This window comes from Topomyia yanbarensis, chromosome 1, assembly GCF_030247195.1.
Source record: "Topomyia yanbarensis strain Yona2022 chromosome 1, ASM3024719v1, whole genome shotgun sequence".
Taxonomy (NCBI): domain Eukaryota; kingdom Metazoa; phylum Arthropoda; class Insecta; order Diptera; family Culicidae; genus Topomyia; species Topomyia yanbarensis.
The window spans coordinates 81,581,546-81,834,860 of record NC_080670.1 but is presented as its reverse complement, the minus strand read 5'-3'; the positions used below and the strand labels follow the sequence as shown (position 1 = coordinate 81,834,860).

Genomic DNA, 253,315 nt, shown 5'->3' with positions numbered 1-253,315 from the left:
TTCTCGGGGCATTATTACGACTGAGCTTTGTAAGCGTAGCTCGACTTTGCAGTCCTGCACAATCTCACGACCCAGACGCTGGAACGATAGCCTACTCTGTTGCCCTTTAGTTGGGGCGAAATTCTTGCAGGGCGACAGTTCCGATGAGTCACCAGTAGCTGGGGCACTTTTTCCGTCCGTCGCTATTGCCAACTGCTTTCCTTCGGTGGACTGGCTGCTTGCTAGTGCTTGAACGAATACGAATGATGAGAAAAACCGAACGACCAATATTCATATACGAGAAAGCACTACTATCGCTCTCTCGCTCGTTTTCGTGCCATTCCTGCGCCTTTCCTTTCCGTTCGGCTACCAACACTAGCATAACCAAAACGAATATTCTGTCTTTCCATCGCCTTCAATCTAGTGGCCAGTGCTAGCAAACTTGCATGTTCAGTTTTTCAATAACAACATTCAAACAATATTTTCAAAGAATGTTGCAGATTTGAAAAGAAGGAAGGAAAAGATTTTCACAAATTTAAATTCTTTCGTGTTATTTGTTAGCGCTGATAAAGGCTATTTAGTTTGCTACTAGCAAGGAGCTGCACAAACAAATCGATTTATGCAGTTAATCAACGGAGGCTGCCAAAAAGTTCGAATAAAAGCATGCGACTAGTGTACTTTGCACGTTCTATATTTTATCAATACTAGAGAGGATCAATAAAATAATTCAAATTGTAATAGCGACATGCAATTGTGGCAACACTGGTCATGAGATGGTGGGGGAACACGCACATTCGTTTTAGTTATGATGGTTGTAGCAACAGAAAGGAATGGAAAAGCAGTGCACGAAAACGAGCGAGAGAAGATAATTTAAATTCTCTTTCTTTCCACACATCGTATTTCTTATATTGCTTTCTGAAAATTATTTGTTATACACCATAAAATGTAAATTTCAGTTTAACTCTTATTAGAACACAATTAATTGGTCCTGTAAAGAATCGTTTATTGTTTTATTGCGGGAGCATAATTCAGACGCACTCCCCGCGGACACGGTGAGCTAGAAAGCACTATTTTGCATTCTCGAACAAACCGACCAAGTAGGCATCGTTGGCTTCTCGGGGCATCATTACGACTGAGCTTTGTAAGCGTAGCTCGACTTTGCAGTCCTGCACAATCTCACGACCCAGACGCTGGAACGATAGCCTACTCTGTTGCCCTTTTGTTGGGGCGAAATTCTTGCAGGGCGACAGTTCCTGATCGGGTTGCGATGAGTCACCAGTAGCTGGGGCACTTTTTCCGCCGTCGTCATCGCCGACTGCTTTTCTTCGGTGGACTGGCTGCTTGCTAGTGCTTGAACGAATACGAATGATGAGAAAAACCGACCGACAGATATTTATATAATCGCGCTAATATGCACTACTATCGCTTTCTCCCTCGTTCTCGTGCCGTGCATGAGCCTTTCCTTTCCGTCCGGCTTCTAATGGCCTAACCAAAGGAATATGCCGTCTTTCCCCCACCAAGTGCTCTCGTCAAGCAACCCAATGCGAATAACCATACGAACAAACATATAGTGGACCTATATATAAACTTTTCATTATTTTATTGTTCGGTTGGTCTACCATAACGACGGCTCTGTGCGGGATGGGCTGAAAATTTTCACTTTTCCGAGTCGTTTTCGAAAGATTTTTCAAAACACATTTTTTTTGTTATTAGTACATGTTATACATACTTCAAATTTTAATACAGCATAGAGGAACATATTTGCAACAAATTGGCCTAAAAATCAAATCATTCTGTTAAGTATGATAAAAGTTATTAACGTTCAAAATCTGACGCGGCGCCGCGGCCGATATTTTGAAACGGGACCCCTGTATTGAAACCTTAAATGTATTCTACATTAAAAAATACTTAGGGACGTCGACTCTGCCGCCCTATGTAGAATTTGCAACTCATCTACTCGTCTTTATGATAGCAGGTCTGTAATCCAGATGGAAACAAGTCATCGGGTATTTTTTCATTTTATATATATATATATATATATATATATATATATATATATATATATATATATATATATATATATATATATATATATATATATATATATATATATATATATATATATATATATATATATATTCTGGGATATGCGGTGCTGGAATTTTTGATATTTTCAGGAAAAATCGCTGTTCGAGATTTTCGTTAATATCTTGTAGGCATACAATTTCCTTTTTAAACATTACTTCGATCTCAAAAAAATAATTATAGGTCTCAGTATGCTTGAATATTTCATTTTAAACCACTGCGATGGGATATTGTTTTGAACATAACACTCGGGGAGGAACGCGTCGACTAACAGTCGGGCGACTATATAAATGTTAAAAGCAGTACTTTCAGTATGTCATGATGCTGTTTGCTCCTTAACGAGTTATTTAAGGTGGAAGTTACCCCAAAAATATCGTAAGATTTGAAATATCTTTTTAAATTTAACAGATAGGAAGTAACTATGTTCGGCAAAAATATGTGGTTCGATACCACAAACAACTTTTTGGAAGATTCCAAGGAGATAGGTAAATGTCTAAAAAAGTTATCATGAAAAAACTAATTTTAAGGGGTCCTCCATATAATATGTTCCATAACTTGCAAAACTATTAAAGCTAGACATATGGTGTCTTCAGCAATTTCTTTTGTAGTAATATTTGCTACAACTTTGCCGAAGGCACAAAGTCTCTATCTTTGTTAATTCGGAAAATAAATTTCGTATATCACTTATAGGTGAAATATTCACTGAACGGCATACTCCTGTGGATGCGCAATCATAAGAACAACAATTTCTCCGCACAAACTGTACTTCTAAAGTTAACGGTTTAGACGCTATTAATTTTAAGCACGAAAACGATGTTTTAAAACACTGTGCACTGCCAGCAGAACTGACTACCCTGCGCTGTTGATACTGTTGGGAATGATGATTGTTGCTGACGCTGTTTGTGCCGTCGCCGTTGAGAAACTGCTTTAACTGACTACCAACCGACTCGGATGACGGAGGTTCCGATGCATTGCTACTGTTGCTCTGTGCACTGTTGCGACTGCTGGCTGAACCGGTTGCTTGTTGCATCTCCAGCTGCTGGCGTAGCTGGGAATAGTTGTTAAGATTTAGGTTTAAGTATCGGCCGATGGTTGCAACGGTTACGGCGTCCGCTACTGCTGCAGCAACGGCACTAGCCAGCCTGGCCGCAATGTCATTCACATTAACTATGGATTATGCGTGAGAGAGGGACGTGTTGACTTTTTTTTGCCGCCGGTACCCTTGGTCAACGCAGATGGCATTTTGGAGTCGTAGCAAACGAGCTGTTGCTTAAGCAATCCATCGCCGAAGTTACTAGTGAGATGATTGATCAGCAAGGACGACGATGACGACGGCGATGAAGCAGTCGCCGTGATGGTTTTGGGATTCAGTGCTTGATCCGAGGGGTGATTGATGCCGCTCCTCCTGTTGAACCGGTCAGCGAGGATAGGGTCAGTTGGTACAGTGCAGCCGTGGATGAGTTGTGTTGGCTGACAGCGGCGTTGGCGGTTGTGGTCGATAAGGATGACAACAAACAAGATAAGGATGCTGATGAGGTCGATGATAATGATAATGACGACGACGGTGAAGTTGTGGTATTGGTTGTAATAGTAATGATGATAGCTGTTGGTGACAGCGACTTCATATGGACAAAATAATCCACTGGAAAGATGTTGCCACAGATTTAACGAAGCTTCTTCAGCGTATGATTTTAACGTTTCCAAGCATAGATATAAGTTATTAATAAGAAATATATAGTTTTAAAATTTGTCTGTACGGTGTATACCGAGATAAGAAATAAATAAATAAAATGGTTTCGATTTGAGTGTTTTATTACAAGACTTATCATACACTAACATTAATAAATAAATCTAATCAATCGTTATAACATCATTAAAGTTATCACTTCTTATTCGAAAAGTTGTTGATCATGCATAATGCCATAAATGTCTCAATAACTACCTTAGAATAAGATGGTAAATTCCACATATGGAAAAATTTTGTAAGATAGAGAGAAACCATTTTTATTTGACACCCAAAATGCCTACACTGGTCGGTTACAGTTGAGATGTTGATCAATTAAAAAATGTGGTAAAGTTTAATGGTTTGAAAACATCTACTAAAATGCTATATCTCAACCCCCCTCCCCCGACGGAATTTTCACGATATTTATTCACGAATACTTTTGTAGTGAATAGTAATTTCCAATACATGCCTTTGGTTTAATGAAAGAAAATTGATATTTGTTTTGCGTGGATTTTCTTCAAAATTGACTTAAAAATATTGTTTTCGCTTTGTTTAATCATTGATCGCTTTGTTCTGTCACTGATATAAGAACTTTTTGTAAAAAACGTTTGAATGGGATTTATTCTCCACGGTCCACAAAATAAAAATAAGTATTTAAAAAATAATCGGACTTTGAAAAATATTGCGAAAACCGCTTATATACGACCATTTTACTTAAAAATGGCCGTTTTCCATAAATCGGATTTGCGGAACCTCTGAATGATTTTTCAAAAACTTGATTTGTTCTACAAAAGTGCTTAAAATATGCTTTTCTTTCATTATAGGGTTTTTGGGACAGTCTAATATAGCATGTTTCATAAATCATATTTAATTTTTTTTTACATTTTAATGACAAGGAGCGAGCGAGAGCAAGGATGTGAAGTATACAGATTGGAAAATTAGAAGTGGCAGCAGCGTTGTCAGATCTTTTCATATACTATGGATATAACGTTGAATATAAAATCGGAGCTTAATTCTTACAAACCATTATAAAATTATTTTTATAATTATTTTTAAATATGTATACTGGGTTCAGTCGTAATCGGTTGTTGAACTTGAGCCAGTGTTTTGACCAGACAGCATTCTAACCAAATGATGAAACATTATGGCACTTTTCGAAAAGATACACTAAAACACCTAATTAACCATATTTCATACTAAGAAGTTTAATTATACACAAAATCGGTATGTATCGGTATAAAAAATAAAAAAATCGGTATTTTTGGAAACCTTATCGGTATATCGGTATCGAGTGTAAAAATTTGTAAAAATACCTATAAATCGGTATATTTGGCAACACTGAATGGGTCATTAGAACAGGCTTAATATGTTACGGGCTTAATTTTTGTCCAAGATGGGAGAAAGGTGGGAACATTTGACATTTTTGAGTGTATTAGTTTAATACTTGCAAAATTAAGCATGGCGGCCGGGGCCCTTGAAGTGAACGAACGAGCATCCTGATTCTTTGGTGCACGATGGTGGGAGCAACCCGACACTGGAAACCGTGGCAATTTTCGGCAGTTTTGACTACGGATTGTGTTATTCGATTTCAAAGATATTTTTTAGATGAGAAGCAGTACACCTTTTTTGCGCCGGGAGACTTTCGCAAGACTGTATAGAAAATGTTTTCTCCCAGCTCAGGCGGCGCCAGCCAAAACCAACAGCCCTTCAGGCCAAAGATAATTTAAAACTCCTTTGCATGGCTCAGTACATGGGGGACATTAAAAAAACATCATACGACTGGGAGGAACGAAACTGGTTAGTCGGATTTTCTAATTATCTGAAAACGGCAGAAGTTTTTTCAGAGGAAAAAATTGAGGAACCAGTTGAATATCCTACGGGATATCCAACTAACATAAATTTAACGGACGATGAGAGCAACATTATTAAATATTGTGAAAATCTAAGTAACACGTCATCGGAGTATAATGTGATCTATTATCTGGCTGGCATGGTGGTTAGAAATATCTATCGTTGGAAGGTTTGTGAAAAATGCTTTGATAGTTGCATTAGTAAATTATTACCCGACACTGATTACACTATATTTTCTAAGATAAAGGATTTCACAGGACATTCATTGACGAACGTAAACGCAGAGACCTTTAATTATTTTTTTGAGATCGAAGAAATGTTTAAAAAAGAAATTGTATGCCTACAAGATATTAACGAAAATCTCGAACAGCGATTTTTCCAGAAAATATCAAAAATTCCAGCACCGCATATCCCAGAATATATATATATATATATATATATATATATATATATATATATATATATATATATATATATATATATATATATATATATATATATATATATATATATATATATATATATATATATATATATATATATATATATATATATATATATATATATATATATATATATATATATATATATATATATATATATATATATATATATATATATATATATATATATATATATATATATATATATATATATATATATATATATATATATATATATATATATATATATATATATATATATGCGTTTACGTTCGTCAATGAATGTCCTGTGAAATCCTTTATCTTAGAAAATATAGTGTAATCAGTGTCGGGTAATAATTTACTAATGCAACTATCAATGCATTTTTCACAAACCTTCCAACGATAGATATTTCTAACCACCATGCCAGCCAGATAATAGATCACATTATACTCCGATGACGTGTTACTTAGATTTTCACAATATTTAATAATGTTGCTCTCATCGTCCGTTAAATTTATGTTAGTTGGATATCCCGTAGGATATTCAACTGGTTCCTCAATTTTTTCCTCTGAAAAAACTTCTGCCGTTTTCAGATAATTAGAAAATCCGACTAACCAGTTTCGTTCCTCCCAGTCGTATAATGTTTTTTTTTAATGTCCCCCATGTACTGAGCCATGCAAAGGAGTTTTAAATTATCTTTGGCCTGAAGGGCTGTTGGTTTTGGCTGGCGCCGCCTGAGCTGGGAGAAAACATTTTCTATACAGTCTTGCGAAAGTCTCCCGGCGCAAAAAAGGTGTACTGCTTCTCATCTAAAAAATATCTTTGAAATCGAGTAACACAATCCGTAGTCAAAACCGCCGAAAATTGCCACGGTTTCCAGTGTCGGGTTGCTCCCACCATCGTGCACCAAAGAATCAGGATGCTCGTTCGTTCACTTCAAGGGCCCCGGCCGCCATGCTTAATTTTGCAAGTATTAAACTAATACACTCAAAAATGTCAAATGTTCCCACCTTTCTCCCATTTTGGACAAAAATTAAGCCCGTAAGATATTAAGCCTGTTCTAATGACCCACTCAGTGTTGCCAAATATACCGATTTATAGGTATTTCTACAAATGTTTACACTCGATACCGATATACCGATAAGGTTTCCAAAAATACCGATTTTTTTATTTTTTATACCGATACATACCGATTTTGTGTATAATTAAACTTCTTAGTATGAAATATGGTTAATTAGGTGTTTTAGTGTATCTTTTCGAAAAGTGCCATAATGTTTCATCATTTGGTTAGAATGCTGTCTGGTCAAAACACTGGCTCAAGTTCAACAACCGATTACGACTGAACCTAGTATACATATTTAAAAATAATTATAATTTAACACTGGTTTGTAAGAATTAAGCTCCGATTTTTTATTCATCGTTATATCCATAGTATATGAAAAGATCTGACAACGCTGCTGCCACTTCTAATTTTCCAATCTGTATACTTCACATCCTTGCTCTCGCTTGAGTACTATGGCTCTAAATTTTCATAACTAACCCTACCCAGTAATTTCTAGCTAATTGAATGTCATTAAAATGTAAAAAAAATTAAATATGATTTATGAAACATGCTATATTAGACTGTCCCTTTAGAAGTACAGTTTGTGCGGAGAAGTTGTTGTTCTTATGATTGTGCATCCACAGGAGTATGCCGTTCAGTGAATATTTCACCTATAAGTGATATACGAAATTTATTTTCCGAACTAACAAAGATAGAGACTTTGTGCCTTCGGCAAAGTTGTAGCAAATATTACTACAAAAGAAATTGCTGAAGACACCATATGTCTAGCTTTAATAGTTTTGCAAGTTATGGAACATATTATATGGAGGACCCCTTAAAATTAGTTTTTGACATTAAAAATGTCTTACTCCACTATCTGGGGCTAGGTGTCATTCTAAAATCTAAACTATCTCCCATGTAACGAAACTATGTAAGGTTTGCACGCTTATAACTCCGATATTACTAGATGGATTTTAATCATTCATACACCAACCGATTCAGAAACACCTAACTTAAATATTGGTAATAATTTAATATCTCCCTAATAAAAGTAGACTTTTAGAAATTGGTAAAATTAAAAAGTTCACGAAAAACGGGAAAATTACCATTCGTGAGGCAGATTTCTCAGACACAGCCGTCAAAAGAGGGCAGCTTAGTTGCTCAACGAAACACGAAAAGTCATAAATAGAAGCAACGCATGTCCGTTTAAATCAGTTGTTGCTCTTATTCCATAGGAGCAACATCGTCTCCGGGCGATGCAATAAGCGCTATCGATTTTCGGTAACGTTGGCATTTGCACACACTCGCACCTAAGTGACTAAACCATATACTGTTAGTTTATAAATAGAGGTGACGCGTACACGTTTGAATCAGTTTTTGTTCTTATGTCGAACGGGTAAGATTATGGCTGCAGCGTCTGGGCACTACAATAAGCGGTAGACGCTATGCATTTTCGGCAGCGGTGGCCGTGTGCGGATTTTTCGGGTACCAGCACGGTGTCACAGAATGATTTGCAAAGTGGGTGGGCGGGGTGGTTTTGATTTAATTCAATACGGTGTGTGCTGCTTAAGAGTGTTGCGTTTGAAAAAAATATATTTATTTTTATGCATGCGTGTGCGTTGTAACTTATTAATCCATGTTTACGGCGCTTTGTAGCTGCGTAGGGTAAAGAGCCTATTGGTTTTCATGTTTCATATTTCGGTTATATGTTTTTTATCAGTAAGGCATCTGACAACGTGCTTCTGTAGCTATTGCACTGTTCAGCAGCGTAGTATTTATGCGGATTTTGAAATTTACGCGGTTTTCATTAACGCGTTTTTTTTTTAATTTACGCGGTTTTCATTTACACGGCCTGTATCCCCTGCGTGAAAAATCTGAGTGTAATTGTATCGAAAACAATCACATTCCCAGCAGAACTTTTTGTTTTCTAATTTCAAACACTTTTGTTTCGTACTGCACACAACGGAAAATTTTAAAACAGAACTTACCGTCCCAGCAGCAGTTGAAGCGGGTGTTCTTTTTCGATTCAAATTCAAGCCATGTCTTAAGCGTTACTGGACTTAAAATTGTTTCCCAGTTTATCCAGTCAGAATATCTGTCCTACCCTATGTATTTAAAACACAGTTCTAATTGCGTTTTAAAGTATACAACAAATAGAACGGTTGGGTATACTAATTTAAATTTTAAAATAAATCTGTTTTAAATTATGAAACAAACCGCTGTACTGAAGATAAAATTATGTCAGTCCTATTACCACATAAAACACCTATATAACATAAAACGCTGCAGAATTGGTTTAATAATACAATGTTTGCACTACAGAGTTATAACACGTTTTAATAATTAGCAACAAGAAAAATGTCACCAAGATAGCATAAAAACCCGTTTTAACTGGTAGTGCGAACGTTGCATAACAATGTAATTTATCAAATAATTTCATTTTTTCCACCACTAATCGATCAAGAAATACATAAACTTAAGATTGTTTACTTAAGTTCATTAGTACATTATTGAAAATTTAAATGGAAAATGAAATTTCATATTTCATGGAGAATCTGTATATTTCCGTTGGCGGCGTGGGCTTCCTCATCACAGCTCTCAATATGGAACTTTTCTTTTGAATATATTTTCTGGACAGACCAGCATATTTTTACTAGATAGATCAGCCAAATAATGGCAATCACCTAGTGAGATACTTGATTAATTAATAGATTACCGTTAAAAGATCTTCAATAAATTATGTTTTGATGGGGAGGGTATATAGCAAATTGTAACATATGAAAACAGGCGAGTGAACAAGAACGTGAGTCGATATGTGTGATAGATAAAATTCATTTGCATGCTCTTGAAAAACGTTACATTTTTAATGTCACCGTGGTCGTGTCCTGTACACAACCCTTTAATTTTTCATGATAACTTTTTTAGACATTTACCTATCTCCTTGGAATCTTCCAAAAAGTTGTTTGTGGTATCGAACCACATATTTTTGCCGAACATAGTTACTTCCTATCTGTTAAATTTAAAAAGATATTTCAAATCTTACGATATTTTTGAGGTAACTTCCACCTTAAATAACTCGTTAATGAGCAAAAAGGAGCAAACAGCATCATGACATACTGAAAGTACTGCTTTTAACATTTATATAGTCGCCCGATTGTTAGTCGACGCGTTCCTCCCCGAGTGTTATGTTCAAAACAATATCCCATCGCAGTGGTTTAAAATGAAATATTCAAGCGTACTGCGATAAGCAGCTTCATCTTTTCATGGTAAATTGCATATTTTTTATTTATTTCCTTATCTTCGGTATACACCGCACAGACACATTTTTAAACTATATATTTCTTATTAATATCTTATATCTATGCTCGGAAACGTTAAAATTATACACTGAAGAAACTTCTTTAAATCTGCGGCAACATCTTTCCAGTGGATTATTTTGATCATATGAAGTACGGTGTCTAGGGATCCACAACAGAGTGGGGTTACGGAGAACACGAGGAGGTGCATACAAATTAACGCCCGAGAGAAGATCGGGACTGTCGATATTACCTGACAGCAAGTCGAAAACAAAAACTTTGCAGGAAAATACGGCGAGTCGCCAGAGTCTGCAGACCGAGTAGCATACATCTATCGACATAAGGAGGCAACACAACTGGATCATTCCATGGAAGTTTCCTGAGGGCGAATCGCACAAAACATCTTTGTATACGTTCTAGTCGGTCAATTTGAACGGCATGGTATGGTGCCCACACTTGCACAGCATACTCCAGAACACTTCTGATCAGGGCACAGTAAAGTGCTTTTAGTGCATAGAAATCATCGAAGTCCGCCGTGTTCCGTTTTAAGAAGCCCAGCATTCCGAAAGCCTTAGCAGTTGTCGCGGTGATATGGTCGGAAAAGCTCAACTTCCTATCAAAGAGCACTCCCAAGTCACGGATCAAGTCGACGCTTTCAATTGTTCTTCCTTTTAGGCTGTATTCATAGCGAGTTGGAGTAAGCAAGCGTCCGAAACTGATTACTTTGCATTTATTAACGTTGACTTCCATTCCATTACAGATATCTTCTTGAAGCACTACGGCGTCAAGTGCAGAAGTGATAGTTCGGAAGATTTTGAGATCGTCCGCGTATAGCAATTTCCCAGACTTGATCCGACTACAGATATCGTTAATAAACAGAATAAAAATAAGCGGGCCCAGATGACTGCCTTGCGGGACACCTGTGGGTGTTCTGAATGTTCTTGAGCGCGTGTTTTTTATACTCACGAATGCCGAGCGATCGGAAAGATACGACTGCAACCAGTTAGTCAGCCAGGTGGGAAATCCCAAACGCTTTAATTTCAGGGTTGCGATGTTGTAAGGTACTTTGTCGAAAGCTTTTGAGAAATCGACGTAAATTGCGTCCACCTGATGACGCTTCTCGACGGCGGGAAACAACTTAGAAGTGTAAGCTGTCTGGTTAGAAGTTGTTGATCATTTTGTGACAAACCCGTGCTGATACTCCGAGATAATGTGGGATGCAGCTGTATACGTGAAGTTGTAGACCAGTTTTTCGAGAACTTTGGAGAGACAGTTTAATAATGTGATACCTCCGTAATTTTCGACGTTGTGAATATTTCCAGCCTTATGGATGGGAACGACAGCAGCTTCTTTCCAGGCGATAGGAAAAATGCCTTCAGCGAGAGAGCGATTGAAAATGATGCACAATGGAAGAGACAGCACGTGGGTGCAGCTTTTTATAAATTGGGGCGAGAGCTGATCGGGGCCAGGCCCTTTCGATGAATCAACAGCAGTCAGAGCCTTCAAGACGGCTGCTCGACTTACAGTGGGACGGGGGAGATTTATGTTGTACGATGGTAATGATTCCAAATACTCTTCCGAAGGGACGGTATAGTCGCTTCTAAACACTCCGCGAAAGAAATCAGCAAACAAATTTACGGTATCAACTGGAGATTGTGCGCTTGCGTTTACAAGGAAAACGTCAGTGGGAGTACTACCAGATCGTTTTCTGCTGCTAATGAATTTCCAAAATGTTTCAGGGTGATCGCGAAGGCTATTTTACACATGATTCAAATACGAAAAGCGGAATTTCGGGCCGTTTCGTACTGCAGTTCTATCCGTCGAAGAGTAACTTTGTTTTCGTCTGATTAATGTCGGAAATAACGCTTGTGTTGTTTTCGCAGGGCATTACGCAAACGGCGAATCTCAGCGTTCCACCATGGAAATTTTAAATTCACCCTCCTGTTGACTCGTTTCAGTGGAACCTTTAGGCGGAGTATGTCATATACTTTACCATAAAACAGGGCGACTGCTTCGTCAAGCTCATTACAACACATTAAGTCGGTCCAGTCGACAGTGGCAATCAGTGCGGAGATTTCGTCAAAGTTGCAACGGTTAAAGTCAAAATCAAGGTCGTCAATCGAATGAAATGAATTATCTCCAGTGTTGGTACGTACTTCTAGCCGCAGGACAAACGGTTTGTTGTGAGGATCGACTTTGAGAATAGCAGTCGGAGGTTCAAGCAGCTCTACGATATCCGTGTTGTTTACGAATGCAAGATCGAGAATCCTCCCGTTCACATTCGTCAATGAGCAGATCTGGTACAGACCGCCTGCAACCATAGACTCCGTTACAGCTATTTCTTATTCCGAAGAGGCATTAATAGGTAGGTAACATTATCGAGCGACCACTGAAGGCGCGGAAGATTGTAGTCTCCAAAGACGAGAAGAGTGTCGGTGGTGCCAGCATTGTCTAGAATTGTTTGAACGGCATTAGCGTGCGCGTGATACAAATCCGGATCACTATTTGGCCTGAGATTAACACAGCTAATATATACAGATTGATTCGGGAGGGCGATTGGCTCCAGGCGTTCAATTCCAGGTAAAGAACAACCTCGTAGGCTGCGAGCCTACGAGGTTGTTCTTTACCGCTATTAGGACGCCACCGCCTCGACGCAGATAACGCAGGTTGTTGAGTTGCGGTCGCAGCGGTATATTACGTAGTTCGACGAGAGCTCATCGTTTAATATGTCTTCACGCAGCCAGGTTTCCGTAAGGACAATGACGTCGTAGTCACTAGAAGAAAGCGCTAGATGGAATTCTTCCTCGCACGTTCTGGTAGTAAACGGAAAAAAAACTGCTCGGAATGTGCGGCAACTTCGGGAACAGGCAATTCAGGATGTGAAACAGGCGATGTAACTAGTTGGGAGGAGGGCGAAGAGCAGTGGAAGCAGTCATTGTTGCTGAGACGGGCGCATTCGGTTTCCAAAAAACCTTTCTGGAATCCTACTTCTCTTCAAACTCACGATAAGCAATGCCAACTGGCCATGTCGACGCCGTCATAGCCTTTTCCTTAAGATCCGTGGGCATGCCCACTTTGTAGGAGACAAAATTCAGCGTTCTAGGATCTCTGCCACGAGGGACCTACTTGACAGTGATGTTCGAATTTCCGAATTTATCCGCAGCTAGCTTGGTGACGCTTTCATCAGGGACATCGGGCGAAATTCCTGACAGGTACAACCAAAACTTTTTATCGTCACGATTCACAGCGATGGATGGTGTCAATGAACCGGCGGCATCAGTACCACGTAGCAGCTTAGAAGGATTGGAGCCTGTATCGTCGTTGTCTCTCTTTCTTTTAGCAGAATTAAAAGAAAATTGCCGCGGTCCAGGAGCCTGCGTTTTTGGTACACTAGTCGATCAACGTTTTGAAGTCCGAATTTTCACCTTTAATTCCTCCTGGATGTCGTTGCGAATTGAATTTTTTAAGCTCCTCGATCACCATTTGGTTTGCGGACTCAACGGACACTAATGCGTTACGAAAACGTGCTTTGTCTATGATATTTTTGCAGGTGCTACACATCCAAAATAAGTTAGACTTGTTAACAACAGCGGCAAATAATTCGTCGCTAAGTCCGCAGCATTTTGCGCAAAATAACGAAGAGCAATGTTATCGAGTACATATGGCATGATTGAAGCTTTAGAAGAGTTAGTTTGGCTCTTTCTGTTTTTGGCGATAGTTAGCCACCCTCATTGAATTGAAAAAATAAAAAGGTTCGTCGACCCTCGTTGTATTATTTTCAAACAAATCTTAAATTAAAGGTATAAAGGTCTGCTATCGAATAGCGAAAGATTCAGCGATGCTTTTTTGTAATAAGGTCATTTTATATACACACCGTGTTATTAGAAAAGTTAGATTTGAATATTTCGTGTTCCACTCGCCAGTAACTGACACCAACTTGCTGCCAATTTGACGAAATATCCGAGCTAACACCCGATTGGCGCCAGTTAATCCAATCAGTTCACTAAAGCTGGTACCGAGTGATGTCACGGTTAACCAAACACAGAAGCTTTGGGTCTCTGACGAGTGTAAGGAAACGAAATCTTGTCCTTATGCGTGCGAGCCAAATGCCTGGGGGTAGGGGAAATATCTCCCCCGTTTTCCAAGAGTCTATGAACAATTTTCGATTTTTTTGTTTGCACGAATGCTCCGTCAAGCACCATTAGATGATGTAACACTTCAATTGCGACATAAAACAAATCTTAAATCACAAAGAACACAAAAATCTGACGGGTTGTCAAAGAACTGAAAATGTTATAAGATTCAAGCTATATGAAATAAGCATTCGCATGACGTATGTGTGCGGTAATTGAGAAAAGCATAAATCTCCGTAATATTTGACGTATGTGTGCGGTAATTGAGAAAAGCATAAATCTCCGTAATATTTAACGTCTTTCTAACTATTTCAATTATAAAAATATTTTAACAAGACTTTTTAGTTTCCACAAAAAATCTGTGCAAATAGTTCTACAGCATGCGGCAAAATGATCACCACGCAAATCTCATATGAACTTATGCATTAAATTCCGTAAAGTTATCCCTATGTAAATGTTTTATACCTGAAAATACTATGAACGATGAATAATAATATTTGCTCCAGAAAATTACTCGCAAAGATATAATTAAAACAAAATGAAAATTTGTATCTAATAGTTCCGAAAATGCTGTTAAAAACTATAAGATGAATTTCATTGGCAACTAAATGTCACTAAATCAAAATATGATTCTTATTAATTATAAGTGAAATACATTTTAAATTTTGTAATAAAATATAATCTTTTGCGACATGATCATATTGTCCCTTAAGATTGCTCATATTGCCCCACAAGGTTCTGGCCAAGTCAAAAATCGATCATTACAACGATTATTTTCAAAGATTTTGAATTTTCTTCAGCACGCTCAACAACTGCATGTGAAGAATATGTTGTACTCTACAAATAGAGGGAAATTTGGGATTATTTGTATGTTTTGCTGCAGATATATTTGTCTTCAACCTTAGGGTATATTGCTCATATTGCCTCATTTTCCCCTACCTAAGCCCTCATAAGGGAGCAAGACAAAAAAAAACAGTACAGCTTGGATTTTACTGTTTGGATCTTTATAATAATTTTTACCGACGTCAACATATATAACCCCTTAATACATGATCTCTGTGTTGAAATCCATTTTACATATTTGTTTCTCTTGGCTTCTTCTCGGATTTTTTTACCATTCCACAACAGAGCGATTTATCATTTGTTGAGATATATCGAACAAAGAAGTTTACCTTTAATGCGGATACTACAACTATCACGTGTCAAGGTGACGGTCACGTTAATAGCGCTATTGAGGAAGAACCTAAGAACTCCGCAGCCGCAAGCGGCAATGTATCTACCTCGCATAGTGCAGGAGTTGACGCAACAGGAAGCAGTAACCGCAGCCTGTCGAAGTGGAATTGTGACGGAGAAATCCTCCCGGGTACTGACCTCATAGTAGAGCAAGTATTGTACATACTAGATTAAGTAATTCGATTTAATACAATATCTTTTCAGGTGTCATTGCCAGTTGATCAACGTTTTCCGCCGGGCGACATCCTGTAGGGATAGCAACTCTAAGCAAAAAGAAACAAGTATTTTAAATTGTTGTGGACTGTGCAAATGATAGTTTTATTCTAGATGTGTCTAAGACATTTACCTGTGTGATTTTTTCCTGGCAGTTTTAGTTTGGAGCAAACCAATCTGTGATTCGTATTAGATAACACATTTCCTGTACCATAACATTATTTTCATTTTTACTTGAGGCAATATTGCCGCTAGAAGCATAGTTGTCCCATATGTATAGGGATTCCCATAGCACATGGGACAATTATGCTTCTAGCGGCAGAATACTACATTTATAGAAAAATTTAAAATAATTGTCCACGTATTCTCAAGCCTTTCAAGTGCTAGTATTATTGGAAATTCAACTGATCGTGGTGTAGGTAATAAGGACATTCGGTGATGATAATTGGTAACAAAAATAATTGAATGTCGGGCAGCACATTCCACAAAATGCGTGCTTGAATAATCTATGGTGATAATAGTTTTAAGTAAAAGGATCACATTCTTCCGGTATGAGGTACTAGGTACTAGATTGTACGGGTAAATTCTCGATGTTATATGCTAGTACAAAAAATCACGATTGAGCTTCAGACATTTATTGTAGGTTTATAAAAAGTTGCATTTAGCTATTACATAAATAACGTTTGTAAATCGGGAAAAAATCACAAAAATTAATAAAAAATAACGCTTTGAAGCATACTTATGTTCCTTCTTATAGGAAAATATCGTTTGGATTCGAGGGTTAACTTAACGAGTTTTTTATTTTCTATCATCGTTTCTACAAAGGCCTATCACTTGCTAATCGAACCTAGTTTTGCTTATAGTGCCTATTGCCACAGTCGTTGCGTTAGTTTTTTCACAGTCGTTGATATTGGTTGGTATAATCGTTGGTTCCGGCGATGAGCATTAAATTGGTCCAAGCATAGGAAAAATTGTATCACGAACCGTTTGATCGCCATTCACAACAAAACATTCTTCTGTTGTGCTGAATTCTGTTGCTTTGGAAATGGTGCTGCGAAAGCACGCAAGTCAAAGCTATAAATAACCAATGAAGAAGCACATCAATTACTTTTTGTTCGATCCGCGGATGGCTTCGATCCCGAAGTTCTTCTAGGGCCACTCATAGTGCGTATAGGGTCGTCATTAACTATTCTATCTTCAGGATAGAAGGAAAACTTACCCTTTTACAAAAGAGATACACACGCTCATTGAAAATAACTCAAAAGTGAGTGACCAGCCACTCAATTCCATAAAAAAGTGCACATGGTCAAAAATTGAGTTTTCCTCACTTACTCAGTTTTGAGTTCGGGTACAAAATGTCAATTTTGAGTACAGACAAAATTTGAAATTTAACCAATTTGTATTTTTAATAATACTAACAAACGCATTAATCTGTATATAAAATTCCACTTACCTGTATCTCTAGTTTTTAATACGATGCTTATAAATTTATTCCGAGGTCCTTTCTCCTTTTTCCTGTAAATAGGATCTCGTGCTACTGGATATGCAAAATAATAAAATATGTTAGTTTAAAAAAGAAACCACACTTGCGAAAACTTACCTTTTAGTTTTCCGAATGTCTCCTCGTTGATTCTTTTGCTGTTGAATCAACATTTGAAACTATTTTGAATTTTTTGTGTGTGGGCTGTTCCAGTAAGTTTTTTTTCACTCAAATAGTTGATAATTTCATGGTTACTCCAGAGTTCAGTCAATTCTATTCAAATCGATACTCATTTTTTGACAGTTTGCCCCGGTTTTTGAAATTGAGTAGTGGAAACTAATATTTTGAGTAGTTTTGAATGAGCGTGCAGGAACGACCAGCGAAGCGGGCTAAAGGGCCCACCACACGTTCAGTTTTCCGGTCAGTTTTTCATGTGTGACGTCATGTCTGTACGATTAACTGAAGTAACTGCGCAGTTCTATCCGGCAAAGCGTCCGGTATTTGGCCTGACCAGGTAACTGGCATCCCTATCTCTACATACAGAGTATGACAATAGGCAACATCGTTTTTCCACCGATCGATGGGGGTCAGTTTGACAACGTCAAAATCGCTTAAAATGTCATCAACAAACAATAGTAGCAGTAAACAAAAGAAAACAATGAACACTTTAACTGATTTGATGTAAACTAAAGTTCTCCTCGTTCGTATTTAAAATTAATTTCGTTCATTTTGTTACAAGCAAAGTTCTTATGTTGGCTACGAAAATATGACGTCACGTCACCCTCTTGGGCCTGACGCTCTTGAGCTCAGTTCACTCCGGTTAACTGACAGTTCATTCAGGCAATCGCTCAGCCCTGTCAGTTGCCTTGAATATTCACGATGCCCGCACATCAAAATTGCAGCGGCTTCTTTCGTATTCGTTTTTTCAGATAGTTCTTGTTGCAGGATTGTTTATTATCGAGTCGGTTAATAAAATTTTACAAATCGAGGAGATGATGGACAATTGTTTCGTCTGTGTCAATATACGGTGCGGCACTTTTTTGTGAACATTTTGCGCTTGGCTAGGTCTATAAGCAGAAGCGCTTTAAAGTGTTTGAACCGAACCACTTCTCGTTAATAGCGGCCCTTAAGCGGCCCTTACACGTTCAATATTTTTGTCAATACTAGAGAGTATTGACAAAAGTATTGTACGTGTAATGGCAAAAAAATTATTGACGATGTGGATTTCAAACGGGACTGAAATATTGTAACAATATCGTCAATACTGGTATTGACAAAAATATTGAACGTGTAAGGGCCGCTTTACACGTTCAATATTTTTGTCAATACGAGTATTGACGATATTGTTGCAATATTTCAATCCCATTTGAAATCCACATCGTCAATACCACTTTTTTCATTACACGTACAATACTTTTGTCAATACTCTCTAGTATTGACAAAAATATTGTACGTGTAAGGGCCGCTAATAGGTTTATTATTTAAGGATAAAAGTGAATATCACAATTTTAATACCAATGATTGTGTGGAAAGGTATGCAGGAAGATAAGGACTTCCAGGAGATATTAGGCGGCATATAGATATTTAGCATATGTTTAAATGATGGACTATCTCAAGACCATGATTATTTAAATGGTGTAGCTAGTAATGTAGCTCGGTCCAGAATATGATCTCTGTAGATAAAAATGGAATGGCACGATGGATTTAATTAATTTTTGCTTTGTTTAATCAGTTATTAACTGTGGAAGGTTCTTTGGCATTAAAAATAAAATATTGAAACTTTCCGTATTAGTGTAATGTATTACACTAATAGTGTAATTACACTATTAGTGTAATTGTGCTTTTCTCAAACCAAACTCTTCCCGATCAAACCATATGGAATTTGATTCGGAATCCTGAATGGAACCAGTATGGATTCCAGCTCAAATGCAATAACCGATTCTGAAATCGATTGAGTTGGAATCGGTTGTTGCATTTGAGTTGGAAACCATACTGACTCCATCCAGATATCCGAACCGGTTCCGGAATGCGTTTAACTGGGTTTTTGCTGTATCTAGAAGATATTACACTGATCAAATTCGCTATAATAAATCTATTGATTTCACTCATGATTTTTTGCAATTTGTGGCAACACACAAAAAATTATCTGTCACACATAAATATCATGTGAAATCGATTGAAATTTATGTGGCCTACATCAAAATCATAAAAGTTTGTCACATAAAAATTCGTTTCATAGCAGATTTTACATCAAATATATGTGTGTGATTAATTCAATTTATATTTTTAGCACATTTTTGTGCATACATATATAATGTGTGCAATAGATAAAATATAAGTTTGGATTTATGCAGTGTATCTACTTCAGAACATGAAAAGTTGTTTGAATATATTTTAGAATTTCATCGATCTCAAGTTGTAGAATTTTTATGAAATCGTTTTTTTTAATTGGAGTAAAATGTGCTTTTGCGTTTCAAAAATGATATACGAAAATATTTGAATGCTAAAAACACCTAAATGTTCAAATTTTCTATTCTGTCGTTAGTGTACTATACCTTTTAAACGCGTTTTTTTAGAAACTCCTTTTTTGATCTGGCTAGAAGTTAAACTTGAATCAATAATTTCTGACTTTTTTGGTTCCCAGTATATTCAAGATTTGTTTCCCCAGTGACGTGCGTTGGATTTTATATTTTATGGCAATTTTTTAAATAAACGATTTGGTGTCGAAGGAAGGAACCGGAAGAAATTTTGGTTTTTGGCTCTAGGTCAAAACATTGCAGGAGATAAATTTCAGGCCCGCATTTTTTGTCAGCTCGGAAAATGCTTGAAATTTTTTTGCGTCATAGGTAGAGTATTAAGAATCGCATTTTACAGAATCTCAATTCTCGGCATAATGCTAAGAAAAGTACCCCCGAAATATGCATATTTTTACGTCGTGTGAACACTAAAAGTTTGACCGAAAATGCCTCAAATCTTCGAAATTGAAAAAAGCGGTGCTTTCCATGCCACTGGCGAATTCCTCATGAAAACATTAGATTACAGAATAAAAATAAAAATCTGAACTTCTATATTCGAATACCATTTCTGAATAACTTCAGAACTAGTAGTCGCACTAAAACAAAATGTTCAAACGACCGAAAGTGCATTACCTAACGACCGAAAGTGCATTACAGGTAATTACCTTTAATTCAATATAATATTATTTCATATCGATGCACTACAACAGCAGACATTTGGATTGTACTGAATGTACTTTTTATTTTAAAGGTGAAATTCTTTTTTTAGTGTAACTCGAAAACTGTTCTACTATAATTTTTTTGGTCTTCATTTTCGGATGCAGCACCCAATTTTACATTGCAAATGTCCACCAGCTAATTGAGTTCGGATTGCTGTGAACTAGTGCAATCAACCACTAGTGCCCCCTGAACACGTTGGTTGATTTTCATGACGATTAAAGGGCCATGCATAAATTACGTAACGCGAAAATTGCCCGAAATTGATTCCCCCTCCCCCAATGTAACAAATTGTCACAAATTTCTCTATCCCACCCTCCCCTATTACGTAACAAATTCTTCGAAAAAACTTTTTTTTGTTCAGTAAAAACGTGTTACCAAATGCAAATATGTTGCATTTGATGTTACGTAACGATCTAGCTTACTCCCCCTCCCCCATACGTGACAACATGTCACAACTTCAAGGTACCCCCTCCCCCCTAAGCGCGTTACGTAATTTATGAATGGTCCCTAGGTAAAGTGTAACAAAAATATAAATATTTCTATAATATTTAAATATGTGAATGTATCTGTCTGAGATGCTACCTTCTTATGAATATGCATAGTTCTTTGGAATGTTATTGATTTTAATTCTCACTAATTTTTTTTTGAAAACGTGTTCGAATATTTTCAAGTTTAATTGATGGAAATTTATAAGAGTGAAGTTTTAGGGAACACTTAAAAAGGAGGGAAAGAGGGCATGGTGTGATTTTCAACTACTTTTGAAAACTATAAATTTAAATTTGAATACTGTGAGTCATAAAATGCTATTTGACCGAGTCCGCTCACTCTTAAGTCGGGTATTTGGTACTTTCTTAGTATTTTGACGAATCCTGCTTATTTAAGCATTATGACGGGATACTTACACGTCTTCTTACGTTTCTCTGCTGAAATTTCTGATGGATTCTTGTGATGATCATCTCAAGCTCCTTATTAAATCCTACTCATTATTTGGATGGATGGAGGATTCCCATAGTCTGGCAGAATTCCTACACAGCCTGTGGTATTCTGAGCAGGATTTCTGGGTAAGCTTCCTTGAAAATTTACTGTGTGTTATGTTATGTATATGTTATGTTTTGCAACGTTATATCATGGCGTTACCAGTTTTTGTGGGAATTTACTGTGTGACCGTATATCTTTAACTCGTAACTCCGATCTACAATAACATCAATAGTAGCCTGTGGGAGCGTTATACCGTTCTCAAACTAAGTTTGTGCAAATGGGTTCAGCCATCTCTGATAACATTGTGTAAGTTTAAATTATACATACATACAAACACATTTTCCGATCTCGACGAACTGATTCGACTTATATATAACAAACGGCCCTCCAGGCCGAGATAAGGTTGTTGGTTTTCACTGAGCTCACCTCTAACAACCCCACCCACGCATAACTGGTTAGCATGAAGTCAACATTGAACAAATGCTGATTACAGTAAATTATATATTATATTTGTGTCAAGTATTTTAGCATAGACATGTAGCTCATCAGGTTCGTGGTTGCCTAGCACTTGTATATAAGCGCCAAGTGTACTATGAATGTAATAGACTCTTTCACAAGTATATTGAACATAACCAGCCATGCAATCGTAGTTTGGATAAATTAGAAAAGCACCATTGCACAACTAGGTGGATTGAAATAGGTTTTTTGATTGGTGGTGCTGGTTTTTGAATGGGATACATTAGGCATTACTTCGTTGAATTTGCTGGTTTTTGATTTCGATATACTGGATGCAGAAATCATTGATTGAATGGCTCTCTGATATTTAGCAGCTAATTTTGATGGCTGTTGGTGTTGATTGAAGGAGGTAAGTTTTCTTTGGCTGGTTCCCCGGCTGAAGCGTTTGTTAAGTTGTGTTGAGTTGAGTAAACAACGCTCCCATATTCTTTTTGATTTTTAACGTGTTACGTGTTTAGTTTACGCTTGTTATTTGTGTTACGATCCCGTGAGGTGACGAAGGTCAATCGAAGATAGTATTATCCGTTAAGAAGCAATTTAATTTACCGTGAAAATCAATTTTATTGCTGCCCTATCAACCCGCTCATTTACGAGACAGCAGTAGCTTGTGGAGCGGCATTGTTCGTAGAATCGTGCAATCACAACAGTTCGGCTTTGTGTGGTGTGTGGTGTGATTGAATGAAAATGAATACGTTGCTGTACCACTCGTGTGCAAATGATATTGCGGGAACGCGCATCTCCTGTCGTGGATTTTGCAATGCTACTTTTCATCCCAAATGCAGCGGGATTGCCGAAAACTGCTTTGACGATGTTTTAAATAATAAGCAGATATTTTGGCTATGCAAATCCTGCACTAATCTGATGTCCGATAAGCGTCATCGACAAGCTGTAAGAGCTGCCTATGAGGTTGGACAGGAAGAGGTGTTAGGTGCACACAACCAAATTGTCGAACAACTTAAGGGTGAAATACTAACTGAGTTGAAGTTGGAGATTCGTTCGAATTTTACGGCCCTTATAAATTCTAATTCATTGACACCGAAGACTACTCAACGTCCATTTGCCGAAGCCAGTCGTAACAAAGCTCGCCGTCTTTTCCCGAATAAAGATGGGGCTAAATCTAATGTCTCATCTCTATTACGTGGTACTGGTATGCCTGTTTCACCATCTCTTGGCACGATAACAGTAGCTGATCGTACACCGAAGTTTTGGCTTTACCTTTCACGTATTGCACGCGATGTTTCTGTTGACCAAATTTCCATTTTGGCGAAACAGCGTCTTATCACCGATGACGTGGAAGTCGTTAGACTTGTTGCAAAGGATCGTGACGTAAGCACAATGAATTTCATCTCGTTTAAAGTTGGAATCAAACCTGATCTCAAGGCGCGAGCCCTATCTGCTTCAACATGGCCCGAAGGAATTCTTTTCCGCGAATTCAAGAGCAATCGCACCGTATCAGATGGAAATTTTTGGAAACCCCTCTATCCGCAGCCAGATCAATCGCCAGTTCAGGCCGATACTCATCAGCCTGCTTCACCATCATCAGTTCAATCAGCTATAACGGAATAATTCAACCACCATCGGGACGCATGTCCGACAATTTGCCGTTGTTTGAACGAAGAATAATTTCGCCGCCATCGCCGAGACTGCACAAACAAATTCAAGTTGCGCTGCCATCACCGGGACGCCTGTTATACCGTACTACGGAAGCCCCCGAGCGCTCCGACGCAGTCGTGCTACCAACCAGCGACCAGCTCAGTCGTCTCGGCCCTGCGTTCGGAGGTCGTGAGGGGGTCTTCCGAACTCCCTTCCCAGGCGAGTATTTTGCTTTAAATGACGATCCGCTTCCTGTAAACCTTCTGGTTTCTAGCATGACATCGGGTACAACTCGTTCCGACGATTTGCTGTTGTTTGGACGAAGAATAATTTCGCCGCCATCGCCGAGACTACACAAACAAATTCAAGTTGCGCTGCCATCACCGGGACGCCTGTTATACCGTACTACGGAAGCCTCCGAGCGCTCCGACGCAGTCGTGCTACCAGCCAGCGACCAGCTCAGTCGTCCCGGCCCTGCGTTCGGAGGTCGTGAGGGGGTCTTCCGAACTCCCTTCCCAGGCGAGTATTTTGCTTTAAATGACGATCCGCTTCCTGAAAACCTTCTGGTTGCTAGCATGCCATCGGGTACAACTCGTTCCGACGATTTGCTGTTGTTTAGCCGAAGAATAATTTCACCGCCATCGCCGAGACTGCACAAAAAAATTCACGCTGCGCTGCCATCACCGGGACGCCTGTTATACCGTACTACGGAAGCCCCCGAGCGCTCCGACGCAGTCGTGCTACCAGCCAGCGACCAGCTCAGTCGTCCCGGCCCTGCGTTCGGAGGTCGTGAGGGGGTCTTCCGAACTCCCTTCCCAGGCAAGTATTTTGCTTTAAATGACGATCCGCTTCCTGAAAACCTTTTGGTTTCTAGCATGCCATCGGGTACATCACGCCCCTTCAGCATGTCGGCACGATTGCCACGTGCCACTGACGATTTACGGCTATACTACCAAAACGTCAGAGGGCTAAGGACGAAAATCGAGGACTTGTACTTGGCTGCTCTTGACGGCGACTACGATATTTATGTTCTGACGGAACTTGGCTTGATGATCGTATTACATCGATGCAGCTCTTCGGGGATTCTTATGCGGTTTATCGTGCGGATCGAAGCGCACATAACAGTGTTCATGGTCGCGGCGGGGGAGTTTTGATCGCTGTTTCTTCTGCACTAGCATCCTGTGAATTTGGTGTAGATAGTTCATCAAGCATTGAAGTTGTTTGGACGAAGATTACTACGCAGACGAAGAGCTATTTTATTGGAGCTGTTTACATTCCTCCAGAAAAGCGACTTGACTGCACTATTACGCAGCTCCATCTCGACTCTATAGAACATGCTTCTTCTCAGGCAGATGCAAACGATGTGATAATAGTTCTTGGTGATTTCAACCAACCAGGACTGATGTGGGTTTCTTCTGGACGTGGATACGCTTACCCTAACCCTTTATCCTCGACAACAAATCCTGCCAGCCGCTTACTTCTGGACGGGATGGCTTTTCACGGACTAAATCAAGTAAGCACGATTTCCAACCATCAATCCCGTTTTCTTGACCTTGTGTTCGTCAATGAGAATGCTTTGCCTGGGTGTTCTGTGAGTGAAGCTTCCAGTGTTATCGTTCCTTTGGATAACTATCATCCCGCATTGGAAATATCCATTTCCATCATTAGTTCACCACAATATGAAGAAGCTTTAGCTGTGAATCGTCGTAATTTTCGCAAAACTGATTTAGCAGCACTACGTCGCACCCTATCGCCGATTGACTGGAGTGTACTACTTGATCAAGTTGATGTAAATGCTGCAGTCGATCTCTATAACCGATTACTCATTGACTGTGTTGAAAAATCCGTGCCAGAATATCAACCTCCCAAGAAGCCTCCATGGTCTAACGCCATGCTTCGGAATCTGAAACGCACCCGCGCCAAAGCCCTACGTGCGTACACAAATCGTCGATGCCCTATTCTCAAGCGCTTTTTCGCACTCGCCAGTAATGAGTACCGCTGTTACAATAAATTGCTGTACAAAGGATATGTGAACCGCATCCAACAAAACTTACGACGAAATCCGAAGGGATTCTGGGCTTTTGTTAAAACGAAGAGAAAGGAAACGGGTCTTCCGTCTAGGATGGTCTACAATGGCGAAGTAGCGACTACAACGGCGGAAAAATGCTCCCTATTTGCCAGCTACTTTTCAAGTGTCTTCACGACTGATGTGCCATCTGCCGTCGAGCTCGAAAACGCGACCCGTGATGTTCCCATTGGGACAGTGGATATGGATGTATTCACTATTTCAGTACAATCGGTTCTCTCTGCAATACGGAAAACAAAATCGTCTTATGCTCCAGGACAAAGTGCTATGCCGTCTGCTGTTCTGAAAAAATGTTCCGATATCTTAGCGATCCCACTGACGCACCTTTTCAATATGTCGCTTCAGCAGCAAAAATTTCCCGATGATTGGAAGTTTTCAGTTATGTTTCCGGTTCACAAGAAAAATGACAAAAGCAACATCGTGAACTACCGGGGAATCACTTCGCTGAGAGTTGAGTCGAAAATCTTCGAAGCGCTTATCAACGAGGTGCTGTTTTTTGCTAGTAAACATTACATAAGCCCTTGTCAGCACGGATTCTTCCCTGGTCGATCAGTTGAGACGAATTTAGTTAGCTTCACATCGTTTTGCATTGAAAACATATCCAGGAAACTCCAGGTGGACACGGTCTACACAGATCTTAAGGTCGCTTTCGACACAGTCAACCATGAGATACTGCTTGCAAAGCTTGATAAACTAGGATGTACCTCGAGTTTCTGCCACTGGCTTCGATCCTACCTTGTTCACCGCGAGTGCGTCGTGCAAATTGGCGACAACGTATCTGAATCTTTTTGCAATAATTCCGGAGTTCCCCAAGGTAGTACACTAGGTCCATTACTATTTTCATTGCTCGTGAATGATGCGGTCTTTGTTCTAATGCGAAACTGTTTTTCGCCGATGACTTGAAGATATTTCTTGTGATAAGGAATGAAGCCGATTGCCGTGAGTTACAGTGTCTCATTGATACATTTTACAATTGGTGTCAAAGAAACATGTTGATCCTTTGTGTTACGAAATGTTTTGTCATCAGTTTTCATCGTACAAGAGACATGCTTAATTTTAACTACAACATTGCCGGAACTCAGCTGCAACGCGTTGACCACGTAAAAGATCTAGGTGTTATTCTCGATGAAAGGCTAACTTATACCAATCACCTGTCAGCGACCATCGACAAAGCAAATCGACTTCTAGGTTTTATGTTCAAAATTTCTAGCGAATTCCGGGATCCTCTGTGTTTCAAGGCTTTATATTGCTCACTGGTGCGCTCGCTGTTGGAATTTGCAAACATCGTCTGGTGCCCTTATCATGCAACGTGGAGTGAAAGGATTGAAGCTGTCCAGCGCAAATTTATACGATATGCTTTACGTCAATTGCCTTGGAATGATCCGTTGAACCTGCCACCATATGAGAACCGTTGCAGACTATTAGGACTACATACTTTGCAAGAACGTAGACATACTTCGCAGGCCATTTTCATATCAAAGCTTCTGTTGGCTGAGTATGATGTTCCCGATCTCCTTGGACAAATCAACCTCTACGCCCCAACCCGTGTTCTTCGCCCTCGGACATTACTACACATCGAAATGCGAAACACCAACTACGCTGCTAATAGTCCGATTTTGGCGATGGTTCGTCGCTTCAACGAGTTTGCCGAGCACTTTGACCTCAATTATAATTCATCACAATTTCGTCACCGTTTGCTGTTACATTAGGTTAATTATTTTTAGTTTAGTTCATTAAGACTTAGTGTCAGATGAACACAAATTTTAAATACAAATACAAACACCGAACGGTTTTCAAAGATAGTTTTCCGAGATCTGGTTACAGAACTTTTACCTAGGAGTCTGACCGGAGTATGTAAAGAAATAGGTTTGGTAGCCCGCAACTTCATATTATAAACATAATTGAAAACACTTTTAAGGTACTTCGAATTAGTACATGGTGACAAACCATTTAAACGTTTCTCAATTTTATCGTCATTCGTACCATTGAGGACTTTGGTTCTTACGATGTTGCATTTAATATCCTTTAGGATGTTATTCATCATCCTAAAGGATATTCCTGTTATGTTCTGTTCTACAACCAAAATATTTTTTGAGCAAATTAAAATCTACTCAAAAGTTTTTTTTTTTTTTGATCAATTGATTAGTGTAAATCGATCAAAAAATGTGCGCATTGAATATTTACGAAGTGAATTTATTCTACATTGTGATTTAACATTGAATGGTGACGAAATGTTCGCCACAATTTTTTTGGTTCAGTTTTGAAAACATGGCCGGTTGTCGGCACCCCATTTTTTGTGGCAAATTCTGAATTCTCTATAATCCAATCAATATGAGTATTTTCAGAACGGGCTCGACGAGTAGATGCTAGAGATTGATTTTTGACACCATTTTGAAAACCAAGATGGCGACAGCCGGTTTAGCGGAATTCTCTATATCCCAATCAATATGGATATTTTCGACACGGTTTTTATGAGTCGATGCCAAAAATCGTTATCTGGTCATTTGGAAATCCAAGATGGCGACATCTCCATTCTAAAAGTACCCAAATTGAAGGTTTTCAGATTTGTCTATAGCAAATAATCCGTCATATCTATTACGACGGATTTTTGACGTAGGACTACGTCTTTGTTTTCGATATGGGGGTGCACTTTGCAAATTCTACAAAAATGGTATGTAACGAAAAGTGGTCCAATTTAAAACGCATGTAATTCAGTCATCTCACGATAAATTTTCAATTTTTTTGCGCACATCGCCCCGAATTACTTCTAAGAATAGATTCCAATAGATAAACCCAAAGATTTTTTATATCATGACACTAAAAATTTAAATAATGTACAACCTAGTCAAAATATCGCGCATTTACACACAGAAGATAGCGCTTCCCAAGTCCGGCACGACAGATTTGTGTACCTAGCGCGCTACACTTCTATGAATGACGTCATCATCGACTATTTAAAGAGCGGATTTGGCCGGACAAGCTCAGTTGCCTGTTGAACGGCTGGCGGAGCAGATCACTGCGCTGTGTGTTTGCACAGCCAGTGTAGCTGAATTAGAAGTCCGTTACACTGGCTGTGGAGAGACGCTACCCGGTGCCGTCCAATATGCTTGTACGTTCAAACACTATGCTTTATTTTGTGTTGTGCTCGTTTCCAGCATGCTTTTATGTTTAATATCGAATACAATTACTCGCACACAAAGTCGCTTGTACATTCGAGCTCCATTTGTAAACACGGTTAACATAGTGTCGCGGTACTAGTTGTCTCTTTCGCTCTACCCATCATCGTCAGCGTTGACTCATTTTGTTTTATGTGCTTGGGTTCAATGAATGAGTCAACAGTTTTTTCGGAATTTAATTAGCAAGGGACTGGAAGGTGAAGTATATTTTTCAATATTTAGAGCCATTGTACTCAAGGGAGAGCAAGGTGTTGAAAGGAGAAAGTTTAGAAAAGCGTGGAAGGATCATATATGCAAGCTTAGAGCTCACCGGCGACTTAACCTTTTGTCTGCTACCGTAGGGGTCAGGGTCTTTTGGCATTAGAAATGCGAATCACCTGAGTCTACGGTTCCGACAGCATGAAGTAACAAGTTACTTTACGCTTGTTCGGACATGCCGTAGACTCAGGTGATTCGCATTTCTAATGCCAAAAGACCCTGACCCCTACGGTAGCAGACAAAAAGGTAAAGTCGCCGGTGAGCTCTAAGCTTGCATATATGATCCTTCCACGCTTTTCTAAACTTTCTCCTTTCAACACCTTGCTCTCCCTTGAGTACAATGGCTCTAAATATTGAAAAATATACTTCACCTTCCAGTCCCTTACTAATTAAATGCCGAAAAAACTGTTGACAAATTGACTCAATAGGTCGTTAACAAAATGGTTAACAAAAAAAAAAATGGTAAAAATTCAATGAATGAGGCGAATGTGTAAGTAGGTATATCTAATTTGTTGGCAGGGTTACCATATTCACAGATTTTTTTTCACAATTTTTTATCACAGATTCTTTTTCACAGATGGCAGACTTTTGGCATTTTGATGAAAATTTCACAAAGTTTTGAAAATATTGTGATTTTTTGGAAATCTATCACAGTTTTTTTCACAGATAGTAAAAAGATATTTTTGGCCGAAACATATTTTGATTCTGCGGATAGGTACATACTACAAAGCCTATTTATGAATGAATACACTGCCACTCAAAAACCGGTACAAAAACGCATCTAAGTCTATATATAAAATTGTTTTCGATTCTTGTATATTTATAGTTTCGATATATGATTAAGACCACTGCATTCGCTACATTTGTATGCGTACTTAAGAAAAGTTACAATAATGGCAAAATATAACTGGAAAGCATGAAATTTGATTATATTCTCTAAAATTTGATTTTTCTTCACCGGTTCGGGTTTTTTACCACACACAATCGAATAATTTTTACAATTAAAAAAAAACTGATCTTGTGCTATAAAGTTTCAGTTCCAGATATTAGTTCGGTCACGGTTTTCTGTCTTCTTTCTTCAGATCTTCTCAAATATGTTTAATCAGATTCGATCACCTACTACAAATGAAATGACCTGATAACCAAGAAGGTTAGGTTCAATATGTAACATTCGATGTTAATTGGTTGTGCTTAAACTATACGTAAGAAATATATTTGATTTATTATTACTATACATGTACTAAGAAAATAAATATTTTTCATTTAGTAGTATAGTCCTACGTCTACAGTTCGTGCAACCCCATAGAGCTACCCTTTGTAGTTTTTTACTATAACTTCGACATGTTGAATTTTTGAATGGTGACGATTATCAATTTTGGATATGCAGACATCCTACTATTACAACCTTTGCGAATGAGATATTCATATTGTACGGTCTCATACGTTAACGCGCGTAGGAAAAGTCACCATTTTGAATTTTGAAGTCTCCGCCATTTTTGTTTTTAGAATGACGGCGAACATCAATTTTTAAACTCTATAGATCATCTCGAAACCCAACATTACTTAAGTAACCACCAAGTATGTACTAGTATATGCAGTAAAGTAGCATTTTATTTGGATTTCAGATGCTTCTTGCACCATATGAGCATTTTCATGCATAACTATTGTAAACTTGCGTTCAATAAACTATTTAAAATCTTCTGATTAATGACATCAGCATTTTGAAGGAAGAAAAGCCGTAAAAAATATTTTCATGGCATAGCAATAATGGAACGGTCTATTGTGCCAAAAACGGTTTTAGAAAGCACTTTCCAAGCCTAGTGGTTACTTGGGTTACATATTGACTTTTAATAAATAATCTAATTAAACTCTGTGTGGTATAAGTTGGTCACCCTGTAAATATGAATGCGATCCGCCTGTGCATTAGTGGTGCGTACTATGCGTACCAACTTTTCACATACACACATTGTGCTTCTGATGAGGAATGATGTTAAAAGTAAAGTAAATTTTATTTTCTCTTTCAATGTTGATGATTTTTATTCATATTGTGTCATTTTTACTAAATTTTGTTAGGGTATTTCTAAATAGCATAAAATTATCATTTCACTAAATAGCCAGTAACATTTTTTCATATTGACGCAATAAATTACATTAATTCACTAGTTCTTAGCTAAGGCCTCTAGCTTTCCATTGGTCCCTTTATTATGCAATTTGAGAAATGTCATGAGCCAAAGACAAAAGTGTGCCGACAACCGGCCGCAATCCTGTATCATATTACGCAAGTGGTGTAGAGATTAATCGTCACAATGCGGTAATAGCGCATAGAGCAGTCGTCCACATCGTTGTGTATATTCGTTCAAATATTTACACAAGTTTTATTAATATATTTGTTCAATCATGGATGTCTATTCTCTGTGGTGATAGTGTGTAAAGCGAAATTGACTTAGAAATGACGAACTGTTCTCACTGTCATTTCTGGTATAACTTTTGAAGTAGCACTCGGACAATTAGAGTTCACACATTTAAAAAAACAAACTTAGTATTTGAATGGAAATATGTCGGTTTCTTCAAAAATACGAAAGTCGTGGTTTTGGGATATTATTTCTCCATAATCCCCATTTTTTAACATTTCTGCTCTATGCTGCATTTGCAGTTTTTCTAATCTCTGAAAGAAAATGAAATCTTTACAACCTTAGTCAGAATACGGAAAATTGGAGTTTTAGGGCATTTTGTCATCCAAATCAATATTTATCATTTTCTCGTCTCTAATATTCTTGAATTAATTTTATATCAAATGTACTTCGTTGAACGTAGGAGATCCTACGAAACAAAACTGAAGTAGATTCATTACACGGTGCTACAAATCAAAAGAAATGAATGTACTTTTCAAGTGATGTAGTAAAGGTTGTAGGTCTGGTCAAATACAACACAAAACCACGTTTGATTAATTTAATATTCTCTCAAAGTCTTGATTTATAGAAAATATTTGTTGGAAAGTTTCTGCGTTGTCATTTTCAGCCGATTTTTAATACTCTTTATATTGGAAAGATGAAGAAAAGACCTTTCCAACAATATGCTATATTGTGTTTTATTGTTTGAAGTACTATGCGAATTTGGGACAACATGAGAATAACTGTTATTTGGCAATTTTGTCACGAACAAAAAAAATGCTCAACATTGTTGTAAAGATGCATATTTGTGTTAATTAAAATTTAGAAAGAACATTTCATTCAGCATCTTACGACCTATTTATCAACAACTATTCAATTTTTCCTAAATTAAAAACTTGCTCACATGAACTGCTGAGGCGGTTCCACATAAATTTAAAAAAAAAATCGATAGCTTTTGCTCGAAGGCATTAAAAATATCTGTGTAAAATTTTAAGTTGAAATTGGAAATAATCTAAGATATAATTATAGAATCCCACAGTGCGCAACAATGCCTCACTAACCCTTAAGAATTCAAGCGACCAAGTTTCTTATTTGGAAAAAATAATAACTGGTTTTTTCAGCCGATTTTGATGATAAAAGGTCATACAGGCAGAACTAAATGTTCTTTCTATTTTCTTTTTAATAAAACAAAGACGTTTCTTTATAAAAATGTTGAGCAATTTTCGCATTTTTCATTAAAAAATCCTAAAATAATACATTGTTGTTCCAAAACCGCGTAGTATTTTTAACAGAAGAGCATAATATAGAATACCGTTGAAAATGCATACTTCTTCATTCCAGAACATTAAAAAATTGAAAATCGTTTGAAAAATGACGACGTAGCTAATTTTTTAGTGCCGGAACTCCCGAAAAATAGTATTTGATGAGATCTGCAACCTATACCAGGTCACTTGAAAAGTGACATTAGGTCTAGGAACTTCATTTCATCTAATTCCAGTAAAGGTTTCTTGTCACTTTTTAAGTTCGCTATCTATCTGTTAACGTTCATTAGCAATAGTTCACTGAAAATGTTGGTTTACCATTTTGTACTCTCACATAAATACGGACCAACCATGAGGAGTTACGTTAACATTCAATTAAGATTAAAGAAAAATGCAAAATTTTATGTATTAACAAATATGTGAGGATGTTCTTCGACTAATAACTATCAACATTATTCTAGGAACTTATAACTTGTCACATAAATCATGTTGATATAATTTAATTTTGAAATTTTAAATTGGTTTGTAGAAATTCGAGGAATTTGTTTCGAATCGCGGCTATTTAAACACTGTTTTTTGTAAATAATGTTAAATGCCCCATTCAACGGACATTATTTAACAAATAGGGAAAAAGTATGATGTAGTTTAAACTAAATAAAAACCTGTTGCAACTAGATTTACTAAAAGCGGAACAGTGGTCGAGCATTTGACGTTATGGGCGAAGCTAGCGTGGCCAAGTCAGCCGAAGATCCACCGGGTTCGCCATCGGAAGAGTAAGCACTCGATTGTCCGACATACTCAAACATAGAGGCATGGTTAGTTCAAGTCCTGGTGAGTGGTGAAGTCGAACACACAGAACAAAACTACAAAGGGCAGCTCTATGGGGTTGCACGAACTGTAGACGTAGGACTATACTACTAAATGAAAAATATTTATTTTCTTAGTACATGTATAGTAATAATAAATTAAATATATTTCTTACGTATAGTTTAAGCACAACCAATTAACATCGAATGTTACATATTGAACCTAACCTTCTTGGTTATCAGGTCATTTCATTTGTAGTAGGTGATCGAATCTGATTAAACATATTTGAGAAGATCTGAAGAAAGAAGACAGAAAACCGTGACCGAACTAATATCTGGAACTGAAACTTTATAGCACAAGATCAGTTTTTTTTTAATTGTAAAAATTATTCGATTGTGTGTGGTAAAAAACCCGAACCGGTGAAGAAAAATCAAATTTTAGAGAATATAATCAAATTTCATGCTTTCCAGTTATATTTTGCCATTATTGTAACTTTTCTTAAGTGCGCATACAAATGTAGCGAATGCAGTGGTCTTAATCATATATCGAAACTATAAATATACAAGAATCGAAAACAATTTTATATATAGACTTAGATGCGTTTTTGTACCGGTTTTTGAGTGGCAGTGTATTCATTCATAAATAGGCTTTGTAGTATGTACCTATCCGCAGAATCAAAATATGTTTCGGCCAAAAATATCTTTTTGCTATCTGTGAAAAAAACTGTGATAGATTTCCAAAAAATCACAATATTTTCAAAACTTTGTGAAATTTTCATCAAAATGCCAAAAGTCTGCCATCTGTGAAAAAGAATCTGTGATAAAAAATTGTGAAAAAAAATCTGTGAATATGGTAACCCTGCCAACAAATTAGATATACCTACTTACACATTCGCCTCATTCATTGAACCCAAGCACATAAAACAAAATGAGTCAACGCTGACGATGATGGGTAGAGCGAAAGAGACAACTAGTACCGCGACACTATGTTAACCGTGTTTACAAATGGAGCTCGAATGTACAAGCGACTTTGTGTGCGAGTAATTGTATTCGATATTAAACATAAAAGCATGCTGGAAACGAGCACAACACAAAATAAAGCATAGTGTTTGAACGTACAAGCATATTGGACGGCACCGGGTAGCGTCTCTCCACAGCCAGTGTAACGGACTTCTAATTCAGCTACACTGGCTGTGCAAACACACAGCGCAGTGATCTGCTCCGCCAGCCGTTCAACAGGCAACTGAGCTTGTCCGGCCAAATCCGCTCTTTAAATAGTCGATGATGACGTCATTCATAGAAGTGTAGCGCGCTAGGTACACAAATCTGTCGTGCCGGACTTGGGAAGCGCTATCTTCTGTGTGTAAATGCGCGATATTTTGACTAGGTTGTACATTATTTAAATTTTTAGTGTCATGATATAAAAAATCTTTGGGTTTATCTATTGGAATCTATTCTTAGAAGTAATTCGGGGCGATGTGTGAAAAAAAAATGAAAATTTATCGTGAGATGACTGAATTACATGCGTTTTAAATTGGACCACTTTTCGTTACATACCATTTTTGTAGAATTTGCAAAGTGCACCCCCATATCGAAAACAAAGACGTAGTCCTACGTCAAAAACGATATTGCGTAGTCACATAAGGCAGTGACAATATTTTATTTTCATTTATAAATAGTTCTACTGCTACTGAATAAAACATTGCTGCCGCTCAGTAGGAAAATTAGCCATATCCACTAAGTTTTAGTAAACAACGTAAGAGAGTAAATCACAGGCTTGCATTCTCTTCAAACGGCGGGTTTGCATCCTCTTCATCCAGCGGATACTCAACGTCTTTACATCCCGTCGAATTCTTAAACTTGCCGACCAAGCCGCTTCACATTACTTTCGCACATAACTTTACTTTCTCAAGTACAACACTACTATGGTTGTTGGAACAATTTAATACTAATCCCCCGATTGATTACCATTAGGTTTTATAAAATAGGCCATTCGAAACGACTTCCAAAAATAATGAACTACTTATAAAAAGAATGCATTTGGAAAATCCGCTATTCAAAACAATTACTAAATTAAAAAATGCAAAAAATATCTCCCCCGCCCGGATATTATTCTTTTCTTGCGCCACAATTTGCGACATCAGCAACGGCAAAGAAAACTGACAGAACTGAAATAAAAACTGATGAAACTGAACGCAAAACTGTTGTGGGGCTACACACGCTCAGTTCAGTTAATCGTTCAGTTTTTTGTCCAATCACGGTTCAGTTAAACTGACCGGAAAACTGAACGTGTGTGGGGCCCTTAAAACCGGTAGAATGCAACTGATGGAGTGGAACTGATGGCAAGGAAACACTGTGATACTCTTAACTGTAAAAAACACAACTTTACTTCTACGATGTAAGGGTGCTTACAGAGTGGCGGCGAGAAGCTGAGCTGGGGCTGGTACTGACATAAGAGTGCGAGATGCGAGAAACCTGCTTGCAGCATATTAAATGGAGCCTGTCAGAGTGAAAGCGGGTAGTCGGCGCCGATCCTCTCGGCTTTCACTCTGACATCACCCATTTGGTTTGCAGCAAGCAGGTTTCTCGCATCTCGCATTCTCATGTCAGTTCCAGCGCCAGCTCAGCTTCTCGCCGCCACTCTGTAAGCACCCTAAGGCCGCTTGCAGAGTGACGGCGAGAAGCTAAGCCGGCGCTTGTACTGACAGTATGATGCGAGATGCGAGAAAGCTGCTCGCAGCATATTAAATGGAGCCTGTCAGAGTAAACGCAGGCAGTCGGCGCCGATCCGCTCCGCTTTCACTCTGACATCCTTCCTTTGGTTTGCAGTAAGCAGGTTTCTCGCATCTCGCATCATACTGTCAGTACAAGCGCCTGCTCAGCTTCTCGCCGCCACTCTGTAAGCACCCTAAGATCGAGAATGTCAGCTTCTCGTCTTAAGTACACGGAAAAATAAAACAACCCGCAGAATAAGTTCTTTTAACTTAAATTTAGGTATAGTTTTGAGTCTTGCGTCGCTTTCGCACTTATTAGTGTTGTCAAAAACAAAGAGAGAGATTCGACTCAGTCGAGGCCTTCCATGGAATAAGGTACTTTTGAGTTGTTTGAGGTATACTCAAAATTAGGTAGATTTAGGCATATATAATTCAAGGTTGAGTATAAAAAACCTGTCAATGAGTTGTGGTTTTTTGCCGTGGTTAAAGGGAAACTACCTTCAACACGGTTTACTTAATTTTACCTTATCCCACGATACCCCGAGATTGAGTCAAAAAAGCTCAACTTTTGGTAGTTTTTTCCCAGTTAAACTCATTCCGGAACCGGTTCGGATTTCTGAATGGAATCATTATGGATTCCAAATCAAATACAACAACCGATTCCGACTCAATCGGTTTCAGAATCGGTTGTTGCATTTGATTTGGAATCCATACTGACTCCATTCAGGATTCCGAATCAAATTCCGAATGGTTTGACCGGGTCGACCCCACATAGTCAGATCCGAATGGAATCCGAATCGATTCCGAATGGGCGAAAAAAAGTCAGTTAGGAATCCATATGGATTTCTGAATGGATCCATAATGGAATCCGAATCCAGTGCAACAACCGATTCCGAATGAAATTTCGCCGCCAATCGGTTGAGTCGGAAATGATTCAGACTCGAGTAAGAAAATACGGACTGAGTTGACGTTTGGTTTTCTTATTTTTCTTTCTTTATGAACGTTTGGTTTTCTTTTTTCTTCTTTTTTATGAACGTTTTTTTGTTTGTCAGATTTCAATTTTCTAAATTTTAAAACTTTATTGAATAGCAATTATGTAACAAATTTATATCTTCAAAAATAACCATGTTATGATAAAATAAATGTATTTAAATGAAGAGTGGAGTACATGCACCGGCGATGGGGCTTCAGCTAGCGATATGCCATAGCTAGCGCTGTATGGAACTGATCCTAATCCAGTGTATTCTTTAGTTGGCGAGTAGTTCGAGGTGACCCGGCGTCGTTTTCGAAGGCAGTGCACCGGTGCAGTGGAGTGCGCTGGTTTTGCTCTTCGGAGCAAAAGTGCCAATGAAATGTATCCAGTTTTTGCACCTATGCTCTAAATTTCCAAACCAGTGCACGTAACAACTCCGGTGTACCATAATCGAAAAGCATATTATTTATTTTACTAGTATCTATCATTATGTGACCATAAATAACGTTTCGCTTCGACCGATAGGCTGAAGTGCAATACAATTTTCCGATTTATTCCATCCTCTGTTCGAAGAAATACCTCCCGATCCAGTTCTGTAGCGCTTGTCCTCCTATGTAGGTCAATATATAACTGAAATTGAACATACATGTTAGCTTAACCGGTTAATCAAAACTAACTGGTAATACTTACAAATACAGTCAAATCATGCGTTGCAATGTCCGGTACCGCCCAAGTACCATTCGTTTGGTTTACCAATGCGACCTTTTCCAGAGCAGTTGCAGTTTGCATATGATATACGCACTAAAGCGCAAGTAGTGCACATTATACGCAAAAAATGTGCTACAACGTAGCTCTATATTCGCAAGCAAAATATTAGAAATTATTGAAAAATTTCATTTCATTCAATCGAAACTGAATGAACGCAGTCAATCAGTCGTCTGCAGTAGCATTCACATTCATTTAACGCATCAGTTGTTGTTAATCTGAAGCTGGGTTCATGGCACTTCACTCACCGCTGCTTTCAAATGAGTCGCAATTCATATTCAACCTCCTTCGTTTGATCCTCTCAAATGAATAAATCAGCTTTCAATTTCCCCAGTGAGCACCAGTCAAATGAGATCCGGGTAAACCTAAGACAAAAAGAGACAACTGGCTTCGTATTTTTGGTTATCATGCACTCTTAAAAAAAAGTAATCTCGAAATGGCTAGATTTTAATCATTCTGAAACTAAATTAGGTTTAGTCTTTACAATGATTACTCTTGTGATTGAAATTTAATCATTGCTCTGATTATTTTGGTTTTAGTTAGAAAATGATTAATTTTTTAGCCAACACTGTTCCATCATTCTCGTGTGTTCCCTGCAGTTTGTTATTTTTTTTTACAAAAGTTTGCGGCGAATGAACATTGTTATTTTAATGTAGAATACATTTAAGGTTTCAATATAGGGGTCCCGTTTCAAAATATCGGCTGCGGCGCCGCGTCAGATTTTGAACGTTAATAACTTTTATCATACTTAACAGAATGGTTTGATTTTTAGGCCAATTTGTTGCAAATATGTTCCTCTATGCTGTATTAAAATTTGAAGTATGTATAACATGTACTAATAACAAAAAAATGTGTTTTGAAAAATCTTTCGAAAACGACTCGGAAAAGTGAAAATTTTCAGCCCATCCCGCACAGAGCCGTCGTTATGGTAGACCAACCGAACAATAAAATAATGAAAAGTTTATATATAGGTCCACTACATGTTTGTTCGTATGGTTATTCGCATTGGGTTGCTTGACGAGAGCACTTGGTGGGGGAAAGACGGCATATTCCTTTGGTTAGGCCATTAGAAGCCGGACGGAAAGGAAAGGCTCATGCACGGCACGAGAACGAGGGAGAAAGCGATAGTAGTGCATATTAGCGCGATTATATAAATATCTGTCGGTCGGTTTTTCTCATCGTTCGTATTCGTTCAAGCACTAGCAAGCAGCCAGTCCACCGAAGAAAAGCAGTCGGCGATGACGACGGCGGAAAAAGTGCCCCAGCTACTGGTGACTCATCGCAACCCGATCAGGAACTGTCGCCCTGCAAGAATTTCGCCCCAACTAAAGGGCAACAGAGTAGGCTATCGTTCCAGCGTCTGGGTCGTGAGATTGTGCAGGACTGCAAAGTCGAGCTACGCTTACAAAGCTCAGTCGTAATGATGCCCCGAGAAGCCAACGATGCCTACTTGGTCGGTTTGTTCGAGAATGCAAAATAGTGCCTTCTAGCTCACCGTGTCCGCGGGGAGTGCGTCTGAATTATGCTCCCGCAATAAAACAATAAACGGTTCTTTACAGGACCAATTAATTGTGTTCTAATAAGAGTTAAACTGAAATTTACATTTTATGGTGTATAACAAATAATTTTCAGAAAGCAATATAAGAAATACGATGTGTGGAAAGAAAGAAAGAGAATTTAAATTATCTTCTCTCGCTCATTTTCGTGCACTGCTTTTCCATTCCTTTCTGCTGCTACTACCATCATAACTAAAACGAATGTGCGTGTTCCCCCACCATCTCATGGCCAGTGTTGCCACAATTGCATGTCGCTATAACAATTTGAATTATTTTATTGATCCTCTCTAGTATTGATAAAATATAGAACATGCAAAGTACACTAGTCGCATGCTTTTATTCGAACTTTTTGGCAGCCTCCGTTGATTAACTGCATAAATCGATTTTTTTGTGCAGCTCCTTGCTAGTAGCAAACTAAATAGCCTTTATCAGCGCTAACAAATAAAACAAAAGAATTTAAATTTGTGAAAATCTTTTCCTTCCTTCTTTTCAAATCTGCTACATTCTTTGAAAATATTGTTTGAATGTTGTTATTGAAAAACTGAACATGCAAGTTTGCTAGCACTGGCCACTAGATTGAAGGCGATGGAAAGACAGAATATTCGTTTTGGTTATGCTAGTATTGGTAGCCGAACGGAAAGGAAAGGCACAGGAATGGCACGAAAACGAGCGAGAGAGCGATAGTAGTGCTTTCTCGTATATGAATATTGGTCGTTCGGTTTTTCTCATCATTCGTATTCGTTCAAGCACTAGCAAGCAGCCAGTCCACCGAAGGAAAGCAGTTGGCAATAAGGGCCCCTTACACGAGGCGCTAGTAGTGTCATTACTGAGCAGTAATGTCACTTTTAATGAACATGTAAGGCGAGTAATGACGGAATTTCCATACAATTTCAGTAATGTCATTACTTAGTAATGACACTTTTATTGTGCGTGTAAGGGCCCATAATAGCGACGGACGGAAAAAGTGCCCCAGCTACTGGTGACTCATCGGAACTGTCGCCCTGCAAGAATTTCGCCCCAACTAAAGGGCAACAGAGTAGGCTATCGTTCCAGCGTCTGGGTCGTGAGATTGTGCAGGACTGCAAAGTCGAGCTACGCTTACAAAGCTCAGTCGTAATGATGCCCCGAGAAGCCAACGATGCCTACTTGGTCGGTTTGTTCGAGAATGCAAAATAGTGCTTTCTAGCTCACCGTGTCCGCGGGGAGTGCGTCTGAATTATGCTCCCGCAATAAAACAATAAACGGTTCTTTACAGGACCAATTAATTGTGTTCTAATAAGAGTTAAACTGAAATTTACATTTTATGGTGTATAACAAATAATTTTCAGAAAGCAATATAAGAAATACGATGTGTGGAAAGAAAGAAAGAGAATTTAAATTATCTTCTCTCGCTCATTTTCGTGCACTGCTTTTCCATTCCTTTCTGCTGCTACTACCATCATAACTAAAACGAATGTGCGTGTTCCCCCACCATCTCATGGCCAGTGTTGCCACAATTGCATGTCGCTATAACAATTTGAATTATTTTATTGATCCTCTCTAGTACTGATAAAATATAGAACATGCAAAGTACACTAGTCGCATGCTTTTATTCGAACTTTTTGGCAGCCTCCGTTGATTAACTGCATAAATCGATTTGTTTGTGCAGCTCCTTGCTAGTAGCAAACTAAATAGCCTTTATCAGCGCTAACAAATAAAACAAAAGAATTTAAATTTGTGAAAATCTTCTCCTTCCTTCTTTTCAAATCTGCAACATTCTTTGAAAATATTGTTGGAATGTTGTTATTGAAAAACTGAACATGCAAGTTTGCTAGCACTGGCCACTAGATTGAAGGCGATGGAAAGACAGAATATTCGTTTTGGTTATGCTAGTATTGGTAGCCGAACGGAAAGGAAAGGCACAGGAATGGCACGAAAACGAGCGGGAGAGCGATAGTAGTGCTTTCTCGTGTTTTCATATATGAATATTGGTCGGTCGGTTTTTCTCATCATTCGTATTCGTTCAAGCACTAGCAAGCAGCCAGTCCACCGGAGGAAAGCAGTTGGCGATGATGACGGTCCGCAAAAGTGCCCCAGCTACTGGTGGCCCATCGCAACCAACTACCGATCAGGAACTGTCGCCATGCTAGTATTTCGCCCCAACTAAAGGGCAACGGAGCAACTAATCCGCTGGCTAACATTCCAGCGTCTGGTTCGTAAGGTTGTGTATTACTTCAAAGTCGAGCTACGCTTACAAAACTCAGCCGTAATGAAGCCAGTGATGCCTACTTGGTCGGTTTGTGGGAGTGGGCGTAAATTACAATAAAAGCAACGGTTCTTTTCAGGACCAATCAATTGTGTTCTAGTGAGAGTTAAACTGAAACTTTTATTTTAAGGTGTGTAGCAAATTTTCAACAAGCAACATAATACGTTGGGTGGAAAGAAGTAGCTTGCACAAGGAACAAAAATTTAAATTACCCTCTCGCTCGTTTCGTGCACTGCTTTTCCATTCCTTTCTACTGTTATTATCAGTATTACCAAAACGAATGTGTTGTTGCATGTGTTTAAGAGAAACGTTGAAGTCGCATGCTTCTATTCAAGCTTTTTGGCAGCCCCCGTGAACTAACTGCATTAAATGATTTTTTGTGCAGCTCCGTGCTAGTAGCAAACAAAATGACCCTACCAGTGTCTGATTCGTGAGATTGTGCAGGATTTCAAAGTCGAGCTAAGCTTATAAAGTTCAGCCGTAATGGTACCCGAAGAAGCCAGTCTTGTCGTTTTGTTCGAGGCTACAAAACAGTTCGCCAGGCACGTAACTATCATGCCAAAAATATCCAACGATCCAGCGCATCACCATCAACACCAACGCCGATACCAAAGGTTCTTTTCAGAACCACCATTATTACCATAGAGAATTATTTGAAAATTTCCCATTCAAACGTGATTCTGTTGAATATTATTAGATTTAAATTAACGTCTCGAATTGAAATCACGACGCTCCGGTTATGTGACAGACATTACCCACCCATCTTTTTTTATTGTGACCACGACACCCCATTTCAATATTTCTGAATGAACAGAAGGTCGAGTTTGGAAAGTTTGTAACTTTCATTGTACTTAACCAAATTACACAATGTTCGCACTAATGATTCAGAAATATGATCAGGAATCTTCTGTTAGATTTGTAAGTATGTATAATTTACATGAATAAAGAAAAATTGATTTTCAGGAATCAATTATTATCTGTTCTTCCATTGGCCAGTACTACGCGACTTCCTCATGCTAACAATTAATTTCATCGTTAGCCATCTCCCTCACCAAGGCCAACAACGCCAACAAAACCGGTCCTTTTCAGGACCACCATCATTTTTGTAAAGAATAATTTGAAATATTCCTCGCCCAAATCAGCTTTTGTCCGAAAATCCTAATGAGTATCAACATATTTGAAGAACGTGTTCCTTATGTATTCTACATCTCTCCGGTTATGTCGCAGACATTACCCACCCATCTTTTTTGTTATTAGTACATGTTATACATACTTCAAATTTTAATACAGCATAGAGGAACATATTTGCAACAAATTGGCCTAAAAATCAAATCATTCTGTTAAGTATGATAAAAGTTATTAACGTTCAAAATCTGACGCGGCGCCGCAGCCGATATTTTGAAACGGGACCCCTATATTGAAACCTTAAATGTATTCTACATTAAAATTTCTTACTCCACTATCTGGGGCTAGGTGTCATTCTAAAATCTAAACGATCTCCAATGTAACGAAACTATGTAAGGTTTGCACGCTTATAACTCCGATATTACTAGATGGATTTTAATCATTCATACACCAACCGATTCAGAAACACCTAACTTACATATTGGTAATAATTTAATATCTCCCCAATAAAAGTAGACTTTTGGAAATTGGTAAAATTAAAAAGTTCACGAAAAACGGGAAAATTACCATTCGTGAGGCAGATTTCTCAGACACAGCCGTCATGAGAGGGTACCTTAGTCGCACAATCAATCACGAAAAGTCGTGCGTGTTCCCCCACCATATCATGGCCAGTGTTGCCACAATTGCATGTCGCTATAACAATTTGAATTATTTTATTGATCCTCTCTAGTACTGATAAAATATAGAACATGCAAAGTACACTAGTCGCATGCTTTTATTCGAACTTTTTGGCAGCCTCCGTTGATTAACTGCATAAATCGATTTGTTTGTGCAGCTCCTTGCTAGTAGCAAACTAAATAGCCTTTATCAGCGCTAACAAATAAAACAAAAGAATTTAAATTTGTGAAAATCTTCTCCTTCCTTCTTTTCAAATCTGCAACATTCTTTGAAAATATTGTTGGAATGTTGTTATTGAAAAACTGAACATGCAAGTTTGCTAGCACTGGCCACTAGATTGAAGGCGATGGAAAGACAGAATATTCGTTTTGGTTATGCTAGTATTGGTAGCCGAACGGAAAGGAAAGGCACAGGAATGGCACGAAAACGAGCGGGAGAGCGATAGTAGTACTTTCTCGTGTTTTCATATATGAATATTGGTCGGTCGGTTTTTCTCATCATTCGTATTCGTTCAAGCACTAGCAAGCAGCCAGTCCACCGGAGGAAAGCAGTTGGCGATGATGACGGTCCGCAAAAGTGCCCCAGCTACTGGTGGCCCATCGCAACCAACTACCGATCAGGTACTGTCGCCATGCTAGTATTTCGCCCCAACTAAAGGGCAACGGAGCAACTAATCCGCTGGCTAACATTCCAGCGTCTGGTTCGAAAGGTTGTGTATTACTTCAAAGTCGAGCTACGCTTACAAAACTCAGCCGTAATGAAGCCAGTGATGCCTACTTGGTCGGTTTGTGGGAGTGGGCGTAAATTACAATAAAAGCAACGGTTCTTTTCAGGACCAATCAATTGTGTTCTAGTGAGAGTTAAACTGAAACTTTTATTTTAAGGTGTGTAGCAAATTTTCAACAAGCAACATAATACGTTGGGTGGAAAGAAGTAGCTTGCACAAGGAACAAAAATTTAAATTATCCTCTCGCTCGTTTCGTGCACTGCTTTTCCATTCCTTTCTACTGTTATTATCAGTATTACCAAAACGAATGTGTTGTTGCATGTGTTTAAGAGAAACGTTGAAGTCGCATGCTTCTATTCAAGCTTTTTGGCAGCCCCCGTGAACTAACTGCATTAAATGATTTTTTGTGCAGCTCCGTGCTAGTAGCAAACAAAATGGCCCTACCAGTGTCTGATTCGTGAGATTGTGCAGGATTTCAAAGTCGAGCTAAGCTTATAAAGTTCAGCCGTAATGGTACCCGAAGAAGCCAGTCTTGTCGTTTTGTTCGAGGCTACAAAACAGTTCGCCAGGCACGTAACTATCATGCCAAAAATATCCAACGATCCAGCGCATCACCATCAACACCAACGCCGATACCAAAGGTTCTTTTCAGAACCACCATTATTACCATAGAAAATTATTTGAAAATTTCCCATTCAAACGTGATTCTGTTGAATATTATTAGATTTAAATTAACGTCTCGAATTGAAATCACGACGCTCCGGTTATGTGACAGACATTACCCACCCATCTTTTTTTATTGTGACCACGACACCCCATTTCAATATTTCTGAATGAACAGAAGGTCGAGTTTGGAAAGTTTGTAACTTTCATTGTACTTAACCAAATTACACAATGTTCGCACTAATGATTCAGAAATATGATCAGGAATCTTCTGTTAGATTTGTAAGTATGTATAATTTACATGAATAAAGAAAAATTGATTTTCAGGAATCAATTATTATCTGTTCTTCCATTGGCCAGTACTACGCGACTTCCTCATGCTAACAATTAATTTCATCGTTAGCCATCTCCCTCACCAAGGCCAACAACGCCAACAAAACCGGTCCTTTTCAGGACCACCATCATTTTTGTAAAGAATAATTTGAAATATTCCTCGCCCAAATCAGCTTTTGTCCGAAAATCCTAATGAGTATCAACATATTTGAAGAACGTGTTCCTTATGTATTCTACATCTCTCCGGTTATGTCGCAGACATTACCCACCCATCTTTTTTGTTATTAGTACATGTTATACATACTTCAAATTTTAATACAGCATAGAGGAACATATTTGCAACAAATTGGCCTAAAAATCAAATCATTCTGTTAAGTATGATAAAAGTTATTAACGTTCAAAATCTGACGCGGCGCCGCAGCCGATATTTTGAAACGGGACCCCTATATTGAAACCTTAAATGTATTCTACATTAAAATTTCTTACTCCACTATCTGGGGCTAGGTGTCATTCTAAAATCTAAACGATCTCCAATGTAACGAAACTATGTAAGGTTTGCACGCTTATAACTCCGATATTACTAGATGGATTTTAATCATTCATACACCAACCGATTCAGAAACACCTAACTTACATATTGGTAATAATTTAATATCTCCCCAATAAAAGTAGACTTTTGGAAATTGGTAAAATTAAAAAGTTCACGAAAAACGGGAAAATTACCATTCGTGAGGCAGATTTCTCAGACACAGCCGTCATTAGAGGGTACCTTAGTCGCACAATCAATCACGAAAAGTCATAAATAGAAGCGACGCATGTCCGTTTAAATCAGTTGTTGCTCTTATCCCGTATGAGCAACATCGTCTCCGGGCGATGCAATAAGCGCTATCGATTTTCGGCAACGTTGGCATTTGCACACACTCGCACCTAAGTGACTAAACCATATACGGTTAGTTTATAAATAGAGGTGACGCGTACAAGCTTGAATAAGTTTTTGTTCTTATGTCGAACGGGTAAGATCATGGCTGCAGTGTCTGGACGCTACACTAAGCGGTAGACGCTATGCATTTTCGGCAGCGGTGGCCGTGTGCGGATTTTTCGGGTACCAGCACGGTGTCACAGAATGATTTGCAAAGTGGGTGGGTGGGGGGTTTGGGTTTAATTCAATACGGCAGGATGCGACTTATGTGTGCTGCTTGAGAGTGTTGCGTTGAATAAAAATATTTATTTTTATGCATGCGTGTGCGTTATAACTTGTTAATCCATGTTTACGGCGCTTTGTAGCTGCGTAGGGTAAAGAGCCTATTGGCTTTCATATGTTTCATATTGCGGTTATATGTGATATATATTTCGGTTATATGTTTTTTATCAGTAAGGCATCTGACAACGTGCTTCTGTAGTTATTGCACTGTTCAGCAGCGTAGTATTTTATATAGGAGAGTACACTCAGGTTTTTTACGCGGTTTTTTTGCGCGGTATTTTTTTTACGCGGATTTTGAAATTTACGCGCAGAACTTTTTATTTTCTAATTTCAAACACTTTTGTTTCGTACTGTACAAAACGGAAAATTTTAAAACAGAACTTACCGTCCCAGCAGCAGTTTAAGCGGGTGTTCTTTTTCGATTCAAATTCAAGCCATGTCTTAAGCGTTACTGGACTTAAAATTGTTTTCCCAGTTTATGCAGTCAGAGTATCTGTCCTGCCCTATGCATTTGAAACACAGTTCTAATCACGTTTCAAAGTATACAACAAATAGAACGGTTAGGTATACCAATTTAAATTTTAAAATAAATCTGTTTTAAATTATGAAACAAACCGCTGTACTGAAGATATAATTATGTCAGTCCTATTACCACATAAAACACCTATATAACATAAAACGCTGCACAATTGGTTTAATACTATGTTCAGATTACAGAGTTAAAACATGTTATAATAATTGGCAACAAGAAAAATGTCATCAAGATAGCGTTAAAACACGTTTTAACTCGTAGTGTGAACATAGTATAATAATACAATGTTTATACTACGTTCACACTACGAGTTAAAACGTGTTTTAACGCTATCTTGATGACGTTTTTCTTGTTGCCAATTATTAAAACATGTTTTAACTCTGACGTGTGAACATGAACACTACAGAGTTATAACACGTTATAATAATTAGCAACAAGAAAAATGTCACTAAGATAGCATAAAAACCCGTATTAACTGGTAGTGCGAACGTTGTATAACAATGTAAATCATCAAATAATTTCATTTGTTCAACCACTAATCAAGAAATACTTAACCCTAAGATTGTTTACTTAAGTTCATTAGTACATTATTGAAAATTTAAATGGAAAATGAAATTTCATATTTCATGGAGATTCTGCGTGTGCTTCCTCATCACAGTTCTCGATATGGAACTTTTCTTTTGAATATATTTTCTGGACAGACCAGCCTATTTTTACTAGATGGATCAGCCAAATAATGCCAATCACCTAGTGAGATACTTGATTAATTGTAATAATAGATAACCGTTAAATGACCTTCAATAAATTATGTTTTAATGGAGAGGGTATATAGCAAATTGTAACATATGAAAATAGACGAGTGAGCAAGAACGTGAGTCGATATGTGTGATAGATAAAATTCATTTGCACGCTCTTGAAAAAAGCTACATTTTTAATGTCACTGTGGTCGTGTCCTGTGCACAACCCTTGTTTAGTTTAGTTCTTCGACGATCTTCACCGTACTTCCTCCGATTAACGAACAGTTTGCGCCGCTGTCTGGCAAACCCGTCAGCTGTCTTCCAAGTACCGAAATGTTTGCGTGGGGTCTATTGTCTCCATGCATGTTTATGATTATCGAGTTGATGTGTCGTAGCTCGGGAAATAATGAGGGACTGTAGAAGTTGTGCGAGGATGCTGATCCCTCAGTTATTGACTCCTCGCCTGTGCGTTTCCCTGCCCCGTCGAACAGATGGGACAGCTGCGAAGCGAATAACCTTTGCGACCGCAACGGTAACAAAACAACACTGCTTGGGGCTTCGGGCAGTCCATAAATCGATGTCCGTCTTCATCACAGTTCCAGTATGATAGCGTTGAACGCCTTGATTCATCGTGTGGTTGTTGAACGAGAATGAGAGTCTGCTGGGGTTGCTGCTGCGACCGCGGTTGATTCTGCGTCAGCGGTTGTGGTATGTCGCTTACTGTGTTCGATGTTCCGCGTCGCTCCTGCGTTGACTGATGGTACGGCAATCCTTGTGAATTTGAGGGTCGACGTTGTTCTCTCCTTTCAAACCGCCCTTTCAGTGCGTTCACCTGTTGACAAAGATTTTCCAGCTGTTGTGCCCACTCCTGATCTTCCTGCTCGGCACGTGTTGAATCTATTGGATCGATGTCTGATTGGACTGCTTGTGCTTCATGTAGCGCTATCGCGTGTACTCTACCGAACCTCTGTGGAGTGATTCCGCCCGAGTATGTTCTTTGCGAGGAGACTGGGGTCGCAAAGTTTGGCTCCAGTAGGGTATTATGCGGGAACGGTACACGTCGCTGCCGGTTCAGTAATTTGTATTTGTATAAAAAGTCCAACTGACAATTTGTTTAAATGAACTATACAAAACTAAGTTAAACTAAACACAATTAAACTAGTGACAATACACGACGACGAAACTGCGAAGAATTCAAAAAAAAATTTCAGCAAACTCGTTGAAGCGACGACTCATTGCTAAAATTGGACTATTGGCAGCGTAGTTAGTGCTGCGCATTTCAGAAGGCAGCAGGGCTCGTGGGCGAAGAGAACGGGTAGGCGCGTAGAGGCTGATTTGCGCTAGTAGCTCCGGATCATCATATTCAGCCAGCAGAATCTTTGACACGAAAGTAGCCTGCGCTGCATGTCTCCGATGTGTTAAAGTATTAAGTCCTAAAAGACGACAACGGTCCTCGTACGGTGGCAGGTTTAACGAATCGTTCCACGGCGATCCACGTAACGCATATCGTATGAATTTACGCTAGACTGCTTCGATCCTAAGGCCCCACGTTGCTTGATAGGGGCACCAAACGACATTTGCAAATTCCAGCTGCGGGCGCACCAATGAGGTAGGATAGGAAGCCAATGGCAGAATCTAGTAGAACACCTTAGCTTATCAAGCTTTGTTATCAGTATCTCATGATTAACTCTATCAAAAGCTGCCTTTAGATCAGTGTAAATAGTATCCACCTGCAATTTCTTAGACAATTGTTCCGTGTAAAATGACGTGAAGCAGACGAGATTCGTCTCGACCGAACGTCCGGGGAAAAATCCGTGCTTGGATGTACTGATGTAGTGTCGACAAGCAGAGAATAACGCTTCGTTGATGATTGATTCAAATACTTTAGATTCGACTCCAAGCGAAGTGACTCCGCGGTAGTTCTCCATGTTGCATCTGTCACCCTTCTTGAATGCCGGGAACATTGCTGAGCGTTTCCAATCCTCAGGAAACGTTTGCTGCTGAAGCGATAGGTTAAACATATATGCAAGTGGTGTTACAAGTAAGTCCGAACATTTTTTCAATACAGTTGAAGGTATAGCACTGAGGCCGGGTGCATAAGATGACTTGGTTTCCAGGATTGCAGATATAACCATTTGTTCGGAGACAGTAAACACATCCATATCAACAGCACAAGCAGGAACGTCACGAGAAGCATTTTCGAGTTCGATTGCGGTTGGCGAGTCAGATGAAAAAACACTCGAGAAGTATCTGGCAAACAGCGTACATTTCGCCACAGTTGTCGTAGCTTCTTCGCCGTCGGGTTTCGGCGTAGATTATTCTGCATGCGGTTTACATAGCGTTTATACAGAAGGTTGTTGTAACAACGATACTCATGACTGGCTAAAGTGAACATACGCTTAGAAAGAGGACACCGTCGATTTGTGTACGCACGTAGGGTTTTTGCTCGAGTACGTTTTAGCTTTCGAAGAGTGCTGTTTGACCAGGGCGGCTTGCTAGGAGGCTGACATTTAGGCACTGAAGTCTCAACACAGTTCAGTAGTAGTCGCTTGTAGAGGGCAACTGCAGCATTAACACTCACTTGGACATGTAGTACACTCCAATCAATTTGCGACAGAGAACGCAGCTTTACAAAATCAGTATTGGGAATGTTGAGACGGTCGACAGAAACAGTTTCTACGTACTGAACTGAGCGAATAGTGCCAATTGAGATTTCAAGCGCGGGATGAAAGTTGTCAAGTGGAACAATCATGCTGGATGCTTTATTGACGGAACAAACAGGTATAATAGTCTCACTGACAGACGAGATCCAGAAAGCGTGACTGGTGGTTGGGAATCATGCTTACTTGATTTAATCCGTTGAAAGCAAATCCGTCCAGTAGCATACGACTGGCGATGTTGTCGAAGCAATCGGGTCTGGGTAAGCGTATCCGTGTCGTGAAGGCACCCAAATGAGCCCTGGCTGAATGAAATCACCAAAGACAATCATCACGCCATCCGCACCAGCTTGTGAAGAAGCGTTATTCACAGCATCCATGTGAAGTTGCATGACATTGTAGTCGAGTCGCTTTTCAGAAGGAATATAGACAGCACCAATATAAAAGTTTCTCGATGGAGTTGTAATTCTAACCCAAACAGCCTCAACACTGGTTAAAATACCTACATCAATCTCACATAAGGCAAATGCGGTGGAAACAGAAATCAAAACTCCTCCTCCACGACCGCGAATACTGTTGCCCCTATTTCGGTCCACACAGTATACGGTGTAAGCATCGCCGAAAAGCTGCACCGATGTTATCCTCGCATCAAGCCATGTTTCGGTGAAGACGCAAACATCGTTGTCACCGTCCACAGCAGCTAAATACACGTCATCAATTTTCGTCTTAAGCCCTCTCGCGTTCTGATAGTAGATTCGCAAACCATCAGCGTCATGTGAGAGGTGTCGTGCTGCATACCAATTTTCAGGACTGCGGGTTCGATGATCAGCATAACCGCGAATGGCGCGGGGAGAGCAGAATGTACTGTTGTCCGGAAGGGGAACAAGCAGCGGTGCGGAGGGAATGACCGAGTTATGACTGTTGTGGCCAGCGGCTGACTGCAATGGGAGGCATACTTGAGGGTGCGCAGTATCACGTGTAGCTTCGGAAGGACATATATTCTTCAAATGTTTACCTGAGCGGACAGATGCGATGCGATCGAAATTTTCATTTTGACATTGAAGATTCGCTGCAGCGGTAGAGTCCATTAAGTTGTGTTCATCATCAGACTGTAAGTGAAATTTACATTGAGGGTGTGCAGTATCTTGAAGTGCTTCGGAACGACATATACCCTTCTTGGCTTTACTTGACACAGAAGTAGTTGCCGATTTGTCAGGTAGCCCGAGGTCGCTCACCGAGGTACATGAAGATAGACAGACGAGTTTATTCGGGATGGCTTGGCGCTACTGTCCACCACCAGATGGATTCTTCTCCGCAGCAATCCTGATGATAGGTCGTAGTCAGTGCAGTAAAATGTCATTTCATTCAATCGAAACTGAATGAACGCAGTCAATCAGTCGTCTACGGTAGCATTCACATTCATTTAACGCATCAGTTGCTGTTGATCTGAAGCTGGGTTCATGGCACTTCACTCACCGCTGCTTTCAAATGAGTCGCAATTCATATTCAACCTCCTTCGTTTGATCCTCTCAAATGAATAGATCCGCTTTCAATTTACCCAGTGAGCACCAGTCAAATGTGATCCGAGTAAACCTAGACAAATTGAGACAACTGGCTTCGTATTTTTGGTTATTATGCCTTTCTTGTGCCAGAGGACAGATGAGTGTATGCAGCTAGCGAGGTTGGTAGTGCAGCCAATTTCTTTGTCATATTTAGATATGTTGCTATAATACACATAATAATGACCGTTTTATTGACACACATTTCGCATTTATCTGGTACTAATCAATCCAACATTTTTATCACATACTACATGTTTTTAGCAAATTTGGCCAGCATAACAGCCTATTCATCAGAATCAAATTTGCAACAAAAATATTATAGAGATGAACGTACTACCAAATAACGTTTTTCATTGCAACCAGTTTCAATAAGCTGTTATTAGTACATTCATTATTTTCGTCTGAACTCTGCGAATTTAAGAAATTTTGAAAAAGAAATATGATAGCCGCAGTATGCTATCATTATTGTACGAAGCTGTTAAATTCATTGCTAAAATCAAATATGTAAGTCAGCTATTTTTTGCACCTCTACCAATAGTTTCCTGTGTACAATTCCGATGACATGGTGAAGAGGTAAAACACTTCCACACTGGTTCTATAGGAACACATTACGAGCACAATCTACAGATATGAGAATCTTTTCCTTTTCAGAAAGAATTCGAAAAGATTTTGCTCGATATGAATGCTATAAATAGGTCATATCGAAGGCGATTGATTTGAGGTAACCAAAAGGCGCCATATTGGATTGATTGATTGCAAAATGTCCTCAATCATCAGTTTCCGTCATCTAGTGACCATCATTGCAAAAGCGATATAGATATATATATTGATCATGGTTTTTACTGTGGTGGTTACCCGAAACCGCCATATTTGTTTTCAAAATGGCCTAAATTTATAAATTACGGTATTTTATGATTATTTTAAATGATACCCATATTGATAGTTGTTTTCACAGTTTCTTGGTCACTATAGGCCGCAATCTTGGATTTCAAAATGGCCTAACCTCCTTTCAAATGGTATCCATGTTGCCCTCATATCTGATTTAAAAATGACTTTAACCATCGAACTTGAGCTTGAGCTTGACCTTGTACGACCACCCCCAGCTGCTACTCCGTTATCGATCTAGACTAGCTGAAGTTGCACAGGGAATTAGTAGATAGTTATGCTTGGGATTAGGGAAACATCTTTCAATGTGCAACTCCTGGTAATCCTAAAGTGTTTATTGATCAAAACCGGCGCCGGCCTGACCCGAACGTAGATCGCGGAAGGAACGTTAGTCCGATACCTGCTTTTGGTAGAGGCCGTAAATACTACTGCGCACTCCACAAGTATCACGGGAGGACGATATTTGGTAGTAACTAGATATCGACTCATCAACTAATGGACCGGGAACCAACGGCTTTACTTCCCTTCCGAAGGAAGATTTTGCACCTCAGAAAAATCTCAGCGACCTCGGCTGGGATTGCACCCAGACTAACTGGGATGGGTGACTGTCACGTTACCACTCAACCAACTACGCCTTCATTTAAAATGACTTAAACCATCGATTTCCGTTATCTATCATCTTGGACCTTTAACGAGTTCGCCCGTTTACACCTAAGACAAGATAAGGCAACTAGTAATACGATTTCTGTATATTTCTGTATTTTGGTAGTACGTCCATCTCTATTTCAATGTTTGTGGCAAATTTGATTCTGATGAATAGACTGTTATGCTGGCCAAATTTGCTAGAAACATGTAGTATATGATAAAAATGTTGGATTGATTATTTCCAGATATATTTTGGCGAAATGTGAGTTAATAAAACAGTCATTATTATGTGTATTATAGCAACATACCTAAATATGACAAAGAAATTGGCTTCACTGACAACCTCGCTAGTTGCATACAGTTATCTGTCAACAATTATTCAGCAGGGCACAAGAAAGGAAAGAAAACCATCCAAGAAGAAGAGAAAGAAAGGTTCGGAACATTTGTCATTTTTGAGTGAATTTGTTTTATACTTGTAAAATTAAGCAGAAAAGCCCACTACGTCATTTGTTTTATTCTTTTCTTTTTCATATCCTCCTGATTTATCAGCTTCATCGAAAAAAAAATACAACCTCACTCATACAGAGAAAAAATGCTCGTACCTGTATCCGTCTTGAGTTGCCTCGTCTTATCATAGCCTTTACCCTATATTATTTATTATCTTGGTCGGAGTTATTTTATGTCAGTGAGTGTTCCTTCATATTCATTTGTGAGTGGTTCATTGGAATGGTTCACTTCCATTAGCTGAGACCGTGCTAATGTGAGGTTGGTGTTCAATAGAAACTAAACAGGCAAAAACGTCAAATGACCAGAACCTGTTATTCAATTGACAGTGAACTTTGAGTGACTCAAACGAAGACGGGAGCCGAACTCAACTGATATAGTGGTGGTATGTTTACAGTGAAAGGCTCGAAGTTTCACTTGAAACGATTATTTTCGTTTGAAATTGATATTTTACCGCACTGGTCGTCAAATCCGTTGCAATTCTCAGCCATTTCCAGTAATGTTCATGGTCTGGCAGCCGCTACTATCGCCGCGTATTCCGCATTCATATTCTTATTCACGATGAAGAATTTTTCATCTTCCGCCATCGATGGACTAACGAAGCGAAAAAGTGCTGAAATGTCACGATAAAATTTTGCGAACGATTCGTTTGTTCCTTGGAACCGGAAATTCCCTTCGATGCGTAGAATCTGCGCGTAGCTACCAGGTAAGAATTCTCGTCGAATCTCTTCTTTGAAATGCCTCCACGACAGCAGTGATCCCTGTGTAAAAGCTCGTCCATACCAATCCAGTGCGTCTTCCAATAACAGGTGCTTGATGGATCTAAGCAAAATTTCCTCCTCCACTCCTTCAGAACGAGCGAAACTTTCTACGCGGTCCAAGAACGTATTGAGTGACGTCGTGTCCTTATCGCCACGGAATTTGAACGGCCAGTTGTGGATCGCTTTTGGATTTCTCGGTCCATCCTGTTGGTTTCGTTCACGCCTCCGCAGATGATTTAGTAACTCATCCCGCAGTCGGTTGTATTCTGTGGAATTGTTGCTTCCTCCTCCGTCCCTTGGAGAGTCTACGGAAAGATATGCTGGAGGCGACAGTCCGTGCGAGATGTCACTGTAGGGGTTAGGTCCCCACTCGTTTGAATCGTCCTCGTTTCGCTGATACCTAGGTATTCTAAGGTTCCATCTTGTTGGAACTCCCCGACCCCGTCCTTTGCTTGTTGTAGAGGAAGCAATTGGTAGTCCGTTCTGAATTTTCGTTGGTCCTGCTTGTTGCTCGAATTGTATCCCTTGGGTTGACGAGTTTTTGGGAACTGTTCCGGTCGATGGTGCTGTCCTGGTGCTTTTCGGAAAAACATTGGGAATGCTGACTTCTGAACGATGGTCGGAACTGTTGCTCCTTTGGTCCACTCTGTCACTATGTACTGTTGTGTTTTCACTACGTTCCCTCACTGGACTAACTATTGACGGGTTTAACGCGACGTATACTTCCTCTAAAAAGGGGGTGGGCGTATCGTAGTTGGTAAATCGATTGCCTTGTACGCAGCGCACCTGGGTTCGAGTCCCGACCCGGCACATAGGGTTAGAAATTTTTCATAAGAGATTTTTCTAACCCGAAGAGGCAAATGACCTTAAGGTAAAGGTAAAACCAAAATAGTTTGGAAATTCGTTTGCATCAGTTGAGTAAACAACGCTCCCACATTCTTTTTAATTTTTAACGTGTTACGTGTTTAGTTTACCTTTGTTATTTGTGTTACGATCCCGTGAGGTGACGAAGGCCAATCGAAGATAGTGTTATCCGTTAAGAAGCAATTTAATTTACCGTGAAAATCAATTTTATTGCTGCCCTATCAACCCGCTCATTTACGAGACAGCAGTAGCTTGTGGAGCGGCATTGTTCGTAGAATCGTGCAATCACAACAGTTCGGCTTTGTGTGGTGTGTGGTGTGATTGAATGAAAATGAATACGCTGCTGTGCCACTCGTGTACAAATGATATTGCGGGAACGCACATCTCCTGCCGTGGATTTTGCAATGCTACTTTTCATCCCAAATGCAGCGGGATTGCCGAAAACTGCTTTGACGATATATTAAATAATAAGCAGATATTTTGGCTATGCAAATCCTGCACTAATCTGATGTCCGATAAGCGTCATCGACAAGCTGTAAGAGCTGCCTATGAGGCTGGTCAGGAAGAGGTGTTAGGTGCACACAACCAAATTGTCGAACAACTTAAGGGTGAAATACTAACTGAGTTGAAGATTCGTTCGAATTTTACGGTCCTTATAAATTCTAATTCGTTGACACCGAAAACTACTCAACGTCCATTTGCCGAAGCCAGTCGTAACAAAGCTCGCCGTCTTTTCCCGAATAAAGATGGGGCTAAATCTGATGTCTCATCTCTATTACGTGGTACTGGTATGCCTGTTTCACCATCTCTTGGCACGATAACAGTAGCTGATCGTACACCAAAGTTTTGGCTTTACCTCTCACGTATTGCACGCGATGTTTCTGTTAACCAAATTTCCATTCTGGCGAAACAACGTCTTATCACCGATGACGTGGAAGTCGTTAAACTTGTTGCAAAGGATCATGATGTAAGCACAATGAATTTCATCTCGTTTAAAGTTGGAATCAAACCAAGGCGTGAGCCCTATCTGCTTCAACATGGCCCGAAGGAATTCTTTTCCGCGAATTCAAGAGCAATCGCACCGTATCGGCTGGAAATTTTTGGAAACCCCTCTATCCGCAGCCAGATCAGTCGCCAGTTCAGGCCGATACTCATCAGCCTGCTTCACCATCATCAGTTCAATCAGCTATGACGGAATAATTTAACCACCATCCGGACGCATGTCACTGGGTACAACTCGTTCCGACAATTTGCCGTTGTTTGAACGAAGAATAATTTCGCCGCCATCGCCCAGACTGCACAAACAAATTCACGCTGCGCTGCCATCACCGGGACGCCTGTTATACCGTACTACGGAAGCCCCCGAGCGCTCCGACGCAGTCGTGCTACCAGCCAGCGACCAGCTCAGTCGTCCCGGCCCTGCGTTCGGAGGTCGTGAGGGGGTCTTCCGAACTCCCTTCTCAGGCGAGTATTTTGCTTTAAATGACGATCCGCTCCCTGAAAACCTTTTGGTTTCTAGCATGCCATCGGGTACAACTCGTTCCAACAATTCGCCGTTGATTGAACGACGAATAATTTCACCGCCATCGCCGAGACTGCACAAACAAATTCACGCTGCGCTGCCATCACCGGGACGCCTGTTATACCGTACTACGGAAGCCCCCGAGCGCTCCGACGCAGTCGTGCTACCAGCCAGCAACCAGCTCAGTCGTCCCGGCCCTGCGTTCGGAGGTCGTGAGGGGGTCTTCCGAACTCCCTTCTCAGGCGAGTATTTTGCTTTAAATGATCCGCTCCCTGAAAACCTTTTGGTTTCTAGCATGCCATCGGGTACATCACGCCCGTTCGGCATGTCGGCACGATTGCCACGTGGCGCTGGCGATTTACGGCTATACTACCAAAACGTCAGAGGGCTAAGGACGAAAATCGAGGACTTGTACTTGGCTGCTCTTGACGGCGACTACGATATTTATGTTCTGACGGAAACTTGGCTTGATGATCGTATTACATCGATGCAGCTCTTCGGGGCTTCTTATGCGGTTTATCGCGCGGATCGAAGCGCACATAACAGTGTTCATGGTCGCGGCGGGGGAGTTTTGATCGCTGTTTCTTCCGCACTAGCCTCCTGTGAATTTGGTGTGGATAGTTCATCAAGCATTGAAGTTGTTTGGACGAAGATTACTACGCAGACGAAGAGCTACTTTATTGGAGCTGTTTACATTTCTCCTGAAAAGCGACTTGACTGCACTATTACGCAGCTCCATCTCGACTCTATAGAACACGCTTCTTCTCAGGCAGATGCAAACGATGTGATAATAGTTCTTGGTGATTTCAACCAACCAGGACTGATGTGGGTTTCTTCTGGACGTGGATACGCTTACCCTAACCCTTTATCCTCGACAACAAATCCTGCCAGCCGCTTACTTCTGGACGGGATGGCTTTTCACGGACTAAATCAAGTAAGCACGATTTCCAACCATCAATCCCGTTTTCTTGACCTTGTGTTCGTCAGTGAGAATGCTTTGCCTGGATGTTCTGTGAGTGAAGCTTCCAGTGTTATCGTTCCTTTGGATAACTATCATCCCGCATTTGAAATATCCATTTCCATCATTAGTTCACCACAATATGAAGAAGCTTTAGCTGTGAATCGTCGTAATTTTCGTAAAACTGATTTAGCAGCACTACGTCGCCCCCTATCGCTGATTGAGTGGAGTGTATTACTTGATCAAGTTGATGTAAATGCTGCAGTCGATCTCTATAACCGATAACTCATTGACTGTGTTGAAAACTACGTGCCAGAATATCAACCTCCCAAGAAGCCTCCATGGTCTAACGCCATGCTTCGGAATCTGAAACGCACCCGTGCCAAAGCCCTACGTGCGTACACAAATCGTCGATGCCCTATTCTCAAGCGCTTTTTCGCACTCGCCAGCAATGAGTACCGCTGTTACTATAAATTGCTGTACAAAGGATATGTGAACCGCATCCAACAAAACTTACGATGAAATCCGAAGGGATTCTGGGCTTTTGTTAAAACGAAGAGAAAGGAAACGGGTCTTCCGTCTAGGATGGTCTACAATGGCAAAGTAGCGACTACAACGGCGGAAAAATGCTCCCTATTTGCCAGCTACTTTTCAAGTGTCTTCACGACTGATGTGCCATCTGCCATCGAGCTCGAAAACGCGACCCGTGATGTTCCCATTGGTGCAGTGGATATGGATGTGTTCACTATTTCACTACAATCGGTTCTCTCTGCAATACGGAAAACAAAATCGTCTTATGCTCCAGGACAAAGTGCTATGCCGTCTGCTGTTCTGAAAAAATGTTCTGATATCTTAGCGATCCCGCTGACGCACCTTTTCAATGTGTCGCTTCAGCAGCAAAAATTTCCCGATGATTGGAAGTTTTCAGTTATGTTTCCGGTTCACAAGAAAAATGACAAAAGTAACATCGTGAACTACCGGGGAATCACTTCGCTGAGAGTTTGCAAGAACGTAGACATACTTCGCAGACCATTTTCATATCAAAGCTTCTGTTGGCTGAGTATGATGTTCCCGATCTCCTTGGACAAATCAACCTCTACGCCCCAACCCGTGTTCTTCGCCCTCGGACATTACTACACATCGAAATGCGAAACACCAACTACGCTGCTAATAGTCCGATTTTAGCGATGGTTCGTCGCTTCAACGAGCTTGCCGAGCACTTTGACCGCAATTATAATTCATCACAATTTCGTCATCGTTTGCTGTTACATTAGGTTAATTATTTTTAGTTTAGTTCATTAAGACTTAGTGTCAGATGAACACAAATTTTAAATACAAACAAATTTAAATACAAAGGTTAAAACCTCTATAACCGAAATAAAAAAAACTTCCTCTAAAAGAGCCGCAATCAGCGCTTTCAAGCTTTCATATTCTTGTCGTAACTCAACCGGAGGCGGGCGAACGCGTACTAAACGGTTCCTATAATGACGCAATCGCGATTTAACATTTTCTGAAAATCCGATATCATGCTTCTTTATCGCAGTGTCGATCGGTGTGAGAAGAAGTTTTTTTCGGGATTGACAAGCTACAATATTTCGGGAGTCTTCCCTCACATGAGAGGAGTCGGTATGAAAGCAACCCGTTATCATGCCTTGCTCTATGGATTGCTGCAATCGAGAACATTTGTCTCGCCGGGTGGATTGTACCGGACCCTTTATCTTGCGCAATGGCAGTTAATAATTTAATTCTTCCTCGCTTAAATGCGTAGGATTAATCTCCATAATAAAAGAAAATAAATTTTCAGAGCCAAATATGAACTAAATTCACAAAACTCAAACTATATCTAAACTATAAAATCATTGCCAACTGGGCTTAACATGCGCTTTTGGGTACGTTTAGCCGGGCGCCATTTGTTATCTAGAGAGAGAAAAAGGCTCGCTGGACCCACTAACAAAAGCGAACAGAGTGCCTGAGGTAAGTTGAGAAATGTGCAGACTTACCGCTCCTTTTCTGGGTTCCGGCACTCCGAATCGATGGAAGTGGCTGCAGCCTTTCAACATTGGCCCGTCTTCCTTCTTGGCAGGTTGAAAATCGGGAGCCGTCGAGCACGATGGTACAGCCTAATTCGACTCGCTCCTCCGATTATGCTTACTCAGCACAACACACAGACGCGGAATACGATTAATAACTCGACACAGTGCATTAAACCGAGCCCTTGATAATGAACCTCTTCTCACACGACCTGCTATCAATCAATTCCATATCAACATTTGAATAGGGCTAATAAGATTTGTAAACAAACTTTTGTTTTGCTGATTTCTCCTAATTTGTTATCATTTCAACACAGAAAACATTTGAAATTGATTCTACCAAGGATAAAGATGTTGATGCATGTGTATTTTTCATGAAATTGAACTCGGTAGCGGAATAATGAGCGAAATAAGTTTGTTTACAAAAATCTCATTATCCCTTTTGAAGAATTACTACTGAATTAGGCCTTCACAATTTTTACATAAATTCCTAATATTCCTTCGCTTTACTATAACTGCAGCCGCGCGGTTGCACCCGTCCGACTCCGATCGTAGCATGTTCTACTGGCAAACTCCTCTCTTTCCAGCGCGAAGCTAATAATTCATGCCTGGCGCACCACCGCAGCAACACACTGATCGCTCCTTTCCCTTCGAATCTTGAGCACATCCGCCCTTCGCTGGCTCACAAACTTTCTGAACATGCTGTTTTCTTTTCTGGCAGCTTCAGTTCTGCCGTTATCCCGCCAACCCATCGCGGGTGGGGCGCGTTCACGTGCGTGCTACACACTCACGTCTAATACCTCATTATTGCACTTATAATTACCCTTTACCCACTTTAAACGCAACAAGGAACATCGCGAATATGGTAACAAAATCGCTCGGAATTCTTTCTGCCGTTGTGAAAAAACTTGTGCCAGACTGGAAAGGAGTAGCTTCGATGCCTTTCATTTCGTTCAAGGTCGGAGTAGATTTGAAACTGAGAAATACTGCGTTGTCGCCGTCAACCTGGTCGAGAGGGACTAGCTTCCAGGAATTTCACGAGAAATTTAGTGTATGGGAACCTGCTGAATAAGTGTTAATGTATATGTAAAGTTATGTAAATGTGATATGTTGTGACTGTTGTGATGAAACGCACATATGTAATTAGTTTAAACAGTCTGCATGGCGTTTTGCGTCAAAGATGAAGTTAACAAATAAAATAAAATATAGTGAAAATAGTGCTTTTATTCAGCGTCTACTATGACATCTATTGGAGTATTGGACGTATACAAACTGGCAGCAAACACAATATCCCGTTTAATGGCATTTGAAGCTTCTTCCATTTTGCTGTGCAACACTGGATCTCCAATGATTCTTGCGGCATCCTTTACATTGCATAATGTTTCATTCAATTGTTGGATGCAACGTACTATGATGCCCTCTTTAATGTCAGTTAATTCCATTATTTCCGCGAATGGTTTGTTTCGAGCCCATTCGTAAACAACTTCTAACAAGCCGAAATTTAGTTTATCACTCTCCTGCATATCGTTAATTCCATACATCTGCTCTACATAGCGTATGTCATTTTCAACTTCTTCAAACAACACTTTAGCCTGAAAACAGACTTTATAAGCACTCAACTATTTTTTCTTGACAAACATAAGTTAACCTTTTTTATCGAATCGGACATTTTGGGGTCTACTTCCGTCTTAGCCTGAAATACCAAACTGGAGAGCAATGCAGCGATCTCCGCAGGTTGCATGTCAGTAAGAATATTTCTAAGCACCAATTCTGTGATCATCAACTCATTTTGACCCATTTCACAAGCTACACGACCCTTCATAGCCACTAAAATACAATACATTAGTTATTGTGAGTTCACTTAGATGAAAAATCTCTTTAACTTACCCTGCTGCATCTCATCTATATATCTTAACTCTTGAAGTACTTTCAGTTTATTGCAATAGTCTGGATACAAGGACATACTCTTATACGACACCTGGTACTTTAGATCTTCCAACTTTTTTTCCATCTGCTTGCGGTCAAATACAATAGCAAAGTTTGATACAAAATTTGCTATGTCTGTGTATGGAATATAGCACTGTAAATGCTCTCTAGCTTTTTTCAATTCTTCATTTTGCTTAAGTTGTTTCAACGTAAACTGAATTTTCAAACTTTCCAATTTAATATTTCCATTCAGTACGGCAGAGTTGAGTTCTCTTAGCGCTACTACCGCGTCCATTACAGATTGTGACGGCCGCTGATCTTTAAATCTAGGTATTTGTCGGTTATCCCAGTTTTGTATAATTTTATTAGCATCACACTTAATCATGTGCTTAGTAACGTCGATCAAGTCAGACACGGTGATCTGCAACACGCTATGACCACCGACACCTTCCGGAACAAACTGACTATTTTGGGCAGATAGGGCCACCATTCGATGCCACATTTCGCCACGTTCTATGTCGTCCACCTTTAAGCCAACTGGTTTTTGGTGGTCCAATACAAGCACCTTATAGCTTGCAGACTTGCGATCTTGATGCAATACGGACAGTAGAATGGCCAGTTTATTATAATGGTGTTTATGGGTCACTAATAAAACGCGACCAGATTTCATCTCGTTGGATATTTTTTGCGATAAAAATATTGATGACTGAAAAAAAATGAAAAAAAGTTTGAAATTAACCTGTAATTGATATAAAACACGACAAAAAACGATCACCGTATTATAACTAACGGTCAGATAGGACTGCAGCTTATAGCTTAGTGGAATTCGATCCGTCCAGCGAAACAAAATTGTCAAAATCGGACAAAGTGGCAACTGTCTGCCAAGTATATACCGGTCCTCTACCGGCCGGACTAAATTTAGCGCCTGTTTGTCTCGAAGTGTATAACGTCAAGTCCTATATTTTGTCTAGTTCAATGTATCATTCGCAGGCATTGCATTTATCGCTCATATGAGTAAATGCGCCCCGATAGTTTGCTACTGTGACAATAAAAACTCACATTTCACACGAAAAGTTATTGGCACTCACACAACTTCTCCGGATAAATACAACGTGTTATTTCTCCGGATAAATAAAACAACCGGAGAATGAGTGAATGAGTTTATCATGGTATCCTCTTTGCGTTCGCTGCTTTGCTGCCGTTATTCCAAAACACGAAAAAACAAGTCTATCATACTTCTTTGCCGCTTTTCTTTGTAATTAAGTGTATTTTTTGAAGTTTCAATTGATTTCCACGAAATTAAAATTTTATCACCTTCTCCGGTGAGAAGGAAAAAGTCAAATAAATTTTATCCGGAAAATCATTCTCATGCTATTTGTGGAGACGGAGAATTTTGCGACTCATCTTATCTCGGAAAACTTGGACATCGGATAAGCTTCTTCTCGCGTGAGTGAGAGAGAATTACAATGCCTGATCATTCGCGTTGTTACTTTAAGTCGTCAGTGCACAGTGGGGCTGGGCCGGACAAAACCCCCAATTAAATTCTTAACTTATAATTAAATCCTAACTTACAAACTCAACTTAAATTCTATTAAAACTAAACATGAAATATATGGGAAGAATTTCTTGTCGGTTGCAGTATTAATGAAGCTGTGACAAATGTGAATGGCAAAATGTATGCTATATTTCGTGATGTTGTTCCTGTGAAACGACCTCGTCGTCCGCGTGGTAAAAAGCAGCCTTGGTGGAATAACGAGCTATGGAATCTACGGAACCGTCTTCGCAAGGTTAGGAAACGATACTTTCGCTGGAGGGATGATCGGCATAAAGCTGAGCTGCATGCCATTGAGAGCGAATATAACTCTTTGCTTACGCATTGCTTTCGATGCTATATTCATCGCACGGGGGGAGCACCTGAGGCAGGACCCCAATTCATTTTGGTTATTTGTAAGAAGCCGTAAGCAGTCGTCCGGAATCCCACAACGTGTTAGTTACAACGCAAGTACAGCCGAGTCCCCGATTGAATCGGCAAATCTATTCTCATCCTTTTTTCAAAGTGTTTTTTTAACAATGGAGAAGACGTTTACGTACTAACCCAGTACACGTGCTATTAATAGGTGTCCAAGATACCACACGGGGTGTACTGGGGGCGAGTCGGGCTCGAATGGTGACGCTGCCATTAATACCGACTAAACTCCATTGGGCTCCGCCATCGTTCGCCCCAGGAACTACCTCTCGGTATCACTTCTGGGGAGATGGCTGTACTTAATGCAATGTTGCAAATATTCTTCGCCGAACTAGTTCATTCGTTCATCATCGATGCGATATTCGTCGTGTTATTCACCCATGCCTCGAATAACGTTGAACCGTTCGTCACACGGAAGCACAGAAACAGCGAAAATGAATAATACAAACAAGAAATCCGAATCTGATGTCTGCTGTTCGCTGCTTGTTTGCATCGTTGTTTGTTGAATTTAGCCATTCATGCAATGTTCATCTTCACGCATCATTCGGATCGGCACACGAATGGCTTAGGTGATAATTGCCACTATCCATTCTTCGCTAAGGATTCTTCGTTCTTCATTCCTCCTGCATTGCGACCAAGAAAAACAAATTTCTTGTTCATTGATGGAAGGGTCAGAGCTTCATGACTGAAGTGGTGCAAAAATGCTTGCTATGTTCGGAATAGGATGACTTTTGCTATAAACAACAATTAGTAGTACACAAGGCTGGAAGAAGTCATTTCAAATGACATTTTTAAGCGAAAGTTCGGGAAAAAACCAATACGACAGCACCGCTGCTAGTTTGACTTCGACTGCTGTGCATGTAAACGGACGAGAGAAAAGCAAAAACGTTCGTGCTGCTGATCGTGCCTGTTACATGTTCGTGAAGGTTCGGTTATTCGGCTTGCTGCCGTAGTTGGGTTTCGTTCGCTAGCTGTTGCGAATGTATGTGAATGGCCCGTGTGTTTTACTTGCATCATCCGTTGCGTTGGAACTGTTGCAAATAAATTTCATAGCAGCGGCTCAAAATGAATGTAGTGAACGACATTCATGGCTCATATTTGCAAGATTGGAATGTGCGGCAGTTCGTTTTTCGCTTGCTATAGGAAAGGACTGCAAGCAAAATGTTAGCGGTCACATAGTATCGTTGAAAGGAAAGTTGTTGGCCATTGAAAATCTATAGTTTTGTATATTTACAATTCGCTGATGCGTCAAAATGGAAATATTTTCAACTTTTTAGTAATGAGTTTATATTGAAGGAGAAGTTGTTGGCCGTTGAAAATCAGTAGTTTTGTACATTTACAATGCGCAGGGGGTCTGCCGATGCGTGAAAATGGAAATGTTTTCAGCTTTTTGGTAATGAGTTTTATATTGAAGGGGAATTCGTTGGCCGTTGAAAATCAATAGTTTTGACATTTAAAATGCGCAGGGGGGTCCGCCGATGCGTGAAAATGGAAATGTTTTCAGCTTTTTAGTAATGAGTTTTATATTGAAATGGAATTCGTTGGCCGTTCAAAATCAATAGTTTTGAACATTTACAATGCGCAGGGGGGTCCGCCGATGCGTCAAAATGTAAATGTTTTCAAGTTTTCAGTAATGAGTTTTACATTGAAGGGAAAATTTTTGACCGTTGAAAATCAATAGTTTTGACATTTAAAATGCGCAGGGGGGTCCACCGATGCGTGAAAATGGAAATGCTTTAAACTTTTTAGTAATGAGTTTTATATTGAAGGGGAATTCGTTGGCCGTTCAAAATCAATAGTTTTGAACATTTACAATGCGTAGGGGAGTCCGCCGATGCGTCAAAATGGAAATGTTTTCAGCTTTTTGGTAATGAGTTTTATATTGAAGGAGAAATTGTTGGCCGTTGAAAATCAATAGTTTTGACATTTACAATGCGCAGGGGTGTCCGCCGATGCGTGAAAATGGAAATGTTTTAAACTTTTTAGTAATGAGTTTCATATTGAAGGGGAATTCGTTGGCTGCTGAAAATCAATAGTTTTGTACATTTACAATGCGCAGGGGGGGGGGTTAAAATGGAAATGTTGTCAGCTTTTTGGTAATGAGTTTTATATTGAAGGAGAAATTGTTGGCCGTTGAAAATCAATAGTTTTGTACATTTCCAATGCGCAGGGGGGTCCGCCGATGCGTCAAAATGAAAATGTTTTCAAGTTTTCAGTAATGAGTTTTATATTGAAGGGGAAATTGTTGACCGTTGAAAATCAATAGTTTTGACATTTATAATGCGCAGGGGGGTCCGCCGATGCGTCAACATGGAGATGTTTTCAACTTTTTAGTAATGAGTTTTATAGTGAAGGGGAAATTGTTGGCCATTGAAAATGAATAGAAGTTGTTGGCCGTTAAAAATCAATAGTTTTGGACATTTACAATACACACGGGCAACCGCCAATGTGACATAATGGTAACTTTTTTATGCGGTAGTAGCATAATCAAGTTACAGAATGATGGTATTGCAAGACAAAATTTTCATTATTTTTCTCCTTTCATCAGGAAAATAAATCGTTTCATTAATAATTTTGTGCCAATACATAAGAAACAATTAAACGAACAAAAAGATTCTTTTTTCATAATCCACCATTACATTTTGGCATATTTCGATAGTGGAAATCTCAAATGGAAATGTTTTCGATGATTTTTACCGCTACCTTGCAGTATTTTAGTCGCATAATATCATAGTAGCGAAAACTAGGTTTGCTTACATTGGCGATTTAGGCCAGTATTGCCACAATTAAAACTGTACCGGGATCCTTTCTATCTGCACTCTTCTATCGAAAGAAGGACCGGATTATGTCCCCAAACAATAACGAGGTTGTTAAAAAAAATCTTTTTTCTTCTACATATTTTCCATTCAGGGAAATCAAACCAGACATTCTGACTCGGTTGTTTTATTTGAGCTGGAATTCCGCAAGAACCCAGTAAACTAAAAGGCGGCGCCGTAACTTGCCGTTCACTGTAAAAGTAGTGTGGGAAATCAGTTAGAATTCTGGATGAGTTTGACTGGGTAATGTCAATATCAGCTCCAGCTCAAATTTTCACTGCCACTTTGTTTACCAACCAATGGTGGCCAACAGAGTAGCGGCGAGAAGCTGAGATGGGGTTGGAAATATCAATAAGATGCGAGAAACCGGCTTGCAGGAATTAAAATGGAGTACGTCAGAGTAAACGTATGCACTCCGAGAAGATTCGCTCAGCTTTTATTAGACATGATCCCTTTGATTTGCTAGAAGCATGTTTCTCGCATATTGCATTATAATGTCAGCTTCAGTTCAAGCTCAATCAGTACCAGCTCCACTTCAGATTCTTGCCATCACTGCTGCCTAACTCAACTGTTTACTGGGATGCATCGCAGGGTTAAATTATTTTACCTTGCTGTCATGTAAAAAATCTGTACCAATCTGTACTTTTTTACAAAAATCTGTAATGTGTACCCTAATAAAAAAAAATATACACAAACTTTAACCCACATAGTCCAACGATTCCACATAATGTATGAATGATACCCTGAACAGGTCGTTAGGCTCTTGGATCATTAGATGTTTATTCGGGTACCGTACAGAATCTGTGCCAAAAATGCTTCAGAAATCTGTACCTTTCTACATAAATCTGGACTTGCGGCATCACTGATTTAGGCCCTCATGAAAGATCTATGTCGAAGTGAGAATTGCGTATCAAAAGAAAAATGCGAAGAGTGACCAATTTGACAAACACAAAGTCGTTTCAAGGTAATCATCATAAGGTGTAGGCATGTGTATAATAAGATTATTGGTGGCAAACTCTGAAAAACTTAGAAAACTTGAAAATGCTAAATTGTTATATTCTTTTTTTTTTTTTTTTTTTTATCCCTTTATGGGCAGCTAGGGCCGAGGGTGGTGGCTAGCGGGTTTCATACATCCTTGACCTGACGGACAAAGCTATGGTGCCTTGAACACAGGCAACGCAGATCCAAGGCCATCATTGAAATGATAAGTTCTGCGTTTGAAATGTACTTCCCCCGGTTGCCAGACAAATACCTGTAATTATTACTTGTTGCTTTGTATGTATGAATCTAATGTTCAGTCCTGGGTGGTGTATGCGTGGAAGGTGTGGTTTTTAGCGTTCGAGTCCAGGAGTGCATATCTGTCTGGGTTAGCGGGGGCGTTTACCAATTGTGCAACAGTGCGATCGCCAAAGGCTCGAGCACCTGAATGCTAGCGCGTCTCCAACCCCGCGCGCACAGATTCGATCCTAGATTCGTGTGGCCACACGAATCTAAAATCGAATCCACGCACGCAAAGTCAGAGACACGCCAGCACTCAAACGCTCGAGCCCCCGGCGACCACACCACCACACAACTAGTAAACGCATATTCACGTGTATTCTTGAACGATCGCGCGCGGACCGTGAATATGATAATTAATTTTTAGTGTATGGTAGAGGAACGTGTTGTCTGGCGAATATGAGCATCATTCTTGATTGGTCCAACTGAAGGCATGAGTCGAGAGTAGAGAATTCCGAACGTAGCCGGTCTATGATCGCGCGAGTGGTGGGTTAATGCTTGCGACCGCGGTTGTAAAGTTATAGGTGCTGAAAAGTTCACTTAAGTAAGGGGGTGTTTTAATGTTGGCGAAATTGCGAGCGTAGGTGTGTGTGGATGATTGAAATTGTAATGTAAGTTCGCGTTTTGACCAGGTTTGTGTTATCGCGAAAGTTAGGGGCGTTTGTGCGTTTTGGATGTGAGTGTATATGAGAGAATATGCACTTGATTGTGTTAGTGAGTATGAGTATGAACCTAACTTAAGATATAGTAATAAAAGGAAAAATAACATGCCGAATGTTTCTTTTTTAGGTCACTAACCGTGCAATGCAGAATGCCCAAAAACTCTGAACTAGGCCTCGTCGAGTCCAATCTGTCCGTCTCGTCCTGTCGTGTCTGGGGTTTCCAGGTTACATGCATTCACCAGATGAGACTAGCTTATGTCAGTTTACTTGTGCACTGGTTTCGTGGAATCGAGGCGATCATCGAAATGATAGATCCTACGAGTGAATGCACTTGGCCCAGTCACCTGTCAAGCATTTGTGTATTTGTTTGTGTTGAGGTATATGTGGAGCCTGTAAATAATATTTTAATACGAATATTATTGTATTTGTTAAAATAAGAAACGTGTACTACTTGCAGTTTGTTGATCGTTCCTACTTATCTGATTCCATCGAGTATGAGAATACATCTCCATTGTTCTAAAACCTGGCGACGTCTGATGGCAGAGAAGAATCATTGTTGGCAGCAATGTTGCTCTTCTTGGATGTATGAGCTCGAAAAGGTCATCACAAGAATATAACGCATGAGACCGAAAATAAATAAAAATAAAATAAAAAGAAGAGTTAGTATTGTTATTGAGTATTAATAATGCGCCGATTTTTTTCGAGAGTTGTCTTACTGGAGCTGTAGAGCTAATTGATTCAATTAAGGCATGGACCTAGACTTCTGGAATCGAGGATAGAGACTTCAGGACGTGAACGACTCATAAATGCGCGAGAGCGGGGGACTGTAGGTTCACGCTTAAGACTGCATTTGAGTGATTACAAGTGCTGAGACGTTCATATTATCACCGAGATGTTATAATGTCTGGAAGAGCGCGAGTATAGGTTGCGTGGATGGTCGCGAAGGGCTCAAGCATTTTTATATTTGTTTGTCGCGTGTATGTGACTTTGTGTGTATACATTCGATTTTTATGTAGTTTAGTGAATATGAGCATTATATTTTTGATTGGTCGACCTGACGGCATTGGACTTATGCTACTAGGGCCTAGAATAGGGGATTCCGGACGAAACCGATGCATGATCGCGCGAAAACGGGCATTTGGAGGTTCACTCTCGAGACCGGGATTGTTAATTTAAAAGTGCTAAACCATTCACTTAGTCACCGGGGTGTTATACTTTTTACGAGATCGTGAGTGTGGTCGCGCGTGGATGATCGCGAAGGACTCGAGCGTTTGTATGTGGACGTTTTTGTCGCGTGTGCTAGTATGTAACTTCGCGTGGACACATTATTTTTGTAAGCGTGTGGCCATTCGCATGTTCGCGTATTCTTCAATGACCGCGCGTGGACGTCTTATCTAGTTTTTATTTCTATTGGTCCAACTAACGGCATGAATTTGGGCTGCTAGGATCAAGGGCGGAGACTTCCGGACGTGACCGATTCATGATTACGCGAGCTTAGGTTCTTAGGTTCCAACGTTCACCTAATCAATCGGGATGTTTGAATATTGGCGAGAACGCGGGCGTTCGTATTTGTGACCAGGTTTGTGTTATCGTGTAGGCCACGTTTGTACATTTCGAATGAGAGATTGATAGTGTATATGAGAGAATAAGAAATTTGCTTGCAGAGAGAATTGGGCCCTAAACCCACATTGTATATTATTTGACCATGGCAGTGGATAATAAAGGTCGCCAAGTTAAGTACTAAAATTGATCACAATGTAGCTTAACTAAAAAGAAAATATTCGTATCCCAAGTTTCTGTGATATAATCACTGTAATACTGCTTTGGTGGAAAAGCCCCCGGACCACATCAAGGTACAGTATCATGCCGAGGGAAAAATGCTAAATTGTTATATTCAAATCAATTTGTTCCAATTAATGATTTGTTTTTTAGAACGATGTAGTATTTACGCCATCCCAATCCTGTCGGATGTAAAATCAAAACACTGGCGTCACATATGTAAAAATCTTATCCGTTATAATATTGGGGTTTATGCCACTTGCTGTTTGACGAGACTATAATTTAATATTGTAAACGGTCTATGCAAGAGAATGATCATTGGAGGATAGTCCTTCGTGATCACAGAGTTCGCTAAAATTTAAAACTGTATATATGTAAATTTGTAATATCTCGATGTCACAGCGTTCACACGATTCAATAACACGTGACATGACAATAGGGGGGCGTTTTGTCCCAATTTTACGTCAGAATGGTCCAGCTCCTGATTGGTTGATTCTGACTTTTTTACCGTACGCAATGTTACTGCAGAGATAGCGAAATGATGTTTTTTTTTAACGTTAAATATTTATTGTTTCATTTTTGTTACATTTCTGTATAGTATACAAATTAAGTGATACAGTTTCGATAACTTTTCATCTTTGGTTACTTTTTTTGTTTTTTCTCTGTTCAGTGGTATTTTATTCTTGTTTTCGTGTTTAACTATTTTTTAGTTTGGAATGTAGAAATGATGTTTGGCAGTGTTGCAATATTTATAGAAAAGATTGTCATTACTTTTGACAAATAAAATTATTATCGTTAAAGACGAAAAAATGACTAAATTGAAAAGAAATTGTACGGCAAAGTGAAACAAGTATTTATCATGCATTTACCGTATACGTGGTTGATTATCTTTAACAAAAATAAGACAGAAACCACAATATAATCTAAAATTTTTCAGAAAATGGCTTCATCAAACCTTACTAAACACCCATGATATAGAAAAACGGTGCCATTCATCAATATAGTGGATTCAAGATACAAAATATTGCCGGCATAAAATAAATTAACATGCGTTCATTTTCATTAATAAAAATAGCAACACTGTTCGGAAGATGGCAGGAAGAAACTGCGCGAAAAGAAGAAAAATAGGAAGGAAAAATAAGAAGCCGATTGTCACGTCTTGTCTTAGTGTTGACCTAACATCGAACAATTTGGCTATCAAGAAACACACCCAGACCAGGGATGCCACATTGACATCTGTGTTTCGGCGAAAAAATTTTTTTACCATCTGTGATGACAAAATGCCAAAAATCTGTCATCTGTGAAAAAGAGTCTGTGATCAAAAATTGTGAAAAAAAATCTGTGACATTACAGAAAAATCTGTGAATATGGTAACCCTGACCCAGACGCGACAATGTTCACACCTTTCTAACATTTACATCTTGATTCCATATTAAAATTTTCCAGAGCTGTCAGATAGCTTTGTTGGAAATGTGCATCCTAATAAAAAAATCTGTACAGTCTTCCCTAATAAACATCTAATGATCCAAGAGCTTAACGACCTGTTCAGGGTATCATCCAAACAATATGTGGAATCGTTGGACTGGGTTAAAGTTTGTGTATAATTTTTTTATTGGGGTTTATTCTCTGGTTCGTAACTCTTTGACTGGACCGTGTTTTAGTTAGACCTCCACTAGTTAGACTGTTGTTCAACTAAAAAGTAGTTTTGTGGTTATTTACGCATAATTTAACTATTATTTCCTAACTATTGATTTTGAATGGCCAACAATTTCCCTTTCAATATAAAACTCATTACTAAAAAGTTTAAAACTTCTCCATGTTGACGCATCGGCGAACTCCCATGCGCATTGGAAATGTACAAAACTATTGATTTTCAACGGCCAATAATTTCTCCTTCAATATAAAACTCATTACCAAAAAGCTGAAAACATTTCCATTTTGACGCATCGGCGGACCCCCCTGCGCATTGTACATGTTCAAAACTATTGATTTTGAACGGCCAACGAATTCCCCTTCAATATAAAACTTATTACTAAAAAGTTTAAAACATTTCCATTTTCACGCATCGGCGGACCCCCCTGCGCATTTTAAATGTCAAAACTATTGATTTTCAACGGTCAACAATTTTCCCTTCAATGTAAAACTCATTACTGAAAACTTGAAAACATTTACATTTTGACGCATCGGCGCATTGTAAATGTTCAAAACTATTGATTTTCAACGGCCAACGAATTCCCCTTCAATATAAAACTCATTACTAAAAAGCTGAAAACATTTCCATTTTCACGCATCGGCGGACCCCCCTGCGCATTTTAAATGTCAAAACTATTGATTTTCAACGGCTAACGAATTCCCCTTCAATATAAAACTCATTACCAAAAAGCTGAAAACATTTCCATTTTCACGCATCGGCAGACCCCCTGCGCATTGTAAATGTACAAAACTACTGATTTTCAACGGCCAACAACTTCTCCTTCAATATAAACTCATTACTAAAAAGTTGAAAATATTTCCATTTTGACGCATCAGCGAATTGTAAATATACAAAACTATAGATTTTCAATGGCCAACAACTTTCCTTTCAACGATACTATGTGACCGCTAACATTTTGCTTGCAGTCCTTTCCTATAGCAAGCGAAAAACGAACTGCCGCACATTCCAATCTTGCAAATATGAGCCATGAATGTCGTTCACTACATTCATTTTGAGCCGCTGCTATGAAATTTATTTGCAACAGTTCCAACGCAACGGATGATGCAAGTAAAACACACGGGCCATTCACATACATTCGCAACAGCTAGCGAACGAAACCCAACTACGGCAGCAAGCCGAATAACCGAACCTTCACGAACATGTAACAGGCACGATCAGCAGCACGAACGTTTTTGCTTTTCTCTCGTCCGTTTACATGCACAGCAGCCGAAGTCAAACTAGCATCGGTGCTGTCGTATTGGTTTTTTCCCGAACTTTCGCATTAAAATGAAATTCGAAATGACTTCTTCCAGCCTTGGTGGTGGGAAACAAAACTGCTGTGTGGCGGCATTCACACACACCAAAGAGATTACATTCATTGAACGACATTCATACGTACACCAACCATGAAATTCGTCTATGACTTTCCTGCTCGGGCAGCAGCGTGAAAGTTTGTAAGCTTATGACGTTCATAAAAAAAGTCACGTTTCCAGCCCTGGTAGTACATAATGATTACTTGCTGATGTTTTTTATCAGATTTGATATGGGAAGCTGCGTAAGCAAAGCAAAACAAATCAATTACATTTGTAAATCTGCGGATGTCTCGCGGACGAAAACCGAATCAACGCAATTATGAATCTACATACTAGACTATTGGTACTTCAAATAACTTTTTTCTAATGATGAAATCAACACTGGGTGATAGTTTCCTTAAATCTACGTTTAATGATTTTCTTAGGACCCTTTGGCACAAATAGCAACCTTAAGACTACTTTTATATAATATAATTTCTATGGCCATAGAAGTGTAATCAAGCCACAAATTTTTGACAAATCAATGCATTCCGATTTCAACCAAACTTAGCAAATATTAAACTTTTTGCCAAAACTGAACCGGTTAGTCTTATACCCTAGTATCAATTGAGGTTTTATCGTACTTTTATAGCCACTCATAACATTTAAATTGCACTTGTAGCGTGCTATAAAACTTCAATTGTTGCTTGTAAACATAAGTTTTTGTACCATGAATGACTATTCTTTAGCTTAAATCCCGAATAGAAATGTACAGTAACAAAACCATGATTTTTACTGTGACAGTACAGTAATTTTACGATAATTTACAGTAAGTTTTAGTGTTATGCTACAATACAAAAACAATAAATTTTAACGTTTTACAGTAAATTTCAATGCAAAATAGACTTTTACAGTGAAAAAGGGGGGTGGTTATGTATCTTAACATTAAAAAAACCAATTTTTCTCCATGCATTGTTTTCTCGAAAACAGTAAAACTTAATGTGAATGCACTGTATCAGTTTTTTGCTGAACAGTGAAATTTATTGTTACATGAAATTTTATTGTAAATCTACTGTGAGATTTTGTTATCGAACAATGTTGAAACAGTAATAACTATAATATTTATTGTTTTATTATTGTTTGTAGGGTAAATGCTATTGTAAAATTCTATCCGGGATAGCAGCTAATATGGTTTTAATTGCAGCAAAATCTAGCATGTTTTCAATAAAGTTGTACAACAAATCATTACAGAAAAAATGCTGAATATGTATAGCTCACTTGACATGACATCAAGAAATCAAATTTGGATATATTCTATTACGGGGCTACACCACTGTAGAGCACGCCAAACATGTCATAAAAATCGACACAAAATTAATTAAAAAAAGCTAAGCAATAAAAAATCCTACCTAAGCCGCTGGAGAAATCAATTTTGAATATACTGTGAAAATTTCAAAGCGTTCAAAAATCATTTGTTCGAGTTCCATTTGTGGCCAGCTCAAAAAAGTGACTTCGAGAAAAACGCGGTTAAAGTTTTCAGTACACACGAGATATACATAAGAGGCATTGCGGTAGAATTGAAAATCTGAATATTTATGTATTGTTTTCGTCTTCCATGTTTTGGGATATGATTTTTAGCATTCTAAAGCCATTTTAGACTAATAAATTGAAAATCGACCTTTTTTATTCTACAGTGCTGTGACACTTTAAAACCGTTTTTAGATAAATTTAGTAATTATTATTTAACATAAATGTAATCTCTGGCCATATTAAAAAATATTTTAAAGCGCATGAGATGTTTAAGGACACTAACCACTAAACTATTTTCATTTGAAAGTTATAAGAACTTCGTCATCTACGAATAAAGTGCCTGAAAGTGAAAACTGTTTTTTCCATAAGGAATATACGACTTTTTGAAAAAAATGGCCTGAAAATGCCAAAACAATTTTTTTTAAATTTTGCAATATTCATTCAAAATCCTACATAAAAAGCGTTCATAATTTTTTCACGGAACAAACTAAAGTCTAGGGAATCGATATGTCAAGACATATCAATCCTCTAGGCAAGATTTTTAAAGGCAAAAGTTTTCTTCTAAAACTTCAAAATTTCTTTTGTTGAGAAGCGCCTAAATAATTTGAGAAATGGACGTTAAAAATATCAATATTTTCCAATATCGCTCAAGTGTTCTACAAGTCATGACATACTATGAAGTTGAACGGAAATAAGCTTTGCTTGCCATAATCAGTGCTACTGGAATATTAAACAGAAATATTTTTAATGAAAAAGTGTTCATAACAGTTTCATAAATAAATGCAAAATGTCTAGAGTGAAAATGCGTTCGCAAAATGTTTTTTTTTTAATCGAGTAATTTTGATTACAAATGTGTTGATTATCTTGAAGATTGGCTTACTAAATTTGATCAAGTTGTTTATTTTAAGTGGGTGAATCTGAAATTTAAGATTGATTGGAACTTAGTACTTCTAACATATTTCGAAAATGTATGTAAATTTAATTGCTCCGACGATAGAGTAGGGGAACATGGGGAGACTTGACCAAGCGTAAGATTCTACATTTGGCTATAACGTATTCTATTTGGTTTTTAATTTTTTTAAAATATTTTTATACTTGTTTCGATCCATTAAGGTAATTATAAATCTTTGAAATGAAAAACCCTTTCATCATAGAAAATATTGTGCTCGAGGCCACCGTACACTAATTACGTAAGGCTTTTTAGAACTATTCAACCTCCCCCTCCCCCCAGATAAGAGTTCGTATGATTTTGGTGAACTCCCTCTCCCCCTACATAAGATCTTATCATGCTTTGTGTAATTAAAAATCATATTGTTAATTCATTAAATTATTCGATAGCGAAAACGATACTTATTTTAAAAGAGAACTCAGGACAAAATTTAACTACACACCAAAAAATTATAAATTTTATCATTGACGTAATTGCAAACATGACACAATTTAACAAACCGTAATTCACGAAATGACTAAACATCACCGTGTTCCATTTAATTTTACATGAAACATATACTTTCCATGCGAAATGACATAAAATTACACTTACTGTCATTCAGAACAAAAGCCATATGTGGAGTTAAATTTACATGATTTACGAAATTCAATGTCATGTAAAATTAAAACCAAACGCAAAAAACTAAGTCATTTTTGATGCTCGTATATGTCAGGGTCAGAAGACGTAAATTTATACGATTTTTTTCTAAGTGTGTGTATAATCATCTGCAGTAATTTCATTTGCATCCTAATCTCGCCCAGTAGAAATTTCAGAATAAATTTTGGGAGATATTTAGAAACTCCGATTTGTTCCATATAATTTGCTTCGCTATATTCCACTTCCTTTGAATCTATTTCCTTGTGATGTAGAACTCAAAAGAATTTATAACCTCTTCTGGTGTGAATTTATTCGGAGTTCCAAATATAACGCTTATCGTACGCATAGTTCCGACATGACTATCTTCGAATTTTCTTGAAGTAAAATACAGTTCACACTCTGGAACTATACGGCCAACAAGTTCTTTGACAATCACACGACAGAAAAATTTTCATATACCTTGATGGTTTGAAGCGAAAGTTTGAAAAGAAGGATGTTGGCCTAACAACACGGAGGGTCTCAACACTTTTTAACTTGTAAAGCAGATTGTGACTCCAGTTCCCGATCAGAACAATGTACCACCAAGAGTCAAGAAATTATTGTAACTGCTCCAAAACCATCAACAATTAATCCGCCCCTTACGTTGGCAACAATAAACAATATTCCATAACTAATTTAACAATCATATTCTGTCGCTGCAAAACACTTCAATTTGAGGTCTGCGTTTCCTTGACCATGATGTACAGTATGTGCTCATTCTGTTTGATATATAAAATGTTCATGGCACAAATAAGAAATAGTTTCTTTTCTTATGAGAATAATATTTTTCTTATCGATTTCATTTTTCATGCATGTTTTATGATATTACTTAAGAAAGGACAAACCTTCCCCCCCCCCAGGTGAGAATTGGTAGGATATTTTGAAACACCCACTCCCCTCATATGTCCTTACGTAATTAGTGTATGACCCCTAATTAATAAATTTGCGTTAAATGATGTATTTTTATCATACTGTGGTACCTACTGTTAATGTTAACCACGTCACAAAAAATCTCATCTTAAACATCAATCTATTTTTATAGCTCTAGTTAACAAAGTTAGCAGTCATGGTTGAATTCGTGAGATGTGCACATGCAATGTAATAATTATAGTTAATCCCTAAAAAGGAATGCATTAAAAAAATCGAAATTCAACCATTTTATATTTTTTGTTGGTATCTAAGGATCTCGACAATATGGAGTAAAATAATTACAGCACGTTTTTATGCCAAGTCTTTCCCGATGGGAGAACAAGAAGTAATATTTGTATTGTCCATATTACACCCACAACACACTGTTCATTCTACAGCTAATTTATTTTTAAACAACCGTGCTGATTACGCGATTTCGTCGTGATACTAGCAAAACATGCGCAAAAGGTTAAATATATTGTGATATAACACCATGTGCAGATTAAAATCAAAACCTCATCCAAAAGAATTTTGTTTTGCTTATGCCGAATTTTATCACCAAACATGGGTTCAATCTCCTTTGAATACTTGACAGAAAAGGCTTCTATTAAGATTGTACCATATTTAACAAATATTGCCTTGATTCGGCTGTTAATTTAACCCATAGTTTTGTACTGAAGAACCAGTAGCGCATTGGCTTGTTCCGAACAGTACTACAACGCATCAGAATACAAATATAGTTCTTCGCGAGCCAAAAGTTGTAAACGATCATCGCTATGGTGATGAATGATTTGCTGAAGATTTTATTCGTCATTCACTTCCTAGCTTCCTCGTGCAGTTCATTCGGTCGCTCGATGCGCAGCAAGGCAAGAGAGTATGGATAAGGCATTCGGATGAACACGGATTGGCAGTCGGCTTCATTCGTGGGTGAATATCAACAGCAAGTTGAATATAACAGCGAAGAACGATGTGGGACGAATGCAGGTGATTCATATTCACCGTGCTTCGTCGCGATGAAGATTCTGAAGCAACATTGCTTAATGTACTCGTTCACTCTCACTCACGCGTTCATACGTCCTGTATGAGGCTTACTTGGGTGCTCTTCCCGATCAGAAAGAAATAACAAAATTATTACAGACTGAGTTACTTTGTTATGGTAACAAGTTGTGTTATAACTTTGGTCTCGTTAGTTGGTAAAATAACAGAAAACATAACAGAAATTCTTCTAGTATATATCAAAAATATGACAACCTGTGATAGGCTTCAATCAGAATCATAACAAAATTTGTTAGGTTCTTCCACGGCCAATATAGCTTTTATTACCTATCCCGATCAGAACAACATAACAGAAAGCTATCAAATTTATATCTCATGTTGATATTTATTACTTACTGTGTTATCTTTGTGATATCCCAATCAGCAAGGCAAGCAAACTTATATCAAGATTATATCTTCTGGTGATGTCATTGAACTGCTAATATGATATTAATGTACGCATATAACGATGATGTTATAATACATTACACATTCTTTCACAATTATCTTTGAATGCTAACTGTAAACTGTAAAGTGGGCAAATGACCAGTTGGTTAAAGCCTTAATAAACAAATCAATCAACTGTGAATGATTGTTATATTACACAGATGACCGTTTATTTGCTAATATGCGTCGTTATTCAACTTTTTAAAGCAAATTTTCGAAGTTTTTATTGTTTTACTAATATTTGCGTTTTCCACATGGATATTCAAAGTTCCACGATTTTGAGAATAGATAAGTTTTAGATGCAAGTGGTCGGAAAATTCGAAAGTAAGGTGTTTAACTTACTTGGTTGCATTTTGATTAAGAGATTACCTATTTTCTGAGACGCAATTTCGAATATGGGGCTTATGATTTCAATTTTGAAACCTTTATTCAAAAGGTTTTGGAATCGTAAAGTTATCAACAAGCTATTCTAATGATAATAATTTTCATATAAAACTTATTGTAAAGAAGATGCAGGAAGTATCAAGCACTCCAGATGAAATAAAGAAACGCGGATTCAAATAAAAAAGCACTTTTTAAACTATTTATTATGGTTTAGTCAAATGATTATATAATTTATTTTCTTTTAATTAATTGTGCATATTGCGAAAACGAATTTTCAGAACTCAAAAAACTGTTTGATATATACTGATTTCCACAATACCGTTATGAATTTTGAGGATCTTCGAGGATCTTCAGTCCGATTTCTCCAATTTATGTGGGATTTCGATAAACAAAACTTGTCCAGTTTGTGGATATCTGATTTTGTGCGTTCTCCGAATTACCAAAGTATTTGAATTTAAACCCCGCATAAAAATGATTGAGGCTGAGATTGTTGTATCTTTTCATTCCACTTAAGATAAGTTTGATATTTTATGGTTGAACTGACAATTGCTTTGAACAGGCCCGTAGCCAGGATTTTGTTTCGGGAGGGGCTTAAAAATTATTGAATAAATGTATTAATTCTGATGACTTGAAACAATCACTGGAAACTGAACGTAATTATGAAAAGTTCTTAGTGAAAACAATTCCAAAAATAAGACAATAGACACTAAAAACTCTAATAATATGTTGCCTGTTACAAGAAAGGCTATAGTGCATCGACGAATTAAATTTGATTATTTTTGATTTACAAGTTAGAAATTTCTCTAGTTACAAAAATGAATAGTCAAGAGCTCAAAGTATTAAGGGCTGCTTGAAAATGCTACGCTGCATGCTACGCTGCTTGAAAATGCTACACATTCGATACACCTTTACAATTTGTAGAAGACGCTAAATTGGAATGAGTAGAAAAATATCCAAAAACCCGTCTCATGAAACTTTACACGCATTTGCTAATCAGAAGAACGAAACCAACGTCAAGGTTGTCCCCATGAATAGGAATATATCAGTGTGAAATCAAAGTTTACCGTTGCAAAGAATGTCCGAACAAAGTGAATGTCGAAATTTGCTTCAAATCTTCTGATAAGGCAGGCGATTTGTAGATGCAGAAAATAGGTTCAACTCCTATTTTCATGATCAGGTTTCTTTCTACTATTACTAGCTCTTTGACTTCATCCGAAGTTTGCGTTAACTCGACTTTATGAAATTTTCAATTTAAATGATACTGATCATGTCGTAATCAAAACAATCCTGAAAAAAACACATGTTTTTTTTCATTTGACTCTCATAGGTAATGGGTTAAAGACTATCTTCGACAACATTATCAGGCAACTCAGAATAACTCTCTTTTTATCTATTTAAGTTGATTCTTTTTAGGTACTTTTTATATCATTGTACTTATGAATTAAAAATATCGTAGACTGATTTTCCTAGATCCCTAAAACTATAGTAAAAGTCAAAATGTAAAGTGAGTGCAAAAACTACTGATTTCACTACAAAGCAAGAATGCCTTAGCTCTATTGACTTTTGACAATCTTGCAAAACCGTTGTAACTTGAGAAGATTACCTAGATTAAGTAAATATTATATTTGAACATTTTGGTTTTATTTATTTATTTGAAGGTTTTATTTCGGAATTCATGGGGTTTTGGACAATGTCAAATATATATTTCAATGATTTAATCTACTAATGGAAACTACCCAGAATTTAATCTACTGAGCGAAACTGCTCAGAATCTATTCACAAATCGAAAGAAAATTACTTAGCACTGATCACTCAATGCTTCTAATTTACATAAAATTTGGTAAATATATCATTGATGACACCAATATAACTAGAGACTATAAACATAGATAATAATTTCAGCATCACTTGCTTCCGACACATGGAAGAGAACACATCGCACTTGCACCTAATTTGCCGAGGCTTTCTTTTAGAGTTGTCTGTTTTAAATTACAGCAAATTATCCGTTTCCTGTAAAACTTTTGCAAAACTCTTTGCCAATTCATTAAACAAATATGAACACTAATCTGTTTAGTAATAGGTTTGTTTGTGAATAAAAATAATTAGCTCTTGATTTTTTTCAATCATCATCAAGATTGGAAGAGATGTATGATTTCTTGAAGAAAGTTGTAATGTTTGTCTGATTACATGTTTGTTTTATCACTATTTGGGAAAAAGTTTCAATTAAAGTTGTTGCACCTAACGCAACGAAGACGAAATGAGAAGATCAGAGCGCAATTCGGAAAGAACTCGTGTTGAGTGTATAGTAAAGATAGAAGAGTGATCTTGAGTCGATTTAGATTGGTTGATTTTTTCCTCTCTTTATGTTTATGTTTATGTTTATTACCTTCACCAACAAGCCCCTTGGCCCCAATGGTGGTTGCTTAAACTAATTACATTTTAAAATTGACAACATTTTCGCTTTTATAGCATTCCGCGTCCGGTTGAAGTCGAAGGCCGTCGCCACACTGTTAAAAATTCGTTGGAGTCCGGTTACAGCGCTCTGGCAACCATAGTTGGTTCTCCTGAATGGAACTCGCAGAAGGGAGTTATTACGTAGAGCTCGAACGCGGGCTTGAAGATCCAGACGTCCGAGGATTGTAGGGCAATCCACTCTGGCAGAGAGTAAGTCCGAGACGAACAGGGCTCGAGAGCAGTCCCTCCGAATGCTGAGTGTATCGAGGTGTATAAGCTGGCAACGGTTTTCATAGCTCGGCAGCTGAAATCTGTTTCGCCATGGGAGATGACGAAGGGCGAAGCGTATGAACCTGCGTTGGACAGCCTCGATTCTGTCAATCCCGTTCTGGTAGTACGGATTCCAAACAGCTGAACAATATTCTAACGTTGAGCGGACCAACGTGCAGTAAAGCGATTTAAGACAATATACGTCCCTGAAGTTTTTCGCTATTCGGAAGATGAACCCAAGCTGTCGTGATGCCTTATCCACGATGTATGACGTATGTGGTTTGAATGTTAATGCCGAATCCATGATGACTCCGAGATCTTTGATGTGAGAGTGTCTTGGAATGCTCGAGCCGAAGAAATGGTAGTTAAACTGAGTCGGTTGGCGTTTCCGCGTGAACGTAACGATTGAGCATTTGCTCGGGTTTAAAACCATTTTGTTTTGATCACACCACGTGCTAAAGCTGTCCAGATCCCTTTGAAGAAGCTCGGCATCGGTTTTATCCCGTATTTGTTGAAAAATTTTCATGTCGTCGGCGAAAGAAAGGCGGGGTCCTTGTAATGTGAAATTGACGTCATTAAAGTAGAGGAGGAATATTACTGGACCGAGATGGCTTCCTTGTGGTATGCCGGATGTAGCGAAGAATGGTGCAGATAGACAGTCCTTAATGCTGATTTGGAGTTGCCTTCCATCGAGGTAGGAACGAAACCAGCGCAGAAGTTGTCCATGAATGCCGAGTTTGTCCAGCTTCGCTATTGCGATATCATGGTTGATTTTGTCGAAGGCCGCAGATAGATCCATATAAATAGCATCGGTTTGCAATCCGTCAGCGAATCCATCCATTACATATGTTGTGAACGAGAGCAGGTTTGTCGTTGTCGATCGTTTAGGCATGAAACCGTGTTGGTCATCTGCAATGTAGTGTTTGCAGTGAAAGAAAATAGGATCTAACACAACCAGCTCGAACAGTTTTGATACAGCACTTAAACACGAGATTCCCCGATAATTGTCAATGTTCGATTTGTTTCCTTTTTTATGAACTGGAAACATGTGCGCTGCTTTCCAGCAGAAAGGGAATGTACCAGTAGTGAGTGATAGCTCGAAGACTCGCCGAAGTGGTTCAAGAAGCCCGCTGATGCACTTTTTGACAAAAATCGAGGGAACACCATCTGGACCTGGGGAACAAGATGCTTTCAGTTTGGCATTTGCTGCAAGAATGGCAGCATTATCGACACAAATTCGGTTGATGGTTCGTCCTAGAGAAGGAGTTAAATTAGCGGCGGCAGCGACTTGTTGTGGTGGCAAGCGCTCGTTGGAAAAAACGCTTGAAAATTTGTCGGAGAACAGTTGGCAAATTTCCTTAGTGTCGGTGCTTAAAACTCCATTAAACGACATACAAGATGGCAAACCGGATTCCTTTCGCTGCTCGTTAACATACTTCCAGAACGACTTGGGCTTGGATTTCAGTTGACGCTCGACGTTTCGCTGGTGTCTAAAAAAGGCGCGTCTGCTTTGTTGTTTGTATTCGTGGTTGAGTTGAAAGTAGTGATTTCGTAATGCAAGTGTCTTATGCTTCGAGAATTTTTTAAATGCAGCTCGTTTGGCAGATTTTAAACGTCTTAGGACGGTTGATTGCCAGGGAGGGTGTTCATCGGTACTAATTGTTCGTTTTGGTACATGGCGGTCGATAAGGTAGTTAAGAATACTAGAAAACGTCATCGCTGCTTCGTTCGCGTCGTCATTGTTAATATTTTCGTCCCAGTTTATATCCAACAGCGTGCTAACGATGCTGTCGTAGTCAGCGTTTTTAAAATCGTAGACGATAGAGCTTGAGACGTCTTCAAAATTCACTCCTAAGTTACCAGCGAATACAAGATGTAGTGGGGGATGATGACGCACCTGCTTGACTAAAGGAATCGGTGCAGTGCAGCAGTACGGAGCGCAGTCCCGGGCACTTACAAAGCAGAGGTCCAATGTACGTCCATTCTCGTTGGTGACATTATTAATTTGCCGAAGAGTTGCGCTGCTGTAGTTGACCAAAATACAACTGGCATTGTTAATAAGCGCAGATTTTTCGATATCCAATCGTAGAAAACCATTACTTGCTTGGCACCACGTCAAGCCAGGTAAGTTGAAGTCGCCCAGTATAACGATATCATCAGACGGGGCGGCGATCGAGGCGATAAAAGAAACGGAGGAAAGATGTACATCGATCAGGCTGGAATCACGAATTCTGTCAGGTGGAAAATACACAACACACAGGAACAGATTGCGATCGGCAAGTTTCACTGATATCCACACTTGCTCGGAGCTCGCCCACCGGTCATCGTTGATCACTCGGGCTTTTATACCACGCCGAACGGCGATAAGCACACCACCGCCTGATGTCTTGTGGCTGTTGAGGGCATTACGGTCACAGCGGTAGACATCGAATGTTGAACCAAAGACCTGGCGAGACAGAGTACGGTTGTCGAGCCACGTCTCGGTCAAGGCGATAACGTCGTAACAGCAACCCGTGGTCGCGAGCAAATAGCTGTCCGTTGATGAATTTAGGCCACCAACATTCTGGTAGTAAACCTCGATGTTGTTGGAGGACGGATCAGGTACAGCAGAGAGCGAAGCCATGTTGCCGTGTAGGAAGATCCTTTCGTCAATCTCACGAACAGTATCGGAACGGTTCACGGTCGCCTGGTCGACTGTGGTGAGGGATTCGAGGCATCCCGAATCAACTGCGTCGCGCCCCAAAATACGACTATCGTCGTCGTCGAGAGAAATGGTTGGCATCTGATAACAAGATGTCGGAGCAAAAGGCAAAAAACTGGAAGCGAAGAATACATCAGCGCTTGAAGTGTTCGGAACAGATGTATACTTGCCGTTTGCGGCAGGTTGGAAGACCCTTTCACCCATCCCACACACAGGACCGGGACGACTGATGATCGCTGGCTGCAAGTGCTCGACTGTGGCGGGGGGATCGAGGGCTTCCATACTGCCAACTGCGGTGCGTCCCAGTATGCGTTGGAACCCGATGGCGGAATGCAGAGAGCAGGAACGGGGTGGTAGCAGCTTGCGGCGAGATTCGTACGATGAGCTAGAAGCGTGAATCGGTTCAACCGTTGTATCGTTACAATTTTTATTATACTTGCCGAGAAAGGCGGCTTGGAAGACCCTTTCCCCACCCACAATATCTTTGCTCTCTTATTTAAGATTATCTCTCTCATTTTATTCCAAGACGAGCAAAAACGGAACGAAAGACTGTCACATACTTAAGACAAGCAATCGAAACTGTTATCCCAACTTATTGACTTATAGATTCAATCAGTCCCAACATTTTAGTCCCTCTTCGTGATTGCCTATTATTTTACCACTTTTTGCCCGGTCCACTTTTAAAAGAATATTTTTTGCACGTTTGTCGAAGATATCACGGATTTACGGATTAACAGTGTATTAGTACGGAACGAATTACTCGTAACAATGAAATGAAGCGTTAATAAAAATGGTATTGCGTTAAAATGACGCGAAATGAAAATTCTATTCTCGGCTCAATCGTTATCAGATAAATTGAAATACTTTTTGTGTAGCGCAGAGTAGTGTACAGAGAACAGAGTGTACAGTGTGCACTGACCTAATACAGAAATTCAAAATTGTGCGCAATTCAAAAACTTATCATTTAAAAATAACAAACTGGGTCGTGGGTCTTTTATATATTTCCTTATGTAAACAATAAAAATAATATAACGAGTTTATGTGGTTGTCCTACAGATCTCGCGCAAGCGCTTAGCCATTGCACGTGGAAACCTGTTTACGAGGCGAGGAAATATTTTTTTCCTCACCAACTATGTCTTGGGGGGGAGTAGTTCATTTCTATCTCGCTATTGTACATTTCCGTGTCATCATCGTAGTGCTGCCTTTATGTTCGCGAATATCTTCCTTGCTTTTCGCCCTCAATAATTGCCCTTCCAAATAGATTCCATTTCTCCCAAATGTGACATTAATCTGCGAGTAAGCGGTATCCGATCTTGTAGCGGAACATTCATTTTCTCATAGTCCATATACAGAAGGATCTTAATTATAGCATTGTCACACACAACCTTGTGCTTTAAGTTGTGCGAAATGAATGGTTTCGTCTGCACTAATTTGTTGAGCGCTAAATGCCTGCCATGATAGAACTGGATAGAGCCGGTTTCCGAAAGTCTAATCTCTATTTACACCTTCAGGATGCGAATGATCAATAATTTTATAATCACCGCATTTGGCTGGAGCACCAATTCTTGCTACTGCTAATCACTAATCTCGACAGATTATTACAGCTACAATTAAAGTAACAGTCTCTTGTATTCTTCAGACAAGGCACACAATATAAAAGTTACTTTTTTGTTGTTCGCTTCGCACTGGCTCGAGCAAAAGCATAAAGCACACTGAATTTCGTAACCATTGCCTTCGGTGGTTAGAAATAGCCTTCTTTAACTTTTTCTCAATAATTTGTTCAAACCAAATAAGCAACAAGTTTTGTTAAAAGTCACCGGTTTTTTAAATTTATTTTTGAAAAATTTCGGGGGGGGGCTTTATCCCCCTAGCCCCCCCTCTGGCTACGTGCCTGGCTTTGAATGTGCATATGTACTAATGTTTCCGTTGTATTCGATGGTGCTTCGTTCGTCTTAAAAAAATCATCGAACTAACAAATTTTCGAAATATTCAAGATACTTGATTCATTTTGTTCAAATTGTTGAAAGATTAATATTTGTGAGCATGTTGCATAGAGCTATCAATATTTCAAAATGGCCTAGAAATCTCTGAATATATACATATCCCAGCTCGTCGCTGTTGTGCTATCTTATGACAAGCGCCATTTAGCACATTTCGAGAAAAACTATTTTTAAAGTTTGAAATTTGAAATATCTTGAAACTTATAAATGGTATAAACAATCCAAAAAAGACAATTGATGCTTCTATCTATTCTGTGCTAATCTCTCAAATATTACAAAGATCGGTTGACTATGTTGCGAGTTTTTACTATGAATGTAAACAAAAGTCGCACTCACACATGTCAGAGGCGTGTATTGATGACAAAATTTGTATGACGTGTCACAATAGTGCATGGAAATTTTTCCATAGGAAAAAATCATCAATTTTTTACTTTTATTCATATCTTTGGGTTCATTTGGTCTATAAACAATCGGTGAGATGCATTTTAAAGAAAATGAGTCAGGGAATCTAGAAAAAATAATTATTTTTGGTTACAGTGTTGCCAAATATGCTATATTTTCAGTTTAAAACATAAACTGTGTTTTCCTCACAACTTTTGTATTTTTCTATTGAAAATTTTAATACCATTGTGTTCCTCAGTCATTTTCACACATACAACATCTAAAACTTCAATATAACTTGAGCAAATCTCTAGATACAGTGATTTGAAGCAAAAAACTTACAATTTCTCATCATGTTTCTCGCTATATCTATGCAAACAAATAGAATTTCAAAATTCTGAAAACGCCACTTTGTAGAGATTTTTCAGACAAGTAATGTGGCATATCTAACTCAGTTTACCCCAAAATGGCGTTTGTCATAAGATAGCACAACAGCGACGAGCTGGTATTATTGTTTGCTGTTACAATTTAAATATGTGTTTTAGATAATGCTTGAAATAGATGTAGGCTTGAATGTAAAAATATTGAATAATTTCCTGCTTAAAATTAAATGAAATTTAGAAAAGAAAATGTATGTTAGAAAACATGAAATATTCTAAAATTCGTCACACAGAAGAATCCTCAACAATTCCTCTAATTTTTAAATTATCTGTTATAATATTCGCAGTTGATAGATTGAACTGTTGTAAATAAAATGTATTTCTGGGAATTTATTAGGTGTGAGATAATTGTACTAGTTTGCTTAATCTTCCCCATATTAAAAATGCAAATAACAAAACTCCGAAAGCGACTTTACTTGAAATCTCAAAATGCAAATCTCAAAATTTGGTATTTGTTTCTTTGAATCTATTCGGAATCATAAGTAACATTTGTAGTATTCTCCGTAAAATAATGTAGGTAAATTATCCGCTCAATGTTACAATCGCATTATTTCTAAAAATCGTGTAAAACATGTAAATGTACAAGAAAAACACCGAGGCGCACTACTCAGAATCAAAAAATAGCCTCAATTTCCTTATCTGCAAAGATATTATAAAGCTTTTCAGTCTATCGTAATATAGGCAGCTGCAGTAGTAAGCAAAACTGTATGAAAACAAAGCGTATGATACAAGGAAAACAAACAGTCCTTAGGCTTTGGCAAAGTTCAATGTGTGCGTTCATCTGCAACATCTGCATCTATAATCGTTTACCCTTGACGGATGCTTGGAATATTATGCTAACATTAAACATCGGTCGAAATCAACGTCGTTGGTTCATCCAGGAAACATCTCCATAAAACCCAGAATACCCAGGTTCAAATCGCAATATCCACAAATAAGAATCAGTGTGTCATATATTCATAATAACAATCAGCCAGCATGTATGCAACCATTTGACCAAACTATAAAAAGCTTTTGCTACATGAAGCTTTTTGCTTCCAAACGAAAAGCGCCTTAATGTATGCTATATTTTTCTATTCTATTCTATTTTTAGACATGCACGCTAAATTCGTTGATACTATACAATGGGTAATAAAAGCTATATTGGCTGTGGGAGAACCTAACAAAATTTGTTATAATTCTGGTAGAAGCCTATCACAGGTTGCCATATTTTTCATATACACTAGAAGAATTTCTGTTATGTTTTCTGTTATTTTACCAACTAACGAGACCTGAGTTATAACACAACTTGTTTTCATAACAAAGTAACACAGTGTGTAATAATTTTGTTATCCCTTTCTGATCGGGTATTGTATAGTATCAACGAATTTAGCGTGCAGGTCTAAAAATAGAATAAAATAGAAAAATATAGAATACATTAAGGCGCTTTTCGTTTGGAAGCAAAAAGCTTCATGTAGCAAAAGCTTTCTATAGTTTTGTCAAATGATTGCATACATGCTTAAGCAATTGGCTGATTGTTATTATGAATATATGACACGCTAATTGTTATTTGTGGATTAGCGATTTGAACCTGGGTATTCTGAGTTTTATGGGGATGTTTACTGCATGAACCAACGACGTTGCTTTCGACCGATGTTTAATTTTAGCATAATATTCTACGCATTCGTCAAGGGCAAAACGATTATAGATGCAGAAGCTGTTTCCAGAACGCACACATTGAACTTTGCCAAAGCCAAAGGACTGTTTGTTTTCCTTGTATAATACGCTTTGTTTTCATACAGTTTTGCTCACTACTACAGCTGCCTTTATTACGATAGACTGAATAGCTTTATAATATCTTTTCAGATTAGGAAAGTGGGGCTATTTTTAGATTCTGAATAGTGCGCTTCGGTGCTTCTCTTGTACGTTAACATGTTTTACACGATTTTTAGAAATAATGTCGATGCGATATGGTAACATTTAGCGGATAATTTACCTACATTATTTTACGGAGAATACGACAAATGTTAATTATGATTCCGAATAGATTCAAAGAAATAAATACCAAAGTTTTGAGGCTTGCATTTTGAGATTTCAAGTAAAGTCGCTTTTGGGGTTTTGTTATAGGGATTTTTAAAATGGGAAAGATTAAGCAAACCAGTACAATTATCTCACATCTAATAAATTCGTAGAAATACAATTTTTTACAATAGTTCAATCTATCAACTGCGAATATTATAACAGATAATCATAAAATTCGAGAAATTGTTGAAAATTCTTCGGTTTGACGAATTTTATAATATTTCATATTTTCTAAAATACATTTTCTTTTCTAAATTTTATTTAGTTTTAAGGAGGAAATTATTCTATATTTTTACATTAAAGTTTTTAGCTATTTCAAGCACTATCTAAAACACATATTTAAATTGTAACAGCAAACAATAATACCAGCTGGGATGTGTACTTATTCAGAGATTTCTGGGCCATTTTGAAATATTGATACCGTTATGCAGCATACTCACAAATATAAATCTTTCAACAATTTGAACAGGTCGTATTATTCCTTTTTTATCTTTCTACAAAATGAATCAAGTATCCTGATTATTACGAAAATTTGTTAGCTCGACGTTTTTTTAAGGCGAACGAAGCACCATCGAATACAACGGAAACATTAGTACATATGCGCATTCAAAGTAATTGTCAGTTCATTGTAAATGTCAAACTGTCTTAGGTGGAATGGAAAGATACGACAATCTCAAATTCAAACATTTTTATGCGGGGGTTTAAATAAAAAAATGCAATGCTTTGATAATTCGGAGAACGCACAAAATCAGATACCCACAAACTGGACACGTTTCGGTTGTTTATGAAAAACCCGCTTAAATTGGAGAAATCGGACTGAAGATCCTCGAAGATCCCCAAAATTCATAACGGTATTGTGGAAATCAGTATATATCAAACAGTTTTCTAAGTTCTGGAAATTCGTTTTCGCAATATGCACAATTAATTAAAAAAAATATTTATAGAATCATTTGACTAAACCATAACAAATAGTTTAAAATGTTTTTTTTATTTGAATCCGCGTTTCTTTATTTCATCTGGAGTGCTTGATACTTCCTGCATCTTCTTAAAAATAAATTTCATATGAAAATTATATTCTTTAGAATAGCTTGTTGATAACTTTGCGATTCCAAAACTTTTTGAATGAAAGCTTCAACATTGAAGTCATAAGCCACATATTCGAAATTGCGTGTCAGACGAGTGTCTAAGAAAATAGGTAATCTCTTAATCAAAATGCAACCAAGTAAGTTAAACACCTTATTTTTCCGACCACTTGCATCTAAAACTTATCTATTCTCTAAATCGTGGAACTTTGAATGTCCATGTGGAAAACGTAAATATAAGGAAATCAATAAAAACTTCGAAAATTTGCTTTAAAAAGTTGAATAAATACGCATAAAAAGAGGCTTCAGCGTATTAGCAAATAGACGATCATTTGTGTAATATAACAATCATTCACAGTTGATTGATTGATTTGTTTATTGGGGCTTTAACCAAATGGTCATTTGCCCGCTTTACAGTTTACAGTTAGCAATCAATGATAATTGTGAAAGAATATGTAATATATTATAACACCATCGTTATATGCGTACATTAAAATCATATTAGCAGTTCAATGATATTACCAGAAGATATAATCTTGATATAAGTTTGCTTGCCTTGACTTGGGTGCTCACCCTATCACCTGGTTCACTCTCGATCGTACCACTCTATTGTACCCCTGTCACTCCTCCTGGCATCGCATGTGGGACATTTTTCTTAGGCCCCACTTCTGACATACCATGCGAGGCTGACTTGTGTGCTCACCTTTCTCATTCCTTGCCAGGCTTACTTTTGTGCCAGCCTTTACCATACCATGTTAGGCGTGAGACTTTTGTGCTCACCCTTAACATACCGTGTGAGACTGACTTGAATGCTCACCCTTTCACTCCTCTGCCACGCCACGAGGCATCGATAGCTAAGTCCCAACATACTACGCTACGACCCTCCCATCTTGGCATGAGGCAGTCCACATATACGCCTATACACTCGCTCTTCTACCTTGCTTCGGGGAGGCTGGGTTTACCCCTTACGCGGTTGCCAGTCGCTGCGCCAAACATGCCTCAGCATGGACAGACCATTCACTCACTTGTTTGCGCTCGACCTTTTTCGCTTCAACTAACCAATCACTAGTTAGTCGTGCCCGTCGTCTGTTGCTCGGTTCGCCAAATTACCTGTAGCCTACAGGCAATCTGGATGGTAGCAGCCGAGACTGCGTTCCACTTCTCCACCGATTGACACATCCGCTGAAAAAAGGTATTAGGCGTTGTGTCCCAGCCACAGACGTCAAGCATTGCTCTTCTTTCGACGTCGAACCGAGGACATACGAACAGTATGTGGTCGGAAGTTTCGTCTACACCTGGGCAGTCCGGGCAGGCTGGGACCTCCGCGTGCCCGAACCTGTGGAGGTACTGTCGGAAACAGCCATGGCCTGACAGGAATTGTGTCAGATGGAAGTGAACTTCCCCATGGGGTCTTCCCACCCAGCTCGATATGTTAGGTGTCAGCCGGTGGGTCCTCCTACCTTTCGAGGAGTTATCCCACTCATGCTGTTATCTGGCGACCGAGGTCACCCTGGTGCGCTCGCGGGCTCCTCTATTTCCACGTAGCTCGAAGCACTCCTCATCTTTCCGAATGACCAGCCCGACTGGCATCATGCTCGCTATCACGCAGGATGCATCGTGTGACACCGTGCGGTGGGCAGATATCACTCTGAGGCACATCACACGGTAGGTGTTCTTCAGTTTCTGTAGGTAACTGGTTACCCTCAGTGCTCTTGACCATGACGGGTCGCCGTACTTGAGGATAGATACGGCAACGCCTGTCAGTAACCTACGTCTACTGGCGCACATCTTTGAGCTGTTGGACATCATCCTCGATAGAGCCGCAACAGCAGTCGACGCTCTCTTGCATGTATATTCGACGTGGCTGCCGAAGGTCAGCTTGTCGTCTATAATGACTCCGAGAGACTTCAGACTCCGCTGTGAAGTGATCACGACTTCTCCCACATGGATAAGTGCATGTTGTGCCGACTTGCGGTTGTTGACTCCAGGCCTCTCGCGCTCATCCATTCCTCCACCGTGTTGATCGCGTGTTCTGCGGATAGTTATACCTCAGGGATTGACTCCCCGTAGACCTCCAAGGTTATGTCGTCGACAAAGCCGACGATCTTGACCCCAGAAGGGAACTTCAGTCTCAGAACCCCGTCATACATGAGGTTCCATAGCACCGGGCCTAGGATCGAGCCCTGCGGGACTCCGGCGGTAATCGGAACTTTTCTCTGACCAGCATCGGTCGTATAGCAGTACGCGGTTCTGGAAGTAACTTTCCAGGACCCGGTACAGACCCACCGGTAGGCTAAGCCGGTGTAACGAGAGCGCGATGGCATCCCAGTTTGCGCTGTTGAATGCGTTCTTCACGTCAAGTGTCAGTAACGCACAGTATCGAATGCCTCGCCTTTTCCGTTGGATCGCTATCTCGGCAGTCTTTATCACTGAGTTGATAGCGTCCACTATATACTTACCCTTCCGAAAGCCAAACTGGTTGCTTGACAGACCGTCCGTACCTTCTGCGTACGGGGTTAGCTTGTTGAGGATAATACTCTCAAGCGGTTTGCCAGTCGTGTCGATCAGACAGATTGGTCTGTACGCGGATGGGTCGCCTGGCGGCTTCCCGAGCTTCGGCAACAGCACCAATTTCTGCCTTTTCCATCTGTCGGGGAAACGGCACTCGTCAAGGCATTTCTGCATAGCTAGCCTGAACATGTTTGGGTTCGCTATGATCGCTGCCTTGAGAGCGCTGTTTGGAACTCCATCCGGCCCTGGAGCTTTGTTCATTGCTAGGGATTTAGCCATCCTACGTCTAGCTCTGAGGCAGGCTGATCGTAGAGCTGCAATCTCGGCACTCCACCAGTATACCGGGCATCTGCCGTTTCTTGGCAGTGTTTTTCTCGGCATAGTGGCGTCGCACGCGCGTGATAGAACAGCTACCAGCGCATCCCCGCTTAGACTGTCGGTGTTGGCCTCCAGTACCAGGGCCGCGGTGAAAGCTTCGCTGTCGAAGTGATTGGATTGGACCATTGATCTTGGCAATCGCAACACCATCGGCGGAGGAGTGTACTACCTCTTGAACCGGGAACCGTCCCGTTGTACAGATTGCCACCATCCCAGACCCGTCCGACACCCAGTTGCCGTTGCCGGCAGGGATGTTGTACTGGTCTGATAGGAGGGCGACATCTGTTCTCGACTCCGAGACCGACTGCCACAGTAGCTGTTGGGCTGCTGCACAATGGTTAAGATTTAGCTGTGTGACGTTCACGGCTTCTTCTTATTTGCCTCACCGAAGGGACACGAAGGTCCGCCCATAGCATGATTACGGGCTTGCTTCTTAGCGGTGCAGATAAGGCACTTGTGCGTCTTAGTGCAACCCCGCTCCTTATGCCCCTCCTCGCCGTAGCGACGACATAGTTTGCTCCTGTCTATGCCCTTACACTCGTAGGATTTATGGCCGGACTCAAGGCACCGATAGCACCTATCCACTGAAGGCGGCTGGGGTATACTAATTGGGCATACCGACCAGCCGATCTTCAGTTTACCTTTCACGGTAACCTTTTTGGCATCCGCCTTCAGTAGCCTGAGGTAGGCTACTTGGGTGCCGGAGGGTCCCCCTCTAAAACGCACAGAGGCCCGCTCGATTGTCACGTCACATTGCTCCTTGACGGCTGCGACGACATCGTCTGCGGTCGTGAACTCGTCCAGCTGCTTGCACTGGAGTCATTTCCGCCCCTAGCGACCTGACCTGGGCGCCTTCACCAAGGACCTCTTGGGCCAAGGCCTTCTACACTGCACTAGATTGTGCGCCTCGCTTCAGCACCAGAAGCATTTCTCCTGTGTTGGTGCGTCTCACGCTACGCACGTCTTGCCCAAGGGCCGAGAGGCTTTCGGCCGCCCTCATCGACTTTAGGACGTCGGCGTATTTGTCCTTGTCGGTTTTTAACCACAAGGGTTAGCCTCTGTCCTCGGCCTTCTTCGCGGGCCGCGGCACATCCGGTGTCGGTGCCGGCTTCTTCTTGGTAACCAGCGTCCAGGGGTTTACGCCCCCTGCCCCGGTTGAACCGAGTTGCTGGTACCTTCTCTTTGCCCAGCGGGGTCATTCTCGCCCCGGTTTACCTCGACCAAACGGCGTTTGGCCGTGACGGTTACACGCCGTGTGGTGTTGGTTTTTTCACCCTCACCTGGTGACCTGGGCGCTTCGCGTTCGACGCCGTCTTGCGCTTGCCCTTGCCTTTGCCCTTCGAGGGGAACTCGAACTCCATAGAAGGGGAACGGGAGGGCCCCTGTCTGGGTACCTATGTCGGCCTTCTCTCTTCCCTTCATCTTGGAGGCCACCACTTTACGCATCGCGGATAGTGGCTCGTCCAGCGCGTTGGTACTGCTATTTTCTACCACTGCTGGGGGTCACTGGTGCTGTCGGATACAGCACTCGTCGCTCCACTACTCTCACCACGGGTGGGAGACCTCGCCAAACCACCTCTAGTAAAGGGGTTCGTCACCTCCGTTTGTTTATTTTGTTTATTTTTATTTACTTCACATATTAATCCCAGGAGTAGCGCGAGAAAGAAAAGTCCGCCACACCAGAGCTCCGCAGTAACGTGGTAAGGAACGGGGTGCCCAGGTACCCCACAGGCTCCGTTAACGATCGAGCATCTTTTTCACCCTCTCGATCACTCATCCCTCGGCACGGGTCGCTTCACGCCATGGAATTGGGGTTATGACCTATTTTGCTTTACGTGGTGACCGCGGCCCAGATCATCACAACCATCCTCCTTTACCAGGGCTTTGGACCTGTAGCTCTGGTTCTCGATAGTTCCAGGTACGTATGTTATTACAGGCATGCTACTATTGAGATCCGTCATTCGCTAGCGGAGTTTTCAAAGTGTGCAAAGTAATAACCGACCACCTTTGTCTGAAGCATATTTGACTAGTCTGCCGTTGTTCGATTTGAATATGTCGCTATTCAATTTCTCGCCGCGTGATGTGGAGCTGAAGTTGCAGTCTATTGATGGTTCTAAGGGTGCTGGTCCGGATGGCTTACCGCCTATCTTCTTCAAGAGCTGTGCTGTAACGTTGGCTGTTCCTGCGAGTATAATTTTCAACAGGTCATTGTCCGAAGGAATTTTTCCGAGTGTCTGGAAGACAGCATCTATTACACCGATCCACAAGGCAGATAGCATCCACGATGTTGAAAATTATCGAGCCATTTCAATTTTGAGCTGCTTACCGAAATTTTTTGAAAGCCTCGTTCACGATTTGCTGTACCCGAAGGTTCACCACATCATTTCCGAGTGGCAGCATGGATTTGTGAAAAAACGTTCGACGAGTACTAATCTTATGGCGTACGTTTCGTCACTTAATAGCGCGCTTGAAAAACGTCAGCAGGTTGATGCCGTTTACGTTGACTTTGCAAAAGCGTTCGATAGGGTGCCTCATTTGTAAATCGTGGCCAAATTTGAGCGAATGGGGCTTCCTGAGTGGCTGACACGGTGGATAATGTCATACCTCACCGAGCGTAGCGCGTTTGTGCGCATAGATGAAACGAGATCATCTCCGTTTGTGATAGAGTCGGGCGTGCCACAGGGAAGTCATTTGGGCCCGCTACTGTTTAATTTATTCGTAAACGATTTATGCTCCGCTATACAGTCTCCTAAGTCTTTTTTTTCCTTTTTTATTTCGACTATGTTAGTCACATTTTCTTTTTTACGTTTTAACGACATTCAATTAGCTAGAGATTACTGGGTAGGGAAAGTTATGAAACTTAGAGCCATAGTACTCAAGTGAGAGCAAGGATGTGAAGTAAACAGATCGGAAAACTAGAAGTGGCAGGGTCATTAGAACAGGCTTAATATCGTGCGGGCTTAATTTTTGCCTTCTGATAATGAGGGTCGAGGATAAAAAAAAAGATAAAAAAAAGGAAAAAATAAAAAAAAGGAAAAAAGAAAAAGAAACTGATGGGAATCCATCGGCAGCGGTGGGTAGCCGCTGTAGACACAGCCATTGCCTTACACAATGTAGCAAACCCGCCACGACTGTAAGAACAGTGACAATAGTCTAATAAAAATCTATCCCGGCATTCAAAAGGCATACAGAGATGAACAGCAGCAATCATCATTCAGATTGATGCTAATCGTCGACAGGTTTTCAGTGGTGATCTTGCGTGGCTTAATTTTTGCCGGTTGTCACGGTAAAGATAGATACGTCTACCTTTATCAAGGACACATGATAGTGAACTCGGGTGATTCGTAGTTATTCTGCCTAAGCTCGACCCTCATTATCAGAAGGCAAAAATTAAGCCCGCACGATATTAAGCCTGTTCTAATGACCCTGCCACTTCTAGTTTTCCGATCTGTTTACTTCACATCCTTGCTCTCACTTGAGTACTATGGCTCTAAGTTTCATAACTTTCCCTACCCAGTAATCTCTAGCTAATTGAATGTCGTTAAAACGTAAAAAAAAATAAAAAATAAAAATAAAAAACAGTCTCCTAAGTATATGTTTGCTGATGATCTGAAATTGATCATCAGCAAACATATACCTAATACGTGTAATTACGTCGGCAGTCGATTGCTGTGCCATTGAAGCCGATATTGATATGCTGCTAAATTGGTGCATTCATAACGGGATGGAAGTAAATATGCAGAAGTGCAATGTGATTTCTGTCGAAACAGGCACATCATGACATTCGATTATAGAATGGCAGAAAGCAGTATCAACCGAGTTAATACGATAAAGGACCTAGGCATTCTCCTCGATAACAAACTAAATTTCACGCAGCACATTGCAATGACTACAGCCAAGGCCTATGCCGTGCTGGGGTTCATTAAACGAAACACGCAGCAATTCAGCGATATTTATTGCCTAAAAACGCTCTTTTGTGTACTCGTGCGTAGCATCCTGGAGTACAGCGTGCTTGTGTGAGCACCCTATCATGCTGTTCAAATCAATCGCATCGAACGGATTCAGCGTCACTTTGTTCGTTACGCTCTGCGGTATTCGTCTACCGCCCTATGAACATCGATGCAATCTTCTACGTTTGCCAACTCTTGCAAGTCGGAGGATAATGCTGCAACGGCTCTTCGTGTTCGATCTTCTGGGAAACAATATAGATAGCCCGAAGTTGCTGAGCCAGCACCGATTCAACGTACCACCTCGACCCACCAGACGAACTGATTTCTTTCGGTTACCGATGTATCGCACTCTTTTTTCTTAAAACAATCCGTTCAATGTATGCTGTCGTAATTTTAATGATGTAGCTGACAAGTATGATTATAACATTACTAAGACTGCCTTTAAACATAGAATTATTATTATTATTGCCGGTACGAGAAAATCGAAGACCAGTATAAATAAATAAATAAATATGTTCAATTACTGGTAACAGTTATAGATATACCCTACGTTAATATAAAAATCCATAGCTGGATCCAATCCAACAGAACAATGTCCTATTGTGATAGCTTTGCTACCCGCCGGCCACGCTCATTGAATCTAATTAAATCAATTGAACGGAACACGTCACATCTCGTCATTGCTCCGAAACTAATCAAATTTTTCCACGTCTTTCGTTTCATTTTGCGAACCTTCCGCCGCGAACCTTCCGCCGCGAACCGCGTCGTTAGAAGATTCTTAGTGTCTTCTCGAACATGGTCCTTCGAGCTGGATGGTTCGTCGACGCGATTTTCACCGTAGTAGCACAGTGCTAAGTGATTGTCGTATAACCACGTGTGTGAAAATAGCGCCGATAACAATCCACTGAGTGAAAACGCTTTAGATTAAACTGGCTTTGCGGACGAGAATGGTTAGTGCAAATACTGTATTCTGCACGGGGGTGAGGTAATCTCACAGTGGTGAATTTCAACACCAGAAAGGAGAAACAACGACGGTGGTGCCCGCACCGTGACAAAAAAGTGCTGTAAGCTGAAGAAATAAGCTCAAGATAGTGCAGTGCAAGAGAGTGGGTCAAACAGCCACCGCTCATATTGTGTACCGTTCCTGTTGCTGTTCATGTACAACGCTTGCTGCAGACTTTCTCAACGTTGTCGCCCGCCTGTAGCAATCGGGCCGTCTTTATTGAACGCACTCAATACTCAGGTGGGTTCTTTCCATATTGTTAAGAAAGCAGAGTTGAATGAGTCTTTTCCGGCGACAGCATGTCAACCGAGGACAAAAAACCGTTGGAGGTACCCGAAAAGGTTGCGTTTGCCCAAAGGCGAGTAGAAAATGTGCGAAGATCAATGAAAAAGTTAGGCGAATTTGTGCTCGAAAAAAGATTCAAACCAGGTTCCAGTTAGGCTGGCTAGGTTGGAAGCAATATTTGCGGAATTTCGGGACGCTATTTCGATTGTACAGTCGTTTTCGTCGGCTGCCTCGGCAAAATCATACGACGAACTAATGGATGATGTCGAGGAACGCTACTGTGCTTACAAGTCCGTCTTATCCATGTACTTGCAGAAACAGGCTGTGTCAAATCCAACAAAAACGTGTGAATCGGCAGCTTCAATTAGTCCCATTAAATTACCGGATCTAAAGCTGCCTGAACAGAGCGGTAAATTTGAGGAATGGTAGGCTTTCCACGATTCTTTTGAAGCCGACGTACGCTCCTGTGCACAGTTGAGCCAGATACAAAAGTTTAATTACCTAAGAGGGTACTTGAAAGGGGAAGCTTTACGTGTGATTGATACAATTGCGTTTGGACAATCGTACTTTGCGTGAATGGGAACATTTTTCATCCAGAGAACCAGTGCGCGATGATGGAGTAGTGAACGACGGAATGCCTTTTAACATCGATATGATACAGTTTCTACAGGACTATGCTAGAGTTCTTCAGTCCATTGCACCCCAACCCTCGGTTTTAGTTTACTCTCGATCGTCAGAATCGAAACCGAAACCATGGTGTTTGCAAAAACCTCGGCTTATATCGCGGTAGAACCCGCCGCACAGTGGGACGGGTTGCCATCAGACATTTTTTAAGGGCAAAATTCAAGTGTTTTTGTATAATTAGACCATAGGAACTACATCCAGTTATTTTCGTTTTTCAAAGAAATGGTACATTTTATGCATTGCATTACTTCACCAAAATTATCCGTGTGATAAAATTACATCGTAAAATCTCCAAAAATATGTCACTTGGTTTAGTGTTTAGATAACTGTTTGTCATGAATTTTTATTGAATTCGAACTTCTAATACGATAACAACAACGACACCCGTGAATGCTCGCGATCACATTATACTCATTCGAAAGCTTTTAATTTTCTCTTTAAAATAAGTATATGCTAGTTTTGCGAAAACGATAAGTAGTCAAAATTAAAAAAAAAACCTGTTTTAATCCACCTAGCGGTGCAATTGTGCCTTTCTCAATCATGAATACGAGAATTATTTCGTTGTTCATATTCATTATAAGCTTCCAAATGTATGTATTACATTTTTATTATACGCGACATGACAACTATATACAAGAAAAGAAATCATTATTCAAGTTCTAAAACTTTGTAAAAGAAAAAAACAGCCACATTAATATTAAATTTAAAAACCTGTTTGAATCCACCTAACGGTGCAATTGTGCCTATGACTATGACCATTACCATTTCTTCAAACTATGACCATGACCGATTATGTTCAATATAATTGTGGAAATGTCTATTACATTCATAACCCTAGAACGCTGCACTTGCGTTTTCCACCCTAGAATCTTGCACTGGGGTATAAATGTTCCCCACGCGTTTGATCGCATTTTTCGCAGGTAAAATTGCAAACAAAAGAAATGTATAATACATCACATTCTTCGTTTTTAAATTTCGAAAACAGCTGTGTAAATGAAAGTAAGGAATTTATTGAATCAATGATACATAAATTGGTTTGAACAAAATAAAAAGTGAAAAATTAATGGGTAGTGTACAAGACGCGACCGCAGCCACATTGAACATGCAGCATTATTAATGAACACCTTGTACGAAGTTATTTCATCACATCAATACCACGCATGACGTTGTTGCATTTTTTGAAACCACACCGACGATAAATGTTTATATGCTTTATTACATTATTGGATAAACAGTATTTACATTCTTAAAAAAATAAATCCCATGGGAATCGGAATATATTGGCTCGAATCGTTTTGTCGAGATGGCCGGGGGAGTGGAAGGGTATGGGGGAGGGGATCATGGGTAGGAGAAACATCCAACCCCATATTATATCTTGCATTTGCGACTAAGGTAGTGAAAATTGGTTCAGTCATCACCGAAGAACTGATTCTGGTATATACCCGGAACCGTCGATAGCGGACAATATATTTAAAAAATTCTTGATTAGCCACCAGGGATCTAGGTGTGCTAATAATTTAGAGACTAGGCGAGTTCCCCGGAGGCATTAAGAACCGTCATAGATGGCCAATGTGGTCAAAGCAACTCTGATTGGTCATAAGTGATCTAGACCTGCAAATCCAAACAATGTTGTACCCATTTTAAGAATTTAGACATCATGGTGTTACCAGTTTATATAAGAACTTGCTGTGTAACCGCACTCTCCAATCCGTAACTCTGAAACTGAAAGTCGGATGAACTAAAAATTCAATAGCAGCTTATGGGAGCGCTATACCTTTCATTTCAAACTAAGTTTGTGTAAATTGGTTCAGCCATTTCTGAGAAAATTGTGTAAGTTTAAATGACACACATACACTTCCGGTATGCGGGGTCAGTGAAAAGAATGCGAGTGTGAGGGTGGTCTGAGGGGGGTGATGAAGGGGTGAGGTGCAATTGTAAGGGGGAGAGGGGCGAACGATGCAACACCCAGCTGCATATTATACCATCCATTTGAGACATAGTTTGAGAAAATCGGTTCAGTAATCACCTAAGAATAGATGTGACTTAAATTGTGGAATACGCCCGGATACCGGGGTTTCCGGAATCCGGGCGTATTCAATAGTTTTTGGCCTCTGGGGTATTACGATTGTAACGGTTTATATAGGAAATTCCAGTGTAACCTTACCAACCAACCTGAAACTTCGGAACCAAAAGTCAGAGCCGAATGAAATTTAATAGCAGTTAATGGGATTACTGTATTTTAAATTTGAAATCAAGTTTGTAAAAATCGATCAAGAATTCGCTGGGAAATATGTGTGACATTAGTTTAGGAACTTGGCGAGTTCCCCGGGGGCCTCAAGATCCGTCATAGGTGGCCAATGTGGTCGAAGCTGCTTTGAATCATCATTAGTGATCTAGACCAGCAAATTTAAGTAATGTTGGACTCATTTTAATACGTATTACACCATTTGTACATCAAAGTGATACCAGTGTATATGGGAATATGCTGTGTAACCGCACTCTTCAATCCGTAACTCCGGAATTGGAAGTCGGATCAACTAAAAATTCAATAACAGCTTATCTGAGCGTTATACCTTTCATTTTAATTAAAGTTTGTGAAAATCGGTTCGGCCATCTCTGAGAAAATTGTGTGAGTTTAAATGACACACACATACACAAACTCCGCTAGCGAATGACGGATCTCAATAGTAGCATGTCTGTAATAACATACGTACCTGGAACTATTGAGAACCAGAGCTACAGGTCCAAAGCCCTGGAAAAGGAGGATGGTTGTGATGATCTGGGCCGCGGTCACCACGTAAAGCAAGATAGGTCATAACCCCAATTCCAAGGCGTGAAGCGACCCGTGCCGAGGGATGAGTGATCGAGAGGGTGAAAAAGATGCTCGATCGTTAACGGAGTCTTTTTTTTTACAATGGAGAAGACCTTTACGTCCTAGCCCAGTACACGTGCTATTGGTAGGGTTCAAGCTACCGCACGGGGTGCACTGGGGGCGTGTCGGGCTCGAATGGTGACGCTGCCATTAATACCGACTAAACTTTATTGGGCTCCGCCATCGTTCCTCCCAGGAACTACCTCTCGGTATTACTTCTGGGGGGATGGCTGCACTTAATGTACTCATTCACTCTCACTCACGCGTTCATACGTCCTGTATGAGGCTTACTTGGGTGCACTCTCTATCGCACCTTGATTCACTCTCAAACACTCCCACATGAGGCTGACTTTTGTGCTCACCTTTTTCATTCCTTGCGAGGCTGACTTGCATGCTCACCTTACTTATTCCTTGCTAGGCTCACTTTTGTGCTCGCCCCACCCATACCATGTGAGGCTGACTTGGGTGCTCGCCCTATCACCTGGTTCACTCTCGATCGTGCCACTCTATTGTACCTCTATCACTTTTCATTCCTTGCTAGGCTTACTTTTGGGCTAGTCTCTACCATACCATGTGAGGCTGACTTTTGTGCTCACCCTTAACATGCCGTGTGAGACTGACTTGGATGCTCACCCTTTCACTCCTCTTCCACGCCACGAGGCATCGATAGCTAAGTCCCAACATACTACGCTACGACCCTCCCATCTTGGCATGAGGCAGTCCACATATACGCCTATACACTCACTCTTCTGTCTTGCTTCGGGGTGGCTGGGTTTACCCCTTACGCGGTTGCCAGTCGCTGCGCCAAACCTGCCTCAGCATGAACAGACCATTCACTCCCTTTTTTGCGCTCGGCCTTTTTCACTCCAACTAACCAATCACTAGTTAGCCGTGCCCGTCGTCTGTTGCTCGGTTCGCCAGATTACCTGTAGCCTACAGGCAATCTGGATGGTAGCAGCCGAGAATGCCTTCCACTTCTCCACCGATTGACACAGGAATAAGGGTATCAGGCGTTGTGTCCCAGCCACAGACGTCAAGCATTGCTCTTCTTTCGACGTCGAACCGATGACATACGAACAGTATGTGTTCGGCAGTTTCATCTACACCTGGGCAGTCCGGGCAGACTGGGACCTCCGCGTGCCCGAACCTGTGGAGGTACTGACGGAAACAGCCATGGCCTGACAGGAATTGTGTCAGGTGGAAGTGAACTTCCCCATGGGGTCTTCCCACCCAGCTCGATATGCAAGGTATCAGCCGGTGGGTCCACCTACCTTTCGAGGAGTTGTCCCACTCACGCTGCCATCTGGCGACCGAGGTCACCCTGGTGCGCTCGCGGGCTCCTCTATTTCCACGTAGCTCGAAGCACTCCTCATCTTCCCAAATGACCAGCCCGACTGGCATCATGCTCGCTATCACGCAGGATGCATCGTGTGATACCGTGCGGTAGGCAGATATCACTCTGAGGCACATCACGCGGTGGGTGCTCTTCAGTTTCTGTAGGTAACTGGTTACCCTCAGTGCTCTTGACCATGACGCGTCGCCGTACCTGAGGATAGATACGGCAACGCCTGCCAGTAACCTACGTCTACTGGCGCATACCTTTGAGCTGTTGGACATCATTCTCGATAGAGCCGCAACAGCAGTCGACGCTCTCTTGCATGTATGGTCGACATGGCTGCCGAAGGTCAGCTTGTCGTCTATAATGACTCCGAGAGACTTCAGACTTCGCTGTGAAGTGATCGCGACTTCTCCCACATGGATAACTGCATGTTGTGCCGACTTGCGGTTGTTGGCGATAACTACCTCCGTCTTATGATGAGCGAGCTCCAGGCCTCTCGCGCTCATCCATTCCTCCAAAGCGTGTTCGCGGTCAGTTCTACCTCAGGGATTGACTCCCCGTAGACCTCAAAGGTTATGTCGTCAGCAAAGCCGACGATCTTGACCCCAGGAGGGAACTTCAGTCTCAGAACCCCGTCATGCATGAGGTACCATAGCACCGGGCTGTGGGACTCCGGCGGTAATCGGAACCCTTTTCTGACCGGCATCGGTCTCGTATAGCAGTACGCGGTTCTGGAAGTAACTTTCCAGGATCCGGTACAGACCCACCGGTAGGCTAAGTCGGTGTAACGAGAGCGCGATGACATCCCAGCTTGCGCTGTTGAATGCGTGCTTCACGTCAAGTGTCAGTAACGCACAGTATCGAATGCCTCGCCTTTTCCGTTGGATCGCTATTTCGGCAGTATTTATCATTGAGTTGAGAGCGTCCACTGTGGACTTACCTTCCGCGAACGGGGTTAGCCTGTTGAGGATGATCCTCTCAAGCAGTTTGCTAGTCGTGTCGATCAGACAGATTGGTCTGTACGCCGATGGGTCGCCTGGCGGCTTCCCGGGCTTCGGCAACAGCACCAATTTCTGTCTTTTCCATCTATCGGGGAAACGGCACTCGTCAAGATATCTCTGCATAGCTAGCCTGAACATGTTCGGGTTCGCTATGATCGCTGCCTTGAGAGCGCTGTTTGGAACTCTATCCGGCCCTGGAGCTTTGTTCATTGCTAGAGATTTAGCCACTGCGAGTACGGCCGAAATGGTGGCTCCAGTGACGAGTCTTCATTCGTCACTGGAGCCACCATTTCGGCCGTGCCCGCACTGTCTCGTAGTGCAGGTGGCCAGGGGCTTGTGGCTCGAAACGGGAAGAGTACTTCGATAATCGTTGCCAACCGGTCCGGAGACCGTTCTGGGGGGTGAAGAGCCCCCTTTGGTCTTGGCACTCTCACACAGGTTGTCGAAACACGCTCTCTTGCTGCTTTTAATGGCCTTGTTAAGGGCCAATTTCGCAGCTCGAAACACTTCACGGCGGTTCTCTCTTGCATCCTCGGTGCGAGCTCTTTGCATCCTACGTCTAGCTCTGAGACAAGCTGACCGTAGAGCTGCAATCTCGGCACTCCACCAGTATACCGGGCATCTGCCGTTTCTTGGCAGTGTTTTTCTCGGCATAGTGGCGTCGCACGCGCGTGATAGAACAGCTATCAGCGCATCCCCGCTTAGACTGTCGGTTTTGGCCTCCAGTCCCAGGGCCGCGGTGAAAGCTTCGCTGTCGAAGTGATTGGACTTCCACCCGCGTACCTGACAGGGATCTCCCGCCCTCGGATGCTGCACACCATAGTTGATCCTAAAGCGGATTGCTAAATGATCGCTATGGGTGTAGCCTTCGTCTACCCTCCATTCCATGCCTGGAGCCAGACTCGGGCTGGCGAATGTTACGTCAATCCACGCCTCCACCCCGTTTCTACGGAATGTACTAGCGGAGCAATTATTAGCTAGCACAGTATCGAGTTTCGCAAGCGCCTCCATTAGCGCTTGACGCCTGCTATTTGTACAGCGACTGCCCGACTCCACTGCCCAAGCGTTAAAGTCTCCCGCTATGACTACCGGTTTCCGGCCCACTAGGTCTGACGAGAGCCTGTCGATCATCTGGTTGAACTGTTCTATTGGCCACCTTGGTGGAGCGTTGCAGCTGCAATAGAACACACCATTGATCTTGGCAATCGCAACACCCTCGGCGGAGGAGTGTACTACCTCTTGAACCGGGAACCGCCCCGTTGTACAGATTGCCACCATTCCAGACCCGTCCGACACCCAATTACCGTTGCCGGCAGGGATGCTGTAAGGGTCTGATAAGAGGGCGACATCTGTCCTCGACTCCGAGACCGACTGCCACAGCAGCTGTTGGGCTGCTGCACAATGGTTAAGATTTAGCTGTGTGACGTTCACGGCTTCTTCTTATTTACCTCACCGAAGGGACACGAAGGTCCGCCCATAGCATGTTTATGGGCTTGCTTCTTAGCGGTGCAGACAAGGCACTTGTGCGCCTTAGTGCAACCCCGCTCCTTATGCCCCTCCTCGCCACAGCGACGACATAGTTTGCTCCTGTCTATGCCCTTGCACTCGTAGGATTTGTGACCGGACTCAAGGCACCGATAGCACCTATCCACTGAAGGCGGCTGGGGTATACTAATTGGGCATACCGACCAGCCGATCTTCAGCTTACCTTTCTCGGTTACCTTTTTGACATCCGCCTTCAGTAGCCTGAGGTAGGCTACTTGGGTGCCATTGCTCCTTAACGGCTGCGACGACATCTTCTGCGGTCGTGAACTCGTCCAGATGCTTGCACTGGAGAGTCATTTCCGCCCCTAGCGACCTGACCTGGGCGCATTCACCAAGGACCTCATGGGCCAAGGCCTTGTACACTGCACTAGATTGTGCGCCTCGCTTCAGCACCAGAAGCATTTCTCCCGTGTTGGTGCGTCTCACGCTACGCACATCTTGCCCAAGGGCCGAAAGGCTTTCGGCCGCCTTCATCGACTTTAGGACGTCGGCGTATTTGTCCTTGTCGGTTTTTAACCACAAGGCATCGCCTCTGTCCTTGGTCTTCTTCGCGGGCCGCGGTACCTCCGGTGTCGGTGCCGGCTTCTTCTTGGTGACCAGCGTCCAGGGGTTAACGCCCCCCTGCCCCGGTCGCGCCGGGTTGCTGGTACCAACGCTCTGCTCAGCGAGGTCACTCTCGGCATCGCTTACCTCGACCAAACGGCGTCTGGCCTTAACGGTTGCACGCCGTGTGGTGTCGGTTTTTGCACCCTCGCCTGGCGACTTCCTAGGGCGCTTCGCGCTCGGCGCCGTCTTACGATTGCCTTTGCCCTTGCCTTTTCCCTTCGAGGGGAACTCGGCCGCCGCTCCGAGCGACGTGGCTGCTCCATAGAAGGTGAAGGCCACTGTCTGAGTGCTCCGGAAGGCTGTTTGTGTCGGGAGAAGTCCGACAGAGAAACCCAGACAGTGGCCTCCAAGAGGGAGGGAAGAGAGAAGGTCGACATAGGTACCCAGACAGTGGCCTTCACCTTCTATGGAGCAGCCATGTCGCTCGAAGCGGTGGCCGAGTTCCCCTCGAAGGGCAAAGGCAAGGGCAATCGCAAGACGGCGTCAAACGCGAAGCGCCACTAGGAAGTCTGGTGCTATCAGATGCAGCACTCGTCGCTCCACTACTCTCCCCACGGGGGGGGGAGGAGACCTCCCAGCAGTGATAGAAAATAGCCCTACCAACGCGCTGGACGGGCCACTATCCGCGATGCGCAACGTGGTGGAGCAGCTCGATGCAATAATCGAGTTCACTAGCGCGAAATAAAATATTAGCAAGGATCTGAAACAGATTTTTGAAATTACTAATCTACACCCCTAGCGTTGTTCCAAATCATGAAAAAATTACACTGTCCAAATTTGAGCGAAATCGGTTAACCCTAACTGTTGGCGCCCAATTCCAGTATTTATTTCACATTTTTAATTTATGAGCCCAAATCTCTAGAATTTAAGTATTTACCCACTGCACTTGAAATAATAATCGAACACACACATATTGATGGGGAGAGCTAGATGGATTGTTTGGTAGGATAAAAGGGACAGTGAATAAAGCGAAAGACCGCGACCGCGAAACCCGCCATTATTTTTAAGAATTACAAAAATTGTGTTTATTTATACGTTCCGAAACATCGCGACTCCAAAACCAGTTAGTTCCATCCGTGTATCGTGAAATTAGTGTCCGTCGAATTGTTCGTGTTCATAGTGAGATCTCATTCTGTTTCGCCGCAAGCTATATGCATTAAGAAAACCCTGTGGGAAACCGGCAGCATAACGATCCGTCGCGATCATTTGGTCCTTCGAGCCGGATACCAAGGATATCCAGAAACAGAGTTTGCTGTGAAGTTTATTTGACGACCTAACGGATTCCCAAATTAATCATTGCGTTACTGTTGGGACTGCATACGAACATTATTTCTGTGATAACACGCATCTCCCAATATTGCTGTGCTACCAGTGCGTGTGTACAAGTGGAGGAAGCTACCTAGTGCCGAGTGCGAAGGGGAATGCGAGTTAAGAAAACTTGATCTCCGTGTGTGCGAATGTGTTCCATTCGATTCAGCAACGAATCATACTAGTGTTGGTTGGAATTGTAGCAGTGCTCGGATCACAGTGGGCAAACATTTTGCAGCAAGTGGCCAGCAGGTAAGTGGTGGCGTTGAGCTTCTCGTGTCGTTATATCTGAGTCGAAAAAAAAACTGTTGCGTTCGCGCCGCGTGTGGTCCACCAGTAAAAGATTAGAATGTCTAAGAGCGAGAAAATCATAATGGAAAAGGTTATCCAGCGAAAGGGTTGTTATGTTACGTGCGAGTTGGTGGAGAAATTTATTAAGGAGTATAGAGAGGAGCGGGATCGAGTACAGATATCAGTGCGTATTGATGTTTTAGACCGAGCCTACCAAGAATTTCTGGAGGCTCAGGTAGAAATCGAGAAAAATGAGAGACCGGAGACGTTAGATGCCCGATTCATGGAGCGAACGGACTTCGAAGAGCGCTACTGTTTAGCTAAGGGTTTCTTGCTTTCAAAGCGTCCCCTTGAAGCACACGAATCGATACTCAATAGTTCAGTAAATCCTTCCTCTATTCCAACTGCTGCAGGTTTTCACTTGCGACTCCCGAAGATAGACTTGCCCAAGTTTGATGGTGATTTCTCCCGTTGGATGGCTTTTCGCGACTCGTTCCAATCAATGATCCACGTCAATGCTGAAATTCCTGCAGTCGCCAAGCTTCAATACTTGTTACAATCGCTAGAAGGTGAAGCAAAAAAGCCGTTTGAGAGCACTGATATTGTAGCCGATAACTATGCCGTATCTTGGGAGACTCTTTTGAGACGATACGACAATCGCAGATTATTAAGACGTCAACTTTTTCGAGCACTGTACGATCTGCCATCTGTACTCTCGGAGTCACCACAAGAACTACATACACTAGCTGATGATTTTCAACGACACGTTAAGGCACTTGCGAAGCTGGGTGAACCGGTTAATCACTGGGACACTCCACTTACCAGTATGTTGTCTTACAAACTTGATTCCACAACCCTTCAGAGCTTTGAAGAAAAAATCTGCGGGAAAGATTCTGTTACGTATGAGGATTTGATGGAATTTCTATACCAACGAGTTCGAATTTTGAAATCTGTTGCTTCCGATATACAGTACCGCTCTGTGCCTGTGGCTGGCAAACCGCATGCTTCACGAGTGGCCTCGAATGCAGCTGCATCCATCCAGCCCACTGTTTTAAGTTTTTCTGATCCACAGAACATTGATACTGGGTGCCTCGTATGTCCGGAACGACATTCCATCTACCAATGCCCAACGTTCTATCAAATGGCCACTGGTCAGCGCTGCGAAGTGGCGTCCGCACGAAGGCTTTGCTGGAACTGTTTGTCTCCGGGTCACTTAAGTAGAAAATGCAACTCAAAGTTTTCTTGTCGCCATTGTAACGAAAGACACCATTCACTGCTTCATGCTTCCGAGAACGATATTGTCGTTTCACCTGAGAAGAAATCTGAGTTACAGCAACAACCTTCGACATCTTCTGGACTCCCATTGCCCTCTACAAATACAAGCATGGCCGCTCAACATATAGACAACTGTATTTTCCTTGAAACTGTCAGTCTATACATAGTCGACCGGTGTGGACAAGCACATATCGCACGAGCTTTACTTGATTCGGGGTCAACATCAAATTTTATGTCCAATCGACTTGCAGACAAACTAGGACAAACGTCACAGGTAGACATCACTGTTGCAGGAGTTGGACAAGTTATTAACATTAACCGGCAACTTACCGCTACTATAAAGGCCATTTCTTTACCATTTACTGCGACACTCAATTTTCTGCTTGTATCACAACCCAGCTTAAGATTACCTAATGTTTCCGTCGATGTATCAGGATGGAAGATTCCAGAAATAACTATGGCAGATCCTCAATTTCATAGTGCTGGTGGGATCGACCTCATCATTGGTGGTGAATTGTACCAGAGTTTGCACACCGGCAGGAGACTTTCCCTAGGAGATGGTTTTCCAATGCTCGTCGAGACTGTGTTCGGTTGGACTGTATCAGGTGGAATGGATCACGCTGTCAATGAAGGAAACCCAGTTTGCCTAATATCCGCAATGAACATTTTGCAACAAGACACTTCTCAAAAACTCATGAACACTAAAGCCAATCCTGCTCGTACCGTCGTGTTACCGTTCGTTTCGTCTTGCTCCGCCACCACCGCGTACGTTTCGCCGGTATCTTGCCGCTCGCGCGCCACCGTTTCAAGCCTTGGATCAGTTAATAAACAACCCGCAATTCGTCATAGTAATACATCCGATCAGTACTTCTGATTCAATTGTATCCTGTTTAAGCAGTCGCTGACATTCTAGAAATTGTTGGTTCCTTAATTCTATCGAACACTATAGAGTAAGCAGCTGCAGTCGAGATAATGATGATTCGTTGAAACAGTTGTTTCAAGGTGGCCGGAATGTTGGCGCCCAATTCCAGTATTTATTTCACATTTTTAATTTATGAGCCCAAATCTCTAGAATTTAAGTATTTACCCACTGCACTTGAAATAATAATCGAACACACACATATTGATGGGGAGAGCTAGATGGATTGTTTGGTAGGATAAAAGGGACAGTGAATAAAGCGAAAGACCGCGACCGCGAAACCCGCCAGTATTTTTAAGAATTACAAAAATTGTGTTTATTTATACGTTCCGAAACATCGCGACTCCAAAACCAGTTAGTTCCATCCGTGTATCGTGAAATTAGTGTCCGTCGAATTGTTCGTGTTCATAGTGAGATCTCATTCTGTTTCGCCGCAAGCTATATGCATTAAGAAAACCCTGTGGGAAACCGGCAGCATAACGATCCGTCGCGATCACTAACCCCTCCCCCAACGAGCTTAAAGTTTGTATTTCACAGTTCACATTATCGCCCCTATAGGTCGCTGTAAACTTCCGAACACGGACCTAGGAAGGAGTTAAGCTTTTGAAGATATGCCGAACAAGTTTGTCGAAGTCTGCAAGACAATCCAACCAACCGTTAAAGAGTTATTAACGTTTAAAGTTGGATACTGCTGCTTAACATTCGCAAAGGGCGTACTCCGCTTATCTCATATATGCGACCCACATGCAAAGGTGGGGCAAGATTAGGAAAAACTCATATATCTCTGAAACGACGAGAGATAGAAAGTTATGATGTTCCACAAAGTCGTAGAGAAATAAAAGGACTTTTTGGTTTCACTGGAAAGTTTCAGGATTTCTCCGCATGGTGGCGGTAATGAGACAAACAATTTAAAGGGAATGCTCCTATCTGTACAACGCTAAGAGATGGAGCATTTGGATGTTCTACAAAGTTGTAGAGTAGCAAAACAAACTTTATTCTCTAATTTGAAAAATGCAAAATTCCACCACATGGTGGCGCCAGTGAGCAAAATTAATTCAAGGTAATTCGCCTATCTATACAATGGTAAGAGATAGTGCAATCTGATGTTCTACGAAGTTGTAGAGTATTTCAAATGCTATCGTGTCTCGTTATAAAAATTGGAATTAGGCCGCATGATGTATTCGAAACCAAACAAATCGCTTCTAAAGAATTTCATTTACGCCAAGTTGATACCTGTAAGTTATTTGAAAAATATGCTATTTGCTAAAGCAAATTGACAGTTTACGCCGTGTTAAAATGAACAGCTTCTTGAGACACTTTGTGGGTGACTTGTCAAGAGACACATCTTTGGGTACTCTTTGGAACACATGCAGAAAAATTCGAAATCGAAAGAAGACGTTTGTCCAGATTCTAATACTGTGTAAAATATCATTCAATATGCTCCCACAACACAGTGGTCTAGAATGTGAATTTAGCAGCAATTTTAACTTTTTGCTATAATTAAATGACTTAGCCTTACAACATGTTTGGCAAAGTTGTTGTACTGTGCAATGCCCTTCTTTTTGTTTAACCAGATGCTAGGGTGACTCTAATTTTAGCAATTTTTAAAATTGAACTTTTTAACGGTTCAAGATAGAACTTTAGTGTTCGATGTAGAAGTTGTAGAGAAACACATTTTAAACAAATTTGCTGAAGACATGCAAGCTCTAGCTTTTGTAATTTTCATTGCATGAGAAAACCAAATATAAGCTTCAGGGTGTTCTGTAACCTTCCGCCAGCTAACAAAGCTAGCAAAATTGTGTTGGCGCACCAGCTGCTGCTCGTTCATTGAGCTACTTGTGCGACTTCCGAAGGGTTAAAAATCGGTTTTATTTCTAAAGCTTTTGTAGTTTTTATTTTACACTAAAGTACCCTTTGGACAACTTGAAGATTATTATAGGGCGCATAATTTGCTTTAAAACATTAACTGACTACTAAACTTTTTTCGTTTCGAAGTTATGAGAACTTTCATACAAAAATGTTTTTAATCCACCTAACAGTGTGATGATACATTTTGTATAACTCTTATCACTCTCTTCGTATATTATATAGATAGAGAACATTTATAACTTGATGCTTCGCGATGTTTTTGATAACACATACTACATGGGATAGTGGCAGGACTTAGAGAATCGTTCAAACCATCATAGGACAACATCAGTGCTTGAAATCTCAAATGCTAAACCAAATAAATGAATAAGCGGAAAATGACTCATAAAATAGACATACAAACGAATTATTGCTCTATTGACAACATATCTAAATTCTTCCATCAATGTATTGCGTGGGGAAAATTAAATTTTCCCAAAGAGGTTAAAAAAATATATGTTGTGCTAAGCCCGAAAATCGAAAAAAGTTTTTTTGAATCAATTTAAAGTTCATACTCTCAATAGCGTTCAGTCTTATTCGTCTGCTAGAGTTCATCAAACATGAGGTTGATAAAATGGGGGCAGACTAAATCGGGGCCTGATCAAAACGGGTTTTCAATGTATTATAATTGATAGACAGTATTCGAAGAAGTTTCTTGGGGACGAGTGTTGAATGACTTTGTTTCTACTTACTTGGAGTCAGTGGCGTGGCCAGAAATTTGATTTGGTGGAAGTTTGATGAAAACTTACTGTCCAAAACGCCATCTTTGAAGTTTTAATATTGTGGAGAAATAATTTTTAAAAAATTGTAACAGAGTTCGTGTCTTTAGCGAATTTGTTGAGACTATCATTTAAAACAACTTTATTACAGTCATGAATACTAAGTGTAGGGAGTATATCAAGTTATAAAATGATATTTACGAAATGTTCCTTAATCTTTTAGAGAGAGATTTATCATAACAGTATAGAGATTACTGGGTAGGGAAAGTTATGAAAATTAGAGCCATAGTACTCAAGTGAGAGCAAGGATGTGAAGTAAACAGATCGGAAAACTAGAAGTGGCAGTCATTAGAACAGGCTTAATATCGTACGGGCTTAATTTGTGTCTTCTGCTAATGAGGGTCGAGCTTAGGCAGCATAACTACGAACCACCCGAGTTCACTAGCATGTGTCCTGGTATAGGCAGACAAGTCTATCTTTACCGTGACAACCGACCCTGCCACTTCTAGTTTTCCGATCTGTTTACTTCATATCCTTGCGCTCACTTGAGTACTATGGCTCTTATTTTCATAACTTTCCCTACCCAGTAATCTCTGGCTAATTGGCGATTTGCGGCAAAACCAAAATTAGTCATGCGACACCTATGATTCAGCTCATGAACTGGCAAAGTGATACAGTTTGCTTTTTTTCACCCGTAAGTGAGTCGTAGCTTACAACAAAATCTTCATTATCTTCTCGGAAAAAGCTTACCACAGCCAAAATATGAATGAAACGAGTAAGAAATTTAGTTTTATTTGAAATTATTCTGAAATTACAGCCATTTGCAACTATTTGACTCATACATTTCTTCGAAATGTATTCGGGGTATTATTGTGGTTATAAAAAATCGTTCCATAAATAAAGTTGCAACTCGAAACCGAGACCCAATCAGTACCAATGTCAAACTCCTTCATATTTTGAACTACGTAGGAGATTCAGTGAAGACTATCGGAGAGAAGGATCGGCTGTGCATGATACAAAGCTGACACTTTCCTATTAGCCGGATATATACTTTCCTCGCCTGATCTGGAGAGTTTCATGAATTTACACCATCTCATGAAGGTTTAGCTTAACTTAGGACGAATGGGAAATGCTGTTGCGGTGGCTACGGTGCTCAACAAATTACATTTCGAAACAGCGCGCATATAGCTCTGCGAATAATATTAGAAACCACTATGTTTTACACTCTTTTCGCAAGATGTTTACTCATCATCTTATAAAATGATGGTTTTCCTTCATTTTCATAAACAATTATCAACAAATTGATCGGTAATTTGGTGTTTAAAAGTCATTTTTTACCAATGTTTACAGAAAATATATGCACTATGACAGAACAGAATAAAATCAGCAACACTTTCCTTCCAGCGCTATCTTCGAGCGGTTTCAACGTAGAATCGCCAATTGAATGTCGTCAAAATGTGAAAAAGTAATTGATAATTTTTAATAGAAGTGACGGAAGGTTATCGAAAAGTTTCGTGAAAAAGAAAATTCCAGTAATGATAATGATTTTCCCTAACCGTTTTCGAGAGTTTTTATTTGTTCTTTGGCATTACATACCAAAAAATAATGCAATTTAAACGACATGTAAATCAATACGAATGTAAACATACAACGATTGAATCAAAAATGTGATTGAAATTACGTTAAAATCAATTAGAACATCAAACAGCATACCATTTTACAATTTCATTCGTGTAATATTACATGTCATTCATTTTACAGCAGTTTTCGAGTAAAAATACATTGAAGTGCATTGGTTTACCGTTTAAAGAAACTGTAATTTTCAATCCACGTGTAAAATTCTAATAAAATTCGTTGAAGAAAGCACGACAAGTCGCGTGTATTTGTGGTGGAACTTAATTATACATTTATATTCATGCTCCAAATATGTGCATGAAAATAAACTTCAAATTACAAAATATTTTTTTCTGTGTAATAATAATTCAGATCAAAGATACTACTGGGAAGTCATTTTCAGAAAAAGTCGATATCGAACTAAAGTTTGAACTATGCACGCATGCACTTCAGGATAGCGAGATATCAAGAGCTGAAATTTGCAATGCTTAGTTCTCATCCGCGTTGGGAATTTGAGTAAACGCTATTGAGTATGAACTTCAAAATCTATTCGAAAATTTGTTTTTCGAATTTTTTGACTCAGCACAACATAACCCCTTTAGGAAAATTCAGTTTTTGCTACACAATGTATTGATTGAAGAATTTATATTAGCAATAATACGTTTTTATTTCTATTATATGTGCCATTTTTCCGCTTTTCCATTAAATTGGTTTGACCTTTGAGATTTCTTGCACTGATATTGTCCTATGCTAATTTGAGCGATTCTCTGAGTCCTGCCACTATCCCATGTAGTATGTGTTATCAAAAACATCGCGAAGCATCAAGTTCTAAATGTTGTTAATCGATATAATACCCGAAGAAAGCAATAAGAGTTATAAGAAATGTATCATCACACTGTTAGATGGAATTTAATTATAATTATTGACGCCGAAAGATTTCAAAATGCATGAAACATCGAGATCTGATGTCAAAGCAAAATATAGGCATCGAATCGAAATTTCACAAACCCTCCCGAATTTTTTTTCTGGATCCGTCCCTCCAAAAATATCTATAATGTAAAATGAATGTTCTGAAGGACCAAATTTTGAGAACATATTTTTAAATGAAAGTTTCCCTTGAGGCTTTGAAGTGTTTTTGACCACCGAATTTTTCTAACGATTAACGACTGTGGAGCAGAACAAAATCAAACTTTACCAGTGTTTTGGGGCTCCTTCTAAACTGTTCTGAATTTTTGTTTGAATAAAAAAGATGGGTGGGTAATGTCTGTGACATAACCGGAGTGTTACTGACCTTACTTCGCACATTTTAAAAAGTTTTGGCGCTGATAAGGGTTATTTTGTATGGTAAAAAACATGAATGTAGAAAGTGGGAGATATATTTCGAACTTTTCATATTTTTTCATTTGATTGATCCAGTGGTTTAATTTGAAATCTGCAACACACAACACATGATACAATTATAACTGGTTAATAACCTACACCAACACCAATCATATCATGCTGAGAATTCTTCGGCATCCAACGATCTTTAAACTCAGCACAACCATCAATAGTTCTTTTCCGAACCACTATAATTATAATAAAGAATAATTTGAAAATTTCCATTCAAACATGTTATTTCCAATCTAAAGATTCGGTTGAATATTACTAGATTTCAAACAACATGACCGATGTGTCACAGACGTTACCCATCCATGTTTGGTTTAATTACTTATTTACTTTTAAAAGAAAATAGCTTCTTCTGCAGTTAGTATGTTAGTATTCTCTGTGGAAATACTGGTTGAATTTTATTGAAATATTATGGCAAAACAATGTGTATACTCCTTTGGCGTCTTCTGGGTATAGGGTAATTTGAGGATATATGCCGCACATTTCTCAAAACCGGTCCTGCATCAAAGAAAATCATTCAATATATGATGAAATTTGACATGAAAAAATCATTAAATTTCAATGAACATTTTTAAAAAAGATCGTTGCGGGAGAGATGCCGCCTCTGCGGGTGAGGCGTCGCACCGTAATCACAAACTGAAAAATAGTGAACAAAAATATTTTTTACCCCACGTTGATGTTAGTGCCTGAAACTTTAAAGAATAAACCGAAGTAACTATTACTCACATACATATCACCCGTTTAAATATATAGATAATTGATTCATAATCCTATATGTCACTGGGGATTGTGGATATACCTTATCCAGATACCTGACGCAAATTATCATAAAATTACATTACGAGGTGGAAAAAAATATATATTAGCTACGTATCCTCCGCCATCGAGTGCGGCATATCACTCGTAATTTTGATGGGCATCTCTCCCAATTGTATGGTAGAGATGCCGCACGACGATATTTTCCGACCGTGCTCATGATCAGAATGCCTTCTAAAAGGTCCCAGCTATTCAACCGATACATGATTCACAAAAAAAATCGGCGCTCCACCTTAGTAATAATTGTGGTTTTATGATAGTTTTATAGCCACTGATAAAACTTGTAGCGTGCTATAAAACTTCAGTTATTACTTGGGCATGATGCAACTGGACGCACAAAATCATTAATACAATTTTCGTGAGTTAATAATAAGGATTATTTTATATCTGCAGTGTTGTAGTTTCCCGAAAGACAAATTCATAATATCCGTATTGCCGTATAAAATTGACCCTATATACGAGATATAGAGAGTGTGGCATCTCAATTGAAATTACCCTACATAGTTTTTTGGGAATATTTTTGGAATTTCTAAATGTTTTTTTTTTCTCCAATCTGCAACATTTGCTGAAAATATTGTGGGAAAGCTATTGTGAAAAGCAGTGTGGCAATACTGGTCACTGGATGGAAGGTGAGGGAAAGACGTATATTCATTTTGTTCATACTAGTATTAGAAGCAGAAAGGAATGGAAAGACACCTGACGCGAAAACGAACGAGTGAGCGATACTAGTACATATTCGCGCGACTATTCAACGGTCGGTCGGTTTTCCTCACCACTCATTTGACCGTCGTTATGCTACTCGCTAGCATCGACAGTAGCGGAGTAGAATTTTTCGTGCTATGACCCGTGCCAAACAGTTCGTAAATCCACCGGATGGAAAGCTCCCCGAAAGCAGTTTGCAACGAAGGTCGTCCGCAGAACCTCAAAATTGATCTATGCTTTCAGACCTTAACCATTATTATGTCCACCAAGAAACCAGCATTGCCTAACTATTGTGTCTTCAATAATAAAACAAACCAATGGCTAGGAAAGTGTGTGTTGTTTTCAAGGAAGTCGTAGCTAAATTTAAAAAAATATGATGCGCCAACAAAAGAGAGAGAAGGAATATCAAATCAAAACTCATCATCGATGGTCGTCCTGAAAAGGGGAGGTTCTGGTTTTCTTGGCACTGTTTCGCCTGCCAACGCCTGACGGCAGGATGGCATGGATATTAGGCAACACACCATCCTGGAAAATGGTCACGCCGGAGAGCAATGTTTTAAAATCCGGTTTTCGTCGTGTATGCTACCCTCTAATCAGAAATGAAAATAATTGCCTCTGCTAACACAAACAGATTCATCCACCAGCCGTGTTCAGCTAATTCCTTCTCGATATTGTACAGCCCTTTGAGGACCCTGTACGCTCTAAACAGTTCAACACAAAATGAAACAAATCTACAGTGGACCTATATTTAAAATTTTTCATCATTTAAGTGTTCGGTTGGTGCATCATATTGACGGGTCTGACCGAGATGAGCTGAAATTTTTCGCCATTTCCGGGCAGTTTTCGAATAATTTTTCAAAACAGTTTTCGTTGTGACAACAATGTTGAACTTATTTTCGACAAAATGGCAAAAAAATATTAATTATATGCAGTACAGCAAAAGATATAAGCGTACCAAACCTTACACGACTTTCCTACCGAAATTTTTAAAAGGGCCCTATATTGAAAGGTAAGTCGTTAGTCACGATAAAAATGGAGCTTCATTGTATAAAGGGTTCCGCCGCGGTATTGATATTTAATTAGCCTACTTTGGGGTCCTTAAAATAATGTCACTGTTGAGTTACTTAGTACTTTGGAATGGTAATCCATGTTTTCATGATATCACATGGACTACCATTCCAAAGTATTGATTTGTATTGTCCAGTTTGGAAGTTATGTGTGGCACCAGATGTGATTAAAAATTGACCATTAGAGTGAGACATGGTTTTATGAAAAAAATAAAATTTTGCTCAGAGTAACTTATTGGGATCCATTTAGCTCCCTCTGCAATTTTTTAGCTCAATCAGTGAAACTATATTTTTGCGCCCACTGTTTAAAGTTTACATGGGATTTCGTATGAGGAAATCGCCTTTTGCAAAATAATTCTTCCAAGAGTCGTCCGTTACTTCCTAAAAATAAATCGATACCTGATTTTTATAGGAAATTTATCAAGGAAATAAAGTTTTTCACTTTTCATAGCATCATTGCTGATGACAGTCTAATTATATACCAAATTTTTAACTTTCTCTTATTATGTACAAAAGAAGCCTCAATTTATCTCTCAAAACCTTTGCAAGGTGGCCAAACAGCATAGATAAATGATTTAGACACATTAAGAGTAAAGCAAAACAAAATTTCACAACCAACAGCAGTGGTGCTAGAAAAAAATGATTTTTTTATCAATCGTCAGAGCATCAATCGGTTTCTGTTTAATAATTTTTTTCTCAAGCGTCAAATCGTTTTGTGGTTTTCGAGACTTTGTTTCTATGTTGAATTTCCTATAAATGTCACATAACGATTTATTTTTATGAAGCAATGGGCAACTCCTGGAGGATTTATTTTATGAAAGTTAATTTTCCCACACAAAATCCCATGTAAAATTTAAATAGTAGGTGCAAAAATATAGTTTAAGAGATCGAGCTAAGAATTTGCACAGGTACCTAAAAAGTTGCTCAGAGCTGGAATCTAATTTGACTATTGTCCATCCGGCATTCAAATTGCCCTAGCACCCTTTGCTTACTGCCGAAGTGTCAGTCCCATACTCATATAACCAATATCAATTGAGTTGGGTTCGCAGTACATGGCACGTCTCGAGGCGACCAACGAGCACCAACGGCAACAACATACACCACATCTCTGCGGCGATAGCAAGCAACATGCGCAATGAAACGCACAAAGCAAAATGACACAACCCAGCCGGTTCAGTCTCTACTACGACAGAGCGACCGACGAGCGCCGGCAGCAATGTTGCAGCTATAGCAGGAGACGATCCTTCCTTGCCGGAATAGTCGCACAAAGCAAAATTAAAATATGTGGTGATGTACCCCTGACTGGGCAGGCAGCGCAGTTGGCATGCACGCTTTGCTTGTTTGCAAGGTGATAGGGGTTGCCAGGGCAACAGAACAGAAACAGAAACTAACAGAAACTAAAATTTTGACAAATATTTTTTCGAAAAAAAATTATTTGAGAATATAATTAAAAATTCAGTATCTTGTGTATGAGGTAACTAGAATAGCGAAAATTCTAAACTACTGCATATTTGATATCAACTTCAACTTTATATATTTGATATCAATTCACGCATTGCAACAAGATCAGACTCGAGCGGGCATAGCGGAATTTGTACATTGAATGTCATGTACGCAGCTCACCTGGGTTCGAATCCCAACCCCGTTGTTATAGGAAAATTCCTAACCTGAATGAAGAAGCGAATGGCCTTAAGGTTAAAATGTCTATAATCGAAAAAAAATATGATCAGATTTGTAAGGGTTAAACAATTAAATGGTTTGATTAGAAGTTTCTCTTTAAATTTCGCCAATTTGAAATCGAGTTTTTTGATTCATTAAATTTTCGAATCTCCGAAAGCGCTGGATTAGTATCGAAAGTAATTATTGAAAGAAAAAACCCTGCTTAGGGTTGCTACACCGGTTTTTGGAGACGAATTCCGTGTCTTCGTTCAGGTAAATCCGAATGCGCCTGAAAGAATCCTTTAGATTATTTTGCAATTTTGCGTTGCCCTTTTCTTTACCAGGAATCGCCCAGCACCCAGTCCTCATAAACATCATCCTCGGGTCGGGTTGCAGGCCCTAATTGTTGAGGAGGGCCCCTCTTGGCGTTGACGAATATTATTTTAAAAGTGCCATTTGAGTTTACTTTACCCCATTGAACCATCGCTTCAATGGATTAATAGTCCTCACAAAGATTCTCGTAAGAAACTAAAGTGTGATTTCACACCCCGTGTTTGTTTACTGAGGAGCAGAGCAAAGCTCGCTCGGGTTATCCCTCACAGCGAGAGTGGTTGGTGCTTTTGGATTCTTTGTGAATATCCGAGAAAGCAACATCAGTTACAACATCCATCTAAACCAACAAAACTGTTAACAAATGCAAAAACATACAACTAAATGTGAACGGCACAGAAAGGTTGTGTGCTTTATCAAAACATTACACTCTACGGTGAATGTGAAGAAAATAAGATATTTTTCCTCCTAGTGCTACGAGCTACAAAGGAAATGAAACAGTGCATATTTACTTGTTTTTAAGCGTTTTATACAATAAAAAGCAATGGAAGCGCTCCAAAATTCTGTCGAGTCGAGATCACTTTAATTCGAAATTCCAATTGATTTCAACGCATACCCAACGCAAGTCTATGCCCTGCTCAGTAAAATTCTGCTGGTCAAAGTACTCCTAGAGGCGGTAACCCTACCTCTATTTGAGAGCTCAATTGGTCAAATGAGTCATCAAAAACTCTTTATATACCAAAAGAATTCGAAAATAATCCAAAAATTTAAAATTTAATATAGGGTAAGGTGGGGCAAATCCGACCGTTGGGTAAACCCGACCCCCCTCTGTTACCGAAAATCAGAAGCACTACGCGAACTAATATCAATGTCGTGTAGAGCATCGAAAATAATCATGATGGTGGCATGACAGCATTTCATTAGTCTACAATGAGATGCTCAAACGACAAAAAGTGTGTTTTTACAGCTTTTGAATTGACTTTTGTTTATCACTGACTACAGGATACTTCTGATTGCTAAAGTGATTGCATAATAAATGTAAGTGGATTTAAATTCCTTGATAAAAGTCCTATAAAGTGCGTAGAAGAATTTAATTCACTATTTTTCATATTTTTTTTTAATTGCATCGTAATGAAAAATGACGACCACTAAATATTGGGGTAAATCCGACCGCGTTTTTGCTAAGAAAATTTTTATTTATTAAATTGAAGTATATTTTTATTGTCATTATTTATTATTTTTATGCAAAATGGTTCATAATTACAAACGAAAGACACAAAAACGTGATGAATATAGTACTCGTCGAGCAATTGCTCCGATGCAAATGGGAATATCATTACGTGCTACTGCTCGTGATTTTACCATTCCAAGATTGACATTGAACTCCATTTTCTTCATGTTACAATTCAATAACATAACATTCATTGATTTATCATTAAAAAACGCTTTTAATCCACCTAACAGTGTGATGAGACATTTCTTATAACTCTTATCACTCTCTTCGGATAATATACCGTTTGAGAACATTTAGAACTTGATGCTTCGCGATGTTTTTGATAACACATACTACATGGGATAGTGGCAGGACTCAGAGAATCGCTCAAATCAGCATAGGACAACAGCAGTGCTAGAAATCTCAAACCAAATCAATGGGAAAGCGAAAAAATGTCCCATAAAATAGACATACCAACGAATTATTGTTAATGCTCTGTTAATAAAATATCTAAATTGTGGTGGGAAAACTGAATTTTCCTAAAGGGGTTATATATTGTACTGAGCCAAAAAAATCGAATTTTTTTTAATCGATTTGAAGTTTATACTTTACTCAAATTTCCAACGTGACTGAGAACTAAGAAATCAACGCTTTTTCTTGAAAAGGGCGATACTAGCAGTGATACCATTCAAAGAAAATCAACAGTGAATATTTCCAGACTTGGTTTTATTATATAAGAACTATTGTGTTTTTACATCCTAGATTACATGATTCAGTGATCGAAACCCAAAACTTCATAAAGTATTTGAAATTATTAAATTAAAATTTGTTTTTGCTATTGAAATTGACAAAATGATAGTATCGCCCCTTTGGCGATTGTTTACTTTTTCGGTCCCACCTATCAGCATTGAAGTATCGCCCTTACGTTTTTTTACAATAACTACCGTATTACACCACCGATTTCGTCCGTGTTTTTTCAATAGCGATCATTGTTACTATTTACAGCTTGTATCAGAAAATAACAGTTTCGCCTCTAAACTGCTAGTAAAAAAAGTATCGCCCTGTTTGTTTGCATGGAGCGTGGAGGACGAAACTTTAAATAAATAAACAAAAATACAGTTTCGCCCGTTGTATTTTTTGCTGTAGTTTAAGAAAGCAATATCGTAGAATCAAAATTTTTAGTTTAATTTGTTGCGTTTCAAAGCCCTCATTCGCATGTATGAAAAACCCTTATGTTTACATTTGTAACAATCGCCCTTTTCACAAAAAAGTGTTGAAATGAAATCGCAGCTTCTGATATCACGCTATCTCTGAAGTGCATGCGTGCATAGTTTCAAATTTTACTTTGACATCGACTTTTTCTAAAGGTGACTTCCCAGTAGTATCCTTGATTTGAATAATTATCGCTAATCCTAATGTCAAAGAACAAATAAAAACCTCTCGAAAACGAACCGTTTGGGAAAATCATCATCATTACTGGAATTTTCATTTTCACGAAACTTTTCGATAACCTTCCGTCACTTGCGTAAATGCACTGGGTGCACAGTGCTCTGAAAATCTAGCGAAATCGTCTTAGGGCACCAGCGGGTCTAATTCAGAGCTATCTGCGCGGCGAGTTTAATCTGTAAAGAATACTAAAAATTAATTTCTATTCCATAATTTTCAGTTCAGCAATTCGAGAGATCGTGCTCACCGCAAGCCATGAAAAATAGACTACGTTGTGAAGCGATGGTCACTATTTATTAAAAATCACGGTTAAATAAAAAATTAAACTATTAAAAAAATTCAAATAGTTTATAATTTTCACAAACTTATTAGGAAAAATGTATTAATAAGCTTTCGTAATATTGTGTAGGAAAAAAGCTGAAAATTTCAGTATTTTCTCTATCTGCAACATATAAACCCTCAAGTATACCAATTAATTGGTATACGAATTGGAATAGGTTCGCCAAATTTTGGAAGAAGTCTATAAAATAACCCCTTGAAAGCTACCTAAAAATTGTTGTAGTTCGATGCAATAAAAAAATCCCCAAAAATGAAATGTATCTATTAATGTGAAACACAGTGAATAATACATACAATAAAGACCCATTTTTATCAATCTCATGGTATATTTTAGGCTGACAAAATGGGGACATTGACTAAATCGGGCAATTTTTTTTCTTTATAATAAACTGAAGCTGTTAAAATATTCTTCCCGTCCCTTGATGTAGTCTGATAACTATTTCTGATTATGATGCACTTTTTATTTTTGCATATTTCCATCTTCATGATAAGGAAAACATGCTCAAGAATGGATTTACTCGAATTCAGTCTTGTTCGTCTGCTAGAGCCCATCAAACATATGTTCATATTTGGCTGATAAAATCGGGGTTTCAATGTATTATAATAGATATTCAGCATTCGAAGAAGTTTCTTGTGAACGTGTAGAACGACTTTGTTTCTACTTACTTGAAGTCAGCGGCGTAGCCAGAAATTCGGTTTGGTGGGGGTTTGGTGAAAATCGATCATACTGTCCAAACGGCATAATTCCGAAAGTGTAATTTTTGAAGTTTTAAAATTATGCAGAATTATTTTTTCAGAAAATAGTGACAGAGTTCGTGTCTTTAGCGAAATTTTTGAGACTTTATTGTAGTCATGAATATTAACCTGAGAAAATTCACCATAAATACTTCTTGGACGATATACCGTAAAAATTATTTACTAAAGACTAAGATACTACTAAGATACTAAACCTCCGAAATTGGTGGTTTCAAAATGATGCTATCTTGACCTTAAATTACTGTTTTTAAACATTTGACCTATACATATAATTGGTCATATAACAAAAATTAAATGCTCATCAAAATCGATCAGGAACTGCTAGAGTCGAATGGAAATCGTCATTTTTCATAAATTTCTCTCTGCATTCGGAAAGTGTTATCCTCGTTATTAATCATCTTACGTTTTCGTCTCAACTCGACGCATTCCCAAAATAAAAACCTGTTTTAATCCACCTAGTAGTGCAATTGTGCTTGTCTCATTTGTCCAGACTACGATTCCATGGCTGGTTATATTCAATACAATGGTGGAAATGAATATTACATGTTCAGTACGATTTGCACATACATACAATGGATCGACAGCCACGATCTTGAGATACTATGTGATACTGAAACATCGCTTGAAACCAGCGGCAGATCATGGAGAAAGATCCGGGAGGTCTAGGTCCTGCCGAAATTTTTCAACCTGTTAAGAAATTTTAAACTAGTTTTAATTTTAAAGTAGCAACCCCTCACTGCATACCCCCCTCGGGCCGGTATAATTGAAGATTTTTAGAGTGATTGCATAACCTTTCTATATGAGAAAGGCAAAAATGTACCAAAGTCTAAAAAAGTCAATTTTTGTCAAGCATCTCAATGTTTCATGCATTTTAAAGTCATTTGGCATCAAAAATACAAATTTGATTTTGAAAATTTTTCATTTCAGTTTATATGGGAATTTGCTGCGTGATTGCACTCTTCAACTCGTAACCCCGGAACCGGAAGTCCAATCAATAAAAAATTCAATAGCAGCCGATGGGAAGGTTGTACCTTTCATTTGAGCCTAACTCTATGCAAATCGGTCCAGCCATCTCTGAGAAACAGAGGTCACATTTTTTTTCCACATACACACATACACACACAGACATTTTCCGATATCGATAAACTCAGTCGATTGGCACATGACACGGCCCTCCGGGTCGGGATTAGATTGACGAATTTTAGAGTGAATGAGAAAGACAAAAACATTTTTGGCAAATGTTGAAAGTTATGCATTTTTTTGGTGAGCAGTTCTATGTTTCATAGACATTAAATCAATTTTAACTTCGCTTCCTATTAAATAAAGACCCTTATTACAGTACATCTCTACAAAAACGAGATCAATTTGAAAATAAATCTGAGGATTATGATTGATTACAGAACTCTGGAATTTTCTATTGGAATGTTTTCAGGCAGGAATTTGACATTGATGCTATTAGACAACTGTGAAATCAAGTGCAATAGATCAGTTACATATCAGGAGGACCCCATTCCGACAATTTATCAAAAGTCCTCATGATGTTTGCAACAACAGGTTATCAATGTACGGATCAGATAATGGTTATTGTAAAATTTAATTAAATCAGTCTGCATCAATAAATTTTCAACTTCAATTCAATTTTTTTTTGGGTGCGTTGGGGGGGGGGGCGGTGGTTGTATGGTGGTCAACCCCAAAACCTTCTCTTGGCTACGCCGTTGCTTGGAGTAATTTATTTCGCTTCTCATTTTCCGATATGTTTCAAATCGATCCGATGGTTATAAGTTAGAAAAATTGCAGTCAGAAGGTTCGCACAAATGAACATTTTTGCACTGATAAGTTATCAAGTTCCTTCCAGACAACTTGGAAGTGTTCGGTGATTATTTCTAGCGGTTGTAGATACAAAAATGAAATACAAAATTCGTTTTATCGAAATACTGTTTGGCTTATTTCAATGGATTATTACTATATTGAACAATAAATAGGCGACAAAGAGTAATCCACAAACAACAAGCCATAGCTTTTAAAGTATTCAAAATAGATATTTGTAGTCTTCAGTAAAGTTATTCGCAAAAGTAAGAGCTACAAATTTGCTGAAGACATCATTTCGATATAATCACTTACAAGAAAATTTGTGAAAATATCTCACTCATAGGGTGATTAATCAGCAAAAGCACAATACCAAAAGAAAGGGCATATTGCCTACATTATATTCTCCGAAGATACTATTGACCTAAAATAAGCCGTTTTGGCGTTAATAATAGATTACATGTTTTTGGTCATATTTCTGGCAATGGGAAATGATAAAAATCTTTCGTCCGCATTTAATGTTTAATATCTCTTTTGATAATAGTCCGATTTCAACAATCTATAGCTTGTTCGAAAGGTATTCGTTAAAGCTATCTAAAAACATATAAATTGTTTATTGTCATTTTCGGCAGATAATTAAAAAAAACTGCGAAAAACGCCATTTTTACGCATTCAAACATTCATATCTTGGAAACTAAACATCAGAATCAAAAACAAATTAATAGCGTTCATACTGTTTTTTAGTTCTTTCATTTAAATTTGGTTTGGATAAGATCGGTTCAGCCATTGCTGAGAAACACGAATGAGAATTTGTCCGTTACATACACACACACACAGACACACACACACAGACATTGTCCCAAATCGTCGAGCTGAGTCGATTGGTATATAAGACTCGGCCCTCCGGGCTTCGGAAAAAATCTTGAAAGTTTGAGCGAATTCTATACATTTCTTTTATAAGAAATGTAAAACTATAAATTAAAGTAAGTGATAGTGATAGCAATAGAAAAAAAGCAAAAGTAAGGAACGTAAAAAGATGGATAAAATAAAAGTATGCAAATAGATAAAAAAGGCAGAATCTTACAATTGTAGAAATACAAATACAATCCACAAATCGAAAAATAGATCAACGAAATTTTAACAAAATAAAAAAAACCATGTAGGAATAAAAAAAATGAGAAACATGGATCAAATCTCAAATAAAGGTTTTGGTTGGATTTTACGCTATGCTGGGTTCGAAAACATTCATAATCCTATAAAACATGAATTATTCTTTTATTTGTGTTGCTGTGTTAGCATACCTTAAAATATTTTCCAAGAATGTTGTAACTGATTTCTAGAAAATAGTTCAAAAATAAAAATAAAATCGTTACGTTCAGGAAGCGACGATCAAAATCTCACGCTCACTCCTCCAAAACGAAAAGATTTTGTATGATTTAATTTGCTACATTAGTTAGCTAATCTTGCTAACTAGTTGATTTAGTTTGGTAGCTGAGTTAAATTTTCTCTTCGAAATCAATCAAACACAATTTAGTAATTTAGTTGATCGTATGCTTCTTAGAATCAGGCAGGATTGTGCAGGATTGTGAACTGAGAGATCTTCTTTTCATGCTCCATTGCATAAAATTCAAAACAAAACTATTAACACTATACGCGTCACGAAAGGGGCTTGTTATGTACGCAATTTGCTGTTATAATGAAAATGTTGATAAAAGGCCGTATTTGAAAGAATTGTAAAACGTATTAATTTTTTTCCATCCCTGGCCTCTTTGCTAGGGGGAATTGGTAGTCGAAAATCGCCGAAAAAAGTTACGTTATTTGAGTATGACCCCTTCACAAAAATGTTTTTATGTATCATCTCGTATCTGAATATGATTTTTTTATAAAATTTGTATCAATTAACGGCAAACCAAATAGGGTAAGGTGGGGGCAAATTGACAATATAGATTAACAATTTATATGTTTTTATACAGGTTTAACGAATACCTTTCGAACAAGCTATAGATTGTTGAAATCGGACTATTATCAAAAGAGATATTAAACATTAAATGCGGACGAAAGATTTTTATCATTTTCCATTGCTAGAAATATGACTAAAAACATGTAATCTATTATTAACGCCAAAACGGCTTATTTTAGGTCAATAGTATCTTCGGAGAATTTAATGGAGGCAATATGACCTTTCTTTTGGTATTGTGCCCCCTATGAGTGAGATATTTTCACAAATTTTCTTGGAAGTGATTATATCGAAATGCTGTCTTCAGCAAATTTGTAGCTCTTACTTTTGCGAATAACTTTACTGAAGACTTCAAATATCTATTTTGAATACTTTAAAAGTTATGGCTTGTTGTTTGTGGATTACTCTTTGTCGCCTATTTATTGTTCAATATAGTAATAATCCATTGAAATAAGCCAAACATTATTTCGATAAAACGAATTTTGTATTTCATTTTACTATCTACAACCGCTAGAAATAATCACCGAACACTTCCAAGTTGTCTGGAAGGAACTTGATAACTTATCAGTACAAAAATGTTCATTTGTGCGAACCTTCTGACTGCATTTTTTCTAACTTATAACCATCGGATCGATCTGAAACATATCGGAAAATGAAAAGCGAAATAAATAACTCCAAGCAACGGCGTAGCCAAGAGAAGGTTTTGGGGTTGACCACCATACAACCACCGCCCCCCCCCCCCCACCAGACCCAAAAACATATTGGATTGAAGTTGAAAATTTATTGATGCAGACTGATTTAATTCAATATTACAATAACAATTATTTGATCCGTACATTGATAACCTGTTGTTGTAAACATCATGAGGACTTTTGATAAATTGTCGGAATGGGGTCCTGATATGTAACTGATCTATTGGTCTTGATTTCACAGTTGTCTAATTGCATCAATATCAAATTCTTGCCTGGAAACATTCCAATAGAAAATTCCAGAGTTCTGTAATCAATCATAATCCTCAGATTTATTTTCAAATTGAGCTCGTTTTTGTAGAAATGTACTGTAATAAGGGTCTTCAGTTAATAGGAAGCGAAGTTCAAATTGATTTAATGTCTATGAAACATAGATTGATGCTAATCGTCGACAGGTTTTCAGTGGTGATCTTGCGTGGCTTAATTTTTGCCGGTTGTCACGGTAAAGATAGATACGTCTACCTTTATCAAGGACACATGATAGTGAACTCGGGTGATTCGTAGTAATTCTGCCTAAGCTCGACGCTCATTATCAGAAGGCAAAAATTAAGCCCGCACGATATTAAGCCTGTTCTAATGACCCTGCCACTTCTAGTTTTCCGATCTGTTTACTTCACATCCTTGCTCTCACTTGAGTACTATGGCTCTAAGTTTCATAACTTTCCCTACCCAGTAATCTCTAGCTAATTGAATGTCGTTAAAACGTAAAAAAAAAAAAGAAAATGTGACTAACATAGTCGAAATAAAAAAGGAAAAAAAATATATGAAACATAACTTTCAACATTTGCTAAAAATGTTTTTGCTTTTCTCATTCACTCTAAAATTCGTCAATCTAATCCCGACCCGGAGGGCCAAGTGTCATATGCCAATCGACTGAGTTCGTCGAGATCGGAAAATGTCTGTGTGTGTATGTATGTGTGTGTATGTGTATATGTGGAAAAAAATGTAACCTTTGTTAATCAGAGATGGCTGGATCGATTTGCACAAATGAAATGAAAAATTTCAAAATCAAATTTGTTTTTTTGATGCCAAATGACTTTAAAATGCATGAAACATTGAGATGTTTGACAAAAATTGACTTTTTTGGACTTTGGTACATTTTTGCCTTTCTAATATAGAAAGGTTATGCAATCACTCTAAAAATCGTCAATCATACCGGCCCGGAGGGAGTATGCAGTGAGGGGTTGCTACTTTAAAATTAAAACTAGTTTAAAATTTCTTAACAAGTTGAAAATGTTCGGCAGGGCCTGGACCTTCCGGATCTTTCTCCATGATCCGCCGCTGGTTTCAAGCGATGTTTCAGTATCACATAGTATCTCAAGATCGTGTCGATCCGTTGTATGTATGTGCAAATCGTACTGAACATGTAATATTCATTTCCACCATTGTATTGAACATAACCAGCCATGTAATCGTAGTCTGGACAAATGAGAAAAGCACAATTGCACCCACCTAAAACAGGTTTTTTTTGGAATGCGTCGAGTTGAGACGAAAACGTAATATGATTAATAACGAGGATAACGCTTTCCGAATGTACACGGGAACAAATTCGTTCCTCGAAATGAGAAAACTGACTCATGATTTTCGGAATATAGTGTTTTTTCATGTTATGAAAATACACCATGATTTCTGTGTATCATATCATGAACTATTTGTCCGTAACGCAGTATATGCGTTACTCTTTTTTCGTCGACGAGTATAATTTTAGGCGTTTTAATGACGATTCTGATTCCAGGAAACATGAACTAATTTTCTGAAAATTGTCAATTTATTTTATGAAATTGAAAATAAATTATGGACTACCAATCCAATTATAATTTATTTAGTAAAATTAATTAACCTCTCACAATTACTAAATTATTATTATTATTATTGCAAAATTTTCATGCAAAAGACAATTTCAAAGCGACGCCTAATCATTCGCCAGGGTTTTTGCTCAAAAAACGTGTTAGAACACTAGTGAATAGATTTTAAAATCGAAAATGATCGAGCTGCAGTATTGATGCATCGTATGATAAATGATGCATGATGCAACGAATAACTGCAGTTTGAGCATATTAGAATTGTTCGTGTTCAACCAAACCTGTCACTATTGAGGAGATCCTAATGTGCTCATTAAATAGTCTGCGCAAAAAGCAATGCTGGACGATTTTATTTTCTTGATTTTCAAGTTAATTGGGAAATTGGCCATTATTAATAATCGTCATTGTCAGCTTTCGCAACCGATTTCTAACACGCAATCGGACAACTGGGGTATAGTACTGATTGTACTGGTAATATTCCCTCAACGAAGGGCCTTTTGAGATCAATGCTTTAGCTTCTGCACCACCAGCATAAGATAGAGATAACCTAAATACTGTTGCTATTTTTACTCCGTTGACTGGTTTGGGAACTTATGGCTTATCTATTTCCTATTTGGTATGTGAGAATATTTTCGTTTCTAAATATCACAAAACACCATGAGAACTTTCGTAATTTTTAAATAAAATATGCTGAAATTTTTCCGTAAATTTGTGCTAAAAATTCACGATAATTATCTTATGTTCTAAACATATTAGCTTGTGAGCTGCTTTAAAACAGGGTTGTAATAATAATCGTCATAGTATAACAACTGTGTCCAAATCCACTTAGTCTCGAATAAACGCCAATGGCTAGTTCCGATTATACACTTTAGTTTGGGCCTAGAAACCAATTATAGTTATTGGACTCGAACATACTTTTACGTGATTTTAAAGTTCTTCGTTCATCGCGAAAGAGTCAGCCTGTATCTGTTCAATTTGACTCATTCAATATGATGTCCTGAAGGAAAACAGTTCAATAAATACCCCTAAATAGCGGCAACCAGGCTCTCACATGGCAATCATTGCCAGTATGCGTTACACAAGTAGCGACCATGATCAGTAATCATGGGAGTGGTTGTTATAGTTCATGATCTTCGTCTTTTTCATCATGCTATGATGAACCATTATCATGATTTCTAAGGATAACAAAATTTTTGGTTTCATGATTTTTTATTCATGAAAACGATAAAGGATTTGTTTCCGTGTAGAGAGAAATTTATGAAAAATGACGATTTCCATTCGACTCTAGCAGGTTCTGATCGATTTTGATGAGTTGTATGACCAATTATATGTATAGGTCAAATGTTTAAAAACAGTAATTTAAGGTTAAGATAGCATCATTTTGAAACCGCCAATTTCGGGGGTTTAGTATCTTCAATGAGTTTTACAAACGTTAAACAGCGCATCATTTGATAAAATCATTTTGACGGTATATCGTCCAAGAAGTATTTATGGTGGATTTTCTCAGGTTAATATTCATGATTATAATAAAGTCTCAACAAATTCGCTAAATACAACACGAACTCTGTTAATATTTTCTGAAAAATTAATTCTGCATAATTTTAAAACTTCAAAAATTACGGTTTCGGAATTATGCCGTTTGGACAGTATGATCGATTTTCACCAAACCGAATTTCTGGCAAGCAAGTAGAAACATAGTCGTTCTACACTCGTTCACAAGAAACTTCTTCGAATGCTGAATATCTATTATAATACATTGAAACCCCGATTTTATCAGCCAAATATGAACATATGTTTGATGGGCTCAAGCAGACGAACAAGACTGAATTCGAGTAAATCCTTTCTTGCGCATGTTTTCCTTATCATGAAGATGGAAATATGTAAAAATAAAAAGTTCATCATAATCAGAAATAGTTATCAGACTACATCAAGGGACGGGAAGAATATTTTAACAGCTTCAGTTTATTATAAAGAAAAAAAATTGCCCGATTTAGTCAATGTCCCCATTTTGGCAGCCTAAAAAACGCCATGAGATTGATAAAAATGGGTCTTTATTGTATGTATTATTCACTGTGTTTCACATTAATAGATACATTTCATTTATGGAGATTTTTTTTATTGCATCGAACTACAACAATTTTTAGGTAGCTTTCATGGGGTTATTTTATAGACTTCTTCCAAAATTTGGCGAACCTATTCCAATTCGTATACCAATTAATTGGTGTACTTGAGGGTTTATATGTTGCAGATAGAGAAAATACTGAAATTTTCAGCTTTTTTCCTACACAATATTACGAAAGCTTATTAAACAATTTTTCCTAATAAGTTTGTGAAAATTATAAACTATTTGAAATTTTTTAATAGTTTAATTTTTTATTTAATCGTGATTTTTAATAAATAGTGACCATCGCTTCACAACGTAGTCTATTTTTCATGGCTTGCGGTGAGCACGATCTCTCGAATTGCTGAACTGAAAATTATGGAATAGAAATTAATTTTTAGTATTCTTTACAGATTAAACTCGCCGCGCAGATAGCTCTGAATTAGACCTGCTGGTGCCCTAAGACGATTTCGCTAGATTTTCAGAGCACTGTGCACCCAGTGCATTAACGCAAGTGACGGAAGGTTATCGAAAAGATTCGTGAAAATGAAAATTCCAGTAATGATGATGATTTTCCCAAATGGTTCGTTTTCGAGAGGTTTTTATTTGTTCTTTGGCATTAGGATTAGCGATAATAATTCAAATCAAGGATGCTACTGGGAAGTCACCTTTAGAAAAAGTCGAAGTCGAAGTAAAATTTGGAACTATGCACGCATGCACTTCAGAGATAGCGTGATATCAGGATCTGCGATTCCATTTCAACGCTTTTTTTGTGAAAAGGGCGATACTTACAAATATAAACATAAGGTTTTTTTCATACATGCGAATGAGGGCTTTGAAACGCAACAAATTAACCTAAAAATTTGGATTCTACGATTTTGCTTTCTTAAACTACAGCAAAAAATACAACGGGCGAAACTGTATTTTTGTTTGTTTATTTAAAGTTTCGCCCTCCACGCTCCATGCAAACAATCAGGGCGATACTTTTTTTACTAGCAGTTTAGAGGAGAAACTGTTTTTTTTGTATTTTTTAGGATTATCAAGCTGATACCAGCTGTAAATAGTAACAATGATCGCTATTGAAAAAACCTGTTTTAACCCACCTAGCGGTGCAATTGTGCCTTTCTCATTTCTCTAAACTATGGCATGGAGGCTTTTTATGTTCAACATAATTGTGTAAATGTCCATTACATTCTTAGTACACTTTGCACTTATACACAATGGCATACCAGCCACGAACTTGATGAGCTACGTGTCGACGGTGAAACACTTGAAACAAAAAAATATCATACTCCATTAGCCTAATCAGCATTAGATCAATATTATCTGGTTGCTAACTCATTTTGTCATGCGGGGATGGGTATGTGAGGAGGGCGAAAGTCCCATGAACGAACGACTCCCCAGCTTAAATTGGTATGCTTTGTGATATAGTGGTGCTTTAAAGATGATGGGGTTGAAAGGGAGGGGTATGAGGTGGTGGTCTGAGGGGTGATTTAAGGAGATTTTTAAAGGAGGGGAGTGAACAGTAGAGGGGGAGTGTAACCCCTCTCCGTAAACCATCAACTACACCCCTGTTAAAATCCAGGCCGGGATTAGGTTGACGTTTTTCAGAGTGATTGCATAACCTTTCTATATGAGAAAGGCAAAAATGTGCAAAATCCAAAAAAGTGAATCTTCGTCAAATTTTTTTCGTGTTTGCATCAAATCTCGACGTTTTATGCACCTTGAATACATTTAGCATCAAAAATAAAAATTCTATTTTTAATTTTTCCTATAGTTTTTATGAGAAATTTCTGTGTGGCCGCACTCTGAAACCCGTAATTCCGGAACCAGAATTCCGATCGATCCAAAATTCAATAGCAGCCGATGGGAAGGTTGCACCTTTCATTTGAGACTAAGTTTGGGCAAATCGGTCCAGCCATCTCTGAGAAAAATGAGTGACATTATTTGACACATACGCACATACATACACACACACATACACACACATACACACACATACATACACATACACACACATACACACACATAGACTTTTTCCGATCTCGACGAACTGAGTCGAATGGGATATGACACTCGGCCCTCCGGGCCGGGATTGGGTTGACATTTTTCAGAGTGATTGCATAACCTTTCTATATGAGAAAGGCAAAAATGTGCAAAATCCAAAAAAGTGAATCTTCGTCAAATTTTTTTCGTGTTTGCATCAAATCTCGACGTTTTATGCATCTTGAATACATTTAGCATCAAAAATAAAAATTCTATTTTTAATTTTTCCTATAGTTTTTATGAGAAATTTCTGTGCGGCCGCACTCTGAAACCCGTAATTCCGGAACCAGAATTCCGATCGATCCAAAATTCAATAGCAGCCGATGGGAAGATTGCACCTTTCATTTGAGACTAAGTTTGGGCAAATCGGTCCAGCCATCTCTGAGAAAAATGAGTGACATTATTTGACACATACGCACATACATACACACACACATACACACACAGACACACACATACATGCACACATACACACACACACATGCAGATTTTTTCCGATCTCGACGAACTGAGTCGAATGGGATATGACACTCGGCCCGGAGGGCCGGGATTAGGTTGGCGTTTTTCAGAGTGATTGCATAACCCTTCTATATGAGAAAGGCAAAAATCTGCAAAATCCAAAAAAGTGAATCTTCGTCAAATGTTTTTCGTGTTTGCATCAAATCTCGACGTTTTATGCACCTTGAATACATTTAGCATCAAAAATAAAAATTCTATTTTTAATTTTTCCTATAGTTTTTATGAGAAATTTCTGTGTGGCCGCACTCTGAAACCCGTAATTCCGGAACCAGAATTCCGATCGATCCAAAATTCAATAGCAGCCGATGGGAAGGTTGCACCTTTCATTTGAGACTACGTTTGGGCAAATCGGTCCAGCCATCTCTGAGAAAAATGAGTGACATTATTTGACACATACGCACATACATACACACACATACACACATACACACACACATATATATATACACATACACACACATACAGACTTTTTCCGATCTCGACGAACTGAGTCGAATGGGATATGACACTCGGCCCGGAGGGCCGGGATTAGGTTGACGTTTTTCAGAGTGATTGCATAACCCTTCTATATGAGAAAGGCAAAAATGTGCAAAATCCAAAAAAGTGAATCTTCGTCAAATTTTTTTCGTGTTTGCATCAAATCTCGACGTTTTATGCACCTTGAATACATTTAGCATCAAAAATAAAATTCTATTTTTAATTTTTCCTATAGTTTTTATGAGAAATTTCTGTGTGGCCGCACTCTGAAACCCGTAATTCCGGAACCAGAATTCCGATCGATCCAAAATTCAATAGCAGCCGATGGGAAGGTTGCTCCTTTCATTTGAGACTAAGTTTGGGCAAATCGGTCCAGCCATCTCTGAGAAAAATGAGTGACATTATTTGACACATACGCACATACATACACACACATACACACACACATACACACACACATACAGACTTTTTCCGATCTCGACGAACTGAGTCGAATAGGATATGACACTCGGCCCTCTGGGCCGGGATTAGGTTGACGTTTTTCAGAGTGATTGCATAACCTTTCTATATGAGAAAGGCAAAAATGTGCAAAATCCAAAAAAGTGAATCTTCGTCAAATTTTTTTCGTGTTTGCATCAAATCTCGACGTTTTATGCACCTTGAATGCATTTAGCCTCAAAAATAAAAATTCTATTTTTAATTTTTCCTATAGTTTTTATGAGAAATTTCTGTGTGGCCGCACTCTGAAACCCGTAATTCCGGAACCAGAATTCCGATTGATCCAAAATTCAATAGCAGCCGATGGGAAGGTTGCACCTTTCATTTGAGACTAAGTTTGGGCAAATCGGTCCAGCCATCTCTGAGAAAAATGAGTGACATTATTTGACACATACGCACATACATACACACACATACACACACATACATACACACATACATACACACACACATACAGACTTTTTCCGATCTCGACGAACTGAGTCGAATGGGATATGACACTCGGCCCGGAGGGCCGGGATTAGGTTGACGTTTTTCAGAGTGATTGCATAACCTTTCTATATGAGAAAGGCAAAAATGTGCAAAATCCAAAAAAGTGAATCTTCGTCAATTTTTTTTCGTGTTTGCATCAAATCTCGACGTTTTATGCACCTTGAATACATTTAGCATCAAAAAGAAAAATTCTATTTTTAATTTTTCCTATAGTTTTTATGAGAAATTTCTGTGTGGCCGCACTCTGAAACCCGTAATTCCGGAACCAGAATTCCGATCGATCCAAAATTCAATAGCAGCCGATGGGAAGGTTGCACCTTTCATTTGAGACTAAGTTTGGGCAAATCGGTCCAACCATCTCTGAGAAAAATGAGTGACATTATTTGACACATACGCACATACATACACACACATATACACACACACATACACACACATACACACATACATACACACATACAGACTTTTTCCGATCTCGACGAACTGAGTCGAATGGGATATGACACTCGGCCCTCTGGGCCGGGATTAGGTTGACGTTTTTCAGAGTGATTGCATAACCTTTCTATATGAGAAAGGCAAAAATGTGCAAAATCCAAAAAAGTGAATCTTCGTCAAAATTTTTTCGTGTTTGCATCAAATCTCGACGTTTTATGCACCTTGAATACATTTAGCATCAAAAATAAAAATTCTATTTTTAATTTTTCCTATAGTTTTTATGAGAAATTTCTGTGTAGCCGCACTCTGAAACCCGTAATTCCGGAACCAGAATTCCGATCGATCCAAAATTCAATAGCAGCCGATGGGAAGGTTGCACCTTTCATTTGAGACTAAGTTTGGGCAAATCGGTCCAGCCATCTCTGAGAAAAATGAGTGACATTATTTGACACATACGCACATACATACACACACACATACACACACATACACACACACGTACACACACATACATACACACATACATACACACACACATACGGACTTTTTCCGATCTCGACGAACTGAGTCGAATGGGATATGACACTCGGCCCGGAGGGCCGGGATTAGGTTGACGTTTTTCAGAGTGATTGCATAACCTTTCTATACGAGAAAGGCAAAAATGTGCAAAATCCAAAAAAGTGAATCTTCGTCAAATTTTTTTCGTGTTTGCATCAAATCTCGACGTTTTATGCACCTTGAATACATTTAGCATCAAAAATAAAATTCTATTTTTAATTTTTCCTATAGTTTTTATGAGAAATTTCTGTGTGGCCGCACTCTGAAACCCGTAATTCAGGAACCAGAATTCCGATCGATCCAAAATTCAATAGCAACCGATGGGAAGGTTGCACCTTTCATTTGAGACTAAGTTTGGGCAAATCGGTCCAGCTATCTCTGAGAAAAATGAGTGACATTATTTGACACATACGCACATACATACACACACACATACACACACACATACACACACATACACACACACACATACACACACACATACACACACATACACACATGGCGGACATATATTTCTCGCGCTACTCGTGGGAATTTTCATGGAGCAAAATAAAAATAAAAATAAACAGTCGGAGGTGCCAAACCCCTTCGCAAGAGGTGGTTTGGCGAGGTCTCCCCCCCGTGGGGAGAGTAGTGGAACGATGAGTGCTGTACTCGAAAGCACCAGTGACCCCCCAGCAGCGGTAGGCAATACCCCTACCAATGCATCGGAGGGGCCAATAGCTGCGATGCGCAAAGTAGCGAAGCAACTCGATGCTATAATCGACTTCGCTAGCGCAAAGCAGAACATAGCCAAGGAGTTGAAGTTGAGCCTTCTGGAGCTCCGGAAAGCTGTTCGTGTCGCAAGACAGGAACAGCAGGCATATGTTGAGAGGGTGGAATGTCGGGAGAGGCCCGACAGAGAAACCCAGACAGTGGCCTCCAATAGGGAGGAAAGAGAGAAGGTTAATAGAGGTTCACAGACAGTGGCCTTTACCTTCTACGGAGCAGCCACGTCGATCGGAGCGGCGACCGAGTTCCCCTCGAAGGGAAAGGGAAAGGGCAATCGCAAGACGGCATCGAATGCGAAGCGCCCTAGGAAGTCGCCAGGAGAGGGTGCCAAAACCGACACCACTCGGCGTGCAACCGTCAAGGTCAAACGCCGCCTGGGTGAGGTAAGCGAGGGCGAGAGTGACCTCGCTGTGGAGAGCGATGGTACCAGCAACCCGGCACGACCGGGGCAGGGGGGCTCAAACCCCTGGACGCTGATTACCAAGAAAAAGCCGGCACCGAAACCGGAGGTACCGCGGCCTGCGATGAAGGCCAAGGACAGAGGCGAAGCCTTGTGGTTAAAAACCGACAAGGACAAATACGCCGATGTCCTTAAATCGATGAAGGCGGCTGAAAGCCTCTCGGCCCTTGGGCAGGATGTGCGTAGCGTAAGACGCACCAACACGGGAGAGATGCTCCTGGTGCTGAAGCGAGGCGCACAATCAAGTGGAATATATAAGGCCTTGGCTCAAGAGGTCCTTGGCGAGGGCGCCCAAATCAGGTCGCTAGGAGCGGAAACAACTCTCCAGTGCAAGCACTTGGACGAGTTCACGACCGCAGAAGACGTCGTCGCAGCCGTCAAGGAGCACTGCGGCGTCACAATCGAGCGGGCCTCTGTGCGATTGAGGGACGGACCCTCTGGCACCCAAGTAGCCTACCTCAGGCTACTCAATGCGGATGCCAAAAAGGTAACCGAGAAAGGGAAGCTGAAGATCGGCTGGTCGGTATGCCCTATCAGTATACCCCAGCCGCCTTCAGTGGACAGGTGCTATCGGTGCCTAGAATCCGGCCATAAAGCTTACGAATGCAAAGGCCTAGACAGGAGTAAGCTATGTCGTCGATGCGGCGAGGAGGGGCATAAAGAGCGGGGGTGCACTAAGGCATATAAGTGCCTTATCTGCACCTCGAAGAAGCAAGCCCATAAACATGCTATGGGCGGACCTTCGTGTCCCTTCGGCGAGTTAAATAAGAAGAAGCCGTGAGAGTCACACAGCTAAATCTTAACCATTGTGCAGCAGCCCAACAGCTGCTGTGGCAGTCGGTCTCGGAGTCGAGGACAGATGTCGCCCTCTTATCAGACCCGTACAGCATCCCTGCCGGCAACGGCAATTGGGTGTCGGACGGGTCTGGAATGGTGGCAATCTGTACAACGGGAAGGTTCCCGGTTCAAGAGGTAATACACCCCTCCGCCGAGGGTGTGGCGATTGCCAAGATCAATGGTGTGTTCTATTGCAGCTGCTACGCCCCACCAAGGTGGCCAATAGAACAGTTCTACCAGATGATCGACAGGCTCTCGTCGGACCTCGTGGGCCGGAAACCGGTAGTAATAGCGGGAGACTTCAACGCTTGGGCAGTGGAGTGGGGCAGCCGCTGTACAAATAGCAGGGGTCAAGCGCTAATGGAAGCGTTTGCGAAACTCGATACTGTGCTAGCTAATGATGGCTCCGCTAGTACATTCCGTAGAAACGGAGTGGAGGCGTGGATTGATTTGACCTTTGCCAGCCCGAGTCTGGCTCCAGGCATGGAATGGAGGGTAGACGAAGGCTACACCCATAGTGATCATTTAGCAATCCGCTTTAAGATCAACTATGGTGTGCAGCATCCGAGGGCGGGAGATCCCTGTCAGGTACGCGGGTGGAAGTCCAATCACTTCGACAGCGAAGCTTTCACCGCGGCCCTGGGACTGGAGGCCAACACCGACAGTCTAAGCGGGGATGCGCTGGTAGCTGTTCTATCACGCGCGTGCGACGCCACTATGCCGAGAAAAACACTGCCAAGAAACGGTAGATGCCCGGTATACTGGTGGAGTGCCGAGATTGCAGCTCTACGGTCAGCCTGTCTCAGAGCTAGACGTAGGATGCAAAGAGCTCGCACCGAGGATGCAAGAGAGAACCGCCGTGAAGTGTTTCGAGCTGCGAAATTAGCCCTTAACAAGGCTATTAAAAGCAGCAAGAGAGCGTGTTTCGACAACCTGTGTGAGAGTGCCAACGCGAATCCGTGGGGTGACGCCTACCGGATTGTGATGGCCAAGACCAAAGGGGGCTCCTCACCCCCAGAACGGTCTCCGGACCGGTTGGCAACGATTATCGAAGTACTCTTCCCGTCTCGAGCCACAAGCCCCTGGCCACCTGCACTACGAGACAGTGCGGGCACGGTCGAAATGGTGGCTCCAGTGACGAACGAAGAACTACTCGCAGTGGCTAAATCCCTAGCAATGAACAAAGCTCCAGGGCCGGATGGAGTCCCGAACAACGCTCTCAAGGCAGCGATCATAGCGAACCCGAACATGTTCAGGCTAGCTATGCAGAGATGCCTTGACGAGTGCCGTTTCCCCGATAGATGGAAAAGGCAGAAACTGGTGCTGTTGCCGAAGCCCGGGAAGCCGCCAGGCGACCCATCGGCGTACAGACCAATCTGTCTGATAGACACGACTGGCAAACTGCTTGAGAGGATCATCCTCAACAGGCTCACCCCGTACGCGGAAGGTACGGACGGTCTGTCAAGCAACCAGTTTGGCTTTCGGAAGGGTAAGTCCACAGTGGACGCTCTCAACTCAGTGATAAATACTGCCGAGATAGCGATCCAACGAAAAAGGCGAGGTATTCGATACTGTGCGTTAGTGACACTTGACGTGAAGAACGCATTCAACAGCGCAAGCTGGGATGCCATCGCGCTCTCGTTACACCGGCTTAGCCTACCGGTGGGTCTGTACCGGATCCTGGAAAGTTACTTCCAAAACCGCGTACTGCTATACGAGACCGATGCCGGTCAGAAAAGGGTTCCGATTACCGCCGGAGTCCCGCAGGGCTCGATCCTAGGCCCGGTGCTATGGAACCTCATGTATGACGGGGTTCTGAGACTGAAGTTCCCTCCTGGGGTCAAGATCGTCGGCTTTGCCGACGACGTAACCTTGGAGGTCTACGGGGAGTCAATTCCTGAGGTAGAACTAACCGCAGAACACGCGATTAGCACGGTGGAGGAATGGATGAGCGCGAGAGGCCTGGAGCTCGCTCATCATAAGACGGAGGTAGTTATCGTCAACAACCGCAAGTCGGCACAACATGCAGTTATCCATGTGGGAGAAGTCGCGATCACTTCACAGCGAAGTCTGAAGTCTCTCGGAGTCATTATAGACGACAAGCTGACCTTCGGCAGCCATGTCGACTATACGACTATACGTGCAAGAGAGCGTCGACTGCTGTTGCGGCACTATCGAGAATGATGTCCAACAGCTCAAAGGTGTGCGTCAGTAGACGTAGGTTACTGGCAGGCGTTACCTACAGAAACTGGAGAGCACCTACCGCGTGATGTGCCTCAGAGTGATATCTGCCTACCGCACGGTATCACACGATGCATCCTGCGTGATAGCGAGCATGATGCCAGTCGGGCTGGTCATTCGGGAAGATGAGGAGTGCTTTGAGCTACGTGGAAATAGGGGAGCCCGCGAGCGCACCAGGGTGACCTCGGTCGCCAGATGGCAGCGTGAGTGGGACAACTCCTCGAAAGGTAGGTGGACCCACCGGCTGATACCTAGCATATCGAGCTGGGTGGGAAGACCCCATGGGGAAGTTCACTTCCACCTGACACAATTCCTGTCAGGCCATGGCTGTTTCCGTCAGTACCTCCACAGGTTCGGACACGCGGAGGTCCCAGTCTGCCCGGACTGCCCAGGTGTAGACGAAACTGCCGAACACATACTGTTCGTATGTCATCGGTTCGACGTCGAAAGAAGAGCAATGCTTGACGTCTGTGGCTGGGACACAACCCCGGATACCCTTATCCAGCGGATGTGTCAAACGGTGGAGAAGTGGAACGCAGTCTCGGCTGCTACCATCCAGATTGCCAGTAGGCTACAGGTAATCTGGCGAACCGAGCAACAGACGGCGGGCACGGCTAACTAGTGATTGGTTAGTTGGAGCGAAAAAGGCCAAGCGCAAAATAAGAGAGTGAATGGTCTGTTCATGCCGAGGTAGGTTGGCGCAGCGAATGGCAACCGCGTAAGGGGTAAACCCAGCCACCCCGAAGCAAGACAGAAGAGTGAGTGTATAGGCGTATAAGTGGACTGCCTCATGCCAAGACGGGAGGGTCGTAGCGTAGTATGTTGGAACTAAGCTATCGATGCCTCATGGCGTGGCAGAGGAGTGAAAGGGTGAGCATCCAAGTCAGTCTCACACTGCATGTTAAGGGTGAGCATAAAAGTCAGCCTCACAGGTTGGTTGCAAGCAAGGAATGAAAAAGGTGAGCACAAAAGTCAGCCTCGCATGGTATGTCAGAAGTGGGGCCTAAGAAAAATGTCCCACATGGGATGCCAGAGGGAGTGACAAAGGTACAATAGAGTGGCACGATTGAGAGTGAATCAGGTGATAGGGTGAGCACCCAAGTCAGCCTCACATGTATGGGTAGGGCGAGCACAAAAGTAAGCCTAGCAAGGAATGAGTAAGGTGAGCACACAAGTCAGCCTCGCATGGAACGTAAAAGGTGAGCACAAAAGTCAGCCTCATGTGGGAGTGTTTGAGAGTGAATCAAAGTGTGATTGAGAGAGCACCCAAGTAAGCCTCATACAGGATGTATGATCGCGTGAGTGAGAGTGAATGAGTACATTTAGTACAGCCATCCCCCCAGAAGTAATACCGAGAGGTAGTTCCTGGGAGGAATGATGGCGGAGCCCAATGGAGTTTAGTCGGTATTAATGGCTGGTCACCATTCGAGTCCGACACGCCCCCAGTGCACCCCGTGTGGTAGATTGGACCCTACCGTTAGCACGTGTACTGGGCTAGGACATAAAGGTCTTCTCCATTGTAAAAAAAAAAAAAAACACATACACACATACATACACACATACACACACATAACTCCGCTAGCGAATGACGGATCTCAATAGTAGCATGTCTGTAATAACATACGTAGGGGAGAGAGGGTAACAGTGGATCAGCAGGAACTATGAAACATTCGCAATAAAATCACAATGCATGATCGCAATCGTCTAATTCCCTCATATTTCACAATTTCTAATTCTTTACACGTGTTGCTATATTTTGGAAGAGATCTGATAACTCTATCTCTTTTAATGGATATTTGTTTGTTTTGTGATAGCCAGAGTAAATTTGCAATGATAAACATTATTCCATCTTTATGAATTACCATTCATTGAATAAATGTTTAGTCTATTGCTATTTATAGCAAATTTTATGCTCAACATTTGCCGCGAACAAAGTTTTTTGGTAACTACTCATGGTTCTGTGTGATTTCACAATTTTCATGAATAGACCCATTGGGTAACTGTGAAACGATGGCGTATGGGGAACAGTGATTTTTGTTTGTTTTTGTGGTCTGTCTCAAAATGTCAATGGGTTCCGATTTTCCACACTAAATACTACTCATATAGTGCAAAATTAGTAAATTTGGCCAAATTTTGTAGAAATTGTCTCTTATTTCAGGATTGCAGCTAATATGCATATATGGTGGTTCGATGTTACGCGATGATATAGTGGATTCTTTCGTAAACAAACGATTTTCGCCTCAATATAACTTTAATTCAAAGCGTTAGGATCATTCTTCGTCAAAACAAAAGAATAAAATTTATAAGTAGAATATTTCACTATAGATGACATCGTGTTTCATAGTTCCTACCCATGGGGCACACTGATACATTTTACCACCAACTGTTTATTATCCAAAAAATGTTATTTCCCGTGAATTTTACCAGCTGGAAAAAAATATATGTATTAGTTAACAACATAGTGGCACTATGTATCACTTTTGATTACACAAATAACATGTATTATCATCAAAATTAAATTGTAGAAAAAATGTGTTTCATTGTTACCCTCTCTCCCCTACATGCAACTATTGAGAACCAGAGCTACAGGTCCAAAGCCCTGGTAAAGGAGGATGGTTGTGATGATCCGGGCCGAGATCACCACGTAAAGCAAGGTAGGGCATAACCCCAATTCCAAGGCGTGAAGCGACCCGTGCCGAGGGATGAGTGATCGAGGGGGTGAAAAAGATGCTCGATCGTTAACGGAGCCTGTGGGGTACTTGGGCAACCCCCACAGTAAGCGTCCCTTACCACGCTAATGCGGAGCTCTGGCGTGGCGGACATATATTTCTCGCGCTACTCGTGGGACTTTACATGGAGATAAATAAAAATAAAAACAAACAGACGGAGGTGCCAAACCCCTTCGCTAGAGGTGGTTTGGCGAGGTCTCCCCCCCGTGGGGAGAGTAGTGGAGCGATGAGTGCTGCATCCGAAAGCACCAGTGACCCCCCAGCGGCGGTAGGCAATAACCCTACCAATGCATCGGAGGGGCCAATATCTGCGATGCGCAAAGTAGCGAAGCAACTCGATTCTATAATCGACTTCGCTAGCGCAAAGCAGAATATAGCCAAGGAGTTGAAGTTGAGCCTCCTGGAGCTCCAGAAAGCTGTTCGTGTCGCAAGACAGGAACAGCAGGCCTATGTTGAGAGGGTGGAATGTCGGGAGAGGCCCGACAGAGAAACCCAGACAGTGGCCTCCAATAGGGAGGAAAGAGAGAAGGTTGATAGAGGTTCACAGACAGTGGCCTTTACCTTCTACGGAGCAGCCACGTCGATCGGAGCGGCAACCGAGTTCCCCTCGAAGGGAAAAGGAAAGGGCAATCGCAAGACGGCATCGAATGCGAAGCGCCCTAGGAAGTCGCCAGGCGAGGGTGCCAAAACCGACACCACTCGGCGTGCAACCGTCAAGGTCAAACGCCGCCTGGGTGAGGTAAGCGAGGGCGAGAGTGACCTCGCTGTGGAGAGCGATGGTACCAGCATCCCGGCACAACCGGGGCAGGGGGGCTCAAACCCCTGGACGCTGGTCACCAAGAAAAAGCCGGCACCGAAACCGGAGGTACCGCGGCCTGCGAGGAAGGCCAAGGACAGAGGCGAAACCTTGTGGTTAAAAACCGACAAGGACAAATACGCCGATGTCCTTAAATCGATGAAGGCGGCCGAAAGCCTCTCGGCCCTTGGGCAGGATGTGCGTAGCGTAAGACGCACCAACACGGGAGAGATGCTCCTGGTGCTGAAGCGAGGCGCACAATCAAGAGCAGGATACAAGGCCTTGGCCCAAGAGGTCCTTGGTGAGGGCGCCCAAATCAGGTCGCTAGGTGCGGAAACAACTCTCCAGTGCAAGCACTTGGACGAGTTCACGACCGCAGAAGACGTCGTCGCAGCCGTCAAGGAGCACTGCGACGTCACAATCGAGCGGGCCTCTGTGCGATTGAGAGACGGACCCTCTGGCACCCAAGTAGCCTACCTCAGGCTACTGAATGCGGATGCCAAAAAGGTAACCGAGAAAGGGAAGCTGAAGATCGGCTGGTCGGTATGCCCTATTAGTATACCCCAGCCGCCTTCAGTGGATAGGTGCTATCGGTGCCTCGAATCCGGCCACAAAGCATACGAATGCAAAGGCATAGATAGGAGCAAGCTATGTCGTCGCTGCGGCGAGGAGGGGCATAAAGAGCGGGGGTGCACTAAGGCATATAAGTGCCTTATCTGCACCGCTAAGAAGCAAGCCCATAAACATGCTATGGGCGGACCTTCGTGTCCCTTCGGCGAGTTAAATAAGAAGAAGCCGTGAGTCACACAGCTAAATCTTAACCATTGTGCAGCAGCCCAACAGCTGCTGTGGCAGTCGGTCTCGGAGTCGAGGACAGATGTCGCCCTCTTATCAGACCCGTACAGCATCCCTGCCGGCAACGGCAATTGGGTGTCGGATGGGTCTGGAATGGTGGCAATCTGTACAACGGGAAGGTTCCCGGTTCAAGAGGTAATACACCCCTCCGCCGAGGGTATGGCGATTGCCAAGATCAATGGTGTGTTCTATTGCAGCTGCTACGCCCCACCAAGGTGGCCAATAGAACAGTTCTACCAGATGATCGACAGGCTCTCGTCGGACCTCGTGGGCCGGAAACCGGTAGTAATAGCGGGAGTACATTCCGTAGAAACGGAGTGGAGGCGTGGATTGATTTGACCTTTGCCAGCCCGAGTCTGGCTCCAGGCATGGAATGGAGGGTAGACGAAGGCTACACCCATAGCGATCATTTAGCAATCCGCTTTAAGATCAACTATGGTGTGCAGCATCCGAGGACGGGAGATCCCTGTCAGGTACGCGGGTGGAAGTCCAATCACTTCGACAGCGAAGCTTTCACCGCGGCCCTGGGACTGGAGGCCAACACCGACAGTCTAAGCGGGGATGCGCTGGTAGCTGTTCTATCACGCGCGTGCGACGCCACTATGCCGAGAAAAACACTGCCAAGAAACGGTAGATGCCCGGTATACTGGTGGAGTGCCGAGATTGCAGCTCTACGGTCAGCCTGTCTCAGAGCTAGACGTAGGATGCAAAGAGCTCGCACCGAGGATGCAAGAGAGAACCGCCGTGAAGTGTTTCGAGCTGCGAAATTGGCCCTTAACAAGGCTATTAAGAGCAGCAAGAGAGCGTGTTTCGACAACCTGTGTGAGAGTGCCAACGCGAATCCGTGGGGTGACGCCTACCGGATTGTGATGGCCAAGACCAAAGGGGGCTCCTCACCCCCAGAACGGTCTCCGGACCGGTTGGCAACGATTATCGAAGTACTCTTCCCGTCTCGAGCCACAAGCCCCTGGCCACCTGCACTACGAGACAGTGCGGGCACGGTCGAAATGGTGGCTCCAGTGACGAATGAAGAACTACTCGCAGTGGCTAAATCCCTAGCAATGAACAAAGCTCCAGGGCCGGATGGAGTTCCAAACAACGCTCTCAAGGCAGCGATCATAGCGAACCCGAACATGTTCAGGCTAGCTATGCAGAGATGCCTTGACGAGTGCCGTTTCCCCGATAGATGGAAAAGGCAGAAACTGGTGCTGTTGCCGAAGCCCGGGAAGCCGCCAGGCGACCCATCGGCGTACAGACCAATCTGTCTGATAGACACGACTGGCAAACTGCTTGAGAGGATCATCCTCAACAGGCTCACCCCGTACGCGGAAGGTACGGACGGTCTGTCAAGCAACCAGTTTGGCTTTCGGAAGGGTAAGTCCACAGTGGACGCTCTCAACTCAGTGATAAATACTGCCGAGATAGCGATCCAACGAAAAAGGCGAGGTATTCGATACTGTGCGTTAGTGACACTTGACGTGAAGAACGCATTTAACAGCGCAAGCTGGGATGCCATCGCGCTCTCGTTACACCGGTTTAGCCTACCGGTGGGTCTGTACCGGATCCTGGAAAGTTACTTCCAAAACCGCGTACTGATAAACGAGACCGATGCCGGTCAGAAAAGGGTTCCGATTACCGCCGGAGTCCCGCAGGGCTCGATCCTAGGCCCGGTGCTATGGAACCTCATGTATGACGGGGTTCTGAGACTGAAGTTCCCTCCTGGGGTCAAGATCGTCGGCTTTGCCGACGACGTAACCTTGGAGGTCTACGGGGAGTCAATTCCTGAGGTAGAACTAACCGCAGAACACGCGATTAGCACGGTGGAGGAATGGATGAGCGCGAGAGGCCTGGAGCTCGCTCATCATAAGACGGAGGTAGTTATCGTCAACAACCGCAAGTCGGCACAACATGCAGTTATCCATGTGGGAGAAGTCGCGATCACTTCACAGCGAAGTCTGAAGTCTCTCGGAGTCATTATAGACGACAAGCTGACCTTCGGCAGCCATGTCGGCTATACGTGCAAGAGAGCGTCGACTGCTGTTGCGGCTCTATCGAGAATGATGTCCAACAGCTCAAAGGTGTGCGCCAGTAGACGTAGGTTACTGGCAGGCGTTGCCGTATCTATCCTCAGGTACGGCGGCCCGTCATGGTCAAGAGCACTGAGGGTAACCAGTTACCTACAGAAACTGGAGAGCACCTACCGCGTGATGTGCCTCAGAGTGATATCTGTCTACCGCACGGTATCACACGATGCATCCTGCGTGATAGCGAGCATGATGCCAGTCGGGCTGGTCATTCGGGAAGATGAGGAGTGCTTTGAGCTACGTGGAAATAGGGGAGCCCGCGAGCGCACCAGGGCGACCTTGGACGCCAGATGGCAGCGTGAGTGGGACAACTCCTCGAAAGGTAGGTGGACCCACCGGCTGATACCTAGCATATCGAGCTGGGTGGGAAGACCCCATGGGGAAGTTCACTTCCACCTGACACAATTCCTGTCAGGCCATGGCTGTTTCCGTCAGTACCTCCACAGGTTCGGGCACGCGGAGGTCCCAGTCTGCCCGGACTGCCCAGGTGTAGATAAAACTGCCGAACACATACTGTTCGTATGTCATCGGTTCGACGTCGAAAGAAGAGCAATGCTTGACGTCTGTGGGACACAACGCCTGATACCCTTATTCAGCGGATGTGTCAATCGGTGAAGAAGTGGAACGCAGTCTCGGCTGCTACCATCCAGATTGCCAGTAGGCTACAGGTAATCTGGCGAACCGAGCAACAGACGACGGGCACGGCTAACTAGTGATTGGTTAGCTGGAGCGAAAAAGCCCAAGCGCAAAATAAAAGAGTGAATGGTCTGTTCATGCCGAGGTAGGTTGGCGCAGCGAATGGCAACCGCGTAAGGGGTAAACCCAGCCACCCCGAAGCAAGACAGAAGAGTGAGTGTATAGGCGTATAAGTGGACTGCCTCATGCCAAGACGGGAGGGTCGTAGCGTAGTATGTTGGAACTAAGCTATCGATGCCTCATGGCGTGGCAGAGGAGTGAAAGGGTGAGCATCCAAGTCAGTCTCACACTGCATGTTAAGGGTGAGCATAAAAGTCAGCCTCACAGGTTGGTAGAGGCTAGCACAAAATTCAGCCTAGCAAGGAATGAAAAAGGTGAGCACAAAAGTCAGCCTCGCATGTTATGTCAGAAGTGGGGCCTAAGAAAAATGTCCCACATGGGATGCCAGAGGGAGTGACAAAGGTACAATAGAGTGGCACGATTGAGAGTGAATCAGGTGATAGGGTGAGCACCCAAGTCAGCCTCACATGGATGGGTAGGGCGAGCACAAAAGTAAGCCTAGCAAGGAATGAGTAAGGTGAGCACACAAGTCAGCCTCGCATGGAACGTAAAAGGTGAGCACAAAAGTCAGCCTCATGTGGGAATGTTTGAGAGTGAATCAAAGTGCGATTGAGAGAGCACCCAAGTAAGCCTCATACAGGATGTATGATCGCGTGAGCGAGAGTGAATGAGTACATTTAGTACAGCCATCCCCCAGAAGTAATACCGAGAGGTAGTTCCTGGGAGGAATGATGGCGGAGCCCAATGGAGTTTAGTCGGTATTAATGGCTGGTCACCATTCGAGTCCGACACGCCCCCAGTGCACCCCGTGCGGTAGATTGGACCCTACCAATAGCACGTGTACTGGGCTAGGACATAAAGGTCTTCTCCATTGTAAAAAAAAACATACACACACATACAGACTTTTTCCGATCTCGACGAACTGAGTCGAATGGGATATGACACTCGGCCCGGAGGGCCGGGATTAGGTTGACGTTTTTCAGAGTGATTGCATAACCTTTCTATATGAGAAAGGCAAAAATGTGCAAAATCCAAAAAAGTGAATCTCGTCAAATTTTTTTCGTGTTTGCATCAAATCTCGACGTTTTATGCACCTTGAATACATTTAGCATCACAAATAAAAATTCTATTTTTAATTTTTCCTATAGTTTTTATGAGAAATTTCTGTGTGGCCGCACTCTGAAACCCGCAATTCCGGAACCAGAATTCCGATCGAACCAAAATTCAATAGCAGCCGATGGGAAGGTTGCACCTTTCATTTGAGACTAAGTTTGGGCAAATCGGTCCAGCCATCTCTGAGAAAAATGAGTGACATTATTTGACACATACGCACATACATACACACACACATACACACACATACACACACATACATACACACATACACACACATACAGACTTTTTCCGATCTCGACGAACTGAGTCGAATGGGATATGACACTCGGCCCTCCGGGCCGGGATTAGGTTGACGTTTTTCAGAGTGATTGCATAACCCTTCTATATGAGAAAGGCAAAAATGTGCAAAATCCAAAAAAGTGAATCTTCGTCAAATTTTTTTCGTGCTTGCATCAAATCTCGGCGTTTTATGCACCTTGAATACATTTAGCATCAAAAATAAAATTCTATTTTTAATTTTTCCTATAGTTTTTATGAGAAATTTCTGTGTGGCCGCACTCTGAAACCCGTAATTCCGGAACCAGAATTCCGATCGATCCAAAATTCAATAGCAGCCGATGGGAAGGTTGCACCTTTCATTTGAGACTAAGTTTGGGAAAATCGGTCCAGCCATCTCTGAGAAAAATGAGTGACATTATTTGACACATACGCACATACATACACACACACATACACACACATACACACACACACATACACATACACATACAGACTTTTTCCGATCTAGACGAACTGAGTCGAATGGGACATGACACTCGGCCCGGAGGGCCGGGATTAGGTTGACGTTTTTCAGAGTGATTGCATAACCTTTCTATATGAGAAAGGCAAAAATGTGCAAAATCCAAAAAAGTGAATCTTCGTCAAATTTTTTTCGTGTTTGCATCAAATCTCGACGTTTTATGCACCTTGAATACATTTAGCATCAAAAATAAAAATTCTATTTTTAATTTTTCCTATAGTTTTTATGAGAAATTTCTGTGTGGCCGCACTCTGAAACCCGTAATTCCGGAACCAGAATTCCGATCGATCCAAAATTCAATAGCAGCCGATGGGAAGGTTGCACCTTTCATTTGAGACTAAGTTTGGGCAAATCGGTCCAGCCATCTCTGAGAAAAATGAGTGACATTATTTGACACATACGCACATACATACACACACACACATACACACACACATACACACACATACACACACATACACACACATAACTCCGCTAGCGAATGACGGATCTCAATAGTAGCATGTCTGTAATAACATACGTACATGCAACTATTGAGAACCAGAGCTACAGGTCCAAAGCCCTGGTAAAGGAGGATGGTTGTGATGATCCGGGCCGAGATCACCACGTAAAGCAAGGTAGGGCATAACCCCAATTTCAAGGCGTGAAGCGACCCGTGCCGAGGGATGAGTGATCGAGGGGGTGAAAAAGATGCTCGATCGTTAACGGAGCCTGTGGGGTACCTGGGCAACCCCCACAGTAAGCGTCCCTTACCACGCTAATACGGAGCTCTGGCGTGGCGGACATATATTTCTCGCGCTACTCGTGGGACTATACATGGAGATGAATAAAAATAAAAACAAACAGACGGAGGTGCCAAACCCCTTCGCTAGAGGTGGTTTGGCGAGGTCTCCCCCCCGTGGGGAGAGTAGTGGAGCGATGAGTGCTGCACCCGAAAGCACCAGTGACCCCCCAGCAGCGGTAGGCATTATCCCTACCAATGCATCGGAGGGGCCAATATCTGCGATGCGCAAAGTAGCGAAGCAACTCGATTCTATAATCGACTTCGCTAGCGCAAAGCAGAACATAGCCAAGGAGTTGAAGTTGAGCCTCTTGGAGCTCCGGAAAGCTGTTCGTGTCGCAAGACAGGAACAGCAGGCCTATGTTGAGAGGGTGGAATGTCGGGAGAGGCCCGACAGAGAAACCCAGACAGTGGCCTCCGATAGGGAGGAAAGAGAGAAGGTCGATAGAGGTTCACAGACAGTGGCCTTTACCTTCTACGGAGCAGCCACGTCGATCGGAGCGGCGACTGAGTTCCCCTCGAAGGGAAAAGGAAAGGGCAATCGCAAGACGGCATCGAATGCGAAGCGCCCTAGGAAGTCGCCAGGCGAGGGTGCCAAAACCGACACCACTCGGCGTGCAACCGTCAAGGTCAAACGCCGCCTGGGTGAGGTAAGCGAGGGCGAGAGTGACCTCGCTGTGGAGAGCGATGGTACCAGCAACCCGGCACGACCGGGGCAGGGGGGCTCAAACCCCTGGACGCTGGTCACCAATAAAAAGCCGGCACCGAAACCGGAGGTACCGCGGCCTGTGAGGAAGGCCAAGGACAGAGGCGAAGCCTTGTGGTTAAAAACCGACAAGGACAAATACGCCGATGTCCTTAAATCGATGAAGGCGGCCGAAAGCCTCTCGGCCCTTGGGCAGGATGTGCGTAGCGTAAGACGCACCAACACGGGAGAGATGCTCCTGGTGCTGAAGCGAGGCACACAATCAAGTGCAGTATATAAGGCCTTGGCCCAAGAGGTCCTTGGTGAGGGCGCCCAAATCAGGTCGCTAGGTGCGGAAACAACTCTCCAGTGCAAGCACTTGGACGAGTTCACGACCGCAGAAGACGTCGTCGCAGCCGTCAAGGAGCACTGCGGCGTCACAATCGAGCGGGCCTCTGTGCGATTGAGGGACGGACCCTCTGGCACCCAAGTAGCCTACCTCAGGCTACTGAATGCGGATGGCACAAAGGTAACCGAGAAAGGGAAGCTGAAGATCGGCTGGTCGGTATGCCCTATTAGTATACCCCAGCCGCCTTCAGTGGACAGGTGCTATCGGTGCCTAGAATCCGGCCATAAAGCTTACGAATGCAAAGGCATAGATAGGAGCAAGCTATGTCGTCGCTGCGGCGAGGAGGGGCATAAAGAGCGGGGGTGCACTAAGGCATATAAGTGCCTTATCTGCACCGCTAAGAAGCAAGCCCATAAACATGCTGTGGGCGGACCTTCGTGTCCCTTCGGCGAGTTAAATAAGAAGAAGCCGTGAGAGTCACACAGCTAAATCTTAACCATTGTGCAGCAGCCCAACAGCTGCTGTGGCAGTCGGTCTCGGAGTCGAGGACAGATGTCGCCCTCTTATCAGACCCGTACAGCATCCCTGCCGGCAACGGCAATTGGGTGTCGGACGGGTCTGGAATGGTGGCAATCTGTACAACGGGAAGGTTCCCGGTTCAAGAGGTAATACACCCCTCCGCCGAGGGTGTGGCGATTGCCAAGATCAATGGTGTGTTCTATTGCAGCTGCTACGCCCCACCAAGGTGGCTAATAGAACAGTTCTACCAGATGATCGACAGGCTCTCGTCGGACCTCGTGGGCCGGAAACCGGTAGTAATAGCGGGAGACTTCAACGCTTGGGCAGTGGAGTGGGGCAGCCGCTGTACAAATAGCAGGGGTCAAGCGCTAATGGAAGCGTTTGCGAAACTCGATACTGTGCTAGCTAATGATGGCTCCGCTAGTACATTCCGTAGAAACGGAGTGGAGGCGTGGATTGATTTGACCTTTGCCAGCCCGAGTCTGGCTCCAGGCATGGAATGGAGGGTAGACGAAGGCTACACCCATAGCGATCATTTAGCAATCCGCTTTAAGATCAACTATGGTGTGCAGCATCCGAGGGCGGGAGATCCCTGTCAGGTACGCGGGTGGAAGTCCAATCACCTCGACAGCGAAGCTTTCACCGCGGCCCTGGGACTGGAGGCCAACACCGACAGTCTAAGCGGGGATGCGCTGGTAGCTGTTCTATCACGCGCGTGCGACGCCACTATGCCGAGAAAAACACTGCCAAGAAACGGTAGATGCCCGGTATACTGGTGGAGTGCCGAGATTGCAGCTCTACGGTCAGCCTGTCTCAGAGCTAGACGTAGGATGCAAAGAGCTCGCACCGAGGATGCAAGAGAGAACCGCCGTGAAGCGTTTCGAGCTGCGAAATTAGCCCTTAACAAGGCTATTAAAAGCAGCAAGAGAGCGTGTTTCGACAACCTGTGTGAGAGTGCCAACGCGAATCCGTGGGGTGACGCCTACCGGATTGTGATGGCCAAGACCAAAGGGGGCTCCTCACCCCCAGAACGGTCTCCGGACCGGTTGGCAACGATTATCGAAGTACTCTTCCCGTCTCGAGCCACAAGCCGCTGGCCACCTGCACTACGAGACAGTGCGGGCACGGTCGAAATGGTGGCTCCAGTGACGAATGAAGAACTACTCGCAGTGGCTAAATCCCTAGCAATGAACAAGGCTCCAGGGCCGGATGGAGTTCCAAACAACGCTCTCAAGGCAGCGATCACAGCGAACCCGAACATGTTCAGGCTAGCTATGCAGAGATGCCTTGACGAGTGCCGTTTCCCCGATAGATGGAAAAGGCAGAAACTGGTGCTGTTGCCGAAGCCCGGGAAGCCGCCAGGCGACCCATCGGCGTACAGACCAATCTGTCTGATAGACACGACTGGCAAACTGCTTGAGAGGATCATCCTCAACAGGCTCACCCCGTACGCGGAAGGTACGGACGGTCTGTCAAGCAACCAGTTTGGCTTTCGGAAGGGTAAGTCCACAGTGGACGCTCTCAACTCAGTGATAAATACTGCCGAGATAGCGATCCAACGAAAAAGGCGAGGTATTCGATACTGTGCGTTAGTGACACTTGACGTGAAGAACGCATTTAACAGCGCAAGCTGGGATGCCATCGCGCTCTCGTTACACCGGTTTAGCCTACCGGTGGGTCTGTACCGGATCCTGGAAAGTTACTTCCAAAACCGCGTACTGATAAACGAGACCGATGCCGGTCAGAAAAGGGTTCCGATTACCGCCGGAGTCCCGCAGGGCTCGATCCTAGGCCCGGTGCTATGGAACCTCATGTATGACGGGGTTCTGAGACTGAAGTTCCCTCCTGGGGTCAAGATCGTCGGCTTTGCCGACGACGTAACCTTGGAGGTCTACGGGGAGTCAATTCCTGAGGTAGAACTAACCGCAGAACACGCGATTAGCACGGTGGAGGAATGGATGAGCGCGAGAGGCCTGGAGCTCGCTCATCATAAGACGGAGGTAGTTATCGTCAACAACCGCAAGTCGGCACAACATGCAGTTATCCATGTGGGAGAAGTCGCGATCACTTCACAGCGGAGTCTGAAGTCTCTCGGAGTCATTATAGACGACAAGCTGACCTTCGGCAGCCATGTCGACTATACGTGCAAGAGAGCGTCGACTGCTGTTGCGGCACTATCGAGAATGATGTCCAACAGCTCAAAGGTGTGCGCCAGTAGACGTAGGTTACTGGCAGGCGTTGCCGTATCTATCCTCAGGTACGGCGGCCCGTCATGGTCAAGAGCACTGAGGGTAACCAGTTACCTACAGAAACTGGAGAGCACCTACCGCGTGATGTGCCTCAGAGTGATATCTGCCTACCGCACGGTATCACACGATGCATCCTGCGTGATAGCGAGCATGATGCCAGTCGGGCTGGTCATTCGGGAAGATGAGGAGTGCTTTGAGCTACGTGGAAATAGGGGAGCCCGCGAGCGCACCAGGGTGACCTCGGTCGCCAGATGGCAGCGTGAGTGGGACAACTCCTCGAAAGGTAGGTGGACCCACCGGCTGATACCTAGCATATCGAGCTGGGTGGGAAGACCCCATGGGGAAGTTCACTTCCACCTGACACAATTCCTGTCAGGCCATGGCTGTTTCCGTCAGTACCTCCACAGGTTCGGGCACGCGGAGGTCCCAGTCTGCCCGGACTGCCCAGGTGTAGATGAAACTGCCGAACACATACTGTTCGTATGTCATCGGTTCGACGTCGAAAGAAGAGCAATGCTTGACGTCTGTGGCTGGGACACAACCCCGGATACCCTTATTCAGCGGATGTGTCAAACGGTGGAGAAGTGGAACGCAGTCTCGGCTGCTACCATCCAGATTGCCAGTAGGCTACAGGTAATCTGGCGAACCGAGCAACAGACGGCGGGCACGGCTAACTAGTGATTGGTTAGCTGGAGCGAAAAAGGCCAAGCGCAAAATAAGAGAGTGAATGGTCTGTACATGCCGAGGTAGGTTGGCGCAGCGAATGGCAACCGCGTAAGGGGTAAACCCAGCCACCCCGAAGCAAGACAGAAGAGTGAGTGTATAGGCGTATAAGTGGACTGCCTCATGCCAAGACGGGAGGGTCGTAGCGTAGTATGTTGGAACTAAGCTATCGATGCCTCATGGCGTGGCAGAGGAGTGAAAGGGTGAGCATCCAAGTCAGTCTCACACTGCATGTTAAGGGTGAGCATAAAAGTCAGCCTCACAGGTTGGTTGCAAGCAAGGAATGAAAAAGGTGAGCACAAAAGTCAGCCTCGCATGGTATGTCAGAAGTGGGGCCTAAGAAAAATGTCCCACATGGGATGCCAGAGGGAGTGACAAAGGTACAATAGAGTGGCACGATTGAGAGTGAATCAGGTGATAGGGTGAGCACCCAAGTCAGCCTCACATGGATGGGTAGGGCGAGCACAAAAGTAAGCCTAGCAAGGAATGAGTAAGGTGAGCACACAAGTCAGCCTCGCATGGAACGTAAAAGTCAGCCTCATGTGGGAGTGTTTGAGAGTGAATCAAAGTGTGATTGAGAGAGCACCCAAGTAAGCCTCATACAGGATGTATGATCGCGTGAGTGAGAGTGAATGAGTACATTGAGTACAGCCATCCCCCCAGAAGTAATACCGAGAGGTAGTTCCTGGGAGGAATGATGGCGGAGCCCAATGGAGTTTAGTCGGTATTAATGGCTGGTCACCATTCGAGTCCGACACGCCCCCAGTGCACCCAGTGTGGTAGATTGGACCCTACCGTTAGCACGTGTACTGGGCTAGGACATAAAGGTCTTCTCTATTTTATAAAAAAAAAACACATACACACATACATACACACATACACACACACATACAGACTTTTTCCAATCTCGACGAACTGAGTCGAATGGGATATGACACTCGGCCCTCCGGGCCGGGATTAGGTTGACTTTTTTCAGAGTGATTGCATAACCTTTCTATATGAGAAAGGCAAAACCCGGACGAAATCGGTGGTGTAAAACTGTAGTTATTGTAAAAAACGTAAGGGCGATACTTCAATGCTAATAGGTGGGACGGAAAATATAAACAATCGCCAAATGGGCGATACTATAATAATGTCAATTTCAATAGCAAAAACAAATTTTAATTTAATAATTTCAAATACTTTATGAAGTTTTGGGTTTCGATCACTGAATCATGCAATCTAGAATATAAAACACTGGAAATATTCACTGTTGATTTTCTTTGAATGGTGTCACTGCTAGTATCGCTTTTTTCCAGAAAAAGCGTTGATTTTTAGGTCTCAGTCGCGTTGGAAATTTGAGTAAAGTATAAACTTCATTTCGATTCAAAAAAAAAATCGATTTTTTGGCTCAGTACAATATACATAACCCCTTTAGGAAAATTCAGTTTTCCCACCACAATTTAGATGCTTTATTAACAGATCATTAACAATAATTCGCTGGTATGTCTATTTTATGGGCCATTTTTCGCTTTCTCATTGATTTGGTTTGAGATTTCTAGCACTGATGTTGTCCTATGCTGATTTGAGCGATTCTCTGAGTCCTGCCACTATCCCATGTAGTATGTGTTATCAAAAACATCGCGAAGCATCAAGATCTAAATGTTCTCAAACGATACAATATCCGAAGAGAGTGATAAGAGTTATAAGAAATGTCTCATCACACTGTAAGGTGGATTAAAAGCGTTTTTTCTCTGTTATTGAATTTTGTTCGCGCCTCTGTTCAGCGCTAATCACTGCCAAATAAAATTGTCCACACCATTTCATTATTATCGAGCAACATCTCCAACTAGCAAGAACATTCTCGAATGAACGCCAAATATTCCTTTCGCGCACGATCATCTCACACACAGCAGTAGCAACAACAATAGCAGCAGCAGCGATACGCGCGGCAATGCATCATTCTCAACAAGCGTGAATGAGCCAAATATACAATCGCCCGATGCGCAAAGGAGACGAAGAACAATTGATGTGTGACATGGCATCGACAAGCATCGCGGATGAGCCACGCGTTTCTAGAACGTGTGGCGTGTAATATAAATACGCGCGTTCTGCGCATCGCAGCAATCAGTTTTATTTCGACAAGTAATGTGTTAAGTGCGATTAAAGAGATATTCCAAATAAAGTGTAAAGTGTGAAACAGTGCTTTTTGGTCTAATCACAGCACATCCAGCAGCAAGTGGTTTTCCACAATACAGTCCACATAAGTTGTTTGCGGTTTGTTTTGAGTGGTCCATCCAAGAATTTTATTTGTCTGCGGACAAGTGTAAACATATCCAGCCACCAACAGCAAGCTGCAAATTTCCTACACCAAGGGCCACCCCTAGGCCCGAACAAATTTTATTCGCAATTTTTCGAGAATATTCTGCTTTCTTTATTTTTTTCTTATTGTTTCATATTTTAATACCCTGCTTTTTTATTTATTTCTTTTGTCATTCTATCTAATTTTTACAATTCATCTACTACATTTATTCTTGTCATAGCCTTTTTCTATTTCGTTTTTTCATATTTTTTTGCATTTCCGAAAGCAATTTTACTTCTTTAAGTTCATTCCAATTTGTATTATTGTTTAATTTTTTACCTTTCTCCTATTTTCTTCCTCATTTTCTAGTTTTTAGCTTTCCGTTTATCGTAGTTTTATTTTTTCTCATTATTCATTTAATATAATTTTTTTTTTATGCTTTTTTCTTAAGATTTAATTCGTTATTGTTATTTCTTCATGTTTTCCATTTAACCTATATAGAAAGTACTTTTTCTGTTGACCATTTTCATATACGTTAACATTGACTTTTTTATATTTTCCTAAAAAAACATTTGATTTATCTTTTCATGATACTATGCGCATTTTTTCTTAATTTTACATTTAGTTCGTTGTTTGAATTTATTTCAAATTTTATTTCTAGTGCTTTTTCCATTCTTTAAATAATATCCATTTTATTCATTTTTTTGTGTTGATATCTTCATTTTTGTGTTTCTATAGTATACCATGTTGGCTTTTTTCTACTATTTTTTGTTTTCCATTTTGTCTGTTTGCTCCGTTTTTGTTCAATACTTCCAATTTTCTTTACTTTTCCGTCTTTTCATCATTTCAATTTTCCAGTTTTTCAAAATTTTCTGGGCTGTCCATTTTTTTTTTAAATTTCTCTATGGTTATTTTATTCTTGTCTTTTATATATTCCTCTAGTTTTATGTATTCTTAATGTTTTTTTTAATTTTTTCTATTGCTTTGAATAGGTATTGTTTTTAATGTTAAATAAATTTTATTATTCTTGATTATTTTATTTATCAAGATTTTCAGTTTTATGCATTTTGTATATTAAAGTTTGAATTCTTTTTAGTAGTTTTTTTTCATTTTTATTGATTCTAATTTTTTTTCCTACTTTCCTATCGATTTTTCATTATTTTCAACATTTGTTCAATAATGTTTGATTTTTTAATCTTCGCAATATGTTTTTCTAGTTTCCTGTTTTCCTTTATCAATTTTTTATAGGTTTTGTTTTGGTTTTTCTCGATTTTGGTTGATTTTGTCGTTTTTAGCTCCTTTGTACATTCTTTTAATATTTAGTTTTCCTATTGCTTTTTTTAATCTTTTGCCGTTGATCGCCGTTTAGATATTTTTAATTTTTGTAATTACTACATTTTTAATCTTGCCATTTCCTTACTTTTATAAATACTATTAAAAAATGGCGCTTCATTTCGATTCAAAAAAAAAATTCGATTTTTTGGCTCAGTACAATATACATAACCCCTTTAGGAAAATTCAGTTTTCCCACCACAATTTAGATGTTTTATTAACAGATCATTAACAATAATTCGCTGGTATGTCTATTTTATGGGCCATTTTTCGCTTTCTCATTGATTTGGTTTGAGATTTCTAGCACTGATGTTGTCCTATGCTGATTTGAGCGATTCTCTGAGTCCTGCCACTATCCCATGTAGTATGTGTTATCAAAAACATCGCGAAGCATCAAGATCTAAATGTTCTCAAACGATACAATATCCGAAGAGAGTGATAAGAGTTATAAGAAATGTCTCATCACACTGTAAGGTGGATTAAAAGCGTTTTTTCTCTGTTATTGAATTTTGTTCGCGCCTCTGTTCAGCGCTAATCACTGCCAAATAAAATTGTCCACACCATTTCATTATTATCGAGCAACATCTCCAACTAGCAAGAACATTCTCGAATGAACGCCAAATATTCCTTTCGCGCACGATCATCTCACACACAGCAGTAGCAACAACAATAGCAGCAGCAGCGATACGCGCGGCAATGCATCATTCTCAACAAGCGTGAATGAGCCAAATATACAATCGCCCGATGCGGAAAGGAGACGAAGAACAATTGATGTGTGACATGGCATCGACAAGCATCGCGGATGAGCCACGCGTTTCTAGAACGTGTGGCGTGTAATATAAATACGCGCGTTCTGCGCATCGCAGCAATCAGTTTTATTTCGACAAGTAATGTGTTAAGTGCGATTAAAGAGATATTCCAAATAAAGTGTAAAGTGTGAAACAGTGCTTTTTGGTCTAATCACATCACATCCAGCAGCAAGTGGTTTTCCACAATACAGTCCACATAAGTTGTTTGCGGTTTGTTTTGAGTGGTCCATCCAAGAGTTTTATTTGTCTGCGGACAAGTGTAAACATATCCAGCCACCAACAGCAAGCTGCAAATTTCCTACACCAAGGGCCACCCCTAGGCCCGAACAAATTTTATTCGCAATTTTTCGAGAATATTCTGCTTTCTTTATTTTTTTCTTATTGTTTCATATTTTAATACCCTGCTTTTTTATTTATTTCTTTTGTCATTCTATCTAATTTTTACAATTCATCTACTACATTTATTCTTGTCATAGCCTTTTTCTATTTCGTTTTTTCATATTTTTTTGCATTTCCGAAAGCAATTTTACTTCTTTAAGTTCATTCCAATTTGTATTATTGTTTAATTTTTTACCTTTCTCCTATTTTCTTCCTCATTTTCTAGTTTTTAGCTTTCCGTTTATCGTAGTTTTATTTTTTCTCATTATTCATTTAATATAATTTTATTTTTTTTATGCTTTTTGCCTTTCTCATATAGAAAGGTTATGCAATCACTCTGAAAAACGTCAACCTAATCCCGGCCCGGAGGGCCGAGTGTCATATCCCATTCGACTCAGTTCGTCGAGATCGGAAAAAGTCTGTATGTGTGTGTATGTATGTATGTGTGTGTATGTGTGTGTGTATGTGTGTGTATATGTGTGTGTATGTGTGTGTGTGTATGTATGTGCGTATGTGTCAAATAATGTCACTCATTTTTCTCAGAGATGGCTGGACCGATTTGCCCAAACTTAGTCTCAAATGAAAGGTGCAACCTTCCCATCGGCTGCTTTTGAATTTTGGATCGATCGGAATTCTGGTTCCGGAATTACGGGTTTCAGAGTGCGGCCACACAGAAATTTCTCATATAAACTATAGGAAAAATTAAAAATAGAATTTTTATTTTTGATGTTAAATGTGTTCAAGGTGCATGAAACGTCGAGATTTGATGCAAACTCGAAAAAAAATTTGACGACGATTCACTTTTTTGGATTTTGGCACATTTTTGCCTTTCTCATATAGAAAGGTTATGCAATCACTCTGAAAAACGTCAACCTAATCCCGGCCCGGAGGGCCGAGTGTCATATCCCATTCGACTCAGTTCGTCGAGATCGGAAAAAGTCTGTATGTGTGTGTGTATGTATGTATGTGTGTGTATGTGTGTGTGTATGTGTGTGTGTGTATGTATGTGCGTATGTGTCAAATAATGTCACTCATTTTTCTCAGAGATGGCTGGACCGATTTGCCCAAACTTAGTCTCAAATGAAAGGTGCAACCTTCCCATCGGCTGCTATTGAATTTTGGATCGATCGGAATTCTGGTTCCGGAATTACGGGTTTCAGAGTGCGGCCACACAGAAATTTCTCATATAAACTATAGGCAAAATTAAAAATAGAATTTTTATTTTTGATGTTAAATGTGTTCAAGGTGCATGAAACGTCGAGATTTGATGCAAACTCGAAAAAAAATTTGACGACGATTCACTTTTTTGGATTTTGGCACATTTTTGCCTTTCTCATATAGAAAGGTTATGTAATCACTCTGAAAAACGTCAACCTAATCCCGGCCCGGAGGGCCGAGTGTCATATCCCATTCGACTCAGTTCGTCGAGATCGGAAAAAGTCTGTATGTGTGTGTATGCATGTATGTGTGTGTGTATGTGTGTGTCTGTATGTGTGTGTGTATGTATGTGCGTATGTGTCAAATAATGTCACTCATTTTTCTCAGAGATGGCTGGACCGATTTGCCCAAACTTAGTCTCAAATGAAAGGTGCAACCTTCCCATCGGCTGCTATTGAATTTTGGATCGATCGGAATTCTGGTTCCGGAATTACGGGTTTCAGAGCGCGGCCACACAGAAATTTCTCATATAAACTATAGGAAAAATTAAAAATAGAATTTTTATTTTTGATGTTAAATGTGTTCAAGGTGCATGAAACGTCGAGATTTGATGCAAAATCGAAAAAAAATTTGACGACGATTCACTTTTTTGGATTTTGGCACATTTTTGCCTTTCTCATATAGAAAGGTTATGCAATCACTCTGAAAAACGTCAACCTAATCCCGGCCCGGAGGGCCGAGTGTCATATCCCATTCGACTCAGTTCGTCGAGATCGGAAAAAGTCTGTATGTGTGTGTGTGTGTGTATGTATGTGTGTATGTGTGTGTATGTGTGTGTGTATGTATGTGCGTATGTGTCAAATAATGTCACTCATTTTTCTCAGAGATGGCTGGACCCAAACTTAGTCTCAAATGAAAGGTGCAACCTTCCCATCGGCTGCTATTGAATTTTGGATCGATCGGAATTCTGGTTCCGGAATTACGGGTTTCAGAGTGCGGCCACACAGAAACTTCTCATATAAACTATAGGAAAAATTAAAAATAGAATTTTTATTTTTGATGTTAAATGTGTTCAAGGTGCATGAAACGTCGAGATTTGATGCAAACTCAAAAAAAAATTTGACGACGATTCACTTTTTTGGATTTTGGCACATTTTTGCCTTTCTCATATAGAAAGGTTATGCAATCACTCTGAAAAACGTCAACCTAATCCCGGCCCGGAGGGCCGAGTGTCATATCCCATTCGACTCAGTTCGTCGAGATCGGAAAAAGTCTGTATGTGTGTATGTATGTATGTATGTATGTATGTGTGTGTGTGTATGTGTGTGTGTATGTGTGTGTGTGTATGTATGTGCGTATGTGTCAAATAATGTCACTCATTTTTCTCAGAGATGGCTGAACCGATTTGCCCAAACTTAGTCTCAAATGAAAGGTGCAACCTTCCCATCGGCTGCTATTGAATTTTGGATCGATCGGAATTCTGGTTCCGGAATTACGGGTTTCAGAGTGCGGCCACACAGAAATTTCTCATATAAACTATAGGAAAAATTAAAAATAGAATTTTTATTTTTGATGTTAAATGTGTTCAAGGTGCATGAAACGTCGAGATTTGATGCAAACTCGAAAAAAAATTTGACGACGATTCACTTTTTTGGATTTTGGCACATTTTTGCCTTTCTCATATAGAAAGGTTATGCAATCACTCTGAAAAACGTCAACCTAATCCCGGCCCGGAGGGCCGAGTGTCATATCCCATTCGACTCAGTTCGTCGAGATCGGAAAAAGTCTGTATGTGTGTGTATGTATGTATGTGTGTGTGTATGTGTGTGTCTGTATGTGTGTGTATGTATGTGCGTATGTGTCAAATAATGTCACTCATTTTTCTCAGAGATGGCTGGACCGATTTGCCCAAACTTAGTCTCAAATGAAAGGTGCAACCTTCCCATCGGCTGCTATTGAATTTTGGATCGATCGGAATTCTGGTTCCGGAATTACGGGTTTCAGAGTGCGGCCACACAGAAATTTCTCATATAAACTATAGGAAAAATTAAAAATAGAATTTTTATTTTTGATGTTAAATGTGTTCAAGGTGCATGAAACGTCGAGATTTGATGCAAACTCGAAAAAAAATTTGACGACGATTCACTTTTTTGGATTTTGGCACATTTTTGCCTTTCTCATATAGAAAGGTTATGCAATCACTCTGAAAAACGTCAACCTAATCCCGGCCCGGAGGGCCGAGTGTCATATCCCATTCGACTCAGTTCGTCGAGATCGGAAAAAGTCTGTATGTGTGTGTATGTATGTGTGTGTGTGTATGTGTGTGTGTGTATGTATGTGCGTATGTGTCAAATAATGTCACTCATTTTTCTCAGAGATGGCTGGACCGATTTGCCCAAACTTAGTCTCAAATGAAAGGTGCAACCTTCCCATCGGCTGCTATTGAATTTTGGATCGATCGGAATTCTGGTTCCGGAATTACGGGTTTCAGAGTGCGGCCACACAGAAATTTCTCATATAAACTATAGGAAAAATTAAAAATAGAATTTTTATTTTTGATGTTAAATGTGTTCAAGGTGCATGAAACGTCGAGATTTGATGCAAACTCGAAAAAAAATTTGACGACGATTCACTTTTTTGGATTTTGGCACATTTTTGCCTTTCTCATATAGAAAGGTTATGCAATCACTCTGAAAAACGTCAACCTAATCCCGGCCCGGAGGGCCGAGTGTCATCTCCCATTCGACTCAGTTCGTCGAGATCGGAAAAAGTCTGTATGTGTGTGTGTGTATGTATGTATGTGTGTGTGTATGTGTGTGTATGTATGTGCGTAAGTGTCAAATAATGTCACTCATTTTTCTCAGAGATGGCTGGACCGATTTGCCCAAACTTAGTCTCAAATGAAAGGTGCAACCTTCCCATCGGCTGCTATTGAATTTTGGATCGATCGGAATTCTGGTTCCGGAATTACAGGTTTCAGAGTGCGGCCACACAGAAATTTCTCATATAAACTATAGGAAAAATTAAAAATAGAATTTTTATTTTTGATGTTAAATGTGTTCAAGGTGCATGAAACGTCGAGATTTGATGCAAACTCGAAAAAAAATTTGACGACGATTCACTTTTTTGGATTTTGGCACATTTTTGCCTTTCTCATATAGAAAGGTTATGCAATCACTCTGAAAAACGTCAACCTAATCCCGGCCAAAATTTTTTTTCGACTCTCATAAGGTTTCTGGATTTTAACAGGGGCGTAGTTGATTGTTTACGGAGAGGGGTTACACCCCCCCCCCTCTACTGTTCACTTCCCTCCTTTAAAAATCTCCTTAAATCACCCCTCAGACCACCACCCCATCCAGCCCTCATACCCCTCCCTTTCAACCCCATCATCTTTAAACCACCACTATATTACAAAGCATACCAATTTAAGCTGGGGAGTCGTTCGTTCATGGGACTTTCGCCCTTCTTACATACCCACCCCCGCATGACAAAATGAGTTAGCAAGCAGATAACATTGATCTAATGCTGATTAGGCTAATGGAGTATTATATTTTTTTATTTCAAGTGTTTCACTGTCAACACGTAGCTCATCAAGTTCGTGGCTGGCATGCCATTGTGTATAAGTGCAAAGTGTACTAAGAATGTAATGGACATTTCCACAATTATGTTGAACATAAAAAGCCTCCGTGCCATAGTTTAGAGAAATGAGAAAGGCACAATTGCACCGCTAGGTGGATTAAAACAGGTTTTTCTTAAGATTTAATTCGTTATTGTTATTTCTTCATGTTTTCCATTTAACCTATATAGAAAGTACTTTTTCTGTTGACCATTTTCATATACGTTAACATTGACTTTTTTATATTTTCCTAAAAAAACATTTGATTTATCTTTTCATGATACTATGCGCATTTTTTTTAATTTTACATTTACTTCGTTGTTTGAATTTATTTCAAATTTTATTTCTAGTGCTTTTTCCATTCTTTAAATAATATCCATTTTATTCATTTTTTTGTGTTGATATCTTCATTTTTGTGTTTCTATAGTATACCATGTTGGCTTTTTTCTACTATTTTTTGTTTTCCATTTTGTCTGTTTGCTCCGTTTTTGTTCAATACTTCCAATTTTCTTTACTTTTCCGTCTTTTCATCATTTCAATTTTCCAGTTTTTCAAAATTTTCTGGGCTGTCCATTTTTTTTTTAAATTTCTCTATGGTTATTTTATTCTTGTCTTTTATATATTCCTCTAGTTTTATGTATTCTTAATGTTTTTTTTTTAATTTTTTCTATTGCTTTGAATAGGTATTGTTTTTAATGTTAAATAAATTTTATTATTCTTGATTATTTTATTTATCGAGATTTTCAGTTTTATGCATTTTGTATATTAAAGTTTGAATTCTTTTTAGTAGTTTTTTTTCATTTTTATTGATTCTAATTTTTTTTCCTACTTTCCTATCGATTTTTCATTATTTTCAACATTTGTTCAATAATGTTTGATTTTTTAATCTTTGCAATATGTTTTTCTAGTTTCCTGTTTTCCTTTATCAATTTTTTATAGGTTTTGTTTTGGTTTTTCTCGATTTTGGTTGATTTTGTCGTTTTTAGCTCCTTTGTACATTCTTTTAATATTTAGTTTTCCTATTGCTTTTTTTAATCTTTTGCCGTTGATCGCCGTTTAGATATTTTTAATTTTTGTAATTACTACATTTTTAATCTTGCCATTTCCTTACTTTTATAAATACTATTAAAAAATGGCGCTTTTCAAAGTCACCAAAACTGTCGAAGAGGTATTAAAAATTCCCAAAGTATAAAAAACTCTACGTTTTTTCCATCATTGGCACTACAAACAACTAGAGCAAAAAATGGTACATAAACATAAAATTTCAGTGTACTATACATAATATCTGTGAACTCCTATGAATTTCAAACATTGACTTTTTTGTACTCAGGCAATACACAGTGGTGGGGGCCCGTACGTTGGACCCCCCGGGCCCGTATTTTCTCTCTGTGGCCCTGGGGGTTGCTGATTATAATAGAAGCACAGCGTGAATTGGATTGTAGCATACTTAGGCATTTATCCCAGGCTGCATTATTAGCGGAATGTAGTGTTTAAGCCTAGTATTCCGCGTAAGGTGACAGAATATATTTTGAGCCCTATTCCTAAGTTATAAATGAGACCAGATATGATGAAAAAGTGACTAATCGGCATTCGAATGACCCTAGTAGTTCTCACCTATCATCAAAATATCAGCCCTGTAATCGTGCAACCAATGCCTGTCTAAATAAGTTCACGGCGCATAGAGTACGCTTCTTCTGCGGGAGGCAATCAACTAGCACAGACGCGCGGCACTGTTCATGACGTCTTTGAGGAGAGAGCGTTCGTAGAATTAGTTAACAGTTGCTTAAAAAAATTAAAAAAGGTTAATAAATGAGGCAACAGGAGAAATATCAATGGGATTACAAAGAAAGTCAAGAATATAGATATTATTATAACCTGAGAGTCTTAAGAAAACTCTGTAACATGTTATGAATAATAAAAGAAACTCTGCACAAGAAATAAGAGTATTATTTTAAACTAGTTTGATTCTCTAACGCTGTTGTGCGGAAAAAAATAGAAAACATTCAAAAGGTGTACAAAATACATACATTCTCGATAATATATGGATGTTAGAACCACTATGCGGCCTAAACTATATTTATACACGAAAGCCTATGAAATGTTCTACAACTTCGTAGACATCAGATTGCACTATCTCTTACCATTGTATAGATAGGCGAATTACCTTGAAATAATTTTGCTCACTGGCGCCACCATGTGGTGGAATTTTGCATTTTTCAAATTAGAGAATAAAGTATGTTTTGCTACTCTACAACTTTGTAGAACTGTATCGATATTGTTGGCTATTTTCGGCAAATTTGAGACTAAGAGAAACGAAAGCAATGAAATTGAAAGACGGATAGGTATTCTAGAGCGAATCAGTTGTAAACTTAGAACGGAAAACTAGAACTAGGCAGGCTCATATGGCCATGATCGAAAGGAAATGTGAAGAATTCTTTGCCTTCTGCAGAGTAGGAGTTGGGCGTTGCACCCAAGTCTACCGCATAGTCTATGGTAGAACATAACTCATCATCATGTTTTACCGCCGACGCCGGCAAAAAATTCTTCACAAATCCTCGCCTAGAACGACCATGCGATCATTCTTCCCCTTTCTGCTAGCATCAAGCCGTGACGTATGCATTCAATCGACACCAAGCTATCGGTGTCGCACCGATCCTATTGTGATTGAACTACTTATTGATTTTTTCGTTCCGCACACACGGATGGCTGATAGCAATTAATGACACAGCTCAGCTAGCAGAAATCGAATTTTTATCTACTTTTTTACCAACTAGTTTATATGTTACTATGTTTTAATTGCCGCAAGGTTCTACTGTATCGATATTGTTGGCTATTTTCGGCAAATTTGAGACTAAGAGAAACGAAAGAAATGAAATTGAAAGACGGATACGTATTCTAGAGCGAATCAGTTGTAAACTTAGAACGGAAAACTAGAACTAGGCAGGCTCATATGGGCATGATCGAAAGGAAATGTGAAGAATTCTTTGCCTTCTGCAGAGTAGGAGTTGGGCGTTGCACCCAAGTCTACCGCATGGTCTATGGTAGAACATAACTCATCATCATGTTTTACCGCCGACGCCGGCAAAAAATTCTTCACAAATCCTCGCCTAGAACGACCATGCGATCATTCTTCCCCTTTCTGCTAGCATCAAGCCGTGACGTATGCATTCAATCGACACCAAGCTATCGGTGTCGTAGTTCAATCACAATAGGATCGGTGCGACACCGATAGCTTGGAGTCGATTGAATGTATACGTCACGGCTTGATGCTAGCAGAAAGGGGAAGAATGATCGCATGGTCGTTCTAGGCGAGGATTTGTGAAGAATTTTTTGCCGGCGTCGGCGGTAAAACATGATGATGAGTTATGTTCTACCATAGACCATGCGGTAGACTTGGGTGCAACGCCCAACTCCTACTCTGCAGAAGGCAAAGAATTCTTCACATTTCCTTTCGATCATGCCCATATGAGCCTGCCTAGTTCTAGTTTTCCGTTCTAAGTTTATAACTGATTCGCTCTAGAATACCTATCCGTCTTTCAATTTCATTTCTTTCGTTTCTCTTAGTCTCAAATTTGCCGAAAATAGCCAACAATATCGATACAGTAGAACCTTGCGGCAATTAAAACATAGTAACATATAAACTAGTTGGTAAAAAAATTAAAGGGTTGTGTACAGGACACGACCACGATGACATTAAAAATGTAGCTTTTTTCAAGAGCGTGCAAATGAATTTTATCTATCACACATATCGACTCACGTTCTTGTTCACTCGCCTGTTTTCAATTTTTACAATTTGCTATATACCCTCCCCATCAAAACATAATTTATTGAAGGTCTTTTAACGGTAATCTATTAATTAATCAAGTATCTCACTAGGTGATTGTCATTATTTGGCTGATCCATCTAGTAAAAATAGGCTGGTCTGTCCAGAAAATATATTCAAAAGAAAAGTTCCATATTGAGAGCTGTGATGAGGAAGCCCACGCCCGCCAACGGAAATATACAGATTCTCCATGATATATGAAATTTCATTTTCCATTTAAATTTTCAATAATGTACTAATGAACTTATGTAAACAATCTTAAGTTTAAGTATTTCTTGATCGATTAGTGGTGGAAAAAATGAAATTATTTGATAAATTACATTGTTATGCAACGTTCGCACTACCAGTTAAAACGGGTTTTTATGCTATCTTGGTGACATTTTTCTTGTTGCTAATTATTAAAACGTGTTATAACTATGTAGTGTAAACATTGTATTATTAAACCAATTCTGCATCATGCATAATTATATCTTCAGTACAGCGGTTTGTTTCATAATTTAAAACAGATTTATTTTAAAATTTAAATTAGTATACCCAACCGTTCTATTTGTTGTATACTTTAAAACGCAATTGGAACTGTGTTTTAAATACATAGGGTAGGACAGATATTCTGACTGGATAAACTGGGAAAACAATTTTAAGTCCAGTAACGCTTAAGACATGGCTTGAATTTGAATTGAAAAAGAACACCCGCTTCAACTGCTGCTGGGACGGTAAGTTCTGTTTTAAAATTTTCCGTTGTGTGCAGTACGAAACAAAAGTGTTTGAAATTAGAAAACAAAAAGTTCTGCTGGGAATGTGATTGTTTCCGATGCAATTACACTCAGATTTTTCACGCAGGGGATACAGGCCGTGTAAATGAAAACCGCGTAAATTTAAAAAAAAGCGTTAATGAAAACCGCGTAAATTTCAAAATCCGCATAAAAAACCTGAGTGTACTCTCCTATATAAAATACTACGCTGCTGAACAGTGCAATAACTACAGAAGCACGTTGTCAGATGCCTTACTGATAAAAAACATATAACCGAAATATGAAACATGAAACCCAATAGGCTCTTTACCCTACGCAGCTACAAAGCGCCGTAAACATGGATTAACAAGTTACAACGCACACGCATGCATAAAAATAAATATATTTTTTTCAAACGCAACACTCTTACGCAGCACACACCGTAGAGTAAGGTGGGGCAAAAGTGCGCACCTAACAATTTTCGTAAAATAACTATTGGTAGAAAAGCAGTAGAAAATCGGCATGATTACAAATTAATACTTTCATCACACATCTTCAAAACTTAATACTAGAAATCTCTTGGTTTTGCTTGTAATCCGAGAAATAGTTATTTTCTTATGAATACTCAAATGCGCACTTTTGCCCCATGGTAGGGGCAAGAGTGCGCATAGCACGGGGCAAAAGTGCGCACAGCTTAAATAGCCGATTTATTTCCGCCCATAAATTAAACTAATCAATTTTAGGATATCCATCCCCTCTTACTCTTCCTTCATAACTAAAAAGTACCCCTCCCTCTGCCTCGGTTGATGTTGTTCAGTTTTCCATTATGTTGAAAAAACTTGGATGTTTCATCTTTTAGACAATGTGGTTCACGATCAAACTGTCACCCCTGGTAACATCATTATTTGTCATAGTTGGGTAGATCACTACAAGAATTCTTGCGAATATGCTATTTATATTGGAAATACATCTTTATTTACATATTCATAGTTTTTTGGTTTTTTTTAATCACTCTGAGCTTTCGGCACTCTGTATTTTTCCTTTGAACCAGTTATGCTGATGCTTTTGTTCCTAAACCGCTCATATCAGTCGTAATTTGACCGGTGAGCTCGCAGTTATTGAAGATGCTGGTCCCTTCTTTAAATCATGGAAGAATTAGTTCATTTTTTATATAAAAAGCTTCACTCGCGTCTTTTGATTTGGGGCGAATATGCTATGCGCACTTTTACCCCACTGTCAGTTTTTTAACTTATTCAATTGTTACGAAAATTGCTGATTTTTTTTCATCAAATCAAATATATCTCGCAACGAACCATATGTTGAAGATTTTTAGGGCACTGTAGTTTTATAGATCCTGATTTATTCAAACAGCCAATTCATGATTCCCAAAATTCAAAAAATAATATCAAATCAGCGAAAAATAGTCCTTCCCCCTTAATTTCAAGCCACTATATTCAAACCTTTCATGCTTATATGTGCGATTAGTTGACCTAATGATACACTAAATCCATACAGAGTTGCCAGGTTCTAGCGCTTGTGTGCTTCTAAAAGTCCTATGCGCACTTTTGCCCCACGCGCACTTTTACCCCACCTTACTCTATTGAATTAAATCCAAACCACCCCACCCACCCACTTTGCAAATCATTCTGTGACACCGTGCTGGTACCCGAGAAATCCGCACACGGCCACCGCTGCCGAAAATGCATAGCGTCTACCGCTTATTGTAGTGCCCAGACGCTGCAGCCATGATCTTACCCGTTCGACATAAGAACAAAAACTGATTCAAACGTGTACGCGTCACCTCTATTTATAAACTAACCGTATATGGTTTAGCCACTTAGGTGCGAGTGTGTGCAAATGCCAACGTTACCGAAAATCGATAGCGCTTATTGCATCGCTCGGAGACGATGTTGCTCATATGGGATAAGAGCAACAACTGATTTAAACGGACATGCGTTGCTTCTATTTATGACTTTTCGTGTTTCATTGAGCAACTAAGCTACCCTCTCTTGACGGCTGTGTTTGAGAAATCTGCCTCACGAATGGTAATTTTCCCGTATTTCGTGAACTTTTTAATTTTACCAATTTCCAAAAGTCTACTTTTATTGGGGAGATATTAAATTATTACCAATATTTAAGTTAGGTGTTTCTGAATCGGTTGGTGTATGAATGATTAAAATCCATCTACTAATATCGGAGTTATAAGCGTGCAAACCTTACATAGTTTCGTTACATGGGAGATAGTTTAGATTTTAGAATGACACCTAGCCCCAGATAGTGGAGTAAGACATTTTTAATGTCAAAAGTAGATAAAAATTCGATTTCTGCTAGCTGAGCTGTGTCATTAATTGCTATCAGCCATCCGTGTGTGCGGAACGAAAAAATCAATAAGTAGTTCAATCACAATAGGATCGGTGCGACACCGATAGCTTGGTGTCGATTGAATGCATACGTCACGGCTTGATGCTAGCAGAAAGGGGAAGAATGATCGCATGGTCGTTCTAGGCGAGGATTTGTGAAGAATTTTTTGCCGGCGTCGGCGGTAAAACATGATGATGAGTTATGTTCTACCATAGACCATGCGGTAGACTTGGGTGCAACGCCCAACTCCTACTCTGCAGAAGGCAAAGAATTCTTCACATTTCCTTTCGATCATGCCCATATGAGCCTGCCTAGTTCTAGTTTTCCGTTCTAAGTTTATAACTGATTCGCTTTAGAATACCTATCCGTCTTTCAATTTCATTGCTTTCGTTTCTCTTAGTCTCAAATTTGCCGAAAATAGCCAACAATATCGATACAGTAGAACCATGCGGCAATTAAAACATAGTAACATATAAACTTTGTAGAACATACAAATGCTCCATCTCTTAGCGTTGTACAGATAGGAGCATTCCCTTTAAATTGCTTGGCTCATTACCGCCACCATGCGGAGAAATCATGAAACTTTCCAGTGAAACCAAAAAGTCCTTTTATTGCTCTACAACTTTGTGGAACATCATAACTTTCTATCTCACGTCGTTTCAGAGATATATAAGTTTTTCCTAACCTTGCCCCACCTTTGCATGTGGGTCACGTATATGAGATAAGCGGAGTACGCCCTTTGCGAATGTTAAGCAGCAGTATCCAACTTTAAACGTTAATAACTCTTTAACGGTTGGTTGGATTGTCTTGCAGTCTTCGACAAACTTGTTCGGCATATCTTCAAAAGCTTAACTCCTTCCTAGGTCCGTGTTCGGAAGTTTACAGCGACCTCTAGGGGCGATAATGTGAACTGTGAGTGTTTCCCCATACATTTTGGCCAAAAATCCCATACAAACTTTAAGCTCGTTGGGGGAGGGCTTAGGGTTAACCGATTTCGCTCAAATTTGGACAGTGTCATTTTTTCATGATTTGGAACGACGCTAGGGGGTGTACGTTGTGAATTTTTTTTTTTCATATGAATCATTGTCACCCTATTGGGCAGTGGAGTGGGGCAGCCGCTGTACAAATAGCAGGGGTCAAGCGCTAATGGAGGCGCTTGCGAAACTCGATACTATGCTAGCTAATAATGGCTCCGCTAGTACATTCCGTAGAAACGGGGTGGAGGCGTGGATTGACGTAACATTTGTCAGCCCGAGTCTGGTTCCAGGCATGGAATGGAGGGTAGACGAAGGCTACACCCATAGCGATCATTTAGCAATCCGCTTTAGGATCAACTATGGTGTACAGCATCCGAGGGCGGGAGATCCCTGTCAGGTACGCGGGTGGAAGTCCAATCACTTCGACAGCGAAGCTTTCACCGCGGCCCTGGGACTGGAGGCCAACACCGACAGTCTAAGTGGGGATGCGCTGGTAGCTGTTCTATCACGCGCGTGCGACGCCACTATGCCGAGAAAAACACTGCCAAGAAACGGCAGATGCCCGGTATACTGGTGGAGTGCCGAGATTGCAGCTCTACGGTCAGCCTGTCTCAGAGCTAGACGTAGGATGCAAAGAGCTCGCACCGAGGATGCAAGAGAGAACCGCCGTGAAGTGTTTCTAGCTGCGAAATTGGCCCTTAACAAGGCCATTAAAAGCAGCAAGAGAACGTGTTTCGACAACCTGTGTGAGAGTACCAACGCGAATCCGTGGGGTGACGCCAACAGGATCGTGATGGCCAAGACCAAAAGCTCTTCACCCCCAGAACGGTCTCCGGACCGGTTGGCAACGATTATTGAAGTACTCTTCCCGTCTCGAGCCACAAGCCCCTGGTCACCTGCACTACGAGACAGTGCGGGAACGGCCGAAATGGCGGTTCCGGTGACGAATGAAGAACTACTCGCAGTGGCTAAATCCCTAGCAATGAACAAAGCTCCAGGGCCGGATAGAGTTCCAAACAGCGCTCTCAAGGCAGCGATCATAGCGAACCCGAACATGTTCAGGCTAGCTATGCAGAGATGCCTTGACGAGTGCCGTTTCCCCGATAGATGGAAAAGACAGAAATTGGTGCTGTTGCCGAAGCCCGGGAAGCCGCCAGGCGACCCATCGGCGTACAGACCAATCTGTCTGATCGAAACGGCTGGTAAATTGTTTGAGAGGATTATCCTCAACAGGCTAACCCCGTACGCAGAAGGTACGGATGACCTGTCAAGCAACCAGTTTGGCTTGGGTAAGTCCACAGTGGACGCTCTCAACTCAGTGATAAAGACTGCCGAGATAGCGATCCAACGAAAAAGGCGAGGCATTCGATACTGTGCATTAGTGACACTTGACGTGAAGAACGCATTCAACAGCGCAAGCTGGGATGCCATCGCGCTCTCGTTACACCGGCTTAGCCTACCGGTGGGTCTGTACCGGATCCTGGAAAGTTACTTCCAGAACCGCGTACTGCTATACGAGACCGATGCCGAACAAAAAAGGGTTCCGATTACCGCCGGAGTCCCACAGGGCTCGATCCTAGGCCCGGTGCTATGGTACCTCATGTATGACGGGGTTCTGAGACTGAAGTTCCCTCCTGGATTCAAGAACGTCGGCTTTGCCGACGACGTAACCTTGGAGGTCTACGGGGAGTCAATCCCTGAGGTAAAACTAACCGCAGAACACGCGATCAACACGGTGGACGAATGGATGAGCGCGAGAGGCCTGGAGCTCGCTCATCATAAGACGTAGGTAGTTATCGTCAACAACGCAAGTCGGCACAACATGCAGTTATCCATGTGGGAGAAGTCGCGATCACTTCACAGCGGAGTCTGAAGTCTCTCGGAGTCATTATAGACGACAAACTGACCTTCGGCAGCCACGTCGAATATACATGCAAGAGAGCGTCGACTGCTGTTGCGGCTCTATCGAGAATGATGTCCAACAGCTCAAAGGTGTGTGCCAGTAGACGTAGGTTACAGGCAGGCGTTGCCGTATCTATCCTCAGGTACGGCGGCCTGTCATGGTCAAGAGCACTGAGGGTAACCAGTTACCTACAGAAACTGGAGAGCACCTACCGCGTGATGTGCCTCAGAGTGATGTCTGCCTACCGCACGGTATCACACGATGCATCCTGCGTGACAGCGAGCATGATGCCAGTCGGGCTGGTCATTCGGGAAGATGAGGAGTGTTTCGAGCTACGTGGAAATAGAGGAGCCCGCGAGCGCACCAGGGTGACCTCGGTCGCCAGATGGCAGCGTGAGTGGGATAACTCCTCGAAAGGTAGGTGGACCCACCGGCTGATACCTAGCATATCGAGCTGGGTGAGAAGACCCCATGGGGAAGTTCACTTCCATCTGACACAATTCCTATCAGGCCATGGCTGTTTCCGACAGTACCTCCACAGGTTCGGGTACGCGGAGGTCCCAGCCTGCCCGGACTGTAGATGAAACTGCCGAACACATATTGTTCGTATGTCATCGGTTCGACGTCGAAAGAAGAGCCATGCTTGACGTCTGTGGGACACAACGCCTGATACCCTTATTCAGCGGATGTGTCAATCGGTGGAGAAGTGGAACGCAGTCTCGGCTGCTACCATCCAGATTGCCAGTAGGCTACAGGTAATCTGGCGAACCGAGCAACAGACGACGGGCACGGCTAACTAGTGATTGGTTAGCTGGAGCGAAAAAGCCCAAGCGCAAAATAAGAGAGTGAATGGTCTGTTCATGCCGAGGTAGGTTGGCGCAGCGAATGGCAACCGCGTAAGGGGTAAACCCAGCCACCCCGAAGCAAGACAGAAGAGTGAGTGTATAGGCGTATAAGTGGACTGCCTCATGCCAAGATGGGAGGGTCGTAGCGTAGTATGTTGGGACTTAGCTATCGACGCCTCATGGCGTGGCAGAGGAGTGAAAGGGTAAGCATCCAAGTCAGTCTCACACGGCATGTTAAGGGTGAGCACAAAAGTCAGCCTCACATGGTATGGTAGAGGCTGGCACAAAAATAAGCCTAGCAAATGAAAAATGTCCCACATGGGATGCCAGGGGGAGTGACAGAGGTATAACAGAGTGGCACGATCGAGAGTGAACCAGGTGATAGGGTGAGCACTCAAGTCTGCCTCACATGGTATGGGTGAGGCGAGCACAAAAGTAAGCCTAGCAAGGAATGAGTAAGGTGAGCACACAAGTTAGCCTCGCAAGGAATGAAAAAGGTGAGCACAAAAGTCAACCTCATGTGGAGTGTTTGAGAGTGAATCAAGGTGCGATAGAGAGAGAGCACCCAAGTAAGCCTCATACAGGACGTATGGACGCGTGAGTGAGAGTGAACGAGTGCATTAAGTACAGCTATCCCCCCAGAAGTGATACCGAGAGGTAGTTCCTGGGGGGAACGATGGCGGAGCCCAATGGAGTTTAGTCGGTATTAATGGCAGCGTCACCATTCGAGCCCGATACGCCCCCAGTACACCCCGTGTGGTAGCTTGAACACCTACCAATAGCACGTGTACTGGGCTAGGACGTAAATGTCTTCTCCATTGTAAAAAAACACACATACATACATACACACACAGGCATTTTCCGATCTCGACGAACTGAATCGAATGGTATATGACACTCGGCCCTCCGGGCCTCGGTTAAGAAGTTGATTTTTACAGTGATTGCATAGCCTTTCTTTACATGAGAAAGGCAAAACTGTGAATGGAGACGCATGGTTATTACTGATATTGAATTTGAATAATCGCTTTATAGCTAGAATAATGACACGAATACATGCACATATCATTGAGAGCATGATCTACAAGGGTTTTACTAGTGATCAAGAGTACGGAGCCGAGTGGGACGTATGTTTTTTAGAATGTAGAGGTATTAAAAATGTTTGGAAATCATTAAACGAGGGCCAAGCACTAAATCTTCAATACGACGCGGTGCCAAAAGTTTTACATAATTAGTTACTTTAAGTAGCATTAAGTACCGCAAAGATTCCAAAAAGTACGTGTCAAATTCATTGTACTCGAATTACTGAAACGATTTTAAGTACAGTACCTTCGCACTTTAAATACGCAAGATATTTTAATTACCATCAACATGTACTTTAAATACTTCAAGTACGTACACATCATTACCTGATTAAGTACAACAGCAGAACTTTTAAATACTTTCATTATTTACTGTAATTATATTCAAAATACGCTGGTATTTTCAATACGACGCACTCAAACCAGCTAGTGCTTGCCCCTCGTTAGTAAATATTTACAACCATCTGAAATTAGAGCACTCTAGTTAGAGTGTGACCAAGAGACCATGACGTATCTAAACGAGCATGAAATTTGACGTATTCACAATAGAAATACGTTAGATTTCTGCTCGTTTGGATACGTCAAACGCGTCTTGGCCGCACTCTAACTAGTGCTCTATCTGAAATAGGTTATAAAATGTTTCTGGAACTATTTCTTGCTAACTTCCGCAATAACTGTCAAATAGAGTGAACACAGTTGAGTTCTAGTCATTTGGTGAGACTAATTTGATCCGAATTTGCATAGCACTGATATAGCTCAAGGGTATGCGATATTATCCAAATAAAATAACACCATTTTTAAATGAATCATATACACGAAACAAAGGGGTTTCGATTTATTTTCATTTAACGGACCATTTCATAATAAACTGTGGATATTTACTTACTGAATATAATGATTTTTTCAGCTTGCATATTGCATCTACCGTATTCAATTCGCTTCAATACCTAAAACAAAGCAAGGAAAACATGTTGGAATGAATATAAAATTAATATATTCATTCTTGGAAAGGATAATCGGCAACACTATGTTATTTGTGAAAGTTACCCGATCAGAAATTCACATCAAAATTTTATCAAATTAAGATATTATATCACAGTAAATTTATATATCTGTTTGATATAAAATATAGCTGGATAGTTGTTAAAATATAAACTTTTTATACCAAGAAAATGTATCCGTTATATCTTATTATATCTCAGTCTATTTTAGTATAAAGTATTTTGATTGCATCTTAGTTTGATAAAATAATTATATCGTACAGACGGATATTTAAGATATTTTATATCTAAATGAGCGCAGTAAATATATCTGAAAATATCAGAACTATGTCACAAAAATCCAACTTTTTTATTATTTTTACATTTCTTATAAAAGAAATGTATAGAATTCGCTCAAACTTTCACGTTTTTTCCGAGGCCCGGAGGGCCGAGTCTTATATACCAATCGACTCAGCTCGACGATTTGTGACAATGTCTGTGTGTGTGTGTATGTAACGGACAAATTCTCATTCGTGTTTCTCAGCAATGGCTGAACCGATCTTATCCAAACCAATTTTAAATGAAAGAACTAAAAAACAGTATGAACGCTATTAATTTGTTTTTGATTCTGATGTTTAGTTTCCAAGATATGAATGTTTGAATGCGTAAAAATGGCGTTTTTTGCAGTTTTTTTAAATTATCTGCCGAAATTGACTATATAGATTAACAATTTATATGTTTTTAGACAGCTTTAACGAATACCTTTCAAACATGCTATAGATTGTTGAGACTATTATCAAAAGAGATATTTAACATTAAATGCGGACGAAAGATTTTTATCATTTCCCATTGCCAGAAATATGACCAAAAACATGTAATCTATTGTTAACGCCAAAACGGCTTATTTTAGGTCAATAGTATCTTCGGAGAATTTAATGGAGGTAATATGCCCTTTCTTTTGGTATTGTTCTTTGGCTGATAAATCCCCCTATGAGTGAGATATTTTCACAAATTGTCTTGGAAGTGATTATATCGAAATGCTGTCTTCAGCAAATTTGTAGCTCTTACTTTTGCGAATAACTTTACTGAAGACTTCAAATATATATTTTGAATACTTTAAAAGTTATGGCTTGTTGTTTGTTGATTACTCTTTGTCGCCTATTTATTGTTCAATATTGTAATAATCCATTGAAATAAGCCAAACATTATTTCGATAAAACGAATTTTGTATTTCATTTTACTATCTACAACCGCTAGAAATAATCACCGAACACTTCCAAGTTGTCTGGAAGGAACTTGATAACTTATCAGTACAAAAATGTTCATTTGTGCGAACCTTCTGACTGCATTTTTTCTAACTTATAACCATCGGATCGATCTGAAACATATCGGAAAATGAAAAGCGAAATAAATAACTCCAAGCAGCCAGTAGCCGGCGTAGTCAAGAGACCCCCCACCACACCAAAAAAAAAATATTGGATTGAAGTTGAAAATTTATTGATGCTGACTGATTTAATTCAATACTACAATAACAATTATCTGATCCGTAGATTGATAACCTGTTGTTGTAAACGTCATGAGGACTTTTGATGAATTGTCGGAATGAGGTCCTGATATGTAACTGATCTATTGGTCTTGATTTCACAGTTGTCTAATTGCATCAATATCAAATTCCTGCCTGAAAACATTCCAATAGAAAATTCCAGAGTTCTGTAATCAATCATAATTCTCAGATTTATTTTCAAATTGAGCTCGTTTTTGTAGAGATGTACTGTAAGAAGGGTCTTTATTTAATAGGAAGCGAAGTTAAAATTGATTTAATGTCTATGAAACATAGAACTGCTCACCAAAAAATGCATAACTTTCAACATTTGCTAAAAATGTTTTTGCCTTTCTCATTCACTCTAAAATTCGTCAATCTAATCCCGACCTGGAGAGCCGAGTGTCATATGCCAATCGACTGAGTTCGTCGAGATCGGAAAATGTCTGTGTGTGTATGTATGTGTGTATGTGGAAAAAATGTGACCTCTGTTTCTCAGAGATGGCTGGACCGATTTGCACAAAGTTAGTCTCAAATGAAAGGTACAACCTTCCCATCGCTGCTATTGAATTTTTTATTGATTGGACTTCCGGTTCCGGAGTTACGAGTTGAAGAGTGCAATCACACAGCAAATTCCCATATAAACTGAAATGAAAAAATTTCAAAATCAAATTTGTATTTTTGATGCCAAATGACTTTATAATGCGTGAAACGTTGAGATTTGGTGTAAACTCGAAAAAATAATGTTTAACAAAAATTGATTTTTTTGGACTTTGGTACATTTTTGCCTTTCTCATATAGAAAGGTTATGCAATCACTCTAACAATCGTCAATCATACCGGCCCGGAGGGAGTATGCAGTGAGGGGTTGCTACTTTAAAATTAAAACTAGTTTAAAATTTCTTAAGTTGAAAATTTTCGGCAGGACCTGGACCTCCCGGATCTTTCTCCATGATACGCCGCTGGTTTCAAGCGATGTTTCAGTATCACATAGTATTTCAAGATCGTGGCTGTCGATCCATTGTATGTATGTGCAAATCGTACTGAACATGTAATATTCATTTCCACCATTGTATTGAACATAACCAGCCATGGAATCGTAGTCTGGATAAATGAGACAAGCACAATTGCACCACTAGGTGATTAAAACAGGTTTTTATTTTGGGAATGCGTCGAATTGAAACGAAAACGTAATATGATTAATAACGAGTATAACACTTTCCGAAAATAAAGAGAAATTTATGAAAAATGACGATTTCCATTCGACTCTAGCAGGTCCTGATCGATTTTGATGAGCATTTCATTTTTGTTGTATGACCAATTATATATATAGGTCAAATGTTTTAAAAAAGTAATTTAAGGTCAAGATAGCATCATTTTGAAACCGCCAATTTCGGAGGTTTACTATCTTCGATGAGTTTTACAAACGTTAAACAGCGCACCATTTGATAAAATAATGGTGACGGTATATCGTCCAAGAAGTATTTATGGTAAATTTTCTCAGGTTAATATTCATGACTACAATAAAGTCTCACCAAATGCGCTAAAGACACGAACTCTGTTACTATTTTCTGAAAAATTTATTCTGCATAATTTTAAAACTTAAAAAATTACGATTTCGGAATTTTGCCGTTTGGACAGTAAGATCGATTTTCACCAAACCCCCACCAAACGGAATTTCTGGCTACGCCGCTGATTTCAAGTAAGTAGAAACAAAGTCGTTCTACACTCGTTCACAAGAAACTTTTTCGAATGCTGAATATCTATTATAATACATTGAAACCCCGATTTTATCAGCCAAATATGAACATATGTTTGATGGGCTCCAGCAGACGAACAAGATTGAATTCGAGTAAATCCTTTCTTGAGCATGTTTTCCTTATCATGAAGATGGAAATATGCAAAAATAAAAAGTTCATCATAATCAGAAATAGTTATCAGACTACATCAAGGAACGGGAAGCATATTTTAACAGCTTTTTTCCTTTTTTTTATTTCGACTATGTTAGTCACATTTTCTTTTTTACGTTTTAACGACATTCAATTAGCTAGAGATTACTGGGTAGGGAAAGTTATGAAACTTAGAGCCATAGTACTCAAGTGAGAGCAAGGATGTGAAGTAAACAGATCGGAAAACTAGAAGTGGTAGGGTCATTAGAACAGGATTAATATCGTGCGGGCTTAATTTTTGCCTTCTGATAATGAGGGTCGAGCTTAGGCAGAATAACTACGAATCACCCGAGTTCACTATCATGTGTCCTTGATAAAGGTAGACGTATCTATCTTTACCGTGACAACCGGCAAAAATTAAGCCACGCAAGATCACCACTGAAAACCTGTCGACGATTAGCATCAATCTGAATGATGATTGCTGCTGTTCATCTCTGTATGCCTTTTGAATGCCGGGATAGATTTTTATTAGACTATTGTCACTGTTCTTACAGCCGTTGCGGGTTTGCTACATTGTGTAAGGCAAAGGCTGTGTCTACAGCGGCTACCCACCGCTGCCGATGGATTCCCATCAGTTTCTTTTTCTTTTTTCCTTTTTTTTATTTCAACTATGTTAGTCACATTTTCCTTTTTACGTTTTAACGACATTCAATTAGCTAGAGATTACTGGGTAGGGAAAGTTATGAAACTTAGAGCCATAGTACTCAAGTGAGAGCAAGGATGTGAAGTAAACAGATCGGAAAACTAGAAGTGGCAGGGTCATTAGAACAGGATTAATATCGTGCGGGCTTAATTTTTGCCTTCTGATAATGAGGGTCGAGCTTAGGCAGAGTAGTTATTCTGCCTTAGTTCGACCCTCATTATCAGAAGGCAAAAATTAAGCCCGCACGATATTAATCCTGTTCTAATGACCCTGCCACTTCTAGTTTTCCGATCTGTTTACTTCACATCCTTGCTCTCACTTGAGTACTATGGCTCTAAGTTTCATAACTTTCCCTACCCAGTAATCTCTAGCTAATTGAATGTCGTTAAAACGTAAAAAATATTTTAACAGCTTCAGTTTATTAAAAAGAAAAAAATTGCCCGATTTAGTCAATGTCCCCATTTTGTCAGCCTAAAATACGCCATGAGACTGATAAAAATGGGTCTTTATTGTATGTATTATTCACTGTGTTTCACATTAATAGGTACATTTCATTTTTGGAGATTTTTTTATTACATCGAACTACAACAATTTTTAGGTAGTTTTCAAGGGGTTATTTTATAGACTTCTTCCAAAATTTGGCGAACCTATTTTAATTAATTGGTATACTTAAGGGTTTATATGTTGCAAATAGAGAAAATACTGAAATTTTCAGCTTTTTTCCTACACAATATTACGAAAGCTTATTAAACAATTTTTCCTAATAAGTTTGTGAAAATTATAAACTATTTGAAATTTTTTAATACTTTTATTTTTTATTTAACCGTGATTTTTTTTATAAATAGTGACCATCGCTTCTCAACAAAAATTTTCTCAGAGATGGCTGAACCAATTTTCACAAACTTAGTTTCATCTGAAAGGTATAACGTTCCCATAAGCTGCTATTAAATTTTTAGTTGATCCGACTTCCGGTTCCGGAGCTACGGGTTGAAGAGTGCGGTCACACAGCAAATTCCCATATAAACTGGTACCACCATGATGTTCAAATGATGTAAAACATATTAAAATTGATGTAACATTACTCTAGTTTGCAGGTCTGGATCACTAATGATCAATCAAAGCAGCTTTGATCACATTGGCCAGCTATGACGGTTCATGACGCCCCCGGGGAACCCGCCAAGTTCCTAAGCTAATATCACACCCATTCCCCAACGAATTCTCTACCAATTTTTACAAACTTGATTTCAAATGAAAGATACAGCAATACCATTGACTGCTGCTGAATTTCATTCGGTTCTGACTCTTGCTTCCGGAGTTACAGGGGTGTTAGTAAGGATGCACTGGAATTTCCCATATAAATCGGTACAATCGTAATACCTCAGAGGCTAAAAACTATTGAAATGGTCACCAAATTACTTCTAATCGCAGATCCAGATCACTGATTGCCAATCAAACATTCTTTGAATATATTGTCCACTATCGACGATTCCGGAATTCCGGGCATATTCCACAATTAAAGTCACATCGGTTCTTCGGTGATGACTGAACCGATTTTCTCAAACCAAGTCTCAAATGGAAGGCAAAATATGCAGTTGAGTATTGCGTCGCCGCCCCTCCCCCCCCCCCCCCCCCCCCGTCTTGCCCTTACACCACCCTCCTTCATCACTCCCCTCCCCTTGGACCACCCTCACGCCCGCATTTCCTTCATCCACCCCATATACCGAAATAAGATGAAGGATTTCTGACGCATCCTCCACTCCCACTCTACAAACTCCCCATTCCCTCCACTTTCAAACCCATTTCACCAACATTTCAAAATATAATCACATGAAGATAACATTGAACTCATGCTGATTAAGCTAATTAAATATTATTCTTTTACCTTTCTCATATAGAAAGGTTATATTATGCAATTGCTCCAAAAACCGACGTTCTAACCGAGGCCCGGAGGGCCGAGTCTCATATAACATTCGACTAAGTTCGCCGAGATCGCAAAATATCGGTGTGTATGTATGTGTGTATGTATGTATGTATGGATGGATGTATGTATGTATGTATGTATGTATGTATGTGTATGTGCGGATTTGTTAACAAAATGTCCACATCGGTTTCTCGGAGATGGCTGAGCCGATTTTTACAAACTAAGATTCTAACTAAGGTATAATATTCCCATAGGTTGCTATTCAATTTCATTTTCAACCGACATCTTGTTCCGGATTACGAGTTGAAGAGTATGGTTACAAAACAAAATTTGTTGATTTGTCCACATCGGTTTCATGGAATTTTCTGAACCGATTTTGACAAACTTGATTTTAAATGAAAGGTCCATCAGCTGCTGTTGAATTTTGTGTAGATCCGAGTTCTGGTTCCTGAATTACAGGTTGATACGTACGATAACTGCAGCAAATCCCGATTCTAACGAATTCTGCGATGAATGTAAAAAGGTGATTTTTTTCCAGAATGTAAACACAATTGTTGAATTTGTAGATCTAGGTCACCAACAGTCATTCTAAGTCTCTTTGGCCACACTGGCCACCATCGACGGTTCCGGAAGCATCCAAATTCAGAATAACGGTTATATTGGTTTCTCGAAAATGGCTAGATCGATTTGATCAACTTAGTCTCAAATGAAAGGTGTTGCGTCCCCGGAAACTGATACTAAATTCCATCTCCATCCGACTTCCGGCTCCGGAGTTACGGGTTGTGGAGTGCGATCACATAGAAAACTCCGATTCAAACCGATACCGCGATGAAGGCAAAAAGGTGCTCTTATATATACTTACCAAGTGTAATAAGAATGAAAGACATTTCTATAATGTTATATTGTACGAACCAGCTATTAAATCATAGTTTGGAGAAATGTGAAAGGCACAATTGCACCTCTAGGTGGATTAAAACAGGTTTTTGTTTTTAAATTCAGAAATAATTCTATACGCATTTAGTTGTAACTGTTCTGCGAAAAATAATGGGTAAAACATACCCAGGTTGACGTATATGGTCTGTACTCATTTATGGGTACAAACTCTTTACCCATTTCATGGGTTATTCCACTTTTATTGAAAATGCGTAGTTTTCTACGCATTAATGGGTACTTTATTTTATCAGTGTGGAGCCGCAATGCGAATTAGAACCAGCCAACATTCAGGATGATTTCCCGAAAAAGCTTAACTGTGTAGTATTCCGGCGCCAATACTAATTCCAATTAGAATCGGTTGTATCGCTGGAGCTGAAATACTAACTACAACTACATCTACTTCAAGAAATAAACATTAAGTGCGTACCCTGCACGGTAAAAAAAACTTTACCCATTTTATGAATTGAAAATACCCATTTTCGGAAGTTGTTCGAGTTGTCAAAAAATGGGTAGATTTCTGTTTCAAAAATTGAGTATTTTTAATCCATTTTGGAATTCATTGAACGGCAGCATTAAATGGTATAATTTACTCATTATTAGAGCTCGTGAAACGGAATAAAATGTGTAAAATTTACCAATTAATGAGTGAAAATATCTTTAACGCATATACTGCCCATAAACGCATAAGAGTCCCATGTGGATTTTTGTCGAAAATGAGTTATCCGTTGGATTGTATTCTGAATCACACTGCACAAATAAGATTACCGGGGTTGTTCAGAAAATATAAAAAAATACCCATGGTTGTCCCATCCATTTGGCTCAATGGATGGGACAATCTTGAACAGCGTTTTTCTCGGCTTACTGTTTTTCAACATGGGACTCTTATGCTGTTATGGGCAGTATACAATTCGGTGCGTCTATATTAAAGAAGATTTAAAATTTAACGAAAAATAATTTTAAAATTGATTGAGATGGAGGAGATAAGAAAGAAGGTGGATAGTGAGACATTTAATAAATTGTTGGATGAGTATATTGAATATTTTTTCGATTATTTTTTATTTGAAATAGGCGTGAAACGATTCGTAGAACTTGCCATATATGTTGAAGGTTGTGCTATTTCTTTATGAAGGTTTGGCCTGTCCGATCGATAACTGTAGCAGAATTGTTAACGGATACGTCGACGAACTCAAACTGCATATCAAAAACGATCACAACTTGAACACCAGTTCAAAGAATAAACATCCGCTAAGATGTCGTCTTTGTAGTTCAATTTTGGGTACATTTAAACAATATAGGCAACATATTCTGGAACACCACCCACGCTCACATGAACTTAATTTTTCGAATGACGAGCAAATGGATGTTGAATGTGTGAATACATTCGGGGAATCAACAGAAAGAATAACTATAAAAAATCCAGTTTATTTCCTTGATAAAATTTCTAAGCAAGATTTATTAGAAAAGGCTGTTACTGTTCGTTACAAATCTTCGCTGCGATACTTCTGTTACAGAAACTAAAATTCGATTGTTCATGCAGCAATGTTCAGAAATCTGCTTCGAATATCAACGTTACGTCATGGGCTTGTTACAAGATTTTCTGTGTTCCAAAGAAATAGATGACGACGATGATGAAGTCGTTTGGTTGATAAACAAGTTAGCGGTTCAAGATTTATTCGCTGACGTTAAGACACCAACCGATCATATGAACTATTTCTCCGGACAAGTAAATCACGCGTTACCTGAAGCAAAGGAATACGTCTTAGGGTCTCGTAAAGTTCGAAAGGTTATTCGATATCAGCGAAAAAATGGACACAGCACTCCCAATAGACATGCCGTCGTTTACAAGCAAAGTAAAGTAGCTGACACGATGCATTTTATTCCGATTAGCGAAACTTTATCGCTTATAATGAACGCAGCATCAGCGAAGCATATGATATCGAACGAAAAGCAATCAGAAGATGAGTTTCTTAGAGGTTTTAAAGACGTAAATTGGTTTAAGTGTCATGATTTTTTCGCGAACATCCATGTGCCATTCGTATTTCCTTGCATGTTGACGAAGTTGAGTACTGCAATCCTCTAGGCTCACGTAAAGGAAAACAAAAGCTCACCAACTTCACATTCAAAATTCAGAACTTCGATGCTAGAATTAATTCATCACTTGATCGAGTATACGTTACGTTAATGGTCCGTTCTCAACATTTAAAAAAATATGGCATAGAAAAGGTCGTGCGTCCTTTACTTGACGATATTGCCAAATTACAGTCCGAATTTGGCATAACAGTACATTCTCATGGCCAGCAACCGTTCACCCTCCGTCTGACTTTTGTTCACGTAATTGGTGATACTGCTGCAATTCACGAGCTATTTGATTTGATGCCGGCTCAGTCTACCCTGTTTTGTCGAGCTTGTTACGTGCCAAGAAATCTCTTTCGTAGTGGCATTTTCGGAGCTGAATATCGGTTGAAAACTCGTGATAGTATACGATCAGACCTCGAGGCATTGGCCAATAAAACCGCAAAACCCGCTGAATGTGGCATAATTCGTGAAACGGCTTTTCACTCAATTTCACTAATACTACTTTTGACCCGATGCATGACATATTAGAAGGCATTGTAAGTATGGCCATTAAAAAAATTCTTAATTGTGAAAACCGCTGTCTTCCCGACTCGGCGTCCGCGTTGCTGACCACTTACTTACCGGTACGTCCACTCGCGTTGGCAGTCTACTGAGAAAGAGGACGATCGTTGCTGATGGCTGCTTCTCATCGATGCATGTCGGTAGCCTAGAGCCCGGTGTTTGTCGTGCCCGAAAAGGTCGAGTAGTGTTCGGCTTTTATAGCAAACGAATAATGCTCTGTCCGAGGGGTATCGCTACCACACATCCCCCTCCTACATTAGAAAAAAGGGGAAACTCTTAAATTTGAATGGTTGCTTCAACGATGTAGCTGAAGCAAATATTTTTGTTCGTTGTGTGTCTTGCGATAATTTCATCATCGGTTTACTCCCACTAAAGGAAATGGTAACTAGACGAGTTTAAATACACGCGGCGAGCGGTTGGCTATCGAAATTTTGTTCTAGGCTATCCGCCGTAACTCACCAACAACCCTCTAATAGTGTGGGCTGCTTGTATTGAGATATCTGTCGTTTCAGATACGCACACGGAGATCTCGAAATTTTCTTATGCTACCACTCTCCCCATGACCAAAGACTTGTTTGCAATTATTTTCCGATCAACATGATTAAAAAAAATCGCAAGAGGTATGCTAATAATTCCGCTAGAACGCACTGTTTCGTGTTCCTTACGCAAGAATAAACTTGTTGATAAAATGTATGATAATGTAAGAAGGAGATAAGTGAATAATATGGCTTTAAATAATGGTTCTCTTTTTTTGCAGATTAAGTTAATTGACACGTGAACCAATAATAGATGGTAACAGATAAAGCATATCTCCAAGAAAAAAAATATCATATCCTATCAACCTCCTAGTGCCTGTACGTAGTCTTTCATGTAGGCAGGAATGATTTTCGTTCTGCGAGGACGGTCAGATGTTTCCGTTGCAGAGGGTTCTCTGTCGTTTAGATTAGCCGGAGTAGCGTCGTCAGTTGCGCGCCAAGGCCCAACCTTTCTAGTCTGCGTTAAGTGCCGTTTTACGATTTGGCCGCGATCATTCTGCAAACTGAGACTTCCATGGTTCTCTTTAATTACAGTGTATTTTTGTGAGTCGAATCTACTGTCTCCTTTTGTACGAGCCGTCCGCTCGATGATAACGGTATCCCCTGGGCCTACACGGGATGCTCGTGCTCCTCTTCTGGCGTCCTCGCGTTCCTTCGCTTTCAATTTCTCCAACTTATCTCTGTGGTTAAGAAGCTCCTCGTCATAGTTTGCTTTTTCGGGGCGCAGTAAGGGAAGTCTACGTTTGATTTTACATCTCATCATTACTTCCTCTGGTGGAAGACCGGTTACCGAGTGAGCGGCGGCGTTGTGTGCGTTGACAGCGGCTTGTAGCTCCTCCTTGAAGAAGGATCCGTTGCTGACTGCAGAAGCCATCGTTTTATTTACAAGCTTCATATAATTTTCGACGAGGCCGTTCTGTTGCGGGAATAAAGGGGTTGAAAAGGTGGTCTCAATGCCGCGGTCAGCACAGTAAGTTTTATATTCCTCGCCATTGAATGGCGGTCCGTTGTTGGAACGAACGTTTTTCGGGAATCCTTCGCGTGCAAAGACCTCTTCTAAAACCAGTCTGGTCTGTTCGAAGCTTGTCGATTTTACCGGACGCGCAATTAAGAATCTGTTATAGCAACTTAAATAGTAAGCAATACATTACGCTAAAGAAAAAACCTTAGATTTGCCTGGACCGATAATCGACAATCAGCAAGATTGATATACCTCCGAATCTTGCATATGGACCATTAAAATCCAATGCTATGGTCTCCCAGACTGCTTGTGGCGCTAGGATTCTCTTCATGGGAGTTGGTTTTTCCGGTCGACCATTCGTCGCACAAGTTTGACAGCTTTTTACCCAATTTTCAGCGTTAGTAGCTAGGCCGGGCCACCACACGCGTTCCCGAAGAATGCTTTTTAGCTTAGCCGCCATCGTCCGCCATGTCCATCATGAGCTAGGGTCAAGGTCTTTTCCCGAAGCTTACTGGGAACTACGGCGCACCCATTTTTCACTAAAATTCCGTCGTTAACTGATAAATCGCCTGCTACACTTTCAAACCTTTTAAGCTCCTTGGGCCAGGTGTGTGTTTCCAATGCATCGAATACGTCCTGGAGTGTTGTGTCCAAGGCAGTACAGTCAAGAATCCGACAGAGTTCGCTTCAAGAGCTGCTAATTCCCATGGACTGTGCTGTTCTTCGAATGGGTCATCGGTGTGGAGCCGAGAAGGTGGATCAGCGATGTTATCACGGCCACGAATATACTCCACATCATAGCTATACGGACTAAGGCGAAGCGCCCACCCATCTGCCCTAGTTAAGGCCCGCTTTGAATTCTCACGTGATCGATTCAAAATGAATGTAACGCCCTGTGCGTCGGTTTGCAGCGTGAAGTGCCGACCTAGGAGAAAGAACGAAAAATGTTCCACCGCCCATACGGTGGCTAAGGCTTCGCGCTGGTTCTGTGCATACCTCTTTTCAGTATCAGTTAGGGCTTTTGACGCAAAACTTATAATGCGTGGAGACTTGCCTGCACTTTCCTGCACGAGCACAGCCCCAAGAGCGTTTGGTGATGCATCCGTATACAAGATCGTTCTTGCATCATCAGCGAAGTAACCCAACGTTGTCGTACATCGTGTGATTCGATCCCTAATCATCTCGAATGCTGCGAGCTGTTCAGGACCCCAACGCCAATTATTGGTGGTAGTAGCAGCCCAGAGAGGGCTTGATATATCTGCGAAATCCTTGATGTAAGGGCTAACGTATGAGGCCAGTCCCAGGAAACTTTTGAGTTCGGATACACTGGCTGGTGGTCGAAATCGTCTGATTGCCTTCACTTTTGCGTCATCTACGTGGAATCCATTTTCGTCCAAACCATGCCCCAAAAACAATATGAAGTCTTTATCGAACTCGCATTTATCCTCATTTAGAGTCAGATTGTTTGCTCGAAGTATTCTCAGGACCTGCCCAGTGACAGTTCTAAGTTTTTCCAGTGTATCGGCGAATATCAAGAAGTCATCTATATAGACAATGATGTTGTCAACTCCTTCCTGCAAGCGGCACATTTCCCTCTAAAAAATTTCAGGTGCGCAGTTCACACCAAACATTAAGCGTGTGAACCGGTACATGCCATTTTCTGTTAAGAATGTTTTTAAATCGCGTGAATCTTTGCAGAGCTCAAGATGGTAGTAGGCATTACTAAGGTCCAGCTTCGTAAAATATTTCGCTCCATGAAGTTTTACCTTCATCTCGTCTATTGAGGGCATGCGGAAATATTCTCTTTTTATCGCCTTGTTCGGCGCGCGCATGTTGACTACTAGCCGAAAATCGTTCTTGCCTTTAGGTACCGCCGACATGCCACTGATCCACTCAGGTGCCTTCATCACACGCTCGATAATTCCACGAGCCTCCATGTCTTCTAGGCGGCTTTTGGCTGCCTCGCGGAATGCTGCTGGAATGTTGTAGTATGCGTTTTTTTGGGTGGGACTGATCTATCGACGCTAAATTTGACTTTCACCCCTGGCATCTTGGGGAAGATTTCCGCAATAGGAGGTAGTTCACAACTATTCACTGAGAGGCCCACCTTTAACAATTTCAGCTCACTTGCTGTTCGTCGCCCGAGTAGAGATCGACGACCTTCGCCCACAACTAGGAACTCCGCTGTTACGATTGGCTTAAGCGCATCTACCAACTCGATCTCTGCTTTGAAAGCGCAATGTACTACCATTGGAGTCTCTACTGCGTATGCTCGAAGTTCCCTGATTACGTGTCTATCGATTAATTCCAGTCTAGCTATCCCTTCGCGAAAATCTTTCTCCAATGCATCCAATCATTTCCACCCACGATATTGACGTCAGCACCCGAATCAACGAGAAAGTTGTACGGACCAGATGCGCCGATGCGACATCGAACAACCGCGTCGCTTATAGACGCAACGGCGTTTATTTGCTAAAACAAAGAAAAAATCATTAACATCGTTTTTCTTAGGTTTGTTGCGACAGGTTACAGCGAAATGTCCAACCCGTCCACACGTATCGCACGGTTTATCTAAAGCGGGGCACGTATCTCTTTTGTGGTACAAGAATCCGCACCGCCTGGTCCCTTCACCCATGTCTTTTCGAATCCTCTATTCTCGACTCGGCGTATTTTGGTTGAAGGTTCGCTTCCAAGGCTGCGCTCTTGTTTCCGGTAAACTGCCAGAACTTCGGAACCATTATTCTCCACGCTTTGTTCGCCAGCTTTATATGCTTCAACCCGTGTAGCTGCTTGCACAATGTAACTTGCATCATGCCCATATGTTCTGGCAGCCATCGCTAGCTCTCGATTCTGCATTCCCTTAAGCAACTGAGCGAGAACAAAACGGCTTTGGTCGGCGGGGCTGTAACCGCAGAGCCGAACCTTTTGGGTAAGTTTAGCATGAAATGTTACAATGGACTCTCCTTTCATCTGGCGCATTGCCTGAAATCTTTCGTGCTCCGCCGCCGTATCGGTCATCGATTTGAAATAATTGTTGACGCCTGCGACGAGAACCGAGTAGCATCTCGGGTCCCGGTAGTTCGGCTGCAGATTTGCTGCACTAATTACGTTTTGCAGACTTTTCCGAGTGATAAATACAACAATTTTGCGCGATCTGCTGATCCAGTGAACGAAGACAGAGACGTAGCGATCTCAAAATTCTCGATGAAGCTTTGCCAGTTTTCCCAAAGCTTGTTCGACGGAATATCTTGCGGAAACTTGGGAATTAGATCCCACCGGATATTACATCCCCTTTCTGTGGGGCTGGCATGTTGAGCTGGTTCGAAATCAAGCTTCTTGCTTTCACCAGCGGACTCTACCATCGGATTCGATTCAGACAAACGTTTATCTGTGAAATTTTTCAACGCTTCTTCTAAACGACGCACTCTCTCGTTCATATCGCCCGACCCTACCAGTATCGGGCAGTCCGATTCCACGGTTTCATGAGCTGCTACCTCCAGATCGACAGAGCAAACCGAGCTTATATCACTCTGATTTTCACCCACGTAATTTTGATCCGAGCCATCGGCAGTCGGTGCCAGCACATATTTTCCTCCGTTGTACATTTTGCGTAATCTGTTGAAAACAAATAAACTTGGAGTCATCACATTTTATCATACGCGCCTTCGCAAATATTTTGGTATGGGTTACCCGATGCTATCACAAATATGTTTCGATTAAATTTTACAATATAACAGATACATATTTCTGCATCGTTACCCCAAATTAATGTAAAAGCTTTTCAGGCGCACAACGAAATGTACCAAGAGGCGAAATAGTTTCAATCGATTATCTGGTGTTCTTCCAGACACACCTTGTTGCATGTTTGGTAACAAACTAATACAACCACATTCTATGTGCAACAATCAAACGTTTTTCCGGTGTCCTTCCAGGTACACCTTTCTGCATTTTTCGTAATAGCAACAGACTAATACAAGCATATTGTATGTGCAGCAAACAACAGTTTTTCAGGTGTTCTTCCAGATACACCTTGCGGAACACTTAGCCACAAACCAATTTCATTTAATGTACAACAAAGAACAAAAAAACGGTTTCATTCGATTATCCGGTGTTCTTCCAGACACACCATGTGGTACGTTTAGCCACAAACCAATGCCAAGCACATTTATTCTTTTACAAAACAAGGAAAAAACAGTCACGCCAAATTAAATTTTCAAGAACTAAACTGGCAGGATCGCCAATGTGAAAACCGCTATCTTCCCAACTCGGCGTCCGCGTTGCTGCTTGCACAATGTAACTTGCATCATGCCCATATGTTCTGGCAGCCATCGCTAGCTCTCGATTCTGCATTCCCTTAAGCAACTGAGCGAGAACAAAACGGCTTTGGTCGGCGGGGCTGTAACCGCAGAGCCGAACCTTTTGGGTAAGCTTAGCATGAAATGTTACAATGGACTCTCCTTTCATCTGGCGCATTGCCTGAAATCTTTCGTGCTCCGCCGCCGTATCGGTAATCGATTTGAAATAATTGTTGACGCCTGCGACGAGAGCCGAGTAGCATCTCGGGTCCCGGTAGTTCGGCTGCAGATTTGCTGCACTAATTACGTTTTGCAGACTTTTCCCGAGTGATAAATACAACAATTTTGCGCGATCTGCTGATCCAGTGAACGAAGACAGAGACGTAGCGATCTCAAAATTCTCGATGAAGCTTTGCCAGTTTTCCCAAAGCTTGTTCGACGGAATATCTTGCGGAAACTTGGGAATTAGATCCCACCGGATATTACATCCCCTTTCTGTGGGGCTGGCATGTTGAGCTGGTTCGAAATCAAGCTTCTCGCTTTCACCAGCGGACTCTACCATCGGATTCGATTCAGACAAACGTTTATCTGTGAAATTTTTCAATGCTTCTTCTAAACGACGCACTCTCTCGTTCATATCGCCGGACCCTACCAGTATCGGGCAGTCCGATTCCACGGTTTCATGAGCTGCTACCTCCAGATCGACAGAGCAAACCGAGCTTATATCACTCTGATTTTCACCCACGTAATTTTGATCCGAGCCATCGGCAGTCGGTGCCAGCACATATTTTCCTCCGTTGTACATTTTGCGTAATCTGTTGAAAACAAATAAACTTGGAGTCATCACATTTTATCATACGCGCCTTCGCAAATATTTTGGTATGGGTTACCCGATGCTATCACAAATATGTTTCGATTAAATTTTACAATATAACAGATACATATTTCTGCATCGTTAACCCCAAATTAATGTAAAAGCCTTTCAGGCGCACAACGAAATGTACCAAGAGGCGAAATAGTTTCAATCGATTATCTGGTGTTCTTCCAGACACACCTTGTTGCATGTTTGGTAACAAACTAATACAACCACATTCTATGTGCAACAATCAAACGTTTTTCCAGTGTCCTTCCAGGTACACCTTTCGGCATTTTTCGTAATAGCAACAGACTAATACAAGCATATTGTATGTGCAGCAAACAACAGTTTTTCAGGTGTTCTTCCAGATACACCTTGCGGAACACTTAGCCACAAACCAATTTCATTTAATGTACAACAAAGAACAAAAAAAACGGTTTCATTCGATTATCCGGTATTCTTCCAGACACACCTTGTGGTACGTTTAGCCACAAACCAATGCCAAGCACATTTATTCTTTTACAAAACAAGGAAAAAACAGTCACGGTAAAATTAAATTTTCAAGAACTAAACTGGCAGGATCGCCAATGTGAAAACCGCTATCTTACCAACTCGGCGTCTGCGTTGCTGCTTGCACAATGTAACTTGCATCATGCCCATATGTTCTGGCAGCCATCGCTAGCTCTCGATTCTGCATTACCTTAAGCAACTGAGCGAAAACAAAACGGCTTTGGTCGGCGGGGCTGTAACCGCAGAGCCGAACCTTTTGGGTAAGCTAAGCATGAAATGTTACAATGGACTCTCCTTTCATCTGGCGCATTGCCTGAAATCTTTCGTGCTCCGCCGCCGTATCGGTAATCGATTTGAAATAATTGTTGACGCCTGCGACGAGAGCCGAGTAGCATCTCGGGTCCCGGTAGTTCGGCTGCAGATTTGCTGCACTAATTACGTTTTGCAGACTTTTCCCGAGTGATAAATACAACAATTTTGCGCGATCTGCTGATCCAGTGAACGAAGACAGAGACGTAGCGATCTCAAAATTCTCGATGAAGCTTTGCCAGTTTTCCCAAAGCTTGTTCGACGGAATATCTTGCGGAAACTTGGGAATTAGATCCCACCGGATATTACATCCCCTTTCTGTGGGGCTGGCATGTTGAGCTGGTTCGAAATCAAGCTTCTCGCTTTCACCAGCGGACTCTACCATCGGATTCGATTCAGACAAACGTTTATCTGTGAAATTTTTCAACGCTTCTTCTAAACGACGCACTCTCTCGTTCATATCGCCGGACCCTACCAGTATCGGGCAGTCCGATTCCACGGTTTCATGAGCTGCTACCTCCAGATCGACAGAGCAAACCGAGCTTATATCACTCTGATTTTCACCCACGTAATTTTGATCCGAGCCATCGGCAGTCGGTGCCAGCACATATTTTCCTCCGTTGTACATTTTGCGTAATCTGTTGAAAACAAATAAACTTGGAGTCATCACATTTTATCATACGCGCCTTCGCAAATATTTTGGTATGGGTTACCCGATGCTATCACAAATATGTTTCGATTAAATTTTACAATATAACAGATACATATTTCTGCATCGTTAACCCCAAATTAATGTAAAAGCCTTTCAGGCGCATAACGAAATGTACCAAGAGGCGAAATAGTTTCAATCGATTATCTGGTGTTCTTCCAGACACACCTTGTTGCATGTTTGGTAACAAACTAATACAACCACATTCTATGTGCAACAATCAAACGTTTTTCCAGTGTCCTTCCAGGTACATCTTTCGGCATTTTTCGTAATAGCAACAGACTAATACAAGCATATTGTATGTGCAGCAAACAACAGTTTTTCAGGTGTTCTTCCAGATACACCTTGCGGAACACTTAGCCACAAACCAATTTCATTTAATGTACAACAAAGAACAAAAAAACGGTTTCATTCGATTATCCGGTATTCTTCCAGACACACCTTGTGGTACGTTTAGCCACAAACCAATGCCAAGCACATTTATTCTTTTACAAAACAAGGAAAAACAGTCACGGTAAAATTAAATTTTCAAGAACTAAACTGGCAGGATCGCCAATGTGAAAACCGCTATCTTACCAACTCGGCGTCCGCGTTGCTGCTTGCACAATGTAACTTGCATCATGCCCATATGTTCTGGCAGCCATCGCTAGCTCTCGATTCTGCATTCCCTTAAGCAACTGAGCGAGAACAAAACGGCTTTGGTCGGCGGGGCTGTAACCGCAGAGCCGAACCTTTTGGGTAAGTTTAGCATGAAATGTTACAATGGACTCTCCTTTCATCTGGTGCATTGCCTGAAATCTTTCGTGCTCCGCCGCCGTATCGGTAATCGATTTGAAATAATTGTTGACGCCTGCGACGAGAACCGAGTAGCATCTCGGGTCCCGGTAGTTCGGCTGCAGATTTGCTGCACTAATTACGTTTTGCAGATTTTTCCCGAGTGATAAATACAACAATTTTGCGCGATCTGCTGATCCAGTGAACGAAGACAGAGACGTAGCGATCTCAAAATTCTCGATGAAGCTTTGCCAGTTTTCCCAAAGCTTGTTCGACGGAATATCTTGCGGAAACGTGGGAATTAGATCACACCGGATATTACATCCCCTTTCTGTGGGGGTGGCATGTTGAGCTGGTTCGAAATCAAGCTTCTCGCTTTCACCAGCGGACTCTACCATCGGATTCGATTCAGACAAACGTTTATCTGTGAAATTTTTCAACGCTTCTTCTAAACGACGCACTCTCTCGTTCATATCGCCGGACCCTACCAGTATCGGGCAGTCCGATTCCACGGTTTCATGAGCTGCTACCTCCAGATCGACAGAGCAAACCGAGTTTATATCACTCTGATTTTCACCCACGTAATTTTGATCCGAGCCATCGGCAGTCGGTGCCAGCACATATTTTCCTCCGTTGTACATTTTGCGTAATCTGTTGAAAACAAATAAACTTGGAGTCATCACATTTTATCATACGCGCCTTCGCAAATATTTTGGTATGGGTTACCCGATGCTATCACAAATATGTTTCGATTAAATTTTACAATATAACAGATACATATTTCTGCATCGTTAACCCCAAATTAATGTAAAAGCCTTTCAGGCGCACAACGAAATGTACCAAGAGGCGAAATAGTTTCAATCGATTATCTGGTGTTCTTCCAGACACACCTTGTTGCATGTTTGGTAACAAACTAATACAACCACATTCTATGTGCAACAATCAAACGTTTTTCCGGTGTCCTTCCAGGTACACCTTTCTGCATTTTTCGTAATAGCAACAGACTAATACAAGCATATTGTATGTGCAGCAAATAACAGTTTTTCAGGTGTTCTTCCAGATACACCTTGCGGAACACTTAGCCACAAACCAATTGTACTTCGGATTGTCACTGGAAAGAGCACTAGTGGACTGTATTTGCGAATTCGTTTTAATTTTACATATCTGTACTTCGCCACGGTTCAAAGAAAACTGAATTTTATTTCGTTTGCTCGACTATACTACTTTCTTTCATTCTTAGCATACTATATCCGCCGAAAAGTGGCAAAAAACTTATTCCTGATCAAGCTACTGTATGCTTCATTAATAGGGTTGAAAACTTAGACAGAACAGGTTACACACTAATAAGATTACATTGTATTTTTCGGTAAACATTCTCCCCCCATTGAGGTGGGGACCTCAATTATCCTTGTGATTGTCATTGTCAATAGGAAGTACCGCTATCTGCGTCGTTGGTCTGCGATAGGTACCACTGGTTGTGCGGACTGTAACCACACGAGTAATACCATCCGGGCCGGGATGCAATTCAGCAATGCGTCCAAGTTTCCAGGTCTGGGAAGGCGTGTTGTTTTCCTTAAGGATAACCAGTAGACCAGTTCGCAAACAAGTCGGATCCTTGTACCATTTACTTCGTTTTTGTAGTCCAGTAAGGTACTCATCCGACCATCTGCGCCAAAAACTCTGCTTTCTTTTCTGAACCAATTCGTAACGTGAGAGAGCATTCTCTTTGAGATCTGCATAAAGTGGTTCCGCCACAGCAGTCAATTCGCGACCGATCAAAAAATGACCAGGACTAAGAGCTTCGTAGTCGAACGGATCATCCGTCAACTGTATTAGAGGTCTTGAGTTCAAAATGGACTCGATTTGTGCTAACAGCGTCGTCATTTCTTCGTAACTAAGATAACTCTCGTTCAACACCTTGTACAAATGAGTTTTCATGCATTTAACGTTGGACTCCCAAAGTCCGCCCTGGTGTGGAGCCATGGGTGGGTTGAAATGCCAGGAAATGCCCCTCGTCTGACAAAAATTACTAACTTTCTTATCAAGAATTTGAGAGTTCAATAGTGTACGCAATTCTGTAAGTTGTCGATCAGCTCCACGAAAATTTGTCCCATTGTCTGAAAACATTTCCGAAGGATTTCCACGACGACCAACGAAACGATGTAGAGCCGCAAGGAAAGCCTCAGTTGACAATGATGTCACCAATTCGAGGTGTATAGCTTTGGTAACCATACAGACAAACAGACTAACATAAGCCTTAACTCTGGTCTTACCACGGCCTACTTTCAACATGAATGGACCGGCATAGTCAACACCGGTTTTGCTAAACGCATCAGCAGGAGTCACACGACAACTCGGCAGATCGCCCATAAACTGTTGCACAATTTTGGGATTTGCTCGAAAACAGGTTATGCAATTTTTCAGTACTCGATGAATCGTTCTCTTTGCATTGATTGGCCAAAAATTCTGTCGTATGGCCGCCAGTAACCCATTGAGGCCTACATGCAAATATTCACGGTGTAAATCTTCAATCAAAATATTGGTAAAATGGTTCTTCTCGGGCAAAATCATCGGATGCTTCTGATTTTTCGGTAAATCGGAGTGTCTAATGCGACCACCGACCCTTAGAAGCCTCTCATCTTCGTCATATATCGGATTCAGGTTTCCCAATTTTCCTTTAACTGGCTTACCCGTCTGTAAACAGTTAATTTCTTCGTGATATACCGCCTGTTGGACAATTCCAACCATCGCCAACAACCCATTTCTATGATCGTCTACGTCCAGTTTCCCTAATCTGCGATCTGTTTGATTTTTTCTCGCACGACAATTGTAAATGAATCGAGGAACGTACGCAAAAATTCGTTGTAATTTGCGAAAATCGCTGCAGGCCAATATTTTATTATACGGACTGCTCTCCGGAACAGCCATCGTCACAATTTGATACAGCATTGGTTCATTAAATTCTTCTATTTCAGAACGATAATCTTCGCTCTCAACACCAACACTATGGAGAAATTCTGGTCCGTTCCACCAAAGGTCACTTTGCATTAAATCGCGTGGAAAACAAACGCGATACTAAGTCGGTCGGGTTCATCTTCGTTGATACATAACGCCACATATCGTCAGGAAATCGATTTCGAATTTTCACAACACGATTTTTAACAAACACCGGTGTATCTGGCTTCATATACTTCAGCCAACACAACACTACCTTAGAATCGGACCATAGCACCACCTGCCGGGTGTCAAGTCCTAACGCTTCGCGCACACTTTCCATTTGATCTGCCAACAGCAATGCAGCACACAGTTCCAGCCTTGGGATCGTCATCTCAGCAACCTTTGAATTTGGTTTGACATTTCTCTGTGATTCCTTCACAGGGGCAATCTTCGATTTACTACAAATTAGCCGAACTTCAGCTGTTCCGTCATTCATCACGTTCCGCAAGTATATACCGCAACCATAGGCAGACTCCGAAGCATCAGCGAAACCATGGAGCTCCACTGCTATCGCATCATCTATCGTCATTCGCCGCTTTATTCTTGAAGAGCTGATATCACAAAGCTCGGACCTAAGCCTTTTCCAAACTCGAAGCTGCCTTTCTGGAATTGGTTCATCCCAGTCTACCTTTGCTTGCCATAGTTGTTGCATTACCATCTTCGCCATTACTGTTATAGGAGCCAACAACCCTAGTGGATCGAACAGCTTCGCCGTGTCCGACAAAACCGACCGTTTCGTCGGCCTATCAGACAGTTCATCCATAGGCTTCACCCAAAATATGAATTCATCGCCTTTCGGATCCCATAAGATTCCAAGCGTTTTTATCACATCATTAATGTTGTTGTCTTCTAGTTTCAGATGTTTTTCTCGTGCCTCAATTGGAATTCCGTCAAGTAATGCCGTATCATTCGCGCACCACTTATGCAGATCAAAACCACCTCGACCTAATAACGCTATCAAATCCATTTGCAACTGTTTCGCTCGCTTCAATGTGCTAGCACCTGTAAGCACATCATCGATGTAAAACGCCTTCCGAACTACTTCGCTGGCAACGGGAAAATCCCTTTCTTCGTCTCTGGCTAATTGGATAATTGATCGGGTTGCCAAGAATGGAGCAGCGGCTGTTCCATAAGTCACCGTATTCAACTCTAACTCCTTCAGCGGTTCGTTGTTTGACTCGCGCCAAAGAATCCGTTGGTACTTTCTATGGGCATCATCGATCATCACTTGCCGGTACATCTTTGACACATTAGCAGTAAAAACATACTTATGCAGACGAAATCGTAAAATAATATTAAACAACGATTCCTGCACAGTCGGTCCAATCATCATACAATCGTTCAGCGACAAACCAGTAGTACTCTTTGCCGAAGCATCAAACAGCACCCTAAGCTTTGTGGTCGAACTATCAAGTTTCATCACGCAGTGATGAGGGAAATAAAATGCACCCGTATTAGCTGCAGCTTCAGATTCGTCGATCACTCTGCAGTGTCCGAGCGCCAGATAATCGTTAATGAAATCGACGTACATCCTCTTTGTTTCAGGGCACTTATCCAATTTTCTCTCCAAATGTGCGAAGCGCCGTTCAGCCTGTTTTCGGGAATCGCCAAGGTCATTGACATTATCACGAAATGGTAATTTAACAACATATCTCCCATCATCAAGGCGGCGATAATTTTGCATAAAGTGTTGCTCGCATTCGTCATCTAATCTAGGGGCGCTCTGCTGTTCGTCTATTATCCAAAATCGTTTAAGCAACTCATTAAGTTGCTCGTCGTTCGTCTGTTGTGAGATAGCCTGATACACTTTCACCGTGTTCGTAGCTGTAGAACTAGTCACTGAGCCAGACACTAGCCATCCCAGCAAACTATCTTGAAACACTGGTAAATCAGTTGACAAAGTAATCTTACCTTCCTGAATCAGTTCGTAGAACATTTCTGCGCCGATTAGCATATCAATTCGAGAAGGTTCGTGGAACTTCGGATCTGCCAACATTAACCCTCGTGGTATCGGCCAATCCTTGCAGTCAATGTAAGTAACTGGCAATGATCCAGTCACCTTGGGAACAACCAAATAGTCCAAAGAAAACTCGTAATGCGTCGTTCTAGATACCACCTTAGCATTCACCTTAAATCGTACTGTGGTTTTCATGCCATTCACTCCAACGACTGGAATGTTTGCTTTCTGGCGACGCAAACCGAGTAAATCAACCATTCTTTCCGACACAAAGTTTGCCATTGCACCAGAATCGAGGAGTACACGACACTTGTGCGCCTCGCCGTTAGAATCATAAACCTTAACCTCTGCTGTTGCAAGGATTATGTGCTTTATAGATGAACTGTTCTCGTATGGCACTGAACATTTCGCAGCAGTCAATGGTTCACCTGTTCCGCTACCGCTAGCTTGCAATGCTGCGGATGCAATACCATCAGCGGGTTTCCTGTCCGAATGCATTAGAGCATGATGCCTCTTCGAACACGATGAGCAACTCTTACTGGACTTATACGTCGTAGGTCATTTTTTTGAATTCTTCACAACCATCAACCATGTGACGACCTCCACAAATCGCACAGCCGTCTTCCTTTTCCTGGACCGTCACAGCGTGTGATTTGCTCGCTGCGGGAGCGGATGCCGTTTTAAAGTTAGGATTTTTCGTCTTCATGGAAATTCCTGCTTGTGCGCAGCGTTCTAAAACATGGCAATGTTTTCGTAGAAAGGCAACCGTGTTTTTGTACTCTGGAAGCACTCCATGTTCCACCGATAATTCCCAGCTTCTTCTGGTGGCTGGATCTAGCTTTGAGGTCAATAGCGTAGTGACGATTGCTTCTGCCATCTTGTCCATCCTCAAATTATGGAACTCAAGCGACTCCACTCTCTTAGTGCAGTCGTCAAGCAAAGTCTTCAACTCCTGATTTGATTCTTTAGCCATCGGTTTGAGGCTCAGTAGCTTCGTGACGTGACTGTGTATCACCATAGGAAGATTCTCAAAACGATCAACAAGAAGCACCTTCGTAATTGTTATCGTTCAAAGTTTGTTCATCAATTACTCCTTTGGCTTCTCCCACAAGAGCCTTGTCCAGATAGTGAAGCTTCGTTGCCGGAGAATCATGAACACATTTATCTACAATGTCACTAAACCTGGCTTTAAATTTATACCAATGCTCATAACGACCATCAAAAGTCGGCAATGGTGTTTGCTGTAATAAAAGCGACGGCTGCATTCGTTGCTGGACATTCGAGCTGCTGGGGCCATTGCCGCTCGGAGTACTTAATGCAAGTAGCTTTTGATCTCGCTCTGCTGTGGTAATTGCTGCGATAGCTTTCTGTTCATTTTCATAATTTTCAATCATTTCACTCAACGAGATCCTAACAAACTCATATAGCTCTTCAAACTCGATGAAACGAGGTTTAAACTCACCTTTTCTCGAAGGATCGGTAAGGTAAATGCGGTTTTGAAAGTCGTTAAATTCTGTATAGGCAGAATCCACAGTTTTCACGTACAGCTTCAACGCATGAATACTGAATTTTCTGTGGTCTATTCCAGCCGCTTCAACCGCCATCTTTATACGTTCTACCTTAGCGTTCGTCGTCTTGCAGCACTGGCTCAAAGCTTCCACCGAATCGGCCATTTTGTTTTTCACTTCTCGATCTTCTTGCTCCTTTTTTTGCTCAAGAACACTCTTTACCGGTGTGCGTGCTATGCCACCTTGCAAAGAAACAGGAGTAAACAGCACCTTATTCACTTTTCCGGAGCGTAAAAACATGCCACTTTTGTCCTTTCGATGTTTCTTCACACTTGCACTACGCACACAATGGTTTTAATCCTCTGACCGCAGTCAAAAAAGTGGAAATTGGAAGTGAATTACATCGAACAATGAGAAACGCGTTAAATTCTCCGTTCCGCACACGGCTTGAGAATCAATAATCTCTTCCACACAAAGGTATCCGGCTCGAAGGACCACATGTACTTCGGATTGTCACTGGAAAGAGCACTAGTGGACTGTATTTGCGAATTCGTTTTAATTTTACATATCTGTACTTCGCCACGGTTCAAAGGAAACTGAATTTTATTTCGTTTGCTCGACTGTACTACTTTCTTTCATTCTTAGCATACTATATCCGCCGAAAAGTGGCAAGAAACTTATTCCTGATCAAGCTACTGTATGCTTCATTAATAATAGAATTAAATGAAGGATGGATGGAAAGAGACTGCATTGCAATCAACTGAATGCACGGCTTTTATGCTATCGATATAGCCTAGATATTTCACATTATTTACTTCAATGCAAATAAAAACTTTGAAATATCTACATGTCTCATTCACGAATCGCATTCTCCCTGTCGTTCTCTGTTCAAGGGACTTGAAAGCACGTGACCTTGTCTCACTTTACTATATTCAATTGCGCGTTAAAACACTGGACCAGTAAATTCTATTTTGTACATAAATCTTTTTTTTCGGGAATATGTGACCAAAAAGTAAACTTCGAATTCCAAAGCAAATTGAACGTTCCAGGTTCCTGATAACTAATTAAGGTCCAACAATAAAGTAGAAAAACCAGATAATCTTAAAACGTAGTAAAGAAGCATGAAAACAAAAAGAATAAAACCAAAAAAAGATGGAAGCCCTAGAAAGTCCATCGCATATTTATTAGCCTTTACTCAGAAGATGGGATTTTCAAAAACATTTCAAAACTTTCTCATGCAATGGTTCTCAAATTCGTACAATCCGGTTTATTCATTTTCTTTATTCAAAAATGTTTTTAGCTTCAAATACAGTCGTGATTCGCTGGTTGGGCCACACCTCTGTCCAACTAACGAATTTGATTCGTTAGTTGGACCGACTGACAGATGTCAAAAACTCTCCAAAGGAGACGTTAGTAATGTAATTGCATCTATTCACATCTCTAATAATTGTCAGATTGATTGTCAAAGTAAATTTGACATAAGATTTTGACATTCAGATGCTTTTTAGTTGGACAATGGTCCAACTAGCGGAGGTCCAACTAAAAAGCGGTCCAGTTAAAAAATGTCCAACCAGCGAATCTCGACTGTACATGACCATTTAATTTTAATTAATTATTTCATTCCGCATCTTTTTATTTGTTTTGTTCATCTGCGTTCATTTTACTTATTTTATTCGTTTCATTCTTTGGATTCACTCTGATCAGTTTATTTTTTTTTGTTTTCTTCCATTTAATTCCACTATGTTTGAAACATAGTGGAATTAAATGGAAGAAAACCTTTTAACATTACTCTAAAACGCCGAACAACTACTGAGGTATTAAAACGAGTTTCAGAAAGGGTATGGGGTGGCCGAATCGGGACATTAGTGTACACACACTCACATGATCTGGTGCTTCATCAGGTCCTTTAAGTTCCTTCAGTTTGGGGAACGCTTTGATTATACCTATTGCTAACTCTTCTTTGTCTTCTCTAGATGGATACCTAAAAAGAAAGATTGTTTATAGTTTGTTTTGAGCATATTTGTTTTATGATGGGAGGCATATGTGAAACCAATATGAATCGGTTGGAAAGTTAATTTCATGAAATGTTTACGTATGATCAATGAATTTCAAAAGTAATCCTTAAACAGTGTACACCTTTTTAAAAAGTGTACACCAATACTGGAATCTATATATCAACTAGACACTAGAAACAGGTCCGGTCTAATGAATGCTTATGTCGTCATAAAACGTATGGTCATGAAAGTATTAAATATGCCACTTACTCGTGGTCTTTCATGAGTTTATAGACCATTTCTCCGCACAATACACGAATCATCAATAATATCTCCTTATGATCGGGTATTTGGTCCCCATCTAATTTCGAATATAATACTCTTCTACTCTTTGGATTATCTTCAAGCGTACGGCGAAGCTAGAGAATAAAATGAAATTTTCGGTTACATTCCATCACAACAAAAGTAACTCACGATTAATGGACATACTATTTTTAAACTTCCAAGATCCTTCTCAGTGTCGGAGATTGAAGGCTTTGTTTCGTCCGTGTCCATTACCTGATCAAACAGTCTTTGTACTACCGATAAAATAATCCTGCGTGGCCCCATTTCACAAATATAGCATACTGTATGCTTCATTAATAGGGTTGAAAACTTAGACAGAACAGGTTACACACTAATAAGATTACATTGTATTTTTCGGTAAACACCAATTTCATTTAATGTACAACAAAGAACAAAAAAACGGTTTCATTCGATTATCCGGTGTTCTTCCAGACACACCTTGTGGTACGTTTAGCCACAAACCAATGCCAAGCACATTTATTCTTTTACAAAACAAGGAAAAAACAGTCACGGTAAAATTAAATTTTCAAGAACTAAACTGGCAGGATCGCCAATGTGAAAACCGCTATCTTCCCAACTCGGCGTCCGCGTTGCTGACCACTTACTTACCGGCACGTCCACTCGCGTTGGCAGTCTACTGAGAAAGAGGACGATCGTTGCTGATGGCTGCTTCTCATCGATGCATGTCGGTAGCCGAGAGCCCGGTGTTTGTCGTGCCCGAAAAGGTCGAGTAGTGTTCGGCTTTTATAGCAAACGAATAATGCTCTGTCCGAGGGGTATCGCTTCCACACATTAATAACTGGGTAAATGTAACTAAAGTTATAAGCGAAAACGAAGTTAACGATAGAATTTTTAGATTTGATTATTTGATTTGATCCGGCTCATTTTCCGACTAAACTAAATTGGGTCGAGAAAAAATCAAGCCAAAGATTTGAAAAGAAGCTAACTGCCAAACGAAAATAGAAAATTGCAAAAAGGTCAATTTCATTATAATTCTATTCAGAAAATTTAATACTATTTATTTCGTTTGATTATGCATATTGCTTCTATTTGGATACTCTATACAAGTAAATACGTTTCAGGTATGAACGTTAGAAGAAATAAAACAAATCCAAAGATAAACCCTAGGAGCAGCTCACTTACGTTATTTTCCAAAAAAAGGGATTTAAAATGTATTTTGTGCTGCGAGTAAGATATCGAAGCCTTACAAGAAACCCCAAAAAGCATCAAACGAAGTTAATAAGTGTCAGACGTTTGTTGAACAGCTTTTTCGGCGAGACAATGCAAAGTTGATGCAAAAATGGAAACTAAATGCATTTTTTTCAAATTTTATGCAAATTTGTTATACATTCCTAATGTGATCTGCTCCTACGGTAAATTTAACTTGATGGCCAGATTAGCGTTATTGAACATATCAAAATAAGATATGTCGTATATGTAATTTATGAGAATGTTGGGCTTAGAGCAGTTGTGGTTTCGATCAATTCATTGAGTTGATGTTGCACTACTTTGATAATCCTTTTATAATCATTTATAGTAATCGTTTATAACTTCCTTTAATAATAAATGTATTGCCAATTAAATCCTTTTACTTAAGTTACGCCATTTTTTTTAATCAGTAAGACCCTTTTGTAACCCTTTCATAATTTTATAATTATAAAAATTAATAACACTTCTTTATAATCAATTGTTGCATTATGTACGTGTTCGGTTTTTAATGGAAAACATTTAGGACCTTTTCTAATGTTTGTCTATAAATATTGTTTGCATCATTTTTACACGCATATGCATGTATATTGTAAAGTAAGTCCTTAAATATTTCAAAATAATATGCTATAGTGCTTAGATTACTTTAGAAAATCAGATACAGTAAACTTAGAGTGAAAATTCTTTATATTTATTATACACAACATTTAGGTTAACAAATATTTACATTACATAAAGTTGATTTTAATCATGTATATTTTTTCAGCAAACAAATTCACCGACGAGTCTCTTATGTATACCGAGGATCATCATTTACAAGAAATATGAATTTGTGAAATGGGGCCACGCAGGATTATTTTATCGGTAGTACAAAGACTGTTTGATCAGGTAATGGACACGGACGAAACAAAGCCTTCAATCTCCGACACTGAGAAGGATCTTGGAAGTTTAAAAATAGTATGTCCATTAATCGTGAGTTACTTTTGTTGTGATGGAATGTAACCGAAAATTTCATTTTATTCTCTAGCTTCGCCGTACGCTTGAAGATAATCCAAAGAGTAGAAGAGTATTATATTCGAAATTAGATGGGGACCAAATACCCGATCATAAGGAGCTATTATTGATGATTCGTGTATTGTGCGGAGAAATGGTCTATAAACTCATGAAAGACCACGAGTAAGTGGCATATTTAATACTTTCATGACCATACGTTTTATGACGACATAAGCATTCATTAGACCGGACCTGTTTCTAGTGTCTAGTTGATATATAGATTCCAGTATTGGTGTACACTTTTTAAAAAGGTGTACACTGTTTAAGGATTACTTTTGAAATTCATTGATCATACGTAAACATTTCATGAAATTAACTTTCCAACCGATTCATATTGGTTTCACATATGCCTCCCATCATAAAACAAATATGCTCAAAACAAACTATAAACAATCTTTCTTTTTAGGTATCCATCTAGAGAAGACAAAGAAGCGTTAGCAATAGGTATAATCAAAGCGATCCCCAAACTGAAGGAACTTAAAGGACCTGATGAAGCACCAGATCATGTGAGTGTGTGTACACTAATGTCCCGATTCGGCCACCCCATACCCTTTCTGAAACTCGTTTTAATACCTCAGTAGTTATTCGGCGTTTTAGAGTAATGTTAAAAGGTTTTCTTCCATTTAATTCCACTATGTTTCAAACATAGTGGAATTAAATGGAAGAAAACAAAAAAAAAATAAACTGATCAGAGTGAATCCAAAGAATGAAACGAATAAAATAAGTAAAATGAACGCAGATGAACAAAACGAATAAAAAGATGCGGAATGAAATAATTAATTAAAATTAAATGGTCATATACAGTCGAGATTCGCTGGTTGGACATTTTTTAACTGGACCGCTTTTTAGTTGGACCTCCGCTAGTTGGACCATTGTCCAACTAAAAAGCATCTGAATGTCAAAATCTTATGTCAAATTTACTTTGACAATCAATCTGACAATTATTAGAGATGTGAATAGATGCAATTACATTACTAACGTCTCCTTTGGAGAGTTTTTGACATCTGTCAGTCGGTCCAACTAACGAATCAAATTCGTTAGTTGGACAGAGGTGTGGCCCAACCAGCGAATCACGACTGTATTTGAAGCTAAAAACATTTTTGAATAAAGAAAATGAATAAACCGGATTGTACGAATTTGAGAACCATTGCATCAGAAAGTTTTGAAATGTTTTTGAAAATCCCATCTTCTGAGTAAAGGCTAATAAATATGCGATGGATTTACTAGGGCTTCCATCTTTTTTTGGTTTTATTCTTTTTGTTTTCATGCTTCTTTACTACGTTTTAAGATTATCTGGTTTTTCTACTTTATTGTTGGACCTTAATTAGTTATCAGGAACCTGGAACGTTCAATTTGCTTTGGAATTCGAAGTTTACTTTTTGGTCACATATTCCCGAAAAAAAGATTTATGTACAAAATAGAATTTACTGGTCCAGTGTTTTAACGCGCAATTGAATATAGTAAAGTGAGACAAGGTCACATGTGCTTTCAAGTCCCTTGAACAGAGAACGACAGGGAGAATGCGATTCGTGAATGAGACATGTAGATATTTCAAAGTTTTTATTTGCATTGAAGTAAATAATGTGAAATATCTAGGCTATATCGATAGCATAAAAGCCGTGCATTCAGTTGATTGCAATGCAATCTCTTTCCATGCATCCTACATTTAATTCCACTATGTTTCAAACATGGTGGAATTAAATGGAAGAAAACCTTTGAAACATTACGTACATTCCACTAAGACCTCCGTTCGCGTATATATTGTTTTAGAGTATATACCCGTATTCATAATTCCATTATTCAGAGCTGTTCAATGATCCAATACGCCACGTTACCAGATCTGACATGGCACCGTGTCATAACATAAGAGGTTCATTTTTCAAGAAGGGGAGGGGGTGATGCAACGCTCGAGATGTGGTCACAATGGATATTCAGGACACTGATCATGAGAATGTTATGTGCAAGATCATAACGTCCTGAAACATGTCAAATATGATGTGCGTTATAATATTCGACATTATTAATGTGTCACAGTGTCCTGGATACCCATCGCAGCAGACGACCTGAGAATGAAAGTACGACGTAAGACCCGGTACATTATGACATACACAAGATTCGCCACAAAATCTGAAAACAAATGTGGGACACAAGGACCCAAACTTTAGTACGCACAATCGTTTCCGGAAGCATGCTTTTTATTGAAATATATAATTAAAAAAGGTTAAAAATCGAACGATAAATTTAATTCATATTACAGGCAGTTTTTTCTGGAAAAATGGAGGGAAAGGGCCTAATCATGAGCACACTGGTATGATCCAGACACATTTACGGAATGCAGCAAAGAATCTCCCCCAAAGCGACCGGAAATTTACACACAAGATTAAAAAACCAAATATTACAAGTATTTCATCGATTATTTTGGAGCAAGCAGAAGAATGTTCTCAGCTTGAAAGGAATGCGGCCAATTTCAATAAAATATCAAAATATATGGCCGATACTCATGAACTGCATGTATTGCTCTTATATAACAAAAAATCCGTGCAGGATATACTAAATGTATTTCCTCACCTAATGTCGTTCGAGGGTTTGCAAGTAAGTTTGAAATTCAAAATGTTAAAAATGTTCTTCGTATTCAATCTTTTTGCAATGAGCATTTACCAAATTGTGCATGTTTCTTCGTTATTCAGCAATTTTTTCCTGGTTTTATGATATTTTAGATTCAAAAGGCATTCGAAAGGCTCAATCCTGGATATAACACCAATTCTGATTTACGACAAATATTCGCAAGAGGACTTTTGATAGAAGACGACAAGCACATGAATGTTCATGATGGTAAATTGAATTGATGGTATTTGAATCTATATTGATTTAGACTAAGCTGACCAACTCTGACGAAAGAATCCTTAAATCATTTAGCAACATAGCGGAGTTGTTCGTGCAAGTTTAGTTTTGATCCTGAAAAATGCTGGCGTTTTTTTTTGTACAACATATGCATGGAAATGTAATTTTACACCACGTTCAGAGTGCGGTTCTCACAAAATGTTTGGACAAATTTTTCAGAGTTGATCTTAGTCATGGCTCCTGGCTATATATTCTTCAAATACTTAAAAGTTATAGGTTCAACATTGAATTAAATATTTCCAACCATTATAATCCATTCAGATGGTGTGCGAGGTTGTCTACGGATCATGGCTGCATTGACGAGACGTGGCATAAAACAGAAATCAGCGCTGCAACATCAAAATGTGGAAGATGAACTTGCCGCGCCATTGATCACATGGATTGAGGATTGTTTTTTACATGAGGAATGTACTGCTATTATGCGCATAATTGTCCCATGTATATAGGGAATCACATGGAACCTATGACAAATATGCGTATAAGGGCAGTGAACAGATATTGTAAATAAGGTCTATTTAATTACAGGATACGAACGAGTCGTTGGGGAATCTTTTGGCTAAATACATTGCAATAAATATCGAGTCCGGTTCATTTCCACCACCACATGTTGTGTGTAAAACTGGAAATTATTACCTATTCATGGAAGGTGAACTCATTGCATGCGGAGAAGAATCTGTGCAGTCCATTGACTGCCTATTCAAAAGTTTCGCAGTATTTGGGATAGGTGTGCCGACAGCCCTGAAGAAGGTCCACGAATTCGTTGAAATAAGTGGTTATAAGTTAAAATTTTACAGCGCTAGACTTTCTGTTCGTCGTCTCACTGCATCGTTTACGGAGTCATTCAAAGTTGAGAATATAATGTAAATATAAGTAAATAAAATTAAACTTGTGCGTTTTTCTCGTATTTTGATTGTTTACCATAAGGTAAATTATTATGTAATGTAACATTCTTTTTAATGAAATAGCAGAACTAGAAACCCGTTTTTAGTGTTTTAAATAATGGGTATTGTCAACCCATTTTTCTGTAAATATTCTGTGATCGAAAATGAGTTAAAAATACTCAGGTTGACGTACAGGGCATGTCCCCATTAATGGGTATATGTACTTTACCCATTAAATGGGTTATTCCACTTTTATTGGAAATGAGTATATTTTCACCCATTAATGGGTACTTGCCGATTTCAGTGTGGAGCAAATTGGTACACACGAATTTGTGAGAAGTTAATACAGATAGGGTTACTGCTCCCTAATTCATCTCAGCTCCTCTATTCATCTCACCCATTTAAACGCATTAGTTAGAGCAGTATCTGCTAACTCTATTCAACGCATTAGCTCAAATGATAGGATGAATAAGGGTACGTTGTACTTGGCTTTTCGCTACGCTCAAACGCGAGCATTTCACATTTTCCATGCAAAATTTTTTACTGCACTGCTTCTTAGGAACGTAGCAGAGATGATGATACCTATTTAAGCGTAATGCAATCACTCTAAGTCGAGTTATCAACGAAATAGTGTGACATACTGACTAATGAGATGAATAAGAGCTCGTCTACCCTATATATTAACTGAATTCAACATTTTGTCTTCGATACGGTAATTCCAAAGATGAAATCAAATAATGTTATGCAAAAGACATAACACGGAATCTTGCTTTCAAACAATGGTCCTGCGGGGTAGTGCAAAATTCCTAGCGTCAGCGATAAGAATTTTTTCATAATTCGAAGTAGCGTACTGTTTCTCCAACTTTTAACTCAAACAATTTGAAATTCTATTAGATCTTCGCGTGTCAAATGCATTAGCATCGCTTTTTACGATGCGATGAGCTGAGGCGACAATAATGTAATGTAATGTTCAGATGTGCTCTTTTGAGTATCATCGATGTAGGGTGATGAGCCTATTTTGGCACCATTAGGGAGAGGGTCGCACTATTTTTTGAACAACTTTAAAAGAAGCCATATTATCTATAACCTTTCTCAGCGTAAAGTATCAGTGTACTGTTTCTTAAACATCTATATAATGCTCATTTAGCAGAATTGCCTCAATTTTCAGCATAAATGGAAATAAATGTTCCATTCTGTGCATCTATTCCCACCTCAACGATCCAATTATCGCCTCATGGGTGTGCCAATTTCCACCTCATCGAAAAACAATCTAGTTGAAATGCAATGCCCCATATTCCATTTGCGTCGATTCTAACTAGGTATCCAGATCATGGACGCCAACGTGTGATTTGAAAAACGAATCATTCTGCTTTTTTCAGCCGATCAAAACAAACGTAAACATCACGCACATCAATGAAACTCATCAGCTGTTAGTAGAAGAGCGCCCAGAATTGCGCACGCAGAAAAAACCATTCGAAGGTTAGCAACTGGAATGACAAGTTTCACATCACACATTGCTTTCTCCCGATCCGAATTGTATGTGCAGATGAAAATAAAATATCTGCAATCAACAATTAGTTGAATAACTTGAAGTAATTGATTACTTATACCAGAAATTGCATTACATTATATTTACAAGTTCATGTTTTGGTTTGGCCGCACTGGTGATTCTTTTCTGTATGATGGATACAAAAAGTTGGTTTTGATTGTGGTAGTGTATCAGCAAAACATGCCAATAATAGGAACCTCCGTATTTAGTTTTATCCTATTATAACACTAGGCCTATTCTAGTGTTTGACGAGTGATTTTAAAGTGAAATTATCGTAAAAAGATTCTCCAGCTAAAATAAAGGTATGTATCAGTGCAATGTTTAGTATATTTGTGCTGGAATAACGAGATATGAGGCGGTAAATGCTGGCTCGTAAGTGTTTATTTTGCTAAGCGCCGCTGCATCCAGTTTCGGTTCACTACGTGAGTGAGGCGGATTAGTAAATAATTCAATATGGTGATATTGTTTTAATTAAAAGTTGGATTTAGAGGATAGTTCTAAATGCATATGTGCACAACTAATAAAGAATATAACTTGAGCTTATTTTTTCTCACCTGCTTTAGCCAAATCGATAGTGTCATTATCTCATATGCTTGGTTCGAAACCAAGGGGTACGAAATAGGGTCACAATAGGCTCTACTGCCATAATAGGCACATCACCCTATTTCCCAAATCAGTCTTCGAATTGCTATATTTGTTTGTCTGTGCTTAGAACGAGCCAAAGGATCATCAAATGTTTGCCATGGTCTGAGACGGATCTTAATCATAGATAGGTTAAACAGTCGAACGTTCGAATATTTTTGAAAGTGACGGTCGCTGCTTACCAAATTGGTCATCAAATCCACATCCATGTATCCACAGTTTGGATAAAATTCTCGGAGTAAGTCAAAAACTATTGCAACGAATTAACAAAAGTGGCTATCCTAGAATCACCCGGGCCCCGTGGTGGTGGAGGAACGCTACGTGGGAAGCTGAGCTGCAAGCAACCGGGCGGGTCATAGGTGGTGGATAATGCTTAATCGCGATAGCAACTAGTTGTGATTCGCGACCCGAACCAGCAGCGGGGGCTGACTGCGGGTGTGGTAGGACGAGGTAGTGGGCCCTATACGTTCTAGGCCTAAATACCACATGCCCTAAAGCAGCCCTGACAAGGCGAGCCAGCGCCGCCTTTAAATAAGCGCTTAGCCCAAATCCCAAATCCCTCTCCACCCGTTATCCTTCCTTCCTTCTGCGGCTGTTTGCCCATCTAAATATGGAAGCTGTTCTTCAATGTCAGCTTCTTTCACCGAACAGCCTAGATAAGCCGTGTAGTGTCGGTAGTGGTTGCTTCAACCGTCTAAGCATTACACTACGGACTACCTGTTTCAGTGGTAAAAATCTACCAAACAGGGAACCCCAATTCCATAGTGTCATGCGACCCGTGCTATGGGTAAAATTGTTGAGGGGGTTTAAAACATTCTCAATGGCGAACGGAGCCTGGGAAGAGTTGGGCGAACTCCCCAGTATGCTGCATTACGCAGCGGAACGTTCACTCTACACACCGATTTTTTTTTCACCGATGATCCACTTAATTTTGCCGAATTTTTGTTGGCTGGGGGTTTGCTTAGACTCTCAGCTGATTGTAGTTCGGTGAAGTTTTGTTGGGTTTCGATTATCAAATTTCGATGTGTACAGATGAACCTGCCCAGAGGCCGTGTGGTATCCGGCCTAGAATTGAGCCACTGGAGTCCTGCTCCCATGTCGTAGGAGGCGACTGAAAGTAGGAGACCCTAAGTCAAGGTGTAGTTCCGTGCCGAGGACTTAATGACTGGAGGGTCTAAAATATGCCAGTCGCGCACGGAGCATTTTGGGTTTTGCCCTTACTGTGTTATGCGAATCTCTGACACAGTGGACCATTATTTTCTTCGCAAATCGTGGGAATTAAATGATCATGTCCCATTTAAACCTGATATGGCTCGCTATATGCGTTAACATCCCAACTCGCTTGGTGTCCTCTAGTTGTTGTGCAATTTGTGTTGGAGATGAAATGTACAGTTCTCTAATCGACAATGGTTAGAATAGCACAAATCAATCTCCAACATAAACGTACAGCAACTATGAATTTATCTCGACTAATGCAGGAAGGTAAAGCTTCCATAGCATTGGTTCAAGAACCGTATTTCCATAAAGGAAACTTCTATTTTGGAAAGTTACTTAACACTGCCTTCATTGCTTACAACAAGACAGGCATGACTAACCCACGTGAAATGCCTCGTGCTTGCATTCTTGCAAATAAGGCTATTGACGCGTGTCTCATATCGGAGCTCACAACTCGCGATATCTGTGTTGTCACAGTTACACTGACTGTCGGAAACGTAGACAAAAAATATATATATTGTTCAGCATACCTACCGCATAACGAATCATCTCCTTCTGATGATTTCAAAAGCGTTGTATCATATTGTAGCAGAAATGGGCTTCCGCTCATTATCGGCAGTGATGCGAATGCTCATCACATCATTTGGGGCAGCTCGGACATCAATCTGAGAGGCTCTGAACTGATGGAGTACATAAGTAGTACAAATCTCCATATTCTGAATGTGGGAAACCGACCAACTTTTACGAGGTCTGGGAGGGAGGAGGTGTTAGACATAACACTTTGCTCTGATAGAATTTTGCATGAACTGGGAAATTGGCAGGTTCCAAATGAAACTGAACCGTCTCTATCCGATCATAAATATATATTTTTCGATCATTTTGATGTCACCTTCAATGTGGTGACATATCGTAATCCTAAATCTACAAACTGGGACCTCTTTTGGAAAACTTGGCGACTAAATTTCATGGATATTTTCCAACAATTAGTCAACTAGACGACTTAGATGACGTCGTGGATACGACAAACTCATTCATATTAGCATCCTACGAAGAAGCTTGTCCACTTCGTACTGTTAAATCGACTAGGGGAACCCCTTGGTGGAGGGCTGAGCTTGAAAGAATGAAGAAAGTTATGAGAAGAGCTTGGAACCGGCGTCAGCGTGATGACTCCAGGGCTTTCAGGTCAGCTCGTAGTGCATATAAGAAATGTCTTAGATCTGCAGAACGGGCTGGCTGGCAAAGCCTATGCACTAATGTCTCTAGTCTGAACGAGGCTAGCAGATTAAATAAAATTCTCTCCAAATCGAATGATTTTCAGATGAACTCCTTAAAAACCAGAGATGGTGTTTATGTGACGGACGAAAAAGATGTTCTTAATTGTCTCTTCGACACACACTTTCCAGGTTGTATCGATCCGGAGTTGAACAATGTTCACAGATCTCATTCTGGTGATTCGGACTCGTGGGCGTTAGCACGCACATTGGTCTCCACTGAATCGGTCAAGTGGGCAGTTGACAGCTTTGCTCCATACAAATCACCCGGAAAAGATGGAATACTTCCCGTGCTACTGCAAAAGGGATTTGATATTCTTAAACATGTCTTGAAAAAGATTTTGCTTTCCAGTCTTGCTACCGGGTATATCCCGAAAGCATGGCGAGAAATAACTGTTAGATTTATTCCCAAAGGGGGGCGCTCAAGCTATGAAGAAGCCAAGAGTTTTAGGCTTATCAGCTTAAGTTCTTTTCTTCTGAAAGCTTTGGAACGGATAATCGATCATCACATCAGGAACGTTAGTTTAGTTGAATATCCACTGCACAAAATGCAACATGCATATCAGTGTGGGAAATCCACGATCACTCTGCTTCACGATGTTGTTTACAACATTGAGAAAGCCTTCTCGCTCAAGCAATCTAGCTTGGGTGTATTCCTAGATATTGAGGGTGCTTTTGACAATGTGTCCTTCCAGTCTATTCTGGAAGCGACGCGCGGTCATGGGATACCTGCATGTATCTCAGGTTGGATAAACGCAATGCTTAGTAACCGCATACTTTGCTCGTCACTGCGACAGGCTGAGATACGGAAGTTGAGTATTTGCGGTTGTCCTCAGGGCGGCGTTCTGTCACCTTTGTTATGGAACTTAGTAGCTGACGGCTTGTTGAAGAAACTCAATGAGCTTGGATTTCCAACCTACGGGTTTGCTGACGATTACCAAATACTAATTACTGGATTTTGCATCGGAACAATCTTTGACTTAATGCAACAGGCATTAAGAGCCGTCGAACAGTGGTGTCGACAGGTTAAACTATCAGTTAACCCAAGCAAAACTTCAATGGTTCTTTTCACGAAGAAGCGAATAACAACCGGAGTTCGTCCCTTGCAGTTCTTTGATTCTGAGCTACTGTGTGCAGATCAAGTCAAATACGTTGGAGTCATATTGGATTCCAAACTGAATTGGTCTGCTCACATTGAGTTCAGAGTCAAGAAAGCGTGCATGGCTTTCGGGCAGTGCAGACGAACTTTTGGAAAGACCTGGGGTCTCAAACCTAAATACATCTTGTTCCGAGAACAAAGGAGGCTCTTGGCCGATTCTTTTTAGCCGTTCACAAACTCGGTGATTGGTGTGAGACAGCTTTAAGCTGAAATTAATTTTATTAGAATCAACCGTGTACATTTTAATGATACCTACAATTTTCGGTCTCGAACCACAATCGCTTTAAACTCAACGTTCGTCCGTACTAGCTGACCTGTGATTTTAGATTTAGGTTAGGTATAATATTTTAGAAATTTAGTTTTAAGCTCTGTACCTTACTGTGATAATAGTGATTACCTATGTGTATAATAACAGAACTCAACGTGTATATATAAGTAGGTTTTAACTGCACTGACTATAATTTTACCGTAACAAATTGAATTTTAAGATATTTTTTCTCCTCCTGTCCACGATGCCTTACTCAGCGCTTTTTTGAGAATGACAGCTCTCCTCCCGCCGTCGGGCCACGTCATCGTCCACGGATGACGTTTCAACCGTATGACAGTACTGTTCAGCAACAGTTACACCACCAAGAGCAGTGTTGGCAGTAACATTCTCCCCCCCGTAACACTGGCCACTGGTCCCAGTTTTACCATCCAACTCAACCTCCAACACGGCTAACTTCGATACCGGTCTACGCAATATCCCCCTCGCAGTCTGAACTATCGCTTGTCGAACTCGTCCGTCTTCCGCTATCACGACATCTTTGATTTTCCCGCGCGTCCAGCCATTCCTTCGGACCTCGTCTGCTATGAGGACCAAATCTCCGACAGCCACTGGTTTCACTTCTCCGAACCACTTCATTCGCTTAGTCAGCATCGGAAGATATTCCCGTATCCAGCGCTTCCAGAAGACATCCAGCTGACGTTGTATTTGGTTCCAAGAATTCTTTACGGCAGAGACAGGATCACTGAACGGTACTGCAGGCTGACGAACACCAGTGGAACTTCCCAACAGGAAATGGTTAGGAGTCAGGGCTTCTACTACAGCAGCATCTAGGGGTAGGTAGGTAAGTGGCCGGCTGTTCACTATATCCTCGGCTTCCACGGCTAGCGTCACCAGCCCTTCGTCGTCCAGTTTCCGGTCGTTGTTGTAGGCTGCTTCCATGGCTGACTTTATGGATCGCACCATTCTCTCCCACGCTCCTCCCATATGAGGTGCAGCTGGTGGGATAAAGACCCATTTGGTAGATGCGTTTGTGAACGTTGCTGCTAATTCTCCATGTACGTTCTCGAGTTCTTTCCGCAGCAGTCTTTCGGCACCTTGGAAGTTGGTACCGTTGTCGGAGTAGATTTCCACCGGCGCTCCTCGGCGACAGATGAAGCGACGGATGCATTTGATACAGGACGGTGTGGAAAGACTGTGTGCAACTTCCACATGGACAGCACGGGTGGTTAGACAGGTGAACAGACAGATCCAGCGTTTAACCGAGCTCCTTCCTACTTTCACCAGCAACGGTCCGAAAAAATCAATATCGGTGTAGGTGAATGGTCGAGTAAACGAGGACAAGCGGGCCAAAGGCAGCGGCGCCATTCGCGGAACCTTCGGAGTCGCCTTCTTCACTTTGCACCACTGACAGACGGTCGCAGCTTGCTTCACCACTCTCCTTAGTTGGAAGATGCTGTAGAACTGCCGAATCTCGTTCACTACCGTTTCAGAATTACCATGACGAAAGGTACGATGGAAATCATCTACAATTAGCGTCGTCACCGGATGTTTTCTTGGGAGAATCACCGGGAACCTAGCATCAAATGATGTATGCGGCGCAGCTTCAATTCTTCCACCGACGCGTAGCACGCCACACTCATCGACTGTTGGTGTCAACTGATACAAACTGCTCGATTTAAGTAATTCTGCTTGTCCTCTCGAAACTGCAATCATCTCATCTGGGTACTCCTGCCATTGCGCAATCCACACAAGCGTGTTCTTCGCCTTCTTCAGTTCCTCTTGAGTAAGATGCAGCAATTCCGGCGTCTCTCCTCGACATCTACGCCTACAATTGTCCACGAAACGGTGTACGTATGCAACTGCACCTAGCAATCGTCGCCACTTAGAGAATCTAGAAAAATCTATCACAACCTTCGGAATAGTTGACCCCTGGATCAGAAAACAGGGTCTCAGTTCCTCTTCAGGTACCTTTGAAGGTTTCGATTGCTTCGGCCAATTCTCTTCGGCAAGACGTAGAAATTCGGGACCTTTAAACCACTCGTCGGTTGCTTCCGGGCACGGATTCTTACCCCACTTTGTTGCGGCATCTGCAGGATTTAGCTTACTGGGGACCCAGTGCCATTCTGCGAGGTCTGTCGTTGTCAATATCTCCCCTACTCGGCATGCTACGTACTGCGTGTACCGACGATGATCGGCGCGTAACCAGGCCAACACTGTGGCGGAATCACTCCACAGAAAACGCTGCTTCACCTTCACGCTGTGATTCTCCTGAACGAACGACACTAAACGGCTGCACAGAACTGCTGCTTGTAGCTCCATGCGAGGAATCGAGAGTGGCTTCAGCGGTGCAACCTTCGTTTTGGCCGCGACTATCGAGCACTCTGCTTTGCCTTCCGTGTTGGTCACTCTGAAGTACGCTACGGCGGAGAAAGCGACTTCACTTGCATCGACGAAAACGTGCAATTGAAGATGATCATACACCTGCACATTCGCTTCCTTGAAGTAGCACCGTGGGATCCGCAGGCCTCTGATTTTAGGGAACAGACCGGTCCACCTGACCCAACGATCGAATATTTCTTCAGTTACCTGTTCGTCCCACTGCAATCCTGCTCGCCATACATCCTGAAGGAGAATCTTTCCATGAACGAGAGACACACTCAGTAATCCCAGTGGATCGAATACGCCCATTAGGCATTTTAACATCTGACGTTTTGTTGGCCGCTTACCGTTATCTATCACCAGTTGTATCTCCTCTTTAATTTCCATCGAGAACAGCAACTCATCCTCTGAAGTCTGCCAGAGCATGCCCAACACACGATCGCCTCTGTCCGCTGCGTTCAAGCATAGGCTTTTGCTAGGGTTAGCTGACGCCTCTTTCTGTCCACGAAGAACTCCAGCACTGTTCGATACCCAGGTCCTAAGATGAAATCCTCCTTTCTGGTGAATAGTTGCAATTTCCCGCGACACTCGCTCGGCTTCTTCGTCATTCTCGAAGCTATCGAGATAATCATCCACATAGTGGCTTTTCAGAATTCCCTCTACTGCTCGTGGGAAACGGTCCGAGAATTCTTCCGCGTTTTTATTTTTAACGTACTGCGCTGACGCCGGTGAACACGTAGATCCAAATGTTGCCACATCCATAATGTAGGTTTCCACCGGTTTTGTTGGGTCATTCCGGAATAAGAAACGTTGAGAATGACGGTCCGGCTCGCGGATCAACAGCTGGTGGAACATTTCTCGTATATCTGCAGACACTCCTACTTTATATTGCCGGAACCGCGACAGAACTGCTGGAAGCGATGTAAGTTGATCCGGTCCTTTAAGCAGCATAGAGTTCAGAGATATTCCATCCACCTTTGCTGCTGCGTCCCATATCAGTCGAACTTTACCTGGCTTCCGGGGATTTGTCACTGCTCCTAGCGGCAGGTACCACGCGCGTTTTGGGTCTGCTCGTTCTAATTCTGCCTTCGTAGCACAATGCGCATATCCTTTCTGCTGGCACTCCGCTATCTGGTTCTTCAGATTTGCAGCCAGCTCTGGATCTCTCATCATCTTGCGCTCCAGACACTCAAACCTCTTGAATGCCATATTGTAGCTATCCGGAAGTTCGATGTCGTCGTACCGCCACAGTAGACCTGTTTCGAACTGGTCACCTACTCGTCTCGTCGACTGCTCCATGATGCTCCTAGCCCGCTTGTCCTCGTCGGATTCCAGTACTATCGACGGCTTCATTCCTGCATCTTCCATTGAAAAATATTCCTTCACTGCAATATGTAAGTCCTGGTCGCTGGCGCACTCACAGGCATGGTAATTCAGTGAATGCGTGCCCTCCTTACCAGTACCGCCGAAGATGCACCATCCTAGTCTGGTTTTCACTGCAACAGGATCGCTCTTCTTGCCTTCCTTCACTTGCAGCGGGACAGTGAGGTTCACGTTGTTAACGCCTATCAACAGACGGGGAACAGCATTTGCGTAACTGACAATCGGTAAACCTTGGAGATAACGATAACGTTGCGCCAGTTCACCGTAATCTAAACTCTGTTCCGGCAAAGTAAGCTCCTTTACAGTACGGATATCATCAATAGTGAATTGTTTTGCGCTGCTAGCTCCTCTGATCGTAATTCGAACTTGTTTCGAATCCGATTCGACACGGGTGACGTTCCCTGTCCACTTCAGGCACAAAGGTGTTGTCCTACCGTCGATTCCCAGTTGCTCTACTAGGTCGTTCTCGATCAGCGATAGATCCGAGCCATCATCCAGAAAAGCGAAAGTTTCGATGGTAGCTCGCGGCCTTGAGATGGCGACTGGTATAATACGGAATAGAAGAGCCTGCTTGCTTTGCCGATGCGTGTGATTCTGTACTGTAGACGATCCTTGTGTAGGACGACTAATGGAACTAACTCGATCAGAATGCAGGAGCGGATGATGACGATACTGACATCCTTCGATCACACACCGTGTTGCGTTTCTACAGCTTCTCCTTCCATGCGCATTAAGGCAGCTCCGACACAGCTCGTTATTTTGCGCAAACTTCCACCGGTTATCTACGGTATACGCTTTAAACGCAGAGCACGCTGATACTCGGTGCCCTGGTTTCTTGCAGCACGCACACACCCGTTCCTTCTCGCGCACTGTCTCCTGAAATGACTCCGCTTCGCTCGTGTGGGTATTCACAGCTCCCTTCTGCCTAGGTTTCTGCTGATAGCCGCCGTCCTCGCCAACGTACATTGTTACTCTGCTAACGGCAATGACGACCCTGAGCATAAAGTCCCCGAACACTTTAAGGTTGACCACCGCATGCTGCTGTATATGATCCGCCCATTGCATCTTAGTGTGCGCAGGCAGTTTCCCCACTAACTCCATCAGCAACGTGGGATTGGATAGGTGCTCTTGTTGTCCAGCGGCTTCCAGGTGATCACAGAGACTACGCACAGCTATACCGAAGTCGATGACTGTCTCCAATCTTTCCGCTTTCGGCGCCGGAACACTGCGCACTTTCTGTAGTAGAGCACTGATTAACAATTCAGGTCGTCCATACAACAAACGAAGGGTATCAATTACATGCGGCACTGATTCAGGAAGCAACAATCTACTTTTGACAGATTCATACGCGGGTCCTTTCAGACAACGTTGAAGACGCACGAGATTTTCGGCGCTATTATATCCACACGCTAACGAGCTATTCATGAAGGTGCTAATGAATATTGGCCAGTCAGCTGGGTTGCCCGAAAACGTAGGTAGATCGCGGGGCATCACTTGACGCGCGGATAACTGCGAGGGGGAGGGAGTAAATTGATCAATAATCGGTAGTCCCAGCGGAGGGGGAACTGTTCCGATAGATAGCACCGGGTTTATTAGCGACGGGCCAGAAATCGGCGTACCCGCGGGTGGGGGAACGAATCCATGAATAATTGGATTTGCCGGTGGCTGTAAGCCAACATTCGTTCCGGACAACGGAACGGGTTTTGTTTCGATTGGAAGCACATTCACTCCCAACGACGGAATCGTGGCCGTTGATGCCATCGTTCCAAATTGTTTGATAATTTGTTGGAGGGAGTGTTCGAATTTTGATGGTACAAGTGGATTAATAATTGGATCACAAAGTGGCTTACCTTCACGTGCTACGGGGGGCACTTGGGGTTCGACATTACCTCTTGTGTTGACTACCTCTTGTTGTACCATAGTTGATTTGGGGAACGCGCCGGTGTACTGCTGCTGTTCCCGCTTAGAAAGACTCTGAAGGTTGAATGGTTTTACTGTTGAATTCAACGGTGGTTTGTAGAAACCGAACCCATGGTGTTGTCTTCCTTGCTGCACTGTTGTATCTGTAGCCGGCTTTTCCGAAGTAGGCATATTGATGTTAGCTGTAGCGTGCTGGTACGAATTGCTTCGCTCCGAGTCTTTCGGGATGCGTGAGTTCTGATTCAGAGAGGCTGCTGTAAAGTCTGCCGATTTACCCACCGGCGGAAGACCATATGCGCCTTCACCCTGATCAGTGCATTGCTGCTTCCACTGCTTTACCCTTTCTAGGCTCGTCCTTCTGCTGACCCTGCTTCGGTTGCTAGCCATCTCATCCATTTCGTTCTGCTCCGCTTCCAGGATTGCATACTTCTCGACGAGATGACGTTTCTCCATCGCTTGTTGCTCTTCCAACAGCTTCATTTTCAACGACAAACGTGCTGCCTTAGCGCTGGATACCGTTGTTCGGGAGCAAACACTCAGCGGCAAACAGTGGGCGCAGGTCCACGGCCGGTCAGCAACCGATGCAGTCACTTCCGCACATGACATATGCCACCATCCATCGCATTGATCGCATTGAACGCAATCGTCACTTGTCTCCGAACGATCGCAGCAAACGCAGCTGGAAGATTTATTTTTCTCTGGGGTTTTATCATCCGTGGGGTTAACTATTGGATTCATGTTCGACTCCATTGAAAACGTGACGAAAATTCTTAAAGTTTTGTTCCGAGAACAAAGGAGGCTCTTGGCCGATTCTTTTTAGCCGTTCATAAACTCGGTGATTGGTGTGAGACAGCTTTAAGCTGAAATTAATTTTATTAGAATCAACCGTGTACATTTTAATGATACCTACAATTTTCGGTCTCGAACCACAATCGCTTTAAACTCAACGTTCGTCCGTACTAGCTGACCTGTGATTTTAGATTTAGGTTAGGTATAATATTTTAGAAATTTAGTTTTAAGCTCTGTACCTTACTGTGATAATAGTGATTACCTATGTGTATAATAACAGAACTCAACGTGTATATATAAGTAGGTTTTAACTGCACTGACTATAATTTTACCGTAACAAATTGAATTTTAAGATATTTTTTCTCCTCCTGTCCACGATGCCTTACTCAGCGCTTTTTTGAGAATGACAGCTCTCCTCCCGCCGTCGGGTCACGTCATCGTCCACGGATGACGTTTCAACTGTATGACAGTACTGTTCAGCAACAGTTACACCACCAAGAGCAGTGTTGGCAGTAACACATCTATTGGATTTACACGACAATTGTACGTCCAATACTGTCATACGGATGCCTTGTGTGGTGGCAGAGGGGAGAGGTGGTGACAGTCCAGCCAAAGCTAAACCATCTGCAAAGAATGGCGCTCATGGCGTTGACTGGTGCTTTCACCACGACTCCGACTGCTGCTCTTGAGGCACTTTTAAATATCAAACCATTACACATACACTTAAAACAAGAAGCACTATCATGTGCATACAGACTGCAGGTTACTGGGCTTTGGAACAGTAATCATGTTGATATTGCTACCAGTCATACACGATTGTGGTCACAAATGGTTACATGGGGTGAAGATATTCTTGCTCCCAGCGACATTACACTCACTTGTAGTTTTCCTTACAGGACATTCCATGTGAAGATTCCCTCTCGAGAGGAGTGGTTGTCTGGCTTTATGGAAAGACAACAACAAACGCAAGTAGTCTGTTACACTGACGGTTCTCTGATGGAGGGACGTGCCGGTGCTGGTGTCTACTGTCGTGAAATGAGATTGGAACAATCTCACTCACTAGGTAGATACTGTACTGTATTCCAAGCAGAAATCTTTGCGATTATGTGCGGGGTGCAATCGGCCCTTCAACTGAGTTTGTCCGGCAGAGTTATAAACTTCTGCTCCGATAGTCAGGCTGCAATCAAGGCCCTTAGCTCAGACAAATCCCGGTCCAAGCTAGTGATCGCGTGCCGAACCCAAATCGAAGAACTAAGCATTGTCAACACTATCTACCTTGTCTGGGTGCCCGGACATTGCGGTATTACTGGAAATGAATGGGCTGACGAATTGGCCAGGGCAGGTTCAGCGATTGACTTCGTTGGTCCTGAGCCCGCGCTGCCAATTTCGACAAGTTGGATACGGGAAAAAATACGGTCCTGGGCTTCGTCCGAGCACCGCAATTATTGGAGAAATCTGCAAACGTGTCGCCAAACAAAGGCGTTTCTAGAACAACCATGCCCAGTGGTTTCGAAAAATCTCTTACATTTTTCGAAGCTCCACTGCGGCATGCTGACCAGGGCTTTAACCGGCCACTGCAAACTCAATTATCACATGGCAACTATTCAGCGCGCTGAGTCTTTTTCATGTGATCTTTGTGAATCTGACTACGGAACCTCATATCATCTGATATGCAACTGTCCAGCGGTAGCGCAATTGCGATTTCGAGTCTTCAGCCGTCCTTATATAGACGAAACCATGTTTGGTCGACTGAAACTCAGAGACATACTAAAGTTTCTTATCCAATGTGGTAAAGAGCTTTAGGCTTATTCGCAGGCAAGTTGAACTACTTGTGAGTTTAACTTACCTGTTGTTTATTTTTGTTTTGTGCTGTTATTTTTCCCACCCTTCCAATTCTACTTCCTCACACGTCCTTGTCCTTTCCTTCCGCTCAGGAAATGATGAAAACACACGGCAAGGCACAAATCCCCGACTATGTACGGGGAACGTGCCATTTGAGCCAATATATTCTGATTCCTGATCTCATATGCTTGGTTCGAAACCAAGGGGTACGAAATAGGGTCACAATAAGCTCTACTGCCATAATAGGCACATCACCCTATTTCCCAAATCAGTCTTCGAATTGCTATATTTGTTTGTCTGTGCTTAGAACGAGCCAAAGGATCATCAAGTGTTTGCAATGGTCTGAGACGGATCTTAATCATAGATAGGTTAAACAGTCGAACGTTCGAATATTTTTGAAAGTGACGTTCGCTGCTTACCAAATTGGTCATCAAATCCACATCCATGTATCCACAGTTTGGATAAAATTCTCGGAGTAAGTCAAAAACTATTGCAACGAATTAACAAAAGTGGCTATCCTAGAATCATAGGACATTTCCACATTGTTCGACGCGGAATACTTCTAGTAAATTTAAAATAAACGTCTTGAAACAAGCAATTTAATTGTCCAACAATAAATTATAAAGTTAATTAATATTTCGTGTTACTGTTTCTAAGAACAATATTAGATATGTTAAAATGTATTAAAATATCATTTTTATAAGTTAAGTACAACCACCCAACCCCGTCTACTCCCGCCCTCCCCTTATTTACAGACTAAGTGAATTGAATTCCAAATGTATTCACGTTCATGCATTTCACTATACTGCCATGATCGCAAGTCAGTCCCATGAAGATAGAAAATCCCATAGAAAACGGGGCAAATATGCGATCATGGGTAGTATACACAACACAATATTATTCCTCGAAAATATTATGAACCACCGAATGAAATGAGATGGTGATGATGTAACAGGTGTGATCTGTGTCCTGCCATGCGTACCTATTAGCAATTAAATCCAGCGTTTTTGAACTAAGCGCTGCAGAGTGTGTGATAAACCATTGTCGTCGTGATCTTCTTTTTACTACTGGTCCTGAATTAAAAACTTTTGCGCGTAAAAAATACACGCATTTTCTTTCTTCTCGAATCTTACTTTCCAGTCCCCACAATCATCACCATTTGTTCGCAGCGATTTTCGATTTTCGTTGGACACCGTCATTAGCCTTCGTATTGGCCTCCACATATAAAAATTTTCGGGCTGTTACAAGCTTCAAAGCCAATGAAATTCCGCTTCTTGCTAGCATCCCATCATTCTTATCCTGGGACACATCATACCCAGCTTGACATAATGCTCAGAGGTTAAAATATTCGCTCATTCTCACGACAAGCAGTTTATCGCACAGCTTTTTTTATCCTTAGTAGACACGGACCCAACTTTTCACCTTTCAAGAAATTGCGAGAATTTGCTGACAATGCAGTATGGAAGCGTGATAATTTCGCAGTTTCGAACCTCGTGATAAATTAAATTAAAGAAAAACCATTAATATATTACATTGTAGAACTTATTTCCCCACATTATTGCAGTATTTTCATTCTAAGGATCTGTATCTACTCATTTTTGTGAATTTTTGCGAGACCATTAGTTATTCGGCAGTTTTACATTAGGCGCGAAAATATCATCTCATATTATACCGCGAAAAGATGAGATCCAATGCTGTCTTGTCTAGAAAAGTTGGAGAGCAAACAATGTTACATCGTATGTTTGCTTTTTTATTGCTGGTCGAGGTAGGTGAAATATCACCTTATTCTGTTCACGAATGTGAAAATGGTAAACTCTGATAATGCTACATCTTCCAGTTCAAGCCAAGCTGCTTAGATGCACTCATTTTTACTTCCACGCAGAAAACATACAGCATAATCAAAACTATGGGTAATTGAATACAAACAAATACTGTTCATTGTATCAAACGACAAAATAATTGGTGTGAATCGAGGTTTGAAAGTATATTTTCATTAAAACAACAATAAACTTTTAATTTCAATTATTGTTCTAATTTGTGTAAACTTTAAAAAAATGTTATTGAATTCAATCAAATAATTTATTGTCTCACAACCAATAATTTTATTTATTGAGCTCAATCCATAATTTTATTTAAAATAAAAATCATCCATGAGTTTTTTTTGTAAAACATTTATTGTCCTGATTGTTACAAACTAGTTACATGTCACATAAAACTTATAATTAGCTATGTTCTTTTCGTTTGCTGGAATACTTGTCATGTACAATAACATTGTAGAGAATGCTTGGAGAATATGCTGGCGAGTATGTCTGGATTGATTTTGGAGAACCGGGTATATCCAGTCCTCCTGATGAAGTTGTGAAAGCCGTCGATCTAGAGCCAGGAAAGCGCTACGTTGAAATGTCCATATGGTCCTGTTTTCGCTGCATTGGAATATGTGATGCTCGATGGTGTCTGTCTGGCCGGGGCACTGGCTGCAGTTGGAGTCCGCTCTCCTGTTCATTCTATGTAGAAGCTCGTTGGTTAATATTTTACGATGCGCCACCGAAAACCACACTGATCGTTGGCGTGAGCTTAATTGCTTCGAGTGTATGTTTTTGAAAATTTTCCTCCAATCGCGTTGTGGATTTTCCCTGATTATTTTGGGCTCTTTCAGCTGTTTCAAAAAGTAGTTGTATATTACACTAGAAGGTGCCCTAGCTATTTCGTCCGTTAGGAATGCTGTCTCTTTGACCACCGTACGGATGTGCTCATATTTTCTTGGAATGCATGAGAGATTTGGAGGGTTTGCATTGTGCTCTAGAAACCCCCACAAAAAGGGTAGATCTGAACCGATTTTCATCATGCGTATTGTTAATAGGGCCTTGGATTTAATAGGCGGCGAGTGTAGGTTTAATCCTCCTAGACGTTTAGGTAGAATTAATGTTTCGAAAGCAATTCGGGTTAAATTCTTCCCATACCACAGAAACGAGCCGATTCGCGAAATAAATTTCCCGCCGTATTTGTTTGGTAGAGGGATCACTGATGCTGTGTACCATATTTTTGACGTAATGAACGTGTTCAATAAAGTTATTTTCTGTATGATATTAAGATTTCGCGAGTTGTTCATCCACATACCTGTTTGAACGCCTCGTAGAACCGCAATCCAGTTTTGCTCAACAGTGCTTGAGAAATCTTCGGCAAAATGGATTCCGAGGATTTTCACCGATGACTGCATTTGTAACGACTCGCTACGTGGTGTCAAGTTCAAAGTCCCGATCTTTAGGGCGTTAGTTTTCTGCGTGTTGAGTATTGCTCCAGAAACAGTTGTGAAATCGGCAAAGATATTTCGAATTGCAAGTAGCTGAGTTTCACTTCCGACGAACATAGATATGTCATCCGCATATGCGTTAAGTACCGCATGAGGAAAATGTCTTCTCAGTTTATCGAGCAAGGGTTGTATATATATAACAAACAAGATCATTGAAATGGGATCACCTTGACGCACTGACCTTTGAATTTTGATTTCGCTTCCTAGCTTCCCATTGATCAGAACTTTGGAGAAGCTGTTGTTCATGCAGAACATTAAGAGATTTATCAATTCCTGGTTGAAGTTCATTTTTTCCATCGTTCTTGCAAGGAAGCTGTACTCCACTCTATCGAAGGCATGGTCGAAGTCGAAAGCTACTAACATTTCGTTTTCGCGCTGTTGTTTAAGTTCGCAGATGCGGTCCAGTATTCGGGCGGTAGCTTCAAAGATGTTTCGCTTACCATTGCAGCATTTTTGGTTTTTGGATAGCACCAGTGGAAGCAGGGGACTCATTCTATTTTTTAATATCCTAGCGAATATTTTATAGTCGGTGTTTAATAGTGAGATCGGTCTGTACGATTTTATACTGTTATCACTTTTCTTCTTTTTTACTAGCACAATAACGCCATCAAAGAATTCCTTGGGAGCTTGGGATGACATAGCTTCATTTATGATGAATGTGAACTCCCGCTGGATCACATGCCATGATTTCAAAAAAAATTCCTTCGGTAGACCATCCACGCCCGGCGATTTACGTGAGCTGCTTGCTTTTATTGCTTGTAATATCTCATTTGGTGAAATTTCATTCAGTATGCGATCGTTGTCTTGATTCTCGTTTGGGATGCGTTTTGCTGGATCGAAGCTGTCGTTTACTGTGGTGTTTGTTGAGGAGTACATGCCATGATTTCAAAAAAAATTCCTTCGGTAGACCATCCACGCCCGGCGATTTACGTGAGCTGCTTGCTTTTATTGCTTGTAATATCTCATTTGGTGAAATTTCATTCAGTATGCGATCGTTGTCTTGATTCTCGTTTGGGATGCGTTTTGCTGGATCGAAGCTGTCGTTTACTGTGGTGTTTGTTGAGGAGTACAGGTTCGCAAAATAGTCCTGCACGCTCTGATGTATTTCATTTGGATCCCTTATTATGGTAGCTTCATTTTGCAGCGTTTTGATCGAAGTTTCAGCTCGTCGGGTCTTTTTATTTGCTACGTGGAATATTGATGTGCTTTCTCCGCCGATGTATGCTTCGTTCCAACACCGTGTTTGCTGCCCATAGTTCCGTTGAAGAAGCAGCATTTTTCCCTTTATGTGGTTAATACTTCGTAGCTGTCGGGGATCGCCATAGTAGCGATCGTAGGATGGGCGAAGCAGAGCGTAATACAGTTCCATTGTGTCACAGAAGGAACGTCTTTTTATCGAAGCTTTCCATTTTAGGAAGGAAATAAGTTTTGGTTTGACAAATTTGATCCACCATTCAATCCATGTACGGAAATTCCTTCGGTTCCTTGTCCAATACACCCATTTGACTTGAAGTTCGTTGATAACTGTTGGATCATTCACTAAATTTGGATGCATACGCCATACACCCCGACCAGGTGGATTCCCAAGTGTGGGAAGCACAGTGCGGATAATGTATGCCTTATGATCCGAGAAAGCCGTTGCTGCAAAATGTGCTGTTCTTATCCACCCGCGTATATTTAGAGTGAGAAGAATTCGGTCTATCCTGGAGGCAGAGTCAGATCTGATAAATGAAAATTCTACATGTTGTCGATGTATAAGCTCCCAGCTGTCGTCAACTCCTGAGGCAGACATGAACCTTTTAAGCATTGGACTGTGTGCATTAGAACCGGTGGCGTCTTTTTGATTCACTACAGAGTTGAAATCACCCCCAATAATTGCAGTGTGTGTCGCATTGTAGAAGTAGTATGGTAGCACATTGTTATAGAAATTCTCCCGAGCGTTTCTATTTTGCGTTCCTGACGGTGCATAAACGTTGATGAATGTAACGTCATTTATCCGTGCGCTAATAATTCTTGAGTCCATGCTTCTATCAATGTTAGTGAGGGGGAAAAAGCTTCGTGCTGCAATCGCTGTTCCTCTTCTATGCTCGTCTACATTGTACTCAATGCTGAAACCTGGTATGTTGAGGCTTGTCGTTGCCACCTCTTGCAGGAAGATAATATCTAGTTCAGCAGACCGGATGAAGGAATTCTGGGCATCGAGTTTTGTCCCGTTTGTCACTGCGTTCATGTTGATTGTAGCAATCTTGTAGCTCATCATATCAGCCATTTCCACCGTAGAGAAGGCAGTTCGTTGACATGTTTGCTCGACCAGCTAAAAGTCGTCGCGATGTTGGCAGGAACACGAAGACCAGCGAAACACCTTAAGGAGGTGGCAGTAGCAGCGAAAGCTGAGAATGGTGAAATCTTGCTGAGGGTGGCAGTATCATATGTTGCTTCGGCGGGACATATACTGCCCAAAATGCTTACCGAGAAAGCTGAAATCGATGCTGGCATACTCGTTCTATGCAAAATTCCATCACAGCAGGTAGACTCTTGCAGATTGATCAAATGATTGCTCCAAAAGTACGGACAGCTGATGGGTGCCGTTGCAGTGGCGACGTACACTGAGACGGAAAGAAGTAGTGAAGCAAAAGGCGCTGCTTGCACCTTCAGTTTGTTGCTGCAGTGGTGACACGAGTAGCTAATCAAAATTTGCCTGGCGACGAGCACTAGCGTAATCATTTGAGTGTTGTACAAACTGGACGGATGGTTGACGAGTGCAAATGCAGCAACGCAATACTGCATACTGCATTTATTTATGTTTCGCCGACACGACGAATGGCAGCAGGCAGCAGGGTGAGCTGGGAACGGTGAAAACTTGCTGAAGGTAGTAGTATCTAAATTTGCTTCGGCGGGACATATACTGTTCAAAATGCTTACCGAGGAAGCTGAAATCACTGCTGGCATAATCGTTTTATGTGAAGTTTCATCACAGCAGTCGGACAATTCCAGAGACATCGATTGATTGCCCCGACAGGATGGACAGCTGATGGGTGTTGTTGCGGTGGCGATATAAGCTGGGAGCGATAGAAGCAGGAAAGCAAAGGGCGCTGCTTGCACATCCAGTTCGTTGCTGCAGTGTTGAGGCGAGTAGCTATTCAAAATTTGTCTGACGACGGGCACCTGCTTAATCATATCAATGTTGCACAAACTGGGCCGATGGCTGACGAGTATAAATGCTGCAATGCAATATTGCATTTCGCATTTGTTTATATTTTGATGACTCGACGAATAGCGGCAGGGCTCAGCGGCGTCGGGGGGAGCTAGAAACGTTGAAAACGGGGCAGCCAGACGCTCTGCTTGCAGATTCGTTTTGTTGCTACGGTGATGAGACGGATAGTTTGTCAATTCTCCTTCGAGAGGGTAATTGCGAACTACATTGGCGACAGGAGCAGGTAAGAAGATAATACTTTTTTTCTTGCAGTGACGGGCCCAACTATAGGTAACACTGGCGGAAGGATCTTGCAGCGGCGTATTATTGTTGTATTGACGAGAACGGTGCTCGCCGGGTACATCAGCAGCGGCACAAACTGATGAAGATAAAATTTTGCTGAGAGCGGTAGTATCGAGATTTGCTACGGCTGAACATATACTGTTGAAGGTGCTTACCGGAGAAGAAAAAGTTTTCACATTCGTTTTTTTGGTCGTTGCTATGATAGGGCTGGTTTAGGTTTGCTTCCCTACTTATTGTTTGTGACGTGAAGTTGAACGAGTGAGATGTGGCTCTAGTCTTGTGTCAGGCCGGGACGGTCTTTTTTCGTTGTTTCTTTTATTTTCAAGAGGTAATGCCGGTCTTTTTGTGTTCACTGTGCTGGTTTTGTTTTTCTCTGCAATTAAATCGTTGCTTTCGTCTGCGAAGCCGGCAAAGGGGCTCGTAACGTTTACGATTTGGTGATCATTCGTGGTTTTGGAATTACTGATAGTCTCTTGTTGTTGCTGATCACTGTTCTCTGGTGCTGGTTCGGCTACCATTACGGTATCACTTCCAGCCAGCGATACGTTTGACCCGTGGTGAGGCATACCCTTTTTTAACCCTGCGGAGCTGGCGCTATTTGGCTGACGAAAATTCTGCTGCGGAGATGACCGACTGTCGCCGTTTTTCACGATTTCGGCTAGTGTCAGACGACCGCTGACGCTCAGTTTCAATGATTTTGCAAACTCAGAGCACTTTTGTGCATAGTGAACTCTACTGTTGCAATGTTTGCATGTGGCAACTTGACCTTTGTAGGTTATGAGAGTCATAGTCGTGTCCACCATTACATATGATGGTATCGGTTTTACGAGCTTCATGCGCATGATCCTCACTCCATTTGGGACACCGGGAAAGAAATCTTTCCAGATTTCATCACGGATTGAGAGGATTTCACCGTACTCACGCATCCGGTATGCTAGCTGTCTGTTAGTTGTGCTCGGGCGGAGGTCATGAACTCTAACCTCAATAGATTCATCTTCCATTGACAGTGGAATGCTGTAGGATTTTCCGTCGTGTTCTAGCTGGTGTTTCATGTTGTGTTCTTGTACTATGTCCTGTGCTGTTTGAGCGGAATCGGTGCCCACGAAGACACGCCCGTTGGTGACTTGCAAGTGCTGTAGCTTGGTCGCTTCGATAGCGAGATTTTTGGTTATGAATTCCGCGATCGCGGGTAGGTTCAGTTTAGTCGGTACAACTTTAAAGTTGATGACAAATGTTTTGTCAATCGATGATGCCATTTTGGCAGTTGCTAGTTCCGAATATCGGAGTATTAAATTGTATTAATATGCCGGACTAAGTCCGCGAACTTCGTTGTAGAAAAATCACGATTGTCGTTAAAAACGCGTGTGCTCACGACAACAGTTTGCTGTCAACTTGAGTCGAATCAAAATTCACTCAGAACACTTCTGCATAACATTTATCGCGAGATCCTATTTTTTACATTTTCCTTTGTTTTGCCTTCTATCTGCGAATAGCAACGTAGGCGTCGGTTGGAAGAAGTTACCAAATATTGACCTTTCTATTCCCGTTGAAAAAGAGAAGGCGCTGAATTATTTCGTGATGAAAACAAAATATTTTGCCGTGCAAAAATCGATTGAGGTTAGGTATTTCCTTTGCCTTCTATCTGCGAATAGCAACGTAGGCGTCGGTTGGAAGAAGTTACCAAATATTGACCTTTCTATTCCCGTTGAAAAAGAGAAGGCGCTGAATTATTTCGTGATGAAAACAAAATATTTTGCCGTGCAAAAATCGATTGAGGTTAGGTATTTCCTGATGAAAACAAACCAATTTCCTTTGACTTGAGTTTGTATCTGTGGTTGTAAATGAGCTGTCAGAAATCTTAATAGACACTCGCTATAAGCCGAAACGATAAGTTTCCATTTCCCAACCTGTTTACCAACCGCCGGTGCGGTGTCGTTTTATGATGGCGGTTAGCACATCGCTTTTACCCACGCTCCGGTGCTGTTAGTCTTAGACTATCAGCACCGGTGCGTAAGCAAACCCAGTTAAACTCATTCCGGAACCGGTTCGGATTTCTGAATGGAGTCATTATGGATTCCAAATCAAATGCAACAACCGATTCCGACTCAGAATCGGTTGTTGCATTTGATTTGGAATCCATAATGACTCCATTCAGGATTCCGAATCAAATTCCGAATGGTTTGACTGGGAATGCGTGTGTATTTTGATTACGCCAAACGATAATATTTTATTTAGACACCCGTTTTCGCACCGGTCGTTGGTAAATAGGTTGCAAAAATAATAATCTGTTTCTACACCGGTAGTTGTTATTATAGTTACGTTACATTTTTTTTGCAATCATGCAATAAAATAATCGTTTTTTAATGATATGGATACCATTTAAAAACCATTTCAGTAACAAACATCGTTCTCTTTTCTAAAAATATTTTATTGCAATGATTGTAAAATTATTCAAACTGGAAATGTTTATTGTGATTAAAAGTTAATTATTGTTTCAATGAAAAAAATGCTCATACCATTAATTCTGCCGTTTGAAGCAATAAACATTGTATTATTGAATTGAATAAGACATTTTTTTGTTCAAATACGCTAAAATTCTCTATGTAATAAAAATTCTAAGAAATGTTATGGGTTCGGAACGGACAACCAATTCTAATAACTAATGTTTACCCAGAAGTTATTGTCTGAAGCACATACTACGGCCGCTCTGAATCAGGAGTGTAATGAAAAGGATCTCATGCTAGATATTACAAACAAACTTGCGGAGAAGGAACCTTTACGACCATTCAACGATTGTTTTGTGGAAACAGTTTATACGAACGATCAGTTTCGAATACGCTTTCGGTTTTATGTATCTCGAAGCCTTTGAAGAGGAGCTAATACTATATAGAAAAGCCAGAGAAAGTTGGGTTTTACCAAATTATACGGAAGCCATCTGACGTACGTCCTTCAGACGCTGCAGTCAAATATATTCGGATGGGAGAAAAATTGCGCGTTAATGTATGTGAAAATGCAAATGTGAATTTGCTGACAATGCAGTATGGAAGCGTGATAATTTCGCAGTTTCGAACCTCGTGATAAATTAAATTAAAGAAAAACCATTAATATATTACATTGTAGAACTTATTTCCCCACATTATTGCAGTATTTTCATTCTAAGGATCTGTATCTACTCATTTTTGTGAATTTTTGCGAGACCATTAGTTATTCGGCAGTTTTACATTAGGCGCGAAAATATCATCTCATATTATACCGCGAAAAGATGAGATCCAATGCTGTCTTGTCTAGAAAAGTTGGAGAGCAAACAATGTTACATCGTATGTTTGCTTTTTTATTGCTGGTCGAAGTAGGTGAAATATCACCTTATTCTGTTCACGAATGTGAAAATGGTAAACTCTGATAATGCTACATCTTCCAGTTCAAGCCAAGCTGCTTAGATGCACTCATTTTTACTTCCACGCAGAAAACATACAGCATAATCAAAACTATGGGTAATTGAATACAAACAAATACTGTTCATTGTATCAAACGACAAAATAATTGGTGTGAATCGAGGTTTGAAAGTATATTTTCATTAAAACAACAATAAACTTTTAATTTCAATTATTGTTCTAATTTGTGTAAACTTTAAAAAAATGTTATTGAATTCAATCAAATAATTTATTGTCTCACAACCAATAATTTTATTTATTGAGCTCAATCCATAATTTTATTTAAAATAAAAATCATCCATGAGTTTTTTTTGTAAAACATTTATTGTCCTGATTGTTACAAACTAGTTACATGTCACATAAAACTTATAATTAGCTATGTTCTTTTCGTTTGCTGGAATACTTGTCATGTACAATAACATTGTAGAGAATGCTTGGAGAATATGCTGGCGAGTATGTCTGGATTGATTTTGGAGAACCGGGTATATCCAGTCCTCCTGATGAAGTTGTGAAAGCCGTCGATCTAGAGCCAGGAAAGCGCTACGTCCATATGGTCCTGTTTTCGCTGCATTGGAATATGTGATGCTCGATGGTGTCTGTCTGGCCGGGGCACTGGCTGCAGTTGGAGTCCGCTCTCCTGTTCATTCTATGTAGAAGCTCGTTGGTTAATATTTTACGATGCGCCACCGAAAACCACACTGATCGTTGGCGTGAGCTTAATTGCTTCGAGTGTATGTTTTTGAAAATTTTCCTCCAATCGCGTTGTGGATTTTCCCTGATTATTTTGGGCTCTTTCAGCTGTTTCAAAAAGTAGTTGTATATTACACTAGAAGGTGCCCTAGCTATTTCGTCCGTTAGGAATGCTGTCTCTTTGACCACCGTACGGATGTGCTCATATTTTCTTGGAATGCATGAGAGATTTGGAGGGTTTGCATTGTGCTCTAGAAACCCCCACAAAAAGGGTAGATCTGAACCGATTTTCATCATGCGTATTGTTAATAGGGCCTTGGATTTAATAGGCGGCGAGTGTAGGTTTAATCCTCCTAGACGTTTAGGTAGAATTAATGTTTCGAAAGCAATTCGGGTTAAATTCTTCCCATACCACAGAAACGAGCCGATTCGCGAAATAAATTTCCCGCCGTATTTGTTTGGTAGAGGGATCACTGATGCTGTGTACCATATTTTTGACGTAATGAACGTGTTCAATAAAGTTATTTTCTGTATGATATTAAGATTTCGCGAGTTGTTCATCCACATACCTGTTTGAACGCCTCGTAGAACCGCAATCCAGTTTTGCTCAACAGTGCTTGAGAAATCTTCGGCAAAATGGATTCCGAGGATTTTCACCGATGACTGCATTTGTAACGACTCGCTACGTGGTGTCAAGTTCAAAGTCCCGATCTTTAGGGCGTTAGTTTTCTGCGTGTTGAGTATTGCTCCAGAAACAGTTGTGAAATCGGCAAAGATATTTCGAATTGCAAGTAGCTGAGTTTCACTTCCGACGAACATAGATATGTCATCCGCATATGCGTTAAGTACCGCATGAGGAAAATGTCTTCGCAGTTTATCGAGCAAGGGTTGTATATATATAACAAACAAGATCATTGAAATGGGATCACCTTGACGCACTGACCTTTGAATTTTGATTTCGCTTCCTAGCTTCCCATTGATCAGAACTTTGGAGAAGCTGTTGTTCATGCAGAACATTAAGAGATTTATCAATTCCTGGTTGAAGTTCATTTTTTCCATCGTTCTTGCAAGGAAGCTGTACTCCACTCTATCGAAGGCATGGTCGAAGTCGAAAGCTACTAACATTTCGTTTTCGCGCTGTTGTTTAAGTTCGCAGATGCGGTCCAGTATTCGGGCGGTAGCTTCAAAGATGTTTCGCTTACCATTGCAGCATTTTTGGTTTTTGGATAGCACCAGTGGAAGCAGGGGACTCATTCTATTTTTTAATATCCTAGCGAATATTTTATAGTCGGTGTTTAATAGTGAGATCGGTCTGTACGATTTTATACTGTTATCACTTTTCTTCTTTTTTACTAGCACAATAACGCCATCAAAGAATTCCTTGGGAGCTTGGGATGACATAGCTTCATTTATGATGAATGTGAACTCCCGCTGGATCACATGCCATGATTTCAAAAAAAATTCCTTCGGTAGACCATCCACGCCCGGCGATTTACGTGAGCTGCTTGCTTTTATTGCTTGTAATATCTCATTTGGTGAAATTTCATTCAGTATGCGATCGTTGTCTTGATTCTCGTTTGGGATGCGTTTTGCTGGATCGAAGCTGTCGTTTACTGTGGTGTTTGTTGAGGAGTACAGGTTCGCAAAATAGTCCTGCACGCTCTGATGTATTTCATTTGGATCCCTTATTATGGTAGCTTCATTTTGCAGCGTTTTGATCGAAGTTTCAGCTCGTCGGGTCTTTTTATTTGCTACGTGGAATATTGATGTGCTTTCTCCGCCGATGTATGCTTCGTTCCAACACCGTGTTTGCTGCCCATAGTTCCGTTGAAGAAGCAGCATTTTTCCCTTTATGTGGTTAATACTTCGTAGCTGTCGGGGATCGCCATAGTAGCGATCGTAGGATGGGCGAAGCAGAGCGTAATACAGTTCCATTGTGTCACAGAAGGAACGTCTTTTTATCGAAGCTTTCCATTTTAGGAAGGAAATAAGTTTTGGTTTGACAAATTTGATCCACCATTCAATCCATGTACGGAAATTCCTTCGGTTCCTTGTCCAATACACCCATTTGACTTGAAGTTCGTTGATAACTGTTGGATCATTCACTAAATTTGGATGCATACGCCATACACCCCGACCAGGTGGATTCCCAAGTGTGGGAAGCACAGTGCGGATAATGTATGCCTTATGATCCGAGAAAGCCGTTGCTGCAAAATGTGCTGTTCTTATCCACCCGCGTATATTTAGAGTGAGAAGAATTCGGTCTATCCTGGAGGCAGAGTCAGATCTGATAAATGAAAATTCTACATGTTGTCGATGTATAAGCTCCCAGCTGTCGTCAACTCCTGAGGCAGACATGAACCTTTTAAGCATTGGACTGTGTGCATTAGAACCGGTGGCGTCTTTTTGATTCACTACAGAGTTGAAATCACCCCCAATAATTGCAGTGTGTGTCGCATTGTAGAAGTAGTATGGTAGCACATTGTTATAGAAATTCTCCCGAGCGTTTCTATTTTGCGTTCCTGACGGTGCATAAACGTTGATGAATGTAACGTCATTTATCCGTGCGCTAATAATTCTTGAGTCCATGCTTCTATCAATGTTAGTGAGGGGGAAAAAGCTTCGTGCTGCAATCGCTGTTCCTCTTCTATGCTCGTCTACATTGTACTCAATGCTGAAACCTGGTATGTTGAGGCTTGTCGTTGCCACCTCTTGCAGGAAGATAATATCTAGTTCAGCAGACCGGATGAAGGAATTCTGGGCATCGAGTTTTGTCCCGTTTGTCACTGCGTTCATGTTGATTGTAGCAATCTTGTAGCTCATCATATCAGCCATTTCCACCGTAGAGAAGGCAGTTCGTTGACATGTTTGCTCGACCAGCTAAAAGTCGTCGCGATGTTGGCAGGAACACGAAGACCAGCGAAACACCTTAAGGAGGTGGCAGTAGCAGCGAAAGCTGAGAATGGTGAAATCTTGCTGAGGGTGGCAGTATCATATGTTGCTTCGGCGGGACATATACTGCCCAAAATGCTTACCGAGAAAGCTGAAATCGATGCTGGCATACTCGTTCTATGCAAAATTCCATCACAGCAGGTAGACTCTTGCAGATTGATCAAATGATTGCTCCAAAAGTACGGACAGCTGATGGGTGCCGTTGCAGTGGCGACGTACACTGAGACGGAAAGAAGTAGTGAAGCAAAAGGCGCTGCTTGCACCTTCAGTTTGTTGCTGCAGTGGTGACACGAGTAGCTAATCAAAATTTGCCTGGCGACGAGCACTAGCGTAATCATTTGAGTGTTGTACAAACTGGACGGATGGTTGACGAGTGCAAATGCAGCAACGCAATACTGCATACTGCATTTATTTATGTTTCGCCGACACGACGAATGGCAGCAGGCAGCAGGGTGAGCTGGGAACGGTGAAAACTTGCTGAAGGTAGTAGTATCTAAATTTGCTTCGGCGGGACATATACTGTTCAAAATGCTTACCGAGGAAGCTGAAATCACTGCTGGCATAATCGTTTTATGTGAAGTTTCATCACAGCAGTCGGACAATTCCAGAGACATCGATTGATTGCCCCGACAGGATGGACAGCTGATGGGTGTTGTTGCGGTGGCGATATAAGCTGGGAGCGATAGAAGCAGGAAAGCAAAGGGCGCTGCTTGCACATCCAGTTCGTTGCTGCAGTGTTGAGGCGAGTAGCTATTCAAAATTTGTCTGACGACGGGCACCTGCTTAATCATATCAATGTTGCACAAACTGGGCCGATGGCTGACGAGTATAAATGCTGCAATGCAATATTGCATTTCGCATTTGTTTATATTTTGATGACTCGACGAATAGCGGCAGGGCTCAGCGGCGTCGGGGGGAGCTAGAAACGTTGAAAACGGGGCAGCCAGACGCTCTGCTTGCAGATTCGTTTTGTTGCTACGGTGATGAGACGGATAGTTTGTCAATTCTCCTTCGAGAGGGTAATTGCGAACTACATTGGCGACAGGAGCAGGTAAGAAGATAATACTTTTTTTCTTGCAGTGACGGGCCCAACTATAGGTAACACTGGCGGAAGGATCTTGCAGCGGCGTATTATTGTTGTATTGACGAGAACGGTGCTCGCCGGGTACATCAGCAGCGGCACAAACTGATGAAGATAAAATTTTGCTGAGAGCGGTAGTATCGAGATTTGCTACGGCTGAACATATACTGTTGAAGGTGCTTACCGGAGAAGAAAAAGTTTTCACATTCGTTTTTTTTGTCGTTGCTATGATAGGGCTGGTTTAGGTTTGCTTCCCTACTTAATGTTTGTGACGTGAAGTTGAACGAGTGAGATGTGGCTCTAGTCTTGTGTCAGGCCGGGACGGTCTTTTTTCGTTGTTTCTTTTATTTTCAAGAGGTGATGCCGGTCTTTTTGTGTTCACTGTGCTGGTTTTGTTTTTCTCTGCAATTAAATCGTTGCTTTCGTCTGCGAAGCCGGCAAAGGGGCTCGTAACGTTTACGATTTGGTGATCATTCGTGGTTTTGGAATTACTGATAGTCTCTTGTTGTTGCTGATCACTGTTCTCTGGTGCTGGTTCGGCTACCATTACGGTATCACTTCCAGCCAGCGATACGTTTGACCCGTGGTGAGGCATACCCTTTTTTAACCCTGCGGAGCTGGCGCTATTTGGCTGACGAAAATTCTGCTGCGGAGATGACCGACTGTCGCCGTTTTTCACGATTTCGGCTAGTGTCAGACGACCGCTGACGCTCAGTTTCAATGATTTTGCAAACTCAGAGCACTTTTGTGCATAGTGAACTCTACTGTTGCAATGTTTGCATGTGGCAACTTGACCTTTGTAGGTTATGAGAGTCATAGTCGTGTCCACCATTACATATGATGGTATCGGTTTTACGAGCTTCATGCGCATGATCCTCACTCCATTTGGGACACCGGGAAAGAAATCTTTCCAGATTTCATCACGGATTGAGAGGATTTCACCGTACTCACGCATCCGGTATGCTAGCTGTCTGTTAGTTGTGCTCGGGCGGAGGTCATGAACTCTAACCTCAATAGATTCATCTTCCATTGACAGTGGAATGCTGTAGGATTTTCCGTCGTGTTCTAGCTGGTGTTTCATGTTGTGTTCTTGTACTATGTCCTGTGCTGTTTGAGCGGAATCGGTGCCCACGAAGACACGCCCGTTGGTGACTTGCAAGTGCTGTAGCTTGGTCGCTTCGATAGCGAGATTTTTGGTTATGAATTCCGCGATCGCGGGTAGGTTCAGTTTAGTCGGTACAACTTTAAAGTTGATGACAAATGTTTTGTCAATCGATGATGCCATTTTGGCAGTTGCTAGTTCCGAATATCGGAGTATTAAATTGTATTAATATGCCGGACTAAGTCCGCGAACTTCGTTGTAGAAAAACCACGATTGTCGTTAAAAACGCGTGTGCTCACGACAACAGTTTGCTGTCAACTTGAGTCGAATCAAAATTCACTCAGAACACTTCTGCATAACATTTATCGCGAGATCCTATTTTTTACATTTTCCTTTGTTTTGCCTTCTATCTGCGAATAGCAACGTAGGCGTCGGTTGGAAGAAGTTACCAAATATTGACCTTTCTATTCCCGTTGAAAAAGAGAAGGCGCTGAATTATTTCGTGATGAAAACAAAATATTTTGCCATGCAAAAATCGATTGAGGTTAGGTATTTCCTTTGCCTTCTATCTGCGAATAGCAACGTAGGCGTCGGTTGGAAGAAGTTACCAAATATTGACCTTTCTATTCCCGTTGAAAAAGAGAAGGCGCTGAATTATTTCGTGATGAAAACAAAATATTTTGCCGTGCAAAAATCGATTGAGGTTAGGTATTTCCTGATGAAAACAAACCAATTTCCTTTGACTTGAGTTTGTATCTGTGGTTGTAAATGAGCTGTCAGAAATCTTAATAGACACTCGCTATAAGCCGAAACGATAAGTTTCCATTTCCCAACCTGTTTACCAACCGCCGGTGCGGTGTCGTGTTATGATGGCGGTTAGCACATCGCTTTTACCCACGCTCCGGTGCTGTTAGTCTTAGACTATCAGCACCGGTGCGTAAGCAAACCCAGTTAAACTCATTCCGGAACCGGTTCGGATTTCTGAATGGAGTCATTATGGATTCCAAATCAAATGCAACAACCGATTCCGACTCAGAATCGGTTGTTGCATTTGATTTGGAATCCATAATGACTCCATTCAGGATTCCGAATCAAATTCCGAATGGTTTGACTGGGAATGCGTGTGTATTTTGATTACGCCAAACGATAATATTTTATTTAGACACCCGTTTTCGCACCGGTCGTTGGTAAATAGATTGCAAAAATAATAATCTGTTTCTACACCGGTAGTTGTTATTATAGTTACGTTACATTTTTTTTGCAATCATGCAATAAAATAATCGTTTTTTAATGATATGGATACCATTTAAAAACCATTTCAGTAACAAACATCGTTCTCTTTTCTAAAAATATTTTATTGCAATGATTGTAAAATTATTCAAACTGGAAATGTTTATTGTGATTAAAAGTTAATTATTGTTTCAATGAAAAAAATGCTCATACCATTAATTCTGCCGTTTGAAGCAATAAACATTGTATTATTGAATTGAATAAGACATTTTTTTGTTCAAATACGCTAAAATTCTCTATGTAATAAAAATTCTAAGAAATGTTATGGGTTCGGAACGGACAACCAATTCTAATAACTAATGTTTACCCAGAAGTTATTGTCTGAAGCACATACTACGGCCGCTCTGAATCAGGAGTGTAATGAAAAGGATCTCATGCTAGATATTACAAACAAACTTGCGGAGAAGGAACCTTTACGACCATTCAACGATTGTTTTGTGGAAACAGTTTATACGAACGATCAGTTTCGAATACGCTTTCGGTTTTATGTATTTCGAAGCCTTTGAAGAGGAGCTAATACTATATAGAAAAGCCAGAGAAAGTTGGGTTTTACCAAATTATACGGAAGCCATCTGACGTACGTCCTTCAGACGCTGCAGTCAAATATATTCGGATGGGAGAAAAATTGCGCGTTAATGTATGTGAAAATACTGCCATACCCCAGGTAATAGACGTTTACACTAATTTTTACATAAATTTTGTAGCCTAAATGTCCATCAGCTGTGGTCATATTGTAGACAGCATAGCCGGGTAAACATATCTGGGTTTTAAGTATATTCAAAGGCAATTTTGAATCGCAGAATAGTTGGCTTATTCATGAATACTTGGTACGCTGGATTGTAACCATTCGAAATGAAAACATTACTGTACAACTTCGGCAGAACAGTATACAGTAAAACAAAAATAATTAAGTGATAGTATTTTATGTGTGGCTTCAATAATAATATTAACTTGCGTAAAATGCGTTGTTTTCCTAGGTTGATACACGGAGCACGTTGTTATAGTAATCATATCTCATCTAACTAACCTAGAACTAGAGTCAGGAATCAGTAGCGACTGGTTCAAATAGCACGTTCTCCATGTTGATCGGAGATTTGTGCTTAAAAGACAATTATCAAAATTCACGTTGAGAGGAAGTTCCAAACCAATATTCACCAAACACATGTAGTGCTCGTGAACAAAAGGAGTATCGTCAACTCTGTCGTGACTGCTGTGAATTGCGCTGAACCAACAATAGTTTCTCCGGAATTTCCCCTCAATGTGGATTTTGACCCATACCAAAAGTAATTTTACTTTTGCTATGGGAAAATGTACTTTTGCATATAAAATATTTAAAATAATCCTTAAAGAATTGTAAAACGATCCATAAAAAAGTTGTCAATGTTCCATAAAACAAAACTGAAAATCCATAAAACAATGTGAATGATCCATAAAAAGGGGTGATTTGATCCATAGATTATGTAAAATTGAACCATAAAATGGTCGCAAAAGAGCACTAAAATAGTAGTAAAAGAGCAATTAAAATCAACCAATGCCCCATAAAAATATTGGAAATGTTCCATAAAATGATACATTTTGCGCCATAAATTAACTGACTTTGTTCCATAGAATATTAACAATGCACAATAAAACACGTCGATATGTTCCATAATATCGACAAAAATGTTCCACGGTATTACAAAATGGAGCAATAAAATGTCAGAAAAAGTTCCATAAATTTGATGAAAATGTTTGCTAAATAATTTTTCTTGGTCCATAGAAGATGTAAAAATGAACATTAGAAATGATTCATATATCGAACGTTAAATAATGGTTCATGGATATTTACAAAACGATCCATAAGAAAAGAAAATGCAAAACGATCCATTAATATGTGCTTATGCACTAGAAAAAATACATTTAATGAATTCAGGCGAAATTTTATGGTAAACTGAAAAAATAAGTTGTGCTTAATAATTCTCATAACAGTGACAGTGTTTTAACAAGTGAGCTTATACTGGGAGCTAGTGTGATGCGGCTTGGCCGCATATCCGAGGCCAAGGATCCGAAGCGGCGCAAAGCCGCTGAGGATCCGTTGGACGAGGCATTGATTAACCCGTAGCTGGAATTGCAAGCAAACCTGTGGTCCTCTCGTTTGCCCGGTTTACTTAAACATAGGGGCTATAGCTAGTTAAAAGCCGACTGAGCGGTAGCGAAGTCGGACAGTGCACTAGATAGCGATGTGGCGTAGCCACATTAGTCAGTGTTCGTGTATAAAGTGTCCGTTTTCGCTTCAGATAGTTATTCAGATAGTATTTGCGACTCATGCCAGCCTGTATCAGTGGTCTAATAACTCTCAGCGCTCTAATTTCATAAATACCCTGACGTTTAAAGAGTTGCCATAATGATTTCAGGTTAGCTAAGGTCAGTTACCTGACTAGTGGGATACGGAAGCTTAAGTTTAACTATAATGTATGCTTTGTTTGTTGTAGTTATATGCAGTGCATGTATGCATGGTTTGTTGTAGTTTGACATTACAACCAAATGTAATAAACTTTATTATTAGTTCGAACAGCAAAAATTTCGCATGAATTCATTAAATTTAATTTTTCTGGTGCATAAGCACATATTAATGGATCGTTTTACATTTTCTTTTCCTATGGATCGTTTTGTAAATATCCATGAACCATTATTTAACGTTCGATATATGAATCATTTCTAATGTTCATTTTTGCATCTTCTATGGACCAAGAAAAATTATTTAGCAAACATTTTCATCAAATTTATGGAACTTTTTCTGACATTTTATTGCTCCATTTTGTAATACCGTGGAACATTTTTGTCGATATTATGGAACATATCGACGTGCTTTATTGTACATTGTTAATATTCTATGGATTAATGTCAGTTAATTTATGGCGCAAAATGTATCATTTTATGGAACATTTCCAATATTTTTATGGGGCATTGGTTGAATTTAATTGCTCTTTTATTACTATTTTAGTGCTCTTTTGCGACCATTTTATGGTTCAATTTTACATAATCTATGGATCAAATCACCCCTTTTTATGGATCATTCACACTGTTTTATGGATTTTCAGTTTTGTTTTATGGAACATTGACAACTTTTTTATGGATCGTTTTTCAATTTTTTATGGATCATTTTTGTTGTTTTAGCGGCGCAAACTTAGGGCTGCCTTTTGCTATTAATAAATGACATCCAATTCAGATTGTATGTGTAAAACATATAACTATCATTTTTAAGCAAACAACAATTAGTGTCTGTAGTATTATAGAGTCCCGTACAGAGGAATGCGCAACGCTGCCTAAAATGATGGCATCTTCTTTGTTTCTGGCACTCATAATTTTTGCTGTAACTTTGAGTGACTTCAACCGAGTTACACAATTAATTAATATGGAGTGAATTGAAAACCCACTGTTTCGTGGCTAATAGCACTTTATTCTTGATACTATTCCATGTAATTTATTTTACATTGTTACAAAAAAGCATAATAAACTGAATACAGTGTCTTGTTTCGACGATTGAAATATTTCGCCATGATATTAACTAACTAATGCATTTGTTGCATGTTCTCCGAAAGAAGAATATTTGTTTACTTTGCACGATAGGTAGCCATCTGATTGTTCGATAGGTAGATTTGGGTTCACTCTGTGCGAGCCTTTATAACATAAACAATGCCTTTGGCAACAAGTAGCCGCTAGCTGGCGCTACTATCGGCCAATAGGCTTCCAGTAATCGATATATGAACTTTGCGTGCACCTATGGGTAAAGTAAAGTTCAATCGGAAATTCTGGTTGGTTCTAATTCGTATTCGTAATTCGTATTCCGGCTGATTTCCCGAAAAAGCTTAACTGTGTAGTATTCTGGCGCCAATAACACAACTAATTCTAATTAAAATCGGTTGTATCGCTGGAGCTGAAATACTAACTACAACTACATCTACTTCAAGAAATAAACATTAAGTGCGTACCCTGGAGCAAATTGGTACACACGAATTTGTGGCAAGTTAATACAGATATATATTCACTGAATTCAACATTTTGTCGTCGATACGGTAATTCCAAAGATGGAATCAAATCATGAGTTATTGCTCAAAAATTATAAATTTGATTCCAATTTATCAATATGGCAAATGACATAACACGGAATCTTGCTTTCAAACAACGGTCCTGCGGGGTAGTGCCAAATTCCTAGCGTCAGCGATAAGATTTTTTCATAATTCGAAGTAGCGTACTGTGTAACTCAAACAATTTGAAATTCTATTAGATCTTCGCCTGTCAAATGCATTAGCATCGATGCGATGAGCTGAAGCGACAATAATGTAATGTAATGTTCAGATGTGCTCTTTTGAATATCATCGATGTATTTCCCAAATCAGTCTTCGAATTGTTATATTTGTTTGTCTGTGCTTAGAACGAACCAAAGCATCATCAGGTGTTTGCCATGGCCTGACACGGGTCTTAATCATAGGTAGGTTAAACAGTGGAACGTTCGAAAATTTTTGAACGTGACGTTCGCTGCTTACCAAATTGGTCATCAAATCCACATCCATGTATCCACAGTTTGCATAAAATTGTCGGAGTAAGTCAAAAACTATTGCAACGAATTAACAAAAATGGCTATCCTAGAATTATAGGACATTTCCACATTGTTCGACGCGGAATACTTCTAGTAAATTTATAATAAACGTCTTGAAAAAAGCAATTTCATTGACCAACAATAAATTATAAAGTTAATTAACATTTCGTGTTACTGTTTCTAAGAACAATATTAGAAATGTTAAAAATGTATTAAAAAAAACATTTTTATAGGTTAAGTACAATCACCCAACCCCGTCTACTCCCGCCCTCCCCTTATTTACAGACGAAGTGAATTGAATTCCAAGTGCATTGACGTTCATGCATTTCACTATACTGCCTATGATCGCAAATCAGTCCCATGAAGATAGGAAATCCCATAGAAAACGGGGCAAATAAGCGATCTTGGGTAGTATACAGTCGTGATTCGCTGGTTGGGCCACAGCCAAGACGGATACAGGTGTGCACATTTTTTTCTGTGTGTGAGTGCGGTTGTCATTTTTCTTTGATGAAGCCGAAAAAACAAGAGGATATGAAGAAGAAAAGCGCAAACAGTTGACGTAGCGGGCCCTTCTGTTGCCATAAGTTTTGTTTCGGTTCGGTCATAGTTAATTTAATCGGTTTTTTTCGAGGTAAGAAGTGTCCATAAGTGTTCTAATCGATAGATCCGAAGTAATGCTCGGCCTTTTCTCACTTTTCATCGTGCGCCAAAGAATCAGGATGCTCGTTCGGATGTTGATGTTTACTTCAAGGGCCCCGGCCGCCATGCTTAATTTTGCAAGTATAATACTAATACACTCAAAAGTGTCAAATGTTCCCACCTTTCTCCCATCTTGGGCCACAGCCTTGTCCAACTAAAGCTAAGTATGCACCTCTTGCGAAATGAAATTTCCTATACAAAACCTATGCATAAAAAACGTCGCGAAATGTTCGCGAAAAAAAAATTCGTTTCCATTTCGTAAGCGGTACGCAGCTCTCGCGAAAACGATAACGAAAAATGAAGTTAGCTGAGACACGGTTCCACAAACGATAAGTTTCATAATAGTTCCGCGAGACAGCGCTGCTTTTTATGCGCTGTCACCAAGGCAAACTTTTTCCTTGCGAAATAATGGTCAGCGGTATTATTTCGCACGGAGGCTCGCGAAATTTTGACAGGTTGCAATGAAAAAATATAAGAAAACACAAGATTGGCAATTTTTTTCATCGCAACCTGTCAAAATTTCGTGGTTTAGAAATTCAATATTTCGAATTTGAATGGTAAGTTTAAAAATATTACTGGAAGTGATTGTTTCTAGTTTTAAACAATTAAATTTAAATAATTAATATTATTTGCAGCACACCCAAACAAAGCAAATCAGCTCAACTAATCTTGTCTCAACATCCTGGATCTGGCAATCAGCCAACCAACATTAAATCGATACAACCGCAGCAGTACCAACTACTCCAAATCCAGCAACAGCCCCTCAAAAAAGGACCACATAGCAATTACTGCTCAAACGAACAACAGGAGTTTACGAATGATGGACACATCGGAAAACATTTCATCGGCACATTCTGCCTTAAAACATGTCTGCCACTATTTTTGAAAATATCACTGCCTACACAGTGCTCGTGATTCCATTCCAGCAGCAGCAAGCAATCACTATTCGAGTGCTTATCGCCAGCATTTCACAGCAAGCTCAGCAGCAGAACCACCTTCAACCACAACATCAGAAAATTAAGGTTTCTTCCAGACCATGACCATCATCCTAAAGGTCGGTAGCAATAACGTTCAACCGACGGTACAACCTGGTCAGCAACCGCAATTAGTGCAATAGATCCAACCCAAATGTAGATTTACCAACTGCAAAAAAGATAGCAACAGCACCAGGGCCGTCGAGAGTCGCGTCGGGCCCCAAGGCTTAGATTACTGCCGGGCCCTTTTAAGCCTAAGCCCTCTAGTTTAGTATGAGTAAGTACCTCTTCAACCATGATAATCGCGTGAGTCCGTGATTTCTATTAGTCTCCGGTTGACTCATATTGCCACATCCACCGATAGCGTACCAGACAGGTAAAGTTCGACAGGTTCTTATTCCATGGTATCCAAATGGGGTAAAATTGCCATAGCTACGTGTTTTTGAATTTGCGGGTATTCAGGAAGCAGGAATCAGTAGCGTCTAGCTCAAATGATACGAATGAATCGTCTTCTCATGATTTTCCTGATGATGGAAGGATTGGGGAAGGAAGTGGTAAAGTTAGGGGTAAAGAATATACCCAAGAGATCACGAAGAATTATTTAATGGCTTTAGATATGTACTATATTCGCATACAAAATATATGCTTTACGGCTTCATAGTTCCATAGAGATCATTAAAGCACACTTAGTATCGGAAAAGACGAAATAATGTGCAAGTTCAGGAGCACCTTAATGGCTGTCAGCAATGTTAACACAGAGCTGTGTTTTTTTTTAAATAACTTCCCTTCTTTATCGACACAGCAAAATAAAAAATACCTTTCGATAACGTACCCACCGTTCCTCTCTTCTTTTGTTGGCATGCCGACTGTTTAAGTTGACGATTTAGTGCCTATAGAAATGGAATTCAATCGTAGTCGAAAACCTCGTCTCAATTTGGTATACGCGTTTGATCACCCAAGTAACCATAAGCACTAATTTAAAACTCTTGATTGACTATAAGTTAGCATTCCTATAGCTAACTAGCCGTATACAAGTATTTTTAATGCTTTAACGCGCCTAAAATTTGAAGCATTAAATCTTGCACTATATCAACCTACAGAACATAGACAAGCTTTTGAAGTTAAATACTATGAAGTTTTTATAAAAAACTCTAAATGCAAAAATAGAATCTTGTTATAGTGCTTTGAGACACCGAACAATAACAAGTATACCAATGCGTTCCACTAATCACCCAAACTCGTATGCCTTCCTGTAATAAATGATGATGCAATAAAAAACACTTAAAATCAAAATGCAAATTCTGCACGATTCTTCGAAAAAAATTCAATTGCAAATTTGCGTTTGCGTAATTTCAACTAAACGTCTAGGTAGAGTTTGGATTAAACCGAATATACAAGCAAATCTTCTCACTGATCAGTGATCAAACGCGTATACCACATTGGGACGAGCTTGAATTGAACCCGGATTGAACCCCATTTCTATTGGCACTAAACCGTCAATTTAAACAGTTGGCACGTCAAAAAAAAGAAGAGCGGAAGGGTGAGTGTTCTATCGAAACTTTATTTTTTCTTTTGCAGTATCGATAAAGAAGGGAAAAGTTATTTTAAACGGCTCTATATTAACATTGCTGATAGCCATTAAGGTGCTTCTGAACTAGCTCTATTCTGGCACACTATTTCGCTTTTTCCGGCAGTAAGCGTGCTTTAATGATCTCTATAGAACTATGAAGCCGTAAAGCATATGTTTTGTATGCAAATATAGAACAAGTCTAAAGTCATTAAATAATGCTTCGTGGTTACTTGGACGAGGCCCGAAATCGCCATTCTATCCCAACACAATCCACTTTTAGAAGAAAAATTCCTTGAACGTGCTATAAAAACACAAAATTTATCCATTTTAATTACCAGTTTATTAAGGTCAGTCTACCTTCTTATCCCGCCTACCGTAGAAACTAAAAATCATTGCGCTATAAATACAGTCGTGATTCGTTGGTTGGGCCACAGCCCATGTCCAACTAACGAATTTGATTCGCTGGTTGGACCGACTGACAAATGTCAAAAACTCTCCACACAAAACATTAGTAGTGTAAAAGATTGTTAGATAGATTGTCAAAGTCAATTTGACATGAGATTTTGACGTTCAAATACTTTTTAGTTGGACAATGGTCCAATTAGCGGAGGTCCAACTAAAAAGCGGTCCAGTTAAAAAGTGTCCAACCAGTGAATCACGACTGTACACGGCAAAATCGACTGCAGAAGAATTGTGTTGCTTTTGATTTTTGGAAATGTCTTGTGAAACCAGCTGCTCGTAAAATGAAATAATAACAAAATGTGCAGATTGTTCTCTGTCTGGGAGA

General features: G+C 40.8%; 5 protein-coding genes across 11 annotated transcripts in view; 2 read left to right on the top strand and 3 right to left on the bottom strand.

The window, feature by feature from the left end:
- Positions 1–16,774, top strand: part of LOC131678018 (ceramide kinase) — a 365,282-nt gene extending 348,508 nt beyond the window's left edge. For all 6 annotated transcript variants that reach the window (XM_058958142.1, XM_058958146.1, XM_058958141.1 and 3 more), the window contains exons 8-9: positions 15,667–15,920; positions 15,976–16,774. In XM_058958142.1, the coding sequence (XP_058814125.1) occupies positions 15,667–15,920; positions 15,976–16,084 (363 nt within the window). In that variant the 3' untranslated portion in view covers positions 16,085–16,774. The remainder of the gene's footprint in view (positions 1–15,666; positions 15,921–15,975) is intronic.
- A 44,832-nt stretch (positions 16,775–61,606) lies between these two features.
- LOC131693854 (superkiller complex protein 2-like) lies at positions 61,607–207,121 on the bottom strand. 2 transcript variants are annotated; one of them, XM_058982069.1, is made up of 6 exons: positions 207,041–207,121; positions 206,822–206,970; positions 206,439–206,538; positions 62,290–63,034; positions 62,051–62,229; positions 61,607–61,994 (listed from the first exon to the last, which is right to left on the bottom strand). In XM_058982069.1, exons 1-6 carry the CDS (start codon positions 207,104–207,106, stop codon positions 61,626–61,628), a joined length of 1,608 nt encoding a protein of 535 aa, XP_058838052.1. In that variant the 5' UTR covers positions 207,107–207,121; the 3' UTR covers positions 61,607–61,625. The 2 variants fall into 2 exon arrangements, with proteins under 2 accessions (XP_058838052.1, XP_058838062.1); XM_058982079.1 differs by lacking the exons at positions 206,439–206,538; positions 206,822–206,970; positions 207,041–207,121 and adding an exon at positions 69,187–70,908.
- Positions 194,739–198,635, bottom strand: LOC131693869 (uncharacterized). Its single transcript, XM_058982106.1, has 2 exons — positions 196,402–198,635; positions 194,739–195,752 (listed from the first exon to the last, which is right to left on the bottom strand). Exon 2 carries the CDS (start codon positions 195,740–195,742, stop codon positions 194,816–194,818), a length of 927 nt encoding a protein of 308 aa, XP_058838089.1. The 5' UTR covers positions 195,743–195,752; positions 196,402–198,635; the 3' UTR covers positions 194,739–194,815.
- A 1,695-nt stretch (positions 207,122–208,816) lies between the features above and the next one.
- On the top strand, positions 208,817–212,921 carry LOC131696303 (uncharacterized). The gene is made up of 7 exons (XM_058984850.1): positions 208,817–209,059; positions 209,130–209,278; positions 209,562–209,669; positions 211,417–211,747; positions 211,873–211,987; positions 212,318–212,487; positions 212,582–212,921. The coding sequence occupies exons 1-7, from the start codon at positions 208,940–208,942 to the stop codon at positions 212,918–212,920; spliced, it is 1,332 nt and encodes a 443-aa protein (XP_058840833.1). The 5' UTR covers positions 208,817–208,939; the 3' UTR covers position 212,921.
- A 6,369-nt stretch (positions 212,922–219,290) lies between these two features.
- LOC131696302 (uncharacterized) lies at positions 219,291–225,461 on the bottom strand. Its single transcript, XM_058984849.1, has one exon. The coding sequence runs from the start codon at positions 225,459–225,461 to the stop codon at positions 219,291–219,293; it is 6,171 nt and encodes a 2,056-aa protein (XP_058840832.1).
- Positions 225,462–253,315: the final 27,854 nt, after the last annotated feature.

Coding starts and splice junctions, on each gene's coding strand:
- LOC131693869 (XM_058982106.1), bottom strand. CDS start 195,742: ATGTACAACGGAGGAAAATATGTGCTGGCACCGACTGCCGATGGCTCG.
- LOC131693854 (XM_058982069.1), bottom strand. CDS start 207,106: ATGGACACGGACGAAACAAAGCCTTCAATCTCCGACACTGAGAAGGAT. Junction 206,971..207,040: donor ATCTTGGAAGTTTAAAAATA/GTATGTCCATTA, acceptor TTTATTCTCTAG/CTTCGCCGTACGCTTGAAGA. Junction 61,995..62,050: donor TGTCCGATTCGATAAAAAAG/GTTAACTTATGT, acceptor GTCTGTTTTCAG/GCTAAAGTGTTGTTTGAAGA.
- LOC131696303 (XM_058984850.1), top strand. CDS start 208,940: ATGGGGCCACGCAGGATTATTTTATCGGTAGTACAAAGACTGTTTGAT. Junction 209,279..209,561: donor AAACTCATGAAAGACCACGA/GTAAGTGGCATA, acceptor CTTTCTTTTTAG/GTATCCATCTAGAGAAGACA. Junction 209,670..211,416: donor GCACCAGATCATGTGAGTGT/GTGTACACTAAT, acceptor TATTACAGGCAG/TTTTTTCTGGAAAAATGGAG.
- LOC131696302 (XM_058984849.1), bottom strand. CDS start 225,461: ATGAATCCAATAGTTAACCCCACGGATGATAAAACCCCAGAGAAAAAT.